The 288,358-nt window shown below is 40.7% G+C and overlaps 3 protein-coding genes, 1 long non-coding RNA gene and 2 other non-coding genes across 10 annotated transcripts; 2 read left to right on the top strand and 4 right to left on the bottom strand.

Annotated features, from left to right (window-relative positions):
• The first annotated feature begins 92,618 nt into the window (after nucleotides 1-92,618).
• On the top strand, nucleotides 92,619-269,351 carry SH3D19 (SH3 domain containing 19). Of its 5 annotated transcripts, XR_013446517.1 has the most exons (23): nucleotides 92,619-93,423; nucleotides 178,144-178,183; nucleotides 213,030-213,070; nucleotides 218,954-218,996; nucleotides 221,097-221,235; nucleotides 221,364-221,526; nucleotides 222,228-223,226; nucleotides 232,352-232,459; nucleotides 237,056-237,168; nucleotides 241,895-241,956; nucleotides 243,303-243,567; nucleotides 245,640-245,708; nucleotides 245,891-246,031; nucleotides 250,115-250,187; nucleotides 251,417-251,547; nucleotides 253,662-253,720; nucleotides 255,523-255,725; nucleotides 256,189-256,241; nucleotides 258,503-258,689; nucleotides 259,104-259,201; nucleotides 262,541-262,659; nucleotides 265,732-265,883; nucleotides 266,870-269,351. XR_013446517.1 is itself a non-coding variant. In XM_078069306.1 (22 exons), the coding sequence occupies exons 1-21, from the start codon at nucleotides 93,312-93,314 to the stop codon at nucleotides 262,655-262,657; spliced, it is 3,216 nt and encodes a 1,071-aa protein (XP_077925432.1). In that variant the 5' UTR covers nucleotides 92,619-93,311; the 3' UTR covers nucleotides 262,658-262,659; nucleotides 265,732-266,001. The 5 variants fall into 5 exon arrangements, 4 of the variants coding, with proteins under 4 accessions (XP_077925432.1, XP_077925431.1, XP_077925433.1 ...); XM_078069306.1 differs by lacking the exon at nucleotides 266,870-269,351 and having other exon boundaries at nucleotides 265,732-266,001; XM_078069307.1 differs by lacking the exons at nucleotides 265,732-265,883; nucleotides 266,870-269,351 and adding an exon at nucleotides 217,576-217,616 and having other exon boundaries at nucleotides 93,366-93,423; nucleotides 262,541-264,471.
• On the bottom strand, nucleotides 123,834-131,180 carry PRSS48 (serine protease 48). Its single transcript, XM_078068214.1, has 6 exons — nucleotides 131,138-131,180; nucleotides 130,218-130,262; nucleotides 129,885-130,047; nucleotides 128,240-128,499; nucleotides 127,362-127,531; nucleotides 123,834-124,846 (listed from the first exon to the last, which is right to left on the bottom strand). The coding sequence occupies exons 1-6, from the start codon at nucleotides 131,178-131,180 to the stop codon at nucleotides 124,571-124,573; spliced, it is 957 nt and encodes a 318-aa protein (XP_077924340.1). The 3' UTR covers nucleotides 123,834-124,570.
• Nucleotides 269,352-280,195: 10,844 nt separating the features above from the next.
• Nucleotides 280,196-284,499, bottom strand: RPS3A (ribosomal protein S3A). The gene is made up of 6 exons (XM_036089202.2): nucleotides 284,341-284,499; nucleotides 283,455-283,558; nucleotides 282,916-283,103; nucleotides 281,426-281,634; nucleotides 280,532-280,641; nucleotides 280,196-280,361 (listed from the first exon to the last, which is right to left on the bottom strand). Exons 1-6 carry the CDS (start codon nucleotides 284,400-284,402, stop codon nucleotides 280,240-280,242), a joined length of 795 nt encoding a protein of 264 aa, XP_035945095.1. The 5' UTR covers nucleotides 284,403-284,499; the 3' UTR covers nucleotides 280,196-280,239.
• On the bottom strand, nucleotides 280,853-280,924 carry LOC118533757 (small nucleolar RNA SNORD73). The gene has a single exon (XR_004916366.1). It is a non-coding gene; the product is annotated as a small nucleolar RNA SNORD73 (small nucleolar RNA).
• Nucleotides 282,327-282,399, bottom strand: LOC118533756 (small nucleolar RNA SNORD73). The gene has a single exon (XR_004916365.1). It is a non-coding gene; the product is annotated as a small nucleolar RNA SNORD73 (small nucleolar RNA).
• An 86-nt stretch (nucleotides 284,500-284,585) lies between the features above and the next one.
• Nucleotides 284,586-287,511, top strand: LOC144381384 (uncharacterized). Its single transcript, XR_013446518.1, has 4 exons — nucleotides 284,586-284,705; nucleotides 285,219-285,317; nucleotides 287,021-287,051; nucleotides 287,234-287,511. It is a non-coding gene; the product is annotated as an uncharacterized LOC144381384 (long non-coding RNA).
• Nucleotides 287,512-288,358: the final 847 nt, after the last annotated feature.

Below are 288,358 nucleotides of genomic sequence, written 5' to 3'. Positions count from 1 at the left end.
TCAGGTCATGATCCCAGGGTCCTGGGATCGAGCCCTGCATCGGGCTCTCTCCTAGGTGGGAAGCCTGCTTCTCCCTCTCCCACTCCCCCTGCTTGTGTTCCTGCTCTCCTGTCTCTCTGTCAAATAAATAAATAAAATCTTTAAAAAAAAAAAATACACTTGATAGAATAAATACCAGGCAAGATGAAGCAGAGGAAAGAATTAATGACCTGAAAGACAGAGTAGTGGAAAGTAACCAAGCTGAGCAAAGAAAGGAAAACAAATTATGTAAACTGATAACGGTCTTGGGCGCCTGGGTGGCTCAGTTGGTTGGGCGACTGCCTTCGGCTCAGGTCATGATCCTGGAGTCCCGGGATCGAGTCCCGCATCGGGCTCCCTGCTCGGCGGGGAGTCTGCTTCTCCCTCTGACCCTCCTCCCTCTCATGCTCTCTGTCTCTCATTCTCTCTCTCGCAAATAAATAAAATCTTAAAAAAAAAAAAAAAAAAACTGATAATGGTCTTAGGGAACTCAGTGACTCCATCAAGTGCAATAACATTTGTATTATAGGAATCCCAGAAGAAAAGGGGGCAGAAAATTTACATGAAGAAATAATAGCTGAAAACTTCCCTAATCTGGGAAAGGAAACAGATATCCAGATCCAGGAGGGAAATACCTGCTGCGAAGAATACTCTATCCAGCAAGGCTGTCATTCAGAACAGAAGGGGAAATAAAGAGTTTCTCAGACAAACAAAAACTAAAGGAGTTCATGATGACTAAACCAGCCCTACAAGACATATTAAGGGGGACTCTTTGAGGGGACAGGAAAAACCTTAAGAGAGACTATAAAAAGTAAAAAACACAAAAGCAGTAAAATAAGTACCTCTGTAAAAAAATCAAACAAGGGATTCATAAAATAAAAGCATGTAAGGGGTGCCTGGGTGGCTCAGTTGGTTAAGCGACTGCCTTCAGCTCAGGTCATGATCCTGGAGTCCCGGGATCGAGTCCCACATCAGGCTCCCTGCTCGGCGGGGAGTCTGCTTCTCCCTCTGATCCTCTTCCCTCTCATGCTCTCTGTCTCTCATTCTTTCTCTCTCAAATAAATAAATAAAATCTTAAAAAAAAAAAAAAAGCCTGTAAAATACAACATCATATACCTAAAAGGGAGGGTGGAGTAAAGAATGGGTTCAAACTTAAGCAACCATGAACTTAAAATAGACTGCCATATGCACAATATGGTATATACACAAACCTAATGGTAACAACAAATCAAAAACTGGTAATAGCTATGCAAAGAATAAAGAGAAAGGAATCCAAGTATATTACTAAAGAAGGCCAAAAAACCATGAAAAAGAGCAAGGATCAGAGGAAAACTACAAAACAAGTAACAAAGTGGCAATAAATACGTATCTATCAATAATTACTTTGAATGTAAATGGACTAAACACTCCAATCAAAGATATAGGGTAACGAGCAGATAAAAAACAAGACTTGTCTATATGCTGCCTACAAAGGACACATTTCAAACCTAAAGACACCTGCAGATTGACAGTGAGGGGATGGAGAAACATTTATCATGCAAATGGATGCTTTCAAAAAAGGTGGGGGGGGGGCTGGTGCCTGGGTGGCTCAGTCAGTTAAGCATCCAACTCTTGGTTCCGGCTCAGGTCATGATCTTGGGATTCTGAAACTGAGCCTCACAGCAGGCTCTGCACTCAGTGCAGAGTCTGCTTAAGATTTCTCCTCCCGCCCCGCCCCCCTACTCACACACACTCATGCCAGCTCTCTCTTAAAAAAAAATCAAAAAACAAAAAAATAAAAATAAACTGGGGTTGTGCTACTTATATCAGACAAAATAGACTTTAAAACAAAGACTGTAACAAGAGACAAAGAAGGACACTATATAATAATAAAGGGGACAATCCAACAAGAGGATATAATAATTGTAAATATTTAGGGCGCCTGGGTGGCTCAGTTGGTTGAGCGACTGCCTTTGGCTCGGGTCATGATCCTGGAGTCCCTGGATCGGGTCCCGCATCGGGCTCCCTGCTCGGCAGGGAGTCTGCTTCTCCCTCTGACCCTCCCCCCTCTCATGTGCTCTCTCTCATTCTCTCTCAAATAAATAAATAAAATCTTTAAAAAAAAAAAATTGTAAATATTTATGCATATAACATGGGAGCACCCAAATACAAAAAATAGTTAATAAACATTAAAAATTTGATAGTAATATAATAATAGTAGGGACTTTAACACCCCACTTACATCAATGGACAGATTATCCAAACAAAAAATCAGCAAGGAAACCATGGCTTTGAATGACACACTGGACCAGACGGACTTCACAGATATATTCAGAACATTCCATCCTACAACAGCAGAATACACATTCTTTTCAAGTACACATGGAACATTCTCCAGAACAGATCACATATTAAGTCACAAAATGAGTCTTAACAAATTAAAGAAGATTGAAGTCATACCATGCATCTTTTCTGACCACGACACTATGAAACCAGAAATCAACCACAAGAAAAAATCTGGAAAGAGCACAAATACATGGAGGTTAAATAATATGCTACTAAACAATGAATGGGTCAACCAAAAAAAAATCAAAGAAGAAATAAAAAATTACATGGAAACTAATGAAAATGAAAACACAATGGTCCAAAATCTTTAAGATGCAGCGAAGATGAATCTTTGTTGATGTTCTAAGAGGGAAGTTTATAGCAATACAAGCTTACCTCAAGAAGCAAGAAAAATCTCAAATAAACAACCTATCCTCTCATATAACGGAGCTAAACAAAGAAAAACAAAACTCAAACCCAGCAGAAGGAAGGCAATAATAAAGGCTAGAGCAGAATTAAATGATATAGAAACTAAAAAAATAGAACAGATTAATGAAACCAGGAGCTGATTCTTTGAAAAGATCAACAAAATTGATTAACCTCTAGCCAGACTAAAAAAAAAAAAAAGGCTTCAAACAAAATCATAATTGAAAGAGAAATAAAAATGAATATCATAGAAATACAAACAATTGTAAGAGAATACTATGAAAAATTATATGCCAACAAATAAGATAACCTAGAAGAAATGGCTAAATTCCTAGAAACATATAACCTACGAAAACTGAAGAAGGAATAGAAGATTTGGCAGCGGGCACCTGGGTGGCTCAGATGGTTAAGCATCTGCCTTTGGCTCAGGTCCTGATCCCAGGGTCCTGGGATCGAGCCCCACATCAGGCCCCCTGCTCAGCGGGAAGCCTGCTTCTCCCTCTCCCTCTGCCTCTCCCCCTATTCATGCTCTCTCTCTCTCTGTATCTCTGTGTCTCAAACGAATAAATAAAATCTTAAAAAAAAAAAAAGATTTGAACAGACTGATTACCAGCAATGAAACTGAAACTCCCAACAAATAAACTCCCAACAAATAAAAGTCCAGGACCAGATGGCTTCACAGGTGAATTCTACCAAACATTGAAAGAAGAGTTAGTAATAGCTACTCTTCTCAAACTATTCCAAAAAACAGAAGAGAAAAAAAAAACAACTTCCAAATTCCTTCTATGAGGCAATAGCACCCTGATACCAAAACCAAATAATACACTACAAAAAAAGAGAACTACAGGTCAGTATCTCTGATGAATCTAGTTGCAATAATCCTCAACAAAATACTAGCAAACTAAATCCAACAATACATTAAAAAATCATCCACCACAATAAAGTGGAATTTATTCCTGGGATGCAAGGGTGGTTCAATATTTGTAAAACAATCAGTGTGATATGTCACATCAATAAAAGAAAGGATAAAAACCATATGACCATTTCAAAAGATGTAGGAAAAGCATTCAAAAAAGTATAACTCCTTTCATGATGGTCTAGAGGGAACATGCCTCAAAATAATAAAGGCCATATATGAAAAACCCACAACTAACATCATACTTAATGGGGAAAAACTGGGACCTTAAGGTCCTTAAGGAATGAGACAGCGGGGGGTGCCTGGGTGGCACAGTCGTTAAGCATCTGCCTTCTGCTCAGGTCACGATCCTAGGGTCTTGGGATCAAGCCCCGCATTGGGCTCCCTGCTCAGCCGGGAGTCTGCTTCATCATCTCCCACTCCCCCTGCTTGTGTTCCCTCTCTCCCTGTGTCTCTCTGTCTCTCTCTGTCAAATAAATAAAATCTTAAAAAAAAAAAAAAAAAGGAATCAAGAGACTGATTCTCTATTAAAAAAAAAAAGGAATGAGACAAAGATGTCCACTCTCACCACTTTTATTCAAAGTAGAAGTCCTAGCCACAGTGATTAGACAACAAGAAGAAATATAAAGCATCCAAATTGGTAAGGAATAAGTAACTTTCACTATTTGCAGATGACATGATACTATATAGAAAATAGTAAACACTCCACCAAAAATGTACCAGAACTGATCAATGAATTCAATAAAGTTGCAGGGGGCGTCTGAGTCGCTCAGTCAGTTGAGCGTCTGCCTTAGGCTCAGCTCATGACCATGGGTTCCTGGGATCGAGCCCCACATCGGGCTCCCTTCTCAGTGGGGAGTCAGCTTCTCCTTCTGCCTCTGCCCCTCCCCCTGCTTCTGCTCTCTCTCTCTCTCTCTCTCTCTCTCAGTAAAGTTGCAGGACACAAAATCAATGTACAGAAATCTGTAGCATTTCTATATACTAATAATGAAGCAGCAGAAAGAGAAATTAAGAAAGCAATCCAGGGCGCCTGGGGGGCTCAGTCGCTAAGCGTCTGTCTTACTCTCAGGTCATGATCCCCGGGTCCTGCACATCCGGCTCCCTGCACAACGAGAAACCTGCTTCTCCCTCTCCCCCACTTGTGTTTCCTCTCTTGCTGTGTCTCTCTCTGTCAAATAAATAAATAAAATACTTAAAAAAAAAAAAGAAAGAAAGCAATCCCATTTACAATAGTACCAAAAATAATAAATACCTAGGAATAAACTAAATGAAAGAGATGAAAGACTTATACTCTGAAAACTATAAAACATTGATGAAAGAAACTGAAAATGACACAAAGAAATGGAAAGGCAGGGGCGCCTGGGTGGCTCAGTCGTTAAGCGTCTGCCTTCGGCTCAGGTCATGTTCCCAGGGTCCTGGGATCGAGCCCCACGTCGGGCTCCTGCTCAGCGGGAAGCCTGCTTCTCCCTCTCCCACTCCCCCGGATTGTGTTCCCTCTCTCGCTGTGTCTCTCTCTGTCAAATAAATAAATCTTTAAAAAAAAAAAAAAGAAATGGAAAGGCATTCCATGCTGATGGGCTGGAAGAAAAGTATTGTTAAAATATCTATACTACCCAAAGTAATCTACAGATTTAATGCAATCCTTATTAAAATACCAAGAGCATTTTTCACAAAACTAGAACAAATAATCCTAAAATTTGTATGGAACCACAAAAGACCCTGAATAGCCAAAGCAATCTTGAAAAATAGAAAAACAAGGTATCACAATTCCAGACTGCAAGTTATATTATAAAGCTATAGCAATCAAAACATTATGGTACTGGCATGAAAACAGACACATAGATCAATGGAACAGAGTAGAAAACTCAGAAATAAACCCACAATTATATAGTCAATTAAACTTTGACAAAGGAGGCAAGACTATCCAATAAGAAACAGTCTCTTCAATAAATGGTGCTGGGAAAATTGGACAGCAACATGCAACATCTAAAAGAATGAAACTGGACCACTTTCACCATACACAAAAATAAACTCAAAATGGATTAAAAGCCTATATGTGAAACCTGAAACCATAAAAATCATTGAAATGAGTACAGGCAATAATTTGACACCATAGCAACATTTTTCTAGATGCCTCCTGAGGCAAGGGAAATAAAAGCAAAAATAAAGTACAGGGAATATATCAAAATAAGTTTCTGCACAGCAAAGGAGACAATCAACAAAACTAAAGGACAACCTATTGAATGGGAGGAGATATTTGCAAATGACATATCCAATAAAGGGTTAGTATCCAAAATCTATAAAGAACTGAGACAACTCAACACCCAAAAAAACAAATAATGCAGTTAAGAAATGGACAGAAGGGGCACCTGGGTGGCTCAGTTGGTTGGATGTCTACCTTTGGCTCAGGTCATGATCCCAGAGTCCCGGGATTGAACTCCACATTGGGCTCCCTGCTCGGCGGGGAGTCTGCTTCTCCCTCTGTCCCTCACCCTGCTCATGCTCTCTCTCTCTCTCAAATAAAGAAATAATCTTTAAAAAGAAAAAGAAAAGAAATGGGAAGTAGACATAAACAGACATTTCTCCAAAGATATCCAGATGGCTAACAGACACATGAAAAGATGCTTAACATCATTCATCATCAGGGAAATACAAATCAAAACCACTATGAGATACCACCTCACACCTGTCACAATGGCTAAAATTACCAACACAAGAAACAACAGGTGTTGGCAAGGATGTGGAAGAAAAGGAACCCTCTGGCACTGTTCATGGGAATGCAAACTGATGCAGCCACTGTGGAAGATAGTATGGGGGTTCCTCAAAAAGTTAAAAAATAGAGCTACTCTATGATCCAGTAATTGCATTACTGGGTAATTAACCCAAAAAAAACAAAAACACTAATTCAAAGGGATACGTGTACCCCTATGTTTATTGAAGCATTATTTACAATAGCCAAATTATGGGAGCAGCCCACGAGGCCAACAATTGACTAATGGATAAAGAAGATGTGGTATATATACATATACAATGGAATATTACTCAGCCATAAAAGAGAATGAAATCTTGCCATTTGCAACAACATGGATGGAGCTAGAGAGTATAATGCTAAGCAAAATAAGCCAGAGAAAGATAAATGCCATATGATTTCACTCATATGCGGAATTTAAAAAGAAAGCAAACAAGCAAAGGAAGAAAAAAGAGAGAGACAAACCAAGAGTCAGACTCTTAACTATAGAGAATTAACTGATGGTTACCAGAGGGGTGGTGGGCAGGGAGGATGAGTGAAATAGGGGATGGGGATTAAAGAGTACACTTAATCATGAAGAGCACTGAGTAATGTATAAAATTGTTGAATCACTATATCATACACCTGAAACTAATATAACAGTATATGTTAACTATACTGGAATTAAAGAAAAAACTTAATTTAAAAAATGTCAAATGTTAAAAAACAGGAGAGAATCTTAAAAGCAGCAAGAGAAAAACACTTTGTTTTATACAAGGGAACCCCATTATAATTATCAGCAGATTTTTCAGCAGAAACTTTGTAGAAAAGGGAGCGGCACAATACTTTCAAAGATCTGAAAGAAAAAAACTTACAATCGAGAATACTCAACCCAGCGAAGTTGTCATTCAGAATTAAAGGAGATCCAGATTTCCAGACAGTAAAAACTAAAGGAATTCATCACAACTAGATGGGCCTTCTAAGAAATGTTAAAAGGACTTCTTTAAGCTGAAACAAAAGGGTCCTTATTAGTAAAAGGAAAATATATGAAGGTATAACTCTCATTGGTAAAGGTAAAGGAAAGGTAAATATATGTAAAATTCAGAATAATCTAACACTGTTAAGGTTGTGGATCATCACTTATAAGCTAGTATGAAGGTTAAAAGGCAAAAGTAGGGCCTCCTGGGTGGCTCTGTTGGTTAAGCATCTGGCTTCCACTCAGGTCATGATCCCAGGGTCCTGGGATTGAGCCCTGCACTGGGATCCCTGCTCCTCAGGGAGCCTGCTTCTCCCTCTCCCTCTGCCTGCTGTTCCCCCTGCTTGTGCGCTCTCACTCTCTCATGCTTGTGCTCTCTCTCTCTCTCTCTCCTGCTATCAAATAAATAAATAAATAAGATCTTTTAAAAAATAAATAAAAATAAAAGGCAAAGTAGTAAAAATATATCTACAATAATTAATTAAGGGATATAATATATATTTTTAATATATATCTTATACAAATATAGATATAAGATAGATATATATTATATATATTACATATATATAATATATATATATATTTTATATATAATATAAAAAATGTGACCTCAAAAACATAAAACATAGGGTAGGGGGATGTAGACCTTTAGGATTCATCTAAATGTAAGTTGTTATCAACTTAAAAGAGATTTATAAAAATAAGTTGTTATATGTAAACATCATGGTAATCACAAAGCAAAAACCTATAGTAGATAAAAATAATGACAAAGGAATCTAAACATACTACTGCAGAAAATCATCAAATCACAAAGGAAGAAAATAAAGGAACAACAAAACAGCCAAAAAACAAGTAACAAAATGACAATAAGTACATACTTATTAATAATTACTTCAAATGTAAATGGACTAAATTTTCCAATCAAAAGACATAAAATGGCTGAATGAATAAAAAAACAACACCCATGTATATATAGCCTGTAAGAGGCTCATTTCAGATGTAAGGGCACACACAGACTGAAAGTGAAGGGATAGAAAAAGATATTCCATGCAAATGGAAACCAAAAGAAATCTGGGGCAGCTATACTTATGTCAAACAAAACAGACTTTAGGGGCGCCTGGGTGGCTCAGTAGTTAAGTGTCTGCCTTTGGTTCAGGTCATGATCCCAGGGTCCTGGGATCGAGCCCCACATCGGGCTCCCTGCTCCGCGGGAAGCCTGCTTCTCCCTCTCCCATTCCCCCTGTTTGTGTTCCTGCTCTCACTATCTCTCTCTGTCAAATAAATAAAATGTTTAAAAAAAAACCCAGACTTTAAAACAAAGGCTGTAATAAGAAAGAAAGAAGGATGTTAAATTATGATAAAGGGATTAATCAAACAAGAGTATATAACTTTTGTAAATATTTATGCATCTGACATAGGAGCACCTAAATATATAAAGCAAATATAAATACACATAAAGGGAACAACTGACAGTAATTCAGTATTAGTAGAGAAATTTAACATCCTAGTTTCATCAATGAATAGATGATCCAACAGAAAATCAATAAAGAAACATCGACCTTAAACGACACATTAGACCACATAGACTTAATAGACACAGATACAGAACATTTCATCTAAAGGCAATAGAATACACATTCTTCTCAAGTACACACGGAACATTCTCCAAGATAGATCATATGTAAGGCCACAAAACAAGTCTCAAATTTAAGAATATTGAAATAATGTCAAACATCTCTTCTGATTGCAATGGCATGAAACTAGAAATGAATTACAAGAAAAAAACGTGGAAAATATGTATATATGTGGAGATTAAGCAACAATATATTAAAAGAATCATACTCCATGATCAAGTTGGGTTTATCCCAAGGATGCAAGGATTTTTAACAATCACAAATCAATCGGGGCACCTGGGTGGCTCAGTTGTTAAGCGTCTGCCTTCGGCTCAGGTCATAATCCCAGGGTCCTGGGATCCAGCCCCGCATCAGGTTCCCTGCTCCGCGGGAAGCCTGCTTCTCCCTCTCCCACTCCCCCTGCTTGTGTTCCCTTTCTCGCTGTGTCTCTCTCTGTCAAATAAATAAATAAAATCTTTAAAAAACAAAACAAAACAATCACAAATCAATCAATGTGATACACCACATTAACACAGTGGACAAAAATCATATAATCGTCTCAATAAATATAGAAAAGGCATTTGACAAAATTCAACATCCATTTATGATAAAAACTCATTAAAGAGGGTTCAAAGGGAACATATCTCAACATAATAAAGGTCATATATGAAGCCAACAACTAATATCATACTCAGTGGTGAAAAGCTTAAACCTTTTTCTTTAAGATCAGGAACAAGACAAGGATGCCCACTCCCATCAATTTTATTAAACAGAGTACTGGGAATCCTAGCCAGACCAATTAAGCAACAAAAAGAAATAAAATGCATCCAAATGGAAAGGAAGAAGTAAAACTGGCAGTATTTGCAGATGACACGGTAAACCTCTAAAGACTCCACCAAAAACCCATTAGAATAAACAAATTCAGTAAAGTTGTAGGATACAAAAATTAATATACAAAAATTTGTTGCATTTCTATTCACTTATAATTAACTATCAAAGAAAAATAAAGAAAATAATCCCATTTACAATTGCTTTAAAAAGACTAACAGACCTAGGAATCAATTTAACCAAACAGGTGAAAGACCTATACACTGAATAAGACAAAGATTCAAAAAATTGAAGGCACAAATAAATGGAAAGGGGGGGTGCCTGGGTGGCTCAGTCGTTAAGCATCTGCCTTCGGCTCAGGTCCTGGGACCAAGCTCCACATCAGGCTCCCTGCTCTACAGGAAGCCTACTTCTCCCTCTCCCACTCCCCCTGCTTGTGTTCCCTCTCTCACTGTGTCTCTCTCTGTCAAATAAATAAATTAAATTAAATTAAAAAAACACAAATAAATGGAAAGATATTCTGTGCACATGGATTGGAAGAATTAATTTTAAAATGACCATACGGGGCGCCTGGGTGGCTTAGTCATTAGGTGTCTGCCTTCGGCTCGGGTGGTGATCCCAGGGTCCTGGAATCGAGCCCCGCATCGGGCTCCCTGCTCAGCGGGAAGCCTGCTTCTCCCTCTCCCACTCCCCCTGCTTGTGTTCCCTCTCTCGCTGTGTCTCTCTCCGTCAAATAAATAAATAAAATCTTAAAAAAAAACACGAGATATCACCTCACACCCGTTAGAATGGTCATTATCAAAAAGACAAGAAATAGCAAGTGTTGGTGAGGAAATGGAAGCAAGGGAACTCTTGTGCATTATTGGTGGGAATGTAAATTAGTTCAGCCAATGTAATAAACTGTATGGAGGTTCCTCAAAAAATTAAAAATAGGGGTGCCTGGGTGGCTCAATTGATTAAGCATCCAACTCTTGATTTCTGCTCCCGTCTTGATCTCAGGGTCGTGAGTTCAAGTCCCACACCCAGTATGAAGCCTACTTTAAAAATATATTAAAAATAGAACTACTATATGATCCATCAATTCCACTTCTGGGTATATATCTGAAGGAAACGAAAACAAGATCTCAAAGAAATATCTGTTACGCCCATGTTCATTGCAGCATTATTTACGATAGCCAAGATACGGAAACAATCTAAGTGTGTATCAGTGGATGAATAGGTAAAATGTGGTATATATCTACAATAGAATATTATTCAGCCATTTTAAAAAAAGGAAATCTTGCCATTTGTCACAGCATGGATGGACCTTGAGGGCATTATGCTAAGTGAAATAAATCAGACAGAGAAAGATCAATACCTTATGATCTCACTTATATGTGAAATCTAAACAAACCAAAGCTCATACATAGAGAGAATAGACTGGTGTTTGCCAGAGGTGAGGGTGGGCAAAATGGGAGAAAGGGGGAAAAAGCTACAAACTTCCAGTTACGAAACAAGTCACGGGGGTACTGTGCTGACTATAGTTAATAATACTGTATTGCATTTTTGGGAAAGTTGCTAAGAGAATAGATCTTAAAAGTTCTTGTGGCAAGAAAAAAATTTGGTAACTATGTATGGTGATGGATGTTAACTAGACATATTGAGGTGATTATTTCACAATATATACAAATGTTGAATGATTACCCTGTACATCTGAAACTAATATAACGTTATATCTCAATTATGCCTCAGTTAAAAAAATTTAATGGTATTTAACCAAAACCTTGATTGAGTTTGTAGATTTTCTTTTTTTTTTAAATAATGATGCCTTTACTTTTTTTTTTTTAAGATTTTATTATTTGACAGAGAGAGACACAGCGAGAGAGGGAACACAAGCAGGGGGAGTGGGAGAGGGAGAAGCAGGCTTCCCGCTGAGCGGGGAGCCCGATGTGGGGCTTGATCCCAGGACCCTGGGATCACAACCTGAGCCGAAGGCAGACGCTTAACAACTGAGCCACCCAGGCGCCCCGAGTGTGTAGATTTTCAGTAAGTCAAGATTGATAAAGAAAATATTTGGGGCGCCTGGGTGGCTCAGTCGTAATTGAATAATTGAATAATTGAAATCCACAGGTTATCCTAATAAAATCAGCTTCCATCTTTGTCCATTCAGGCTGCCTTAACAAAATACCACAGATTAGGTGGACTTATAAACAGCAAAATCTATTTGGCCCCTGGGTGGCTCAGTTGTTAAGCTGTTGTTAAGTTGTTAAATAAAATCTTTAAAAAATAACAACAACAAAATCTAGTTCTCATGGTTCTGAAGGCCAGAAGTCTGCGATCAGAGTGGCCAAGGACTTCTTCTGGGTTGCACTCATTGCATCCTCATGCGGTGGAAGGGCCAAGGAGCTTGCTCAGCAGTCTTTTATAAGAGCACTGATCCCATTAATGGGGGCCCTACTCTCATGACCTAATCACCTCTCAAAGACCCCACCTCCAAACACCGTCACCTTAAAGGTTAGGTTTCAACATAAGACTTTTGGAGGGACACATTCAGACTATAACACACACTCTCTGCCTAAATTCCCACTGAATTATCAGCTCTAATCATCCAAAATTTGGAAAGGTGGCAGGACAATAAAATCCACTCTTGTAGTTAGCAAAGGGATTATTGTCTATAAATCAAATGTATCCATATGAAGGACTATGGGGACTCCCATGAGAACACAGCCACATCTCTAAACATGTGAGTACTAGGAATTTCTCAGTAGGACTTTTTATTCATTTGAAAAGTAAAAGCAGGGGCGCCTGGGTGGCTCAGTTGTTAAGCATCTGCCTGGGGCTCAGGTCCTATCCCAGGGTCCTGGGATCGAGCCCTGCATCGGGCTCCCTGCTCCCTGGGAAGCCTACTTCTCCCTCTCCCACTCCCCCTACTTGTGTTCCCTCTCTCGCTGTGTCTCTCTCTGTCAAATAAATAAATAAAATTAAAAAAAAAAGTAAAAGCAGGTATCAGATTGAAACGATGTTCAAGAAAAACCATTTCTTTAAGTAGTCCTTCCATGAATACAAAAATCAGTTCGAAAGAGGTGCTGAAAACTCAAGAATAAGGACTAATAGGAGATCCCTCTGCCCAGCATAGAACAATGGTTCCACCAAGTGTGCATTTTCCCCTCCCATGCCAGCATCAGTATCACCTGTGAACTTGTTAGAACTGGAAATGCTTTATCCTCCCTCCCGCCCTAAATGTACCAGTCAGAAACTTTCGGGTTAGGGCCCAAGGACGTATGTTTTAACAGGCCTGTCAGGTGATTCTGATGCATAGTAAAGTTTGAGAACTGCTGGTATAAAACACAGGGGAAACATATTTAAAGGGCAACTCTTCATCATACCTAATTTACATTCCTCTAATTTTAAGTAGCCTTGGCCATCGGCAGGTTCTCTGTGATTTTTCAAAGTGAAAGCTATAAGACCTGGCATTAAAAAGGGCATGTATGACACCGTTATCAAAATAATTCCTGATTTACGCATGTTTGCTGTTCTCTGTCTCAGTCATCAGATCCTAACTCTGCAACATAAAACACTCAGCTTTTCTTATTCCTCCCTTTATCCTCTACTGCTCCTTAATCCCCTTCAGGATTCCCTGTGGTTCACAGGTTTTGACAATGAATTTCAATTTCTAATTGTTTCTCAGAATTTGTGAAAATATAATTGATATACAGTGAACTTTCCAAAGCTAAGTAGCTTCAGAAAAAAAATGAGGGGTCTTGTCTGTAGCCTGGATATTCAGCTCTGCAATATAAAGAGTTACATTTTTTAGTTCTAGGCTTGTTTACAGTTCTTCAGCATATTCCATTTGCAAGTATTTTTCCTTTCGACTATGTTTCATGGAGTTAGAATATGATGCCATTAAGATAAAATAATCGCCATTATTTATCAAATTGCCATTATTTTATCTTAAAGAATAAGAGCATAGGCAGTTGATCATTTAAGAGCTCTTTAAAAATGTATCCATCTTGGGATGCCTGGGTGGCTTGAGCTCAGGTCATGATCTCAGGGTCCTGGAATCGAGCCCCGCATCAGGCTCCTGGAATCGAGCCCCGCATCAGGCTCCCTGCTCAGCGGGGAGTCTGCTTAAGGATTCTCTCTCTCTCTCTCCCCCTCCCTTTGCCCCTCTCCCAACTTGTGCATGTGTTCTCTCTCTCTCTCACAATGAATAAATAAATCTTTTAAAAAAGTATCAGTCCTTGAAGTTGGATTTTCTCTAATATCACTAAATATTGGGGAGAGCAATACATTTTTAGATATTGGAATGGCTGTTTCTTCCCCTTTCTTAAGCCTACAAGCTGTCTTTTACTATAGTAAGTAAAGCAAATAAACAATGATCATCATACAGTGAACAGTTGCTTAATTTTGTAACAGTGGAAATCTCTCTAGCACAGTGGTTCTCATCCTTGGTTGCATATTAGAATCACCCAGGGAGCTGTTTTAAATACCAGTGAATGCCCATGCTGTGTCGCAGAACAATTAAACAAAAATCTCTGGGGTTGGAAACCAGATATCAGTATTTAGAATTTCTCCAGGGGCACCTGGGTGGCTCAGTCGTTGGGCGTCTGCCTTCGGCTCGGGTCATGGTCCCGGGGTCCTGGGATCGAGCCCCACATCGGGCTCCCTGCTCGGCGGGAAGCCTGCTTCTCCCTCTCCCACTCCCCCTGCTTGTGTTCCTGCTCTCGCTGTCTCTCTCTCTGTCAAATAAATAAATAAAATCTTAAAAAAAAAAAAAAAGAATTTCTCCAGGCAATTCTAGGGCAGTTAAGTTTGAGGACCACTGTTTAAGTTGATCAAGGTCCTTTAACGGAAATGATCATATTCGGTATGCTTAAACTAGACATAGGATCTGAGGATATGAGTGAGACACCTTGTGATTATTATTGGTTGCTAAATCCTTAGCTCATGACCATTTTACATTACCCCATTTTGTTCAAAAACCCTCAGTGGCTATATAAAAACTAACTCGAATGGATCAAAGACCTAAACATAAGACCTGAGTATAAAGCTCTTTTTTTTTTTTTTTTGAAGATTTTGTTTATTTATTTGACAGAGAGAGACAGAGCGAGAGAGCAAACACAAGCAGGGGGAGTAGGAGAGGGAGAAGCAGGCTTCCCCGTGGAGCAGGGAGCCCGATGTGGGGCTCGATCCCAGGACCCTGGGATCACGACCTGAGCCGAAGGCAGACGCTTAACAACTGAGCCACCCAGGTGCCCCTAAAGCTCTTTTTTAAAAAAAGATTTTATTTATTTATTTGAGAGAGAGAGAGAGAGCATGAATGGGGGAGCAGGGGTGACGGGCTGGGCAGAGGGAGAGGGAGAAGCAGACTCCCTGCTGAGCAGGGAGCCTGGTGTGGGGCTTGATCCCAGGACCTTGAGATCATGACCTGAGCTGAAGGCAGACGCCTAACCAACTGAGCCACCCAGGTGCCCCTGCGTATAAAACACTTAAAGCATAGGGAAAAAGCTTCATGACAGTGGATTTGGTGGTGACATCTTGGATAGGACATCAAAAGCACAGGCAACAATTAAACTACATTAAATTAAAACTTTTATGTATCAAAGAACACAATCTATGGAATGGGAGGAAATATTTGCAAATCATATATCTGATAAGGAGTTAATATCCAGAATCAAAAAAGAACTACAATCCAACAACAAAGAAACAAATAACCTAATTTAAAAATGGGCAGAGGTCAGGGTGCCTTCAGCTCAGGTCACGATACCCCCATCCTGGGATCAAGTCCTGAGTCGGGCTCCCTGCTCAGCTGGGAGTCTGCTTCTCCTTCTGTCCCTCCCCCATTCATGCAGGGTCTCTCTCTCTCTTTCTCTCTCTCTCTCACAAAAACAAATAAATAAAATTTTTAAAATAATAATAATAAATAAATTTTTAAAATCTTTAAAATAAAAAATGGGCAGAGGTCTTGATTAAACATTTCTCCAAAGATATATAAGTGGCCAATAAGCACATGACAAGATGTTCCACATTACTCATCATTAGGGGACTGCAAATCAAACCCACAATGACATACGACCTCATACTCATAGGATGGCTATTATTTTTTATTTTTTATTTTTTTATTTTTATTTTTATTTTTTAAAGATTTTACTTATTTATTTGACAGATAGGGACACAGTGAGAGAGGGAACACAAGCAGGGGGAGCGGCAGGCAGAGGGAGAAGCAGGCTTCCCGCTGAGCAGGGAGCCCGATGCGGGGCTCGATCCCAGGACCCCGGCATCATGACCCGAGCCGAAGGCAGACGCCCAACGACTGAGCCACCCAGGCGCCCCAGCTATTATTTTTTAAAAAGAAAAAGAAAAGGAAGAATGCTGGGGAGGATATGGGAATAACTGGAATCCTGTTGGTGGGAATGTAAAATGGTGCAGCTGCTCTAGAAAGCAGTGTGGTGTTTCCTCAAAAACTTCAAAATAGAATTGCCATATGATCTAGCTATTCCACTTCCAGGTTTATACCCCAAAGAACTGAAAACAGGACCTGGAAAAGATATGAGTACACCCATGTTCATGGCAGCATTAGTCACAATTGTCAAGAGGAGGGAGCAACCCAAATATCTATTGACTGATGAAGGGATCATCAAACTGTGGGAAAGGGGCTCATTTATGTTCTGAGTACAAGGCAAACTCAAAACAGTATTACTGTTATTCGTATATTAGTACCGTTGTTAATAGCACCCAACATTGACTGAGTGTTCGCCATGTGCTTGGTACAAGGCTCCCCACTTGTGGCAGCTCAGACGCTCCTCTCAGACCTCCAGCCACATCGATTCTACTGGCCTTGGCTACTAGGCTCCGAAACTATGTTCTGTTTGGGCCAAGCTTCCCCTGGGCTGCTCCCAGCCAGTGCCTGAGCCTTGGTAGAGATACAAAGGCAAGCCCAGTCCTTGGGATACCCTACTCCTCTGACAGGTAGCTCAGTGGCTTGAGGTCTCCCCAGCAGCCTTGCCAAAGCTTACATAGCTTGCATGGTAGTCAAGGACACTTCCAGCCAACCTGCCTTCTTTCTCTACCTCACTGATGGTGAGACCGGCATTGTGGTCTGATGGCTCTCCCTGCCCTTTCCAGCTCCTCTATCATCTCTCACAGGGGCAAATCTAAAAAGTAATCCTTGCATCTTTGGGGCGCCTGGGTGGCTCAGTCATTAAGCGTCTGCCTTTAGCTCAGGTCATGATCCCAGGGTCCTGGGATGGAGCCCCGCATTGGGCTCCCTGCTCAGCGGGAAGCCTGCTTCTCCCTCTCCCACGCCCCCTGCTTGTGTTCCCTCTCTTGCTGTGTCTCTCTCTGTCAAACAAATAAAATCTGTAAATAAATAAATAAATAAATAAATAAATAAATAAATAAAAAGTAATCCTTGCATCTTTAATCCTGCTTCTCCCAGGACTTGCCTTCACACAGTAAATGCGTTATTTCAGTCAATACTTATAACAAAAATTGTACCATGATCATTTCTAGTTTATAAATAGGAAAACTGAGGTTTGGAGAAGTCATAAACTCATCACTGGTGGGATTGGGATTTGAACTCTAGTTTTTCTGACCCTAAAACCAGCACTTCCAATCAGTAGTTGAGTAACACAAATGGTAATGTGAATGGTCCCTTTACTTACTAAATATTTGTTCTGTTTAATTTGGGAAAAAATGCTCTAAATACAGGAAAATACAGAGAGTAGTATAATAAATTTCCACATACCTATTACAATTAACAAGAATGATTAAGTTGTCAAATGAGCTCCTGATTTTTAAAAGTATTTGAATAATAAAACGCAACACTCCAACATTATGGACAGATTACCCAGCCCCAGGCCCATGGCCTTTCCTCTCTCCCCATCAACAACCATTTTCATGATTTTGCTGTATGTCCTTCCATTCCATATTTTTAAAAATAATTTTAATATATACATTTGTATCTATAAAAACACATTGTACGTTTCTAAATTTTACATTAATGGGTACTGTCTGTATGTCTTTTTTGCAGCCTGCTATTTTAAAGATAAACTGTATTTTTAAGATCGGCTCATATAACGAATTCATTCCTCTAAACCGATGGTTCTCAGCAGGAGGCAATTCTGCCCCCCTAAGGGGCATTTGACGATATCTGGAGATAGTTTTGGTTGTCACAATGTGAAAGGATAAAGAAGTGCTGCTGGCATCAAGTGGGTAGAGGCCAGAGATGCTAAATACCCTACAACGCACAGGACAGCTCCCCACAAGAAAGAATTTTCTGGTCTAAAATGTCAATAGTGCCAAGGTTTAAAAAAATCCCACCTAAACTAGTGATTATCAAAGTGTGGTCCTGGACCAACAGCATGAACATGGGAATTTGTTAGAATGCAAATTCTAGGGCTTTGCACCTCACCCAATCAATCAGAAACTCAGGGGGTGGAGGCCAGCAATCCGTTGTTTAACAAACCCTCCAGGTGATTCAGATGCACACTAAAGTGAGAACTGCTGATCTAAACTATTGAATAGTATATTTGTTATTTAATTGTATGGAAACACCCCAGTTTACCCTGGGAACCATTTCACATTTATTATGAAAAGCAGTGTCCTCTGCATTCCTGGGGTAAAGTCTGCTTAGTCATAATGTATTAGCCTTTTTATATATTGTTGGCTTTTGTTTAGAATTTTTTGGATCTACGTTGAGTGATATTGACCTAGAGTTTCCTTGTAATGTGTCTGGTTTTGCTGTCAGGGGAACGCTGCCCCAATGAAATGAATCAGAAAGTATTTCCTCCTCTTAAAATTTCTGGAAAGTTTGGGGCGCCTGGGTGGCTCAGTTGGTTAAGCGACTGCCTTCGGCTCAGGTCATGATCCTGGAGTCCCGGGATCGAGTCCCGCATCGGGCTCCCTGCTCAGCGGGGAGTCTGCTTCTCCCTCTGACCCTCTCATGCTCTCTCTATCTCATTCTCTCTCTCAAATAAATAAATAAAAAATCTTTAAAAAAAAAAAATTTTCTGGAAAGTTTGTTTATAATTGGTATATTTCTTCCTTGATTGTGTCACAGCATCTACAAGTAAAGCATCTGGGCCTGGAGTTTTCTTTTGGGGAAGGTTCTTTACATATTCAATTTTGTTAATGAATATATGGGGTATTGAACTAATTCTTCTTGAGTGAGCTTTGGTCATTTGTGCCTTTGAAATAATTGTGTCAAGACTCAGGTAGTTTCCTCACATACATGCACTTATCAATACACTGCTGAATACTCAAGGGGGCCCTCTGTATCTCTCCAGTGTTGTCTCTCTGTGCAGCTCTTTTTTCTCTGGTGCTCCATCCTATGGATGCTAACCATTTTGGTTACCTTGGACTCTCAGCTCCATCCCAGCTCGGGAAGTTCAAGGAACTCTGCCTGGGTTCTTGCTTCCTGCCCTATTGATAGGGTTTTGGAATATCCGTGAGGTTTGGTGGGTCCAGAGCCAACCACCAAGAAAGAATTCTTGAGGCGTCTTTGGTGCAAAATGGTGGTTTATTGAAGCATGGGGACAGGACCCGTGGGCAGAAAGAGCTGCGGCACCGGAGTGGTGAGAGATGGCTGATTATATGCTATGCGGTTGGGGGAGATAAGGAAAAGGGAGGTTTTCAAACGGATTTTCATATGTTAAAGCAGACAGGATACCGGAGGCTTTGCCATTGTCAAGGTAAGGTTGTTTTTCCCTCTAGCAAGGCATTAACATGAAGATAGTCGGGAGCTTCCTGGAAGAACAGTACACTCTGCCTGCCTCAAGTATTTATCAATGGGTTGCAGGTCATAAGGACAGAACTGTATCTACATTTCCTTCTGGAAGCTAGGTTATTGATAGAAGTGCTTTGTTCATATATATTGCTAAGACATTTGTAAACTGAGGGAGACTCATGACTTGCAGGATTGGGATCTCTATAAGTTAACTCTTTGTTTTTCCTTTCCTTAGGTTTAGGGCAGCCAGGAGTGCATAAGGAATGTCACATATATCCAGGACTTGGGGATGGGGGGTGTTGGGGGCGTGTCAGCTTCTGCTTTGTCCTCACCTTGCCTTCTGTTCCCTCATCACTATGGCCTGGAACCTCTCCCAAAGCAGGAAGCTGCAGCAATCACAGGTCTCCCCTTGCTCCTTCCCCATTTTCCAAGGATCATTCTCCTTCATTGCCTGATGTCCATTGCCTTGAAGACTGTTGTTAAATGTTGTGTTTTTCATTTTTTTTTTAAGATTTTATTTCTTATTTGACAGAGAGATTGAGAGCACAAGCAGGGGGAGAGGCAGAGAGAGAGGGAGCAGCAGACTCCCTGCTTGAGCAGGGAGCCCGATGTGGGGCTCGAAACCAGGACCAGAGGATCATGACCTGAGCCGAAGGCAGATGCTTAACCGACTGAGCCACACAGTGTGTCCCAGTGTGTTTTTCATTTTTGATGGCATTTTGGACCCTTTCTGGGAGTCCAAAAATTCTTACTATACATTTGGGAGATGCTACATATCTTTGAACAGCAGTGAACTCAGCAAGAAATGAAATTATTTTGAGAATTCCTGGTGTAAGTCCTCATTACTTGCTCTGTGAAAACACTATACAATGTAAAGCTCTATTGCTTTGTTTCCTGTGCTGTACACAAGCTTAAGTATATTTTAGGCTTACACTGTACTTCTACTTTCACAAAAGATTTAGAAGCAACTGAATAATGAAACTTGGGAAAACAGTATCATGAAATGTTTAATTTGGTAACTTTACCAATTATATTTAATAAGTTAAAATTTCTAGCTTAATGATGAGTCATTAAATATAAAGATTCTGGATAGGACTATTTTAAAAATTTATATTGGGAAAGGTTTTTTCTTAATATCTTGCCTTTACAAGTTCCAGAACTTTAGAAAATGTTTAAATGAAAGAAAAGGTACCAAAAATTATAGTAATTAGTGAACATTAGGGACAAAAGTTAAAATATCCATTCAGAGCTGCAGATGTAAAGCTGGATCTCTTATTGTGGTTTGAATTGAATATGCTCTAATGCTCTAATGCACACTGAAATCTATCAAGTTTAATTATTTTATAAATGATAAAATAATTATAAATTTCTAAAAATGATGTAAGGAATCACAGTAAGTGCATATGGAGCACAGAATTCTATTCAGTTTTTGGTTTTTTTGTTTTGTTTTGTTTTTTCTAATAACTGGTAATACCTTAGTGAATAGTTGAGCAAACTATTTCTTAAAACTTTTTTCATCCATGGTAAGTACTTTTAATGCATTGTATGACTGGGAAGAAGAATAAACATACAAGAGCGTCAAGATAAAGACTAAGCTAATGGGAAGAATTTACCTTTCCAAAGAAGTGCATTCCCTTAACCTGTCACTATACAGCGAAGTAACAACCAACCAGCCAATCAACCAAAGGAAAAAAGAAGTTAGCAACCAATTAATCTGCATCTTCCAAACAAGTAAGTTCTGCTCACACAAGGTTGCTGCTTATTTTTTAGGAGGGAAGCTTTAATCCTTTCCTTTAAAAAAATAATTTGTAATAGTTCTGACACATGCTACAACATGGATGAATCTTGAAGACATTATGCTGAGTGAAATAAGGCAGTCACAAAAGGACAGCTCTTGTATGATTCCACTCATATGAGGTACCTACAGTCATCAAATTCATAGAGAAAGAAAGTAGAATGGTGGCTGTCAGGGGCTGGGGGGAGGGGAATGGGAGAATGTTGTTGAACTCATATAGGGTTTAATTTTGCAAGATGAAAAGAGTTCTGGAGATCAGGTGCATGACAATGTGAATGTACTTAACACTACTGAGCTGTACACTTAAAAGGGGTTAAGATGGCAACTTAATGTTATGTACATTTACTACAGTCTAAAATAAAACAAACCGGGGTGCCTGGGTGGCTCAGTCGTTAAGCACCTGCCTTCGGCTCAGGTCGTGATCCCAGGGTCCTGGGATCGAGCCCCGCATCGGGCTCCCTGCTCGGCAGGAAGCCTGCTTCTCTCTCTCCCACTCCCCCTGCTTGTGTTCCTGCTCTCGCTATCTCTCTCTCTGTCAAATAAATAAACAAAATCTTTAAAAATAAATAAATAAAATAAAACAAACCAACCAACCTTTTGCCAACAACAATAATTTCCAGTATTTTTTTCACCATGGCACACACAAAGATGATCACTAGTATACTAGGGTAAATGAGCAAAGTTATTTGAGGCCAGAGCTGACCAGCTGGGGTCTCTGGTCATCTCAGGCTCCATGTTTACCCAAAAGGCTGAAAGGGTCAACCTCTTGACACTTCATTTACCCATTCACAGATCCCCTAGCTGGGAGTATCTGTTCATGTTCTTCAGCCTAGCCTCTAAGACTCTTCATAGTGGCCTGACTCTCTCTTCCTACAACTTTTTCATTGCATGTACCTGAAATCTAACACAAACCTGTTTAAACAAAAAAAAGCAAGATACTGACTTAGAGATCTAAGTAATTGACTATAGGCAAGAATGCTTTGAGGGGTGCAAACAATTTTTTTGGACTTGTGTTCATCTACCATTTGACTCTGTATCCCACTGGATGTCAGCTTTGCTTTTCAAAAATGTTCTAAGTTACTGATTTTCAATCAGAAGTAGAGCTCCTTTGCACAATGTTTAGCATCTTCAGTCTGAATATTTTTGTACATGCCTCCTGATACAGGAAGTTTTTTAGGGAGATGATGTTCATCAGGTGGTCCCACTCTGCTTTTTAAACTTTAATGTGTTTAGGAATCACCTGGGATTTTGTTAAAATGATTCTTTAGGTTTGGGGTAGGCCCTACTGGTGCTGCAAAGGGGAGGGAGCCCTGATCCCAGAGAGAGGAGTGATAGAGAAAGAAAGAGTGAAATTGCACACAGGGAATTACACAAGAAAAAGTCTTTCCCCAAAACCATTGACTGGGAAAGGGAGAGGGGCTGAATACCACAAGTTTTTATAAACAGTGGGGCAGAGTCCAAAGGTCCACACCATCCCCAGGGCTGTACCTGGGTGGGCTTGGCAATATTCTGGTGGGGAAGGAGGGTGGAGACCCGGGAGTGGGCAGTGTGGTCTGAGGATCCCCTGGGTTGCACGGGGAGAAGATCCTCTGCTTGGCGTGCATTTGGGAGTGGTGGCATGGCCTCTCTGGCAGTGCCAGCATACTGCCCTGTTCCCTAGCACAGGAAACAAGACCCTGGCTGAGGGCAGCAAACTTTGGTGCCCCACTGCACCATTGCACTACCAACTTCTGGGACAAGATGGCACTGGCCACAGTGCAGCAAGACCCTCCCCCAGAGGATCAGCAGAGATCCACACTATGAAGATCTCTAAAATTTAGAATTTTGAAACCCAGCCACACACCTGAGATAAAACACAAGAGTGCCATGCTGCCTGCCATGCAGACAGCTCAGAAGCAGGAAGGGTGGAAGGCAGAGATCTGGCAGAAGCTGGGGACACAAGAGAGGTGATTGTTTGCCCTTCTGTGAGGGCTTCCTGAAGAGCAGTGGGTGCAAGCTACCCACTTCAGGACTGGAGAGTGAAGCGACGTCATTCCCCCCACCCCATCAGCACTGACTGACTTCAGTGAGCAAAATAGCACCATCCTGTGGAGGCTAGATTGGGTTACACCAAGCCCCACCCCCCCTGCACCCTGTAGGTGCATCTCCACTAGGGCAAGTAGACCTGAGAATCAGAGCAGCAGGCCCTTCTCTCAGAAGACCAACACAACCCCCCCCTCACATGTACAAAGTCTACTGATCATAGAGTGTTAAAAACCTTCAGCTCTAGGGGAAATAGGATCTAGCTTCTCTTTTTTTTTTTTAGAAGATTTTATTTATTTATTTGACAGAGACAGATACAGCAAGAGAGGGAACACAAGCAGGTGGAGTGGGAGAGGGAGAAGCAGACTCCCCGCAGAGCAGGGAGCCCAATGCGGGGCTCAATCCCAGGACCCTGGCATCATGACGTGAGCCGAAGGCAGATGCTTAACGACTGAGCCATCCAGGTGCCCCCCCCCCCTTTTTTTTAACCTCTTCTTAATATATCCATTATCTCAGGAGCAAGAATACAACAGGCTTTCCAAATAATCACACACACACACACACACACACACACACACAAAAGTGACCCAGAAATAGTGACAAGATGGAGGAATGTACCCCAAAAGGAAGAACAGGAAGAATTCATGGCCAGAGATTTAATCAGTACAGATATAAGTAAGAGTTGACCCAGAATTTAAAACAATAATCATAAGGATACTAGCTGGGCTTGAGAAAAGCATTGAAGACATTAGAGAACCCCTTACTGCAGAGGTAAAAGAACTAAAAACTATTCAGACCATAACAAAAAATGCTATAACTGAGATGCAAAAACCAAATGGATGCAATGACAATGAGGATGCACAAAGAATCAGTGATACAGAAGATACAATTGTGGAAAATAACAAAGCTGTAAAAAAAAAGGAAAGAAAGATATTGGATCACAAATGTAGACTTAGAGAACTCAGTGACTCCTTAAAGTATAATAACATTCATATCATAGAAGTCCCAGAAGAAGAAAAGAAAGAAAAAGGAACAGAGGTTTATTTGAGCAAATTATAGCTGAAAACTTCCCTAAACTGGGAAGGAAACAGATATCGAAATCCAAGAAAAGCACAGAGAACTCCCATTAAATTCAACAAAAGCTGGCCATCACCAAGACATGTCATACTCAAATTCACAAAATACAAAGACAAGGAAAGAAAACTTAAAGCAGCAAGGGAAAAAAAATCCTTAACTTAAAGGGAAGATAGATCAGGTTTGCAGCAGATCTGACCACAGAAACTTGGCAGCCCAGAAGACAGTGGCATGATATATTCAATGTGCTGAATGGGAAAAATATGCAGCCAAGAATAGTTTATCCAGTGAGGCTGTCATTCAGAATAGAAGGAAAGATAAAGAGTTTCCAGGACAAACAAAAACTAAAGGAGTTTGTGACCACTAAACCAGCCCTGCAAGAAATATTAAAGGGAACTCTTTGAGTGGGGAAAAAATGACCAAAAGCAACAAAGACTAGAAAGGAACAGAGAACATTACCAGAAACACCAACTTTATAGGTAATTAATAGGCATTAAATTCATATCTTTCAATAATCACTCTGAATGTAAATGGACTAAATGCTCCTATTAGCACATAGGGTATCAGAATGGATTAAAAAAAACAAGACCCACTTATATACTGCCTACAAGAGACTCATTTTAGACCTAAAGATAACTGCAGATTCAAAGTGAGGGCATGGAAAACCATCTATCATGCTAATGGATGCCAAAAGAAAGACAGAGTAGCCATATTTATATCAGACAAACTAGATTTTAAACCAAAAACTTAACAAGAGATGAAGAAGGATATTATATCATAAGTAAGGGATCTATCCACAAGAAGATCTAACAGTTTTTAAATACTTATGCCTCCAACTTGGGAGCACCCAGATATATAAATCAATTAATAATAAAATTAAAGAAACTCATTGATAATCATACAATACTAGTAGGGGACTTTAACACCCCACTTACAACAATGAACAGATCATCTCAGCAGAAGATCAACAAGGAAACAATTCTTTGAATGACACACTGGACCAGATAGACTTAAGAGATAAATTCAGAACATTTCATCCTAAAGCAGCATAATACACATTCATTTCGAGTGCACATGGAACATTCTCCAGAATAGATCACATACTGGGTCACAAATCAACCCTCAACAAGTACAAAAAGATTGAGATCATATTATGCATATTTTCAGACCACAGTGCTATGAAACTTGAAGTCAACCACAAGAAAAAATTGGGCAAGACCACAAATACATGGAGATTAAAGAACACCCTACTAAAGAATGAATGGGTTAACCTGGAAATTAAAGAAGAAATTTAAAAATACATGGAAGCAAATGAAAATGAAAACACAACAGTCCAAAACCTTTGGGATACCGCAAAGGGGATCATAAGAGGGAAGTATATTGCAATACAGGCCTACTACCTCAAGAAGCAAGAAAAGTCTCAAATATACAACCTAACCTTACATCTTAAAGAGTTAGAAAAGGAACAGCAAATAAAGCCTAAAGCAAACAGAAGAAGGGACATAATAAAGATTAGAGCAGAAGTAAATGATACAGAAACAAAGAAAATAAAACAGTTGAACAGATCAATGGAACTAAGAGCTGGTTCTTTGAAAGAATTAATAAAATTGATAAACCCCTAGCCAGACTTATCAAAAAAGAAAGAGAAAAGACTGAAATAAATAAAATCATGATTGAAAGAGGAGAGATCATAACCAACACCACAGAAATACAAACAGTTATAAGAGAATATTATGAAAAATTATATGTCAACAAACTGGGCAATCTGGACAAATTCCTAGGAACATACAAACTACCAAAACTGAAACAAGATGAAATAGAAAATTTGAACAAACCCATAACCAGCAAAGAAATTGTATCAGTATAAATAAAATCTTTTTAAAAAGAAAGAAAGAAAGGAATTAGATCAGTAATCAAAAATGTCCCAACAAACAAAAGTCCAGGGCCAGATGGCTTCTCAGGGGAATTCTACCAAACATTCAAAGAAGAGTTAATATCTATTCTTCTCAAACTGCGCTTAAAAATATAAATGGAGGGAAAACTTCCAAACTCATCCTTTGAGGCCAGCATTACCTTGATTCCAAAACCACACAAAGGCCACTAAAAAGGAGAATTACATGCCAATATCCCCAATGAACGTGTATGTAAAAATTCTCAACAAGATACTAGCAAATTGAATCTAGCAGTACATTAAAAGGATTATTCACCATGATCAAGTGGGATTTATTCATGGACTGCAGGGGTGGTTCAATATCAATCCACAAATCAATCAATGTGATATACCACATTAATAAAAGAAAGGATAAGAACTGTATGACCTTCTCAATCGATGCAGAAAAAGCATTTGACAAAATACAGCATCCATTTTTGATAAAAAGCCTCAACAAAATAGGTGTAGAGGGAACATACCTCAACATCATTAAAGTCATATACAAAAGACCCACAGCTAATATCATCCTCAGTGGGGAAAAACTGAGAGCTTTTCCTCTACAGTCAGGAACAAGACAGGGATGTCCACTCTGACCATTACTATTTAACATAGTCCTGGAAGTCATATCCTCAGCAATCAGACAACAAAAAGAAATAAAGGCATCTAAATTGGCAAGGAAGAAGTCAAATTTTCACTATTTAAAGATGATATGATACTCTGTAAAAAAACCAAAAGACTCCACCAAAAAAATTGCTAGAAATAATATATGAATTCAGCAAACTCCAGGATGTAAAATCAATGTATGGAAATTTGTTTCACTTCTATACATCAATAATGAAGTAGCAGAAAAAGAAATCAAGGAATCGATCCCATTTACAATTGCACCCCCCAAAAAAAAGATATCTAGGAATAAACCTAACTAAAGAGGTAGAAGATCTGTGCTCTGAAAACTATAGAACACTTATGAAAGAAATTAAAGAGGACGCAAAGAAATGGGGGGGGAGGCATTCCATGCTCATGATTGGAAGAACAAACATTGTTAAAATGTCTATACTACCCAAAGTAATCTACACATTTAGTGCAATCCCAATCAAAATACCACCAGCATTTTCACAGAGTTAGAACAAAAAATCCTAAAATTTGTATAGGACAGCAAAAGACCCCAAATAGCCAAAACAATCCTGAAAAAGAAAAGCCAGGTGAGAGGCATCATGACTCCAGATTTCAAGCTATATTACAGAGCTGTATGGTACTGGCACAAAAATGAAACAGAACAGAAAACCCAGAAATGGACCCACAACTATATGGTCAACTAATATACGACAAAGCAGGAAAGAATATCCAACAGAAAAAAGACAGTCTCTACAACAAATGGTGTTGGGAAAACTGGACAGCAACATTCAGAAGAATGGAACTGGACCACTTCTTGCACCATAAACAAAAATAAATTAAAAATGGATGAAAGACCTAAATGTGAGATGGAAAACCATCAAAATCCTAGAGGAGAATGCAGGCAGAAACCTTTTTGACCTTGGCTGTAGCAACTTCTTACTAGACACATCACTGGAGGCAAGGGAAACAAAAACAAAAATGAACTGCTGGGACTTCATCAAGATAAAAAGCTTTTGCACAGCAAAGGAAACAATCAACAAAACTAAAAGGCAGTCTATGGAATGGGAGAAGATATTTGCAAATGACATATCTGATAAAGGGCTAGTCTCTAAAATCCATAAAAAACTTACCAAACTCAACACCCAAAAAACAAATAACCCAGTTAAAAAATGGGCAGAAGACATGATAAGACATTTTTCCAAAGAAGACACATGAAAAGATGCTCAACATCACTCATCATCAGGGAAATACAGATCAAAACCACGATGAGATACCACCTTACACCTGTCAGAATGGCTAAAGTTAACAACACAGGAAACAACAGATATTGGCAAGGATGTGGAGAAAGGGGGACCCTCTTACACTGCTGGTGGGAATGCAAACTGGTGCTGTCACTCTGGAAAACAGTATGGAATTTCCTCAAAAAGTTAAAAATAGAGCTACCCTATGAGCCAACAATTGCAGTACTAGGTATTTACCCAAAGGATACAAAAATACAGATTCGAAGGGGTACATGCACCCCAATGTTTATAGCAGCATTATCAACGATAGCCAAACTATGGAAAGAGCCCAAGTGTCCATTGACTGATGAATGGATAAAGAAGAAGTGGTATAGATATACAATGGAATATTACTCAGTCATCAAAAAGAATGAAATCTTCCCACTTGCAGTGACATGGATGGAGCTAGAGTGTATTATGCTAAGCAAAATAAGTCAGTCACAGAAAGACAAATACCATATGATTTCACTCATATGTGGAATTCAGGAAACAAAATAAATGAACGTGTGGGAAGGGGGAAGAAAGAGGAGAGGGGGAGGCAAACCATCAGAGATTCTTAATGATAGAGAACAAACTGAGGGTTGATAGAGGGAGGTGGGTGGAGGAAGGGCTATATGGGTAAAGGGTATTAGGGAGGGCACTTGTTATGACGAGCACTGGGTGTTATATGTAAGTGACAAATCACTAAATTCTACTCCTGAGACCAATATTACACTATATGTTAACTAACTAGAAATGAAATAAAAATTTGGAAGAAAAAAAATAAAAAGAGAACAAAAAGAGTTTTGGGGGGGAGGAGGGATTAAAAAATACCATTAAAGTTTTAGTATCTATTTTTCATGTGCTTAGAACAGAACTCAACCTGATTCTAAATCCTGTTTTTAATCTAAAAAAAAAGTGTTGAGAAGTCAGATTCTTCTTCCAAATTTCATATGGAGGCTCATGCTTTAGTGATATAAATATAAATGCCTGTAAATATGGCTGGAGCAGGTGCTTTGAGGTATTTTAGATAAAATGTGGCTTCTGTGCCTGGTGGAAGCAAGCCAAATGCAGACTAGACTCCACCTTCACTGCACCCTTTTCTCTCGTTCCCATATCATTTTTTTGTTAGATGTTTGAATGCACCATTCATTATACTAGGTTCTGAACATTAAGCCAAGATGGTATGGTCTGTGTTTCTGGGAGTATGTGTAATGTTAAAAAAAAAAAAAAAAAATAGGTTCCAGGTTCAGACAGCCTGGGTTCAAATCCTGGCTTAGCTAGACACTGGGTTGTGTGACCTTGAAGTAAATTTCTTAACTTAGATTCTCAGTTGTGAAGTTAGGTAGTACTGGCACCTACTTCCTGGGGTTGTTATGAGTAATTAATAGATAACGTTCTCAATAATGCCAAGCACATGGGCGCCTGGGTGGCTCAGTTGGTTAAGCGACTGCCTTCGGCTCAGGTCATGATCCTGGAGTCCCTGGATCGAGTCCCGCATCAGGCTCCCTGCTCGGCAGGGAGTCTGCTTCTCCCTCTGACCCTCCCCCCTCTCATGTGCTTGCTCTCTCTCATTCTCTCTCTCTCAAATAAATAAATTAAAAAAAAAAAATAAATAATAATGCCAAGCACATAGTAAGCATTCAATAGCTGTTTATTATTACTGAAATATCCATTAGATTTTATGATATAGCATAAGAAGACAAAGCATCATTAGAAAATGAATCAATGTAATTCACCCATCTTAAACTAAAAAAGATAAATCATATGATCTTCTGAGTAGGCAAAATCCAACATCCATTTTCTTAGCAAACTAGGGAACTTCCTCAACCTTATAAAGTATATCCATGAAAAATCTACAGCTAACATCATACTTAACTGTGACAGACTGAATGCATTACCCCTAAGATCAGGAGCCAGACATGGATCAACACTTCTTTTCAACATTGTACTAGAAGTTCTGGACAGGAAGAAGTAAAATAGTTCTTACTTTCAGACAAGAATGATTGTCTATGTATAAAATCCAATATAATGTACAAAACACTAGAACAAGTGAGCTTAGCAAGGTTGTAGGATACAAGATCAATATACAAAAACAATAGTATGAAACCAATCTGTATGATACTGTAATGATGGATATAATGTCATTATATATTTGTTAAAACCCATGGAATATACCACACAAAGAATGACTTGTCTGAACCATAAACTATAGACTTTAGTTAATAATAATGTATAAATATTGGTTCAACAATTGTAACAAATGTACCACGGTAAGTCATGTGATGTAAATAATATGGGAAACTGGGGGGTGGAGAGGGTATGTGGGAACTCTGTACTTTCCCAACAATTTTCCTATATAGCTAACACTGCACTAAAAAATCTGTTAATTTTAAAAACTATCTTAAATAAATTTACAATTAAATAAATCATGTCAGTTCTCCCCAAACTGATTTCTAAATTCAGTGCCATCTCAATCAAAATCCCAGCTGTTTTGGTTTTGGTAGAAACTGATAAGTGATTCTAAAATTCACATGGAAATGCAAAAGACCCACAATAGCCAAAACAACCTTGAAAAAGAAGAGCAAATTTGGATAACTAACCCTGCCTAATTTTAAGACTCATTATAACATTACAATATTCAAAATAGATACTACTGAGGGGAGTGCAGATTGAGGCACCCTTTTTTTTTTTTTTTAAGATTTTATTTATTTATTTGACAGAGAGAGACACAGCGAGAGAGGGAACACAAGCAGGGGGAGTGGGAGAGGGGGAAGCAGGCCTCCCGCGGAGCAGGGAGCCCGATGTGGGGCTCGATCCCAGGGTCCTGGGATCATGACCTGAGCCGAAGGCAAACGCTTAATGACTGAGCCACCAGGCGCCCTTAAAGCACCCTTTCTATGTATCATTTGGCAAATGACTGAAGTCTTTGACCCAACAATTGAGTTCTAGCGATTTCTACAAAAAAAAAAAAAAAAACCCACATCAGAAACACACAAGAACAAAGATAGTAAAATCATCATTATTCTTAGTGGCTAAAAACTAGAAAATTAACAGATATTTAACAATAGGGGACTACTTGAATAAATTATGGTACACTTATGTTAAAATAAGTACGCATCCCAGCCATTAAAAATCATGTATTTAATGACATGGAGAAAAGTTTAGTATATATAATTATGTGAATTTAGCAGATCACAAAACAATAAGTTCCTGCTTTATTTAAAAATATCTGTTTTTAAATAAAACAGGAAAGACTATATAACAAAATATTGACTTTATAACAAAATATTGACAGTTCGTAGTGAAGAAATTACCAGTTTACAGATACCTGTTATTTTTCACACAAAAATATGCATAATGCTTTTGTGATTTTAAAATGGTTTTTAAAGTTTAATATTTTTGAAATTTTATTAGAAAGATATATTTATAAAAATAATCATGTTTAGCATGAAAAAAATGATGTGTATCTCAAATTAACATCTGATAAGTTAAATCCTATTTCAGACTGAAGAAGGAGGAACTCTCAATAACTGAAAGATAGACGTTCAAATTTTGTTTTTCCCTTCCCAATCATTTCATTGTGTTTGCTTTTCGTTTTGTAGGCGGTCTGTACCTGTTTTATGTTTTATATTTTTAAGTAAAATCTGTACATGTTTCTATAGAAAATTTGAAAACATGGGAAACTTTTCAGAAGGCAATAACAATTATCAGTAATCACTCCTAATATGTTCTTGTATTTCATTGTTCTCTCAAGGACTTATGAGTATGCTTCTTAGTCCCTGGTCTGTATAAGTGGAAGATGGTGTTCATATGTAATCACGGAATCAGTCCCATGAGCCACCATAGCCTCATGTAATTGTAACAAAGTTATGAAACTGTTCATCCTTTTCTATATGGTGGGATGGATATTTGCTTATTTGTTTTGGAATGTCCTTTGATAATTTTCTTCCAAATATAAAAGCATATTCATTATTTTGTAAAATGTAGAACATTATAAAGAAGAAAATAAAAATCAGCAGTAATTCTACCATAAAGAGAAGATCAAAGGTAACTTCCAGGGTTTTATTCTATGTAAATATATATTATATAAATAAACACTTTAATAAAACTAGGATCTCACTGCCTTCGGCTCAGGTCATGATCCCAGAGTCCTGGGATCGAGCCCCCAGAAGGGCTCTCTGCTCAGCATGGAGTCTTCTTCTCCCTTTCCCTATGCCCCCACCCCCACACACACACACCCCCGCTGCCCCACCCCTCTCATGTTTGCTCTCTCATTCACTCTCTGTCTCTCTCTCTCTCAAATAAATAAATAAATATTTTTAAAAAAAACTAGGATCTCACCACATATTGTTTGGATTTTGCTTTTTTCACTTAACATTTTCTCATTATAATTTCTCCTACCTTTTAATGGCTGCATTGTATTTACTTGTATGAATATACCATAAGTTATTTAGTCAATCCCTGATCATTGGACATTGGGTTATTTCCAGTTTTGTTTTTTTTTATAAGGCAAGCCCACTGTTTACTGAGATATGGGACATGTAAGCAAGCACTGTAAAGACCATCAATTTACAGGTATTTTTGTGCTCTACACACAATTATCTATGACGGGGGTTTTTTTTGTTTTGTTTTGTTGGTTTTGGTTTTTGGCAGGGGAGGGCCATGGACGGTAGAGGAAGCCAGGAGGAGTAGAAGAGGGATAGTGTGCTCCCCCTAGCTCAGGGAGAACCACATTTGTTGCTTTGGGGAGGGATTCCCTGGAGCCCCGCCCCCTAGACCAGGTTCTTACTGTCCGCTGAGCTGCGCTGCACCCCAGTGGCGGAGCCGAGGCCCTGCAGCCCGGGAGCGCAGAATCGTAATGGTTTTAAGGGGGCCGTTTGGATTCATTTCTGAGCTGATTTTTTAAATCCAATTTAAAACTGCAGTTGTTTTGTTCAACTCACAAATAGAACATTCCCAAGTTCAAAATGATAGAATGTGTGGGATTTGGGTCTCTAATAAACAATTCTTCAGATCCCTGAGCACTTGAATAAAAATAAACTTAGCACTTACCTCCCCTGCTCTTTTCTCCAGCTTTAGCCCTGATCACCCTGCCCTTGGGCATTATCTTCTAGCCATAATGAACTATTCTCAAGTCCCCAAATAGGTCAGACTTCTTTTTGTTTACTGGACTTTACACATACCAAGCAAACCCAAATCCCCTCTCTCGACCTGACTTCTAAATCTGCCCTTAAAATGTAGACTCTTTTTGATTCCCTAAGATGGGACTGATTGTTGGTTGGTGCCTGGAGCCCCCACCAGCTCTGAACAGAAATTCCCCCCGCTACTGGCCTAGAGGGTGTTTGAGCACACACGACCAACATGGATAGTACAGTACATCCTCTCCATTCAGTTCTGCCATATTCAATTCTGCCAATATTTTTTTTTAATAGATTTTATTTATTTATTTGACAGAGCTATAGAGAGAGAGCACAAGTAGGCAGAGTGGCACGCAGAGGGAGAGGGAGAAGCAGGCTCTCCTCTGAGCAGGGAGCCAGACATGGGGCTCCATCCCAGGACCCCAGGATCACGACCCGAGCCGAAGGCAGCCGCTTAACCAACTGAGCCACCCAGGCGCCCCCAATTCTGCCAATATTAATGGGGTGCATACTCTATCCAAGAGTCCTCACTGATAGCTTGTGGAGAAAAGTGGGGGGGAAGATGCGGGATGAGGAAATTATATCTACTGCTATTAACTTTGCACAGTGTGTTATTCTTTCCAACCACTTACTGCATGGACAAAGCTTGAGATGTTGGACCTCACTGGAAAGGTTAGGCTCAGATGCATATATTTTGAAAGCATTTTTGGCCACCACCACGATGCTGATCATGTGTAGCTAGCGTTGGGAAACTTTGCCTCAGAGTATCTGTACCAAACTCCTGAAGTCTTAAAGTCTTAAACAATGAGAAATAATGGTGAGAATTTCAAGTAAGTTTATGGAACACTATTTGAGGACAGAAGTAATTTTAGAGATCTGCTGGTTTTGTCTGTCCAATAACCATTCTTCTGCTTCTAGGAGCACATTGGTTTTCCTTTGGAGAACCACCCCTTCCCTACTCCAAATTCTTGCAGTTGAGGTAGGGCTGATTTTCATCCAGTCCCCCACTCCACCCCTGCCCCCAACACACACACACACACACACACGCACATGCACATGCACACACACACACTTGGCACATGCATACACAGCCCCTCCAAGCTCTGAATTTGCTCTCTTTCAGCTTAAATTTTAATTTGGACTCATTCACATCTGAACCTTTAGACTGAACTTCTACCCTTGCACTTTTCAGTTATTGAGCCAATAAATACCCTGCCACTACTTTTTCCCTAGATGACTTTAAGGTGAGTTTTGTCATTTGCAACCAAAACATTTCTAACTAATAGAAATCTGTGAGACTTTTAAATGAGATAAAGCAAGTCAAATGAATTTTTTGGTTTCCCAGTGCATATAAGAGTTATGTTTACACTATACCATAGTCTACTAAGTGAGCAATAGCATAATGTCTAAAAAAATGAGGTACATACTTTAATTTAAAAATACTTGATTGTTGGGCGCCTGGGTGGCTCAGTTGGTTAAGTGACTGCCTTCAGCTCAGGTCATGATCCTGGAGTCCCGGGATCAAGTCCCGCATCGGGCTCCCTGCTCGGCGGGGAGTCTGCTTCTCCCTCTGACCCTCCCCCATCTCATGCTCTCTCTCTCATTCTCTCTCTCTCAAATAAATAAAATCTTTAAAAAAAAATACTTGATTGCTAAAAAATGCTAACCATCATCTGAGCTTTCAGCAAGTCATAATCTTTTTGCCTATGGAGGGTCTGGCCTTGATGTTAATGGCTGCTGCCCAGCGTGGTGGTGGAAGATCAGGGTGTCTGGGGCAATTTCTTAAAATAAGACAACAATGAAGTTGGTCACATCAATTGACTCTTCTTTTCATGTATAATTCTGTAGCATGTGATGCTATTTTTTTTTAAGATTTTTGTTTATTTATTTGACAGAGAGAGACACAGCAAGAGAGGGACACAAGCAGGGGGAGTGGGAGAGGGAGAAGCAGGCTTCCTGCTGATCAGGGAGCCAGATGCAGGACTTGATCCCAGGACCCTGGGATCATGACCTGAGCCGAAGGCAGACGCTTAACGACTGAGCCACCCAGGCGCCCCCCTCCACTGAAATCTTGAACTCCTCAAAGTCATCCATGAGGGTTGGAATCAACTTCTTACAAACTCCTGTTTTATGTTGATATTCTGACTTCTTCCCATGAATTATAGATGTTCTTAATGGCATCTAGAATGCTGAATCCTTTCAAAAGGTTTTCAATTTACTTTGCCCAGATCCATCAGAGGAATTACTATCTATGGCAGCTATAGCCTTATGCAGTGTATGTCTTAAATAATAAGACTTGAAAGTCAAAATGACTCCTGATCCATGGGCCACAGAATGGATACTGTGTTAGCACGCATGAAAACAACATTAATCTTGCCCATCTCCCTCAGAGCTCTTGGGTGACCAGGTGCATTGTCAGTGACCAGTAATTTTTTGAAAGAAACCTTCTTCTCTGAGCAGTAGGACTCAACAGTGGGCTTAAAATATTCAGTAAATCATGTTGTAAAGAGATGTGCTGTCATCCAGGCTTTGTTATTTCTTTTATAAAGCACAGGCTGAATAGATTTACAATAGTTCTTTTTTTTTAAGATTTTATTTATTTTATTTATTTTATTTATTTGTGAGAGAGAATGAGAGAGAGAGAGAGCACACGAGCGAGGGAAGGGTCAGAGGGAGAAGCAGACTCCCTGCTGAGCAGGGAGCCCGATGGATGCAGGACTTGATCCTGGGACTCCAGGATCATGACCTGAGCCGAAGGCAGTTGCTTAACCAACTGAGCCACCCAGGCGCCGGATTTACGATAATTCTTAAGGGCTCTGAGATTTGGGGACTAGTAAATGAACATTGGCTTCAACTTAAAGTCACCAGCTGCATTTGCCCCCAACAAGAGAGTTAGCCTGTCCTTCGAAGCTTTGAAGCCAGGCACTAACTTCTCCTCTCTAGCTAAGCAAGTCTTAGATGGCTTCTTCTTCCAATAGAAATCTGTTTCATCTCTGTTGAAAATCTGTTGTTCAGTGTAGCCACCTTCATGAATGATCTTGGCTGGACCTTCTGGAGAACTTGCTGCAGCTTCTCTATCAGCATTTGCTGCTTCATCCTGCACTTTGATGTTATGAAGATGGCTTCTTTCCTTAAGCCTCATGACCAAACCTCTGCTGGCTTCCAATTCTTTTTCTGTAGCTTTGTCACCTCTCAGTCTTCACAGTATTGAGGAGACTTAGGGCCTTGCTCTGGATTAGGCTTTGGCTTAAGGGAATGTTGTGGCTGGTTTGATCTTCTATCCAGACCACTGCAACTTTCTCCATATCAGCAATAAAACTGTTTCACTTTCTTAACATTCGTGTGTTCACTGGAATAGCATTTTTCATCTCCTTTAAGAACTTTTCCTTTGCACTCACAACTTGACTAACTGGTTGGCACAAGAGGCCTAGCTTTTAGTCTATCTTGGCTTTTGACATGACTTTCTCACTTAGCTTAATCATTTCTAGCCTCTGACTGGAAGTGAAAGATGCATAGCTCCTCCTTTTCACTTGAACGCTTAGAGGCCATATTGTAAGATTATTAATTGGCCTAATTTCAATACTGTTGTGTATCAGGGAATAGGAAGCCCGAGGAGAGAAAGAGAGAGGGGGGAACCACCAGTTGGTGGGGCAGTCAGAACACACACATTTGTTAAGTTCACCATTGTACATGGTGCGGTTTGTAGCACCCCACAACAATTGCAATAGTAACATCAAAGATTGCTGATCACAGATCACCATAATAAATATAATAATGATGAAAACATTTGAAATATTGTAAGAATTACCCAAATGGGACATAGAAACACAAAGTGAGCTAACACTGTTAGAAAAATGGTGCCAATAGACTTGCGCAATGCAAGATTGCCGCAGACCTTCAGTTTGTAAAAACTGCACTACCTGGGAGGCACAGGGAAGTGAAGTGCAGTGAGACAAGTCCGCCTATATTTGTTTCTGGAGTGAGTCTTTCTAAGCTGCGTGCACAAATAAAATGGAGATAATGAGACTTATTTCACAGAGCTGTTAAAGGTAAAATGAAACCACATAGGTGAAATCTCTTTATGCATATAAATGTTGGGTACCATTAGTCTGGGGATTATTATTATGTTCATCATCTTTCATTTTCTGCCAGCCAAGTCCCTGGATAGTTATTTATTGTTAGAAGTATTGATAGCTGTACAAATGCATACTGTAATTGAGCAGGTAAATGATAAAAACAAGAAATTTGACTCTTTTTAAGCTATAATCATCCCAGGAATGTTGTAAAAGATCAGGTGAAATAATGTATTTGAAGGTACTTTGAAAACAAAAGTGCTATGTGATTATAATGTGCTGTTATCTCAGCCTTATGGGTCACTGAATCTTAGATATTGTTCATTTGCATGTATGGTTTGTTTCAGAGCTTATAAATATCTGATTAATTTTTTAAAGGATTTCATTTACTTATTTGAGAGAGAGAGAGAGAGCACAAGAGGGGCAAAGGGAGAGGAAGAGGGAGAAGCAGACTCCCTGCTGAGCAGGGAGCCTGATGTGGGGCTCGATCCCAGGACCCTGAGATCATGACCTGAGCCGAAGTCAGATCCTTAACTGACTGAGCCACCCAGGCGCCCTTTATTTAATTTTAGAACAAAAAACCCACAGCCTGTTTTATAGAGTGCAATCTTATACAATGAATGGCTTTATCTTGGTTTTCATTCTCTGTGGCCTCTCAGTGGCCTTTAACCACCCTGGCAACCCACTCCAAATTCTTTCCACCCTTTCAGTCAATGACACTACATTTTCCTACTTCTTCTTGACCTTTTCAATTACTTTTGATTCTTCTCTCCTCCCTTCCAACTCCTAACTCTGAGGATGATGTGGCCAGGACTCTAATCCCACCCCTTCTGTCTCTGTCTCTCTCTGTCTCTATGTCTCCTCAGTTCTTGTAGAATTCATTCATTCTTATCCATCTTGCATCAGTCCATAGTTCTGTCTTCCTACTATTTATTTCGACATGTACATGCTGACACTACCTCGTGTTCAATATCTTCAAATATTCATAATCTCCACTCTTCCAATTTGGTTGCCTTTGCAAATGCCCTATTTCAGTTGATGGCACTGCCATTGTTCCTATGGCCCTGCCTTCCCTATTGCTTCCTTCTGTTTCAAATCCATTTTCCAGGCTCCAAGTACTTTAGTGCCTTCCAGACTCACTTTTCTCTGCTCTCTTGAAGACCACCACACCAGCCCATCATCTCCCTACACATCCTTATAGCTGGTCTCTCTCTCTCTCTCTCTTTTATATGTAGGCTCCACACCTAGTGTGGAGCCCAACGTGGGTCCTGGACACACAACCCCAAGATCAAGACCTGAGCTGAGATGAAGAATGGGATGCTCAGGGGGGTGGGGGGATGGGTTAGCCTGGTGATGGGTATTAAAGAGGGCACGTTCTGCATGGAGCACTGGGTGTTATGCACAAACAATGAATCATGGAACACTACATCAAAAACTAATGATGTAATGTATGGTGATTAACATAACAATAAAAATTAAAAAAAAAAAAGAGTGGGACGCTCAATCGACTGAGCCATTCAGGCGCCCCATAGCTAATCTCTTTGACTCTAGATTCTCCCCATTCCTGTCTGTCCTATGGACTGCAACTAAATCAATTCCCTAAAATGCTTTTGTGTGAGTTCCATCAAAGCAAGAATGATACACTGGGCACTGGGTGCCCCCAGTACCTGACACAGGGCCCAGCACATATTATGGCTCTTGACTGATTGTCATCCCTCATTCAGGGGAGTTGTTTCTGTGTGTGTGTGTGTGTGTGTGTGTGTGTGTGTAATTTCACTTCAGTCTCCTTAGCTTAACTAGTTTTCTATAATATGAATTATTCATCCCATATTATTTCTAATTGCTTCACAGAGTAAAGCAGTTACTAAAGCCAATTGTTTTTCCTTTTATAAACTTACCATGCAATGATAATTAAGACTAAACTATTTAGCAATCATTAATTCTCTACTATCACTGTAATTCATCTCCCTAACTAGATTATAATCTTGAAAGCCTGAAACTCTATTAACAGGTTGCTAGAGAATAGTCTTTTGATCTACTCCCTTCACCATAAATACTACCTCTGACTCACTCCCGTAAAAAATCTGTTAATCCTCATCCTCATTTATGTATTTATAATTACTTTTATATTTATAGATCTCTAACATATGTTTATGTATCTCGTGGCAGCTAACGCCATGCTGAGTACCAGTAGTCATTTGTTAAATATGTGCTGGTTACTACGCATAAGACTGAGCAGCATTCCACTTCGACTCACTGCTTGGCCTGGAAACTCAACACAAAATAGCATCTTTGTGGCCTGACATGATTATCCTGCTCTGAAGATGTAAGAGTTAAACCTGTCACAAAGTGAGTCATTTGGTATTGGGACAATAGGGCCCTAAATATTTATTTTAGCTAAAAAAAAAGAAGAAGAAGAAGAGAATGCAATAATATCAGCAGTTGATAAACGTGGCTGCACAAACTATAGGACTTAAAATGGGAGACGGCCTCTGAGCTGATGCAATATAATAAAAAAAAAAAGAGGTGGTGGAGTAGACCAAGGGAATTTTACCAGTCCAGTCTTGTTGTTTCCAATTTTTTCTTTTTTCTGTCTTTCTTTTTTCTTTTTTTTTCCCCCCACAACAGGAATGACCAAATGATCACCTGGGAGCCCAAAACAATTAACGGACCTCTTTTCAATTCCTAATTCAAAGCAAGGGAGTTGTTTTGTGTACTTGGTAGAATCCGATGCATTGTGTCGATGCAGGAAGGAGCCTCAGAAATGGAGTCTTTAAGGCTGTATAATTCTGCATGTATTTGAATAATTAAAACTTATGTGCCCCTCCCCCAGCCATCCTTTTATTCTTAGCACACTGCAGACATTAATGACATGAAGCAATAGTGCACTCGCACACTTTCCAAAACAATTGGGCTAATTGTGAACTTGCCAACTCCTAACAAAAATGCTAGTGTGCCCTGCTCTGCAATTGTGCCCAGCTCTACCAAGAGATAGCAACACTTTTGTCTCCAATAGCCAAGGCTCACAGATGGGTCACTCGGCTGAGGCAGAATTGGGCTCCGCTCTTGGCAGATGGATTGGAAAGTTGGCGGACTTGCTCAGAAACCTGACGTCCTGATCATTTCCAGCCTCCACAGACAGACTCTTCTGACACACAGTTCAACCTCACCACCTCCCCTCCCCATCAGCATTTTCTTTGGAAAAGTTCTCTTTCATTACGTAGCTCGCTTTCACTGTTTCTTTTGAGGACTGTACATTTGCATGTCTATATATTTATATTTAAAAATCTCTATATTTGTTATAGATGTTATATATAAATCCTTTTTATATACTTGTTTTATATAAATACGTTATATACAGAGAGAGAGGGTGGGGAGAGGACGGATTTCTCAACCTCAACATTTCAGGCTTGATAATTCTTTGTTGTGAGAGACTGTCCTATCCTGACAACCAAAAATGTCTCCAAACATTGCCAAATGTTCCCTAGTGGGAAAAATTGTCCCTGGTTGAGAAGCACTGATGTAGAGTAATGGTGAGTGAATTGTTTGAATTAAGGTCTAGGTGCACTGTACGTAAATAGGCACAATCCACTACAAAGTGCAACCATATAAAAATTGATTGGAACTGAAATATTTCCGACAGAGACTCATTTTTATTTCAAGAAATATAAAATACAACATAATTAGAGTATTAAAAAATTGAATAGACCCTTAAATTTTGTTGTGATTTATCCTTCTTAGTCAAGTATATTTGATATACTAGCTTTTATTCAAAATATCTGAATAAGGAAGAAAAATGTTTCCATAGGTTGCCTATCTCTTCTATTCTGCCATACTAGAAGTTTTTGCTGGATACCTAGATCGTTGAAAGCATTTTTAAATGAGGTGCTTCCTGCAGCATGGTATCATGTACATAAATGTTAGTTTTCAAAAACTATAACTATTATTACCTTATTTAATCCACATAACCATCCCTGGATATAAAAATTATTATTCCTCTTATACAGATGAAGCTCACAGAAGTTAAGGAGCTTCCATAAGGTCACACAACCAGAACATGTCAGAGCTACCTCTAGAACCCAGATCTTTCTGATCTCAAGTCCTACATTTTAACCATTTGGTTTTACTCCCATAATAAGGAAATCAAAGCCAGAAGAAATGAATTATCCAAAATCCCAGAAGGATAGCTTTGGTGGCCCCACTGTGGTTTTTGCAAAGGGGTGATAGTGGCTGTGATGTGAAGTTCTCTCTCACTTGGGGTTAAATCTTGCCCAATGTGGCTTTGGGAATGTCACCCCCTCATTGCTCCTTCAAGGAACTCTTCCTTTAAGTGCTTTCTGGGAGTGTGTTAGAAAACCTGCATTCAGCCCACACCAGGAATAGGATGACTTCCAAATTAGACTTTGATCTATAAGGATGTGACACAGTGGGGTTACTGTGGGGATTGGTAATAGGGGAGGATCCAGAACAGATGTCAGAGAGGCTGGGAATAGCAGGATAGGCAAAAGGGGATTAGGATTGGAAGGTGAGATAAGAGGGGAGTAAGGCTGGAGGAGGTAAAGATGCACAGCTTCAAGTGGGCAGAGAGAGGCATGCTTCTAGGCCAAGGAGACAAGGGGAAAGGTGTGTTCTCCAACCCTGGAGATGTTAGTTAAGTTTACACCATTGTTACAAAGGATCCATGTTAGTTCGCTAGGGCTACCATAACAAAGGACCACAGCCTAGATGGCTAAAACAACAAATTTATTGTCTCACAGTCCTAGGGACTAGAGGTCTGAAACCGAGGTTATTAGCAGAGTTGCTGTGGGGAAGAATCTTTTCCATATCTGTCCCCTAGTTTCTGGTGGTTTGTTGGGAACTTTCATGCTCCTTCACATGTAGAACCATCACCCTGATCTCTGCCTTCAGCTTCACATGGTGTTCTCCTTGTGTGAATGTTTGTTTCCAAATGTGATCTAATGATCTCATTAACTTGATTACATCTGTAAAGACCCTCTCTCCAAATAAGGTCACTTTCTGAGGTACTGGGGGTTAGGACTTCAACATAAGAATTTTGGAGATACAATTCTAAGTAATATTGGATGCTTATGAAAGAACAATAACAGGATCTAAGTAATGTTGGATGCTTACAAATAAACAATTAAATCCTCCCTCATTCACTCTTCAGCCCTGACCCAGCAGGAGTGACATCAGTGCTCCCACTCCAAGTTCAGATACTGATGGGACTGCTACATTTTAGCAGCTGATGCATTATGACCAAGTCACTACCTTGTCTCTAGGGGAACAAACACAGATCTACTGTGGATGCCTTTTAAAGCGTAAGCCTGGCCTCCAGATATTGAAATTTCTATTTCTGAGTTAAGGACATAAAATCTTTCAAGAAAAACAGATATTAAAGATAAAAAGGAACACCTTTTAAATTAAACATTTTGAAGGACTTAGACTATGGGCCAGTGACCTAGAAATAATTAAGACATAATTAAGGTGCACCATAGGGACAGAATTAATTCGTATGCATTAAAGTGGAACCCAATCATATATTTAAGCTTTTGGAGCTTAAATCAAGAAATCCTCAGAGTTCTAGCCAAAATCAAATGAACATGTACATGAGAGTTTTCGCTTTTGCATGGAGGTTATTGCCTTTGTCCTGTGCTATTCAACACTTCCTGGCAACAGCCCCAGGCCCCCTGACCCCAGGGGGACCCATGTAACCCAGGCTGAGTTGATCATCCCCAACCCCACCACCCACTCCATTTCAGTGATAGGCTGGGATGCACACAGGAATCAAACAAAGTCAATCCAAGCCTCTACTCAGAATTTTCTACTGAAGCTTTGGGGAGGAAGCTCACTCTTGCCTGTTGGGTCACATGCAGGAAGGATATGAATTTGAAGCTGTCAGGAGCCATGTTCCCCACCAACAGGGTAAAGGAGAGAAGGGTAAATAGCGAGTCCTGGCAGCCTTGAGACCCATTATAATCTCCAAGAACCCAGAGTTGTGCCTGGTTCTAGCTTCTCTTTTTTATTTTAGTTTTAAATGTTTTTTTTTTTAATAATAGCTTTATTGAGAGATAATTCAGATACCATAAAATTCACCCATTTAAAGAATACGGTTCAGTGGTTTTTAATACATTCATAAGATTGTACAACTGGGGCACCTGGGTGGCGTCCGTCTCTTGATTTCAGCTCAGGTCATGATCTCAGGGTCCTGGGATCAAGCCCTGCATTGGGTTCCCCACTCAGCAGGGAGTCTGCTTGGGGATTCTCTCTTTCTCCCTCTCCCTTTGCCCCTTCCCTGCTTGTGTGTGTGCACCGCCCCCCCCCAATAAATAAATAAATAAATAAATAAATAAATAAATCTTTAAACAAAAACAAAAACAAAAAAAAGATTGTACAACCTTCACCAGTATCTAACTTTAGAACTTTCACTCCAAAAGACACCCCATCCCCATTAACACTCACTACCCATTCCCCTTCCCCCAGGCCCTGGCAGCCACCAGTTTGTTTCTGGCTATGTGGATTTTGCCTTTTCCAGACATTTTTACTCTTCTCTCACGCTGTTTTAAAATTGTTTTCCTGGGATGCCTGGGTGGCTCAGTAGGTTAAAGTGGCTGCCTTGTCTCAGGTCATGATCCCGGGGTCCTGGGATTGAGCCCCACATCGGGCTCTCTGCTCAGCAGGGAGCCTGCTTCTCCCCCTGCCTGCCTCTCTCTCTCTCTTTCCCTCTCTGACAAATAAATAAAATCTTTAAAAAAATAAAAATAAATAAAACTGTTTTCAGGTCTGCCTCCCCAACCATGGCAAGGGCTGTCTTTCGAGGATAGCAGAGTTACCTAACAGTCACTCAAGGGAATAAGATTCTCCAGCAGGGGCTCTCCCCTCTCTCCCATAATTTGGGAGCAGAAGATGACCTAAGTAAGTCTCTCAATTTAGAGCTGCTAGTGAACTCATGCCTAGAGAGTGGTGAACTTTTGTGTGTGAGTAAAACATACACAACGTAAAGTTTTTAAGTGCACAGTTGAATGGTATTAAGTGCATTCACATTGTTGTGCAGCCGTCACCACCATCCATCTCCAGAACTTTTTCATCTTCCCAGACTGAAACTCCGTACCCGTTAAACAACTCCCCATTCCTACCTCTCCCCATTCTATTCTACTTTCTGTCTATTCTCTATTCTACTTTCTGTCTCTATTTTCTGACTATTTAGGTACTTCATGTAAGTGGAATCATATAATATTTGTCCTTTTGTGACTGGATTATTTCACTTGGCATAATGTTTTCAAGTTCATCCATGTTGTAGCATGGGTCAATAATTCATTCCTTTTTTGTTCCAAATTGTTTCTACTGTGGCAAAATACACATAAAATTTATCATCTTAGACATTTTTTTTTAAGATTTTATTTATTTATTTGACAGAGAGAGACACAGCGAGAGAGGGAACACAAGCAGGGGGAGTGGGAGGGAGAGAAGCAGGCTTCCCGCAGAGCAGGGAGCCCAATGTGGGACTCGATCCCAGGACCCTGGGATCATGACCTGAGCCAAAGGCAGACGCTTAACGACTGAGCCACCCAGGCGCCCAACCATTTTTTAGTGTACAATTCATTGGTATTAAACAACATCATAATGTTGTTCTACTATCCACCTCCCGAACTCTTTTCATCTTGTAGAACTAAAACCCTATACCCATGAAACAATACTTCCCCATTCCTTCCTGCCTCCCAGCCCTGGGCAAGCATCATTCTATTTTCTGTCTATGATTTTTGAGTACTCTATATATTTCATGTAAGTGGAAATAGTACTTGTCTTTTTGTAACTGGCTTATTTCACTTAGCATAATGTCCTCAAGGTTTAACCATGTTGTACATATGTCAGAATTTCCTTCCTTTTTAAGGCTGAATAATATTCCATTGAATGTACATACCATATTTTGCTTATCCATTCATCTGTTGAAGGACACTTAGGTTACTTCCACCTTTTGGCTATTGGGAAGAATGTTGCTATGAACATGGGTATACAAATATCTCTTTGAAACCCTGCTTTCAATTCTTTTGGGTATATACTCAGAAGTGGAATTGCTGGATTAAATGGTAATTCTATTTCTAATTTTTTGAGGAACCACCATACTGTTTTCCACAGCAGTTGCACCATTTTAAATTCCCACCAACTATTAGTGCACAAGGATTATAATTTCTCCACACCCTTGCAACACTGTTATTTCCTCGGGTTTTTTTATAGTCAACCTAACAGGTGTGAAGGGGTTTCTCATTGTAGTTTGCTTTGCATTTCCCTAATGTTTAATGATGTTGAACATCTTTCCATGTGCTTTTTGGTCATTTGTATACCTTTTTTGAAGAAGTGTCTATTCAAGTCCTTTGCCATTTTTGAATCATTATTTTTTGTTATATTTGTTAAGTTGTAGGAATTATCTATATATTATAGATATTAATTCTTTATTAGATATATGATTTGCAAATATTTTCTCCTAAAGTGAGTCTCTCATAGATAACATACAGTTGATCATGTGTATGTTTATTTGTTTGTTTAGTTAGCTGGTTTTACTGATTATGTTTTATTATTCTCTCAATCTCTGTCTTGATTGGAAAACTTAATCCATTTACATGTAAAGTAATTACTGATAAGGGACTTATGTCATTTTGTTCTTTGTTTTCATATCATATCGGGGTTTTTTGTCCCTCATTTCCTACATTACTTTTTTCTTTTGTGCTTAGTTTATTTTGTGTAGTAAAATATTCCAATTCTTTCTTCATTTCATTTTATGTATATTCTATACCTGCTTTCCTTGTGGTTACCATGAGGATTACATAACATCCTAAAGTTAGAACACTCTAATTTGAATTTCTGTCAGCTTAACTTCAACAACATACAAAAAATTCTATTCCTTTACGCTTCATCCCCACCCTTTTAGCTACTGATGTCACAAAATTACATCTTTATGCATTGTGTGCCCCAAAGCATAAACTAATAATTCTTTTAAATGCATTAGTCTCAAGGTGCTTGGGTGGCTCAGTCGATTAAGTATCTGCCTTCAGCTCAATCATGATCCCAAGGTCCTGGGATTGAGCCCCACGTCAGGCTCCCTGCTCAGGGGGGAGTCTGCTCCCTCTGCCCCTCACCCCACTTGTGCTCTCTCTCTCGCTCATTCTCTCAAATAAATAAAATGTTTAAAAAAAACTTAAATTAATAAATGCATTAGTCTCTTTAATTATGTAGAAAGCAAATATGAAGTTAGAAACCAAAATTATAGGGGCACCTGGGTGGCTCAGTCGTTAAGCATCTGCCTTCAGCTCGGGTCATGATCCAGGATCCTGGGATCGAGCCCCATATCAGGCTCCTTGTTCAGCGGGGAGCCTGCTTCTCCCTCTCCCACTCCCCCTGCTTGTGTTCCTGCTCTCGCTCTCTCTCTCTCTGTCAAATAAATAAAATCTTTAAAAAAAAAAAAAGAAAGAAACCAAAATTATAATACTAGTTTTTAGACTAATAATTTTATTGTATCTGTTAACCTCTTAAATCAAACAGATAACAAAAAGTGAAATTAAAAACTATTGTTAAAATTATGCTAGCTTTTATAATTGTGCATGTATTTACCTTTACTGAGCTCTTTAATTCTTCATACAGCTTCATATTGCTGGCTAGTGTCCTTTCATTTCAACCTACAGGACTCCCTTTAGCATTTCTTGCAGGGCAGGTCTAGTGGTAATTAATTCCCTCAGTTTTTGTTTATCTGGGAATGTCTTAATTTCTCTGTCACTTTTGAAGGATGGTTTTGTCAGATATAGGATTCTTGGTTGACATTTTTTCCTTTTAGCACCTTGAATATATCAGCTCACTAGCTTCCAACTTCCAAAGTACTTTTTGTTTTTAAGATATATTTATTAATTTGAAAGAGAGTGAGCGAGAGCACGCATGTGTGCATGCACGCACATGAGTTGGGGGGCAGAGGGAAAGGGAGAGAGAATCTCAAGCAGCTTACCCACTGAGTGTGGAGCCCAACACAGGGCTCAATCTCACAACCCTGAGATCATGACCTGAGCCGAAACCAAGAGCCAGCCACTCAACCAACTGAGCCACCAGGTGCCCCTTCTCCAAAGTTTCTAAAGAGAAATCCGCTGATACTGAGGATCTCTTATATGTGACTAACAACTTTTTTTGCTGCTTTCAAGATTTTCTTTGTCTCTGTCTTGGAAAAGTTTTGTATAATGTGTGTTGGTGTGAGTCTTTTTGAGTTCATCTTGGAGTTCATTGAGTTTCTTGGATGTTTATGTTCATGTCTTTCATTAAATTGGGGAAGTTTTCAGTTATTATTTCTTCAAATATTCTTTCTGCCCCTTTTTCTCTCAAGACTTCCCCCTTCTCTCTTTCTGAGACTCTCATAATGTGTACATTGGTCTGCTTGATGAAGTCCCACGGGTCCCTTAGGCTCTATTCATTTTTCTCAATCTTTTTTCTTTCTCTTCCTCAAACACAATAATTTACATTGCCCTATCTTTCAAGTTCACTGATTCTTCTGCCTGCTCGAATCTGTCTTTGGATGCTTCTAGTGAATTTTTTATTTCAGTTATTGTACTTTTCCATTACAGAATTTCATTTTGGTTTCTTTTTAGGTTGTCTATCTCTTTATTTTATTTCCATTGTGTTCATACATCTTTTTCTTAACTTTTTCTATACCTTTTTTTTAGTTCTTTGAGCATCTTTACAACAGTTGTTTTGATGTCTTTGTCTCATGGATCTGCCATCAGGTCTTTTTCAGGAACAATTTCTGTTGATTTATTTCTTTCCTTTAAATGGGCCATACTTTCCTTTTCTTTGTATGCCTTGTGATTTTTTTGTTGTTACTGAAAATTGGACATTTGAATCAATAATGTGTTAACTCTGGAAATCAGATTCTCTTCCTTCCCCAGGGTTTGCTGTTTTTTTGATTGTTGTAGGCTATCTCTGTGCCAAGGATCAGCCTGGGGTGTAAATATAAAGTCTTCTTGGGTCTTTTCTGAGCCTACATCCTCCCCTGGGCATGTGCATTGGCTTTCAAATTTCTCTCACATAAGTTGTTGTTTTTGAACGTTCTAGTCTTTAATGTCTAGCTCCTAAAAGAGAAAAAAAAGAAAAATGAAGGAGGGCAGGGCACCAGCCTTTTAAATTCCCTAGAAGTCACTTCAGTTGGAGCAAGAGAGGCTTACAACAACGAGGGGAGGTCCAACAACACTGGCTGCCTGCCTCTTTGTCTACATCTCTAAGATCAGAAGCAGCATCAGCAATCAGAGCACAGATCACTGATGTTTGGAGGACAAGGTCCTTTTTACCTTCCCTGCCTCCCACAAGCCATGTGCAAACTGCTTCAAAAACACATGCACAGCTGCCTGCCATGGGACTGGAGGTGGAGGATAGGTAACTGTCAGTGTACTAAGAGCTGAAATTGACCACAATTTACCATCTAAGCCTCTAAGCCTTCAATAGATTCCAGAGTTCCAAAATAGTTACATCAGACAGATCCTACCAACACAATTGTTTTCTGGATGAGGAGACAGATTCCTGGTGTTTCCTATTCTGCCACCTTCTCAGAATCCTTTGTTGATTCTGCCCCCCCCCTTTTTTTTTCCAGCTGTGTGAGCTACTCCAGTATCTATCCAATAAATCTAATGCTTGACTAAGCTGCTTTTGGCATTCTGTCACTTACAACCAATAGAATCCTAAAAAATACACCTGGGTTCTATTCCAACACTGTAGAAAATTAAATATTTTTCCCATAATTGAATACAGCCATACATGACCAGCAGTAACTGAAGGCTTCAAAAGTTTAAGACACTATTAATTCAAACTGAAAATTTCCATAGTACTTTTGCTAGCAACTTCATGGACCCCATGATCAAGTATAACTAGGAGAGGAAAAACCCACCATGTTGCCATCTTGTGGTTATCTGTCTCAGCTGAGGTCTGCCTTAGAACACCAAGTAATGATAATGACAGTATCTGGTGCAATGAAAGGGTAGCATGTGAAGAATGGGTTACCAGCTGTGTGGCCACACCCCCGAAGACTCTAAGCCAAGGACGGATGATGGCCAGCAAGACCAAAGAAATAACCCAGAGGCAGCAAGTGAGACATAGCTTTATTGGAGAAACTTACGCACAGGGAGTCCAGGAGCAACAGACTAGACAAAGCATTTGCTGCTGGGATCTACATGCAACAAGCTTTTATCATGCAGCAACTAGCCTAGCAACTATCTGGAGCGTTTTCCCTCTTTGCTTGACCAGTGTTCCAAGGAGATCAAGGCCTGCCATCCAGACACTCTTTTATTTTTTTAATTTTTTTTTATTTTTTCAGTAATCTCTACACCTAATGTGGAGCTCAAATTCACAACCCCGAGATCAAGACTCTCATGCTCTACCAACTGAGCCAGCCAGACATTCTTCATTACCAAAGAGACCCTACAGTTTGGCCACCACTGAAGCCCCTGACCTTGAACACTGAACATGTTTTTTCTATATATCCTACTTGATGGGAATATAGAGGAAGGATGGGATCTGTATATTCTCAAGATAGTGGTTAATGGGGCATTCAGGGTGTGCTTGTACAAACCAGCCTTCCAGCACGTACCATACTCTCCATACTATACCCTGAATGGCCTGTACATTCTCTTCTGAGATATCCCTGGGGCCAGTACGGCAAGGTGCATTGCAACCAAATTCCATAGCAACAGTTTAAGCCACAGCATCCAAATAATAGGAAAACACAAATGGTTAAAAAACTGTAGACAACGTTTTGCCAGAAAGAAGGCAAGTGATTTAACTGAGCACTACCAGGGTCAGTAGTCAGGGAATCAATACATTTAATGTGTGTTTTTAAACTAGCTCTGGTTCATCTCTCCCTCCAATTCCCCCCGCCGGAGATGAACCATGAGAGACTATGGACCTGAGAAACAAACAGGGTTTTAGAGGGGAGGGGGGAGGGGGGATTGGTCAGCCCGGTGATGGGTATTGAGGAGGGCACGTACTGCATGGAGCACTGGGTGTTACACGAAAACAATGGATCGTGGATCACCACATCAAAAACTAATGATGTATTGTATGGTGACTAACATAACATAATAAAATTAAAAACTACAAAAAAAAAAAAAAGAAAAAATAGAATTCCAACAACCAACTTTTAAGTGAAATAATAAACTTGAAGAATAATACTAAATAAAAATCTTTCACAATAAAAAAAATAATAATAATAAACTAGCTCTGGCTTGGGAGATGTTGTGGGAATAGCCAGTATATACACGCAGCATTCTGTCTTGATGAGAGCACATGCGCCTCCTTGTGCTGCAATTAACATATCAAGAGCCACTTTATTTTGCAGAACTGCCTGTCTTATTTGGAAACTCTCTTCAGTAAGGAGGGAGATTGCCTTACAGGTGGAATTAAAGGTGGCAGCTGTGTGTTTGTCTGCTATCGACACTGCCGTCTACACTGATGGTGGCCACAAAAGGGGAGAAAATGGAGAGGGGATAGGACCACCAAGATGTTCTTTTGGTTCTGTGTCAGGGCCTGACCACATCCCAATTGATAGATTTGTCCTGTAAGCAGGTGGGGGTACATAGCCTGGTAGGTAGGGGTGCCCCCAGGTGCAGCGTCAGTTTGGTTATAGAGTAAGTAGAGCTAGCCATGGGTACCCTATGCCCATAGCCATTCCCATGGAGAAGGGAAGGCACCTTTTGTCTCCTTAGCCATGTGGCTATCCACCCCATATTATGACGTGTAGCATTTATGGTCCTGTTTTGCTGCTGTATGCATGATGGGGCTACTCCCATAATTTGTACCTGGGCTGCGGTTAACTATCCCAGGCCATCCCAAATGGCATATTCTATTGGCAGAGTCTTATTTATCTGCTCTCATATCAATTGGAAATTTTTCCTCTTTACGTCTTTTGGGAGGGGGAGCCTGGATACCTGGGGAACAAGTGTCAGTCCAGGTAGGAGCAAGGAGGTGTTATACCAAGTGTAGAAGCATTTCCAAGTGCCGAGATTGGCAATTTAGACTTGCCAGAGGAGGCCCACAGTCACTGATGGGGGAATTCACTACATACCCAACAGTTGGTCTTACCCTGTATAGAAGCCATGGTCAGGGCCCAGTGGGGGAATGGGTTTCCTATGTAGAATCTAATCGCAAAATGTAAGCTGTTTAGTAGGCACCACAAAAGGCAAGTCATGATTGTCTGATAGAATGCAGGAGGTGGTGCTGTTCTGAGATCACACTACCCAACTGTGGTTTGGCTCCAGGCGTATAGTAATCAATCATTGGCCTCCCCTCTGTTATACACTGGGGCAAACCTGAGAAGGATAGTGGGGGTATAACAATGCTTCATAGGCGAATGTGATAGTGTCCTTTTTTTCATGAGAGGCCTGGGGTTGTGTACCTTCATTCTTTGGTGGTGTGGGGTGAAGAAATGGGGTGATGGGTAGGTCCTGTTCTATTCTTAGTCCCCATCAGGCCAAAAACATGAACCATCGTGGACTTCTTTGCCATTTCCAGGGCCATCTAATTATATGTTCCCAGGCAGATGGATCTTGTGGCAAGGACAATAAAAGGTTACTTTGTGCCTCTACCTACAGCAGAAAACATCCTTCCTTCATGCTGTCAACTTGTCTTCTAAGGGTGACATCAGGTCCTTGAGGGAGTAGAGTATAGGCACTGGACTTATTGGAACGTACCTGTTCATTTAATGTCCTATCAACAGGCAGCTTGTCCAAAAGGCCAGTGAATGGATTTCTTGTCCCAGTTGTTTCAACAGTCCATTCACGAGTTCTGTCAGTCCAGCTGCAGTGGGATTGTATGGTAGATGGAAATGCCAATGGATGTCTGAGTGTTGGCCCACTCTTGCACTTCATGTCCTGTAAAGTAGGAGCCTTGGTCACTGCCAATGTCAGTGGGCACCTCATAGGCAGCACACGACTGTTCTAGACCAAGGATGATAGCCTTCTGTGTAGCACGCTTACCGGGGTAGGCTTGCAGGAGTCCTGAATAAGTGTCAGTACACATCAAAGTATAATAGCAACCATCAGAGAGGGGCAGGGGACCGAGGTAGTCAGTCTGCCATCTCTGGATGGGGCGCCACTCCCTTGTTATCTGTCCAGTGTCACTCAACAAAAGTCGTGGCTATTCCTGGGCACAGGTTGAGCATTGTTAGCAGACGGTTACAAAGTCTTTGTAACGCCGCAGTAAGCCTCAGTTATTAGCAATGGCCCACAAGGTCTGTTGTCCTCTGTGTCCCACCTTCTTGTGTCACTAGGTTGTGATGTCTTCTGTCATCAAATCTTCCAGGAGGCAGAAGTGGGCCAACTCATGAGCCTGTTGATTACCAGGTGGGGTGCATGCCGTGGGGGCATCTACATGGTAAACAGTGGCGTTCATATCTCGTATACGCTGGAGTATGTCCTTCTACATGCCATTGCCCCAGAGTGGGTACCCCACCACCATCCAGTCCTGGGCCTCCCATTGGAGAAGCCACATGGTCAATTCTTTGTAAGTGGTCCGGCTATCTGTGCATATAATAATGGGGTCAGGCTCATGGAGCAGCACCATTCATGCTGCTCGAAGTTCAGCTCGTTGACCTCTATGCCCAGTGCCAGGCTATCCAGATATTTCCAGCTGAGGGTTGGATGGCAATGGCGCAGAGTTTGCCCCTTGCTGAGCCATCACCATACCAGGCGTGCTCAGGGCTGGGTCTGTCTCCTTCCTGCACAAAGGATGGCAGCTGTGGTGGTTCAGCTGACTCAGTTAACGGCTGTTCTTCAGCAGTAACGTAAGTGACGGGGCCAAGAATGGAGTGCAGGTCCCCACTAAGGCACTGGACTGTCAGGTACTACGTTCTTGCAAGTAAGCATGCCATTTGACTATAGCTTGGGTCTGGGAGCTGCCTGCCTTGGGCTTTTGGAATGCATCCTTTAGCCATCCTGCTATAGGCTACCGAGTGGGAACAGTTACTGGGATCCCTTTAGTTGTGTCTTCTACTTGCTGTAAGGCATGGTAAGTAACACACAGCTGTTGTTCTAAAACACTGTGTCACGTCTCAGCTCCTTTCCGTAATTGTGGAATTGCCACAGCGCCATCCAAACCCTTCTTGGTAACTGGCTGCCACGTGGTTATCCCTGTACAAGAATGCCTAAGGCTTGGATCTGTTTAGTCGCTACCTTGGCTTGTTCAAATCTTTGCTTTCCTTGGAGGACCAGTCCCATGGGCTCCCTTTTGTACCAATCTATAAAGGGCCAAAGCAATTAAACCAGGTGAGGGATAAAAGGATGCCAATACCCTAAGAGACTGAGGAAAGTTTGCAACTGCTTTAGGGTGGTGGGGCATGGGTATGTCTGTGTTTTATCAATGACTGCTGCAGGAACACCTTTTGTCTTACCCGACCAGGTAACCCCTAAGTACTTGACTGATAAGCCAGGGCCCTGAATTTCCTATGGGTTCATTGTCCATCCTCTCCCTTCTAGATGCTCTGGCAAAGCTTGCATGATGCCTCACAGCAGAGGCAGTCTTCACATGTTAACATTATATCCTCAGTGCAATGGGCTCACCTCACTGATGTGGGAAACGAGAACAGGGAGAGGTCCCCAGCTACCATCCCATGACATATTGTGGGGCTCTGCAGGTAGCCTTGGGAGGGCACTTGAAAGGCTTATCATTGTCCCTCCTACATGAAGGCAAATTGATCTTAGTTATCAAAAACCTGCACTTGTCAAAGTCTTTTCCACGAATCTCCTGGAAAACGAAGCACTTTTGTAGGAACACTTTTTTGCCAAGGTGTCAGAGTAAAACAGTAACCCTCTAAATAATAAAAGACTTAGGGGCGACTAGGTGGCTCAGTTAGTTAAGGGTCTGCTTTCAGCTCAGATCATGACCTCAGGGTCCTGGGATCTAGTCCCGCAATGAGCCCCGCATCGGGGTCCCTGATCGGCTGGAAGTCTGCTTCTCCCTCGCCCTCTGCCCCTCCCAAAGAAAGAATGCAAATTTTCTCCTAGGAGTTTTGGGAGAAATTGCATTTAAAATTTTTCTTTTCATTAGGAGTTAGAAAACGCTGGGCATTTTGTCTGTTTTCTCATCAATTACCACAGTATTTTTTCATCACTTTTTAGAGCTTCCACCTCTTAGTGCCCTAATCAGGCTTTGTTACATCTGCCGGGATCTTAACCCTTGGCGTCTTGTGTCCTCCTAGCTTTGCAACACAGCATGCTAAATCCTCTAGCTTCTGTTCTCCTATCTAGCCCAGCAGCCCCAAAGTCATCAGGCTAGTGGATATTTTCACGTCCTTTTCTAATCGTAGCTCATCCTTTAACCTCTAGACACGACCTTCAGCCTCTGGCCGAGCCTTGGTGGCCGGCCGAACTACCCATGGTAGAGGCCAGCCCACTGTGGCTACCATGTGTTTCCCTTCCTTGCCACAGAGCACAGTTCCTCCAACGAGTGCATTAGACCGGCTGGTGTTTTCAGCGCATCCCGTCTGCACACAGTGGTCCACAAGTATCTGACCGACGGGCCATCCCTCCCCACAGGGACTTCAATGACCAAGTCAGAATTTCCCCCTCAGATGCCTCTTTCTTCTTCTTCTTCTTTTTTTTTTTTTTTGGTTTTATTTATTTATTTATTCACTTGAGTGAGAGAGCGAGCAAGGGGAGGCGCAGAGGGAGAGGCAGAGAATCTCAAGCGGATGCTGCACTGGGCATGGAGCCGACTGGGAGCTGGATCTCACGACCCGGAGATCACGACCTGAGCCGAAACCAAGAGTTGGATGCTTAACCGACTGAACCATCCAGGCGTCCCTCAGATGCCTCTTTCTTATGTCTAGGGAACTTACTTAAGAGGCTTGCATGAGCCATCCCTCCCCACACAAAGGTTGATGACCAACTCAGGACGTCCTCCCGCAGATTTCCCTTTTTCCCTTTCTGACATCTCGGTGCTCACAAGTTTCTCTGGCCTCCTGGCTGGCTCAGCGATTGTGGAGTTGCACACTGGCAGACTCTAAGCCAAGGGTGGCTGATGGGACCAAAGAAATGAGACTAAAGAAATGACCCAGTGACAGCAAGGAAGATGTAGTTTTATTGGGAAACTTACAGCAGACCGAACAAAGCATCTGCAGCTGGGACGTACATGCAGCAAGCTTTTATAGTGTAGCAACTAGCCTAACAACTCTCTGCAGCCTTTTCCCTCCTTGAATGGCCAGCATTCCAAGGAGATCAGGTCCAGACATTCTTCAGTTACCAAGGAGATGCTCTGGCTTGGCCACCCCTGGAGCCCCTGACCTCCAATGATTTTTCTATGTACCCTGCTTGATGTGAATATAGAGGGACAACAGGATATCTATATTCTCAAGAGAGTGATTAATAGGGGCATCCAGGGCGTGCTTGTACAAACCAGCCTTCCAGCACGTACCATACACCAGGTATAAACCTCAGAAACGATCTCAGCATTTGACACTTAATTATGGAGTAAAAAAATTTCAAAACCTCAGGTAGGTCTGTCAAAAAGATTTGCCTCGGCTTTTTATCCAGGGCTGGGCTGACAGTTGTCTGTACTCCTGGTAATTAGCCCTACCCTAACACACAGCAAGTCACCACACATTCCTCAGCTCTTCTGGAGTCGACTATAACCGCCTTAGCCTAACAAATGCCCTCCAAACCTTCACCCAACCTCTCCTTACATCTTCATCTTCCACCTTATGCCTGTCTCCTAATTTGCTTCAGCCTTGGGGAGCCGTTCTCGGCTTCCCCTCCATGCCTGCATAGTCCCGTGTCTGCTTCCTTGCTGATGTCCCGCCTTCCACTGGTCCGCGTACCCTGAAGGCCTGCTCAGACGCTTTTCCATCAGCACAACCAGAAGTGATGTATTGATCCCTTAACTCCTACGCTCCTTGGTTATAGCTCTCTGGCCACTCTTGCCCTGTCTGCCTTTCAGTGTAGCTCTTGGGAGGGCAACCTTTCCCCCACAACTGGGCTAGAGACTGTAGCTTTATATTACCCACACTACCCAAAAGAGTTTACAGCAAATTTTTGTCGAACAAAATGAATGAACAGACAAGTGTTTCTTGCCACTCAAGGCCTTCCATTACCTGGCCTAAGTCTATTAGCCCCTTTTCTTTTGGCTCACCCCATACACGCTTCATGCACGTCGTTCTTGCCATTGTTCCCTGGGTACACACTGTTGACTTGAAGTCTTTGCTCTTATTAAGTCTGCATGTACCCTTTCATTTATTCAATCTTTATCCATTCACTCATCCATTCATTCACTCACTCATCCTGTCCCTCAAATATTGACAGAGCATCCGCTGAGAGCCACCCACCTGACAGAGGCGCTAAGAACACAAAAATGTCAAAGAAGGCTCCTCGTCTTCCAATATGGTAAGGGAGACGTGTAAATTGAGTGCTACAAATACTGTGTGGTACTATTGGTCCATAACAGAGGTATGTACACAATAAGTGAGGACAGGGTATAAGTAGAAAGTTAGGGGTCTCCCGAAAAACAAAGACACATAGCTTTCTCGACATAAGAAAAGTCATTTGAGGGGGCACCTCAGTGGCTCAAATCGTTAAGCGTCTGCCTTCGGCTCAGGTCATGATATCCGGGTCCTGGGATCGAGCCCTGTATCGGGCTCCCTGCTTGGCGGGGAGCCTGTTTCTCCCTCTCGCTCTACTGTTCCCCCTGCTTGTGCTCTCTCACACTCTCTGTCAAATAAATAAATAAATAATCTTTAAAAAAAAAAGTCATTTTAGGTCCCCCACCATCTTGTGAAAGAATGGAAGAACAAGCAGCCACTATCAGGCCGGGAGAGAACCTAGTCGTATTCAAGAGTGAGGATTGACCTGTTGCACACTCTTGAGTTATCTCTGCAGGATCAAAACCCCTTTGAGCATTCAGATACCAGACCCACAGGAACCAGAGAATTGATGATGCTGACCCTTGCCAGCCCTGGTGACTTTGATCTGGACTAAGTCACTTTAAGAGGATCTTTGCCCCAATTCCATGCTGTATTCCTCATTGCACAAGGTCCTTCATGAATATGCATGAACCCTCAGCTTAAAACTTTCCCAATTTTGTTGTTGGGAAGACACTGCTTTGGAAAAGATCCCTGATGTTCTCCCGTTCTTGTTATAAGTAAACCCTTCCTTTTCCCATTCTTTGGCTTGGTTGTGTCTTTTGGCTCAACACCTACCAAGAGGCTTACCCAGTTTCAGGTAACAAATTTGGCAATCCAGATGGGACCTCTTGCTTCACCCCTTTGAGTTTCTCCATCTCCCACAGGCAACACAGTGGGCAGTGGCAGTGGGAGTTCAGCTGTACAAATTCGTCTATGTTGTTAGGGAACCTGCAGGGAAAGTCATAAGAGAATCCCTCTTGGAGGCTGATTTGTCGGATCTGTGCATCTAGACTCCCTGAACAGTCTCAGCAGCCACTCCAGACATTTTAATTAGAGAGTCCCTTCAGAAACGTGAGTGGCAATTACCCCACAAATTGACCTTAGGGCTCTGCCCCTATCTCAAGTGGGTAAAGGAAGGACTCAGGGTCTGCACAGCTATCTGGTCTGGTACATTTGGAGAATCTGAGGGATTGTAAGACATCCTTGTCTTCCCAAGTCCTGGAAGCTGATCAGGGATGCCTAATCCTTGAAGGTCTCAATGAGATAAATCTCAGGTCCTGGAGATTATCTATCTAGAAATTGTCTGTAGAGAGGTGCCGATTTGGTATACTTGAGCAACTGAATGCGTACTTTTATTTTATTTTATTTTTTTTAAGATTTTATTTATTTGTCAGAGAGAGAGAGAGAGCACAAGTAGGGGAAGTGGCAGGCAGAGGGAGAAGCAGGCTTCCTGCTGAGCAGGGAGCCCGATGCGGGGCTCGATCCCAGGACCCTGGGATCATGACCTGAGCCGAAGGCAGATGCTTAACGACTGAGCCACCCAGGCGTCCCCTGAATGCGTACTTTTAAATTATCAATTGAAAGAACTTACTTACCAACTCTCTAGAGAAGCAAATTTTCAGTGAGCTAAGAATAGCCAAATCTGTGTCTCTACTAACCCTATTGCAGACCTCTTGGTAGTTAGAAACAAATCTTTAACAGAGATCTAAGGATATGGGGAATCGGACATCAATCCCCTCTGTATCCCATTAAGGTGCATCCTGAGTCATTAGAAGCTTTTTTGGGTATACCCCAATGACGAAGAAACAACTTGTTTTTTTTGTAATACTGCTTGGCCATGATACCTGCTAGAAGACCAGGAAAAATAGCCAGAAAATGTCTTGTTAAATTATAATACCATACTCTAATTAAATCTACTTTGTAGGAAGGAAGAAAAATGGGATGAGATCCCTTATGTACAATGCTTTATGGCCCTATGCCAAAGTAAGGAAATGCAGAAGAAATATGGGCGTTAAATATATTCAACTATCTAGCCCAGGGAATAAGATCATGCTCCCTGTTTGGGAAGAACACCTTGAAGACCCCTTAGAGCTCCCTTTGCCCCGGGGATTTGGAACAGGTCCCCAGCCCTCAGCCCCACCTGCAAGTCCATCCCTTCCAGATCCCAAGTCAGCACTGGATCCACTCCGTTTACTCTCCTGATCCACCTAAACCACCTCCACCTTACTCAGGGAAAGGAGAACCTAATGATGAGCTCCCAGTGCTCAGCCTCACCAGTACTGGGAGTGGACATTCTTTTTTTCTTTTTTTAAAGATTTTATTTATTTGTCAGAGAGAGAGAGCGTGAGAGAGAGCTCAAGTGGGGGAGCGGCAGGCAGAGGGAGAAGCAGGTTCCCCACTGAGCAAGGAGCCCGATGCGGGACTCGATCCCAGGACCCCAGGACCACAACCCGAGCCAAAGGCACACACTTAACCCACTGAGCCACCCAGGCATCCCTAGGAGTGGCCATTCTTATCAGACTCAGAATGTATGCCCTCCGAGGCAGGTCCCAGAAGGAAATTTGATCATTATGCATGTACCTACCCTTCTCTACCTCTAACCTGTATAGTTGGAAGCAAAATACTCAAGGACTTAGGGTTGACCCAGAGGGTTTTGTTAACCTGATGAACACTATTTTTATGAACGATAACAGCATTTAGTGAGACAGTCAAAGCCTATTAACTGCCCTACTTACAGGGGAAGAGAAGGCAATTGCCTTGCCCAAAGCTAGGGAGGAAGCAGACAAGCAGCATGCCTCCCAGCCAGTGTTATTTGGAGACCTGCTGAGCTGTCAGTGCCAACCACTGATCCTCACTGGGACCCAAATGCCTGGGGGGACAGGGAAAAGCTGGAACATTATAAGTACCTGCTCCTCAAAGGTATGAAGGCTGCAGTGGCTCGACCAGTTAACTGAGGCCAGGTAAGGAACATACATAAAGGAAAGGATGAAAATCCGTCTGCCTTTTTGGAAAGAGTTAGTGAATGCCTTAGGCAATATACCACCCTGGATTCAAAGGACCCAGGAAATGCTACAGTAGTAAACTCCTATCTCTTATCTCATGGCGCTCCAGATATTTACTGCAAACTTCAAAAGATTGCAGTAGGACCTAACACCCCCACCTCCCAACTGGTTGAGGTGGCCTTCAGGGTCTTCAAAAATCAGGATGTGGCAGAAGAATAAAAGAAGACAGAAAGATGAAGAAATAGGCTGCCCTCTGGGCAGTAGCACTGCAGATCAGCCCAGGTGTCCCAGCTGGGACCCAACCAATGTGCATACTGTAAAAAGGAGGGACATTGGAAGAGGAGATACCCTGTCTGTCCCCAGGTAGGAAAGACCCAAGCTAAACCTTCTTCCTTTCAATTCCTGGTGACTGAGGAAGAATATTGACAGGGCCTGGGAGCTCCCCAGTTGGATCCCCAAAGCACCATCTCTATGGCCCCCGAGGAGCCCTGGGTCACCTTAGGTATAGTGGGAGAGCCAATTGAATTTTTGCTGGATACTGGTGCTATATTCTCAGTGTTGACTATTCAGAAGGGCCCCCTCTCCAAGAGAGAATGCAACATCAAGGAGGTGTCAGGAAAGGGAAATATAAGAAAATTTTTTGACCTCTGACCTGTGAAATAGTTTTTAAAAAACTTTAAAACACTCCATGTATGGTCCAGAATGCCTGATCCCTCCGTTAGGGAAAAATCTGCTGGTCAAGTTCAGAGCCACTATGCATCTAAACCAATGTAGAGTTGAGATAAATGTGCCCAAATCACAGAGGACTACACTCTGGCACTTCTTAATGAGGATCCTCCTGTGCTAGAACCTACTCCTGCCCACATACTTGATTAAGTGAGGCCGGAAGTTTAGGTGGGAGAGAAAATATGCTGAGCTGTGAATGCCCAACCTGTAAAGGTTTTAAGAAATTCAATGGATTGCTGGCCAAAAGTAAAACAATACCCCCTTAGACTGAAGACAAAGAAAGAAATAGAACTTGCAATAGATTGCTAAGCCAAGGCTTGATAAGACCTGGCCAATCTCCGTGTAACACCCCAAAATTACCTAAAAAAAAAAAAAAAAAACAGGAACAGAAGAATATTCATTTGTCCAAGGTCTTAGGGCAATAAATGAGGCTACACAGGATATCCATTCTTGGTCCCAAACCCCTATACTTTGCTCACTCACCTCCCGAAAGGTAACAGGATTTATATCATTCTGGACCTTAAAGGTGTCTTTTTCTCTATACCCCTAGATGAAGGCTCAAAAGAACCATTTGCTTTAGAATGGGAAGACCCGGACTTGTATCAAAAGGAGCAGTACTGGGACACCTGGGCGGCTCAGTCGGTTAAGGGTCTGCCTTCGGCTCAGGTCGTGATCCCAGGGTTCTGGAGTCCCACATTGGGCCCCTTGCTCAGTGGGGAGTCTGCTTCTCCCTCTGCCCACCATTGCCCCTGCTTGTGCTCTCTCTCTCTCTGACAAATAACTAAAAAAAGCTTTAAAAAAAAAAAAAAGCAGCAGTATTGCTAGACTATTCTGCCCCAAGGGTTTAAAATCTCTGCCACTTTTTGGAGAGGTTTTGAGTGAAGATTTGAGAGGATTACACTTAGAAAGGGGACAGTCCCCCAGTACGTTGATGACATTCTTTTTTTTAAATATTTTATTTTATTTATTTATTTATTTATTTTTAAGATTTTATTTATTTATTTGACAGAGAGAGAGAGAGAGAGAGAGGGAACACAAGCAGGGGGAGAGGGAGAGGGAGAAGCAAGCTTCCCGTGGAGCAGGGAGCCCGATGTGGGGCTCAATCCCAGGACCCTGGGACCATGACCTGAGCCAAAGCAGACGCTTAACGACTGAGCCACCCAAGGCACCCTGTTGATGACACTCTTATGGCTGGCCCAACAAAGGAGAACTCAGATCAAAATACAATAGAGGTTCTAAACTGTCTAACAGAAGAGGGATATAAAGTCTCAAAGAAAAAGGCCCAGATATCTAAGACAGAGGTCAGATACTTAGGATGCTTGATCTCTGAAGGACAGAGGAGACCCCCAGAGGACAGAAAGCAAGGCATATAACAGCGCTCAAAAGCAGTTGAGGGGTTTTTGGGAATAGTGGGATTTTGCCAGATATGGATTCCCAACTTTAATTGCAAAGCGCCTTCATGAACAATTGCAAGGACTGGAAACTGACCCTTTTGAGTGGGACAGCCAAAATGATCAAGCCTTTTAAAAACTAAAAGAACTACTACTTAACACCCCTGCTCTGGGCCCTCCTGACCTCTCAAAGCTTTTTGAACCATCCATCCATCCATGAGAGACAAGGACTAGCCTTGGGAGCCCTCACCCAAATGCGCGGCCATATGAGGAGAGTCGTAACAGACTTTTCAGAACAGTTAGCTGGCCACCAGGCCTGCAGGCAGTGGCGGCTATTTTCTTATTAATAAAAGGGGCAGAGAAACTTACTATGGGGCAGTCTTTAATAGTAAGGGCTCCTCATCAGGTGAGACAAAATCTGAATGCCAAAGGCCGTAATTGGCTAACAGATGGCAAACTAGGCCAATTTCAAGCCCTGATGCTAGATACCCCCGGCCTGCCTATCAAGTCGTATCCAGCTTTGAATCCTGCCACTTTGCTGTCATCCTCTCAGGGCCCACTTGCCCATTAACTGTAATAAAACCATTGACCTGGAGGCACTTGGGTGGCTCAGTCGTTAAGTGTCTGCCTTCGGCTCAGGTCATGATCCCAGGGTCCTGGGGTCGAGCCCCGCATCGGGCTCCCTGCTCCGCGGGAAGCCTGCTTCTCCCTCTCCCACTCCCCCTGTTTGTGTTCCCTCTCTCGCTGTCTCTCTCTGTCAAATAAATAAATAAAATCTTTAAAAACAAACAAACAAACAAACAAAAAACCATTGATCTGGTATATTCCAGTAGAAAAGGCCTAAAAAGTGAACCTTCACCTAATGCTGATGAAGTATGGTTTGTGGGGAAAGCAGATTTATGGAGAGAGGCAAACATAAGGCTGGTTATGCAATGGTCTCCCTGCATTAAGGGACAGAAACCAAAAGCCTGTCCCCAGGAATCTCAGCTGAGAAGGCTGACCCCAGCCTTAGAGTGAGGGGAAGGAAAGGCTGTTACTATATACATTGATTCAAAGTATGCCTTCTCGGTAATACACGCTCGTGAGGCTATCTGGAAAGAGTAAGGTCTACTCAGTTGCTAATAAATCAAACATAGCAAAAAGATCTCTGGCTCCTAGAAGCCATCCACAAACCCAAGGAAATAGCTGTGATTCACTGAGGGGACAACAAAAGGGAGAACATGAAGAGGACAAAGGCAAGAGCCTGGTAGACATGGCTGCCAAAAGTGCAGCCTGAGAAAGGGAAGCCTTAGAATTCCACTTATTCCCTCAGTTCTCCATGTGGATTTAGACCAGACTACTCCCCTAAGGACCTATGAGAGACATAATCAAAGGGCTACAAGAGGACTTCAATCTTGAAAGCCTGGCAGATCAATAAGGCCAGCAAAATATGGGTGCCTCTAAGTATGGGATGGACGATTGTTAAGAGCACCCGTGACTCCACTCATGATGGAAGAGACAATGTATAGCTCGCTGATGAGAATAATTAACACACCCAGCTTAAGACACCTAATTGAAAAAGTCATGAGCTAATGTGCATATTGCAAAAAAACCCCAAAGCTAACACCAGGCCTTCTGCCCCACCATTAAGAAGGGCTCTTTAACTTGGGGGCACCCAACTGGGGGAGGACTGACAAATAGATTTTCACTGTGACGCCTCCCGCATCAGACAGCTTCAAGAATCTCCTGGCCCTCAGGCGCCTGGGCGGCTCAGCCAGCTGAGCATCGGACTCTTGGTTCTGGCTCAGGTCATCCTCTCATGTGTTGTGGGATCGAGCCCAGGGTTGAGCTCCAAGCTCAGCAAGGAGTCTGCTGGAGATTGTCTCCCTCTACCCCTCCCGCTGCTCCTGTTCTCTCTCTCTCTCTCAAATAAATAAATAAAATCTTAAAAAAGAAAAGAATCTCCTGATCCTAGTTGACACTTTCACTGGCTGGACTGAAGCTTTTCATTGCAAAAGAGAAAAAAACAGAAGTAGTTTAAGCCCTTCTATACAGTATTAATCCTAGTTTTGGGCTATCCTAAACAGTTCAGAGTGACATTGGACCAGCGTTTACCTCCAAAGTGATGGTTAAAGTTGCTTGCTCCTTAGGTATAAAATGGAAACCAAAAATGCCTGCTATCTGGAGGCCCCAGTCTTCAGGAAAAACAGCGAGCTAACCAGACCTTAAAAAAGATATCGGCCAAATTATGCCGAGAATCATAGGAAAACGGCTAAAGAAGCTGCCCATAGCTTTAACCCACATGAGGGCAGCCCCCATAGGAGAGTTAAAACTCAGTCCTTTTGAAATGATGTATGCCTAGGAATCCTTTCCCCACCCATAGGCCTGAAGTAGACATGGAAATAGAAAACACTATTAAACATATAATACAGGTAGGGAAAGTTGTGACTGGACTGAGCCACCATGCCAACCTAAGCTTTCCAGCCCCCACAGAAATAAAAAGTCATCCTTATGAACCAGGAGACTGGGTGTATCAAAAGACATGGAAAACAGGTACCCCCTCAGATCAACTACAGCCTTTATGGAATGGGCCTTATTTAGTGTGGTTAACCACCCACTCTTTCTTTACCTTACAGGGAATAGCACCTTGGATCCACCATTCCAAAGTAAAAAAGGCAGCTGAACCCCTCTCGGGCAACAAAGAAGGGGACCAAACAGACTACAGCTGTGAACTGGTGTCAGATCTCAAGCTCCTCTGCGAAAATCCAGTTAACCAGGGAGAGTTAAATTCCTAAGGGTCAAATGTAACTTGCCCTGAAGTACTGGGAATGATGTACTCTTACTATTTGACCCCTGCATCTCCAAACTCTTAGTAAACTTGTCACTTCCTGATTGTAACCAATTCAACTTCAAACTGTTCTTTAAACAACCTTTAAGGAACACTCCAGGGGATAATAAAAAGCTCATCTAGCTTGAGCAGCAGGAGAAGAATTTCACTTCTTTAACTAGAGAGACCACAACACCCAATCTCAGCAGGAAGCAGTTACAGAAGACTGACTTCCGCCCGTGACCCCTCAAGAATGAGGAATGAAATATCTCAAGGGGGGCTCTTGTGAGCAGAAAGTGTTAGGAGTCCCCCCAAAAACAAAGACAGACATAGCTTTCTCAACATAAGTCATTTGGGGCCCCCAGCCATCTTGGGAAAGAATGGAAGAACAAGCAGCCACTATCAGGCCAGGAGAGAAGCTAATCCTACTCAGAAGTGAAGACTGACCTGCTGCACACTCTTGAGTTATCTCTGCAGGATCGAAACCCCTTTAAGCACTCAGATGCCAGGCCCACAGGAGCCAGAGAATTTGGTGCTGCAGAGCGAGGTTCTTGTCTCACAGAGTCAAAGATGAATCTCTCAGACAAAGGAGAGTGAGTAAAGCCATAGAAGTTTATTAAACAAGGATACAGAAAAAGCTCTCAAGACTGAGAAGGGTCCCGAAAGAGTTGCCACTGAGGGCTTTTAGGGATGGTCTTTTATAGAAAGCTAATCAGGGAATTTAAATCTTTTCAACATCTCTATTGATAGCACCATTGGGTAAGGACTAGTGATAACAACTTCAATGGCTTACTTCCTTTTTAGGGTCTGCTAATTCTTGGTTGGTCAAACAGCTATTATAACAAAACCCCACCTCTGACAACCTAGGACTGGATGGTCTGGATTTTTCCCTTATCTCTGGTTTCCTTTCATCTCCCACATTTTGAATTTTGTGAGCCTGATCCCATAGCCCCCTACCTATCTCTCCCTACCTAGCCCCACCTGTCACTTCCTCAAATTGATGATGTTGACTCTTGCCAGCCCTGGTGACTTCGATCTGGACTAAGTCATCTTAAGAGGACCTTTGCTCCAATTCCATGCTGTTTTCGCCATTGCACAAGCTCCTTCATGATTACATATGCACCCTTAGCTTAAAACTTCCCTGATTCTGCTACTGGGGAGACACTGCTTTGGGAAAGATCCCTGGTGTTCTCCTTTACTTGCTGCAAGTAAAAGCCTTCCTTTTCCCATTCTTTGGCTTGGTTGCATCTTTTGGCTCAACACCTACCAAGAGACAAATCTAGTTTTGGGGAACAAGAAGAAGGAGTGGTTAACTCTACCTGGAAGGTGGGGGACCATGCTCAGGGGAACTTCACAGAGGAGATGCACCTTCAACACCAAGTATCATGCAGAGGGTTGTTGTTAAGGGTGGACTCACAGCAAAGGGTAGTGGGCAGTCCTGGGTGCGGAATTTCCAGGCCTCTATGAGGCCCTCTCCCCAACTGGGAACTTCTCTGCATGCTGAATTTGGGTGATCCTTAGAATGGGATTAGGAGCCCAAGACCCACTCAGACTTACTTTTGGGGTCTTAACTTGCAACCCCCTCTGATTGGTTAGTAAATTCCTTGCTTAGGTAAGTGAAATCTCCAGTTCTGCTCTAGACAAATCACACCTGGCCTACTAGTTGTTCTGGTCCTTTAAAAGTATTTGCATCCACTGTCATCATATTTGCCTTTATTTTATTAGTCAACTTCTCAGAGTTCAAAGGGTGACTTACTGGCACACCCTACATTTAACTGCTTCATGTGAAAAGCTCTTCCTCCCGCACTCTGAGGTAAGCTCCACAAGGGTGAAGTCCATTTTTAATCCTCCATGCATTCCATAATGCCAACTGTGCTGGGCTGCTGGTGAGGGTCAGTGTCTTCTGTCTTCTCTCCCTAAGGCAGTTCCTGTTTCTCAACCTTCTCTCCTCTTTTTCCAACTCATCCACTGCCTCTTGTTCTCCCACCTCCTGCACTAAATTGCCCTCCTGCCCCAGAAGCAATCCCCTATATAGGAAATGCAAAATGTTTTCTGGAGAGAACAAAGCCCTCCCCAGGGGGAGGGGAGGAGGATATTTGAATGTAGAACAGGATTAGACAGAGGTTAAATCTGCTGACTTCAGCATCTCTTCCCTCCCTGAGAGTTTACGATTCTGTGTTAAGGTGTTGCTTTAAAGGTTCAAAGAGCTTGTTTGCCACAGTTCCTTGTTCTACAGATTTTTTAAAATTTTTTATTGTTATGTTAATCACCATACATTACATCATTAGTTTTTGATGTAGTGTTCCATGATTCATTGTTTGTGCATAACACCCAGTGCTCCATGCAGAATGTGCCCTCTTCAATACCCATCACCAGGCTAACCCATCCGGTGCTATTATAGCGGGAAGAGGGAGGATGGGGGATATAAAGGTATAAAAACTATACCTTTAAATTGAGATTAGGAAATTGCTGGTCGATAAAACATGTTTATTATGTTAGTCATTAATATATTCACAAAGTAATCTATGAATCACACAGTAATAAAGAAAACCAAATTCAAGGCTATTTAGAGGAACTAGTATGTGTAACAATGCTTTGTAACCCCTGAAAACTATGCAAAAATAAGGTGTTATTGTTAATAACATTATTACTTACAGCTGTCCTAAATGTGTGATTTTTTTTCCTAACTCAAGGCACAAGATTAAGAAGTCCAGAGATCTTTCAGTTCCTTGTCAATGTAAGATACCAGTAACAAGCAGAGATCACTTTCTTTCTTTTCCAATTCATCCTGGACTCTGATCAGTAAGCAGGGCTGGAAACATCAAATGACACAATCCATTCAAGCAAGGCTATGCATCCTTTCGGGGTCAGGACAAAGTTTGGGGACCAAAATATTGTAGGCACTCAATAGTTGTTAGACAAATGAATCTTAGTTTTTTAGAATGTTTGACAGTCAATTCCAGGTAGAAGTGATAGATTGAACAGACATATCTAATCTAACTCCTTCCAGAACTCTACAAAACTCATAAGGATGGGGAGAGAGGGAGAAGAAGCAATAGCAAAAGAATTTTGGAAGCTAGAAAGCAGTGATAAAGGGCTTGGCAGGCCTGACAAAACCAAATGCTGACTTAGTGGCATTGCAAAATCCTCTGGATATGGAGTGAAGATGTAGGAGGACTAAAATAAGGAAAATGGTTATGATGCAGGCTGGCTGGATTGGAGGACCCAGAGGAGGTCCCACAGGACCAGCCAAGAGGGTCCTTGACTTCGTGCAGGATAGAAGTTAAAGATGAGCAGAGAGAAAGTGACAGCAGAGTTTACTGAAGACATAGAGAGAGGGGCACCTTGCTGGCTCAGTCGGTAGAGCATGATCTTGATCCCAGGTTTGTAAATTCAAGCCCCATATTGGGTGTAGAGATCACCTAAAATTAAAAAAAAAAAATCTTAAAAAAAGAGAAACCATTGAAGACAGAGAGAGAATGCAGATAGAGACAGAGCATCTGGGAGACTTGGGAAGGAAAGAAGAGGAAGTCTCCTCTTTACTTGGGGTCTGGGGTTTTTATTGAAGAGTCTGGTTTGGTTCACGAAGCTTCTCAGTAATCCAGGTACAAAGATAAGTATTTAGGTGTCCTCCATAAGTTACTTATGCCCTGGAGCCAGGGGTCTTAATGAGTCATTGGTCTTCAAAAACACATTCATGGGGCGCCTGGGTGACTCAGTCGTTAAGCGTCTGCCTTCGGCTCAGGTCATGATTCCAGGTCCTGGGATCGAGCCCCGCATCGGGCTCCCTGCTCGGCGGGAAGCCTGCTTCTCCCTCTCCCACTCCCCCTGCTTGTATTCCCTCTCTCGCTGTGTCTCTCTGTCAAATAAATAAATAAAATCTTAAAAAAACAAAAACAAAAACAAAAACACATTCATGATGACCCTACCCAGTCACTCTTTAGATGTTATCTATTGTGCTGGAAGACTCCAAAGAAATCATTAAATCCTTGACCTTTACAAGGAGCATATACATTATCTGTTCTATAAGGCATGTGTCAGGAGGAGGTGTAGGTCCTAGCAAAAAAGAGAAGGGAGAAAAGGACTGAAAAAAGCAGTTTTTCCTGGGGTCCCTTTAGTTTCCTATCTCACTTGGAGGTTGGAAGCTATTTGAGAAGTAGTACCACTTTTATATCCTCTTCCCTGACTTTTTCCACTGGGTGACAGCCCCTCCCCCTCCCCTAACTGAAGTGGACGTGTACCACTTCTCATCCATAGCTCTATGAGCTGGAGACTCTAGTAAGAAAACAGAAATTAATTAATGTAGGCATACTAAATGCTCACAACCTGTCCCAATTCTTCATATGCTGGAAATGAAGCCTTACCTTTCAGACATAAGATGGGAGAAGACTTTTCTAAGGAACACGACTAGCCCAAGGGGAAAAAAATCCCTAAAAATAGTGATATGGAGTGGGATGGGGTGAGGATAGAATTCCCCAGCAAAGAGCCTACTTGCATTACTTTTCAGCAATGTTCATGGTCAATAGGTCTTCCCCAAAGCAGAGAGCTTCTAATCCCCATTTTGCTATCCCACCCTTAAATATGAGTGGGCAACTAAGATTGCCAGAGGAGGAAATCCTCTAACGTGAAAGATAAGTGAAGGAACTAAATTGCCAGATTGAAGGGCCCACCAAGGACCTGGCTCAATGAATGACAACAGACCCATACCAACAATACCAGCATGAACTTTTAGAACACCAAACACAAAGGCAAAATTCTCCAAACTTTTGAATAGAAAAACCATATACAAAGGAGAAGGAATCAGAATGACTTCAGACTTCTTAACAGCAAAGCTGAACCCTGAATTCTGAGAAAAATAAAACAATGCCTCCAAATTCTGAAGGAAAATTATTTCCTACTTAGAATTCTATACCCAGACAAACTGTCCATCAAGAATAAAGGGGCTGGTTCCACCTTGTGGAACCTGCCAACTCTCACACCTTAAGAGTGTACTTTTTCTTTAATAAACTGCTTTGTGCTTGCAAAAAAAAAAAAGAAAAGAAAAGAGAAAGAAAGAAATATACAGGGGCACCTGGGTGGCTCAGCCGTTAAACGTCTGCCTTTGGCTCAGGTCATGATCTCCAGGTCCTGGGATCGAGCCCCACATCAGGCTCCCTGCTCCACAGGAAGTCTGTTTCTCCCTCTCCCACTCCCCTTGCTTGTGTTCCCTCTCTCGCTGTCTCTCTCTCTCTGTCAAAATAAATAAAATCTTTTTAAAAAAAGGAAAGAAATATACATAAATTCTCAAAAACCTTACCTTCCATGCACACTTTCTTAAGAAACTAAGGGAGGGAGGACATGCTAAATCAAAAAGAGAAAAAAGAGTATAAACCAAGAAAGAAGAAGGTATGGATTATAGGAAACTATACCCAAGTAAGGAAATAGGTGAAGTGAGTCCTCAAGATGATAGTGCATTATCTGTACCAGATCTAGAAGGCAACAACTACAAATTGGAGCACTGTAACTCAAGAGAAAAGATGCATTGAAAGAGGTTATCATTAAGATGTCAATTGCCATTATACCATTTATTAAAATCTGAGAATAGAATGCCTGAATGGGCCTGATCCAGGTTGTTATTTGTATTTGCTTTGCCTTATCCATGTTTTGATGGAGTTTCTGTTCTGCCCACCTATCCCCCCACCCCACTATGACCTACTGACCAGAGAAGCTGAGGACACTCATTAAACCTCACAGAAGTTTTCTGCTTTGACCTACTCCAGACCTGGAAATGAGCTTTGGTGAACTTAGAAGCAAAAAATAAAGAGCAGGGGCGCCTGGGTGGCTCAGTCGTTAAGCGTCTGCCTTCAGCTCAGGTCATGGTCCCGGGGTCCTGGGATCGAGCCCCACATCAGGCTCCCTGTTCCGCAGGAAGCCTGCTTCTCCCTCTCCCACTCCCCCTGCTTGTGTTCCCCCTCTCGCTGTGTCTCTCTCTGTCAAAAAATAAATAAAATCTTTATAAAAAATAAAATAAAATAAAGAGCAGCCTTCTGCCCCACCCCCAACCCCTACCACAGTCTTGCCGATGTTCTATACATCAGCCACCTGGCAGTGGTCCCAATGTATTAAGTTGTATGTTTCCCAGGTCTCACTCATGACCTTGCCCACTGATTTCTCCAGAAATGCCTTTTATATACTTCATGGAAGCTGAAGCCAGACTATGGGCTAGAAATTCTGTTCAGCTTATCTTTGGGATCATCCAGTAGTGCCTTCACACCTTTTTCCTACACATCTGGGCTTCTGCTTGCTGCTCAGTTGTTGGTTTGTTTGGTTTTTTTTTAAGCCTTTATTTATTTATTTAAGTAATCTCTACATCCAGCATGGGGCTTGAACTCACAACCCTGAGATCAAGAGTCTCATTCTCTTCCAATGGAGCCAGCCAAGCGCCCCGCTGCTCAGCTTTTATATTAACCACATATAGTGGTTGATAAAATATCTGAGAAAAAAAAACAGTGATAGTGGTATCCCTTAAATATTTCAAATAATTCCTCTCCTGGGATTTTGGAGATGGTATCCTGAAGATTGAGCCAATGAGTAGTAGATTGAAGTGGAAAGTGTCTGTGTCATAGAAAAGCAGCCTCAATGGGTTACGAGCAGCCTGAGAAAACATCCGTCTTCTCTGCTTCCATTTCATGCCCCACATCATCTCGATTTGGCTGTCAAAATCTTCAATTTCAAATCTTCACCTGCTGCCAGCACCTAGAGCCTTTCCAGGAAAACAAACTAAGTGGTAGGAGCACCACTGCACGAGGACTAAGGGCATAATAAGGAGAAGGAGCTGAGTCTAAAAGACTGGCCCTGGGGCACCTGGGTGGCTCAGTTGGTTAAGCGTCTGCCTTCGGCTCAGGTTATGATCCCAGAGTCCAGGGATCGAGCCCCGCATCGGGCTCCCTGCTCCACGGGGAGCCTGCTTCTCCCTCTGCCTCTCATGAGTAAATAAAATAAAAAAATAAAAATAAATGAATAAATAAAAGACTGGCCCTTCTTAATCTTCCTCCTGGCTACCTGGTCTCTCTGTTGCTTAACATCCTTCTGGGGATCCCTGTTGCCCCCTCAATAGATCCCTTAGCATGGCACACAAAAGCTCTTTTTAATTTCACTTCTCTCTACCTTGCCAGCTAAACCTGTGGTCCCTACAGCCTTTTTTCTCTTGCCCACAGCAATATTCAACCACTTAAAATTCCCTGAATACTGTGTTCTTTCCTATGTATTTTGATCATGCCTGGAGGTCTCTTCTTACACACTCCTCTCTTCCTTGTCTGGTTAATATCTGCATATTTTAAAGACTCAATTCAGGCATAACTTCCTCAAGTAAGACTGCCCCCTGCTAGCTACCTGTCCTCCCCAAACTGGGTTAGATGTGCTTCCACTGTGCATACCTATGCATGTCACATTGCATCGAAAAGTATCACCTTGGGGCGCCTGAGTGACTCAGTTGGTTAAGCGTCTGCCTTCAGCTCAGGTCATGATCCCGGCGTCCTGGGATCAAGTCCTGCATCCGGCTTCTTGCTCTGAGGGGAACCTGTTTCTCCCTCTGCCTGCCGCTCCCCCAGCTTGTGCTCTCTCTGACAAATAAATAAGTAATCTTTTTAAAAACATTTTCAAGGGATTTTATTTATGTATTTGAGAGAGTGAGAGAGAGCACGAGAGCAGGGTGAGAGGCAGAGGGAGGGATACCTTTGTATCTTACTAATAATTTCACTGCCCTAAAAATCCACCATACTCCACTTAATCATCCTTCCCCACTCCCTCCTTGGAACCACTGGAAACCACTGATTTTTTTACTGTCTCCATAATTTCGCCTTTTCTAGAATGTCATAGAATTGGAATCATAGCGTATGGAGCCTTCTCAGATTGGCTATTTTTGCTTAGCAATATGCATTTAGGTTTTCTCCATGTCTTTTTGTGGCACATTACTATTATTCAAAATAACTCAGCAAGGTATGATTTTTAGTAGATGAACACCTGAGACTTGGAGAGGAAAGGTGACCGTGCAGAAATAGCTGAACTATCAACAATGTTATACTATCAGTACATTAAACGGACATTCACTGGGCTCCTGCTTTGTGTCAGGCACGATGTTTGCTTGATTCCAAGAGCAATAAGAAGATAATGTCCTAATCCTTGAGGAACTAACAATTTAGTGTATAAGACAGGTGCATTTAGAAAAGTCATCATTTCATAAAAGGAAGAGCTACTGAAAGGGTAGGTATCTCGTTGATATAAAGATTAATTCAAGGGGTGCCTGGTGGCTCAGTCAGGTAGGCGTCTGCCTTTGGCTCAGGTCAGGATCTCAGAGTCCTGGGATCCAGACCTGCATCAGGCTCCCTGCTCAGCGGGAAGTCTGCTTCTCCCTCTGCCCCTCCCCCCGCTCATGCTCTCTCTCTCTCTCTCTCTCGCTCACTCTCAAATGAATAAATAAAAAAAATTTTTTTTAAGATTTTATTTATTTATTTGACAGACAGAGACACAGCGAGAGAGGGAACACAAGCAGGGGGAGTGGGAGAGGGAGAAGCAGGCTTCTTCATGACCTGAGCCGAAGGCAGACACTTAACAACTGAGCCACCGAGGGGTTCTTGAATAAATAAAATCTTTAAAAAAATTAATTCAAATAATATAGGCACTTGGCACCATAACGCCACATAATAAGTGCTCATTAAATGTTAGCTATTATTACCGTTATTTCACTTAGTTCTTACAACAGCCCTAACCCCTATATATTGCTATTGCTTATTTTTCTGATCAATAAATAATTCAGAGTAGTTAATTAAATTGCTCAAAATCACAGAATGAAGAAATGTATCTGAGGAGCACCTGGGTGGCTCAGTCAGTTAAGCGTCTGCCTTTGGCTCAGGTCATTATCCCAGGGTCCTGGGATCAAGCCCTTCATCAGGCTCCCTGCTCAGAGGGGAGCTTCTCCCTCTCTCTGCTCTACCTGCCTCCCCCACCTGCTCATGCGTGCTTTCTCTCTCTCTCTCTCTCAAATAAATAAATAAAATCTTCAAACAAACAAAAAAAATGTATCTGAGTTTGTCTAAAGCCCATGTTCTCTCTACATTCTTGCTTTCTTTCTCCGCAGTCCCAGCAGAAGTAACACCACGTTCTGAGGTAGAGAAGTTAATGAGAAGGGTGTTCCCGGGACGGTGACAAGTTGAGAATGATTGAAGCATAGAGGGTGGAGATGGAGGCAGTGGGCAGTAGCGGCTGGTCACAGGCTATGAAGGGCTTCCAAGTACTGAAGTTTATATAATATGTCAGTCACACTAATTTGCTCGTGATATTTAGCACTAAGAACTGCTGAAGCGGAACATTCCCTCTGGAGTGTCCAAAATAGACAAGCTCTGTGTAAGACATTTTCGGTCTTGCTGAGGTCAACGTGGTGGGTTTGTTGTTGAGGAAGAGTTCTGACAATTGCTATGGAGATGCAACATAAGCAAAGAAAAGCAAAAATATGTGTCTTCTGAAAGCAAAATTAGGGGGAAGCACAATAAATCAAGATTCCATACATAATGTGTTTTGCAAATAAACCCCAATTTGAAGAGCAACTTCAGGAAATGAAATTGACTGAGTCCAAGTCTTCACAGGAAACCCATCTGCTTTCTCCTCTAGATGGTTGGAATGCTTGCATGTGGGGACATTTCTTTTTATCATCATATGGCTTCTTTATTTGAGAAGTAGAAATAAGGAAATTTACCTTTGATTTCTATTATACTCTTGAAATCATTGTATACTTTATTTTTTTAAAGATTTTATTTATTTATTTGAAAGAGAGAGAGAGAGTGAAAGAGAGAGCACAAGCTTAGGGTGGGGACAGAGGGAGCAGGAGAAGCAGACTCCCCGCTGAGCAGGGAGCCTGATGCAGGACTTGATTCTAGGACCCTGGGATCATGACCTGAGCTGAAGGCAGATGCTTAACCGACTGAGCCACCCAGGGTCCCCCAAATCATTATATACTTTAAACTGAAAGGGCTGAATGCTATTCATACTCTTTTGGGGGGGGAAATGAAAATTAATTTCTGCCTAATTATTTCAATAATATGTTTAGCATTGATTTTAATATAACAGAAAAAATAGCATTGAATTTCAACTCAGAATAATTCAAGAACATTGCCAATATCAACTAATCTGATATATTTTTAAAATATAACTTAGACAAAAGCAAAGAAACAGAGGTCATTTCAATACCATATTTTCTTGTTCCCATAAAAAAACAAAACAAAACTATTTTTTGCCAATAATTATTTACTTAGCTAACCAAACTGGTGATCGAGAATGTACTGTGTGCCCAGCTTGGTGTCCTGCACTAAGGACACAATCATAGTCAAGGCAGACACGGTCTCTGCTCTGGGGGAGTTTGCACTAAAATACCAGAAGGGGCACCTGGGTGGCTCAGTCGGTTAAGCCGCTGCCTTCGGCTTGGGTCATGGTCCTGGGGTCCTGGAATCGAGCCCCGCATCGGGCTCCCTGCTCGGCGGGGAGCCTGCTTCTCCCTCTCCCTCTGCCTGCCTCTCTGCCTACTTGTTCTCTCTCTCTCTCTGTCAAATAAATAGGTAAAATCTTTAAAATAATAAAAAAAAAATTTTTTAAAAATAAAATACCAGAAAACTACAAGCAGTTGCATCACAGGGTCAAAGTTAGACATTTTTATTAGAATATTGTAAGGATTGGGCTTGTGAATACACAGAATAGCACTTCTCAAGCTTTGTTTGTGAATCACCTGGGGATCTTATTAAAAGGCAGCTTCTGATTCAGTAGGTCTAGAGTGGAGCTGACAGCCTGTATTTAAACATGGTGTCATGTAATGCTGATGCCACTCCATGGACCACACTTTGCAGTAAGGGCATCAACTATTAAGATGTACGATCATTAAGATGTAATATTAAGATGTACGGCATAAAGTAATATTAAAACTTTTTCTCTTCTTGGTGTAAAAGGTGTATTCTTCAGAATCAAATAGTTGAGTTTCAATCCTGGCTTCAACCATTTGCAGGCTCTGTGATCTTAGGAGGGTTGCTTGACCTCTCTGTCTCAGTTTGCTTATTTGCAAACTGTGGATAATGGCAGGCACTATCTCATAAGGCTGTTGTGAAGGTTAATGATATAATTTATATAATTCACTTAGAATAGTGCCTAACTCTTAAGTACTCAATAAATGTTAGCTATTATTTTTTGTACTGGTATTGTTTTAGAGATCTACTTGGGAGTTGGTGTACTTCATTAATCTGAAGATTCATGATTTTTATAATTCTGGATAATATTCAGTCATTGTCTTTTCCCAAGTTGCCTTTCCTCGAGTGTTTTCTCTTTTCTGGGATTCTGGTTTGACATCCATGTACCTTGTACCATGTACCTTATGTCTTCTATAACCTTTATGTGACTTAGGTTCCTTATCTGTAAAATGAGGATACAAACTGTTAAAAACAAAATTCAACGGAGTAAATTTAAAGATCAAATTGACTTTATTCAATGATCCATGAATCAGGCAGCATTCTGTCTAACAAATAAAAAGGAGCTCCAAGAAGCAGTACAAAACAGAACGTTTTTATAGGCAGAAGGGGAAAGACAGTGGATTGTTTCAGGTAAGGTGAACTTCCTTTAGGGGACAAAAGGGTCTGTCAGGTGGATTAACTCACTAGTCCTGACCAGGAAATTCCAGACTGACTGGTTAAGATTTCATTCCTGAGAGAGGCCAGTTAGGTCAGGCATTAAGTCTTTGTTTGCTGACATGGGGCTTAGCACAGTGACTCCATTTGGAGCTTGCCTGTCCTTTTTAACAATTAACCCCTTTTGATCAGACTCTCAGCTTAACTGAGAGATGTGATCAAAATTTAAGGCATTAGCACCACTCCTAGCTATCACTCTGAAGTTCTCAGAGTCTTTGTCGATCCTGTGTGTGGTATTCATAGGTTGATGTTTTGGCTGAATCACTGTGATAGTCCCAGGCCATGCCTTTTGGTTGACAACTTTTAAGTTGGTCATTCTCTTTGTTCCCTTTCTGATGTTCCAGTGTTAGGGAGATCATTTCCTTGGTGGTTAGTGGCTGCAAACATATATTTAAAGGTCTTAAAAGAATACAATGCAGCAGGGAGATTTCTTTGATTATTATAAGCAGGATAATTCCCAATGTCTGGAGTACACTTCAAAGCTATGGTCCCTAAGACCCAAATCAATTAAAATCAAATAAGAAAGACCCCACTGAAGGAGACACCTTTTTAAGCCAAGTGATTTGCTCAGTGATCTTGTGTAACAGAGTTTCAACTTTCTCCCAAAATATTAACTTCCCTTATTTCTAGTAATTTTAGTTACATATATTAGAATTCTTAACTCTTAAAAACCTTATTCCTAGTGAAAATAAAGAAGTAAACAATCGTGGACTGTCTTTTACATTAACATTCTGTGGATTTGCAAATTATTAATACCTTTTATAATTTCTGGGAACATATGGTTTCTCATAGTAAATTTTTCAGCAGGGCACAGAACGTAGTTTACCAATAGATGCAAATACCTTTTGTTCTTCTGTAAAAGGAAGCAAAAAGTGGATAAATCTATTTCAGTAATTAATGTTTCAGTATTTTATGTTATTTGGAAATAGATAAACACAATGATCTGGATATTGAATGAATTTAACTTAACTCATCATTTAACTTAACTTAGCAAAAACTTAAGGTTTCAAGTCACCAAAAAGATTTGAGGAAACTGTGGGGCGCCTGGGTGGCTCAGTCATTAAGCATCTGCCTTCGGCTCAGGTCGCGGTCCCAGGGTCCTGGGATCGAGCCCCACATCAGGCTCCCTGCTCAGTGGGAAGCGTGCTTCTCCCTCTCCCACTCCCCCTGCTTGTGTTCCCTCTCTCACTGTGTCTCTGTCAAATAAATAAATAAAATCTTTAAAAATAAATAAATAAATAAAGATTTTGGGAAACTGTCTTAAAAGTTCACCTAAAAACTCTATCCTATTAAAAACTTAATGAGACATTAGACAAAATCATTTATCATCCCCATTTCTTTTTCTTTTCTTTTCTTTTTTTTTAAGATTTTATTTATTTATTTGAGAGAGAGAATGAGATAGAGAGCATGAGAGGGGGGCGGGTCAGAGGGAGAAGCAGACTCCCCGCTGAGCAGGGAGCCCTATGCAGGACTCGATCCTGGGACTCCAGGATCATGCCCTGAGCCAAAGGCAGTCATTTAACCAACTGAGCCACCAAGGCGCCCCCAGCTATTTTTCTTTATTGACAAATTTTGTATGAGATAACATGGACTCATTTGACCTTTAGTAAGCCTAGGTAGAATAAAAGTTGTATGTCTGTATTATTTTTAATGTTGATAACTCTGAAGACATGTCTATTTTAATTAAATCAACAAACTTTAAATTAGCTTTAATACCAAATATTTTCCCAGATCATGTGAACTTGAAATTCATTTGGGTTCGTTTCTGTATTTCTGAGAATTTAATTTATATAAGCATTTAATTATCTTTAAGCCAATTAAATATAGCTCTTATAAAAATTAATTTTGACAATACCATCCAGAGGTAGAAAATTGCCATACACCTACAGTTTATATATATATATAGAGAGAGAGAGAGAGATACAGAGACCTCGCAGCTTTCATTTTAGAATTACTGCCATGAATCAGTACAAAACTCACTAGTTATTTTAAAAGAACTTGAATCTAAGTTGTTTTTCTATTTTTATAAAGACTTTAAGGTAGGGGCGCCTGGGTGGCTCAATTGGTTAAGCGACTGCCTTCGGCTCGGGTCATGATCCTGGAGTCCCGGGATCGGGTCCCGCATCGGGCTCCCTGCTCGGTGAGGAGTCTGCTTCTTCCTCTGACCCTCCTCTCCTCATGCTCTCTCTCTCTCATTCTCTCTCTCTCTCTCAAATAAATGAATGGAATCTTTAAAAAAAATAAAAAAATAAAAAAAAAAAATAAAGACTTTAAGGTAAGGAAGTTGCTTTTAATGCCTCAAAGATTTGGGTTGCAACTTAAATCAACTTCTGATTATCAGCTTTTGAATACAGAGCTACTTCATTTGAGTTGATGGTGAAGAATTCGTGTAGGGGTCTTGGAGACACTTTTTTCCCCAGTGCCCCAGTTGATTGCAAATGAAACATTGACCCTTAGGCCATCATTATGATAGTGGACCCTTAGATGTGTGCAATGAGGGGGGTCCAAAGGTTATTTTAAGTGCATAGTGTTCAAGTGGTTCTAACCATAAGGCCAGTAGCTTGGTGGACTTTAGTCTTGTTCCAAAGTCCTTTCAAAGTACTCAACTATGTCACAAGTTCACTCCAACTGGTAACCTCCCATCCTATTTTCTGCTCTTTTATCAATTCACTAATCTCAGGAGATAAGCCATTTACAAACAGAGCAGCTAGAGCAAATTGGGTGACGTCATTTATTGTATGGAACCTGGAATGCCACAGGAAGAGAGCTTCCACATGGGCCTTAAAGTCTGCCAAAGGGGCGCCTGGGTGGCTCAGTTGGTTAAGCGTCTGCTTTTGGCTCAGGTCATGATCCCAGGGTCCTGCGATCGAGCCCCTCATTGGGCTCCCTGCTCTGTGGAGAGCCTGCTTCTCCCTCTCCTGTTCCCCCTGCTTGTGCTTTTTCTCTCTCTGTCAAATAAATAAATAAAATCTTTTTAAAAAATGAATAAATATAGTCTGCCACAGGTTCATCAACTTCCTTTGTGTGTTTGAATGATAGACCAATCAACGTGGGCAGGGAAGACTCTAGGAATGACTGTTAAAGATCAGTTGCTATTTTGTGAGCTCTCTCTGGTCCATGAGGGGACCATGTTGAAGGTCAAGGATCTCAGGTATCGTCCTCTGGGTTATACCATCCTGCTTCCTGCATCCATTTCTGGGCTCCACCAGGTTCCCCTAGCATGTGCAGAAGCTGATAAAGATCTGACAGCCCAGGGTCATAGGTCCTGATAATGACTCTAAATTCTAAAGAAAACTTCTGGGGATCCTCCCTGGGCTTGGGAAATTCTTTAACTATGGCCCTTAGTTTGGTATTTGACCAAGGAGTAAAAAATATCTGAGGAAGATCTCCTATAACCTCAAGTAGTTTTATTATTAAAGGTAGCTGTTTAATAGCCTCTTCAGAGTGGAAAGTCAATTCAGACAGAGTTAATAAAGCATGAGTACTCAGGGAAGGAAGGATAGAGGGATTCAGTAGGAGTCACATCAGTCAGTCTTACCATCTTGTTTTAGGTACTTCTTGTGTCTTTAATTTTTCATTTGCCTTTTGTAACAAAGGTTTTAATGAAGTTATTTTGTAATCATAAAGTCTTTTGAAGCTTCTGCATACCAATTAAAATAGGTATCCCATTCTGTTCGCTTAATTTGGGAACCCTTGCTTTTTATCGCACTTCTTAAATGAATGATCTTGTCAAATTGGAATGTTCCGCATAATGGCTATTGTAATTCTATATTGTTTTTAGTATGATTTTGCCACTTTTGTAGATATTTCTAGCTTTGGGGACCATATAGTTCTTAGACATAAAATAACCAGGTGTGAAGGAAGGTGGCACACTTGATTATTTGGAGTTTAAGGATCTATCATCTATCTATCTATCTAAGCCTTTGGGTCTCTTGGATATCCTTTTTTTTTTTTTTTTTAAGATTTTACTTATTTATTTGACAGAGAGAGAGATAGCGAGAGCAGGAACACAAGCAAGGGGAGTGGGAGTGGGAGAAGCAGGCTTCCCGCTGAGCAGGGAGCCCGACGCGGGGCTAGATTCCAGGACCCTGGGACCACGACCCGAGCCGAAAGCAGATGCTTAACGACTGAGCCACCCAGGCGCCCTGGGTCTCTTGGATATCCTGGTAAGGATATGGCACTGGGTTGGAAATTATGTGATGTTTTACAGTGTACCTCACTGCATGGAAATTTTCTCGAGGTTGGTGAATGACCCAGTGTCAATCTAACCTAGTCCATAACCAACTTACTTAACACAGGAATCTTCAGGTTAGGTGGCAAGCCCTCTCACAGCTTTTTTTTTTTTTTTTTTTTTAAAGATTTTATTTATTTATTTGACAGAGAAAGACACAGCGAGAGCAGGAACACAAGCAGGGGGAGTGGGAGAGGGAGAAGCAGGCTTCCCGCCGAGCAGGGAGCCCGATGTGGGACTCGATCCCAGGACCCTGGGATCATGACCTGAGCCGAAGGCAGACACTTAACGACTGAGCCACCCAGGCACCCCCTCTCACAGCTTTTAAATGCTAGGTCTGTGCCTGCCAATTTTGTAGCTGCTTCCAAGATTCCCACTAGCAATACCCTTTATCTACACAAAACAAGACAAACATGTGCACCTTAAAATATCGGCAGTAACCAAGAGATGTTAATGCATTCTTGCCAACAGAAGACCCCATGTGCAACACCAGCAATTCCCACCTTGGAAGTTGGAACGGGGGAAAGATTGAACCATCATACCTCAACAAATGGAGACTGTGGACCGGGGGTCTCCACATAAATGGGGAAATGTGAACTCCCACCATCAGTTCCCACCTGGATCTTGGGACAGAGTCAAGAGCTAAGGGTTTCCATCAATTACATGATAATTCCAACCTGAACTACCAGCAGCTCCCAATGTGGAACTGAGCAGAAAACCAATTAAATCAGGAGCTTGATGCAAAGACAACAGAACTCAGAACTGAGAGAAACTTACTCATGGCCCTCAGAAATGGTGAGAAAGACAGAACTCAAAAGGATTTGCGGGTACCATTCCTGTTTCTCATTGCCTCTAAATGCTACCAGAAGTTCACTTTGGATTCCATCTCCACCACCAAATCTGTTTTAAAAAAAATTCAAGTGTGTCAATGTAAAGATCTAACTGACCCATTTCAATAATTCATGAATTCCATCTAGCAAATAGAAAGGAGCTCCATGGACCTGTACAGAATGGGAGGCTTTTATATGCAGAAGAAGAAGAAGAGTAGATTATTTCAGGCAAGGTCATCTTCTTTAAGGGAATAGAAGGAATCTATCGGGTAGATTGCCTCAGTAATGCTGACCAGGAAATTTCAGACTGACTGGTTAAGATATTCATGGGACAGGCTGAAACTGCAATTAGGTTATGTATTAACTCTTGGCTTGCACAAGACTTAGCATGAGGCTTAGTACAAGTGACTCCATTTTGGACTTGTTGTTTCTTTTTAACAAAATAGTTATCTACCTCATAAGGTTGTTGTTAGGATTAAGTGAGTTAAGATATATTTAAAACACTTAGAATAGTACTGTTTATGTGTCAGCTATTATTACACTGTGGTTATAGTTCCTTCTTCATTTTTAGCCCTTGGAGATTTCCCTTACTTTATTAGGGGAATGATATTATAATTTATAATAAGAAATACAGATTTGGTCTTCCTCCTTTTAGTAAAGAGCCCCTAAAACCTTTGGAATTTCCTGTGAAGAGAGATGAAAAGTTATCTTTTGTTACGTTAATGAGATGTCTTTTGGATGACCCCAAAGGATAAGGGTTGGTTGCCAGTAAAGCCAACCATTGATTACAGGGTGGAAACTTTCAGTCTTGTCACGGACCTCCAGGGAGGAGAGAAGTGATTTAAGCAATCATCCCTTTGCAATGAAGCTTCCACAAAACCCAAAAGGACTGGGTTTGGAGATCTTCCAGGTTGATGAAGTCATGGATATTTGGAGAGAGTGGCATGATCAGAAATGGCATGTAAACTCCGTGCTCTTTCCTCATGCCTTGTTCTATGCATCTCTTCCATCTGGCTGTTCCTGAGTTATATCCTTTTATAATATACTGGTAATCTAGTAAGGAAAATGTTTCTCTGAGTTCAGTCTAACCTATTCCATAACCAACTGTGCCCACTCCAGCAAATTAATTAAACCTGAGGAGAAGTCATTGGACCCTCCAGTCTGATGCTATTCCTTAGTAGATAGATAGTGCCAGAATTGAGTTGAGTTATAGGACACCCAGGTAGTGTCCAAGAGCTGCTTGATGGTGTAAGAAAACCCCCACACATTAGAATTGGGACCAGAATTGTAGGGGTATTGTATAATAGAGAGGTCTTTTCCTGATTATTTAGTCCACTTTTGTGAAATCTGAAGTTATTCCAGACTCTCTTGCTTACAAGCCTTTGAATATGACCTTTTTTTCTTTTTTTCCCTTGTTTTTATTTAACATTTTTTAACATACAGTGTAATATTCGTTTCAGGAGTAGAATTTATTGATTCATCCCTTATGTACAACACCCAGGGCTCATCACTACAAGTGCCCTCCTTAATCCCCATCACCTATTTCACCCCTCTGCCAACCTACCTCCCCTCCCCTCAGTTTGTTCTCTATAGTTAAGAGTCTGTTTTCTGGTTTGCCTCTTTTTTTCCCCCATACTTTCATCTGTTTTGTTTCTTAAATTCCACATGCAAGTGAAATCATATGATATTTGTCTTTCTCTGAGTGACTTTTTCACTTAGCATACTGGTCTTTTTTTTTTAAGATTTTATTTATTTATTTTTGAGAGAGAGAGAGAGTGAGCATGAGTGGGTGGGAGGGGCAGAGGGAGAAGCAGACTCCCCACTGAGCGGGGAGCCTGATGCGGAGCTCCATCCCAGGACCCTAGGATCATGACCTGAGCCAAAAGCAGACATTTAACTGACTGAGCCACCCAGGCACGCTAGCATACCACTCTTTACTTCCACCCATGTCACTATAAATGGCAAGATTTCATTATTTCTGATGGCTGAGTAATATTTCATTGTATATATATACCATTTCTTCTTTATCCGATGGACATTTGGATTCTTTCCATAACTTGGCTATTGCTGATAATGCTGCTATAAACATCAGGGTGCATGTATCCCTTCAAATCAGTATTTTTGTATCCTTTGGGTAAATACTTTGTAGTGTAATTGCTGGATCATAGGGTAGTTCTATTTTTAAATTTTTGAGGAACCTCCATACTGTTTTCCATAGTGGCTGAACCAGTGTGCATTCCCACCAATAGTGTAAGAGGGTTCCCCTTTCTCCCTATCCTTACCAACACCTGTTGTTTCCTGTTTTGTTAATTTTAGCCATTCTGACAGGTGTGAGGTGATATCTCATTGTAGTTTTGATTTGTATTTCCCTGATGATGAGTGATGTTAAGCAACTTTTCATGTGTCTGCTGGCCATCTGTATGCCTTCTTCGGAAAAATATCTATTCATGTCTTCTGCTCATTTTTAACTGGGTTATTTGTTTTTTTGGGTGTTTAGTTTTATAAGTTTTTATATTTTGAATACTATCAGATATGAAATATGACCTTTCTTCTGTGCAGAACTCTTTCCCTCTTAGCCCCTCTCATGATTGTTTAAGACAGAGGTTAATATGTGTAGTATATTGAATTATATTAACTGTGTGACAGAAAACCCAAAGTAATCATAGCATTAAAAAGTAGTTTACTTCTCACATAAATGAAGTCTAGATGTATAAGGTCTGATAGGTATGACTTCTCCATAATCACCAGAGTCCAGGCTCCTTGTTTGTTAATATTTGGCTTCTATCTTGTGGTTAAAGATGGCTGCTCCAATTTCAACCATTATACTCAAATTCTAGCTAATAGAAGAAAGAGGTGAAGAAGGGCATGCCCCTCCCTTTTAAAACATTTCTCTGAAGTTGTACACACCATTTCCCATTGGCCAGAATTTAGTCACATGGCCATGCATAGTATCACGGGACACTGGAGAATGTAGTCTTTATTCTTGATGACCAAATGCCAAGGAGATAACAGATACGGGGGAAACAAGCAGTTCTTGCCAGTATACCTCTCTTATTTACCTCTTAGATCCTATATCCTCCCATCTTGCTCACCTCCAGAGTGAATGACTTGGCCTGATTTGCCCTGGACTTTCCGGGTGTTTGCACTGAAAGTCCTATGTCCCAGGAATCCCCTTCCACCCTCCAGCCCCCAATCATTGATAAGCAAACTGGGATGATAGTCACCCTATGTCATCTCTACCTTGGATCTTATCAAACTATGAGCTCCTTGAGGAATAGAGCGGTGTCTGCTTTACTCTTACATCCTCAGTACCTAGCACAGTGCTCTATACATAGTATGCACTCAATAAATAGCAAATATTCACATAGTACCTTTTATGTGCCAGGAACTGTTCTAAGTTCTTTACATATATTTTATGAATTGAAGTGTGTCACTCCCCCCACCCCAATTCCTGCGTTAAAGTCCCACTACCTCAGAATGTGACCTTATTTGGATACAGAGTAGCTGCTGATATAATTAGTTAAGATGAACTCATACTGGTGTAGGGTGAGCCTCTAATCTAATTAGACTGGTGTCCTTATAAAAAGGAGAAATTTGGACACAGAGATACATACACAGGGAGACCACCATGTGAAGACTGGAGTTATGCAGTCACAAGCCAAGGAACTACCTGAGGCAAGGGGAGAGGCCTGGAACAGATCGTTCCCTCGAAATTTCAGACAGGGTATGGCCCTCCCAACACATTCATCTTGGACTTCTGGACTCCAGAACAGTGAGACAATAAATGTCTGTTGTTTAAGCCACTCAGTTTGTGGTAGTTTATTATGGCAACTACAACAAACTAATATATTAACTCCTTTTAATCTTCACAACTCCCTTGTGAGAGAGCCACTATTATTATCCCTATTTTACAGATAAGGAAACTGAGGCATGCGGCAGTTAAGAAAACCAAAGAGAGTGCCAAGGAGAAATACAGTGAAAGAGATATGGACAAACTGAAAGAAAGATGGAGGGAGGAGGGAAAGAAGAAAATTTTTGAAAAGTTAAAATGGAGGCAGGAATAAAAAGAAAGAAGTGGCAAAGGAAAAGGATTAAAATTTGACTTGGCCAAAGAATATTAGAAGCTCTGGTCACTGTACATAAACCACTAACATTTCTCTTTTTCAGAGGTGTCAAGAGTTTGAATAAAAATGTCCTTCTGTCAGGAAATGAACTCTCATTTTTGACACGTCCATGTATTTTATTATGTTTTGAACCTGAAGCTATGGCTCCTGAGAGCCCTGGTCTTGATTTTGCAAAATAGGCTTTGTTTTTATTGGAAGAGAGGGACTAATAATAATTGCTTGTTCCATGAATGTGACTTTGGGAGATTTGGATTTTATGGTCACATGTTTTATGGATTTGTTTTTGATGGATGCAATGGTACTTATTTTAAAAAGCTATTGTACATTATACTTCTTTTTTTTTTTTTTTTAAGATTTTATTTATTTATTTGAAAGAGAGAGAGACAGAGCACAACCAGAGGGAGAGGCAGAGAGAGAAGGAGCAGACTCCACGCTGAGCAGGGAGCCCGACATGGGGCTCGATCCCAGGACTCCGGGATCATGACCTGAGCTGAAAGCAGACGCTCAACCATCTGAGCCACCCAGGCGCCCCCATACATTACACTTCTTACCCCTGGTTTCATACATATATATGTATGTGCATGTGTATGTGTATATGTATTCTCGTGAGGGAAGAGGCCATTGCTGAAGTGCAAAGTTGGAGGCAATACCTTGTGAAGAGGGGGCTTAACCCTCCAGAATGCAGTATACACATTGGACCAGAGATCTTCCTTTTCATGGTGCTGTGTCTCCAATCAGAAGGATACGTGGATCTGGAAATGAAGGGGCAGAAGCAGGAGCAGCCTCATTTACCGTCACTCCCAGTGATCTACCAAGTTATGCTTCTTGGGGTCTATAGGGTTAGAGGTTCTGGTTGTTGATAGAGCCATGCTTTCACCAGAGGATACAGCAAGGGTCCAGTTGAATTACAAACTATGGCTGCCATCTGGGCACTTTGAGCCCCTTGTGGCCAGGGACCGGCAGGTGAGAATAGTGACCATCTTGGCAGGGATAATTAACTCTGATCAACAATGGGAGGTAAGGCTAATTCTACACAATGGGAACGGGGAGGCAGATGTTCGGAACTCAGATGACCCACTTGGTCACCTTCTTGGTTCTTGGTTCTCCTTTGATCAATTGTAATTATGAACAGACAAGTGAGGCCACCCCGGCCTGAGAAGGATATGGTTAGTAGGGGCTAAGACACCCTGATAATGAAAGTTTGGTTCATACCACCAGATAAGCCACCAAGACCAGCAGAGGTGGTAGCTGAGGGCAAGAGGAATGTAGAATGGAGAGTGGAGAAGAGAGGCTAGGACAGCTAGTGCAGGCCCTAAAACCCAGTGCAGTGATGGAGCTCACCCTGAGCTGTTCCCTGGACGCGTATGGAGCAATGGATTTGCATGGTGCAAGGACGGAACAATGGCAGACACAGAGAGCTGCCACGCCCTTCAAGAAAGCTCTTGCGGCCCAGTTAAGAAGACGTGGTAAGCGGACAGCCTCTCACTGGTGCCTTCTTCAGTGTCTGCCCCAGCTTTTGAGCAGCCTCAGCCAGTGACCAAGCGAGGGCCTAGCCATTTACACTCCCAGACCAGCAGAGGCTTTGTCAGGTCTGCATAGCGATATGACACTTCTCCTTGTCCAGTCCTGTCTCCCTTGTTCCTTTCACAGGTGTTACTCTCGAATACATTTTTTTGCACCTCTAATTCTATTTCAGTGACTGATTGCAGGGGTCCCAGACCAGCACATGGAGCATTACAAAGCACCACAAAACCTCAGTAACATGAAATATTAAGCATTTCTTACTGCTTATGGGGTTCCAGGCCAGCTGGGCAACAGTTTTGGTCTCAGCTGGGTCATTTATGTGTCTGTAGTCAGCTGTGGCGCAGATGAGCGGACCTGCCTATCACGACTGGCTTCTCTCACAGGCTAGGGGTTGTTGGCTATGGGCTGGTCGAGGTGGCTTCCACGGGGACAAGTGCTCTTTCCTTCAGAGTGTCTTGTTCTCTAGTCAGCTCACGGTGGCTTGCTCACATAGTGGTAAAAGGCTTTCAAGAGAATAAGCTGAAGCAAGCAAGGCCTCTGGAGGTCTAGCCATGGAATTCACACACTGTTATTTTTGCCATATTCTTTGAGCCCAAAGCAAATCCCAAAGCTGGCCCAACTTCATGGGGTAGGGAACCACCTCTTGTTGGAGGAGATACAAAGTCATATTATACAGTATAGGAAGAGGGAGACATAAAGAAATGGGGACATTTTAGCAAGCTATCAATCACCAGAAGAATGCCCTACAGTGGAGTGCACTGGAAAAGACAAACTATAGCTACGTCAGTCTACCATACTGTGCTTTTTGCTTTTTAATCCTTTTAATATAGTGAAAATTTAAAAGCACACAGAATATGTGGAGAATAATATAATTAACACTCAGGAACCCACCATCCTATTTTAATAAACCTTAAAATGCTGACATATTTGGCTCAGATATTTTAAGAAATAAAACTTGGAAGATACTGTATAACTCTGTCCGTCCTTGCTTTTTCTTTTTTGAGGTCCTCAGCCATTTTAAATTCCAAATACTTACTTTTTATTTAAGTTAAAGGACTTGAGACTCATGCCTTCTGGTGATTCAGCAGGAAAAAAAGGAATTCTATTCATTCAGTCATTAAACAAATATTTATTGTGTCATCTATTTGCCAAGCACTGTCCTACATATGTATTGATATAGTATATCCTTCTTTTTTTTTTTGGTAGCATTTTATTCAATACACCATTTTGTGGGGTGCCTGGGTGGCTTAGTTGGAAGCGACTGCCTTCGGCTCAGGTCATGATCCTGGAGTCCCAGGATCAAGTCCTGCATCCATCGGGCTTCCTGCTCAGCAGGGAGTCTGCTTCTCCCTCTGACCCTCCCCCCTCTCATGCTCTCTCTCTATCTCATTCTCTCTCAAATAAATAAATAAAATCTTTAAAAAAAAATACACCATTTTGTTACAGGCTATATATCCAAGGTGAGAAGCAAAGAACATTTCCTTTATAATCAGGGCTCTCTTCCAAAAAAATTTCTTTAATACCTGAAGGCTTTGATGGTGAATCTTGTTCTCTTAGTCTGTAAATTTTCATTCCAAGTTTCTTAACATTTTCCTTCTATGGGTTTGGCTCTTGTGTCACTTGGGTGGGTAGGATGTTTCGGTATGTTTATTTAGTTGCTAGTTGACCACACCTTTGGTTTTCTTTCATATGATTAAATTGTTATTGCTTGTAACTTCCATCTGGTTTCTCTCCTTTAAAATGATGACTTCAGAGTGCAGTCCTCTCGCCGGTCTTTGTTTTCTGTGCTTTTATGGTAATTTATATATGTATATTTATACATAAATATTTAAATAACAGACTTATTGACATATAATTTACATACCATAAAATTCATCCCTTAGTACATTCACAGGGTTGGGCAACCTTTGCCACTATCTGATTTTACAGTATGATCATGACCTCAAAAAGAAATCCTGCACCTATTAGCTGCAACTTCCCAATCTCCTCTGCCCCCAGCAACCCCTGATCTACTTTCTGTCTCAATGCCTTAACCTACTCTGGACATTTTATATAAACAGAATCATACATCATAGCAGTTTTTTGTCTCTGGTTTCTTTAACTTAGCGTAATGTTTTCAAGGTTCATCTATGTTGTAGCATGTAGCAGCATTTCGTTCCTTATCATGGCTAAATAATATTGTGTTAAATGGATATTCCACACTTTATTCACCAATTGACAGACATTTGTATTCACTTTTGCGCTGTTATGAATAATGCCACTGTGAGAATTCATGTGCAAATTTTTCTGTGGACATGTTTTCATTTCTTTTGGGTATATACCTACAAGTAGAACTGCTGCATTAAATGGTAACCCTATTTTTAACTTTTTGAAGAACTGCCACACTGTTTTGCAAAGTGGCTATACCATCTTACATTTCCATCAGCTACGTATGAGGGTTTTAATTTCTCCACAACCTTATCAACACATATTATTGTCTATATTTTTATCTTAGCCATTCTGGGAGGTGTGAAGTGATGCTTCATTAAGTTTTGACTTGCATTTCCCTAATGACTAACGATGTTGAACATCTTTCATGTTCTTATCGGCAAATGTAGAATGGAGTGTGGAGAAGAGAGGCTAGGACAGCTAGTGCAGGCCCTAAAACCCAGTGCAGTGATGGAGCTTACCCTGAGCTGCTCCCTGGATGTGTATGGAGCAGTGGATTTGCATGGTGCAAGAACTGAACAATGGCAAACAGAGAGAGCTGCCACGCCCTTCAAGAAAGCTCTTGCTGCCCAGTTAAGCAGAAGTGGTATATCTTGTAAATCTTCTTTCCATTTATTTATTTTAACTAGGCTCCATGCCCAGTGCAGGGCTTGAACTCACAACCCTGAGATCAAGACCTCAGCTGCGATCAAGAGTTGGCCACTCCACTCAACTGACTGAGCCAACCAGGCACCCTGAGAATGTCCATTTTAAAGTTGGGCTAATTTAAAAAAAAATTGTTGAGTTGTAAGTTCTTTATATATTCTGAACACAAGTCCCTTCTCATATATATGATTTTCAAACATTTTCTCACATTCTGAGGGTTGTCTTCTTAGTTTCTTGATGATGTCCTTTGAAGCACAAAAGTTTTTAATTTTGGAGAGATCCAATTTACTTTTAGTTTTGTCACTTATACATTTTGGTGTCACCATAAGAAATGATTGCCTAAGCCAAGGTCACAGAGATTCAATCCTGTGTTTTCTTTGAGGAGCTTCATAGTTCTAGGTCTTACATTTATTATTTTTTTAAAGATTTTATTTATTCATTTCACAGAGAGAGACATAGTGAGAGAGGGAACACAAGCAGGGGGAGTGGGAGAGAGAGAAGCAGGCTTCCCGTGGAGCAGGGAGCCCCATGTGGGGCTCAATCCCAGGACTCTGGGATCATGACCTGAGCCGAAGGCAGACATTTAATGACTGAGCCACCCAGGCGCCCTAGGTCTTACATTTAGATCTATGATCCCATTGAAGTTAATTTTTGATACAGTATGAAGTAGGGGTTCAAATTCATTCTTTTGCACATGAATATCCAGTTGTAAAGATAATTCCTTCTCCATTGAATTATCTTGGCACTCTTTTCTAAGGTCCTATCTCTATTATAAAATTTACCAAAGTTTGCCTTGTTTTGTGGTAAACTGGATAAATCTTTCTCTGTCATTGGAGAATAGGGAATATGTTTTGTTCACTTAAAATGAGAAAATCAGGGCACCTGGCTGGCTTAGTTAGCAGAGCATGCGACCCTTGATCTCAGGGTCGTGAGTTCAAGCCCCACGTTGGGTGCGGAGCCAACCAAAAAAAAGAAAAAAAGGTTAAGATAGTAAATTTTATGTTACAAAAATTAAAAAAAAAATAAAATGGGAAAACCTATATGAAAAACACCTACCACAGGGCCTGAAAGTAAATATTTCTTTCCATCTTTTGAGTCTCCCCACAGCACTTAGTGTGGTATTTGGCACACAATAGTTACCATAAATGTTTGCTGAATGTAAAGTGGGCTTGAGCATGCACTCCAAAAGAAGGAGGTGGTTTCTGAAAACTGATTGGATGGGAGATCCAGAACATGTTCAGGCCTTTTCAAACTAAGAATCTGAATAACAGCAGAGACTGACTCCAACAGCTTAGTGAAGTTGTGTTGTTGTCAGAGTAGGAGCCTTCAAGTGATTCCTCATCCTTGAAGGTAAGTGACAAACAGACTTTCACTTAAAGTGAACCCAAGCACTTAGAACAACCCAACAGGTCCAGAACATTTTCCCCCTTAGTTTAATTTCAAATTCTCCAGATGTCTACTTATTTAACTGTTTATGCAATAATAAAATTTTACCTTGTGGCTTTGACCTCAATTCCACAAAATCGATTGTGGTTCTTATCTGCCTAAAAGCAGAAAGATTTTCTCAGGCAGTAACAACCACTATTGAAAAGGCAAAGAAACAGCACTCAGGTATGGCAGGCAATTCTATTTTCAGTGACTCTTTTTTCCCTTTCTTTTTCTCTCTCACAATCTCAGAAATAGAGCACGAAGCTGGAGATAAAGGCCTGTTCATTCCACCAGGGAGTTTCCTACAGGTTCATGTCCAGGCAATGTTCCTGCCTGTCGCTTGGGTACTTTTCTGAGATTCCAGGATCTGCCCTTCTCTGTGAGAACGTGTGTATGTACAAGTCCTGAACCTAAGCTGTGTACTATACAGATGCACATAATAACTTTCTTTTTTTTTTTTTTTTAAAGATTATTTATTTATTTATTTGAGACAGAGAGAATGAGAGAGAGAGAGAGCACATGAGAGGGGGGAGGGTCAGAGGGAGAAGCAGGCTCCCTGCCAAGCAGGGAGCCCGATGCGGGACTCGATCCAGGGACTCCAGGATCATGACCTGAGCCGAAGGCAGTCGCTTAACCAACTGAGCCACCCAGGCGCCCCATAATAACTTTCTTACACCTTCTTTTCACCTTTGAAAAACGTTCACAGGCGGCGGTCTCATAGCTAAATTCTTCAAATTACAGCTTCTCACTCCAGCACCAAATCACTTCTCTACAATTAATCAGGTAGGAAGCTCTTAAATACATTTTCTTCTAGGGCTTGTGGCCACTTCCTAACCCTAAGGTAAGTAGAATCCAGCGAGGCTGGAATAAAAACAATTTTTTAAAATTAGACTTTATATTTTAGGTTCACAGCAAAATTGAGCTGAAGACTGAGATTTCACAAATAACCCCCTTGCACATTATCAACATCTGGGAGGGGGTGATCCATTTGTTAAATTGAAGAACCTATTCTGACATCATAATCACCCAAAGCCCACAGTTTATATTGGGGTTCACTGGATGTTGTATATGCTATGAGTTTGGACAAATGTATATTGACATGTATTCACCGTTATACTATACAGAATCATTTCACTGCCCCAAAAATCCTGTGTTCTGGCAAGACTCCATTTATTTATTTTTATTTATTTATTTTTTGAGACTCCATTTAAAAGGGTGATACGAGAGGAAAAGAAAAAAAGCGTGCAGCCCAGAGGCTTGACCAAACTCCAAGTTTGTTCCCAAGTTCAGGGCTCCCAGCCGACCGGTCTCTCGAAGTCCAGCCAAGGGAAGGTTGCTCCTCCCCCTCCTCCTCCTTTAATTGTCAAGCAAATGGGTTTCCTGTTGACACCGGAATATTGTGAAAGGGCAGGAAGAGGCCAAGCCACCTCCTCTTTCCCGGCTTCTTATCCCATTTATTTATTTTATACACGCTTGTTTTGGTCGGGCGGGCGGTTCCAGCGTGTGGCTGTGGGGCGGCCCCAGCGGCGGTAACCCCTCCCCGAGGAGGCGAGGCCTGGCCACAACCCGCCCCATCCCGGCTCCAACTCGGCGGGGCGGGGAAGGGAAGGAGGAAGGGGGAAGAGGGTGGGAGACAGCAAGCTGGGAGAAGGAGGCCGCTGGTGCGCCGCGAGGAGGCGGGGAAACCGGCCCGGCCCGAGCCAGGCCGTTCCCCCGCGGGCTGCAGGTGGAGTCCGCAGAGGTAGCCGCCGCCGCCGCCGCCGCCTCCCCCGGGCCCGAGGGCGCTGGCGTGGAGCCCCGGTGCGTGCGGACCCGGCGCCAAGGCCCACGGCTCGCCCGCCGTTCCGGGGCTGCGCCTCCGCGCCTCGTCCATGGCTGAGGGCCGGCGGCGGGAAGACGAGGAGGAAGAGCTGCGCGAGCGCCGCGAGTTCGGGGGCCAGCGCCGCGCCCGGGGCCGTGCGCTGTCAGGTCACTCGGCCGCAGGTGAGGGGCGCGGGGAGCGCGAGGGGGTCCGGGGGAGGAGGGGACCGAGGGCTGGGAGCCCCGGGGCCGCGCAGATCCTGCCCCGGACGGCGGCGGCTCCCTCACCCGCCCGGCTGGGACCGGCATCTTTCACTCTGCGCGGGGAGACGCAGGGAGGGTGGCTTTTCCATCCTCATCCTCACTTTCGGGCCGAGGCCCCAGGAAATTCAAACTGGTCTCTACCTGCTAGTGGTCGTGGAGCCGAAACGACAGATGTTTCGTACGCACTAAATCCAGGGGCTGCTGGCTTGAACTTGGGGCCCGGGTGATTACTTATCTCCAGATGAGTCAGAGGCCGGTGCACAATTCTCTGGGTCTGGCAGCTCCGGGGACGACCCCTCCCGATGGGTTTGCCTGCGCGGCCGCTACCAGGTCAAACCACGTGCTGATCAAGTCTGGTTTCGTGTAGCCTGAACTTCGGACCTTTGGTTCTGCCCAACCCCCCACCGCCCGAGCTCACCAGTTATCTATAGCACTTGCTTTAGGGTTATTTTGTGAGCCCCCCCAGTCCAGGATATAGCATGCCAAAAGGCAATTCATTTGGACCGAGACTCATTTCTGGGTCTGTAGTTACTTTCATGGTCTTGTGTTTTTGGGTGCACAAACGCGGCTCGGATCAATAGTTTGGAACTTAAGTGGAAGAGTAAGTGTAGATCCACACCCCTTCTCTGTTCCTGGGGCAACTTTTCAATCAAACATAATGGAGAGTAAATTCTTTGGCCTTTGGTTCCAACTGGATTAGCCACGTATCTGCAAACTGGAGGGAAGAACAAACTTAGGAAGATGACAACAGGAGGGAGATAGAGAAGTGAGAAAGATTTAGATGAGAACGAGTCATTAAAGCCTCTTTAGAAAATGGACCATAGTAAACATTCCATCAAGTCATGGAGAAGCTTTTCTATGTGGCCTCCTTAACCTGAGGGAAAGTTGGAGAATTAAGATAACAGGTCTGTGGGGAACCAGTGAGGGATAGAAAATGGGATGAAAGGAAAGAATTTAGTGGAACATAAAGAAATAGTCAATTTGATGCCCTTGGTAGGATCTTGGAACCTTAAAAATAATTCTTGATGCCCATACTAGGACTTTTCATCACAGTAAGGCATTTGACTTTCTGCATGAACACCAGTCGTTTTGAAAGTAATTGATAGTTTTGTTCAGTATAAGCCAGACTAAAGAAATCATGGGCAGTTGCTGGATATGAATTAATATTTCTTGCAAGAATACAATGAAAAAACTTTACAAAGATGTACCTCCATTGATTTGCTGATTTAAACAGTGTAGGGTGCCTTGGATTCCTATTACCTTCAGCAAACAGCTTCACTTTCTCTTACAATGGACTGTAGTGTGGAGAGTATTGGAGGTCAGATTAGATATGATCCAGATACATGTTCGTCATTTAGTTGCAGTATGTATGTTTATTCCAAGGCTGGCAGAAGCTTTTCTAGATTCTATGATAATACTTTGCTGGTTGTGTACGTTTTCCCTCAGAAATTGGTGTTTGCACCATGTAATATGCCCTGTTTCCATTAAGGGGTGAAGGACAGAAATATTATGAAGTGGGCAGAGGGTTAAACTTGCAACAATTGGTCTTCTTTCTTTTGGGATACGTTGTTTAATAGTCCACATTTCTTTACAAGCTGTGCTCCTCTTTCCACTCATTAGTCCACGTGTTTTTCAGACACCATCGCATTCCTTACCAAGCTTGGGCGTTTGTTCATTCTGTTTGTGCTAGATGTTGTTCTCCGTCCAAGTGAGAGTGTGAACTGACCCAGAAGCTTAGTGTTTCTTCTGCTTATCGTCTGTCTTTCTAATCTTTACCTCTCAGGTTCTTGTTGCTTCCTTCTTCCCCCTCTGTTTTACAATCTAGATTTTCTTTTTCTTTGATCTCACATAACTTGACACCGTACATTTGGGGTTTATGGACTGAGGGAATCTGTGAACTCCTTCTCTTCCTGCTAAATGTAGGTGTGGTTGTGAAGGTGTGTTTATTTATTTATACATTCAGAAGAGTGTATAAAGCCTGTAAATTATAAAGCGAAACTCTTGTAACCTGTGTCCAAATCAAGAAATAGAATATTGTCGGGGCGCCTGGGTGGCTCAGTCGTTGAGCGTCTGCCTCCGGCTCAGGTCATTTTCCCGGGGTCCTGGGATCGAGTCCCTCATTGGGCTCCCTGCTCCATGGGAAGCCTGCTTCTCCCTCTCCCACTTCCCCTGCTTGTGTTCCCTCTCTCACTGTCTCTCTGTCAAATAAATAAATAAAATCTTAAAAAAAAAAAAAAAAGAATATTGTCAGTTCCCTAGAAGCAGACTCTGATCCCTCCTGGTCATGGCCTCTTCTTTCCCCTTGAGGGAACTACTATTTTTTTTTTTTTTTTGGTGAGTATTAATTTCCTTGCTTTTCTGTACAGTCTTCCCTGTATGCGTATGCATCCCTATACAGTATTATTTAGTTTACCTATTTTAAAACTTCATGTAAGTGGAACCATCCCGTCTGTATTCTTTAGTGTTATGCTTTTTTCACTCAATATTGTTTGTAAGATTTATCCATACTGTTATATGCAGCTGTAGTTTGTTTTCATTGCATAAATATATCACCCTTTTTGGCTATCATTTTTTTAATGATTTGTTGGAGTTCTTACACAGGAATCTGAACTTTTGTTAGTTGCATGTGCTGCAAATATCTTCTTCCACTTGGGCTTATTTTTTAAAATTTTCTTTATGGTTTCTTTTGAAGTGGAAATACTTAATTTCAATGTAGGTGTATTTATGAATCTTTGGAGTTAGTGACCCTCTTCCCCTTGCTGTGCCCCTTGGTTAAGAATGCTTTCCCTATACCAAGGTCATGAAGATATTCTCCTCATCTCCTGTATTTCCTAAAAGTTTTGTAGCTTTCTTTGGGGAGAGATACCGTAACTTTCATCAGACTCTCAAATGGGTCTGAGACCCTCTTGCTCACCTTCAACATTTTTATATTGTTTCCCCAAAGGGCAGGGAATACACAATTCTGGGACCTCCCCCTAATCACCAGGAAGAGTGGTAGGCATTAACAGGGTTTAAGTAATATTAAATAAATTTATTCTTTCCATATATTGATGACTTTATGGTAAACTCTGGAAGGACTGCTATAACTTCTTCCATGTGTTCTGAGTAAAATAAGTAATATCGTCAGTATGAGGGCACAGAATAAAATTCATGTTCACCATGAATCAGATGTTTCTTATCCCCTGTGAGGTCAGTATTATTTTCTCCATTTTATAATTGTAAAGATTCAGGCTCAGAAATATTTAAGCAACTTGTGGAGGATCCATCAGCTAGTAAATGCTAGAATGGGGACTTGAATCCATGTCTTTTTGACCTGAAAGTCCATGTTTTTCCAAGTTGTCCCACTGGCTGCTAATAAAAGTCAGTTGCTATTAATGCTCCACACGTTTATACCTGTATGTTGCTTGTTATATTTTACAAATACTTTACATTTATTTGGTGCTTTTCTGCTGAGGAAGGGCTTTCACAGCCTCATTTAACTTGATTCTTTCAAATAACCTGAGAGGGAAGAGGGTATGTTTTGTTATTCCCATTTTTTTTTTTTAAAGATTTTATTTATTTGACAGAGAGAGACACAGCGAGAGAGGGGACAAGCAGGGACAGGGGGAGAGGGAGAAGCAGGCTCCCTGCTGAGCCGGAGCCCAATGCGGGGCTCGATCCCAGGACCCTGGGACCATGACCTGAGCTGAAGGCAGACGCTTAACGACTGAGCCACCCAAGCGCCCCAGTTATTCCCGTTTTATTTTATTTATTTATTTTTTAAGGTTTTTTATTTATTTGACAGAGAGAGCATAAGCAGAGGGAGAGGGAGGGAGAAGCAGGTTCCCTGCTGAGCAAGGAGCCCGATGTGGGACTCCATCCCAGGACCCTGGGATCATGACCCGGGCCGAAGGCAGCTGCTTAACCGACTGAGCCACCCAGGCGTCCCCAGTTATTCCCATTTTAAAGACATACATTGAGCGGCACCTGGGTGGCTCAGTTGGGTAAGCGTCTGCCTTCGTCTCAGGTCATGATCTCAGGGTCCTGGGATCGAGCCCCGCGTCGGGCTCCCTGCTCAGTGGAGAGCCTGCTTCTCCCTCTCCCTCTCCTCCCTCCCACCCCATGCTCTCGCTCACTCTATCTCAAATAAATAAATAAAATCTTTTTAAAAAATTAAGACAAGTAAATTGAAACTCAGAAATGTTAGAAGACTTAGTCTAAAGTAATACAGGTAATAGGTACAGCTGCACCTCAGTTACCTCTGTTGTGTGTTTCAAGTCATCAACTATAGTTTTTTTGCGTTGATACATGGGACATACCAGGTCATATGGCCCAGTTTGTAGTTGTCTAAAAAGTTGAAGAAACTTACTGAATTGTTGTATGAGTTCTGGTAATTTGGGGGTGGACTCTTTTGGGTTTTCCACATAAAGTATCATGTCGTCTGTGAAAAGAGACTTGTGTACTTCTTAATCCCCATCACCTGTTTCACCCATCCCCCTTCCATTTCCCCTCTGGTGACCACCAGTTTGTTCACTATTTTTGTTGTTGTTGTTCTCTATATCTAAGAGTCTCTTTTTTGTCTCTCTTCTTTGTTCACTTGTTTTTAAATTCCACACATGAGTGAAATCATATGGCATTTGTCTTTCTCTGACTGACTGATTTCACTTAGCATTATAATCTCTAGCTCCATCCATGTCATTGCAAATGGCAAGATTTCATTCTTTTTGATGACTGAATAATATTCCATTGTATGTATATATCACATCTTCATTCATCATTGGTGGACAGTTGGGCTCCTTCCATATTTTGGCTATTGTAAATAATGCTGCTATAAACAGTAGGGTGCATGCATTCCTTTGAATTAGTGTTCTAGTATCCTTTGGGTAAATACCCAATAGTGGAATTACTGAGTCATATGGTAATTCTATTTTTAATTTTTTAAGGAACCTCCTTACTGTTTTCCACAGTGGCTGCTCCAGTTTGCATTCCCACCAACAGTGCACGAGGGTTCCTTTTTCTCCACATCCTTACCAACACTTGTTTCTTGTGTTGTTGAGTTTAGACATTCTGACAGGTGTGAGGTGATAATCTCATTGTGATTTAGTTATGCATTTCCCTGATATTTAGTGATGTTGAGCATCTTTTCATATGTCTGTTGGCCATCTGTAGGTCTTCTTTGGAAATATGTTTATTCATGTCTTCTGCCCATTTTTAATTGGATTATTTTTGTTTTTTGGTGTTGAGTTGTAGGAGTTCTTTATATATTTTGGATACTACTTTATTGGATAGGTTATTTGCAAGTATCTTTTCCCATTCAGTAGGTTGCCTTTTAGTTTTGTTGATTGTTTCTTTGCTGTGCAGAAGCTTTTTATTTTGATGTAGTCACAGTAGTTTTTTGGGGGTGCTTTTTGTTTGTTTTTTTGTGGGTTTATTTGCTTTTGTTTCCCTTACCCCAGGAGGCGTATCTAGAAAATTGATGCTGTGGCCAATGTCAGAGAAATTACTGCCTGTGCTCTCTTCTAGGATTTTTATGGTTTCAGTTCTTATTAGGTCTTTAATCCATTTTGAGTTTATTTTTTGTCTATAGTGTAAGAAAATGGTCCAGTTTCACTTTTTTGCGTATAGCTGTCCAGTTTCCCCAGCACTATTTGTTGAAGAGACTCTCTTTTTCCCACTGCATATTCTTGCCTCCTTTGTTGTAGATTAATTGACCATTTAATCGTGGGTTTATATCTGAGCTCTCTGTTCTATTCCATTGAACTGTGTCTTTTTTTTTGTGCCAGTACCATACTGTTTTGATTACTGCAGCTTTGGTAGTATATCTTGAAATCTGGGATTGTGATAGCTCCAGTTTTGTTCTTTATCTAAGCTTGCTTTGGCTATTCGGGTTCTTTTGTGGTTCTATACAAATTTTAGGATCATTTGTTCTAGTTCTGTGAAAAATGCTCTTGGTATTTTGATAGGCATCGCATTAAATCTGTAGATTGCTTTGGGTAATATGGACTTTTTTTTTTTTTAAAGATTTATTTATTTGAGAGAGAGAGAGAGAGTGTGAGAGCCTCTAATCACGAGGGGCCACGCAGAGGGAGAGAGAGAATCCCAAGCAGACTGGAGCCTGCTGCAGGGCTGGATCACAACCCTGATATCATGACCTGAACCAAAATCAAGAGTTGGACACTTAACTGACTGAGCCACCCAGATGCCCCTCATATGGACATTTTAACAGTATTTGTTCTTCCAGTCCATGAGCATGGAATATCTTTTCATTTGTTTGTGTCATCTTCAATTTCTTTCACCAGTGTTTTATAGTTCTCAGAGGACAAGTCTTTTACCTCTTTCATTAAATTTTTACCTAGATACTTTATTATTTTTGGAGTAATTGTAAATTGAATTGTTTTCTTAATTTCTCTTTCTGCTACTTCATTATTGGTGTATAGAAATACAACAGATTCCTGTATATTGATTTTATATCCTGCGACCTTACTGAATTCATTTATCAGTTCTAGTAGTTTTTTGGTGGAGTCTTTAGGGTTTTCTACATATAGTATCATGTCATGTGCAAATAGTGAAAGTTTTATTTCTTCCTTACCAATTTGGATGCCTTTTATTTCTTTTTGTTGTCTGACTGCTGTGGCTAGGACTTCCAGTATTAGGTTGAATAAAAGTGGTGAGTGGACATCCTTGCCTTGTTCCTATTCTTAGGGGAAAAGCTCTTGTTTTTTTCCCCAGTATGTTAGCTGTGGGTTTTTCATATATGGCCTTTATTATGTTGAGGTATGTTCCCTCTAAACCTACTTTGTTGAGGGCTTTTATCATGAATGGGTATTGTACTTTGTCAAATGCTTTTTCTGCATTTGTTGAAATGATTATATGGTTTTTATCCTTTCTCTTGTGGATGTGATGTATCATTTTGATTGATTTGTGAATATTGAACCATCCTTGCATCCTGGGAATAAATCCCATTTGGTCATAGTGAATGATATTTTTTAATGTATTGTGGATTTGGTTTGCTAGTATTTTGCTGAGGATTTTTGCATCTAGGTTCATCAGAGATATTGGCCTATAGTTCCTTTTTTTTTTTTTTTTTGTAGTAGTCTTGATCTGATTTTGGTATCAGGGTAATGCTGGCCTCATAGAATGAATTTGGAGGCTTTCCTTCCTCTTCTTTTTTTTTTTTTTTAAAGATTTTATTTATTTATTTGACAGAGAGAGACACAGCAAGAGAGGGAACACAAGCAGGGGGAGTGGGAGAGGGAGAAGCAGGCTTCCTGCAGAGCAGGGAGCCCGATGCGGGGCTCGATCCCAGGACCCTGGGATCATGACCTGAGCCGAAGGCAGACACTTGACGACTGAGCCACCCAGGCGCCCTTTCCTTCCTCTTCTTCTTTTTTTTTTTTTTGGAACAGTTTGAGAAGAATAGGTATTAATTCCTCTTTGAATATTTGGTAGAATTCACCTGTGAAGCCATCTGGTCCTGGACTTTTGTTTGTCGGGAGTTTTTTGATTACTGATTCAGTTTCATTGCTGGTAATCAGTCTGTTCAAATCTTCTATTTCTTCCTCCTTCAGTTTTGGGAGGTTATATGTTTCTAGGATTTATCCATGTCTTCTAGGCTTTAATGAAGATAAATAAGAATATAAAGTAGTCCATGATGACTATCAAGGGGACTTTAGCAAGAGAACCAAACTGTCATGGTTCATTTTTTCTCACTAACTGTGTGACCTTGAACAAGTTACCTAAACTCTCTGGGCTTCCATTCCTTATTTGTAAAATGGGAATATTAATAAAGCCTCTTGCATAGAATTTGAGGATTAAATGAGTTAGTATAGCTAATACCTTTAGAACATGGATAGGCACATAGTGAATATCTATAAAGTTATTAGTGTTTATTTATGTATACTTTTGTTGTTGTTAAAATAGCTGACACTTAGCTGAATCCACATTTTTCTTCATTTGGGAGAAGTTACGGGGTTTCAGTTGGTGGAGAAGAAGGAGGTAAACCTGCATCTTCAGCATTTCATAATCTAATGTAGTTGCTTTGCTTTGGAGTTCATGCATCTTTTAGAAATACATCAATTTTACAAGACCCTCCCCCCCCAAAGACTGAGTGGAGTTCTTCATTTGGCATTCCTTGTCCCATACGGAATTTTAACATGTCTTATAGTGACCTTTACCTTTTATTCATCATTACAAATGAAAAGCTCATTCTTGCTTTTCATGTAGTTCAAAGTTAACCAGGGTGCATCTCTTCATTCTTCTTCTTTTTGTTAAATTTTGACACTATTCATTGGTGCTTCTAACTTCATTGGCACATTATATTCTGAGGGCAGTATACTCAGTTTTCCCTTAGATCATTTCAGCTTTGCATTTGGTGGTACTTTGAAATTAATCCTCTGAACACTTGGGTTTTAATCAAGTCTCTCTCAATTAGCTTTAGCCTCTAGCAATTTACAGCATCTCTCTGGGCCTTGGTTTTTGCTTTATTAATTGAAAGGATGAGGCTTCCAACTTTACACTTGATGATTCTAGGAGATGAGAAGAAAAATAACTTCTGACTTAGTTTGTAGAAGTTTGCCAAAGTGTGAGGTAAGATCTTGGGCAGGTTTCTCTGGGATCCTTCTCAAGTGCTCTATTGATGAGGGAGAAGCCAAAAGTGCAAAGCTCAAGAGACATTGCCTCACCTGGAGAGAGCAGTTACATTAGCTTAAGTTGTCTTGCAGCCTCAAGACAGGAGCTCCATTGATAAAGTGATGATCCACTTCAGCAATGGAATGAGATGTGTTCTAGGGAATTTATAGTAAGGAGGGTGAGGGTAGGCATCATGGGAATGTTATCAATTATGTACAAGATGAAAATATGTGTTTAGTAGCTTCAGAGCATAGAGAGGGGTTAAGGTGGGGGAGGAAGTGGATCTAGCCTGACACAAGGCAGGAAGCCTTCTTCTTTACAGGGAGGTAGAAATCAGTTCCTGTCTCTCATTAACTGTAGGCCTCATCTTTAGGAGCTCTAAGCTTGCCTTTGGGGTGGGAATGCGTGTATGGGGGGGCGTTGGGGGGTATAGGCTGTAGACCATCTTATCTTCTTTTTTCAAGATTTATTTATTTATTTGAAAGAGAGAAACACGTGTGAGCGAGAGAAAGTTGGGGGAAGGGCAGAGGGAGAGGGAGAGAATCTCAAACAGACTCCACACTGAGCATGGAGCCCCATGCAGGGCTTCATCCCACAACCCTGAGATCATGACCTGAGCTGAAATCAAGAGTCTCAACTGACTGAGCCACCCAGGCGCCCCCCCCTTAAATAAACTTTGTTTTTAATTTTTTTAATTTTTAAATTTTAAAAAAGATTTATTTGTCGGAGAGAGAGAGAGGGAGGGGAGTGAGCACAAGCAGGGGGAGCAGCAGGCAGAGGGAGAAGCAGACCCCTGCCCCCCCATCCCCCGCCGAGCAGGGAGCCCTGTGTGGGGCTCGATCCTAGGACCCTGGGATCATGACCTGAGCCAAAGGCAGACACTTAACTGACTGAGCCACCCAGGTGTCCCTAAACTTTGTTTTTTAGACTAATAGAAAAATTGTGACGATAGTACATAGAGTTCCCATATACTCACATCCAGTTTCCCCTATTATTTACATCTTAACCAAGGTTGGTATATTATTAACTAAAATCCATAATTTAGTCGGATTTTCTTAGCATTTACCTAATTCTTTCTTGTTTTGCAGGATCCCATCTAAAATACCATATTACATGTAGTTGTATCTCCTTAGGCTCCCCTTGGCTCTGATAGTTTCAAGGATTTTCCTTGTTTTTGATGGACTTGACAGTGTTGAGGGTTTATTAGTCAGATATTTTGTAGGATGTCACTCTTGGTATTTGTCTGATATGTTTTCTCATGTTTAGAGTGGAGCTGTGGGTGTTTGGGAGACATGAATGCTTGCCACATTTTTATTGTATATTAAGTGTACATAATATTAGCATCATTTATCGCTGTTGATGTTGACCTTGATCATTTAGCTGAGTTAGTATTTGTCAGGTTTCTCAACTTCAAGGTTACTCTACCCACCCCAAGCCTCTTTCCATCCTGTAGGAAGTGAAGGAAATCACTATGCACAGCCCACACATAAGGAGGAAGGAGTTATGCTCTAACTTCTTGAGGGCAGAGTATCTACATCATTTTTTTTGGAATCCCTCTGTATGGGAGATATCATTCTTTTTGTACGGTCTCCTTCATTTCTTGAGGCTCTCTAAACATACACATTGGGGTTGTCTTTAGACCCTGCCTTTGGGGGGGAATATAAGCTCAATTCCTGAACCCTAATTCTGCCTAGAGTATCTGATGTGTGCTGATGTCAGGCACATAATTTCATTTCATAATTAGAAAGGAAAGGCACAACATACATATGTCTGATTGAGGTGTCCTGTGATTAAAACTCATTCATACTAGAGTATCAGCAGGTACAAAGGAGTAATAGGAGTTGTGTTTCAATTTTGGATATGGAGAGGAAGTTAGAGTAGGAGAGGAATTTGGAAAAATGCTGGACTAGACTAATTAGATAATAATGAGTTAATATTTATCATGCAGTGGGTACCAGGTAGTATTGTAGTTGTTTTACATTTAGTCCTTGTGCCAATCCTATGATGTAGGTGTGACTATTTCCTTTTTACAGATGAGGAACATGAGGCCTAGAAGGGGTAAATAATCTATTCAAGGTCACACAGCTAGGAGGAAGTGACAGAGACTCCTAGTTGCCTACCCAGTATTCATCCCCTTCTTCCATATTGGTGGAACCCTATATTGCCAAATGTGGTAATGTGCCCACCTACTTCTAACCAGCTTACTAATGAGATGCAAGTAAGAGTTGAGTGGGGCTTCTAGGAAAGTGCTTTAAAGAGGGGACTCGGGGATGCCTGGGTGGCTTGCTTGATGAAGTGTCTGCCTTTAGCTCAGGTCATGATCCCGGGGTCCTGGTATCAAACCCTGTGTCTGGCTCCCTGCCTAGTAGGGAGTCTGCTTCTCCTCTCCCTCTGCTCCTCCCCCCACTCGTGCTCTCTCTCAAATAAATAAATAAATAAAATCTTTAAAAAAAAAAAAAAGAGGGGACTCAGCTGCACAGCATATCCTTTTGCCCTTCCTTCCCTCTCCTACCTGGAATAAGGAGGTGTAGCTCCCAGCAGCCATCCTGGCCATGAGGTCACCTTGAGGATGGAAGCCATGCACTGAGAATGGTGGAGCAGAAAAATGGATGGAATCTCACTTAGTTCCTAGTGATAACAGAGTTATCATATGAGGTTTTGATTGCCTGCCTCCTTTATTTGAGAAAACATAAACTATCTGGTTAAAGCCACTGTTAGGGGCACGTGGGTGGCTCAGTCAGTTAGGTGGGGTCTTGGTCCTTTAGCTTGGGTCATGGTCCCGGGGTCCTGGGATCGAGCCCCGCATTGGGCTCCTTGCTCAGCGGGGAGCCTGCTTCTCTCTCTGCCTGCTGCTCCCCCCGCTTGTGCTTTCTCTCTTTCTCTGACAAATGAATAAATAAAATCTTAAAAATAAAGATAAATAAAATAAAAATAAATAAATAAAGCCACTGTTATCTTAGGCCTGTACAACTAGCAGTGGAATACAGTTCCTGACTGATACAAATTCTAATTTGATCTTATTTTCTCTCCTTACCACCGTGCTTAATGCATTTTGGAAACATGAGGTTACCTTAGGATACCTAGATTCTTGTTGCTGGTTTTTTTTTTTTAAGATTTTATTTATTTATTTGACAGAGAGAGACACAGTGAGAGAGGGAACACAGGCAGTGGGAGTGGGAGAGAGAGAGAAGCAGGCTTCCCACTGAGCAGGGAGCCTGACTCAGGCTCGACCCCAGGACCCTGGGATCATGACCTGAGCCGAAGGCAGACGCTTAGCAACTGAGCCACCCAGGCGCCCCAGTTTTGTTCTTTATTATAATATGGGCACTGAAAAATCACCTAGAGTAACCCCCCTCCCTTTGCATCTTTTGAAAGGGAATTATTCGTTCTCAAACTACTTTATAAGTTTATTCTAGGGAAGGTGCTTGTGAACCTCCAAGTTCTCTTGCGTGATATATAGTTCTTGAAGAGGGTCAGGGTCCTCCTAGGGCAAGTTGAAGGGTACTGAAAAGGAAACCTGTAGGATCTGAAAACAGTTTTCTGATGTTGTCATTTTGCTGATTGCCAGGTTAGAGTATTTCTCAGGGAATAAATAAATGGAAGCTGTGACGGGAGGTAATTTTGTCCCTCCTGTGCTGCATATGAGCAGGTTAACAATTGCATTGCTGATGAGCCCTACAATGCGTGCCAGGCTTGTTGCTTAGGATTCAGAGTTCATTTGTGTTCGAGATGGCTGCCTTCATTGTACTGAGCATTGTTTCCTGAAGATACATTAATCAAGGAATCACTATACTGGAAGATAACTAAATGCTTTTTCTCTGAGAGCTGGCCAAGAACAAGGGGCGCAGAAGACAAGGTTTGCATATAACGTGGAGAATTAGTTTTTCTAGCAATAAAAATGGTCATTTCCAAATAGTCCTTTGAAGCTAGTACAGAGATGTTCACAAAAAAAACTGGAAGGCCCACCAGCATGGGGCCATTCATGTAAATGATCCCTTCTTGTCACTACAGCCCTTATTTCTCCACAAGGACTCCCCCTCAGCACACACTAGCTCAGTGGAGGTAACTGGAGCTCTGGGATTATAAAGTACAGTTGTGTTACTCAGTTGAGATGTTAACTCTTGCCAGTGGAGGGTGTGGTTTGTAAGTAGAATTCATTTGGAGTAAGATTGTCATTTGAAGATTACTATTAATTAGATAATGTGAAATGCCTAATATCAGAAACATTTTACCTCTTAAACTGTTCTATTCGTATTTCTTCTTAGAACATTTCTTGCGGTATTAAACTTTATAACATGGCGTGTGGTATTTTTCACAGTTCTGTAGCAATGGGTGCTCTAAACAGTGCTTCTCAAACTTTAATATGCCTACAAGTCACCTGGAGATCTTATAAAAATGTGATCCCTAATTTAATAGGTTTGGGGTGGAGCCTGAGATTCTGCATTTCTAACAAGCTCCAGGTGATGCTGCTGCTTCTGGTCCCTGGACCACATTTTGTGTAACAGTGCCTGCACCTAATGCCTCCACTCCTCGGTGCCTCCACTCCTCAGTGCCAAGGTTCTCAACATTGGCTAGGCATCAGACTCAGGTGCAGCTTTAAAAAGAGACTATGCTCCTGATCCCATTTTCAGATTTCCTGATTTATTACTTCTGGAATAGTTGCTGGGGAGCTAGACTTTTGAACTTCCTCCGTGTGGGGTGAGATTCACTGGTTTAGTGTCCTGTTTAAAAATGTGATGTTGAGTGGTTTCAGTGTGATTTCTTGTAATTTGAACCATTTATGTTTTTCCATCATAAGTAATTCATATTGTGATGACTTGTAGTCAAACAGAAGAAATAAACAGAATCCACCATGCATTTTATTTTTTTATTAAAGTTTTTTTTTTTAAAGATTTTATTTATTTATTTGAGAGAGAATGAGAGAGAGAGAGCATGAGGGGGGAGGGTCAGAGGGAGAAGCAGACTCCCCGCCGAGCAGGGAGCCCGATGGGGGACTCGATCCCGGGACTCCAGGATCATGACCTGAGCCGAAGGCAGTCGCTTAACCAACTGAGCCACCCAGGCGCCCACCATGCATTTTATACAGGGATTTTATTTAATCCCTCTATTATCTTGTAGCATAACGAGGCTGCACTTAATGTTGTAAGGCACTATCATTGAAGTAACTGGAAAGCAATGTATGTGATAGTTATGTATTTTCACAGTGTAAAAAATAGAGGCCTGTTTGGCTAACCTGAGCTGATGGAGGCTTATTACAAGGATACACAGGTAAGTTGGAAGAAACAGGAAATGGCCTCAGAAATCATTCGGAAATAAGAGTTGCTCTGGGAAACTGATAGCAAATAGCGACTCCAGAGAACATTTCTTTGTAAGTTGGGATAACCGTTACTTGTATGTCAGTGATACCACCATTTTTGGTGACTTATTTTACTTCTGTCTGCTTCCGTGGCTTCTGAAGTTACTGGAGAATTGGCTTTCTCTTTCTTACAGTCAGCCTCTTCAAGAAAGAGGCTCTAAGTAGGTTGTCCAGCTACTGTCCTATACCCTTTTGGGCAGGGTTCTCAGGCCAGTTTACCTCAGAGGCTCAGGACGAACTATAGATGGCTACCTTTTTGGACCCATCTCAGATCCCTTCTCCTGGGGGAGTGTGGTAGGGGACAATTGAGAATCACCTGCAGCTGCTTCTATTAGATAGGACTTTGGATCTCGGGGATGTTATGAGGTTTATTAGAATGCCGAGGATAAAATTGGCAGACTCCATGCATGACCTGAACACTGTGACTTCCAGTAATGGGTTCCATGAGGGGACAGACTTATTTATTTTTTTTTTTTTCATTTTTATAGCCTCATAACTCAAACAGTGACTGGCACTTACGGTCACTACATATCTGCCAAATAGAATAGAATTGAACTTTTAAGAAATGATTTAATGTTATCTTATTTTTGTTTTATTTTGACCCAAATCCTTATGTACACCATGATGGAAAGCAAATTCCTACTTTGTTCATGGATTACCCTGTTGAGAAGAAAGGATATGCTCTGACACCAAGAAACTTCACAGTTTTCCTATTTCCTTTTTAGTCTTAAGAGCTTTAGATGTTTGGGGCACCTGGGTGGCTCAGTTAAGCATCTGCCTTCAGCTCCGGTCATGATCCCAGGGTACTGGGATCAAGCCGTGGCACTGGGCTTCCTGCTCAGAGCCTGCTTCTCCCTCTGCATCTGCCCCCCCCCGCCCCCCGCTCTCTCTCGCTCTCTCAAATAAATAAAATCTTCAGGAAAAAAAAAAGTTTTAGATGTTTGCCACTTGGTGTCATCAGTACAGCTGGTGCTGGGCTTCGGTCTGAAAGGGCAGCAAATGGATGTCAAGTCCAGAGCTGGGAGTCCTTCCTCACGGCCTCCCTCCGGGGTCTTCTTGGCCTCGGGGTTGGTAAAGCAGCTCCGCGGGGCCTTGAACTCGCGGGCACCTCAGCCCGCCCGCAGCGCAGCGCGGCCACCACAGACGGTTGTGGGTTCTCGCGGCGAGCGGCTCCTCCCCGCCCAGGGCGCCGCCATCTTGGGTGCCCATTGAACCCGCTTTCCAAGTACAAACGTAGATTTTGGATACTTGGCCACGGAAAGGAGGCTAATTTCAGGTAAGGAGAGCGACGCTGGGAAGATAAGAGTCCCCGTTATTGCAGCCGGTGCTGCTGCTTAAAGGCCCCAGGCCCCTGAGGAAGGCATGACCAGCTGGGCAAGTGATAGGGCGTCGTGTAGGGCGTCAAAGCGAGCAGCACGTCGGACGCTGCGGCCTTCAGCGGCCTTGGGGGAAGGAGGTTGCCGTGAGACCGCGCTCCGGAAGAGGGGCGGGGATACTGAACGTTTAGTACCAAGTCTTAATTATAGCATTTGCTGTTAGTGTACGAGAGTACTTAACATAGTACTTGGAACTAACCTTTCAGTAGCTCCTTGAGCAGAAGGATTTTGTAAACTTTTGTTCGCTGAGAAGAGAGGAAGCACTGAAATAAAAGCATTTATTTGAAAGGGTCTTAGAATTGCAGTTCAAGGGAGCACAGATTCGGGTAGCAGCTCAACACTGAGGTGTAAGAGTCAGGGGTCTCTATTAGCAGTTTGGGGACATATTGGGGAACTTGTTTTCCAAAAATGATGATTGGAAGGTAATAATTACATTTTACGATTAATTAGTTTTCTGAGTACATTACAATTAACTAGTATTCCGAGTACAGTTATTAGGAAAATATTGTCTGCAGCGTCCAATTTTTTTATCAAGAATATAGGTATTGGGGCGCCTGGGTGGTTGAGTCGTTCAGCGTCTGCCTTCGGCTCAGGTCATGATCCCAGGGTCCTGGGATCGAGCCCCGCATCGGGCTCCCTGCTCGGCGGGAAGCCTGCTTCTCCCTCTCCCCCTCCCCCTGCTTGTGTTCCCTCCCTTTCTGTCTCTTTCTGTCAAATAAATACATAAAAATCTTAAAAAAAAAAAAAAAAGAATATAGGTGTAACAGTCTTGTGTTTGGTCATATGCTTTTGCCCAGTTCAATAGTCCAGAGTAGTTACTGTTTCAAAAAACAGGATGAAGTTTCAGTCCCTAAAATAGAGTGGCTCATGTTCAGAGGTTTTACACAGGTTCACACTTGGCAGAAGGTAATTTGGTGCTAATCACTTAATAGGTTTCCAAAGAATGTTTAATGATAATGAGGAATTATGGGTTTTAATTCCAATATTCTTTACTTCTTTGCTCATTTAATTGAAAACTAAATTTCTTACTCCGGTAGTAGGTTTTTAAAAAGTATCAACTTTTTGGCATGTTTGAACAAAATATTTTATTTATCAATCACTTGTTTAGTGCTTAATATATGTCAAGAACTCATGTAATCCCCCTTTATAACATAAAGTCAGATTCTGTTTTTCAGATGAGAAAATTGAGGCGAAGAGAAATTAAGTGGAGCTGAGATTTGAACCCCTGCAGTCCTTTTTCTCCTTTAATTTAAAAATTTATATACAGGGGTGCCTGGGTGGCTCAGTCAATTAAAAGTCTACCTTCAGATCAGCTCATATTCCCAGGGTCCTGGGGTCCAGCCTCCAGTCGGTCGTGTCCCTCTCCCTGCTGAGCAGGGAGTCTGCTTCTCACTCAGCTCCTCCCTCTGCTTGTGCTCTCTCTGGCGCCTGTGCTCTCTCAGATAAATAAAATCTTTTAAAAAAATAAAAATTTATATACAGTAAAATTGACTTCTTTTTTGGTACTTCTATGACTTTGAATACATGTATAGATTCATGTGACTACCACCATTGTCAGGATACAAAATGCTTTCATCACCTTGAAATTCCTGTGCTGTCCCTTAGAGTCAAACCTTCCCTACACCCTTAGCCCCTGGCAACCACTGATCTATTATTCTCTGTCTCTGTAGCTTTAACTCTTCCAGAATATGGTATAAATGGAACCGTAATGAATCTGACCTTTGAGACTGACTTCCTTCACCCAACACAATGTTGTGGAGATTCATTTGTATTGTTATATTGTACCAATAGTTTGTTCCGTTTTACTGCTGAGAATTACCACAGTTCATCCATTTACCTTGAGTCGTTCAGCGTGTGCCTTTGGCTCAGGTCATGATTCCAGGTCCTGGGATCGAGCCCCACATCGGGCTCCCTGCTGAAGGATGAAGGATATTTAGGTTGTTTTCAGTTTTTGTAGATTATGAATAAGCTGCTGTAGATATTCATACATAGTTTTTTTTGTGTAAATGTTTTTATTTCTCTAAAAGTACCTAGATACCAGTTTGCTGCATCATATGGTAAATGTATGTTTTAACTTTATAAGAAACTGCCAAACTATTTTGGTGCTATACCAGTTTGTATTATTGCCGTATGTATGAGAATTACATTTGTTCCACATCCTCATCAGCACTTGGTATTGGCCGGTTTTTCTTATTTGTTTTTGCTGTTCTGGTAGATGTATAGTCATATTTCATTGTGGCTTTAATGTGCATTTCCTTAATGGATAATGATGTTGAGCATCTTTTCATGTGGTTAATTGATATCCATATATCGTCTTTGCACATTTTAAAATTAGGTTGGTTGTTTGCCTATTGTGGAGTTAAGAGTTCTTCATATATTTTGCATTCAAATCTTTTGCTGGATATGAGATTTAAAGATAGTTCTCCTAGTCTGCAGCTAAGTTTTTCATTCTATTAGCAGTATCTTTAGCTCTTTGAACATCTTGAAAATAGCTAATTTAAAGTGTCTATTAAGTCCAGTGTCTGTGCTTCCGCAGGAACCATTTATATTGATTGTCTCCCTCCTCCCCCACCCCCCCTCCCCACATGGGCTATGCTTGTTTCTTTGCATTCCTTGTAATTTTTTGTTGAAAACTGGACATTTTGAATATTACAGTGTAGCAATTCTGGAAATCAGATTGTTCTCCCACCCCAAGGTTTATTATTACTGCTACTTTGGGTATCGTTTGTTTAGTGACTTTTCTGAACTAATTTTGTAAAATATGTGTTCTTTGTGATGTGTGGCACTGAAGTCTTAGTTTCATTACCTTAGTGGTCAGTTAGTGATTGGATAGTTTTCCTTAAATGTCTAGAGGCCCCCCCGCCATCTCCTAGTCTTTGCAGTGGGCTCTGTGTGCATATCACAGCACACCTTCAAGGCCCAGCCGGGCAGTGTACAAGTTTGTTTAGCCTTCACTTCCTGCTTGTGCAGAGCCTGAAGATCTGCCAGAGATGAGAGTTGAGGGCCTTCTCAGATCTTTTCTGAGCATGCGCCCACCCTGGGAATGCACATGGCTTTCTAGATTCCCCGGGAATGTGCAGGAGCTTTTCAAAGCCCTTATTCCCTAAAGCATTTTATTCTCCAGTCTTTCCTCCCAATGTCTGGTTAGTCTATTGTTTCCCCCAACTGTTATCCATTGTCTCATGCAGCAGCAACTGATGTGTTTATTCACCTGTAAATATTTTAAAGAAACTTCATCCAGCTAGACACTTTTTAGCACTTGGAGGGTTCTGAGTTAAGCAAGATAAAGGCAAGTCTTTTGTGCTGGTCTTCCAAGGCACCCATTTTACAGTTGACCTGTAAAAGCACAGGTGTGGACTGTGTGGGTCCACTTATACACAGATTTTTTTTTTGATCAGTGTAGTACTATAAATATTTTCTCAATAACATTCTTTAGCTTACTTTATTGTAAGAATACAGTATATAATACATGTAACATATGTGTTAATGGACTATGTTATCAGTAAGGCTTCTAGTCAACAGTAAGCTTTTAGTAGTTAAGTTTTGGGGAGTCAAAAGTTCTGTGTGGATTCTCAACTGCATGGAGGGTCGGCATCCTTAACCTCCCCCCACGTTGTTCAAGGGTCCACTGTATTACAATTTGTGCATGAGGTCTGTTCTACTTTTTTTTTTTTTTTTTTTCCTTCTTTTGATACTGGTACTAAGAAGGCAAGCTATTTTCAAGGCTGTCACTGAGCTGGAGAATGGGGGATGGAACCAGGGTAAGTTAAAATGTTATAAAGCTCATTACTTTAACCAAAATTCAGATTGTTTTTAAGTGTTTCACTGGACTTAGGTGCAATAAGAGGTTGTTGCAAGCTGTTGGTTAGTTTCCAGAGTTCCAGAAAAGTTGGTTCTGCCAGTTTCTACCAGTTTTTTTTTTTTTATTGATTTTACATAGGACAGACTTTTGGAACTCCTTACTCTGCCATTTTCACTGATGTTACTCAAGTATGGATTTAAAAAAAATCTGATTGTCTTTTTATGAGCAAGTTAGCCCAGGTTTTCCCAATTAATACCAAAAGAGAAGGTGTGGATATTCTTATTCATTCTGAAGTGTTTGTGTATTGTACAGTAGCATTATCAGAGTATTTCAGGAGTCTTGCTCATTGGGTTACAGTGCTGGGGTCAAGACCCTCCATTTAAACCCTGTGTAGGCAGCATGCTTTTCTCAATTCCAGGCCATAGACAATCCTTAATCTCTCTGTTGCTTTTTTTTTTTTTTTTTTTTGAAAACATGATTGCTAAGGGATATCTGGCCAGGGGAACTCCATATTCCTCTTGTTGTTAAAAGAGAAAGTAGCTTTTTTTTTTTTTAAGATTTTTTTTTTTTTTTTAATTTATTAGAGCGAGAGAGAGACACACGCACAGAGCACAAGCAGAGGGAGGGGCAGGCTGAGCAAGGAGACTGATGTAGGACTCAATCCCAGGACCCCAGGATCGTGACCTGAGCTGAAAGCTGATTCTTAACAGACTGAGCCACCCAGGCATCCCAAGAGAAAGTAGCTTTATTGCACTGTTGGCACTGTTGTGATTGATATAAATCAGTCATGTGTTAACACTCTGGGGAGTGGAATTGATGAGGGCGTAGTGTGTGTCACTTTATATATTTCTGTATTGTTTGAGTTTCCTCCAATGAGTATTACTTGAAGAAACAAATTTAAAATACCATGTGAAATAATTGCCTACGGGTCTACTGTATTTGTAGCTCATATTATGCTCTTTAAAAAAATAGCCTCAATAGAGTTATTGCAGGGGTGCCTGGGTGGCTCAGTAGTTTAGCGTCTGCCTTCAACTCAGGTCATGATCCCAGGGTCCTGGGATCAAGCCCCACATCGGACTCCTTGCTCAGCGGGAAGCCTGCTCCTCCCTCTCCCTCTCCCACTCCCCCTGCTTGTGTTCCCTCTATTGATGTGTCTCTCTCTGTCAAATAAGTAAATAAAATCTTTTTTTTTTATAGTTGGTTTTTTTTTTTTTTTTATTTGAGAGGGCGGGAGAGAGAGAAAGCACAAGCGGGGGGGGGGGGGGGAGGGGCAGAGGGAGAGGGAGAAGCAGGCTCCTGCCGAGCAGGGAGCCCGATGTGGGGCGCGATCCCAGGGCCCTGGGATCAGGACCTGAGCGGAAGGCAGACGCTTAACCGACTGAGCCACCCAGGCGCCCCAATAAATAAAATCTTTAAAAAAAAAAAAAAAGATGAGTTATTGCAATGATCATAGCAAATGCTGTCCTGTTGATAAAAGAAATGATAAAGTTGAGGACACGATAATAGCAGGAGGTATATAATTGTGTTTCTAGTGAAAATCATTTTTCAGGCATTGGGTAATTTATCATTTGTTCACCTATTCGATCTTATGATATTCACTTGTTTATATGAAAGCCATAATCACTTGAAAAGCAAATCCGCATTTATAACCAAACTGTTGAAAGCTATTTAATATAATCAAAACCTACCCTTAGCATTCTCTGCCTTATACTTTCCTGTATATCTCATCTCCATCTTGTGACCCAACAGAACCTTTTGTAGAGGACTAAATTCAGGAGACTGCATTCTAATGCTCAAATTGTAACTAGCCAGTTGTATGACCTTGATTTAATCTCTCTGGGTCTCAGATTCATCATTGACAGTATAAAGGATTTAGGCCAGTGATCTGGAAACTAAATTCCTATGGGCCAAATCTGACTCACTGTTTCTGTAAATAAAGTTTTATTGCAACACAGCCGTGCTCATTCATTTACATATTGTCTGTGGCTGCTTTTGTGCTGTATCTGCAGAGTTGAGTAGTTCTGACAGTCATGTGGCCCGCGAGCCTAAAATATTTGCTGTCCAGCCCTTTATGGAAAAAGTTTGCTGTAACCGAGTAACAAGTTTCCTTCCAGTTTAGTTTTGGGATACTTGGGCCAACTTTTTTTTTTTTAACCATAGGATTGCTTCTTAGTAGATCAACAGAAAAATTCAACTGGAAGAGGGGAAACAAACAAATCGTATATTGTTATTTGTTAGACACCTATGTCTATCATAAATCTGTCATACCTTGTTGTTAATGCTCTGGTTACAAACAACCTCTAAAGCTCAGTATCTTAGAACAGTTACATTCAATTGGCGAGCTATAGCTCAGCCTCACTTGTCTTCTTCATTCTGGGATCCTGGCTGAAGGAGCAATCCCTAACTGGGAAAACGAACAATGGACAAATCATGTGCCACCTCTTAAAACCTCTGTTTGGAAGTAGCTTATATTACTTCTACTCACATTTCTTTGGTCAACAATGTTAGTGATGTAGGGAAGTGTAATCTTTCTGCTGGAGGCCCTGCAAGTCCCCTGGCACCTTGAGTGGGTGGAAATCCTTCTCCAGGGAGGGCTGTGAGTCATTGGGAACAGCATCATCTACCACAGCCTCCTTAAAGGTTCGCTAGTGTGAGCAGACTGGAACCATGGCAAAAACTTGGGTTTTAGGGTTCTTTGTGTGTTATTTTTCATGAACTTTCTGTAACTAGTAAGTAACTAAAAATTGGCCCATTGAGCTTTTGGAATATATTTTAATTCTCTCAACTTGCTTATTTGATAAATGCTCAGTGTAAGAATATAATGTGTCTGTTTGGATTTCTTTTTTTTTTTTTAATAGATTCTTAATGTCTTTTTTTTTTTAAAGATTTTATTTATTTATTTGAGAGAGAATGAGAGAGAGCACATGAGAGGGGGGAGGGTCAGAGGGAGAAGCAGACTCCCCGCAGAGCAGGGAGCCCGATGCGGGACTCGATCCAGGGACTCCAGGATCATGACCTGAGCCGAAGGCAGTCGCTTAACCAACTGAGCCACCCAGGCGCCCTAGATTCTTAATGTCTTTAACCAATATTTCTCACCCTGAAACCTAGGTAGAGTTCCTAAATTCCTCCCCCACCATGATTACTTATATTTTTTAATCATCTCTTACCAAATTCTATTGAACATATATTCCTATGTGGCCCTTGACTCAGTCTTCTCTCTCTGTCCTCATTGCTGCCATCCTGGTCCAGATATCTTTCACCATTCGCAACGGCCTTGTACCTAGCTTTTCTCCCTCCAGACTTGCTTTTCTGTAACTCATTCTCTACACATCCATCAAAGTGTTTTTTTTCTAAAATGCAAATTGACCATGTTCTTCCCCAGCATTAAAATCTTTCAGTGTCTTGTACATCGTATCCTCCCCTTAAAACTCAGGTTTCCTAATGTGGCCTTGCACCTTTTTTTCCTGGGAATTCCCAGATCTATCCTGTTATGCTTGTCTTTGTTCAAGAAAGATTTTTCTAGAGCCTATTTTATGAATTCACACAGTATTTGGTAGATGTTTTCCACTTGTAGAGATTCAAACACTTGATGAAAAATATTGTGCAAAACTGTGTGCAGTTTTTTTTTTTTTAAGATTTTATTTGTTTGAGAGTGCCGTGCGAATGAGGGTGGGGCAGAGGGAAGGGAGAGGGACAAACAGACTCGAGCGGAACCCCATGAGGGGCTTGATCTCATGACCCTGAGATTATGACCTGAGCCAAAACCAAGAGTTGGACTCTGACTGAGCCACCCAGGCGCCCCGCTGACTGTGTACAGTTTTGAGTATGGTCCAACAGCAAGGGTGCTCCTATCCTGATGCTCAATGGATTTTTCTTTCTTGGAAGAGCTTGGTTAGGCCTGATGAGCTGCAAAGAAAGGTAGGTTGACATTGGTTTTGTTTGCTTTCTCTGTGACCTGCTTTTAGAAGTTTTAAAATATATCCATTTTGGAACTAGTCATTTATTTGGCCTCTTTTAGTGAAGTAACATATTTTTCCTTATGATACCAACTCAGCAGCTTCTGGACAAAAGAATGTGGAAAAAAGTGCATTTTTTAGAATACTATCTCCTCGAGGTCTTTCATGTTAGGTCTCTGTTTCAGAAGTAAAAATAGCTTCATTGAACTCATAGGGGGTTAGGAGATTTCTCCTGACATCCAAATACTTGCCTCTGAAGATGATCTAGTGATTTTAGTTTTTAAGGCCAAATGTTTTCATTATTTAAAAAATTCCTTGACACAAAATTCCTTTGATCAGCCAACTGTTATCCTTTTTATCTAGCCTAGTTATATGGAATTATTAATAAAATGAATCAAATATCTCTCATCTCTGAGGCTTTGCAGATGTTGTAACCACAGCTTTGTGTTATTATAAGCTAATTTTAAAAAGCAGGCTTAATTTTTTTTTTTTAAAGCAAGCTTAAAAAAAAACCCACAACTGTACATCTGTATGTATAAACAGTTAAATAAGGAGTCAGAGGCATCCTGACCACATTCTTAAGCATGAGGAGTGTAAGAGGTGGTAGTGAGAAGTACAGTGGTTACATGGGGGATTTGAACTTTCTATGTTAGATATTTCTGTAACATTTCTATTATGTGGGGCCTGAACTCAGGATCCTGAGATCAAGACCTGAGTGGAGATCAAAAGTTAGATGCTTAACGACTGAGCCACCCAGGCACCCCTCTGATTTTTTTTTTTTATAAGCAGTATTGGGAAACAAATTTTTAAAGATTTTTTTTTTTTTAATGAAGAGTTACTTGGAGGGCGTGCCTGGGTAGCTCAGTTGGTTAAGTGACTGCCTTCAGCTCAGGTCATGATCCTGGAGTGCCAGGATCGAGTCCTGCATCAGGCTCCCTGCTCAGCAGGGAGTCTGTTTCTCCCTCTGACCCTCCCCCCCCGTCATGTGCACGTGCGCCTCCCTCTCTCTCGTTCTTCTCTCTCAAATAAATAAATAAATCTTTAAAAAAGGAACAGTCTTCTTATCAGGGTTAGAACAGGCTGCCTTGTGGTTACTTAAAATACTCTGCAGGTTCTAGGAATCCTTGAGCATCTTGAAATTATATGAAAATGTGTGTAGGCATAAGTGTTTTGGGGCGCAGGGTGAGAGTGTGGGGAAGAGGGTCCATAATTCAAACAGATTCTTGTGAGTCTATTTCTCTAGTCTTGCCCTCTCTAAGCTCCAAACTGTCTGCTTGGCATTGTTGGTTGGGTATCTGATAGGCTTCTCAAATCTAAGATGAATGTATTCCTTTCCTGTTGCTGCTGTAACAAATTAGTACAACTTTAGTGCCTTCCAACAACATGTATCTATTGTCCCACAGTTCTGGAGATCCAAAAGTCTGAAATCAGTTTCACTGAGCTAAAATCAAGGTGTCGTAGGTCTGCGTTCTGTCTGCAGGCTCTAGGGGAGAATCATCTCTTTGCCTTTTTTTACTTCTAGAGGCTGACTGCACTCTTTGGCTTGTAGCCCCTTGCTCCGTCCTCAGATCCAGCAGCATAGCATCTTTGCTCCTCTCTCCCTTCTGCTTCAGTCTGTGTGTCTTTTGCATAGTCGTGAAAACACCTCAGACTCCCACTCTCCTGCATTCCTTTTATAAGAAAATTTGTGATTCTGTTGGGCTCACCCAGATAATTCAGCATAATTTCTCCATCTCAAAATGTTTAACTTAATTATGTAGGGAAAGTCTTTTTTACCAGATAAGGTCACATAGTCACAGGTTCTGGGGATTACAAGATTGACATCCTTGGGGGAATTCAGGTATCACTGGATTGGGTAGCCTGTCAAATCTTTTCCTCTTCCATCCTTCCTCATTTCATTTAATAGGATGACCATTCTGAGGCCAGTAACCTAGGAGTCATTCTAGATTTCTCTTTTTAGGTCCTTTTCTTTTACATCCTTCTATCCCAATTACCAATCTCATCATCCACATCCAGTCCATTCACATCATATCTAAATCTAAATCAAATATGTAAATCAACTATCTAAATCAATATCAAAATATCAAAAAATCAATATCTAAATCAAAGTATTATCTCAGTTTTACTCAACTGCATCTAGAATCTATCCTTTTATCACTAATTTCCACTAAAATCAGGAGCTTTTAGCATCTTGGAGTCCTAGGCCCTCATCCTATCTTATTCTTTTCACTCCTGGGTATTCATAGTTAATTATGGTACAAGGTAGTGTGGGCTAGTGTCGTAAGAGTGGCACCAAGTGCCACAGGACTAGACCCCAATCACTCTCTTCCAACCACATGGCGAGGGGAAGTGAACACTTACATGGTAGAAGATGCCATGGAGAGAATTTGGGTCGGTCGAGGGTGATTATCCTGAACAACAATTAGAATTTCCTATTAAAGATTTCAATCTTTTTTATTCTGAGGACAACGAACATTTTCTCTTAATGTTGATAGTAGGGAATATAATGAGTCTAACCTCTGGTTATTTTGAGTGACTCCTTCCTCTTCCTCCCTTTCCTGAAGAAGGAATATGTTTAATAAAATTCTCAGCTGATTTCTAGTATGTAAATAAACTACACATAGTCATATGTGGTGGGGAGAATAGTATAGCTTCAGAATGAAGTCAAGCATCTGAAAAGATAAAATAGCCACTGTTGAAATAACATCAAAATACAACCTCCACATTTTATTATTTTGAATTCTTTTTCCAGAATGTCCCCACATTTTGAGGGTGACTTTACAATAGTGAAATAAAGGAAATAAAGTGAAATAAAGGAAAATAAGTGAAATAGTGAAATAAAGGAAATAATAGGGTGAAATAAAGGAAGAATGGGCGATTACTTGAAATAGTCCATTTGTTATATTAATAAAAGATCTGGAAATAGTTATATAATTTTCCCCCACTTTTAGGGGGGAAAATTGCTGACAGCCTTAGTGTACAGCTTTATTTGTTAAATGTGACCTTAGCAAAATTCCTAAAGATGTGAAAGTGAAAATTGGAGCATATTAAATCAGATATTCCGAGGAATAAAGTATTCTACAAATTAAAATAGATTTTTTAAAGCAGAAATGCTGCTGAGCCCCCCTCCAAAATAGAGTGTAAAGATGTCCCTATTTATTTCTTCCCCATTTGGTCATTTGTGGTGTCATTGACTAAATTTGTTACCAGTAAGTACTTGACATTTTAGTTGCATGAATACAAATGTTTATTGATTCCCCCTGCCCGCCCCCCCCCCCCCCGGCAATGTGTACCAGTTGCTGTATCATATACTGGGTTAAGCTTTACATTTTGTGTGTTAGCATTTGAAACAGAAAATGTATGTAATTGGTTTGAACCTTTTTTTGAAATGGTCACAAGGATTATTTAGAAGATCTTTAGAGAGTCCTAAATACATACAGACTAATCATTTTTATTTAAACAGGAGAAAAATTTCCCTGTTTTTTAAAAATACCTTTATTGAGATATAATTCACACACCATATAGTTCACCCATTTCCTGTTAATTTTTTTTTTTTTAAAAGATTTTATTTATTTATTTGAGAGAGAGAATGAGATACAGAGAGCATGAGAGGGGGGAGGGTCAGAGGGAGAAGCAGACTCCCTGCTGAGCAGGGAGCCCGATGTGGGACTTGATCCCGGGACTCCAGGATCATGACCTGAGCCGAAGGCAGTCGCTTAACCAACTGAGCCACCCAGGCGCCCTTCCTGTTAATTTTTAAAACCATTTCCTAGGGTCCTTTCAGTGTGCTTTTTAGATATTCACTACCTCTTTTTCTTAACCAATAGACAGAAATAAGTGGGTTGAGGTTTATGAGAGAAGGGTATTTCAGGAGTAGAGGGCAGATAAAACAAGGCCTGGAGGTAGAAGTGGGATGAAGGAGGGAGAAGATCATTGGTCTGGGTAAGAAGGAAAAAAGACAAATAGGAAGTTAGGGAGGTGTCTTAATGATGAATTATAAAGTAGATGGTAAGAAACCTGGGCTTGTGCTTTTCTTCACCTTGGTTTGTGGGGCCCTATTGTAAGGGTAGTACAGGTGGGGAGTAGGGCAGACAACAACACACAGCCTTATGGAGTCAAACCTTCCTCACTGATGCTCCAGGATACTGTACGTAGCCCTCGTGTTTTGCTCATTAGTACGTTGGTATCAGATTCTTATTCTCTCTGCTTGTCTAACTCTGCTGCCATCTGATTACCCTCTCTACCATCCTAGCCCCCTCATGTCCTCTGCATACTCCGATGCACTGTGGTAGGGGATTTTATGTTCTTCTTTCATCATTCCCCTCCTCTTAGCCCTCCAGTGCCCTCTCATTGCACTGAGAATAAAATTCAGAGTCCTTACAGGGACCTTCCAGGCTCTGTAGGACCTGCCCTCAGCACCCTCTCTGGTCTCAGTTCATCCCCTTCTCCCTCTTTGCTCACAGTGTTCTAGCATTGCACTGACTTCTCTGTTCTTCCTCACACACGCACCTAGCATACTTCCAACTCAGAACCTTTGTACTTGTTATTCACTCTACCTGGAATGTTCTTTCTCAGGTTTTTTTTTTTTTTCCCTATCCTCCTTTATGTAGACCTCTATATAATGTCATCTTCTTAGGGAAATTTCCCTGACCACCCTATCTAAAGTGGAATCCCCCACCGTGATACTCTATTTGCTTCTTCTCTTTTGTTTTTATCAGACTTTCCTATACATGACATTATAACAAATATTTATTTTGCATTTGATTATTGTCTTTCTCCCCCACTGGAATGTAAACTCCATGAAGGCAGGCTTGATGTGTTGAATGTACTGCAGTATCCTCAGTGGCCAGAATGGTGCCTAGAACACGGTGGGCACTTAATCCTGTTGAGTGCATGCTGAATACTATACGATGCATACTCACACTTCCCAGGAGGGGATCTGTTGGGTTGTCCAGTATTGAGTGCATCTGTCAGGTAAGATTTTAGGCCAACTGCCCCACCACCTCTGGGCAGCTGTTTGATCAGGTGCTTATCCCTGGTACATCCAGCCAGTAGTGGCCAGGACAGTGAGGTCATGTGGTCCTCTTCCCTTTGAATGGTCTGGTCCCTCCAAAAGTTTTTTAAGTTTCACCTCTTGGTTCATGAGAAAAATTTTGCCAGATCCCATGCTGCAGAACAGGTGCTTCCTAAGAGTCTGGAGAAATGATAGGAAGCAATATTTTGGCTTTCTTGACCTTGTTTATGTCCTCTTGCTGTGTTGTCCTGGCACATACTTTTGTGTGCTTTCTCTTCCTGTTTGATTTGATCTTAGTCTGTCCTTTCTCCTCTATTTTCCTTTCTTGCCCCTTTTTTCTCTCTTGTTCTTTTTTCTCAGTTGCCATTTTGCTTTGCCCTCTATGTCATTCCAGCGGTTGCCTAGCTTAAATCCTTGCCTCCAGAAACCTTCCAATTTACCTGATTTATGTGCTCTTTTCTCTCCTTTGTTTGTTATGGCTGGAGAGAGATGGGAAGGAGAACAAGACTGAAGTGTTCTTTCCTTCATTCTTTTATTTAACTAATATTTGAAAGTCTACTTTGTGTAAGACGTTGTGTCAGGTTCTGGGCTACCTCCATAAACAAAATACCCAGGTTGTTAGTTGGGGAAACGAAGAGGTTGAGTGATCATCATTCATTCATTCCTTCATTCAACAAGTATTTAGTGAAACTAGGATACAGTGGTTGGCAAAAACAAAAATCCTTACATTTTGGTAAGACATACATTAACTAGACAATTACATGAATGAATAATATATTACAGCTGTGTTGAGTCCTATGAAGGAGGGCTCCATAATGCTATGAGAATATACAGTGGGGGATTTGTTCTGGTCGGGAGAGATGGGGACAGCTTCCTTGAGGAAGTGAAAGGTGAGTTGAGATCTGAGGCACAGTAAGAATTAACTAGGCAAAGGCAGTAGGAGAGCAGGAATAGCAGATGCAGAAGTCCGGCGCTGAGAGGGGATTTGGAACATGTGAAGAATTGAAAGCCTGGAGAGCAGGGTGCTGTGAGGCTGAAGAAGCAGGCGGGGATCAGAACCTGCATGGCTTTGTCAGCCCTCTTAGGGACTTTGGTCCCCTTATCCTCTGAGCAAGGAGATGTCTTTGAAGTGCTGAAGCAGGGAAAATGGGGGGAGAAATGTATTAAAAAAATCTTTATTTTTAAAAAATCTTTATTTTTAAAACTAGTCTGAATGCTGTGGAGAATAAATGGAGTTGAGCATAGGTGTAAGTGAGGGAAGGGACATGGGGTTTGGCGGCAGTAGGGGCTGTAGTGGCCGTCCAGAAGACAGACGGGGTTAACGGCTAGCAAGAATTTTAAGTTTCCGAATCTACCCTCACTTCCTATTAAAGGTATTTGTTTATCCAAAAAGTTGGGTTTTTTGAAAGTTGACTTACCATGAAAGACACAGATGCAATAAAACTTTCAAGTTCATTCAAATGAGAAATGAAGGATGATTTATTTTTATTTTTTTAAAGATTTTTATTTATTTATTTGACAGAGAGAGAGACAGTGAGAGAGGGAACACAAGCAGGGGGAGTGGGAGAGGGAGAAGCAGGCATCCCACAGAGCAGGGAGCCCGATGCAGGGCTCGATCCCAGGAACCTGGGATCATGACCTGAGCCGAAGGCAGACGAAGGCAGATGCTTAATGACTGAGCCACCCAGGCGCTCCAAGGATGATTTAAATAAAAAGAGATGTGAATGGAATTATGCTCAATAATCTAGGATAAAGGTAATGACTGAAATTGAGTATATAACTTAGCTCTGAGCTCCTGGAAGCCTAGGTAAAGTAGGAAATAGTAGGTCATGGGATGGATTAATAAAAAGAAGCATGCTAGTTAAGCAAGGGATGTTATCCTGTCCTTATTAAACATTTAAAGTACTTTATTATTGGAGTAACATTAAACAACCTGGGCAGGTCCAGATTATTGAAACCTAAGACCTCAGCTTTTGAGATCCTGGCATTAATCCATTTTTTGGTAGTAGGTCACATTGGTATTTCAAAAAGTAAAAATTTCAGAAAAATGAATTATATATACACATTTTTTATTTGACCCCTTGCAGAGGCAAAGTACAGGTTAGGAGAGGAAGTGAGTAATATAGACAAGAAGCCCATAATGCAAGCCATGGACCCAAAGTAAACTCTTTTTTTTTTTTTTTTAATTATTTTTGAGAGAGAGTGAGCAAGAGAGAGAGAGCACAAGCAGGGGGAGTGGCAGGCAGAGGGAGAGGGAGAAGCAGGCTCCCCGCTGAGCAGGGAGCCCGATGCGGGGCTCGATCCCAGGATCCTGGGATCATGACCTGAGCCGAAGGCAGACGCTTAACCAACTGAGCCACCCAGGGGCCCCCAAAGTAAACTCTTTTTTTTTTTTTTTTAAAGATTTTATTTATTTATTTGAGAGAGAATGAGATAGAGAGAGCATGAGAGTGGGGAGGGTCAGAGGGAGAAACAGACTCCCTGCTGAGCAGGGAGCCCGATCCCGGGACTCCAGGATCATGACCTGAGCCGAAGGCAGTCGCTTAATCAACTGAGCCACCCAGGCGCCCCAAAGTAAACTCTTAATATATTTCCTGAGGACTTCCCTTTGCCTTCACAGATACTTCTTTTCTTGCCCTCTTCTCCAGTAGCCATTTATTTGTGTCCATAATTACTTATTCATAGAAGGTACCTTTCTTGCCTTGTAAGATTCATAGTCAGGGACAAAGAATGCCGTGCACAGAAGCAGCAGCCTTATTTCTCAGCTACTCACATTCCAACCCCTAAAACATACTTTTAGAATAAAGAACCTCAAAACCAAAATCATTTCTAATTATTTTAATGAAGTAATCCAGGGTTCCTAGCGACTCTCTGTGAGTTCTCTGCTCCTGGGGCTTAATCTCTGTGTATTCCCACCCTGACCCTGTACTTGGCCAGTGGCTTTAGCTATACTGTTTACTCTCCTGGTACAATGTTAGGCCCAAAGGCACAGAAGGGTCCCAGCAGAGCCAGAGAGAGCAGTACAGTAAGGTACAGGAAGTCAGGTAAGTCCAAATTATTGGCACCCAAGACCTCAGCTCTTGAGATAGTGGTCTTAATCCATTTTTGATAGTAGATCACGCTGGTGTAGACTCCAGGGAGAGATTCAGCACAGCCTATTCCCCAGCTTACTAGTCCTATCTGGGTCCATACACCGTTAAAATGACATGACAGAGGTCCTCCAGAATCACCCTGAGGAAAGATAAAGGTCGTGAGTGTAGTGAAAAGGGACCTTGAAGAGGAAAGTGGTCACAAGAGGTGGAGAGTTCCTTAGAATGGGGCAATGGAACCCATGGAGCTGGAGAACTCTAGAGGGAGCTGGACTTCTTACTGCATTAGGGGAAGATCATGGGATTTCTAGAATCATACAATTTGAAATTGGCAGAGACCTTAGCTAAATATATCAGTAGTTATATCTGTGATAAAAAAGAGAAATTAATGTGATGAATTTTTTCCTTAAAGGTAAATTTATTTCAATTGAATGAACTGTCCTTATTTTTCTATTCTTAGGTTCTTATTGCCTTTTTTTAGTGTTAAAATAATCTTTTCTTATGTAAAATGATAGTGATAGTAGTTGATGGTTTGTCTTTCAATCTTGCTGTCTCTTTTTCTAACAGCTTTATTGAGATATAATTCATATACTACACAATTCACCCATTTAAAGTGTACAGTTCAATGGTTTTTAGTATATTCACAATGTTGTTTAACCATCACCACATTTTCATCACCTTCAGAAGGAACCCCATACCCATTAACAGTCACCCTCATTTCCTCTCAGCCCTAGGCCAGCTGGTAATCTGCTTTCTGCCTCTATGAATTTGCATATTCTGGACATACTGTATAAATGGAACCATATGATATATGATCTTTTGTGTCTAGCTTCTTTCACTTAACATTCCGTTTTCAAGGTTCATCCTTGTAGCATCTATCAGTGCTCCATTCCTTTTTATGGCTGAAAATTATTCCGTTATTTGGATATACCACAATACCACATTTTGTTGATCTGGTCCTCAGTTGGTGGGCATTTGGATTATTTTCACTTTTTGGCTATTATGAATAATGCTGCTATGAATATTCATGCATAATTTTTTCTGTGGATATGTTTTTATTTCTCTTGGGTGTATACCTAAAGTGGAATTCCTGGGTAATATGGTAACTCTGTATATAACCTTTTGAAGAATAGTAATTCCAGAGCAGTACCATTTTACATTCCCAGAAGGAGTATGAAGATTCCAATTTATCCACATCCTCATCAACTCTTGTTATTATCTATTTTGATAATAGCCATCCTAGTGGGTGTCAAACCATGTTCCATTGTTGTTTGATTGCAAATAATGAATATACAAATAGGACATCGTGGCAGAGATAGAGAAAAGTGTGTGTATGTGTGTGTGTGAGAGAGAGAGAGAGAGAAGAAGGAGGAGGAGGAGGAGGAGAGAGGGAGGAAGGGGGAGAGAGGGAAAGGAAATAAAACCAAGTGGTCATTCTAGGACTAAAAAATAAAATATGTGAAAATACATGAAGAAAACTTTCACTAGATGAACCTAACACTAAAATGTAGATGACAGGAGAGAGGTAATCTTGAATATAGATTAATTTATAAGTATCCAATTTGAAGAGCAGAGAAAGGTAAAAATAAAACAGTATCAGAGACTGTGTGAAAAAAATCAAAAGGTGTAACCTACATTTTCTCTTTCAACTAGAAGAGGAAGAGAGAGAAATGAGGCAGAATATTTGAAGAAGTCATGAATGAAAAAATTCTCAAGTTTTGATAAAAGATAAAAAGAACAGATTAGATTTAAAAAAACAAAAACAATGAATCCTAAATAGGATAAATACAAAGAAAATTACACCTAGCACATCACATTCAAACTTCTTTTTTTTTTTTTTAAGATTTATTTATTTATTTTAGAGAGAGAGAGAGAGCATGCACATGTGCAAGGGAGGGGCAGAAGGAAAGAGAGAGAGAATCCCAAGCTGACTCCCTGCTGACCTGAGCTGAAACCAAGAGTTGGATGCTCAACTTACTGAGACACCCAGGTGCCCCATCACATTCTGACAATCAAATGTGAAGGTAAATATATTGAAAACAGCCAGAGCAAAACAACACATCACACTCAATGGAGGAAGACAAAAATGATGGACGATTCTTCATTGGACAGTTAGGATCAGGAGACAGTGGAATGACATCTTTTAAGTATAGAGTGAAATGTTCTTACTTGAAAAAATAAAGTTGGCAGTTCTGTGTCAACCTCTTAATATATTTATAAAAATATACAAGTCTGTGAAAACCCAGTAACCAAAAGTTAGCATTTCTCTAGATCAAAAGTTGAAGAGGTTAAATTCATGGGTAATTCAGCATAACACAAGCATTATCGTCAGAACCTTTGTCTCCTGATTCCCAGTCTACTGCTGTTTATATACAGGAAAACCCGGGTCAAAATTAAAGTCTCATATTAAAAAAAAAAAATTCAAGAGCAAACCCTAACCTTGCAAGTATCCTTCATTTTAGCTGTATCACCAGCACATACCTCGTCGTCTTGGATGATGGGCTCTGATTCTGGCAGCATGGAACCAGCATAACACAAGAATTATTGTCAGAACCTTTGTCTCCTGATTCCCAATCTACTGTTGTTTACATTCAGGAAAACCTGGGTCAAAATTAAAGTCTCATATTAAAAAAAAAAATTCAAGAGCAAACCCTAACCTTGCAAGTATCCTTCATTTTAGCTTTATCACCAGCACATATCTCATCATCTTGGATGACTGGTTCTGATTCTGGCAGTATGGAACCGATTGGGTTGTAGAGTTTTTCACAGGTCTGGCGGTCAAAGATGGGTATTTCTGCTTCCTGGAGGATGGAGGGGTAATCGGTATCTGTAAAGACAGACAGGAGCGAAAGGAAAAGCAATGTGGAAAGTTGCGATGGCAAAATTCAGTCATGATTTGCAGAAATCTCTGAATGAGAATCCGAAAGCAGAATACAATCACTTTCTAATCATATTTGCTAATACAAGAATATTTTTGGTAAATTTAATCTGAAAAAATGGATAATTCAAAATTATTTCTATTTGTTTTAAGGTTTTTCTAATGTGCCAGTGTGGGGTATTCCTCGTGTTTTAAATAAAGAGAAATTCTGATACAGTTTGATTCAATAAAGATAGGAGTATTTGAAATACTCTAAAACTTCTTCCTTTCCTATTTTTCTGCTCCCAGATCATTTCTTGTCCTCACTCCTCCTGGGAAAGAGTTGACACAACACTTTAAGAACAGATTTTCAAAAATACTAGACTCTTCCAGACTTTAGATCAGGTTTGTTAACCTTTGTTTCAAAGAAGTAATTATGTGTTCAAATTGTTAGTATCTGCTCTTGCAGCTTTAGCTAGACTCTAAGCAGGATCTAAAAAACATAATAAATGTGAAAAAGACATCTTATTTGAAGACTTACAGATAATATCAATAGGTTGGGGTTTATTAAAAAATATTACCATAGTAATGGTATGCCTAGAATGCAGATGTTCTGGAGTGGGTACAAAGAGGATGATGGATAAAAGAACCCCTTTCTTTACCCATTCTCACCTTCACCTTCTTTAACCTTTCCCCATCCAGTCACCCAGCAAGAGGCTGGAATTTTCAACTGCTTTGTGATACGGGGCAAGCAGATGGGCAGGATGAAAGAGGTAAAGGTGACTCTAGAGACCAGTTTCAGCAAGGCGATGTCTGCAGTCGTATGTTGAGTTTGGGGATGGATAATAATTTTGAACACACGATGCTTCACACTTTGACTTGGTTGGTCTATCTGAATCGATCCCAGCTGTACAGTATACAACAAAGGAATCCAGTTCCTAAGGGGAATAGAAAGAGAAGACTAAAAGTGGAGCAGGCTTAGGTGCTACAGCTGGGTGGGAACAAGCTGCCTATGTGTAGCACCGAGTGTCTAGGCAAGAAAGGATGTAATGGACCTAGAATGAACCAGGCTACTTCCAACTTGGACTAGGGTTGATTTGTTGCTGTTTCTCCTTTCCTCTCTCCCTAACCACTCTTTCTTTTGTTGTCTCCTGTCTCTCTGGTCTCCTCTTATATGCTTATGGCCAGAGTTTTGTCCTGTATTTTCTCCCATTTTCTTGGGGATTCTGTTCTGGGTTATATCCCCCTTTTTTCTCGATTCCATGTTTTCTTGTTTTTCCCTCCTTGATTTTAGTGAAGCACATTCTGCTATGGCTTCCTAAGAAAATGTGCATGAGAGGTAATATTTTTGCTGCTTTGTATATTTGAAAATGTCTTGTTTCTATCCCACGCTTGATCAATAATTTGCATATGGGTAGAATTCTGGGTTGGAAATAATTTTTTCCCAGCATTTTGAAGTTCATGTTCTGTATTTACTTTGAGCTTTGGGTATTGTTATTGAAAAGTCCTGCTGTTTTGATTTCTATATATATTACTTATCTGTTGTTGCATAACAAGTTACCACAAAGCTTAGAGGCTTAAAAAAACAAACATTTATCTCACAGTTTCTGGGGGTCAAGAATCAGGTGTGACTTCGGTGGGTGCTTCTGCCTCATCTCTTGCGAGGCTACAATCGAGTTGGGCTACAGTCATCTCAAGGCTTGACTCTGGGAGGATCTGTTTCCAAACCCCCTTATGGTGGCAGGCTTCAAGTCTTCACTAGCTGTTGGCTGGAGACATTAGTTTCACATGAACCTCTCCCTAGGACCACTCTCCACATGGCACCTTGCTTCTCTTAGAGCAGGAGCTCTCAGAGAGCTCCGATTGTGTTTGTGATCCAGAAGAGCTCAAGACAGAGTTCCCTGGCTGATGTTTAGGAAATGATAGGCACAAAGTAAGAAGAAGTTTCTAATATAGTGCCTATCTCTGTCATTTCTTTTTCTACCTCTATGTCCTATCCCTAGTCCAAGGTGATGTAGGGTTTCCTTCTGCCTCCCCCTCTTACCACTTTCATTGTTTTGTTTTTTTTTTAAGATTTTATTTATTTATTTATTTTAGAGAGAGAGAGTGCAGGCAGGGGGAGGAACAGAGGGAGAGAGAGAGAAAATCTCAAGCAGACTCCACGCTGAGCATGGAGCCCGACTCAGGGCTCAGTCTAACTGACTGAGCCACCCAGGTGCGCCGACTCATCTTGCCACTTTGATTTGTCTGTTGGTTCATTCATGAAATCATTCAAGTATTTACTGAGAACCTATCTGTGTGCTAGCCCCCAGCTAGGACTCACTTTCTTAAGCAGTGTGCTGCTGTCAGTATCCACCTGTCACTGATGAGAGGCCCTCCACAGACATGGTTCTGGCCCACGCGCACGCTGACTCGCCAAGGCCAGTGCCCTGCAGCAGCACCCTGGCCACCCACAACACGGCCTGAGTGTACAGGTCGGCCACACACTACAGAAAGAAGGGAGACGGACATGTAGAACTCTCCACGTCCCATTCCTCTGCTTCTCATCTTACCATCGTTAAACTCCCATCCGTTCCGAGGACCTGAGTCCTCCCTAGCCTCCATCCTCCGTCCTATCCCAGTTCCAAACCCAGCAGTCTAGGTAGAGACCACTCACCTGATTGCAGATCTTTCTTTTTGGGGGAAGAACTTGGGCAAGACCCTAAGACAGACACCATATCATTAGTATACAGTAATGCATCTTATGTCTAGATTCACTGAACGGAGAGGCTTTCCACGTATTTAAATTTCTCAGATTTGTATTAAAGGCCAGATTTTTATAAATGTCTACCCATTAGTGGGAATCTCGAAAATTACATACTTACCTGCCTTCTTTAGCAGCATACATGGAACGTAATTTAACTTTTACTGGAAGATTCAGGGTTGTCACCAGGAATATCAGGTATATTAGGTTGTAAACACAATGATGCCTTCAGGTGCTTTTGAGATTTATGAGCTGTTTCCTTTATCTGAATTGGCATTTTGCAGTATTTGTGTATCTTTTTTGCTAACTCTTACCTTTTTCCTGCTCTCAACCTACCCTGCTTTTTTAAATCATTGTGGGCCAGAAAAATAAGTGAACAAGCTTATGCCTGAAATCACTCAAGAGTATTGATACTTCAAATTCCCTCTGCTTGAAATGCTTTTTTCCTAGATCCTTGTAGCTAAGTACTCAGTTCCTTCAGGGCTTTGCTCAAATGACTCCTTATGAAACTTCCTTGACTACCCTATTTAAAATTACAACATACCTCCTGCCCCTCCACTCCTGCTGCCCCTTTCCTTTCCTAACATTTAGGACTTTCTAACCTGCTTTAAAATTTATATATTTAATAAGTGCAGTGATTATAAGCCCTACGAGGGCAGGGGTCTTTTTTTGTTTACTGCTTTGTATATAATATCCCCTCAGGACTTCCCCAGGACACACTATTCATAAGTAATGTCCCATGGGTGAAGTGTCCTATTATTCTGTGTGGTAACTTCTTCAGCCAAAAACCTCTGCCTCTCCCCTCCCCATGCCCCCCTACCCCAGAGGCTCACCCAGTAGAAGGGACAGTAGGAAGGCACTACCAGCAGGGCCCATGTCTTGGTCCTCAGAATCAATACTTTCTGTTTCCTGAACTCAGGCTCCCAGGGAGAGGCCGGCTGGGGAGCAGCCAGAGAAGGTAGACGGGACCAGCTTCTCCTCCTGGATGGATTCCTCTGGTTCACCCCCTCCTCTCCGGTTTTCACCCCAGGGCCAGGCACTGAGGGGACCAGACTTCAGAAATGCAGTGGCAGGAACCCGGGGGGAGGAGCCGGGGACTGAGGCGCCCCCTACTGTCCAGGGAAAGCAGGATGTCCGGGGTTCCTACTTGTGGATTGGAGGATGGGAGTGGGGAGGATGCGGAAGGTGTCCGCACGGGGCAGGTCAGAGGGAATCCGAAGGAACAGGACCCTTTCTCTAGCAAAAAAGTAGAAGATGGACAGGATTCTTCAAAACCAAGAAATGGAAAAGAGGAAATTAACCTAGTACCTGGCTAATTTTTCCCAATTTTTTTGTTTCCTTCTTTGTCACAGTGTTATCGCTTCTTGGCCTTTTGGCTAAGATCAAGTGCAGCATCTTTGTCACAGTGTTAGCCATAGGATATAGGGCGAGTCCGATTTTCTGGGAAATAGATTAACAGGTTTGTGTGCAGCAGTTTATTGGAAGTAGTCTCAGGCTCAACACCTTGGGGGGTGGGTGGGGAACGGAAGCAGGATGGAAGCAGGATTGGGCAGAGGGAGGGTTGAACTGTAATTCATTTGCATACATGCCACAGCCAATCCCACAAGTTGCTCTGGAGCTGGGCTGGCTCTTCAGAGATGTCCTGAGTGAAGACAAGAAGGCTGGGCCTTTGGGCTTCTGTATGATTGGATGTAGGCTGCCTGCAAGGAATGGGCATTACCTTGGGTGAAGTGACTCTGTTGACAATTCCTGGGATAGGACTTAGCTGTGAACTAACAGCAGCCAACACTCGTGGTTGCTAAGAGAATGAATACTTTAGTCCTGACCCTTTCAGGATCTTGGGTGCCATGGCACAGCATCTTCTACAGAATTCTCTGTGCCCTTTATGTTTCTGGTACCAACTGTTTGTAGGGTACTAGGTCTGTGGAGGTAGAATTCACTGAACTTTTAAAGCATGTTACTGCTCTCTTATGGCTCAAACTCTTGGGAGGTTTGAAAGAAACACATGAATAATTAAATAATAGAAGACCAGAAAATGTAGCTATTTTGGTAAGGTTTATTCAGTTACAACCAACAACACTTAAACTAGCTTAAGCAAAGAGGGGATCACTTTAAAGATGTTGTTATGGGCTGAAATGTGTATCCTCCAAAATTCATGCATTAAAGTCCTAACCCCCTCATACCTCAGAATGTGACCATTGGAGAGAGTGTCTTTAAAGAAGTAATTAAGGTAAAATGAGGTCATTAGGTGTGGGCCTTAATCCAGTATAACTGGCGTCCTTATGCAAAGAGGAATTTTGCACACAGACATGTACAAAGGGGTAATATGGCTGTCTATAAGCCAAGGAAGCTTGGAATGTCTTTTAGGAGGATCCAACCTTGCTGGCACCTTGATCTCAGACTTCTCACCTCTAGAACTGTGAGGAAAATATAAATTTGTTTTTTAAGCCACCCATTCTGTGGTACTTTGTTAACAGCAGCCCTGGCAAACAAATACAGATATCTGTGGAACAGTAAGGAGAACAGAGTAACAAGGACATCTGGAGCTATCATAGGACACACCTGGAGACCAGAGCAGGAAGGGAGCTTTGGATTCATGATGACTAAAGAGCTCATCGAGGGAGTTCAGGATCTTCACTTGGGTGGTCTGCCATTAGTATGACTCAACCATAGTCTATGCCTTTTCTTCCCACTATAAACTGCCCAAGTTTTTCCTTATTTTCAGTTCAAATTCCCAGGGATTTGAACAGATTATCTTGTCTTACCAGGACATAGTTCCATGGCTATGGACTAATTGTCTTTGGTCTAAGTGCCCTTATGCATGTAGTGGGGAAGATGAGGTTGCAGAAATGTGGCCAGCTAAGCAGAAGGGACTGTTGTGGTGGGACCCTGCCAGATACACTATATCTCAGGGTGTTCCAATTAATTTGTGGTATTCACAGAAGATTTTATTATTTAGTCAGCTCATGTAAGTATAGCTTTTTAAAAAGATCTCAGCTTGAGGTTTGCCTTCAAGTCATGTTTGGAATAAAGGTAGTCATTTTGCAAAGACACCAAAGCTCTGGACAGGTCTTTCTGTTGATTTATCAAAGGAACAAGAATTTGACCAGATACTCTTTTCCTCTGAGAGTCTTGTGGTTGTCCTAGATCTTTGGACTTTTATATCCCTGGATAAATCTGAAGTCGCTGGTTAACTCTTTAAAATTAGTTGGATTGCTTACAGAGCTCTTCTTTTCCCTTTTGTTTAAATGTTTTATAAAAAATATATTTTATTTTGGTTCCAATTTAGTTAAAAGTAAGCTTTATTGGAAGTAACTAAAACACCAGCTCCTCTTCCTCTGAAAATTGGAAGTACAAGGAAAGTATTAAGTAGTTATCTTGCTTTTCCTGTCCAAATGGTGGTTCAGAGTAAAAAAAAGGGGGGGGGCTTAGTTGATGAGAGGGAAGAATTCTAGTTAATAAATGTGCCTGGACTGATGGAATTTGAAAACCACTGCTTGCAGCCCCTCATGAGATCATTGATTCAGGGGATGATTATCAGTAGTCGAAAGTTTTAGATGAGAAGTTGGTAGAGTGCTCAAGCTGTTACCATTTGAACCCTCTGATCAATCTTAGCATCATGAATAGGGAAAAAGGCAGACATGTGTCTTCTGATTAGACAAAGTATGAAGCAATATCCAATGAAGTATTCGTATCAAAAAAAGTGAAACCTGGGCGCCTGGGTGGCTCAGTTGGTTAAGTGACTGCCTTCGGCTCAGGTCATGATCCTGGAGTCCCTGGATCGAGTCCCGCATCGGGCTCCCCGCTCAGTGGTGAGTCTGCTTCTCCCTATGACCCTCACCCCTCTCATGTGCTCTCTCTCTCTCATTCTCTCTGTCTCAAATAAATAAATAAAATTAAAAAAAAAAAAGAAAAGTGAAACCTGAGTCTCTAAAGCTACTTCCATTCATAGCGCATACAGAGGATAAAGAGTAAATTTAATTATAATACAAGTGTATAGTCAAGTACAGAATGTGGGACGTTTTCTAAAACAACTGATGTGGTTTCTGTAATAAGCAAGTGGTATGAGAGTAAAAAGGGACGGAAGTTCCTCTGGATGAAAAGAAACTTAAGAGACGTAAGTATGCGTGGCCCTTGTTTGGTTTGTAACAAACCAACTCTAAAAAGACACTTTGATACATTCAAGGACATTTGATACTGAACTTGGTATTAGATGGTATTGAGGAATTATTACTAGTCTTGATAGGTGTGATAATGGCATTGAGTTACTGAAGAAAATGTCCTCTTTTTCATTTTTTCTCTTGTTATTTTTTTAATTGAGGTATAATTGACACTATTATATTAGTTTCAGGTGTAAACATAGTGATGTGACATTTTTACACATTGCAGAATGGTCACCACAGTAAGTCTGGTTACTGTGTCACCTTACAAAGTTAACACAATATTCTTGACTATATTCCCTGTGCTATATGTTATATCCTTGTGACTTATTTATTTTATAACTGTGGAAGTTTGTACTTCTTAATCTTTTCCACTTATTTTGCTCACTCCCCACCCAAACCCTCCCCCTCTCTGGCTACCACCAATCAGTTTTTTGTATCTTTGAGTTTGGATTTAGTTCTGCTTTGTATGTTTATCTTTTAGATTCCACATGTAAGTGAAATCATATGGTATTTGTCTTTGTTTGACTTATCAATTAGCATAATGCCTTCAAAGTTTATCCATGTTGTCATGGATAAGATTTCATTCTTTTTTATGGCTGTGCAGTATTCCATTAGATAGATAGATAGATAGATAGATAGATAGATAGATAGATAGATAGATAGATGGATGTCACATCTTCTTTATCCATTTATCCATCCGTGAACACTTAGGTTGTTTCCATATCTTGGCTCCTGTAAATAATGCTGCAGTGAACGTAGGGGGGCATACGTCTTTTCGAATTAGTGTTCTGTTTTCTTCAAGGTACCCAGTAGCAGAATTGACTGTAGTGAAGTCAGCAGAGTGCACAAGGATGGTGTCTTCCTGCGTATGTTCCCTGGGACCACTCCTTAGCCTCTCTATGTGAGGGAAACCTGAAGCCTATCCTTCAGGCTGAAGCTCCAGGCTAAGTGAATACGTTTTATTCACAGGAAGACTGGGGGGATGTGTTTCAGTCTGCTGTCTGGGTAGTGCCCTGGGGGTCCGAGCCTGCCAAGAACTGCCTTTGCAGTTGTTATGCCGTTCCATGGAGCTTTGGGACACCAGTCCTCTTGGTCTCGGGGCCAGGCAATCAATCATGGATTGCATGCACCTGCTGGCTTTAGTGAGTCAGTTGGAGAGTGTGGGGGCAGGGCACAGTCACTGGCTGCAGAAAGGCAGTGGGAAAATGTCTTGACTGAGTGCATCTGTGGGCTTCAGTGATTCAGTGGAAGTGCCTTTTCTGTTTGCACACTTTGGCTTGAGGCTGGTAGCGGGAGAATGCCTTGACTGTTGACAGTCACCAGCCCCAGTCAGGGGGCAGGAGAGTGTTGCAGTTGCCCACATTCACCGACTTTAGAGAGTGGGAGAGCTCTGTGACCTGCCCCAGCCAGGAAGCCAAGGGAGTGTTGCCTCTGCCCTCACTCCCCAGCCTTAGCAAGTGCTGCGACTTCTTGCCCCGACGTGTCGCAGCACAGCGGCAGGACGGTACTGCATGCGCACTTGCCCGCCTGTGCTAGCAGGCTGTGTGGGCCGTGGGGCAGTGGCGTCCCGGAGGGCCTCCATCTCTGGTGAGCATCTCAGCTGTCTCCCCTCCTCCAGCTGGTGCTCCCAGATCAGCAAAGAATCTCCGTCACATAGAGTGTAGGCACTTTTCAGACCTGTTTTTCCTTGCGTCTCGGGGCCAGCAAGACTACGTGTGAGCCCCCCAAGAGGGGGATCTCAGGCTCCTGTAACACTTGGGGAACCCCAGACATGAGCCTCATTGGCTTTCCAAGGCAGACGTTTTGGAGGCTTCTGTCTCCTGTGTGGATACCAGGGGTAGGTTGCTCAGTATGGGGCACCAACTTCCCCCTCCCCCCTGGGAGAAGTGCCTGTTTGGTGAGATCCCTCCCTGTTGTCTGTCACCATGCCAGGGGTGGGGTGTTTTGTGAGACTGTATCTCTGTTTCTCCTGCGTATCTTGATGTGCTCCTTTTATCCATTGTTGTGGAGAGCAGTTCATCTAGTTTTCAGAGCTTTTTTAGAGGGAAGTGATTTGTATGTTGTAGCTATAGATTTGGTGTGTCCATGGGAGGAGGTGAGTTTAGGATCTTTCAGCGCTGCCATCTTGGACCCTCTCCAGAAAATGTTCATTTTTAAAGAGTTGGAATTGGAGAAGTCTCCTCTGGTTTTCAACCCACAGTACGATTCTGTTGTTTTCATGGGGATGGCTATATGATCCTAAGTCACTTTGCTCCTAAGACCTGTGTTTTCAACTATTCTGTGAAGGCATTGGAATCAGTTGATCAAATTCTTTACAGGTGTAACATTGAATTATGCATTGCTTATTTATCTGTTTATCTTTATTCATTTACCTTTGTCTATGCCCCAGTTATCCCTCTGCAAATATTTTCTTATTTTTGGTGTAGCAGTCTAGAAACATGTTGGTCTGCCGTTTTACCGCTCCCCTTCTCCTCAGATAAGGAAGTGCCAGGGAATTGGAAGTCAGAGAGTAGGTGCTAATGGCACTCCAGAGACTTTCCTGAGAAGCTCTTTTAGCTTTCTGCCTTTCTTATCCTGCACTGTCTCCAGGTCTTGGATTCTGTGTTCCCAGATCATTACCCTGTTAACATTAAAATTATCTTTAAATACCTCTGCTATACACAATAACTGTTGGTTTGGAAAGTGGCAAGGTGGTAGTAGTGGTAGGAGCTTTATTGCATGCAGCTGTGGCCGACTTAGAACTTTTTCATCTTTGCAAAATGAGAATAATAATACACCACAAGATTTTTTGTAAAAATTAAATGAGATAAAGTGAAAGTTCTTAGGGGGCATCTGGGGTCACTTAGTTGGCTGAGCGGCTGCCTTCGGCTCAGGTCATGATCCCAGGATCCTGGGATCGAGCCCTGCAGATTCCTGCATCGGGCTCCCTGCTCAGTGGGGAGTCTGCTTCTACCTCTCCCTCTGTCTCCTCCCCCTGCTTGTGTGCTTGCTCGCTCACTCAAATAAATAAAGTCTTTTATAAAAAAAAGTGAAAGTACTTAGGTTGGGTTTGGCCTATTTAAGGATGCAATAATAAATAGTAGCTGCTGTTTTTATTGTTGTTTTTGAACTAATATCTCCGTTTTAAGTACTAACCTAATTCTGGACAAACAGGTCATGTTGGTGATGGCTTAGATTAATTTTTTTTTTTTAAAGATTTATTTATTCGACAGAGAGAGATAGCGAGAGGAGGAACACAAGCGGGGGAATGGGAGAGGGAGAAGCAGGTTCCCTGCCGAGCAGAGAGTCCGATGTGGGGCTCGATCCCAGGACCCTGAGATCATGACCTGAGCTGAAGGCAGCCGCTTAACGACTGAGCCACCCAGGTGCCCTGCTTAGATTAATGTTGATGGTGCCCACGGATAAGAATTTCTCAGCATTGGCTCTACTGGCGTTTTGGGCCAGATGATTCTTTATTGTGGGGTGCTGTCCTGTGTATTGTAGGATGTTAAGCAGCATCTCTGGCCTTTATTTTACTGGAGTACTACCACCTCCAGTCGTGACAAACAGAATTGTCTCCAGACATTGCCAAATGTCTCCCGGGGGGCTGAATCACCCTCAATTGGGAACCACCACTGTAGAGCAGGGATACCACTTCAGGGATGCAGTCTTCTCTTGAGCACTCTGAGAATAAAACAGGGACAGCAATAGATTTGCAAGTTTTGTAGCTTTTTGTCTGTATTTCTGGGAAGGGCAAATAGATTCCGTTGTGTGTCTTCTAATTCAACCCATTAGATTGATGTATTATATTGGAAAATGAATAAATTCCCTTATAAAACAATCTTTTAAGGAATAATTGATTACTCTGGCATTTTGCCTTTTCTGTCACCTTGCAACAGTAGACCCTAGGCCTATTAAAAGATCTAGTCCAGGGCGCCTGGGTGGCTCAGTCGTTAAGCGTCTGCCTTCGGCTCAGGTCATGATCCCAGGGTCCTCAGATCGAGTCCCGCATCGGGCTCCCTGCTCAGTGGGGAGCCTGCTTTTCCCTTTCCCTCTGCTGCTCCCCCTGCTTGTGCTCTCTCTCTCTCTGTCAAATAAATAAATAAAATCTTTAAAATTAAATAAAAAAATAAAAGATCTAGTCTGGTCTTAGTTCTTCAACTTGTACAAGACATTTTTAGTCCAGCTTTAGTTCCACTAACCAGTATGTTCTAGAATTAGTCCATATACTCGGCATCCATTATGTCAGGGCCAGGCCCTGGATAACCTTTTAGAGATACCCTTTTCCTCTTCCCAGCTCTTTGCCTTCTTGGCCAATAATCTATAGTTTCCCTCTCCTGCACTCACCTTCTCCACAGGGACTGATCCTGCTCTGAGCTCCATCCTACTTGCCCAGGGCCCTACTACCTGTGCATCAACCAGTAGCCCTTTGCAAGAGCTGTTGGTCTTGTTCTTTTGAGGCTAAGAGAAAAAATAATTCCCTTTTTATATTTGTTTCCTTGTACTCATACTAAAGGAATTCTTCCTATGGTTTTGACAACTGGTTTTCTATAGTCTATAGCTCTCATTTTGTTTTTTTAGAAAGTAAGATTTGATGCTTACTGTTTGCAGGTCTCTATATTAGATGCTGCTAGAAGGTCAAGAAGATGACTAGGATAGCTGCTTATTTTCTCGAGGCTGCTGTTGTCTATTCAGGAGAAGTAAAGCTGTGGACACCCAAATAATTACAAATGGAGCTAAGAGTATAATAAGTACAAATAACTAGAACCAAAGGGCAGTGTTATTTCGGCATAGTATAAAGACGAACCTTTAGTAGAGCCTTCTAACAGTGAGTGGAGGTAATCTGGTATAGTGGAAAGAGCCAGATCTTTTGAGTCAGACATTCCTAGATAAATCTATTTAATCAAACATTAGCTGTGTGATCTTTGGCAAGTTACTTAACCTCTCTGGGCCTCAGTTGTGTTTTGTGTTGTGTGCGTGTGTATTTTGATTTGTGAAAGCAGGATAAATAATCCCTTCTTGATTTGTTAGGACTAACTAAGATAATATTTAAAGTGATCAGGGGGTGCCTGGGTGGCCCAGTCAGTTAAGCATCTGACTCTTGGTTTTGGCTCAGGTTGTGATCTCGGGGCCGTGAGATTGAGCCCTGCGTCAGGCTCTATGCTCAGCAGAGAGTCTGCTTGGTATTCTCTCTCCCTCTCCCTCTGCCCCTCCCCCTTGCCCCCTTCTCATGCATGCATGTGTGCTCTCTCTCTAAAATGAATAAATCTTCAAAAAAAAAAGTGATCAGCATACTAGGCAATACAGAGGAGGCATAAAGTAAATATAAATTCCTGCTACAGAGATGAGATAAAGATGTCATGTCACCCAGAGAGTCCACTTAGGCAGATCTTTCACAGGCAACATGACTTTGCACAAGTCCTCTCAATTTAGGCTTTGGGGCCTTAGCTTTTTTAGCTTCAGAAATTCAAGGTTTGTCAGAACACTTAGAATACATCAAATTCAAGAGACTGACTCACTAAATTTTAAGAGACCTGTGTATGAGCCAGAATGTTTATTTGCATTGAGGACTATTCATTTCCATTATTTGGAATTTTCATTTTTCCTAACCAGGGCACATCTTCTTGATATGAGTAGGGACAGACTAGTAAATGGGTGGTGGTTTGAAGAGACTTAGGATCTGAATAAATGGAAGTGGTTAATCTCCACGAGCATTTCACTTATTAGGATGAAATAGCCCTTTTTTTTTTTTATGAAAACTAGGTGAAAGAGCACTTCTCCATTACGGAACGTATTTTTCTAAAAAAAATGTGATGTTTATACTCATGAGACTCAGAGTCTCTTTCCCCTTAACAGCCTAGGGTCTGATGAACATGTATAGTTATCTGGCTTTTGCTGCCTTGGATTCCATGCTGACCCCTTCCCCTTCCGATTACAGTCAGTGCCTAATGCTGTTGATAGATTTAAGCTTCTCACTGATGATTTCATGCCCCTTATGTTGCTTTGACATTATACTCAGATCTCCAAGTTCAGCTTTTTCCTAAAACACAGAAGGCATGTATTTGCTGAAATTTTGGGGGGTTCTTTTTACGGATAATTATCTCATTCCATCTCATGCATTATGTGTAAAAAATTTTCCTGTTTCAGTTTTAGAGGATCCTGATGGGAAAGGGGTGCGACAGTGCCGTGTAGTAGAAATAGTTGTCGTTATCCATTCCCAGCAGTTATTTAGTTGATTTTCCAGTGCTGCTATGTGAACACGTGTAAGAGTCATCCACTGGGTCTGTTAAATAAGCAGACTTAACGCCTTGAGTTGAGAGTCAGGTAACTGATAACCTGTAAGGTGCCTTTCAACTATTTTATTTCCTGATTCTAAAACCTTTTATCTCCCTGTTGGATTTCTTGGCTCTAGTATCTAGATCCATTGTCTTTTCTCACACTGTTATCTTTTTAACTTACTTAGAGTTTCACATGTTTAGTGAGTTTCTTTTTTTTTTTTTTTTTTAAGATTTTATTTATTTGACAGAGAGAGAGAGACAGTGAGAGAGGGAACACAAGCAGGGGGAGTGGGAGAGGGAGAAGCAGGCTTTCCCGCCGAGCAGGGAGCCCGATGCGGGGCTCGATCCCAGGACCCTGGGATCACGACACCAGCCCAAGGCAGACGCTTAATGACTGAGCCACCCAGGCGCCCCTAGTGAGTTTATCTTTGGTTAATTTTGTTAGTTATGTTAATATGTCCTTGCTTGCCATTCTGTAGTGTTGTCATCTAAAAAAAAAAAAAATCCTGAGGAAAGCTTATTATCATGAATGGTGTCCCTTTGAGAATAAATTGTAATCATTCTTTGAATCCTGCTTATACTTTGTATCATTTTTTCATTTAAGGAATTTTTTTTCAAAGTTCTTACCATTTTCATATGTATGGGAAGCTTTTTAATGGCCCAGATTTAATTTATGTATTTTTATGTAATTATCTTTGCAGTTTTTAATGAAAATCTTCCTTTTAAAGCAATGATTTTATTGGTATTTAATGAATTTTGAGCAACGGATGTCCACTTTGTTGTTGTTCATTCCACTGTCTTGCCAAAACTTCTTCCAGTTATTTTTTTACTATTATTTGCCTAGTAATACAGAGAATCCTGTTATTATTTTAATCAGCTTCTTATGAAATCCATAAATTAAGTCAGCATTGGCCAGTGTCAGATCCCATGTTTGTTTGTTTGTTTTTTAAGATTTTATTTATTTATTTGACAGAGAGAGAGCACAAGCAGGGGGAGCGGAGGGTAGAGGGAGAAGCAGGCTCCCCTCTGAGCTGAGCAGGCAGCCTGATTCGGGGCTCAATCCCCGTACCCCGGGATCATGACCTGAGCCAAAGGCAGACACTTAACCAGTTAAACCACCCAGGCTCCCCTCAGATCCCATGTTCTTAACCACTCTTTGTATACCTGCCGAGGAAAAGGATAGGGATAAAGCAGCCATAGATTTCTTACATGAGACATGTTCTTAGACCACTCTTTAGTCAGGAAATTGCAAGTTGGAGATCTCTCTAATAAATACATTCCCTCAACCCCAGGACACCTAAGAGTACAATCATGAGGTGCTTTCAGTGGGTAGAGTTAACGGGAGGCTCAGAAGGCATTGTCCCCTGAATATCTCTATTTAAACTCCCTATCCCTCCATTTAATCCTTGACTACTAAATGCTGGTCAGTTTTAGCTTCCTAGCTCCTTAGTCCACACCTTTCCCTGACTCTACCTGTAGAAGGTAGCCTTTAAGGTCCAAGGCCTCAGTGATTCTTGCCTCCTGATATTCATACCTCATTGACTCACTGTTTTAAAGACTGGAATACAGCAGGAGTGCCTGGATGGCTCAGTCAGTTGAGCATCAGACTCTTGATCTCAGCTCAGGTCCCCCCCCACTTTTTTTTAAATTTTATTTTATTATGTTATGTTAGTCACCATACATTACATCATTAGTTTTTGATGTAGTGTTCCATGATTCATTGTTAGTGTATAACACCCAGTGCTCCATGCAATACGTGCCCTCCTTAATACCCATCACCAGGCTAACCCATCCCCCCACCCCCCTCCCCTCTAGAACCCTCAGTTTGTTCCTCAGAGTCCACAGTCTCTCATGGTTCGTCTCCCCCTCCGATTCCCCCCCTTCATTTTTCCCTTCCTACTATTTTTTTTTTTTAACATATAATGTATTATCTGTTTCAGAGGTACAGGTCTGTGATTCATCAGTCTTACACAATTCACAGTGCTCACCATAGCACATACCCTCCCCAGTGTCCATCACCCAGCCACCTGATCCCTCCCACCCCCCACCACTCCAGCAACCCTCAGTTTGTTTCCTGAGATTAAGAATTCCTCATATCAGTGAGATCACATGATACTTGTCTTTCTCTGATTGACTTATTTCTCAGCTCAGGTCTTGATCTCAGGGTCATGAGTTCAAGCCCTGCATTGGGCTCCACGTTGGGTATGGAGAAATAAAAAAAAAATAAATGAAGACTAGAACACAGTAGAAGTAATGAGATGTCAGTTTTGAGATTAGGTTATGAAAAGACCATGGCTTCCATCTTGGGTGCTCTCTTTCGCTTTATCTTGGCTCCTTCGCTGTAGGGGAAGCCAGCTGCCCTGAGGCAGCCCTACAGAGGTGTCTGTGTGAGTGACCTTAGAAGCAGATCCTCTGGAGCCTGCCACAGACCTTGACCACAGTGAGCTTGACCGCAGCTTCTTTTCTAGTTGAGCTTTGAGGTGAACAGCTGATACAGCAGCAGCCCTTTGAAAAACCCCGAGCCAGAAGCACCTGGCTAAGCCCTCCCTGATTACTGACCCTAGAAGCTGTGAGGTGATCAGTGTTTGAGTTTTTTCAGCTGTCAAGTTTTGGGGTGATTTGTTGTACAGGAATAACTAATCCACTGCCCTCGGCTCCTCTTTCCTGCTGTGCTTTTACTGAAACCTAATCTTCTGAGTCCTTGCTTTCTCTTCAGAACCCAGTCTAGGCCCATACTGGATGATTTTCATCTGGAATTCAGCAAGGGCAAACTTACTAACCTCTCTGGACTCCAGTTTCTTTATCGGTAGAATGTGGGATTGGTTGGGCCAGGTGATTTCCAGATCTTTCCCAGCCCTAAAGTTCTATGCTTTTGGATTTCCCCAGGCGCTGTCTCCAGTTTCATCAAGAAGAGTGAATATCAGAAATAACAGTTGGAATCAACCAAACTTTATTAACACTGGGAACCTTGCTTTCCAGGTTGACTTGGGGATAAAAGGCAACAAACAGATTAAGCCTGTAGTGACTAGTCCAAATAGCAGAACTGCATCTGTCTTGGTGAATCTTCAGAATCTCTCATCAAAACCATCAGCTTCTAGGAGCAGCTGGGTGGCTGAGTCGGTTAAGTGTCCGACTTGATCTCAGCTCAGGTCTTGATTCAGGGTCGTTGGGCTCCACACCGGGCATGGAGCCTATTTAAAAAATAAAAACAAAAGCCATCAACTTCTAGAATTTACCCCTTTTTTTCTCATTCTTAATTGTCACTTAACTCTGGTCATACTAACCTCAGCCAGTTAGGGTAGCCCCAGGAAAATGAGAGGTAGAAGCATTACAGGGAGGAGCCCAGAGAAGTCCAGACTGAGGACAGCAGAAAAGTCAGTATGTGAAATGGCTGACTTCTCAATCCAAGATTTGTAGAAACTGATGTTTGTATATATTCCAGGCTCATTGCTTCGGATGCAGTTTGATCCCCAGCTGACCACTCCTGCCAGGACCCAGAAATCCTCCACTCTACATGTCAGGGGATCTCCTCTACTGCCCTGGGGAGAGAAGAAAGATGACTAGGCCATGCACAGGGCAAAGAGGGTAACTCTCCCAGTCGTTGAGTCAAGAACTGTGGAGTTAGGGCCTGTCCAGACACTGCTGGATTTACTCAGGGATTCTGAAGATACGAGACATGGAATAGGCATATCGGAAAGGGAGAGTTCTGGAAGGTGCCTACAGGATGGATTCTTACTATACACTGATCCATCTGCCCCACTGGGAGCTTGGAACAGATCATTTCTTCACTGATGATGGGCTTGATTCCATGCAGGTTTGCTTTCTGGTAGTAGTCGCTGCATGTCTGGAGATCAATAAGGGGCACCTTTAGCTCCTTCAGTATGTAAGATGGCTTCATATCTGTAAGATCAAAAAGAATCAGAGCTGTCTTAAAAAATTAGGAAGCAACTTTCAGCTAGGGATACAGATTTTATGTCTCTGGTTTTCAGGGATTTCAGCTCTGATTTTAAATATTCTGCTTCCATATCAGATGGCACTCTGCCTTCCAGTTCGGGGAAATAGCCTAAGGGCCGAGTTCCCTGGGTCTGAACAGGGCTGAAGGCATTTGCTCCCACTCAGATGCCACAAATAACAGAAAATCTTGTGATTCAGGAAAATCCAAAACAATGAATGACGCGGAATTACCTCATTTGGCCTTGGAATATATTGTTATCTTCCATAGAATATGAAGAGGTAGATCTAACATACTCCAGAGAATGAAGACCGTTGATTCAGGCATGAAGCTCTACTCTCCTCATCTACCTTGAGACTTGCTGAGCAGCCTTACTTTTTTGAATACATCTTCATGCCTGCTTCCCCTCTCCATCTAACCACACACACTACCCGGGTGCAGAGCGAGAGCTATATTACATCTCAGACTGAGAGCTACCTTCTCTCTAAGCTCATTGTCTTGTCCTCACTTTTAAGGTCTTAGCACTATTGCTAAGCAAGAGCAAAAGCAGATATAAATAAGCCAAAGAGATCACAGCAGAAGTGTGAAAGCAAAGGGGGGAGGTAATAGGGTCAAGGAGACTTTGAAGTCTGTGGCATCTCAGATTAATTGCCTGGAGAGTACAATGTATCTGATGCTGGGGCTGGGATAGAGAGTAGGGGGAGAGAATGTCAGTTGAGGAAAGAGAGCTCAGAAGATCTACTTATCCTCACGTTGGTGTATTCCAGAATAGCCCCATCCAGTCACCCAGCAGGAGGTTGAGTTCTTGAGCTGGGCTGCAGATGAGGGGAGGCAGATGGGCAGGACAACTGGGGTAAAAGAAACCGGGTAGGCCAGTTTTGCCACAGCGATGGCGCTAGTTGTGTTTCTCTGGAAGTGAGGATAGAGGATAATTCTGGACACAGGGATTATCGTCGTTTTGGAGCCGGGGTGACCAGAGACCTGAAGTGACCCCACCAACACATTGTATTTTCTGGTGTCCTTAGACCTGAGAAGAGAAGCAGAGTGGGGGACCATGGGTTTCTCGTGACTCTGTCATGGATTGTCACAGCAGAGCCCATAGTTCTGGAGGTTGCATTTTTTTCTCTGACTCTTCCTAAGCATTGTTCCTTCACCAAGTATTTAGCATTTCCTGAGAGTACAAATGAGGCTTAGACATGATCTGGCCCTCAGAGGGCTGTTGGATTGTGTGCGTGCATGCGCATCCTTGTGCACACCACGAATGTGAGAGAGAGGGGAGGGAAAGAAGACAGACGAGCAACAGACAATTTAACAAGTACAGAATTTTAAACTGTGATAAATACTATGATAAAAACAGGATTTTAAGTTAGAGAGTAAGGGATAGGGGAAGAGTCTTTGGATTGGACAATCAGGAAAGGTCTCATTGAAGAGAGAAGTTCTCAACAGAGGCCCAGAAGAGACAGCCATGAGAAGAGCTATCAGGAAAAGCATTTGAGATAGAGGGAATAGACTATGCAAAGACGCGGACAGTGAGAAAGAACTTGGCAGTTTCTAGGAATCAAAATAAACCTGTAGTAGAATGACATGAGGTTGGAAAAATGAGCAGATATCTGGTGATCCACAGCTTATAGGCCACAGTGAGGCATCTGGTTTTTATTCTAAGTTGCCTGGGCAGCCACTGAAGGATTTGAAGGAGGGAGTGACATGATCTTGCCTCTGACTTTTTGGAAAAATCACTTTGTTATGTATATGAATCAAGTAGCAAAACGTGTTATACTACTGCAGTGGGCTGAGGACAGCTATGCTTGAGTCGAAGTATATTTTGGAAGTAAAACTGACAGAATTGGCATATGGAGGGTGAGGGAGAGTGGGCTTCACATTTCTGAGTATGGCCTGAGCAGCTGGTTATGTTGTTGAATGAGATAGAGAAGATAGAAGTCGGTTTGGGAATGGTGGTGGTGGTGAAATTGTAGCTCCATTTTGAACATGTGACCTTGAAGGTACCAGTGAGGCTTCCCGATGGAAATGCAGCAGAACTAGAGTTTGGGGCCAGTGATGTAAATGTGGGTGTTATCAGCAAATATATGACATTGTAAACCATAGGAGAGGATGAGGTCACCTGGGGAAAGTAAAGAGGGCTGAAGATGTGCATCCAGAGAGGTGTGAAGATGTGGCATACTGGAAAGGGGGGATCCCTCCCCGGGGAATATCTCCTTTGGGTAGAGACTGAGTTGCGGGCACAGGGGATAACTGTTTTTAGGCATTCATTTTAGTCAAGGCGATTGTCAAATATGAAGATGCTTGAAATCTTAAGAGTAGTTGCATTGACTTGAGAGCTAGGGCAGGAAACCTTTGGACCCACTTCTAGGGCGCAGTGTACTCTATTGGGCAGTGCAAGGTAATTTCCCATCTGACCTGAGCCCAGGAGCGCCAGTCACCCAAGTGCCCGGACGGGTCACTCACCGGAAGCAGCTTGCCACTGTCAGCACCCACTGCTGTGAGATGAGAGTGGCTGCACAGATGTGAAGCAAGCCCTGGCGGATGCTGACCTGCCAGGGCCACTGGCCCACGTTGGCCTCCCTGCCTGAGGCAATGCCAGATGAGATGGCGGGCCGCCCACAGACTGCCGGCAAAGAGGAGAAAGGCATGGGAGATCTGCCCAGAAACCTACCCCTCCGCCCCCAGCCCTCCGTGCTCCTTTCCCAAACTGGTATCCTCTCTTCAGCTTGGCACAATTCCCGTCACTTGGTCCACCCAGTCATGCTGCCCTGGCTGGGGCATCTTACTTGACTTCAGGAGATTCTCTGGTTCCTCCTCATTGGTGCCTAGGGAGAGAAAAGGGGGTATGTGGGAGACACCTGTGATGAATTCTTGTTGCCATAGGAGGCCCACAGCCCATGCCCTGTGCAGCTTCTCCTGGGCTGGAGCCCCTACCCCCGCCTAGGACTCTCCTCACCCCGGGAACATACCTGAGATCCCCAGCAGAAGGGGCAGCAAGAAGATACAACCAGCAGGGCCCATGTCTTTTTCCTCAGAATCAGCACTTCCTTCTTTCTGGACTTAGGCTCCCAGGGAGAGGCCAGCTGGGGAGCAGCCGGAGAAGGGGGGCAGGACCAGCTTCTCCTGGATGGATGCGTCTGCTTCACCCCCTCCTCTCCTTTGGTTTTCACACAGGCACTGAAGGGACCAGACTTCAAAAGGGCAGCTTCAGGACCCAGGGGGAGGAGCTGGGACCCGAGGCGCCCCCTGCTGTGCAGGAGAGCAGGATGTCTGGGGTTCTGCCAGTAGGAAGAGGGGCAAGTTGGGCATGGGCACTGGAAGGAGCTGGGCTCAGTCAGTGGAGTGAACCTGGTGTGGGGCAAGGCCAGGCTCACAGTCCTCCCTCTGTCCAGCCTGCCACATCTCAGGGACTTGCCCTAGTTTCTGTCATGTAGTTATTCCCTGGCCGAAGGTGAACCAACCTGGGGCAGATCCCTGAGCTTGGCTCCCAAAGGGCTGTGCCCTAAGTCCTTGGCCTCTTGACCGGTTACAGAATTGACAAAAGAAAATAAAGAAGAGGAAATAAACCGGTCAGTTAGCTGACCAGTATTTCCTGCTGTCTCTTTCCCCTTTTTGTGTCAGTCTCTACCTGTTGTAATTTGTCCTTTGCCTTCCTAAGTCAGCAAATATTTATTAGATCTTTATCATGTACAAGGTATTGTGCTAAATGTGGCAGAATTTATAAAGAAGCATGGATTATGGGGGCTGCCTACCTTCAAGTTGTTGGCAATCTAGTTGGAGAGAAATAGAATAAGGAAATAACTCAGGATGTTTTTTGTTAATAATCGGTCTCCTGTTCATTAAAAAAAGGGAGCAGGTGCCTCTGAAATCTGAATGAACTTGGATACGGCACATAACCTAAGTGTGCTAAGCAAATGTTGGTTGCTATTTTTAAAACCATGATGAGGATGATGATGATGACAATGACACAGTTACTTAGACTCTTTAATTCCAGAGCTGTGCTTGGCACAGGAGGGCATATTGGGTACAATAAAAATGAGTGGGATTAGAAGGCCTATAGAAATGGCGGGGGGGGGGGGGGCGATTATACTTCTAAAAATCAAGAATGGGATTATTAAAATCGAGAATTAATTTAACTTGAAACTTTCTAGAGACGAAAGCAGAAAAGAGAAAAAGGATGAGCTGCATAGCTCACATCATCTGAAGCATACTAATAAGCATAATCAAACTCTAGTCAGGAGGTAACTTTTTCCTCCTTGGCAATAAATTCAGTGAGTTTGTTATCATATAAAAAGTGCAGGGGTTAATGTAACAAGAAGTTTTCTAGAGGACTGAGAAACATACCTTGGTTTTTATATTCTCTTAATACATGCTAATGCCATCATTCTGAGTCATGATTAAGGCATTTCTGTGAAGAACTAAACAAGTATTTATATTTCTTGTTATGTAACTTGAAACAAAAGTAGAATTTAGAGAAGATGCCTCTTTCCTCTTTCCAGTACCAGTTTTTCCAGCTGTGCTTTGGTGTGGTCTGTATTTTCTGGATACCCTTCAGACTGTCTTAACATTTTATTGACATTTTATTTTCTTGACTAAGGAACCAGCTTGTATTTCTGCCTCTATGAGAGCCTGTCTCAGCTTTGTTTGGTTAGGGGCTGCAGGAAGGCAGGTGAGGAGGACAATTTCAGAACCCAACAAAAGTACCAAAGATTTCAACATATGCAGTCTCATCTCCCCTGTTTAGAAGGGAATGGAAAGGTCTGCCCCTCCCCCACCCCAGACAGAAGCCCCAGACATTTTCTCTCCCTGGACGGCAGAGAGTGCTTCAGGCCCCAGCTCCCCCTGGGTCTTGCAGCTGTACTTCTGAGGTCTGGTCCTTCAGTGCCTGGCCCTGGGTGAAATGGATAGAAAGCAAAGATTATTTCAGCCAGAATGCCCAGAAGTTAGATACTAGTGTATTAGGGTACTAATGTGTATAATTAATAATGTAGATAAATTACAAACTCTGGAGAGAGAAGGACAGTTTAAAGTCTTTGTTATAATTCAGGTTGTTCTTCTAGTTTACAAAGAGAATAAACTTTTTTTGTGTAGAAATGTTACATTGATTTCTGAATAGTTTAGCATGTGATCAGTTACAGAAGCTTTACAGTATTTTACATTTGCAGAACATTTTCCTCCACACAGTGACTGTGAGGGTTTTCATTTCTATTTTATAGATGAGGAAACTGAGGACCTTGGAGGTTAAATGACTTAACTAGTTGTATTACTGTGCACTAGCAAAACTGGGAATTGCTTCTATTTCCTAGTCTACTATGGTAGTCCCCCTCCTTACCCCTGGGGGATATATTCTGAGACCCCCAGTGGAGGCCTGAAACCACAGATAGTACCAAACCCTAAGTATACTGTTTTTCCTATACATACATTCCTAGGATAAAGTTTAGTTTATAAGTTAGGTACAGTAGGAGATTACCCATAATGCCTAATAATAAATAGAACAATTATAACACTATGCTATAATAAAAGTTATGTGAATGTGGCCTCTCTCTCTCAAAATATCTTACTGTGATGCTGGGAGATGATAAAATGCCTGTGTGATTAGGTAAAGTGAGGTGATTAAGGTAGGCATTGTGACCCAGTGCGTTAGGCTAGTACGGACCTTCTGATGATACCTGCTGCTCGGGACCACGGTGGACCAGGGGTAACTGAAACTGTGGAAGGCGAAACTGTGGATAAGGGGGGACTACTGTAATAAGATTCAAATCCAGATCTCCCGACTTCTTGTCTAGTAGTCTTTCCCTCCATGCTACGGTAGCCTTCCAAGTCCAGGAGACATCATTCATTTATTCAGTAATCATTTTTTCATTGCCCATGCCAGACACTGTTCTAGAATAGGAGGAGTGACAACATAGAAAAAGCCTCTGTCCTCATGGAGCTTATACTCTAGTTTTAGATCATGAGAAATGCTTTGGAGAAAAATAGAACAGGAAAGGAATTCTGTGGTGGGGTGGTCAGGGAAGACATCACTGAGGTAATTTCTGAGCAGGTATTGGAGGAAAGAGAGGCATTGAGCCAGTGGTTACCTGAGGGAAGAGGGGTTGAAGCACAAATAAATGATAGCAGTACAAAGCCCCCAAAGCAGGGGTGTATTTGGACATTTGAGAAACACTAAAGCTAGAGCAGAGTGAGTGAGGGGTGCCAGCTATAGGAAATGAGGTCAGACAGGGAATCAGCCAGACCGTGTAGGTCCTCATGGGCTACTGTGAGGACCTTGGCTTTTATTCTTGGTAAAATGGGAAGATTTGGGTCTGACTTAAAGTTTTAAATGGATCACAGTGACTACTAGGTTGAGAATGGTCAGGGGTAGAAGCAGGGAAACCAGTTAGAAAACTCTTACAGTAATTTGGGCAGGAGGTAATGATGGCTTTGGACCAGAGCTGTGAGGGCAAAAGTGGTAAGAAGTGGTAGATTCTGGGGGTGCCTGGGTGGCTCAGCCAGTTAACCATCTGCCGTCAGCTCAGGTCATGATCCCAGGGCCCTGGGATTGAGCCCCACATCAGACTCCCTCCTCAGCAGGGAGCCTGCTTCTCCCTCTCCTGTTCCCCCTGCTTGTGATCTCTCTGTCAAATAAATAAAAAAAATATTTAATAAATAAATAAAATCTTAAAAAAAAAAAGTGGTAGATTCTGGTTGCATTTTGAAGGTAGAGCTAATGAGACTTGCTGATAAATTGGATGTGGGTATGAGAGAAGAGTCCATAATGACCCAGATGTTTTTGGCCTAGGCCCCTGGAAGTATGGAATAACCACTTACTAAGATGGAGCACACTGTAAGAGGAGCAGGTCTTTGGGGGGTAGACAAGAAATTCATTTATGGGCATGTTAAGCTTAAGATGCTTGATAGATGTCCAACTGGAAATGTCTAGTAGGCTGTTGAATCTATGAATGTGCACAGAGTCCGGAGGTTGCTACAAACTGAAGGGCTAGATTAGGGTGTCACCCGCATGTCAAAGTGTTTAGAGCCATGAAATGAGATAAGGTCACCTAGGGAATAAGTAGAAATAGAGCCCACTGTGAGGTTTAAGGATTGACCACACCAAAGTTTAGATGAGATAAACAGGAACCAGTAAGAGACTTGAGAGGATAGCAGGAGTTAGGCAGAGAATGATAGTAGTCTTCTGGAAGCCAAGTGAAGAAAGTGTTTCAAGGAGGAGGACGTGATTGGCAGCCAAATGCTGCAGACAACGAAGAACTGACCATTGGATTTAGCATCATGGAATGAATTCTGTTGAAAGAGGTTATTAAGTGAACATGAGTGTCGGTTGACCCATGAACTGGACTTGGGCATTCAGAGGCTCCTTACCCCCTCTTCTGTCCTTGGATTGTGGGTTCTGTTTGCCTTTCGGACTCTTAGAGGCTTTCCAAAGACATATCCTTGAGATAGTGATGTGGTATTGAGACCATCCAGACCATATATGTGACTAGCCCAGTTAAGGCCTCTACATAGTTTGAAGATTTGGCAAATGGGTATAGAGATCTACTTGTCTTGGGCAGCCACCAATTCCCTTCCTTATTAAACTTGCCACCTACCAATCTGAAGTGGCCTGATTCTTTGGTCTCTCCTTACCCTCTGTTTCAGATTACACCTGGGAAGCTCCCAAGGTGGTTGCAAACCAACAGATTTGAGAGAGAAAGGGGAAGAATTGGAAACAGTAAATAAAGCAATTTTTTAAAGTGGTTTTACTGTTAAGAGAAATTGAGAACTGGGACGCCTGGGTGGCTCAGTCGGTTAAGCATCTGCCTTCAGCTCGGATCATGATCCCGGGGTCCTGAGATCAAGTCCTGCATCGGGCTTCCTGCTCAGTGGGAGGCCTGCTTTCTCCCTCTCCCTCTCCCGCCGCTTGTGTTCCCTCTCTCGCTGTGTCTTTCTCTGTCAAATAAATAAAAAAAATCTTAAAAAAAAAAGGATGGGACAAATTATTTCATGTTTGTGTGCTAATGGAATTATCTAGAAGAGGGAGAAATTGATGCAGGAGAGAAAGCGGGAGAATTGCTGCAGTGTCCTTGAGCAGACAGGAGGGGGACTGGACCTAATGCATCAGTTGGGGCATGAGGATGCTTTCATTGGCGCACAGACAGGTCTTTCGTACAGCAGGAAAAAAGTAAATATGTGAATACAGATGCCAGTTGGTAGGAGATGTGGTAGAAGTTCTCTGCTGATTGTTTCCATTTCCTCAGTGGAACGGAAATCATCTATTGAGAGTGAGGATGGGAAGGGAAGTATTAAGGACTTAAGAAGGAGTGAGCTAGTCATGTACCAGTGCGGGAGATGAATGGACCAGAGAAATAATTGTGTGACTGCTGGACAGCAGAAAGTGTCCACTTGACTTTGAAGTGAAATTGGCAGAGTTGTGTTCACAGGCAGTGTTCAGCAACCTGGGTGGAGGCACAGAGAGGGCAGAGCTGTGGCTGACGTTCTCTGAAGTGGGTACGATGAGGGGGGTACAGGTAAGGGAGTGATTATAATGAGAAATCATGAAATTACACTGGAAAGGAGGGAAGTAGGGAGTGAGGGGACTGTAGAGAGTAAAGCAAGGCAAAAATCAGTGGATCTAAATCCTAATGGGGTTGAAAATGATTGGAATTGGCATTCTTGCTCTCAGGAGTGCAGGAAAGATAGTTGCTGGGAAAGTGAGATGCTTGACGTTGAGGTCACCGAGAAGGTGCAGTTATTGGTGATAACAAGGCCGGGGAAGATCACTGAGGTAGCATCTGAGCTCGGGTGATAGATCATTTAGTCCTGATGGTAGAGTACGATGGAGAGGCCCTGGATATAGGGGAGACTTAACAGGAGCACGCAGAGGCCTGTGGCTCTCCTTTTTTTTTTTTTTTCCCACTTTTCTCTGAGTCTTTCAGAGTACGGATCTGAACACCAAGACCCCAGGCTGAAGGGCCACTGAAAGTTGAGGCTGGGAGGCATCCCTCAGTCGCTATCTTTGTTGCCTGATCCTCAGCTGGCGATTCAGCTAAACAAACTGCTGTTTTCTTCAGCCACAGTTTTCCATTTGGTTCACAAAACCATCATGGGAGACTTTGTGCTAGGTCTAGTGCACCTGTAACCAGAGCAGAATGCCCTTTTTCTCCAGGCTGGCAGGTGGAAAGAAATCTAGTGTTAATAGTTATTACTAAAATATTGCCAGGTCTGGCTCCCTCTTCTGCTGCATGCTAGGTATAATATATGGGTTTTTTTTTTCCTTTACAATTATTAAAAAAATTTAAAGAGTAGAGAAGTGAAGATACGGAGTAAAATAGAAAGTTTCCCTCCTCACCCTCTTTACTTCTAGCACCTCTTGGGTTGTTTTTTGAGCATCATTCCAGATGTCTTTCCTTCTTTTTCTGCCTATGCATGTATATTTGTGTGGGTTCTGTATGTACATATCTGCGTGTGTGTGTGTGTGTGAATAAATCACAGAAAAAGTGTAAGTATTCTACATGCAACTTACCTGTCTCCCTCCAGTCCTTCCACACCAACGTATACTGAGCTGAAGACTTTCCTTTAGCTCAGCTACATAACATTACACAATACAGAAGTGTAGCATAACTTTAAAATCATGTCCATGTTGATGGAAACTTAGTTTTTATTTTTTGCTGTAATAATTATGCTGTAGAATATGCTAAAGAATATCTATTCTTGTGTACCTCTGCACTTGCTTTGATGTGAATTGCTCTTACATGGAATTACTAAAGAAAATACCTAGTGTTTTAAGTCTGATCTCTGTTGCCAAATTGTCCTCCACAAAGACGGTACCAAGTTATAGTGATTGAGAGCATCCCTTTTCCCACCTCCTCATTCATACTCATTGTTTATTTCCTCAACTCCTCCACAGTAGCTCATCTGATAGGACTATTGGGAGAAAACGTTTTCACCAAACAATACTGTACTAATTTGGAGGGAATGACTGAAATTGGGGAATAAGAAAAATAAGATATTTCATTCTAATTCCTTATGCAGGGGATGGAATATTAATGGTTCTCCAAATTCTAAGATTGAGCTAAAACAGAGAGGGCCTTAACTAAATCCTTAAAGAGGAAAGTGATCAGAGGCAAGGCTGTAGAGTAATGGAAGCTGTCATAATAAAAGAGCAGACTTGATTTCTCTTTTGTTGAAAATGTTGTTTTCAAATCTTTTTTTTTTTTTTTTTTTACAGCAAGTTTATAAAGATTTTGAGTTCTCTGGTAAATCCTTATAAATCATTGATTCCAGGTTTTATCTGAGTTTAATTCTGAGTTTGTGGTGACTAAATTGGAAAGAAATTTTATATGAAGTTTTATTTATTTATTCTATTTGATCAGGTTTTCAGTACTTGAAATTTTGGCCTTTTTTGGAAGGAGAGACCTATAATAATAGTTCATATTTAAGATGTAACAGTATAGATTTAGTACTGCTTTTTCATTTTCTCATGTTTATTCTGTATAGAATTTTATATTTATGATCTCTCTCCAGTTAAGAATCTTTTTTTTTTTCTTTAAGATTTTATTTATTTATTTGACAGAGAGAGACACAGTGAGAGAGGGAACACAAGCAGGGGGAGTGGGAGAGGGAGAAGCAGGCCCCCCGCGGAGCCCGGAGCCCGATGCGGGGGCTCCATCCCAGGACCCAGGGGTCATGACCTGAGCCGAAGGCAGACGCTTAATGACTGAGCCACCCAGGCGCCCCTCTCCAGTTAAAAATCTTTTATTAGTGATGCCTTGATAACTGTCTGATAATTTTTTCAGACAGAGAAACATTTGAAAACAAGTTTTAGGTATGAAACTAGAAGAGCTAAGTAAAAGTCTTTTTCTTTTATTTAACTAAGAAAGTATTTTTAAATTTTATGGATATAATGAGTATATACCTAGGACAAAGTATCCGTACAGACTCTGAAAATAGGCGTGAGTATATATATGTTTTGGGTAACCTTATTGTGAATTTGTACTTGTCAGCACAATAATTACATACCCTTGAGTGCTTTATAGTTGGGCTTTCACATAAGTACACATCTGTTTAAAACTCAAAACAATCTTGTAATACCCACTTAAATGTTTTTGAGGCTCACTTTATGTCTTTGAGGAGAAGATGATAGAAAAGTAACAGATGGCCAACAAGGATATTAATTGACAGGGAAGCAACTTAATTTAGTTACTTTAGTTCCTGAGTTAAGGGTATGTATATATCAGTATAAATTCACTTTAAGAAAGTCCTGGGACTATGTTTCCACTTAAGTCTTTTGCTTGTGATTTGTCTTGTTTTTTTTTGTTGTTGTTTGTTTGTTTGTTTTGTTTTTGTAAAGCCTGGTGGTGGGTGGGGTGGGGAGAAAAAGGGAAGAAGAAGGAGATGGATTTGAACCCATGTTTATAGTTCCAAAGTCAGTGCTATTTCTTCTTCTCCAAGGGTCTGTTTTCTGTTGACCTTTATCACTGGAAGAAATTCTCAGTGCTCAAAGCAACTTTTTCTAATTTTAGATCTAAATATGCTACTGACTGGATTATGCATGTTTGAACATGTAAAAAGATTTTCTTGTTAAATTAAGTTTAATCTTATACTTAATGTTCCCCTCCTGTTATATGGGGAGAACTTTGAAGCAAAGATCAGAAATCAAATGACACTAATGCTTCCTAATGAAAGAAATCTCTATTCAGTGCTAATTAAAAATATATTGGCTGGACGTCTAGTCAGCTAGGCTTAATTCTCATCACTCAAGTCCTGAACATTATGGGAAAAACACTTTGTCCAATTCAGAAATAGCTAGATTTTTTCCATACCTCTTTTTTTAAAAGATTTTATTTTATTTATTTATTTGAGAGAGAGAATGAGAGAGAGAGCACAAGAGGTGGTGGCGTTAGAGGGAGAAGCAGACTCCTTACCGAGCAGGGAGCCCGATGCAGGACTTGATCCCAGGACTCGGGATCATGACCTGAGCCGAAGGCAGTTGCTTAACCAACTGAGCTACCCAGGCGCCCTTTCCATACTTTATTAGGAAAAATTAAAAAATGAAATTAAGAAAAAGAAAATCATTTAGAACTATCTTACAGTTATAAAATATAAAATAAAGAAACATGGCAGTTTCTGATATGTCTGAAGGCAGGATGGTTGTTATGATCATACTTTAATATTTGCTTCCTGTTGCTCGGCTGCCATTGGGGAACTTAAGAATCATGTTTACAGCAGTCTCAGTACTGAACATAAGAAAATATGAACAATCATACTGTCTGTTTTTTCTGTAAATATCAGGTAACTTTAATGAGCTATAAGAAAATGATACCACTTTTACATAGCACCACATTAATTTCTTAGAAGTAAATAATTTAATATAATATAGTCACGTTATATGCAATATATCCAAGATTTGGCTCTGTTTTATTAAATCCATATAAAACGAATGCATCTGTTCATATATGCATTAAGGTTATAGAGTTGTGCAATTAAAGCAGGTTGGAGGGGCTGGAGATAGCAGCAGGGAATTGATTCCAGATGGGCATAAGGCATCTTTTCAGGGTGATGGTAATGTTCTAAAATGATTGTGATGATGATTGCACAAATCTGCAAATTTACTAAAAATCGTTGAACTGTACACTGCAAACAGGTATGTAAATAATATTTCAGTAAAGCTGTTAATTTAAAAAAAAAATGAAATGGGAAATATATGACCATAGCTGACCCCAGAAGATAAAGGAAATCTAAAAGAACAGTTATTATTGATAAAATAGAGAAAGTTGTTAACGAGCTACCCTCCCTTTTCTCTCCTTCAAGTTTACAAGGAAATTCAACCACACCTTTAAGAAACAGATGATCCTAGTGCTATTTTCAACTGTTTCAGAATGCAGAAAATGAAGGAAAGTTTCTGAATTCCTTTTTATGAAGGGAAAATAACACTGACATTGAAACAAGGAAAAGACATGTTTCCTAAAAGAAAACCAGAGCTCGGTTTTGGGTGTGAATATTGAAGCAAAAATCTTTGGAAGAAAAATTATAATGCAAATCACCTTTGAAAAGTAACACACACAACAGCAATTTAGTGCTGAATAGTTTGGGCTCTGGAGCTGGACTGGTTTGGAATCCCAGTAACATCACTTCCTAGCTCCGTGACCTTAGCAAAGTAACTGAACTTCTTCCTTTCCCATCAGTAAATAAGAGAACTTCCTTCATAGAGTTCATGTGACGGCCAAGTGAGTAAAGCACTTTATGTAAGTTCCTGGCAATAAATGTTGAATAGGGTAATAACTGCACAGTTTATAAAAAATTATAAATGTGTCAGCATTTGGTCATTTCTCTATTGTTGACCGTTTGGACTTGCTATTGTAAAGGAGTGCAATAAATACCTTCATATGGGTATTTCCCTCACTTTTCTATTCCTGAAGATAGATGTTTAGAAGTAGAATTTTGAAGGAAAAGCTATAAACTTTAAAGTCCCAAATAGCTCTCCAGAAAGATCATACCCATTCCTACAGATGGTAGGTAAGAGGGTTTCTACACTACTCATACCAGAATTGAGCATCATCATCGAAAAACATCTTAGGTAATTTGGTAAGCCCAAAATAGAATGTAATCACTTTCTAGCCTTCAAATATTGAGAGCATAGAACAAAACCTTAATTCAAAATGTTATCACAAAGCACCTGAAACTCTGAGAAATAAAATATTGTCAGTGCTCCTTAGATGAATACCTGGAATTGGGGTTTCCTTTTCACATTCAAATTTTACATGATGTTAGGATATTTGCCTCTTGTTACTTTGCTTCAAGCTACTTAATCTGATGGAGAAACTTTCCTAAAAAAATCAGTTAAAAAATAATCTACTGGGGCACCGGGGTGCTTCAGTTGGTTAAGCGTCTGCGTTAGGCTCAGGTCATGATCTTGGGTTCCTGGAATCCAGCCCCGCCTCAGGCTCCCTGCTCAGCAGGGAGTCTGCTTCTCCTTCTCCTCTCCCCCCACTCACGCTCACTCATATGAGCACATGCTCTCTCACTCTCTCAAATAAATAAATAAAATCTTAAAAAAAAAAAAATCAACCCAAAACAAATGTCACTAGGGAAAAACTATTTGCAGCCCTTTTATTCTTTGTCTTCAGGATGGTTGTAAAGTCATATATCTTTCCAGTCCTTCTCTTTATTGTTCCTTCTCTGGTTAAATTCATTCCAGTTTTTAAATTCTTTGGGAAGTGAGAATGGGTCAAGTCCCAGTGAAAGACTCATAAGCCAGATTGGGCCATTCAATTGAATTTGAATTTAGATGACTTTTCAGCTGGAGCAAAGTGGGAACTTTTATGATCTTTTACAGGGAATGGGTCTGCCTCAGGAACATCTTAAAAGGCTCTGGGTACAGTCACCACTAAAAGCTGGGAAGGTGGAAATAACCCATCTGTGTCCTAGATTTGTTCTCCTGTGAAGACTTGACACTGCTAAGGCAGGATTCCCTTTTCCTGTATTAAAGCATTCACCTGAAATCTTACCAAATAGCGATATCCCCTTACTTTTCCCCTAAAAAACAAATTAATAGGGGACTGTGTCTTGTTACAGTACTTATTCAAGACTTGAACAAATTAATATTAATATACTAATGAGTTTAAAGACTAAGTCAGAAAGGTCAGTAGTGATAAAACTGCTTAGCAGTTTATTCTTTTTTTAAGAAAATATTTTGAGACTGAGAGGGCAGAGCAAGAGAGAGAGAGCACGTGTGTGCACACATGGAAGGGGCAGAGGGAGAAGCAGCCTCCCCACTGAGCAGGGAGCCTGATGTGGGACTCGATCCCAGGACCCTGAGATCGTGACCCGAGCCGAAGACAGATGCCTAACCAACTGAGCCACCCAGGCGCCCTGCAATTTAATTATTCTTATATACACTTGGATTCTATACGGTAGAGATTGCTCCCATTTAACCCGTCAGTTTTGCTATGGCTATGTTTTAGAGACAGCCGTACCTATTGACACTTGGTTAACATTTGTTTTTTTTTTTAAAGATTTTATTTATTTATTTGAGAGAGAGGATGAGAGAGAGAGAGCACATGAGAGGGGGGAGGGTCAGAGGGAGAAGCAGACTCCCGCCGAGCAGGGAGCCCGATGCGGGACTCGATCCCGGGTCTCCAGGATCATGACCTGAGCCGAAGGCAGTCGCTTAACCAACTGAGCCATCCAGGCGCCCCTTGGTTAACATTTCAGATGAACATTGGAGACACTTTTTCTGTACAGATTAATTATTTTAAATTGCCTGGCAAAATTGAGAGGCTACCACAGTTCTGATGTCCATTTGCATCTTATACTTTCCCAGAATGTACATTTCACTTGACATGTCTATCTTATGGTCTCTGACTATAACATGGTGTTGTCAAGCCCTTTAAAAAAGCATTGGGTTTATGTTTAAATCTCATTTTTAATCTTTTTTTTTTTTAAAGATAATTCTGAGAAAAAGCCATTCCTGTGATCCTCAGATGTCCAAAGAAACAATACAGAATCAGATATTAGCATCTTCCTTTCCTGACTTTGTTGCAGCTTCTGTTTTCCTTAGGCTATCTTGAATGCTGAGCTTTCCTTCTACATGCTGTCAGGGTTTTGACCCAATTTCTCTAAAATCTAAAGGGGCAGTTCCCCCAAATTCATGTATTAGCGTGTCTTTGAACTAAAGAAAACCCTTCAGCAGTTTCGTTTTTCAGAGATGTGAAAAGACTCTGTGGCGGCATCACGTTTAAGATGTGTGTGTCTGGTTTACTCTAGACCCTTAGAGGTCAAATCAGCTTTTGTTTCCTAGTTATTAAGTTCAGGAGCCAAAAGCTATTTCACTAACCCACAAAAATCACTTAGCCTCCCTACCAATCAGTGCCTGCTACTGCTTTGAAGAAATGTATGTAACACCTTGGAAATTCAGCTCCAAAATGAGTCTTGAAAATCCGTTGAGTTTTTCACTCCTTGAAGAGGACATACCTGGAGATGTACTCCCTGTTCGGTTCTTGCTCTAGCAAGGATTGGAAAATCTCTCTGTTTATGGTTTGTCTCCTTTTCAGCAGCTATTCTCAAACCATATCAGTCTTCCCTGAGCTTATATCAATGAAAAGCAATTTTCCTCAGTGCTCAGGAAAAGAATAACAAGAATTTTTTTTTTTTTTTAAAGATTTTATTTATTTGACAGAGACACAGCAAGGGAGGGAACACAAGCAGGGGGGAGTGGGAGAGGGAGAAGCTGGCTTCCCGTGGAGCAGGGAGTCCGATGTGGGGCTTGATCCCAGGACCCTGGGATCATGACCTGAGTCGAAGGCAGACGCTAAACAACTGAGCCACCTAGGCGCCCCACAAATGAAGAATTTTTGAATGTTCAGCTTTTCTCCAACAGTTGTCCTGCACTGACTTAGGGAATAACCTTGGAAACATACGGGACAGATCTGATGTCTCATGCTTTGTTTCAGTCTTTCAAAATAATAACACTAATGATTGCCTTTTGTTCTTCTCTTGTCCTTTTATGACTTAATTTCTGCCAGTAGGCAACATCATATGAATGCCTAAGACAGTTGAGAACTTCCTGTTGTCAGTAACATCCTTACTAGAGACAGGAATCACTTTATTTACCGCTGTGTTTGTTTTGAGTGTATGTGACATCAGTTTATACAGTTTGGCTCCCACATCGTAATGGTATTCATGGAGGGAAATAGAAGCAAAACATTGCTTTTTCCCTTTCTCCAATTTATTTTTTCCTTTTATAGTATAAAGTCTCACCTTTTTATTTACTATTTATTATATTTTTTAATTTGATCGTAACAGTATGCTCTCAATTTAAATATACAATGATTTTTCTTGTATTTGGACACAGATTACTCAGGAAATACACAAATTCTTGATTGCATGTTAATTTGCTCTTAATTGATTAGCATCATAAAGATTAAGGAGAGATAACCAGGGAGAGTTCTTTCCTTTCTACAATGCTCTCTGTTTCTAGGGAAATGGAAGAGAAGTTTGGGGGTACTCTGTTCTCACTGAATCTTTTTATTGTTTGTCTAATAGTCAGGAGTATTCCTAGAATTGTCAGTGTGTCTGTTACTTGGAATTATTATTGGGAAACTTTTTCTGCTTATTCTGTTTCCCCCCTTGATTCTACAGCTTTGTTAGTTGTACTGTCAATGCCAAATCTATGTTCAGCTTCTTATCTGTACCCGGGAGACTTTCTTACAGCGTTTTATTGAAAGATCATTTATCTTTTTTATTTCCCACATATCATATTTAGGGATTAAGAATCTTAAGTCCTAGTTAAATACAACCCGCTTTATTATTGAAGACCTCATACCGGAGGCTTTGTCTTAGAATATTGGCATTAATTTCCCAATCAGCTGTCACCCAAAGACATAAAGAACCATGTAAAGTCATATAAAATCTATCCTTCTAAATACACAGTCTCCTTTATATTCCATTGCACTTTTTCCTTTTAACAAACAAAATTCTGACTTGTTAATGGAAATGTGATGTTTTCACTTTCTTTCACTGTTTATTTAAAAAGGCACATCAAGAATGTGCTGTTGTGAAAAGCCAGTCTTGAATGTGGGATTGGAGTCAAACCAGCTGAGTTCCAGTCCCAGATCTGCCCTTGTTGGTTGTTCTTATGACCCTGGACCAGTTACTTAACCTTGGGGAACTTCAGTCTCCACATTTTATTTTATTTTATTATTTTATTTTATTTATTTATTTGACAGAGAGACAGGAGAGGGAGAACACCAGCAGGGGGAGTGGGAGAGAAAGAAGCAGGCCTCCCGCTGAGCAGGGAGCCCGATGTGTGGCTCAATCCCAGGACCCTGGGATCATGACCTGAGCCGAAGGCAGACGCCTAACGACTGAGCCACCCAGGCGCCCCAGTCTCCACACTTTAAAATGGGAATAATTGCTGTGACGGTTAGTTGATGCACATGGTACAGAGAATGGAAATGCAGCTCTCATTATTACCATTACTTTTCAATTTGGCATAGATCAGGTTGGCAGGCCAGTATGTGAAATTCACTCAGAAATATTTTTTCTTTTTTCTTTTTTTAAAAGATTTATTTATTTGGTGGGAGGAGAGGGGGCATGGGGCAGAGGAAGAGAATGAGAATCTCAAGCAGACTCCCCGCTGAGTGCGGAGCCCACCACAGGGCTTGATTTCACCACCCTGAGATCATGACCTGAGCCGAAACCAAGAGTCAAATGCTTAACTGAGCGAGCCACCCAGGTGCCCCTCATTTAGAATATTTTAAACATTCTCTTCTGTTCTCTAAATTGTTTCTTTTTGTTCCAGAATTGATCATTCATCTTGATCTTTCCCTTTTATACCATTGATTTTTCCTTAGATGTTTGCTTAGCATTGGTTGTAGGTACATGTTTATGAATAAAAGGCTAAATTGGCTGATATACGTGGTGGTTTTATTTCTCCAGAAATGCTTTCCTCTGAATGACATAACTGACTGTGTCAGTGGTGTATTAATGGGTTATACTATTGGTGGGTTTTCCTGTAAGGGAGTTGGAAGACAAGCTCAGACCCTCAAAATTGCCAAGTTAAGGAAGTTGTTATTCTAAGGGTGAGATGTATCTAGAAATGGAGTGGTTTACTCTATTTTACCTGTAGGACCTGTCTTTTCTCTCTGTCTCCCAACAATTTCTGGGTCTGAAGTTAATTTAAATCCTAAATTACCTAAACTGTACTCTTTTTTCCTCTCAAGTCCCGGTCCCCCACTGGGATTCTCCCTAGGCAGATCACTAACTTTATATGGGTAGCAGTTTTTTGCCTTTAGCTCAAAAGGAAAGCCTTGCCTGGCTTCTAGGTGTAATTGGTTGTGGAACGGGCTGAACAGTGCTGAGAAGCTGGATCTGGTCATCTGAATATAGCTCTAATTAACTATCTTCATGGATGTCCAAGGGGCCAGTTTTTATTCTTTGACTCAGAAGGAGCTTGCTAGAGAGAACTCATGTTTAATCTCTGATGTCTTTGACCTTGGTTTCAAATTTCTTAGGATGTCTGATTCATTGGATCACTCTCATTCTTGTTTTGTTTTAGTGTTGTTATGGTTCTATTCATGTTTTTGTTTTTTATTTTATTGTCTTTCAATTTATAGGGAGAGGAGGTGGATGTAACCACTCAGTCATCTTAAATGAGTCAAGTAAATATTTCCATATGATTTTTCACTTTAAAGCCTCAAACCTGTCTCCATACTCTTTGAACTCATCAATGTTAGTAGCATAAGATTATTGATAGTACTAGGTAGTGAATGTTATCCTAAACATGATATATTCCTACCCATTGTCTCATCTTGCTTTACTAACCACAGTTATTGGGAACATATACCACGCACCATATCATTACTCACTCTTCTTCCCTCAACACATATTGCCCATTGCTAATCCTGTCTGTTTCTACTCGACCCTCCCACTTTCATTTCCTCCTACTCTTTCCTTAGATCAAGCTTTCCACCTGGTTTATACTGTTGTTAGTGGTCTTTCAACCTCCAGCCCTCCACCCCAGTCCATTCCACCAGGCTACCCTTTCTCCATTGCCTGCAGAAAAGTACAAATGCTAACATATAACATTCATGAATTTCTCCAAATGATCCTGAATTAATGTTGTAATATCATCTCCCAGTATATTTTCCTTACACTCTGGGATCTATCTACAACCTGATTACTCAGTACTATCCCTCAGTTCTTTGTGCTTTCACTACTATTGTGTAGTATGTAGCTTTCCTAAACTCAGATGCCTTTCTTCCCATATTTACTTCTCAAATTTTGCCAACTTAAAGTTATGCTCAAATCAAATACTATTTATTCTGGCAAGCCTTGAAGATTTCTTAGTCACAACTAAACCTTCCCTTATAATTCTATATTTTAGTAGTAGCTCCTGGGCATTCATTTATTTGATATTCACCATTTGATGATTCACTAGAAACCCTGTAAGTTCAAGTCATTTTCATGTCAGCTGATGTTGGAATTTTTTCTTCCTGCTGTAAGGCTAGTACACCAGTCCCAGTGGTTGATAAAACTGTAATGAAAGTTGAAAATGCAGTTAACGCATGCTATACGGATATGCACAGGAAATACATGGATTTGGGTGAAATTGTTATTTGAGAGCGGTCTGGGAATTTGTGCAAATATTTTTATTAAAGATTTTGTGGATTCTTACAATTTTCATGACATATATCAAAGGTTCTTCTGCATTTTTTGTACTAATAGTATGCATTAGAAATTGTTTACTCTTTTGTCTCAACATAGATTGTAAGTTTGTGGAATGTAGCTTTTGTTGTGTTCCAGGAGTATTCCACAGTCTCTTATCCTTCAAGACAGTCAGCATTGTCTTTGATTCTTTTTTCTCTGGGCCAGAGTTGGGTAGATTAGAGAGGTCTATCCCTGAGCATACTGAGCCAGAGGGTGGCTAAGGTTGATCTCACTCACCTGCATCTGCAGGTGTTTCATTCATGGCACCGTGGGAAGAAAGCATACAACGCCTTACTCAGGTTTCTGATAAAGTAGAATTGGATCTATACTTCATCTCCGCATTACTGGAAGTATCCATTGTTTCTCAGACCTATTTTTTTTTTTTTTAAGATTTTATTTATTTATTTGAGAGCGAGAGAGAGAGAAACAGCATGAGAGGGGATAGGGTCAGAGGGAGAAGCAGGCTCCCCGCTGAGCCGGGAGCCCGATGCGGGACTCGATCCCAGGACTCCAGGATCGTGACCTGAGCCGAAGGCAGTCGCTTAACCAACTGAGCCACCCAGGCGCCCAGACCTATTTTTTTAATTGCTTGTGGTGCATGGGTTAACCCAGGAATGATGCAAACAAACATATTTCAAATGTGTCAGTGAGTCTGGGTGTGGAGTAGTGTGGAAATCTTGGATAGTGGATGACAGGCAAACCCACAATATCTGAAAGTCTGATTTGCATAAATGACAAGAGCTGCCCCAGAGCCAGTTTCTGGTATGTGGCTAATACTTCTTCCTCCTCACTGCCCAGTGTTTGTATGTTTTAACTATCATTATTAAGAGTGGATTTTGTGTTGCAACTAATAGATGGCTAATTGTATTTGAAAAGAAAATCACCAATACCCAGATTGGTGTCGTATAAACATTTAATAATTATTTTAGGTCATTTTATTCTTTTCTAAAAATTTCACTCTGCAAGTACAGGAATTCACAACAAGCAATATTCTCATAATCTGTTTAATTTTATAATGAATTGTCCCTGTCATCATGTACCTATATCCATACTCTGTTGAACCCATAGATTAAATGTTAGTAGCAAAAGATTATTGATGGCACTAGGTAGTGAATTGGAGATATTCTCCCAGTGCAGGTATCTTGTCATAAGACACCCAAGGCAAAATCTTCTGTCTTCTTAGGAATTTATGAGAGGGTGTTTGTTTTGTGAAGCTGAAGAAAACCTCAGAGACAGTGGGAAGGAATTTCTGAGGCCCTGGGTTCAGGATCTAAACAACACACCATCTGATACTGAAATATAGGTGTGGCTTGTGGTGAACAGCATTTCTACACTTTTATCCTTGTAGTTTATCAAACGAGTGGGACCTCCAGCCTTCTGATAGAGTGGGAAGGGCAGGGACTTTGGGATTCTTCAGATCCAGGTTTGAAAATTTGTACTCCCTTTTTATTTAACTAGCTTCTCTGAGACTTTGCTTTCTCATCAGTAAAGTGGAAAAGACTTGCATCGTGGGAATTCCATGAAGAGTAAATGAGACTATATTAGAATGCCTCTAACATAGTGAAGACTCAGTGAATAATAGCTGTCATCGTTGTCGTTATGCTGATCACCAGTTCTGAATTTATCTCAACTGTGTTTTGTGACCTGGGAGCCACAGAAGGTGAATCCCTTGTGTAGCTTCCTGTGCTTCTTTGTAATAATTGCATTGCTTTTTCCTCCCCTTAAATGGTGCATTTTTCATTACACAAATAGAGTGTTTTGTGAATGCTGCAACTCTGAAGCCGCACTTCAAAATGCTTTCATTTGAAGCGTTTGCATGGTAATGCGCAATCTGTCTTCTCCATGAATTAATAACAACTGCTCCCTCGCACCCCCAAAAGAAACACCAGATGATACAAAGGCTTTTGTAGCTCAGCTGATTCCCAGTTTGCAGAGGTGTTGGAGAGGACTCATACCAGTATACTCAACGATAGATACTTAGGTTGTACCTACTGTGTGTAAGGTGCTCTGCCTGCCATTACAAGGCATATAAAGGCCCTGTCTTGAAGGAACTTATAAAGTGGAAGCAATAAGACATCGATGAAGAGGGGCGCCTGGGTGGCTCAGTCGTTAAGCGTCTGCCTTCAGCTTGGGTCATGATGCCGGAGTCCTGGGATCGAGCCCCCTCATCGGGCTCCCTGCTCGGCGGGAAGCCTGCTTCTCCCTCTCCCTCTCCCACTCCCCTTACTTGTGTTCCCTCTCTCGCTGTGTCTCTCTCTGTCAAATAAATAAAATCTTAAAAAAAAAAAAAAACATCGATAAAGAGAATTAGAAGGTGATTCAACATGTGGTAAGTGCTGATGGGTGCTAGGCACTGTGTGGTGGGGGTGGGGAACCGTTATTTCTGCCCGTGGGGAATCAAGTAAGGCTTCAAAGCTGAGATGGCAGATGTCTCTCAGGTCTCCTCTTAAAGATCCTGTGTGTCTTTAGAATTGTGAAAAATCAGAACTGAACACTTACTTCAGAGGCATTCTGTACAGTTGAAGAATAGAATGAGACAATTGGGCATTCTCTTCGCTTGTGTCCCAATAGCCTTTTGAAGGTGGTTGTGCGGATGGAATTTTGTTAATAAAAGTGGAGAGGAAGGAGACGGGTGGGCTTGAATTTGTAAGAAGCAATGTGGTGGTGTGCAAGGAATACATTCTCTATCCCTAGTTAAGGTAATGTGGCAAGCCAGATAAGGCTTTACCTTTACTTGATTCTAGATTAGAGACCAAGACTGCCCCACTGTGGATAAAAATCTGTTTGAGGACTCAGATCAGAAAAGTCCTTATCTGTATAGGAAAGATTTGCACAGCCTAATCTTACATCAGAGTGAGGTATATGGTAATTGGAATAAGGCGATCTCCCGCCTCCTCCTTTTTTTCCTGCTTCTCTGCAGTTGAAGGAGTCTCTTGGTTAGAGTGGTGTCTGATATTTGCTCATTTCGCAGAGACAAGTGTAAAATAAGGTAAAACTTTGTTGTAACATCTGCAAATTAACCAAAACTAAAGGAATAGGAGACCGTAAGAATGGGCATTTGCCCTTTAAAGAAAAAAAAAATCATCCTTATTTTTACCCTAATGGCTGAAAAAGCAACCTGTGGTTAGAGATGTTATCTATCCTTTGACACCTGAAATAACAATTAAATAACAATTTTAATCCTTGTTTTCTGGATTCTTTTTTTTTTTTTTTTTAATTTTATTTATTTGAGAGGGTGAGCAAGAGAGAGAGAGCACGAGCAGGGGCAGAGGGCGGAGTCCTATGCAGGGCTCAATCCCAGGACCTGGGATCATGACCTGAACAGAGGGCAGTAACCGACTGAGCCACCCAGGCGCCCCATTTTTTGGATTCTTGTAAAAGAAATCCATACTATCCTAAGATATAGAGGCAGATTTCAGTAATTTTATATCTATATAAATAAATATAACATATATTATAAATAGAAATATTTTATCTATTTAGTTTCTTTCTTTATATCACTCATTAATCCTACTCAGGAAATTTATTTTAAAGATCTTGGGTCTCAGAAAATGACTGTGAGGGTTTAATACCTGCAGGATGAACTAGGGATGGGGAAAGACTTCAAGGAATGGGGGGTGGGGTGGTGATTCTTGGTTAGCACTGTTTTCATCCTGAAGGCACTGCCTCTGCCTTTGAGTTCTCTTTCTCTTTTCTCCTGCTTGCTTAGGCCTTATATATCACCTCTGTCAGAGGCTGCAGTGGGAAAATGAAGAAAACTGAAAGTCCATATTTATTAATTTTTTATAGTTAGCCCTTGGTTCAAAAGGGTAAGAGGCTGGAGTGATTGGATAAGAGGAGGATTGGAAATTAATTACTAGTACAGTCCTGTCCTCTTGACCAGTAATAAGCAAGAGAAAAAAATCCCAAAGAATTAAAAAATCCATACTGGACAAAGGATAATTAACCTTTTTAGATCATGGTGCTCACAGTATTATGAACTCTATGCATATTCTGTTTCCCTGATATTATCATCCTAATAGTAAACATTTACTGAGCATTTATCCTCGTCAGCAGTCCTACTATGCTTTATATGTATTTCTTCACTTACTCCCCATTCAACCTGATGAGATATGGATACTCCTGTTACCCTCTTTACAGATATGGATACTGAGGCTTACAGTGCTTAAATATCTTGCTAAGGCCATTCAGGTAATAAATGGCGAAGCAAGAACTCGAAACAAGGCTGTCTGACCTAGACTGCCTGCACTTAACCTCTTTCTGGGTTGTCATACTGAAATATTTATCAGTTTCCCATTACGGGTATGACCAGTAGTAGCCACCTGGAGACCCTAAGTGCACTCATCTCTGTGGAACATGTAATTCTGAGATGCACAAATTAACCTACACAATGGCAAAATCAAAGATAAATAAGTGAGGGGAATATAGAAAGGACATTTAATATAATCTTAAAAGACCAGGGCTTGACCCGATAGGATTGGAATGGAGACTCCTACTCTGCTTTGCATTTGGAGCCTGTGCCTGGCCCCACAGCGGTGGGAGCTGAGTTCATTAGAGAAGTGCCACCTGCATACCCGGCGTGGTGCTGGCCACGGAGCTGCACACGCCAGGCTCTGACTTGGGTTTTCCCGGGGAGTGGATGGCGATGATAAGATCACACCGTGTGCCAGGCTACCAGACATCAGGTATGATTTTGTAAGAAATGTTTCATCCTCACGTTAGTTTGGGATGCTGTGTTAAACAAAGTTAAACAATTTTTTTTTTTTTAATTGCAAGATTCCTCAGAGTCGTTAAGATACTAATATGCTCTGTGACTAACCAGGAGGTTATTATAATTTGGGAAACACTGTAAGAAATGCCTGTCATTGGGTCACTTTCTCGGGTTACCTTTCTCGTAGCATATCTTATTCTAGGTAAAATTTATGACTCCTTTAGAAAAACCCTTAGGGATGACCTCATGTTTTGAATATGGGTCTAATATTTTTAATTTGGTAGTTAGGGGAATAGAGATTTAAATTTAACTAAAAGGTCTTTTTATCCCTCTTTGAATCACAAGTTTCACTTGCTGAAAATGTGTGATTTTGTACCAAAAAAAGTTCTGAGAGTAATTATTAAGAGAATCCTTAGGGAGCCTGAGGTGGGAACAGCAAGGAGAGTTGATGGCACCCTGTTCTAAGCCTGCTTACATTTCTTCTGCCCCCATCACCTTGCTCCCAGGACCTGAGTGGCATTGGTAAAATGTCCATCTTCCTAAAGTTTCTACCAAATGCACCTTGGGGTGAAGAGAGGCAGTGTAGATGGTGGCTCTGACTTTTCATCTCTGAAACTACTAACTTAAAAAGCCTAGTTCAATAGTGAGTTGAACTCAGTAACAAAATGATTCAGTTGAACCATTTTAACGAAAAATTATTTTAAAGGTAGCAGTCTCTTGCCAAATAGGTGATTCTTCTTTGAATTCAAATGTGCTGTAGTTTTTTCTCCTATGTATGGTTTGGTTTGGTGAGAGCTACTTTGAGACAAGAGTAGACCAAATGTGGGTCATTATAGGGCAGAGGTGATTCTTGAATCACTACTGTGTTTATAAAAAGTAAAAACATGTATGGGCATTCTTAGGAAGACACATTTTTTTTTTTCCACTGGTAAAGATATGTCACTGAACCAGCTATAGCCTAAATGACAGGGCAGAAAGTCAGCAAGGGGAATGAAAGGGCATTGGACATCACCATTATGAACAAACATTTACAGAGGGCTGACTATGAAGCAGAGTTTAAGATAAAGTCCTGCAGGGGTGCCTGGCTGGCTTAGTCGGTAGAGCATGCTGCTCTTGATCTTGGGGTCATGAGTTCAAGCCCCCCCACCCCCCATTGGGCATAGAGCTTACTTAAAAACTTTTATAAAAAAGAGTCCTGCCTTTATCAGAAACACTGATGGGATAAGGGGATAGACACATGCCTGAAACCTTAAGTTAATAAGACATATATGCCAAGTGTCAAATGAGTGATATAGAGAGCATGAGAATTCAGATAGGATGTGGTAGGCAGAATAACGTTGTCCCCTCAAAGAAGCCCATGTCATAAACGCTGGAACCTGTGAAGATGTTATATTGCATGGCAAAGAAGAATTAAGGTTGCTAATCAACTGACCTTGATATGAACTGATAATTTTGGATGATACTGGTGGCCCAGTATAATCCTAAGGGTCCTTTAAGTGGAAAGGGGGGGCAGAAGAGGAGGTCAGAGTGAGAAAAAGAGAAAGATGTAAAGATGCTACATTGTTGGAGGAAGGGGCCACAACCCAAGGAAAGCAGGGGACCTTGAGAAGTTAGAAAAGACAAGGAAACAGATTCTCACTTTGAGCGCCCAGAAGGAATGTAGCCCCGCAGACACCTTGACTTTTAGCCTTTTGACTGCTAGCCGCTAGAACTATAGGATAGTTGGTTTTTGTTGTTTTAAGTCACTAAGTTTGTGGTAATTTGTTACAGCAGCGATAGGAAATTGAATACAAGGATGCCGAAAAGAAAGAGGAGTCAGGGACAGTTTCATGAAAAAGGTGGTTTTTGAGCCAGGTACTAAAGATAGTAAGAGTTGTCGTAACAGGGTCATAGAATTTGTGTTCCAGGTACTAAGCTAAGTTCTTTATACCCTTTAATTCATTTATCTTCACAAAGGCTCTATCAGGATAGCATTCTTCCCTACTGTGTAGATGAGAAAACCTAGGTTTAGAGAGACTGAGTCACTTGTGCCGTCACCACAGGGCAGGGCCAGTCACAACCACTAATAAATAGCTGGCCTTTTAACCACATGGCAGCTGACGTTTATTGAGTGCTCACTTTGCACAAAGTCCTGAGGACGTCACTGTCATTAGCTCACGTAATCCTCTTAGACTCTAAACATGAGGTGATTTGTAATTTTTCTGAGGCACAGATTTGTCTGGACAGCAAGATGGCTGAATTGGGGGAAAAGAGACTAGAACCAGACAATCCAGTCAAGACGCAACAGTCCTGACAAGTGCTGATCAGAACATAAATACAGGTAAAGACGGTAGGCATGGGAAGGAGAAAACAGATTCCAGAGACAGTCTGCTTTGTTGAAACAGAATTCCCTTATTGAACAAAACTTCCCTTCCTCTCCAGTTCCTCCCTCCCTGTGTGATTAGGGTGCTGCATTTTAATGAGTTTAGGCGTTTTAGAATTAATAACAGGTGTCAGTGTTGACAGTGGTGTAGACTAAATTTTTCCACTTACGCACAGAAGCGTGAGTAGCAGTCACATAAACTCTATAATATGCCTCCTGAAGTGGTAACTCACAGAGACAGTCTTTAGTTTCTTGGTGTAGTAGTAACTTTCTTGGGTTCAACAACAGCAAATACGTATTTATTGAAAACCTGCCATTTTAAAGAGCAATATACTGGGGGTGCCTGGGTGGCTTCATCGGTTAGGCATCCAACTCTTGATTTTTGCTCACGTTAGGATGTCAGGGTCATGATAAGTAGAGCCCTGTTTGGGCTCCCTGCTCAGCCGGGAGTCTGCTTCTCAACCTCTCCCTTTGCCCCTCCCCCTGCTTGTGCTCATGCTTGAACTCTCTCTCTCTCAAATAATAAAATCTTAAAAAAAAAAATAAAGATAAAAGAGCAATATACTGTTTAGTGTGGGAGTCCCAAAAATGACTAAAAATCAATTTGGAGACCACCCAGACAAGGGTGGTGAAATGAACTAGAAGGAGGACGTGAATAAGTATTAGTGTCAATGATTTTGTAGAATGAACCCTGGCTTCTTTTCAAGTAGACATATAGTTGCAGTTTTCTTTGCCTAAATAAAAGAACCATTTGAAGACTTTAACAAAGCCTCTGAAAACTCTGATCTCATATATGTACAATTCCATCCATGAGCTATCTGAGTGGAACTACTTTCCCAGTCTTGAGAAGAGTCACCAAAGTAAGATTCATGATCCATGAATATCCTCTTCCTTCTCATGGATGGATGCATTATTTTATTTATTCTGCTTATAAGTAAATTGGTAATGATACTGTTGCTGCAGGGAATTCTTTTTCAGAATATGTGGATCCTTTAGTTAGTACTGAATGGCACAGGGAGGCCTAGGTGGCTCAGTCGGTTAGGCATCTGCCTTCAGCTCAGGTCCTGCCTGGGATCCAGCCCCATAGAAGGCTCCCTGCTCGGTGGGGAGCCTGCTTCTCCCTCTCCCTCTACTGTTCCCCCTGCTTGTGCTCTCTTGCTGTCTCTGTCAAATAAGTAAAATCTTAAAAAAAAAAGTACTGAATGGGGGCCACTGGGTGGCTCAGTCGTTAAGCGTCTGCCTTCGGCTCAGGTCATGATCCCAGGGTCCTAGGATCAAGCCCTGCGTCAGGCTCCCTGCTCAGCGGGAAGCCTGCTTCTCCCTCTCCCACTCCCCCTGCTTGTGTTCTCTCTCTCGCTCTGTCTCTCTCTCTCTCTGTCAAATAAATAAATATAATCTTTAAAAAAAAATACTGAATGGCACAAAACATTTATGCAGGATTGATCCATTTTTTAAAAGTAACATATACTATATACTCCCAAAGTAACGTATACTATATATACTATATACTCCCAAGCTGGGACAATAATGCTTGGGAGTATGGTACAGAAGCCCTTCATAGATAATATTAATTTTGAAGATAATACTCATTTTAATACTCCAGTATGAGGTACAAGGCAGATTCCATTAGACCACTTCCTACTCTATTGTGAGTGTGTCTGTGTGTATTCATTCATGTAGACTTGAGTCTTCCCACTAATTTCAAAGAACGATTTAGGACTTTTCACTGCCGACTTGAGTTAGTAGTCTAAGTTCCCTACCCAATGGGGTTTGATTTTCTGTCCAGGTAAGTGATCAAAGCCAAATCCTCAAAGCCTGAATGTCTTACCATGGATTCTAATAAGTTCTAAGTTGGCCATTCTTCATAGTTTTAATCAAAGCAAAGGATGGCATTTGCATTTTTGTCATCTTCATTTCAAAGTGTTTGTCGTATTATTAGATTCAGAATCACCCTGAATGGTTACACATCAGTAGACCCTGCTTAGCCATTCCCGAAAAGCTGTCCCTGCCAGAACAGGGGCCCATTTCTACCTAAGTGGAATATCACCTAAATACATAAACATTGGATTCATGTATGTCCAGATTACTTAGAATCAGAAGTCATCATAGCAGGAAATTTTGGGTAAAATGGAGTTCTCCTACAGAGTCATCAACCCATGATAGCTTCCTCTCACTCTCCTGATCTCTGTCCCTTTGATGTACCCTGGGTTCCCCTATTGCCTCCTTTACATCTCCCAATAACATTTACACTCAACACAGCCAACAGCACCTTTTACACCATTTCTGCCTCATGTCTGCTTTTGTTCTGTTTGTGGGGTATTCTTCCATTTCTTCAATTAGCTTTATTAACCAGGAGACATGGATGAGTAGGAACAGGGAATGCAAGCATATTTTCTTTTTCTCTCGCCTGCCCCACCGTGTGTGTGTGTGTGTGTGTGTGTGTGTGTGTGTGTGTGACATATACCTACAAAACCAACAGACTTTTATATAGCTATCCAGCCATGCTGACCTTCACATTGAGAGTGTACTGCTGATCTTTGAGTGACCTAATCATCATGCACTGCATGGTGGGCCCCTGGAGTCGCTGCACATTTGCTGTGGATAGTGCACTATTTGGCAATTAAATGTTAGAGTTAGAGCATTCTCTCTTTTTTTTTAAAGATTTATTTATTTGACAGAGAGAGACACAGTGAGAGGGAACACAAGCAGTGGGAGTGGGAGAGGGAGAAGCAGGCTCCCCATGGGGCAGGGAGCCCGATGTGGGGCTCGATCCCAGGACCCTGGGATCATGACCTGAGCTGAAGGCAGACGCTTAACTACTGAGCCACCCAGGCGCCCCTAGAGCATTCTTATTTTTAATAACTCTTTTTTTATCATATAAATGGTGAGACTTTGGTCTAGTAAGTTAATTGTATGATTCCTAAGTATGTAAAAGTTCAGGAAGTCTTTGCAAGTATATTCTCTCCTAATTATTTAAAAATTAGAAACTGAAAAAATTTGGGGGGGATATATGCCAAAGAGTATTTGATCTGAAATAAATAAAATCCATATGCTTAAAGCACTATGTATAGTCAAGATGAAATTTCCATATTTGCTATGGATCTGTTCTCCTTTTGTTAAGGGAGTTCTATCCAAATGTTTTATTATTGTTGGCAAGATCCAGATCCCAAATCTGCCCTCAGTGCTTTGTTTTGTTCAGTCTTGGATTTTGGGTAACCATTTATTAATTTGCCAAAAATTCAGCATTGCCACTAGTGTTATTTCTTGACAATTGCACAATCATCTTGGCTGTCATGAAAATTACTTTGCTTAAAATAAGTAAAGGGGCGCCTGGGTGGCGCAGTCATTAAGCGTCTGCCTTCCACTCAGGTCATGATCCCGGGGTCCTGGGATCGAGCTCCGCCTCGGGCTCTCTGCTCAGCGGGAAGCCTGCTTCTCCCTCTCCCACTCCCCCTGCTTGTGTTCCCTCTCTCGCTGTGTCTCTCTCTGTCAAATAAATAAATAAAATCTTTTAAAAAAAATAAGTATATAAAAATTTGTGTAGACATACATACACATACTACATATATATCTATTCAAGCTAAAAGATGGCTTATGGCAAAATATGAAATCCGATTGTTTTTACACGTTGAGAAAAAATAGTAAGACAAGAACATGTGTTTTAATTTGTTTTCCACTGTCAAGAGCTGGAGAATGGGGGATATTGGGAGTAATGGATAATTTACCCTTACCCTCAAGTTATCATATATATGGGTCTTAGGAGTGTTATAACGTTATAATCACTGTGTATGTATATTTGCATAGGAATGTAACACATATAACACTGAGGGAATTTGGGAGGGAATGTTTAAAATGTCTTCCAACAGATTATCAACTAGTTAAATAGAGAAATACTGTGGGGAGGCATTTATATCTTCTTAGAGCACAAAGTATAAAATGACTGTAGAATTTCCTGTTTTAACCAAGAATGAAGGAGGGCTACGAGCCATTCACTTCCTGAGTGGACACATTCCAGCTGTGCAGATTGGTCATAGCACATCTGCCAATCAGAACAGGCCCTGGAGGGAAGCCCTCAGATGCTGAGTCTTGTTTACACGCATTGTGACTCTGTTTCTCCCCTCCTCCTGTGTGTTGTACCACTAGGGAGATTTGTGGGGGAATTTGCTATTACATGCCTAAATAAACTCTACGAAACTAGGATCACAGCCACATCAAATGGTATCCTGGGCAGATTTTTAGCTCATCTTTAGCCACAGGTAAGAGTTGTTGCTTTGCTATATGAGCATAGCTGATCTGCATCCAGTTTCCAGCTTTGCTTTGAGATATTTTCCTTTTGTTAGCAAAACTAGCAACCTAAAGCTGAAGAGGAACGATTGAAAAAAATGAGTAAAATGTGCGCTGTCTTGCTATGACTTTAAATTTTTTGTGCTCCATAAGTGAAAAACCATGATGTTTTTATTTGAGAGAGTGTGAAACGAAGTTAAATTAAAACAAAAGTTTTAAAAGTGGCAGTAATGGGGCGCCTGGGTGGCTCAGTCATTAAGCGTCTGCCTTCGGCTCAGGTCATGATCCCAGGGTCCTGGGATCAAGCCTCGCATCGGGCTCCCTGCTCCTCGGGAAGCCTGCTTCTCCCTCTCCCACTCCCCCTGCTTGTGTTCTCTCTCTCGCTCTGTCTCTCTGTGTCAAATAAATAAATAAAATCTTAAAATAATATAAAGCGGCAGTAATACTAGGTCACTGTGTAGAGAAGCTGGAACCAGAAGCATATTAACATTGTGCACTTTGGAGAGCAGCAGTATATCTAAACAAACATGTTTTATTGTGAATCTTCCTACTTGTTAGTCTTTAAGAAAACATACTTCCTGTGTACTAACTCCTTGGTTTCAAAAAACTTTTTTTTTTCATTGTGAACCTATTCAGAAAAATTGATAAATACAATTTAACTGTGTAAATCCTATGCCCTTTCTTTGATAATTCTCCCTGGAAGTTTTATAGTATGTTTTTAGTATCTTTATGCTGTTCTACAAGCAATAAAATCAGGGGGAAAAAAAAGAATTCCTGTTTGATCTTTGTTTTGCCATTAAGTTCTATATTGTTAGTATTCAGAAGATACTTTAGAAAACTGTATTTTAATAACATTGCATAGGATTTTTTAAAAAGTCATTGCATAGGATTTTATTGTGGCTTATACATTGCTCTCTGTTGTTAGTTTTTCCATAACACTGAGACCTTTTTACTTTGTTTATTCTTAAGCATGTACTGAAAAAAATTATTTGGAGTCAAAAAAAAAAAAGACAACCTGTGGATTTTGTAGTTCTTTCTTTCGTATATAATAGTCTTCAGGTTGATTAACAGCCTTTTACAGCAGCCTCCAAAGAGGCACATGTGAAAACTTCGAGCAGCCGTGCCCTTGTCGCTTACCCTGTGGCCAAGTTTCTCAGCGTCAGCAGTATTGACGTTTTGGGTGACATAAGTCTTTGTTGTAGGTTGCATGGTAGGACGTTTAACAGCATCACTGGCCTCTCTACCTACTAGATACCCGTAGCTCCTTCTTCCCCACCAGCGACAACCACAGATGTCTCCAGGCATTGTCAACTGTCCCCTGGGGAAGGGGGCACTCCTGGTCAAGAACCACCGCCTTCTATGTAATAGCACATTAGACCTAATTATCAGTGAAACGTTGAAATCCAACTTCTGAAAAGTTCTGGGCCATAGAGAGTTAAGGATGAGGCTGTCTGGGTCTTAGGGTGTTTGCAGATGTTGCTGTAGCTGACTGCTCATTTTTTCCCCCTCCCTATCCTGTTGGAAGCTTTTGCCAACCATGATTCATGGAATGATTTTTTTAAGCTGAGTAATCTGTGGCTTTTCAATTTCCTTACTTTCTTTCCTCAGCTAAATTTGTTTGGGTTTTAGCAAAGTGTTTGAAACAGCAAAGATCTTTGAAAATGAAATAATATGTATAATGATATACTCTCCAAGCAGATAATTTTAACAAACCGTGAAAACTCCCCATGCCTATCTTTGTATCCTTTGTACATCTTCTGTCAGACAAATCCTTTCCACTCTGATGAAGAGCCTTGTACAGGGGAAGACACAGCAACCTTAAACAGTCCTTTGTGAAATCTATGGTATGGCAGCGGGTATTTAAGAACTTCTTTCCCAGGGCTTCTGAAGAGTATTTTGACATGAAACTGTTTTCTTTCTTTATAGATCGCAACGAACGAAATAAACCAGAGCATCGTTCTTCCAGGTATGAGTTTATGGTTTTTAATAATTCTGTATAACACTTGTCGTTTGGAAAATATTTGGAGGCAGTGCAAGGATCCCTTATAGAGTTGCTGTATACTTGAATCTTCTGTGGCATTCAGAAAAGCTTCACAAGGGAAATATTGTTCGTTTTTGGAAGAAAAATTCTTTATGAAATTATTGACTACCTGAAAGACGTATTTTTCTTGAGAATTCCTATCAGTGACAGCTGAATCTTTACCCTCCCCCCCAAAAAAAATCCCTCTTTCCTTCCTTTGGTGATTTATTTTCTTCCCCTTTCTTTGACCAAAATTTTTTATAAATGTGTATTTCTTTTTTCCTAATTATAAACTTACATGGGCTCACTATAGAAATATTTTCAGTATCTTTTCTTTAATGTAAAGCATTAAAAACCAAAGCAAAACAGCCTGTCTTCCATTAGCTAGAGATGGCTGGTTACTGCTAAAAGTTTGGTGTGATTCTTCTAGTTTTCCTCAGTATATATGTATTCCAGTCGAATTCTTTAAGTTCTTGTTAGACAGATTCAAAGGCCGGGAAGGCTGTCCCACTTAAGCCCCTTGCTCACATTGTCCGAGCATGTATTTCACAAGACCTTCACCAGCACCAAAGAGTATTTTTTAAAATCCTTGTCAAACTTACAGGTGGAAAATGATCTAACTTCTACTCCTATGCAAGAATGATAGCCTGTGTTCGATTTTTTCTTTTTTTTAGCCTAGTTCTGTGCAGGATTATAATTCCTTTAATATTATTTTCACATTATTTCACAGTCCATCACTTTTACTTTACATTTTGTGTTGTGGGGACTGATAAAGTGGTAATAATGCATTCACTGGGTTGACCCGCCTGGTAAACCAAACCCTGATGGTTTTTCAAGGTATCAAACCCAGAATACATTGACCTCGAATGAAAAAAAAAAAAATACAAAGTCTATGAAAACTCCATTAGTTGGTCCTCCATTTTGCAGAGATTGTCAATCAAAATAGGTCAGTATGGCCTAACCTGGGAGAAAAGTACAGTGGAATATTTGGAATGTAAGGCTGATTTTTTTTTTTTTCAGGTATAATTCACAGACATTAAAACTCACTCTTCTTGGTATATGTTTCTATGAGTGTTGACGAATACATACAGTTATGTAACCACCACCACAGTCATAGAAAAGTCTGTAAGACTGATTTTTTTTAATACTTAAAAATAATAATAGAAAAAAGGCAGTGTAAGAGAGAAGACTTTAACTGTGAATGGCATAAAGTTGGAATGGTAAAAAAAACATTTTGTGTGATAAAATCAGGACAATAAGACCCTGAAGGTTTGATAAATCAAGCAGTATAAGTTTAAATTCGAACAAACAAATCCTTACACTTAGGTCTGAAAGACCAATGGAACATAAGGAGATAAGGGAGTTGTAACTTAACAGTATGTTTGAAAAAGTCTTGAGGATTTAGTTCTTTGTAAATTTGTCATAAGTCGGAAATTTTACGTCATTGCCTCCACCTCCCCAAAAAATGTCAGCATCAGTTTACTTACACTAAAAGAAATAGAATGTCCAGTAAAAGAAAAGTAATAGCTCTAGACCATACTTTTTGATATTGTATCCAATTTTGGATCCACAAGGCCTTGAAAAATTGAAGTGGACTGGCTATATTGATACCACTTGAATAACTTACAAAACCAAGAACAGAGTCCCATGCTCCACCCCAGAGAATCGGTATAGTAAAGAAGTCCCTCAGTGGTTCTGATGTATAGCCAGGTTGGGAACCACTGGAATAGAAGACAGCAACTGAGTTGAGACAGGGAATATGAAAGAGAAGAGTAGGATGGAAATCAGAGTTAAGTCACAGGAAGACTTCTATAAGGAGTTTGGTGAATTTAGCCTCGGTGTGGAAGTTTGGGGAGGTATATGGGACAGAAGTAACTGGCTTTGAGCACTTGTTCCTCCTAAAGGCTAATCTTCACCACCAGAAACAAGGGATCCTTGGAGGAATGGCTAATTCCAGGTCTGGGGAGGGGAAAGTACAGGTGAGCCTGGACTCACGGTGTGACAGAAAGAAGGGAGATGCTCAACTAATGGGTCATATCAAAAAGGCCTAGGATGCAGTTTCAAGAACCTCCTGCTGGCCAAATCTGGGACAATTTGAGTATCAAAAAATTTTTTTAATGATAATGGATTCTAACGCATTGGATTTTTAAAAATCCATGTAGAAGAGCTCATAGAATTAGAAAATCATCATTTTTTTTTTTTTTTAAGATTTTATTTATTTATTTGACAGAGAGAGAGACAGCGAGAGAGGGATCACAAGCAGGGGGAGTGGGAGAGGGAGAAGCAGGCTCCCTGCCAAGCGGGAGCCCGATGCAGGGCTGGATCCCAGGACCCTGGGATCATGACCTGAGCCGAAGGCAGACGCTTAACGACTGAGCCACCCAGGCACCCCTAGAAAATCATCATTTTATAATTCTTAGTATCATAGTTGATTCAGGCAAGGATCATCAAGTGGCTACTAAAAGTTGGGCAAAAAGTTTTTGGAGGGACAAATATTCACACTGCCTTAAAATTATTTTTAATTACAAAGGGGGAAATGTAACTTCAGTGAATAGATCTGGTGATCTCATTCTTAATCAGGTGGTCAAGTTATATATCATCAGTAGTGAGACATCCTGACAGTATGTGCCTCCATATAATACATTAGCAATACACATAGATATCACAGATAATGTCATAAAAATACAAAAAGGCTTGAAGAAAAATTCTAGATTGAAAGAGACTGAATTTTTCTTTAATCTGGAATTTTAAAACCCAGATTTTGAAAAAAAGCACTTTGGGGATAATTAAGAAAATTTAAATATGAGTTAGTTTTATTTTAGATAATATTTTATTAATAAAACTTTTCTTAGGTATATAATAGAAATGCTGTTATGTGGGAGAACGTTCTTATTCTTAAGAGATATCCACAAAAGCAATAGAGGTGATACAGTCTTATGTTTGCAAAATAACTCTCAAATGATTTATGAGAAAAAAAAAGCAAGAGGTAAAACTGCAAATATGGGAAAATATTAAGAATTGGTGAATAGATGAAAAGCATATGGGTGTTAATTGTGCTGCTCCCTCAACTTTCCTATAGACTTGAAATTTGCAAAATAAAAAGTAGCAGTGGAAGCAACTATTCTGTGTTCCATCGAGTCCCAGAGGGCAGAGTGTGCATCCGTGGGTGGAAGTTGAGGGGGTTGTGTTTCTGCACCATGTGAGGAAGGATTGCTTAACATAACTGGTCAAAGACGGAATGGGTCACTCTGGAAGGGAACGTTGCCAAGGAAAAGCTAGATAAGCTAGTGCTGGGAATTTAAAAAGATTCACACATTGCTAAATTACTATTCTAGATGGTTCCAGCCCCTTGCTCACTCAGTAGCCAATAGGTGTTTGTTGAGAGGCCCTAATCTGGGCTCAGGGTACCATAGAGAATAAGACAAAGACTCCAGCAGGATGGAGCATAGAGCGCCTGTTGTCTGGGGTTCACACTCCCAATCTCAGAGAGCCTGTTTACTCTAAAGTCAGGCTCCCGGTCTTCATCGTTGTACTTCAGGCAATGCTTGTGGTACTCTTGAGGTTATTCAGAAAGTGTTTTATCTTCGACCTCTAATTTATACTGTCCGATTCTCAACGACTGTGCTACTAGTCTTGGTAACCTTAGCACTTGGTATAGTGCCTGGTCCATGATAAGCACTTAATGAATAAACGTTTGTTGGATAAATGCCAATTATAGCTCAAAGAGAGAAAGAAAATGCCGATGTTCCTCCTTTGCAAATTGGGAGGAATCTGACTCTCAAAAAGCTCACGCATAACTGTTACTGACTAGGTCTGTTACAAGTACAGCAAGGAGTAATGCCTAATAAGAAAGAAGAAATGTTTTTGCAGGAAAAGCCATTGTTTTTTGTGCAGGGTGTCTGCTGAGATCGGCAGTGCCCTGTTCTCCCCGTGCCATTCTGAGCTGAGCAGGGCTACCTCACCAGCCCCGCGGTGCGTCAGGCAGATGAGTACCTGCTGCACCAACAGAGCAGAAAGAAGAGAATATAAACAAAAGTCACTTAATTTTGGTATTTTTGTTGGTTCTCCTCAGGCCACTCACTCGGCAGCAAGAATGATGGGCTCAACGTCCAGCAAGGATGAGAGAGATGCATTTCTTTTGTTTGTATTTTTATAAGGCCAAACACTCCTATAGCTTTCCCAGTGAGAAGTGAATAAATCGGGGATATCTGCCTTTCATTTCGGTGCTGAAAGAAGGAAAGCATAACTCTTGTCAAGTTAAAGGAAGAGTTTTGTCAGGTATAGGTCAACACTAGGACCTCAAGCTAAAACATACTGCTTAAGCGTCTGTAAGAGATTTGCTGGGTGCTTTTTGATTAGTTTGTTTTGGTGTTGGCATTTAAAAAATTCGCTTATTGCTGATTGAGCTCTTTTGAAGTCAGAAATATCTGCATTCCTCTTGTCTTTGCCTTGTTAGTTTAAATATGCCCTTTACCAAATTGATGTCCCATGGAACATTCTTATGTAGCAGGTTAATCAGTATGCAAGAAATAAATACGCACAAAAAAGCCTGTGAAATGGTGAGTTAAAACAAAATTAGACATATTTCATTGCTGGGATTCCACTAAGAGTCTTTGATACACTAAAGTGCATTATAAAACTCCAAGTGAGAGATTTACTATACAGGATTTTAAGAATTTGTTTGAAATTGTAACTTCCTTTCCCAGACACAGCTATTAATAACATCTAGAAAAATGTGCTATGAAATGACAGTTTGGGAAACTAATTGAGAGGGAAGTAGGAGCTAAAGATAATAAAGAAAGTTAAGCCCTGTGGCAATCAGTGCCAGGAATGGGAAATCAGGAGCTCTTTTTTGCCACCCAACCAGCTCTGTATAATAGATCCCAATGACTTATGGGGACTGCAAAACCAGCTTTGTCTTAAATGTTTTACCTACTACAAGGAAATAATTTACAGCAGCCAAAAAAGAAAAAAAGGCATCGAAACGAGAACCCTAAATCTACTTCTCAAAAATTATCACTCGAATCTTTGTCTTCCTAAAGCCTTCTGAAAACCACCTGTTATAATCCCCTTTGATACCCATTCATAAAATTCAATGAAACTTCAGAAAAATCACAAAAAAATTGTTTGAACTCAACAAAATGACTCTGAAATTTATAAGTAAGAGCAAGAATAACCAAGGCAGTTTTGAAGTTCCAGAGAGGGAGGTGGACTCCTGCAAGTGATTAAGACAGTTAGTTTTGTCAGCAAACAGAAGAACAGGTCAAGGGAACAGAAAAGAGTCCACAGTAGACATAGGTGGATACACACAGTTCTAGAGGCAGCATTCAGATGAGGGGGCGAAATGGACATGTCTGCAAATGGTCCAGCAGCAACTGACAATCCATATTTTTAAAAATTCATATGGAATTTGTTTTATCATACAAGGTAGAATCTAAATACATAGAAGTCCAAAAATGAAACTGAAACATTTTGAAGAAATATATGAGAGTATCTTTATGACGTTGGGGTAGGGAATGAGTTCTTAAACAAGGCTCAACAAGTATAGACCACAAAGAAGATTGGTAAATTTAACTATGTAAAAACTTAAATGAGCACTGGGGAAGGGCAGAGGGAGAGGGAGAGGGAGAAGCAGGCTCCCCACTGAACAGGGAGCCCAATGTGGGGCTTGATCCCAGGACCCCAGGATCATGACCCGAGCTGAAGGCAGATGCTTAACCAACCGACTGAACCACCCAGGCGCCCTCCTGTAGCTCCTTTACTTGAAGCTTCTTTTACTGCTTTGTGGATTTTTATCTCATTTTGTCATGTAAGAGTTATATAAGTAATACATGAAAACATTTTTTAGTAGTATCTGCCTTTATTCCATAGGTAACTATTATTAAGAGTCTGGTGGTTCAGGGGCACCTGGGTGGTACAGTTGGTTGAGCGTCTGACTCTTGATTTAGGCACAGATCATGATCTCATGGTCATGGGATCGAGCCCCATGTGGGACTCCAAGCCTCTCCCCACTATGCATGCAGGCTCGCACTCTCTCTCAAATCAATCAATCAGTCTTTTTTTTTTTTTTTTTAAAGAGTCTAGGGGTGCCTGGGTGGCTCAGTCAGTGAAGCGTCTGCCTTTGGCTTGGGTCATGATCTCGGGGTCCTGGGATCGAGCCCTGCATCGGATTTCCTGCTCAGTGGGGAGCCTGCTTCTCCCTCTCCCCCGCTCATGCTCCCTCTCATTCTTGCTCTCTCTCTTTTCAAATAAATAAAGAAAATCTTTAAAAAATTAAAAAAAAAAATCTAGTGGTTCAGTGTCTATCCTAGTCTGCTTTCTATGCATATATGTATAGTATATATTCAAATTATATTTAGAATAAACAGGGATGTTTGTGTGTATAGTATGTATGTGTGTATATAAATTCATATATATGTATTTATACAAACTTGCCCTTTTCACTTATATTTTAGGAAGTTTTACCATGTCACGTTCCACTGCATTATTTTTTTAAACTGCTACATAGAATTTTCTAATGTAATTATATTATTATTTATTTAACCAGTCCTTTATTGATAGCATTTGGGTTGCTTATCAGTAGCATAGCAGAAGTCCTGCTGTAATAAACATACCTTTTTTTTTTTTTTAAAGATTTTATTTATTTTTGACAGAGAGAGAGAGTGTACAAGCAGGGGAAGCAGCCGGCAGAGGGAGAGGGAGAAGCAGAAGCAGGCTCCCCGCCCAGCAGGGAGCCCGACGCGGAGCCCGATCCCAGGACCATGGGATCACAATCCGAGCCGAAGGCAGACGCTTAACTGTCTGAGCCACCCAGGCGCCCCAACATACTTTTTTTTAAGATCTGATTTATTTGAGAGAGAGCATGAGCCGGGGCGGGGCGGGGGGGCGGCGGGAGGGACAGGGAGAGGCAGGCTCCCCACTGAGCCAGGAGCCCATTGAGGGGCTCGATCCCAAGACCCTGGGATCATGACCTGAGCCAAAGGCAGCCGCTTAACCGACCGAGCCACCCAGGTGCCCCACAATAAACATCTTTATGTTCATATCTTGTGCATACGTGTGTAAGAAAGCCTCTGTTATTTATTTTAATGTAGATTTTTTTAAAGATTTTATTTACTTATTTGAGAGAGAGAGAGCATAAACCATAGGGAAGGGCAGAGGGAGAGGGACAAGCGGACTGAGCAGGGAGCCCAATGTGGGGCTCCATCCCAGGACCCTGAGATCATGACCTGAGCTGAAGGCAGAAGCTTAACCGGCTGAGCCAGCCAGGTACCCTAAGGTAGATTTTTTTCTTCAAGTTTCTATTGAACTCTTATTCTCATTCATAATTATCTTAAGTTTTGGAATTTTACATACCCTATATTTCTGTTTTCTTCCCTAATTGCTTCATGATGGTTTGGTGTCACTGCAGGTTCAGTAGGGCTCATTTCCACATAATATGGCCTGAAATGTCACCCCACACAGGGAGGGACTCAAACTCAACATGCAGTATATTGTACACATAGGTCAGTACACTCAGAATTCATAATTGATGACGTTAAAAATCAGCAACCCCTTTAGTACTAAGAATTTGAAAGAGTCTTGGTTCTCTGCATTGGTACCCTGTTGCTGGTCTTACAAAGATGTTGAGGATTTTATTTGACACTTTACCATTATCCCATTATGGCTTAAATAGATTAGCTAGAAGCAAAAGATTTGACTTGTTTTTGATCTTCTCCTTTCTAAATATGTTTGTTAAAATGTCATGCTCTGCTGGGCTTAGTTTAACTCCTATAATTCTGTAGCATTTCCCTGCCCATATGTTTTGATTCCTGTACGGCTATGAACTATAGCTTGTATGTAATTACCTTGTGGCATTATGTTTTCTAAGCTATATTGCTTTTGTTGTAGCATCTGTAATGCTGTAAACGAGGTGAAAAATTAAAGTGTATGCAGGTTTTGTGGGGGGAAAATCCTTTTGCAGTGAGAAATGTGAAAGGATTAGTAACATTTTATGTCCATTCTACAGAGAATGTATATTTATTATGTTGTGGTTTTAAGAAATGTGACGTTAGCATTTGCCCCAGAGTGATGAGCATGAAAATGAAACGTTTATATGGGTTATCAGTTGGGTGATTGAAGAGTTTTATCAGCTGGCCTACCCCTGTGTAGTCCTTAGTGTGGGGGCGTCTCTGAGGTTGTTTCAGATTAAACTATCAGCAGGCAGTTAACTTTGGAACAGCTGCTGGGCCTGTATTCATTACTTTTTCTCAGGGTGGGCATGCATGGCCACCCATTTCTCAGCACTCCGAGGAGCATATGAAATGCCTAGCCCTTAAATTTTTTCATTCTAATTCATTTCTCTCTTTCCCTTCGGTTAGTTTATATTTTATATTCATCCTTCATTTTTCTGCAGTATAATTTAGAAGCAGTTATTTACATAGTTCTACAACATCTATGATAAATGGCCTTTAGTTGAATGAACTTTGTATACGTCTTTGTGGATCTCAGTCTGTTCCTAGGTTATGGTTTTACCCCAGCTAATAAATATCCTCATACAGCTGGACTTCAGTTTTTAATTTAAATCTTTTCCCTTAATGGCACAGCATATATCACATTCTTCAAGAGCATTGATTAGGACTATAAACCACAAAAGTGTACCAACTAATTCCTGGTAGAATCTTGGTATGCACAAAATTGCTAAACAGCCCCTCAGTAGCCCAGTCACCTCCTGTCTTATTAACAGTTAACTGCTCTTGATCAAAATCCATTCTTGCCCTTATACATAAAACCCTTCTCAAACCAGAAATCAGGCCTTGTCCAAAAAATATAATTTCAAGGTTGGGGGCTTCCCTTTTGATTACATCCTCCTCTAGATAATAAATCGGGTAATAAATCAAGTTTTTGTCACTTTGGATCTTGTTCCAGCTGCAGAGGAGCCCTGCAAAGATGCAGCATGAGCTTGCCTACCCTTGTGCAACACTTGTAACTAAATGCAGCAAAAAGGAGGCAGGCATGCCCAAGAAAGACTCACGTGTGACTCTCTCCTTTCGGAAAGGAGGATTGAGAATCAGTACCCTTTGGAAATTAAGAAAATAAAAGAATAAAAGGAAAATGTTAGTTATCTGATTGTCTGAATGCCTCAGAGTAACATTGTGTCAAAAAGACAAACATGCCCTCCATTGTAAACTGGTTTCCTGTAGATAATCTTGTCCCTGGCACACTCACTGCCTTATCCAGGCGGTCGATCCAGGGATGCTAGCTAGCTAGGGATGACAAGCAGGACTTTAAGTTTATCCCTCTCTCTTGCCCAGTAGTTTCTCTTTGGTTACAGATCCTAAAGAGAAGTTCCAAATAGAAAAAATTCTTATCAGCTGAACTGTACTCTTCAGAATTTTTCCATATGGTGAATTCCAGCCTTTAACACTGTTGCTTTTTTTTTTTTCCCTGATGAAATTGCATTCATTTGTTCTGATTATAAAGCAGAATACGTTCATGATAGAAAATTTGGGAAAAAAGTATATAAAAGAAAAAGACATCTATAATCCCACCTCACAGTTAATCACTATTACATTTTGATATACTTTTTTTCTGGTTTGTATCTTTTCAAACAGATTGTAATTTTAACATAGAGGTTCATGAATACACTGTTCCATAAAATTATTTTTATTTAACATTATATCATGAAATTTTCCCATTTCTCTAAACTTATAAATTATGATTAAAACTTGTACTACAAAGTAATACATTTTTATTTTAGAAAGTTTATTTTTTAAAAAGAAAAAAATTAAAATTACTCATAGTCCAACCACTGAATGCTAAATTGGTAAATTGATGGTTCAGTCTTTTTTTCTGTGCATATATGATTTTTTTAAAAAAAAAATACGAATGTAATAATACTGTACATACTATTTGTCACAAAATAATAGTTTACAAAAATTTTTCTAGGATATGATTTTTAATGGTATTCCATCAGGTAAGTATTTCCTATTGTCAGACATTTTGTTTCTTTCTAATTTCTTACTATTATCAACAATGCTGTGATAAGATTCTTAAACCTGCATTCTTGTGGACCATCACTGCTTAACCCCTTGTGATAAAGTCCTAGCAGTGGAATTAATAGATCAAAATTAATGGATCAAAAAAACATTTTAAGATTTTTCATATATACTACCGAATTGCTCAGAAAAAGGTTTCATTGTCACCAGGGTTAAAGATCTTCTCTGGCCCTGCATTGTTGTGGATGAATCAGAAGAAAATAACCACTAAGAATTTTGCTTCTTTCAGTTTAACTCATTTTTCTGTTGGGATATTCAGGTTTGTTAACCATGACCCATTTCTGTAAGCTTTATTTTAGGCCCAAAACAATACTTTCCAAAGGAGTCTTATACTAATCCACAGCCTCTGGAGAGCCCCTTACCCAGAGCCTTTTGGAGGCCCATCCAAGGGCATTCAGGGCTCAGATTAGCTGGATTTGAGGCATAGACATCAATGTTCATATCCCGTTGAGCCTGTATTTGAAATTGGGACTGTGTGTGTTCAAGTTTGGGGAACCTTTTAGGGTACTCCAAAATGAACTTTTAAATATACCTTTTTAGCTGTTTAGGCTCTGTTCGTACTGGTAGAATCATTCAGAAAGGCTGTGGAATAGAAGGTAACATGTTTGGGTTCAGACGTCGGTTCCGCCTGAATTAGAATCCAGCTTCCCCACCTAGGAGCCGGGTTCCCTTGGGCAGTTTCTTATTTTTCTGTACTTTAGTTTCCTCATCTATTCATGGGTCTAATAATAATACCTGTTTCCTAGGGTTATTACAGTGATTATTTAGTTGCTGTAACAGTTAGGGTTTAATTAAAAAAAACAAAACAAAAACCAGAAGCAATAGGAGGAGATGTGTATTGAGAGATTAATTGCAGATAATTGGCTTGTATGATTGTGGAGGCTGGCTAGGCAAGTCGGAAATCCAGAGAGTAGATCTCCTCGAAGGGCAGGCTGGAACGTAGGTCCATAGACTGGAGCTGCCATCCACAAGCAGGAGTTTTTCTTTAGAGAGAAGGCTCTGTTTTGCTCTTAAGGCCTCTCAGCTGAATCAGGCCCACTCAGATTATCTAGGATAATCTCCCATTACTTAAAGTCAACTGATTATGAACTTTAACTACATCTACACAATACCTACACTGCAACACGTAAATTAATGTTTGAATAACTGGAGACTGTAGCCTAGCCTAGCTGACACATAAAATTGGCCCTCCCAGTGGCTTTGGACCTCAGTTAAGCAGATGAAACCCACTTGGATAGGAGTTTCATTGTTCTTTCTGCTTTTCAGGATCAGCACTCTTCAAGTGTCTGTAAACCAGTTCTTTCTGACAGATCTGTTTGATCTGTTTTGTCCTAAGTGACTGGGCAGTTGCATTATTTATGATCCTAAAGAGTTCTTTGTACTGGAGCCCTGGTGTCTGGTCATGCAGGAGTCTACCCAGGAACATAAACTGGCGTCTGCATAAACACCCTGACCTGGACAGTATCTGCTCTTGACACCGTGGGGTGACACTGCAGTGTAGTGTGTTTGCCGTGCAACCAGCCCGCGCTGGCCCCTCTGAAAACTGCCTCCCAGATGAACGATAGACACCTGTGAGCATGTTTCCACGTGGCCCTGCCCCATTTGGCCGTAGCTGATGGACTTCTGACCTATATGCTGTGATAATCAAGTTGTTTCTCTTGAAATTTTAGGCTAAAGACAGCTGAGAGCCAGGCTTTCTGGACTTTGAAAATGAGTTAGATTTGGGCTTGGTGGGACATACATGCTGATGAATACTGTCATGTATGCTGATGAACAAGCAGTGAGAGTTCAACTCTAGCAGGAGATTTGAAGAGTAAAGTAGAGATGGTGTGATCTCGAGAGAAAGTAAGGAAAAATGAGAGCTTGTGCAAGAAACTGCCTTGTTTCCAGCCTGTTTGTGGGAATTCCCAAGATACCCTTATGTCCTCGCAGTTAAAACGTCTTATTTGAGTTTAAAGGCAGTTCAGTTTCTTTTAACCTCACAAGATAATCTAATACCATTAGAAGAAATAACAATAACAATATTGAACTTAGAAATGAAAATTACATAGTTAGCATATATTGGCTTTAGGACTATCCCAGACTATAGCCTTGATTTTAGGATTTATTTCCACATAGGTTAGGGTACCATGAATATATTTAAAAAATAGAGCAGAGTAGTACTTTATTTTATGTACACACCATATCCCATATAATATGTTGTGTGAAGAGGGAAATGTATTGCTTGTCTTATGAAAACTGACACCAGATCTGTGCCTTAGTAAGTAATAGAGGTCTCTGTCATTTTTGTTTTCTTCCACCAGCCAAAGGAAAAACAAAGGAAAAAACTCTGTAATATGGGATCTCCTAAAACAACACAAAATACATCCAGATCCATGAATTTCCAGACATTTGTTTGCATATACTTCTTGACATATTATATATTATGAATAAATCCCAGAAGTGATGGAAGTCTTAAATCATTTTCTAATACTTTTCAAGACACCTTCCTTCCTGCACTATGGCTTCTGATTTAAATCTTCCAGCCATGGGATATTCGATGAAAGAAGGCCAGTTCTCAAGGTTTCTTGGTAACTAATCCACAATTCTCACTTACATAAGTGTTTTGTGTATGTATGTTTCCCCCTCAGCATTTAGTTGTAGGTGACCTTTTTGTGAGATAGTGAAGCATAGTAGCTAAGAACTCCGGCTCTGGAGCCAGACTGTCCCAAGTTCAAATCAAATCTCGGCTTCATCAGTCACGAGTTGTGAGACCTTGGTCATTTACGTTACAGAAACTTTTTTTCCAATCTGTAAATTTGGGATATAATAGTACCTACTTCCAGGGGTGGATGTGTGGATCAAGTAAGTTGAAAGAAGTGAGTTATTAGAACAGTGCTCAGTTGGGATGCCTGGGTGGCTCAGTCATTGGGCGTCTGCCTTCGGCTCAGGTCATGATCGCAGGGTCCTGGGATCCAGCCCCACATCGGGCTTCCTGCTCAGCAGAAAGCCTGCTTCTCCCTCTCCCACTCCTCCTGCTTGTGTTCCCTCTCTCGCTATCTCTCTCTCTCTGTCAAATAAATAAATAAAATCTTAAAAAAAAAAAAAAAAGAACAGTGCTCAGTTGGGTTAGGTTAGCTGTTGTTATCATTAGAATGGATCAGTTATCAAGTCCAGCTCCCTTCACTCTAGTTGGATTAAGTGATGGATTCTTATTCAGTAGAATTGAAATTGGGATCTTGGAGTTTATTTAAGTTTGATATTAAAAAAATTTTAGTGTAGTGGGTGGAAGAGATCATCCAATCCAATAATGTCACATTTGAGGTGAGGAAATTTGCATCAAGTGATGCGATTATGCTCACAAGTTGAGTGGTGGCAGGGCTTAGACCTCACACCTCCAAACTCCTCACATAGTCCACTCACTGTGTCTGCCAACTATCAAAGGGATCCTTGGTCCTAAGTCCTTCATTCTTCATGAATTTACTTGTAGCCTTAATGCAACAGATGCTTTCTGTACGAGGGTGGGTCACCTCTTCCCTCTTCTCCCTGGCCTTCAACTTGCATGAAGAAGGGACTTGATCTCAGTATTTAAATAAAATACTTTTAAATAGTGATTGTTGAGAATATAGCCTTCAGATCGCCCATAGATTTGTTCTGCTTAAGCCTGAGGCAAAGCCACAACTTGCTTTTATGTTAGGCCTGATGTTGGAAGAATCATGACTTAAGAAAGTAACATCTCCATGAAACATTGAGGAATGCAAATTTGGTATCAGACTGATGTATTGGGGGTTTCTGTACAATGACATATTTGAAAGTGGGATTCACTTATATTCAACAAATAGTTGTGTGTGATAAGCACTTTGCAAGGCACTGAAGTAGTTTATACTAAATTTAGGGAATTAGAACCCTAAAAATAAATCTACAGAAATTTCACCCCATCCTGATTTACTTTAAACTCTGTTAAGGGTAGCAGTCTTCATGTCTCCTGAATTTGTCTTCCTTTTACTAGTAAATTATCTTCTTTATAAAATACCACCCCAAATATTCTTTCTTTATGTGGAGCTAGTCAAAGTGGCAAGCCCCGTGAATAGGCCTCCATGACCTTACCTCAGTTTGGACATGACTTCACCTTGAGAAGAAATGTTTGGGTTTTGACAGTGTTTTTGTTGTTCTGGGAACAATGCTGTCACTTGGTGTTTATAGTTCAGTGTTCTGCCAATTCCTGTAGGAGGTCTTTTCTAGTATCTTCTATAATTTCTCACAAATAAAACATGGGAAAGTAGAGTTTACATAATCAGAGTGTTTAAAAACACATACATAATTGTGACATGTCACATATTAGTGTAAGATGTGAACAATAGGGGAAAGTAGGTGTGGGGCATAAGGAAATTCAACATTTCCATAAATCCAAAACTATTACAAAACTTTACAATTTTAAAAAAGATCCTCCCCCAAAAAACATACATACAAAATTACTGTGACAAAGTAAGTTTCAGCGATTCAATATTAGCAAAGTGAGCAGCTTTCATTCTGCTTCACCAGATAGTATAAGATGAAATGATCGAGGCTGAATTACTTCAGTGAGGGAAAGGTCATTGGTTCCTATAGAAAGTCCTAGTTTGAAAACAAATACTTCTGAAATGTTAGAGTTAAAAGGATATACAAGTACAGTCTTTATGTTAAACTTTTTTTTTTTTAAGATTTACAAGCAGAGGGAGAGGGAGAAGCAGGCTACCCACCGAGCATGGAGCCCGATGTGGGGCTCGATCCCTGGACCCTGGGATCATGACCTGAGCCGAAGGCAGACGCCCAACCGACTGAGCCACCCAGGCACCCCTATGTTAGACTTTTAAATCAGGACCAAAGTTACTATTTGAAACATTTTGATATCACAGGGATAAAATGAACAAATTGAAGATCCCTTCCTAATTACTTCAGCATAATTCTAGCTGGAGCACAAATCATCTTGTATTATAGTTTATATGTTTATAAGTCTGGCTCCCCACCGGAAGGCTGATGTTCATCTTTGTATCTCCAGGTTTGATACGGAACAGATGATTAGTGAATGTTTCTTGATTTGAGAGAAGGACTAGAAACAACTAGAAATCTCAGGAGCTCAAGAAGTGTATTCCTTTTTGAGGCTACCTGCAAAAATAAATGAGCTAGAGAAAACCTTTCTGATTTGTATTTGTGTGTTGGTTATCTTAAAACACTGTTGTCTTCTCAGGCTGCTGAAATCATCTGGTAGCCCTGCTCCCCTACCCGACTTCCCAGGATTGTTCCACATCGCTGGTGGCGATGATGGGGAACAGTTGCCGCTGTTATTGACTGTCCTTTCAGGGAAATTCCACCCAGGCTTTCTTAGACCCTTGGCATCAGGGTTGTGGCTCGTGGGAATGAGGTAGAATCTGAAGTAGAGTTTGGACTCATGTCGTAGATGCTAACCCTACCACCAACAGCTACGTTTCTCTTTCCTCTTTGTCTCCATCTTCTCTTCTTATCCTCTCCAAATTCCACAAAGAATCCCAAATATCATCTGACTGGGTTCCCTCAGCCCGAAACAGCTGTATATGCCTCCTAGGAAAATTATGGCCCTAGTTTTAACAGAGTATCTGTCTGGAAGCAAAATGGGTGACTTTATGACACCAGCTTCAGGTGTTTGGCGAGGCTTTCATCTCTCTGCCACTCCATCAATAAAATAGGAAGGATGTTTGCTACCTGGATAGGTGGGACCTACAGGTAGTACAAATTACTAAATAATGTATCTTCTTTTTTGAAAGTAAGGTTGTTAAGAAAAAAGTTTATCCATCTATTCATCTGCCTGTTTGTCCACCTGCTTACCTGCCCATCCATCTGTTCATATACGCATTCGTTTCAGTTGATTTCCATTGTTGGGAATTCTCATAACAGGATGGCCCATGGCCCAGAAACAACTTGCATCTCTTACAGACATTCTAAAGGTGACAGCCATTGGTTATAGGTGTGAGCAGGATGATCTTGAGTGACACTAGAAGTTTGATCTAAGGCTGGACCATCATGCCAAGCCAGTTCTGAAAATGCCAACACTGGACGAGCTGTGGGAGTTTGAGGAGTGACTTTGGCTTTGGGTGCTGCAAGGAGATAAATGTTACTGTTCATATCTGCACAGTCTTGCCACTGAGGATCTATTTTATTATTTTTAAAAACTTCGTTATATTTTACTCTCTGTCAGTTGTATTTCATTTGAATTGACATTCATGATTAGTTCTGTATCTGTGATACATATTTTAAAGATTCCGTATATCCTTGGATGTTTTCACATTTCCTAATCTGTATTAAAATTACCCACTTAAAGACAAATTGCCTGTTTACTTTCCTGTCTTCTCCACTTAACTGGACCAGGGGCTCATCTTTTTTACTCTAGTTCCCTGGCACCTAGGAGAATCCCTAGAACATAGAATATACTAAGAGAATAATAGTTACATCAATGATTTTTAAATTCTAAATGTTTATGTTCACTTAATTTGATTATTAACTCCTTGGCTTTTTATTTTATGCTGGAGCAGTAGAGATTTATGAAATACATGGTTTTCTTTTTGTAAATGGTTTTGAAGTTATAGGCGTGCTACTGTTTGTGCTAGGAATCTGGGAGGATTTTCACTGCTGTCATGGCATCTTGATTTGATCTCCTCCTGCTGTTTCCAGAAGGTGATTAATTATGTGATGGTTTGCATGCAACTTTAATTATTCAAAAGTCATAAATTTGACATGAACCTTTCTAATTTAATTTTCTTAAGTAGTATCTATGCCCAGTGTGGGGCTCGAACCCACAATCCCGAGATTAGGAGTTGTATGCTCTACTGACTGAGCCAGCCAGGCACCCCATGAATCTATTACTTTTTGTTTTGTTTTTTTGCTACAGCAAATCTTTTTAAAAGATAACTTATAGAAACAATAATGTTTATTATATAAAACTTGGGAAATACAGAAAAGTAAGTAGATAGCGAATCATAATCTGTACCTTTTAGAAACAACTATAGTGGTTAACATTTTGGGCATATGCGGTGGTGTGCTGGTAAATGTCTAACAACCAGCTCTTTTGAGTGTAATTCTAATATGAATGTTGGTTGATATTTTTGTTTATATTAATGAGTAAGATGAAAGTGAAACCACTGAAACATATGTCAGAATTTCCACCCCTTTGTTTTATGAGCTGAGCAACTTCTTTGCGGATTCAGATAATAGTATTCAAATATTGGAAGAATGTTTCCTCAGTGTTTTGTGCTATTCATAATGTAACCTCTACAAACACAACATGTTATGTTGAATCTGCATTATTAACATTTTCTTAAATCTAAACAATCAATAAAGTGATAAATTAAGCCCTGGTTTGCCAATTTTTGTTTGTAAACCCTCCAACCGTAGCCAATTTCAAGCTATGAACATGACACCACTGATGGTGAATTGGAAAGAGTTGCTCAGTAGCACATCATTATATAGTATTTCCACCGTACAGACGTAATAGGCATTAATAATCTCAAGAGCATAGATAATAGTAAAATGTGGTAAAAGAAATAGGAAGTAAGTTTTGAGTATTTATTACTTTTGCTTTTGTGTGATTCGTTAATTGTAAGTTCGTATACTTTATGTAAGTTTATATAATTTTTAATAACGGCTGTCTAACAACTGGCCTGCAAAAGTTCTGAAAATTTGTCAGCTCTCATAAGCCAGTATGAGCTGGCGCCAGCACACCACTGGGCAGATAAGTTCTCATTTTTCTTATATAAGTAAAAAAATATAAAAATACATAATATATAGTACGTATTTGTATGTGTATATGGGTGTGCATGTATTTGTATGTATATGTGTTTGTATATACACATATATAGTTTTTTTAAGTAAGATTTTAAAAATAAGGCATTTTTAAATCACTTTTTAAAAAATAATGAGCTCAGGGACACCTGGGTGGCTTAGTTGGTTAAGTGTCTACCTTCGGCTTGGGTCATGATCTCGGGGTTCTGGGATCGTGTCCCACATTGGGTCCCTGCTCGGTGGGGAGTCTGCCTCTCTTTCTCCATCTGCCTCTCCCCATCTCATACTCTCTCTCTCAAATAAAAAATAAAAAAAATCTAAAAAAATAAAAAATAAATACAGTGAGCTCATACTAAATATTCGGTTTGGGGATCTGTTTATCTACCTTACAGAAGTAAATTCTAATACCAGTTGGCCATGCTTTGTGTCTCTGCCACAGAGTGCAAAGCCATTTCAGCCATAAGAGGGACTTGGTGAGAGTAGCTAAATAAAATGCCTCTCCTCTCCAGTGTGAGTGCAAGAGGAGAGAATGAATGGGGACAGGGGTAGCATAAATCTCCTGTGTAGCGCGTTGTTTATTTCAAAGTGTGGCGCCAGTATGGGCTTCATCATTCCTCAGGCAGAGTCCTTATGTGGAGAGTGTTTGGAAACCTTGTTTCCCTCATCCTCACATGTAGTGCTCCATCCTTCGTTCAGCCGGACCCCATACCTGCGGTTCTGTCCTACATCCTCTTCTGTTACCTTCTTGCTCCTCTCCTTTCTGCCTCCTTCTGATGCTTACAGGAGGCACATTGTACTCTCTGTGAGTCTTTTTTAAATCCTGTAAATATAGAATTACCTGTTTGAGGGCAGATGGACTCAGTGCCTACAGGCTTAATGAAGTCATACACTTAAATGAAGGTATCCTCAAATACATAGTATGTATCCTAAAATCTGCTTTTCTGCTCCCCAGCCTATGCCTGTCTACTGCTATACCTGTTGGGTAATTTCATATAACTCTTGATAGTCATAATTTTAAAAGACTTTAAGTGCTTTAGCTACCACATATATTCTTGCTCTCCAGGGGTAAAGTTTTCCAGTGGCTTTGCAAAAAATAGATATTAGCTGATGTGCACACTGCTTGCACTCCTTATATAATGGAGAAGTTATTGAATATTTGCAGTAAAAGTTTTCATGCCTACTCACTGTTGAAGTTTCTGTTCCAGTTCCCAGAGAACAAATCATGTGTTGTTAGAATGAACTCAGCTGTTTCTGTGTTCCGTCTTACATTCTTGGTCAAAGTCTTTGGCTTTAACAGAAACTCTTTAAGAACTGCCTGTTTTTGAAGGACTCGGTTAAATGAATTTTTAAAAATTTGTTTCTATTTAAAGAAGAGGATCTGGAGCCCCAAGGCAACTCCTTGCCTCAGTTCAGTAGATCTCGGCCGTGTCTATTCTTCGCTGCCAGCAAAGCCTGGTTTTATTCCCTGAAGAGGTCTCTGAACTGCAGGATGCCAGGCACAAACCAGAAGCCTAACTCCTAACCCCTAACTTGAACCCTAACCGTAAACCTAACCCTCTGGGGTCGTCTCTGACCTGCAAGATATGAGGCACATACCCTCACCCTGGTCTTACCTGACCCTAATCCTGGCCCTAGCCCTAATACTAACCCTAGATGTGAGAAAGCAAAAAGAAGATGTGGTGTATACATGCAGTGGAATATTACTCAACCATAAAAAATGAAATATTGCCATTTGCGATGAAATGGATGGAGCCAAAGAGTATTATGCTAGGTTCAGTAAGTCAGTCAGAGAAAGACAAATATATGATTTCATTCATACCTGGAATTTAAGAAAGAAAGGAAACAGACTAGCAAGGGGGAAAAACAGAGAGAGAGGCAAACCAAGAAACAGACTCTTAACTACAGAGAACACACTGATGGTTACTGGAGGGGAGGTGGTGGGGAGATGGGTGAAATAGATGATGGGGATTAAGGAATGCACTTGTGATGAGCACTGGGTGATGTATGAAAGTGTGAATCACTAATATTGTATGCCTGAAACTAATATTACACTGTAGATTAACTAACTGGAATTTGAATAAAAACTTTGAAAAATTATTTGTTTTTATTAGTAAAATGAAGGCTTTCTTAAGGCCTTTAATATATGAAATTATATTGATTAGGTTTTGCTGTTGTGTATATGTTTATTGCTTCATTGTTTCCTCCACCGTTGATTAAGTCTATTCTGCTTTAGATATTACTAAGATTTGGTGAAAAGATAGAAATGTAATGCATTTTACAAAGGGCAAAAGGAAGGGCTTTAGCCAACTTAATACCTTTGATCAAGAGATTATAAGTGAGAGATGGGTGGCTATGGCACTCTCCTTTAAAAGATACTTAAAAAAATTATTAGTGTAGAAAAATCTTGTAGCATCCTATAATCTAAATAATTTATTATTTTTATTAATAACATTTAAACCTAGCTTTTTAAAACTATCTGCCTCGATATTTTAAATAAAAAAGAGAGCTAACATTTTAGAAGTAATACCTTTTTTAGATTTTTAAAGTCAGGGTTTCAGACTGACCTAATTTCTTTCTAACTTGTTGGGAGCATCACTTAATTAATATTTTGGTCAGTTTCAGATGCTTAAAATATGTATTTGTTTTTGCGGTGAAAAATAGCAAGCTATCATCCCTTGAGGCAGTGTTATTTTAATCCCATAAAGAATGGAGAAACACAAAATCATGTTTCTCACCTTTTTTATTTCTCTGCTGCCTTTTACTAAACCCTCTGATTTTTCATATGTTTTTATTAATAGTAAGGTTTTATTTTTTATAAGAGAATATTATACTGGGACATGGACCCTTGCCCATAAGATGCTGAATTTTAATTAATACGAATTTGGTCTCATTGGAATGCTAAGGTTAAGACATCTTTCCAAATATTCATATGCATGCACACACCACTTTGTTTTTAACATATTTTGTTGCTAACTCAGCTCCAAATATGAGCTGCTTCTGGACCTTTTGAGTTTTAGTGCTGATTTTGATTGCCACATCATCAAGAAATACCAGGCACTTGTGCTATGCAGTTATGTCTTCTAGGTTTCAATACTGAATGATTCAAAATGGGTCAGGAATGATGTCAAAACAAAACCCAAAAATATTGGTCTATACTAATTGTATCTCCACTAAATAATCCACCCACTTTTACTTTGATAGGTTTATCAGGTTGTATATGGAGTCTAATTCCACTTTTCATCTTTCCCTCCTTCCTACCCTTTTGTGTATGACCTAAAATTAAAATAATTTATTAATCAGATATTGTCATTTTCTTACCCATATATATATGTTCCTTTGATTTTCAATGTCCCTAAAAGAATAGTTAATTTCAGGTTATTTTTTTTTTAATTTTTTATTGTTATGTTAATCACCATACACTACATCATTAGTTAATTTCAGGTTATTTTTAAAGTATTAGATTTGTTCATGCATTAAGGAAGTAAAAAGATTGGGGTGCCTGGGTGGCTCAGTCGTTAAGCGTCTGCCTTCAGCTCAGGTCATGATCCCAGGGTCCTGGGATAGAGCCCCGCATGGGGCTCCCTGCTCAGCGGGAAAGCCTGCTTCTCCCTCTCCCACTCCCCCTGCTTGTGTTCCCTCTCTTGCTGTCTCTCTCTCTCTCTGTCAAATAAATTAATAAAATCTTAAAAAAAAAAAGGAAGTAAAAGATAACTAAAAGTGATAGCCAGAAATGTAAGAATTAAGAGCTCTTCTCCGTAACTCTCACATTGAGAGTGTTACCAGGTATGCCTCTGAGTTCACAGCAGCAAGTGTGGGAGGCAGTGTCCTTACCACTTTCTACAGCCCACTGTCTTCTATTAATTTTGCATCATAGAACCAAGGGAAGACAAAAGTAGATTATGTGTATTGATGGGAACGAACGTATTGGAATATTTATATATTTAGTAAAAAACAAACACCATAAAGCAGGTGTTTCCAGGTAGGTGATAAACTAGTAGGTTTTGAGAAATTTTTCCCCTTCTTTTCTCCTTGAGCATTCTTTCATCTTTGGACAGAGGGCTTTTTTACTTGATGTTTGTTTCTTATTGTGTAGGTGTTAGGACTCCATATATGGACTGTGATGTAGGGAAATCTGCTTTTAATTTTTCCTTCTGTAGTATGACCTAGTGACTCTTTGGGTTTCTGCCAAACTTTCCATGTTCTTTTTTTTTTTTTTTTTTAAAGATTTTATTTATTTATTTGACAGAGAGAGACAGTGAGAGAGGGAACACAGCAGGGAGAGTGGGAGAGGGAGAAGCAGGCTTCCCGCTGAGCAAGGAGCCCGATGTGGGGCTCGATCCCAGGACCCTGGGATCATGACCTGAGCCGAAGGCAGACGCTTAACGACTGAGCCACCCAGGCGCCCCGAAACTTTCCATGTTCTGATTTCTCTTGCCAGGTAGGGTCCCAGGCCAGTCTCATGTCTGTCACAGGACTTAATACCAGGTTTTCCTTGAATGTCCATAAAGAAGTGTCCAAAGGGATGTATCAATCTTTTTAGGTAGAAGCTCTGATGCATGTAGTTTTGGAAACCAGGATGCCAGGTTTTAGAGAAGGGTGTGGGTTTTCTAGTCTTTTTTTTTTTTTTAAGAACTTCTCTCTACATTCTTTTTTTTTTTTTTTAAATATTTTATTTATTTATTCATGAGAGACAGAGAGAGAGAGGCAGAGGGAGAAGCAGGCTCCCAAGGAGCAGGGAGCCCGATGTGGGACTCCATCCCAGGACCCTGGGATCATGACCTGAGCCGAAGGCAGACGCTTAACAATCTGAGCCACCCAGGTGCCCCTTCTCTCTACATTCTTTAAAAGTCATTGTTAAATAAGGTGTAATTGGATGAGTCAGTTGTTTTAGGAAGACTTGTTCTTTACATATGATCTAAAATATTACATGGCATAGAATCTGAACATGCTGAGAGGACTTTAAAAATTGCTATAATTTAAAAAATTTGCTGTAGTTTTTTTTTTTTTTTTTTTTAATTTAAGTTTTAGCACCATTCCAATATGTGCATTGCCTGAGAAGGACTTTGTAGTCTAGTAGAGGAAATAACACACCAGAATACTTCTGATACAAGGTAAAAAGTATATGAAAGTCCTAATTTTAAGAAAAACCGAACACAAGCAGATCATAAGCTCTTCTCTTGTCTAGGCTTCTGACTAAACTATGAGTATCTTATGGGCAGGGTCCATGTCCTAGTTGATCTTGTTTCTTTGGTACTTAGCATAATACCTGGAATTGCATAAGCATTAAATTTCCTGAAAATTGAATATTTACTCTTAACAGTTAAGTGAATGATTGTGTTTTGGTCAAAAATACAGAAATAACCAGCTAATAAAACAAAATTTGAAAAATCAGTCTCTGGATGCAATTGGGATGTTTCAAACTGCAACTGCCTTATATTTGTCTAACATTTTCTTATTCCCGTCACTTTTTCCTGGCATACAATGGATACCCCTTAAGAACTGTGCTATCCTGGAACGCCTGGGTGGCTCAGTCAGTTAAGCATCTGCCTTCGGCTCAGGTCATGATCCCAGGGTTCTGGGATCGAGTCCCACATCGGGCTCCTTGCTTAGCGGGGAGCCTGCTTTCTCCCTCTGCCTGCCGCTCCCCTCCTGCTTGTGCTCTCTTTCTCTCTCTCTCTGGCAAATACGTAAATAAAATCTTAAAAAAACAAAATACTATGCTATCCCTTTTTTTGCCTTTTACCAACAAATAACTTGTAATCATAAAATTTAATCCTACTATATCGCTGTATATCCAGAAAAGAGAGGATTAGATTTTAGCCCTTTTTGTCTTTCTAGGTTTTCTGTTAAAACTCTTTCTACAGATCACTTTAGGTAGGCTGTGGATGAAATATATAACCCTAGAAAAAATATATTTTGGTTATTAATTCCTTGGTTTATTCAGTAGATGTTTATTGAACACATTCACACTTCAGATCATTAGTTTTCAACCTTTTTTGTGTTCACATTTGACGAGGTTAAAGATCCTGCTGCCCCATGTTACAGTAAATACCACCTTTCTTAGGTGCTGAGTAAACATTATGCCCTATATCTCCTCTCAAAATTAGTTGTATGTGTTCTACATCATATAAGATAACCCACTCAGATAAGTTTTTTCTGATTAATCTCACTGTATGTTATTGTATATTATACATGGTTTGAAATTTAGCACACCAGGGAAGATTTTGTGCTCCTTATTAGTTGGGAATTACCAGAGGTTTAAATATAATAAACAGACAGGTTCTAAAGATACAGTACAATGAAAATGTGTGATTAGGCTGATTGACCCCCGAAATTTCTGTTAATTGACACTTGAAGTACAGTGTTTGTTGCCAAATTAGGTGCCATGTTGGAGTCTAATGTACCATTTCTTGGGGCTCCTAGGTGGCTCAGTTGGTTGAGCTGCTGCATTCGGCTCAGGTCATGATCCCAAGCTCCTGGGATCGAGCCCCACATCGGGCTCCCTGCTGAGCAGGCAGTCTGCTTCTCCCTCTCCCTCTGCTCCTCCCCCTGGCTCGTGTGCTCTCTCGCTCTCTCGCTTTCTCTCTAATTAAATAAATAAAAAAGGTTTTATTTATTTATTTGACAGAGCGAGAGAGCACAAGCAGGGGGAACAGTAGAGGGAGAAGGAGAAGCAGGCTCCCTGCCAAGCAGGGAGCCCGATGCGGGGCTCGATCCCAGGACCCTGGGATCATGACCTGAGCCGAAGGCAGATGCTTAACCAACTGAGCCACTCAGGCGTCCCTAAAATAAATAAAATCTTTAAAAAAAATAGTAATGTACCATTTCTTAAGGCAAACCTGGCCAGTTTTCCTTCTCTTGAGTACCAGATGTTCATCAAGGTGACATTTTGTATGAAGAATATCTATTGTTAAATATTAGACCCAGACACTCTTAGCAAAGTGAGCATACAAGAAGATGTAACTGGGAATAAAGACCGGCAGAACAAAACCAGCAGCAAAATTATTTGGGGGGATTTGCTTATTAAGTAAATTGTAGGTGGGATTGCCTGTACTATTCAAATTATATTTATTTCTCTCTGTGAGTAGTATTGAGTTCACAGGAGTTCGGTGAGCACAGGATACAGTTCCACTGACTTGCACTATAAAAATGAGTAGAGAAGTTGGCAGTCTAATTAGGAAGTCAAGACATTCCTGTGTAGGGGAAAAAAACCCAGAGAAAACAAAGAATGGGAAGGGCAGGGCAACATATTCTAATTTTTAATATACTGTAGTTATTAATAGTAGAGTTGAAAGCCTCTTCCAGGATCTTTGAACACTTGTGGGATTTTTTTGTTTAATAGAGCTAAAGAAATATGAAACTCTTTAGAGCTACTGATCACCATGTCCATTTTGTGAAAAACATCATGGAAAGGGTGCCGGAAAGGAATAGAGATCTGTGTTCTCAGTAGGGATAATACAGTGATCACAGAAGCTTGTCAGTCTATTTTGTTCTCTTGGCTTTGTTATTGCTTCGGCTTGGTAGGAGATTTGGTATATGAGAAGTATGCATTGTGAATCTCAGAAGGGTTGTAAGTAGTGAATAATAATTGCAACTGAAATGCAAATGATCAATTATTTGAATTTATAAGGTTATGATAACTATAGGGTAATTCAACTGGTGTTGGCAGGATAGCCCCTGAAATTCCAGCCTCATACAGTTATGGACTAGACAAAATTGTGTATTGGAAAATAGGAAATACAAGCAACATTTTTTGAGACTCTAATATATGCCAAGCTCTGTGCTGTATATTTTATGTAGTTTTTTTTTTCATTCAATCTTAGTAACAAGTCATAAGATAGACATTAGAAAGAAAACAAAGAAAACAGTTCCAGCAAATAAGTAAGTTGGAAATATGAAAGCAGTTATCTGGCTGGCTTCAAATTCTTTATTCTTCCCACTATAGTCATGATGCCCCAGTAGGTACATCATGCATCCTATTTGCTTTTTCTCTACCTGTCCTCCTCCATATTTTTTATGCTCACAGATATGACTGTTAATAGAACTCATTTTACAGGGTACCTGGATGGCTCAGTTCGTTAAGTGGGGAATCTGTTTGTCTTCCTCTCCCTCTGCTTGCTCCCTCTGTCTTTCTCTCTCAAATAAATAAAGCTTTTTTTTTTTTTAAGATTTTATTTATTTGTCAGAGACAGAGAGAGAGAGCACAAGCAGGGGCAGCGGCAGGCAGAGGGAGAAGCAACTCCCTTTTGAGCAAGGAGCCCAACGTGGGGCTCGATCCCAGGACCCCAGGATCATGACCTGAGCTGAAGGCAGACACTTAACCAACTGAGCCACCCAGATGTCCCTAAATAAATCTTTAAAAAAAGACCAAAAAAACCTCATTTTACAAATTTATAATGGGTAGGGTGTGTTAATGAAACCTCATTTAAATATGTATTGGCTTTATTTGTTCTGAAACTGTGTAAAGATCACAGATACGATTTGCTTGCTTTGAAAAAGATTAAGTAGAAAAATTCCCAGTGTAACTTGATGTTGTATTATAGATCTTAATTACTATAATTGAGCTGTCAATGGTGATAAAAAAGTGAAATCAGAACTCCTATAACTTTTTTCCTAAAGCTTTCAGAGTATTAATAGAAATATTTTGTAGTTTTGTTAATAGTTTTTAGCTTTAGCAAAAGCCATTTGGCTGGATCTCAATTATTTTTCTTTTTTTAAGATTTTTTTATTTATTCATTTGAGACACAGAGATACAGAGAGAGAGAGCATGAGCAGTGGGAGAGGCAGAGGGAGAGGGAGAAGCAGACTCCTTGCTGAGCCAGAAGCCCAATGTGGGGCTCGATCCCAGGACCCTGGGATCATGACCTGAGCCGAAGGCAGACGCTCAACCATCTGAGCCACCCAGGCGCCCCCTCAATTATTTTTCTTTATTCCTCTTTCTCTAATTCTTAAGAAGGAATTCACCCCCTTGTATATACCCAGACTTTAAACTATGGAGGTTCATCAGAATTTTAGAACTAATGCGTAATTGTGTTCATTAATTTCAAGTAATACACTCTTCTTTTCCATTCCCTACAGTTTATCATATATGGCTCTACGTATTATGATGATGATGATATTAATTTAGGCATTATTAAAATGGCATTATAGCTCTATATTTGTCTCAGTAGCACAATATTATTTACTAACTCATACTTTCTTCTCCCATTACATAATATTACCTTATTCTACCAGGTAACATAGGATGATAAAAGTTGGACTGATACACAAGATGAAAACACAGTATTTGTCATGATAATAACATTATTGCTTTCTGTTTTGAGAAGCAAATCAGGGTTGGCCCAAGGCTTTGTTCATAAAAGTACATATAAGGTATTTTGGTTTTGGGGGTTTTTGTTTTTTGAAATGGAACAAGTCAAGAAGTTTTGCTTATTGTAGTCCTGAAATAACTATCATTTTTTTAAGTGTAGGCAATGCTTGATTTATAAACACCTGACTTAGAAAGGGTTTTTTTTTTTTTTTTCTTTCCATAGAATGAAAAAATGTTCCATCAGAGAAAGACTCATTTTTTGACCTGGTATCACCAGAGTACCACTTTTCTAAAACTGTTCTTGGTGCTAGAAATTCCTTTTACTTTTTTCTTCTCTCCTTCTCATTGCCTTTGTCCTGTTCTTTCACATCCAGCCCCCAATTTTATTCCAGTACTGCCACCATCAACTTGGCAACCAGAAATGGCAAAGTCAGCTTCTTTCACATCCATATAAATCCTATCGCTCTGTTTTGTTGCCACTAACTTAGTGGTTCTCAAGTGAGGGTGATTCTCCCCTGCCCAGTACCTGCCCAGAGGACATTTGGCAATGTCTGGAGACATTTTGGGTTGTCACAGCTGGCAGGGGGTGGGAGAAAGTATGCTTTTGGTATCCAGTAGGTAGAGGCCAGGGATGCTGCCCATCATCCTGTAATAAATAGGACAACCCCTCATCTTTAACAGATGTCAGTAGTGCTAAGGATGAGAACTTGTGTTAGCTCTATTCAAGCATCAGCTCTGTTTTCAACTCTCCTAGAGCTAAAGTTGGACACCCCTCTTCTAACCTCTTACAATACCTTGTGTGACATTTTTTTCACATTTTTTAATCTTTTATTTATTGATCTTATCAACATGACTGCATTCTTCTTGAGGGCAGAGGTTGTATATTCGTATCGGTGTCTCCTGTTTGTGGTATAATGCCAGCTACATAGTGAGAGGTCCATAGATGAATAATTGCATGCATAAATAAAGCACCCTAGACTTCTCCATTGCCTTCCTGGCACTTCCAGAAACCTCCTCTTGCTCACCTCTATCTTCCCCACCTCCACTCATTATTTATCTCATCAAATATTAGTGTGTCAGTCCTATCATCAGTATATTTAGTTCCTAAAAATGTGGATCAGCCCACAGTTTTAAGACAGAATACTGGCACTCCAGGGTTTATTCATTAATGCTTTTTTAAAGGCAGGCATGCTACGAATACCATGGTTGGTACATACAGACCAGCTATGGTCAAAATGCTTGTTCTAAGGGGATGGCCCTGATAAATTCTTACTTGCTTTTGAGACACTTTGCTGTCATATCCTTGACCCATAGATTCTTAGTGTTTAACCTGGCTGGTGATGCCTGGCATCAGCACTTACCTTTATGGCATGTTCTCACTTTGGCATGGCATTTGAGTTCCAGTCCCTTTTTACGTCTTACCATGGCTTCCTTATATGCTGTGCTCAAACCATGTTCAGCTGTCCCCCTTGCTCCTGGTCTTTTGTTGCACATGCTGCCTGTCACTCCCTGTTCAGAACCTTTCCTCCTACACATTCTTCAGTCTCCGTCAATACACATGTCACGTTTTGGAAGCCTTGCCCTAAGACCCCAAAATGGAGTGATATATACCTTCTTTACATCCATAGCACCTTTTGCCTACCCCTACATACTATTAATAGAAAGGCAGTTGCAATATTTGTCTTTCTCACTGAGAGCAGAGTCTATGCTTTCAAGGCATTCCTAGTGTCTTCTATGTATGTATATATGTAGGGATGTATGGATATACAATATTACATATTATATATGTAATAAGCATTGGTTGTATGAGAATGGATGAAACAGAATACCTCTTCCAGTCTGCAAAAATTACACAAATCTGATTAAACCTTTCTGCTAGGAAGTGGAGGTGAATCAATCCAAATGTTGAGAGCCTTTGGAGAAGGTGGTACAAAGAGATAAACTTTATGTTCACTGGCAGGTTTATCAGCTTGATCAGAGGGCTCACCTCTAGATCACATTAGCTTAGCTCTTTGTTAAGCAAATAACTTTACTGACTAGTACTTTAATGATGTGCCCATGGCTTTAATTGAGTGTTTTTACAAAGAATATATTTTTAACCGTATATTCAGTTGCCTCTGCACAGAGAAGGAACTCCAAAACCAGGTGTGATAATGATGATGGGCACTTGAAGGTATTATTCTGGTTTGTGGAAACAGTTTTCCTCACCAGAGAGAGGGGGCAGGGGAAATTATTTAAAGCTTGGAAATAAGATATTGCTTTGAAAGTTGTATAAATATTTTTTAGGGGACGCCTGGGTGGCTCACTCGGTTAAGTGTCTGCCTTCGGCTCAGGTCATGATCCTGGGGTCCTGGGATCAAGCCCCACGTTGGGCTCCCTGCTCAGCGGGAGGCGTGCTTCCCCCTCTCCCCCTGCTTGTGCTCTCTCTCTGACAAATAAATAAAATCTCTATAAATAAATATTTTTTAGACTCTGTTTCATTATGATAAATAAAACATGATCCAATTGGATTTTCTTAGGTGAGATTAGGAATGAACATTATGGTTTGCTTTGTTTTTTTTTTGACAATATCAAAACGTCATGCCTAGGAACTTTTATTTTGTTTTCTCCTACATCTGCAGAGTCTGGAGGTGACTCCAATGTGAAATTTTTTGGATTAGCTTTGTGCTTGAGGATACTTGCCTACAGATTGAACTTTGTAAAGCATCTAGAAACTTTTACCCATCCACTCAAGCATGAAGCTTCTGGACTGTAATGAGATGGTAGTACATTCACATCTGGTTCTGCCACTTACCAGCTACGTGACTGCAGGCAGAATACCTAACCTCTACACCTTATTTTCTTCATTTGTAAAAAAGATCTTGTGTTTGGCATATGTAAGAGTAAGCAGTTTTCATCATCATCTTCATTGCTGAAATCTTATTAGAAATTCGTTTCGTTACGTTAAACTCTTTTAAGATGCAATTTTCTTTCTTAAAAACACCTTAACACTAAGGCTATGTGCAAATGCGGTAGTAGACAGTGACCCAAAACACAGCCTGGAAAGGGCTTACTGTAAAAGTGTGGGAAGAAAGGATAGAAGGGGACTCTGAACAGCCAGGGAGCTCCCCCAGAGTCCCGGAGGAAGATAAGTCATCAGGAATTAGACCTGGCACTATTCTGTCTTGACCTCAGCTTTCGGTTCTTCTCTTCAGAATCTAAAGCTGTGTCCCGTAACCCTTCATTTCCCTCCTAGAAGGGTCTTTGTCACATGGCAGGAGTGGTTTTTATCTGTCCCTTAAGAGCAAAGGGCAGCAGTACTTGAAGAGCAGAAGGCAGAAGCTCCAGATGAACTCTGCCGAGGGCCAGGACATAAGTTTATACGTGTAGAATGGAGTGAAGATGCACTTTGGCAGTCCTTTGTTTTGCCAAGTGGCCTAGGCTCAGGCTCCATTGGAACAGCAGAAACCAGAGGAGAGCAAAGTAAATCTCAAAAAAAAAAAAATCTTTTAAAAACATAAATGGTTAGGCCTTCTGTGTGATATCACACCCCAGTGTGAGAACCTGTCAAGGGTTGTATGTGTTGTCAGATGCTTTGTGATGTCCCTGAAGATTACAAACATCAACAGTGATAAAGCTGCAATAACAGTAGTGTGTTATTGAACACGCACTTTTTTCCAGGCCCAGTGTAAGATGCTTTAATGGATTTTCCCTCTTACTCTTCACAACAACCTCACGAAGGAGTTAAGTTATTCCCGATTTTATACACGAGAGAATGAGAAGAGAAGCTAAATAATTTGCACGAAATCACACCAGCTAGCATGTGGAAGCACCAGGAGTACATATGAACATTTGGACTTTAGTACCAGCTCTCTGAACCACCAAGCTCTGCTGCTTCCTCCTCTGATCAGTGGTTCTGTGGCCATGTCTACTGTCCCACAGTGGCCATCCTTCCTGGAGGTTCCCAGCTAAGACATGAACCTGAGCTCATGCTAAGGGAGAACTTCCATGAGGGCTTAAGACTAGAGATGGAGGGATGCCTGGGTGGCTCAGTTGGTTAAGCGTCTGCCTTCGACTCAGGTCATGATCTCAGGGTCCGGGATCGAGCCCTGCATTGGGCTCCCTGCTCAGCGGAGAGCCCGCTTCTCCCTCTACCCTCTGCCTCCTCCCCCCTGCTCATGCTCTGTTTCTGTTTCTCTCTCTCAAATATATAAATAAAAGCTTAAAAAAAAAAAATACAGAGTGGAACCTTCACCTATAGCCTTTGCTCTGCATACAGATGGAGAAAAAGGAGTCATCATTTGCCTCCTTTTTTATTTTCCCTGCCACAGAGCCTGTTAACCTAGAAAGGAGAACTTTAAACTTTAGAGTTGGGAAAATGCTGTTTTAGACATAAGATACTGATTGGTTGGTTGGCTGGTTGGTTGCCTGTTTGGTTGCTTGGTTGGTTGGCTGGTTGGCTTATAGAGCTAGCCTAAACATGATGATGTAAATCTTGAGAATTGTAGAACCTGGGCTGACCTCAGTGAGAATTCTGTTTTGTGCCAAGGTTTCTACCACCCTCCTATCCTCCAACCCAGCTTTCTATTGAAGTGTAACATGTATGTACAAAGTAAATGGCTCAATGAATTATCACATCTACTCAGTGCCCAGAAGACCCCACATATGTGTTTCCCAGACTGCCCTACCAAAGTGCCACAAACTAGGTGACTTAAAACAACAGAAATTTATTGTCTCACAGCTCTGGAGGCTGTAGGTCTGAAAGCAAGGTGTCATCAGGGCCATGCTCCCTCTGAAATCCTAAGGGAATCCTTCCTTGCCTCTTGCTAGCTTCTGGTGGTTTGTGGACAATCTTTGGCATTCCTCAGCTTGCAGCTGCATAATTCCAGTCTCTGCCTCATTGTCATCTAGACCCTTTCCTCTGTGTCTCTCTCCTCATGGTTTTCTTTAAGGACACCAGTCATATTGGATTAGGGCACCACCCTACTCCAGTATTACTTCATCTTAACTGATTACATCTGTAATGACCCTGTTTCCATAAAAAGGTCACATTCTGAGGTACTGGGGTTAGGATTTCAATGTATCTTTTTTGGGACGGGGACATTTCGACCCAGACACCCCCATGTTCTACCCCAATCAGTTCACCTTCCTCCTTCACAAAGGTAACAGCGACTTAGGTAATATGGTAATATTTATGGTAATACTTATATTATTATTTAAATAATAACATCCCACCAGATCAATGGTAATGAGCAAGGATATAATAGATATTCAGTAACATTCTGTATGCTCTGCCTGGACATAGGCATGAAATTGTGGCTTTTTTGGCCCTGCCTGTAAGTACTGATTTTGATTCTATTAATTGCTTGACTTGAATCAACAGACACAATATTAACATGCAGAGTCTCTCCACTTTTGCACCCAGAAGTTTCTCCTACAATCTTTAGTCAACCTTTTGCATTTTAGTTCTGTTGCTCTTCTTCATGACCTTATGCTAATTTTTTCAAGTAGTTGATTATAGGAAGCCTTCAAGAACTGTTTTTATTTTTTTATTTTTATTTTTTTTTTAGGTTTTATTTATTTGTTTGAGAGGAGAGAGAGAGAGTACGAGCAGAGGGGAGGAGCAGAGGGAGAGGGAGAAGCAAACTCCTCACTGAGCGGGAAGCCAGATGTGGGGCTTAATCCCAGGACCCTGAGATCATGACCTGAGCTGAAGGCAGATGCTTAACTGACTGAGCCACCCAGGCACCCCAAGAACTGTTTTTAAAAATGAGCATTGCTGGGGGGCACCCGGGTGGTATAGTCGGTTAAGCATTCGACTCTTGGTTTTGGCTCAGGTCATGATCTCAGAGTCCTGTGATCAAGCCCTACATCAGGCTCCGCGCTCAGCGTGGAGTCTGCTTGATATTCTCTTTCTCCCTCCACACGTGCTATCTTTCCCCCCTCTCTAAAATAAATAAAATTAAAAAAATAATAATAACGGGGCGCCTGGGTGGCTCAGTCATTAAAGCGTCTGCCTTCGGCTCGGGTCATGGTCCCAGGGTTCTGGGATTGAGCCCCGCATCGGGCTCCCTGCTCCGCGGGAAGCCTGCTTCTCCCTCCCACTCCCCCTGCTTTTGTTCCCCTCCTCTCTCTCTCTGTCAAATAAATAAGTAAAATCTTAAAAAAAAAAATAACAACATTGCTGGGGCACCTGGCTGGCTCAGTCAGAAGAGCATGCAACTCTTGATCTCAGAGTTGTGAGTTTGAGCCCCATGTTGAGTGTAGAGATTACTAAGAAATAAATAAATAAAAATGAGCATTGCTTATCCAACGAACATGGCTGGATCTAGAGGGTATTATGCTAAGTGGAATAAGTCAGTCAGAGAAAGACAAATACTGTATGATTTCACTCATGTAGAACTTAAGAAACAAACGAAGAAGAGATAAACAAAAAAATGAGATTCTTAAAATACAGAGAACAAACTGGTGGCTGCCAGAAAGGAAGTAGGTGAAAGGATGAATGAAGTAGGTGAAGGGGATGCAGAGTACACTTACTGTGATGAGCACTGAGTAATGTATAGAATTGTGGTATCATTATGTTGTACACCTGATACTATAACTGTTAATTATACTTGAATTTTTTTTAAGATACCATAAAATCAGTACTGCTGAAAACACATGTTTTTATATTACAGTCCTAGTTTTATGACCTTGGAGACCTCCTGTAATGTTGTTTTTGTTTGGTCTGGCAGAATAGTATATTCTTAAAGTGTTCCTCCCATAAAATGAACTGATCTGTTACTGCATCTTCCCAAAGTTTTATCTTCTCTACCTAAGAAACAGCAAGATGATTTATATAGATTACCACAAGCATAAATTTAATAAGATCAAAAATAAGTATAAATTTTAAGAGCATTCAGGAAAAAAAGTGAAAAAATTTAAAAACAAGAAGGCTTTTTTTTTCCTAAAAAAAATCATATCATTAAAGTTTTAGGTTTGTATATTTTTTCTAAATGATTCCAAAAACAGTTAGTCTAACTAGTTTGAATAAAGGCTAAAAAAACAAACAGCCTTACAAACTGGTGGTTACAAACCTTCGCAGCTAATGGTTCGACCAGTGAGTGAACGAGGCTCAGAAGCATTTCTGCGACTTGCCCAGGGTCACACAGTCAGAGACACCCAGCACCAACCAGCCATTGAACAAAACTCAAAGGAACCAGAAGACTTTCATTTTTAGGTGGTGATGTTTTAAGTTCTAATCTTAGGAAGAAATGCTGTTAGATCAAATTAACTGTAAAAATGATCTATTTTGATCTGATGTGAGAAGACAGGAAATCCCATGTCAAACACAAAAGAGATATAGGGGGTCAGAATTCTTTTGATTACCATGTAATTGCTGCCTGATTTCAAGCGCTGTCTAAAACATCACTGGAAGATGCAGTGTGTAGGTAGCCATGAAAGCAATTTTAAGGCAGATTTTTATTTGCACTGCACATATACTTCACCAGCCTTCTCATTTCCCATAAAACATTTTATATCAAAGGCAATTAAAAAACTTTCTTTAAATTTATGTTTTGTAAGGAGATAAGCAGTAACTAATATGTCAGAGTTGCTGCTTGGCGCCATATTGAGTCCCAGAAATGACCTGGCATTATGAAAGATTCTTCTTCAAAAGGATTAAGGAATACAATAATGTTTTCTTTCTTTCTTTTTCTAGCCAAGGACCCTTGTCATCCATTAGAGCGGTTATCAAGAGATGTAAGTTTGTTTTTTCCTGCTCTGTATTTTCCCCTGTGATATTTTAAATGATGGTTTAGGTTTCCAGCAAGTGATTGTATTTGATGAATCTTACAAAGAATCCAACAAAAGTAGCTTCTCTCTTCTCCTCAGGAGTATTAAACCATTTCAGACAAGCTGTTAGTTTTTCAACTTTCTTTTCAAGTTTCATTTATTGATAAGCCTGTTCCTCAGAATAATATTTTTCTTTTACAGAACTAAACAGTTTTTAAAAATTATCTGGATTATCTGGTCAGTTTTTATGATCTAAAATAAATTTACCATTTTCCATAGGTAGAGACATCTGATGGGTGTAAAAAATGTTAAACCCTGTCCTTTTTGATTCGTTTGTTTCTATAGTGTTTTTATTTAACTGTATAAATGCCTGTGGAGATTGGCCCATGATAGAATTCTTTCCAAAATGGTGCATTCATACTTTCAGCCTTACCTCTTGGATAAAGCTTTACGAAGCCTCTTGGTTAAAACTTGCTCTTGGTGCAGAATTTTAACATTATTTTTAACAAAAGTCTCTGCAAAGTTCCCTTTAGTGTTAGGGAAACTAAACAGAACATGGATTACCTGTTTTAAACAAAAATAAGGAGGGGATTTTTTTTTTTTTTAAACCAACCAAATGGATTTGTTCAAGAATAGCAGAGAATTGCAGTGTGGAACAAGCAAGCTACAGCAAAACCATAGGCAAGTCTGCAGAACAAAAGAGAGGAACATTCTTTTAGTAAGAAAAGGGGGGAATTGGGAAGACTGTTATAAAGGAAAAGCCCATTGCAGTAAACTGGGGAGTTCAAAATATAGTGGCTTCTCACTGACTGAGTTGTGACAGTCTCATTGGCTGGGATTTTGCGGGGGGAGAAGGAAAGCCTTTCTTCTTCCTGAAGGCATAGCAACGAAGTATCTGCTGAGCTCCATCTCTTCCTGTTGGATTTGCAATTGGCGACAAGTGGTAGAGCGTGAGAGCTCCCCCCGCCAGCCTCTCAGCTCCATTTGAAATGAGGTTTCCGATAAAGGAGGGATTTTAGATGTTCTTTGCATTATTTGAGCTGAGGTCACCACCCTGAGAAGAATGTATCCTATTTTTAGAAACATAATTTGTAATATTTAGTATACATTTAGGATATCCACAGGTTGTGAAGAGCATGCATTTGAACGATTGCAGTGAAAATTTTGTAAAGTGGCAATACAGAAGGATATTCTGCATTTCCCACATTTTATTTTTGTTGGTGGTGAATTTATAAAGATGTGGGAATGCCACAGTATGTGTTGAAGGGAATTTAGATATGAAAATGGAAAATTCATGCCTTAGAGCCCTTTGAGGGCGGGGTGGTGTGTGGACAAGATGGGACACACAGAAAATATAAAAAGAAAATTAGGGTCTGGAATTTAGGCAAGAACTTTTTGCTGGAGATATAATTTGGGGTTGTCAAGGTTATAGGCAAAACCCAGGAGTAGCTAAACCCTTAAAGAGAAAACATAGAGGCCAGAGAAGATGACAAAGGACAGAATCTTGGGAAATACTGATGTCTGAGCCCAAGTTCTGCCTTTAGGGTGCTGTAGGGCAAAAGGTGAATGACCCCAAAAAATTCTTCCCTGCTAAGGAGGAGAGACTGAGTCCTGTCTGCTGCCTTCTTCTTGGATTTTCGGACCTCTTTGTTGGGGACTGTAATTTGTACTTGACTTCCCATAGATCCTCTAGGATGGATCTTGCTTTTACCTTGAGGCCCCTATGCCATGCAAGGCTTTGGGAGAAGGCAGCCAAAGTGGAGTGGGCCCCCCCCCAAAAAAAAAGGCTGAAAAGTAATGATCAGGGAAAAAAACAAAACAAAACAGGAGACAACTGTACATTAGAGGTTAAGGGGGGGGAGGTTTTTTAAAAGAATAAGTGAACCACAAATAGCTCTTAATGCTGCAGCAAGAACAAGCCAAAGATGGCTGAGAATAGGTCATCGTATGTGGCCCTTAGGAGGCCAGTGGTGACCTCTGGGAGAGCAGTTTCAGTAGAACACTGACATTGGAAGCTGCACTTCAATTTGAATAATGGATGGAATATGTGGAAGTCAGGACAGCTGGGGTAGGCTACTCTTGTATGACATTTGGTGGTAAACAGAAGAAGGAAGGGCAAGTATCAGAGAGGAGATTTGAACATGACTGTTCAGGATGAGGAAACTTGGAGACACTTGTAGGCAGTGGGGAAGGAATTGACGGAGAGATCAGACTGGAGCATAAAAAGAGGAATTTGGTGAAATAGGGCCCTAGCAGAGAGGAAGGAGACAAAACAACGGGAAAACTTGCTTTGAGGTATCTTTTTTAAAAAAACAAACACTAACTCCGTCGTCTTTTAATTCTTATGTATCAGTTACTTTGCATACACTCAAAGAAATACTTGTTAGTTGTATTATTCCTGGATGTTTAGGCAAGAAGGCCAAACATCCTCATGTGATACCATGTAAATACAGAATGAAGAATAATTGTGTCCTCCCCTTCTCTTTTGCCTTTTTGCCCATTCTGTAAGAAAAAGTTGTAAACAATTTTTGGCCTACCCAATCCAGTGAAATGTCTGTTTTACTATCCCGTACTTAGTCATCTTTCTCCAGCAAGGAGAAAGACTTCATCACATTTTAAAAGCAACATTCCTTTACTGGTTGTATTTTAAATTCTTCCATAATGATACTGGTTCCAATCAAGACCTGAGGTTTTTCTTTCTGCAGTCATCCTTGTGAGCCCTAAATATTATGGGTAAAAATTTTGAAGGTATTATACTTCGAAATATCTGGAATTTCATGCTTTTCCTGTCATTAACTTTTTAAGAGAAAATTTTTCTCTGAAATTCAGATTCAGCTAATGAATGCCTACTGTGAGTCAGGAACTGCTCACATACATTATAAGACAATACTCTGCATGGTAGATGTTAACCCCATTTTACAGATGGTAGGGTCACTGAGTCTTGGAAAGGTGAAATGGCTTCACGAGGTAAATCTGAGATTTTAATCTAAGCTGCCTGACTACAACGTCATTGAGCTTTCAACTCTACAGATGTTCTTGTTATCATGTCAAACACGTCCAAATCATACCCAGTCTCAAGGAAATGTTAGTGAGTTATTTTATTTTTATTGTGATTTTCATTGGCAAGGTGGTACTATAGCAATGATGCTTATAATATTATAACCCTTCTGTGTGTTTATTTCATCTGATCATCATCTAATCAATGATTTTGAATTATCCAGCTCTCCTGGCTCCACGAGTTGTTAAACTGCCTCAAGGAACAAAGGGTCCCAGCCCTTCCCATAATAGGCTATGTGACCTGGGATAATTCATTTAACTTCTCTGTGTCCCATCCTCCCCATCTCTAAGGTTGGAGTAGGATGATCACTGAGCGTCCTTCCGTGCTTATGATCCTGTTGGAGTTGAGGAGGATTCTTTCTTAGTGCTAATATTGTAAATCCAGATCTCAGTCTTTTATAAACAGCTGAATATGAATTTATTTTGTACTTAGAATTTAACCATATAAACTAGACAAGTTTGAAAATAATTCTGTGGAAGGATAGGATAACTTTTAACTGGGGCCTTAATTCGAAATGCACAAAAGACTAGCTAGCAATCTGTGGCAGGGGTTAAAAGGAGCATGTTGGTCTGTATGAGCGTCGGGGGCAAATTCGTTCGTCCTGGCAACAGCTACACCAGATCTGTTTGATCTGGGAAAGTGAGAATGAGAGGAAGTGGATAGTTGAGAAATTAGCAGGAACAGTGTGAGATGCTGTATGAAAATCTGACGTATTTCTAGCCACTAAACTTGTTCAACACTGACAAAAAGAACCAGTCATTCTGTAAGGATTGGGACAAAAGAGATTTCATAGATGAGTGAATGTGAAGGAAAAAAAATTCAAAGCAGGAGACAGAAAAACAGTGATTCTCAAAGGACGTGGAGGAGATCCACAATAAGGCTGGGAGGCTTTCTCTCCCTCGTTCTGCTGCCTCCAGAGCGGGAGTACCCCTCAGCTAACCAGGGTGCTCCTGTTACTAACCACCTCTGGTGTGAAGGGGAAGAATCAAGTGAAAAGATTTAAGAGAACGTAAATTGACTACTGGATTCCCCTTTGAGTACTGTATTCATACTTTAAAATTAATCCCTATTGAAGTAGCAAATTGATTTTGCAAAATGGTTTTTAGGGTTTTTTTTTGTTTTTTGTTTTTTTGGCGTTTTTTTTGCAATGTTGTTAAAAACTATAGGTTTACTGGGGTTATGTGGGTGAATGTCCTGGTCTGCACAGATGTCTCCTTGCCACAACCTATTTCTTTACTCTCTGAAATGGTGGTGCATCAACTTTCCTTTTCCATCCAAGTGTGCTGGTGGGGGAACAAACAGCGGCATGGCAGATCCGTGTTGTGCCTGAATTCCTTTTAAAGCATAGGCAACTGGTTCACCCCTTTTTTCCCCTCCCTTTCCTCTTCTATAACCCCTTCTTTTTTTCCCTTAGCACTCATGAATAGTGCACAGCAAAAATGCCCCGTGGAAGAGGTATGTTTGTGACAATGACATGATACCTTTTTAATAGTGTTGTGTCTGCTGATTCTAATCGGCTGTCGTGATGGTGGTGACGTGATTGTAGCGCACTTGCTGAGCCTCTGTCTGACTTCGTGCAACCATTCGTACAAATCAGATGTGCTACTCGGAGCTTGAGCCTCTCTGTCCTCTTTTATTCCAGGAGACAAAATGCATCTCAGCTTGGTTTAGCTCTCAATAAAAATAGGCTAATGATACGAAGGTAGGACTCCTGATAGACCAGCCCAGCATAGGTTCAGCTGTCGCAGCTCCATCTCCAGCCTAGATTTCATTCCCACCTCCCACCTCCACCCCTGCATCCCAGCTTTGGCAGCCTCCGTGTTCAGAGAGGACCCGAAGTTAATAGGAGGAAAGAAAGAAAAGATTCATACTGTCAGCCTTTTCAAGTCAGAAGAATTAAAAAAGTAGAGTACTAGAGAGAGATGAAGGCGACTGGCAGAAATAGTTTATATCTGAAACAAATTCCCCTTCGTGTGCATATCTTTACAGTATAGTACTTGAAGATTTTCTTAAAGGAACTGTTAGAATGTGCTTCTTGAAAATAGGAATAATATTCTCCATTACACGTATGTGTAATATGTGACACCAAATGTGACATTTTCCAGATCATATGATTAAGACTGGATTTAATTTAAAAATAAATTTGGAAAAAGTCTGAACCATCTAGCTTTTTGAGTTTGAGGCTAAAAGGAAAAGTCAGTGCTGCATATACAGTAATATGTGCTAAAACATGTTTATAAAAGTGTTGTGAACAGTTTTTGCATTTATTACTATCTTTTGAATTTAAGTAATAAAACAATTCAAAGGTTATAAGAGTCCAGAAAAATGAGAAAATAGATGAAAATTGGACCCCTTTCACTTTCTTTACAATAGAGTTGTAAACAAACATCACAAAAGTGCAGTCATATGGATTAAAATAGATATTTAAAATTTTTTCTGCCTATTGTAATTTCATGTCATTGTCATAATGCTCTTACCAGGCAATTTGTATTTAATAGTTTTTTCTTTTCTCTTTTCATTCTTCAAATTATTTTCAGAACCATGGAATGTGCTTTGGGGAATTTTTGAAATCTATGTTTTCTTATGCAATTCAAATCTGTAACTGAAATTAATTTTATGCCATATAAAAAGATCAGTTTGATTTGCTTTTCTGCTTAAGGATGTTAAAATTCATACATCCTCTATGATTTCAAGTATAAGCTAATTTTTTCCCATAATGTACCCTATAAAAATATAAACCTTTATTGAATATACTGATTTTGTATTATAGCAGTTTATTCTTTCTTCTGTAGCTTCTCGGACTTCTTTTCAGAGCGAGCTTCATCGAGATAGGAGGTATGGTTATAACAGAGGTCATATATTTTGCTAATAATGAAATCGAAGTCTGCTATGTATCAGTTAGCCAGTTAAATATTTCTCTTTCATAAGCCATGTATTACATAACCAGTGTTCCGCCTCACCAGTACATTTCCTGAATTAATCCGTAAGTTAGAATGATGAAAATTTTGGTGGGAGAAGAAGCAATACAAGCCTCAAAATGTTCTTTTGGCAATGATTATTTGTTGAAGTTAATTTTTTAAATGTTTATTAAGCACCTGCTATATGTAAAGCACTGTTGTAACTGCTTCAAAGAATTGCTCAAAGAAATGCTTTGTACCTCCTAGCTACTTTGTAAATGTTGCATAAATAAATGGATGACAAGATAGAAAATTGAATGGAAGAATAAGGAGGGAAAAAGAGGCAGGGTGGATGGATAGCTGAATGGATAAATGGCTGCATGGCTGGTGTGAGGGGAGGAGGGAGGAGGGAGGGGAGAGTCATTGGATAGATAGAAGGAAGGACCAGTAAACACACACAGATGGTAGAATGAATGGAAGCATGGATAGGTAGATAAATAGATGAATGGATTTTTGTAAGACATGGTCCCTGCTTTCACATTTCTTACAGGTAGGATAGAATAATGAAGAGTGAGGATTGTAGAGTCAGACATAACCACGTTCAAATGCTGACTGACTCCACTGCCTTCTCACTGTGGCCTTGGGCAAGCTGCTTAACCTTTTCTTAGCTTCTGTATCCCCATCTTTAAAATGTTGCTAATCAGGCGCGCATGGCTGGCTCAGTTGGTACAGCATGCAACTCTTGATCTTGGGGTTGTTAGTTCGAACCCCATGTTGGGTACAGAGATTACTTAAAAATAAAATCTTTTAAAAAAAATGTTGCTAGTCATACCTATCTTAAGGCTGTCATAAGGATTACTGCATGGGTAGTGATTAGTATTTATTAGCCACTAACTTATTATTTAGTTAGACAAAAGCTATAAGCAGAGGTTTTTAGGTAATGCAATTCAAATTTAATCAATAAGCAGGTTCTACTGTTTCATGAGCTGGCACAAGAATGCGTGAATATGCCCAGTTTTGATAATAGCAGTGCTTTTCTTTTTTTTTTAAGATTTTATTTATTTATTTGACAGAGAGATAGAGCCAAAGAACACAAGCGGAGGGAATGGCAGAGGAGAGGGAGAAGCAGACTCTGCACTGAGCAGGGAGTCTGACGTGGGGCTTGATCCCAGGACCCTGCGATCATGACCTGAGCTGAAGGCAGATGCTCAACCATCTGAGCCACCCAGGCGCCCCAATAGCAGTGCTTTTTTATTTTCATTTTCTGTAAAGTGCTCGAGAAAGGCAGGGCGGATATCATCATCCCTGTTTGTTAGATGAGAAAACTGAGGCTCAGAGAGGTTGATTGTTTGCTCAGGGTCACACAGTTGGTGTTTGTTAGGAAATGAGGTTGAATATAAAGTTTAAACACGAGAATGTAGAATCAGATTAAGAAAATGATGAAAGGAGCCGTGCCTGAATCACTGTGGCTCCTCAGTATTACAGGTTAATTATCAAATTCATATACCACACTGACCAGGAGCACAGACACACATAGCAGGGTCTAGAAGTGAACATGCAAACTCTAAACACTTAGAGATGATTTTGAATTAGGGCAGAGGCTGGGTGAGGAGGAAAAGGATAGTCCTCTTATATGGTATCATATCAGAGTATATCTTTTATAATGGCAGAAAACAAAACAATTCTATTTGACCAGTGTACTTTCTGCCGTACGTATATTATTATGTTCGTGGTATAGGCAGGATAGCAGAACCCTGGAATGAAGAGATGGTGTGGGTCTTACTTAGCCCTTATCCTTATCCACCAAGGCAGAGCTGAGTGTGCTCAAGGTACATCTCTAACTTTGAGCCCCGGAGTCCTGGAAGATGACTCTCGTTCTCCCTTGATAGCCCAGGCCAGACAGGTCATTTCTAGGACTATGGAGGTTCTTATGTAACTTTTTTGGGGCAGTGGTTGTTTTCACGACTCTCTGGACATTTGCAGATAGACGATAGCTTGTTACCAACCTGCAAACCCTCACTGAGGTCTTGTCTGCTAGGCGCCCAGAGATCACCATCGTGGCAGCTGAGCCCCTGAGGCCGTCCTCGTGGTTTCCAGGAGCCCCACCCCCAGGACTGGGATTTCCCCCTTCTTCAGCAGCAGGCCCTTGGAGGCCCAGTGAGCTGGTTCCTGCTGAGGTAAATAAGTATTACATTCTCTTGGCATTTTATTTTTAAAAGTGAGTTCAAAGATAAAAAGAGTGAGACTGTTAATACTTTGGCTCTTGTCCGTAGAGGTCTAAAATCTTCATTCTTTTATTTTGCAGCTCCCACCATCTTATGAACAAGTCATAAAAGAAATCAACCAAGTTCAAGTTAATACTACGAATAATAATAATGCTGCTGCCACTCCAAGGCACACAATTACGTCTGCAACTCAGACTGACTTTACAGAAGAATTAGACAACCATCTGCCTCAGAGTAGTGCAAGTAATTTGTCCTCCCTAATTCTGACCTAGTTCTAGGGAAGTAATCAGTAGGCTTCTAGGCTTTAAATAATTTGTGACTTGTGCATAATGCATCGAGCTCTGCTTCCCAGTCAGTGTGATCACTGTGTGCTTCCTTTATTTTGGTTTGCTGTGATTATTACAATAGATCATTCTCATGAGCCGCATTCCCAATCTCGGGGGCTCACCCCAGTTCATATCGCAAAAAAATCATCCTTTTAACCATGGTTGTATTACTGCTGATCCCCTTTATTCCCATTGAGGAGGTTATATTTAGCAACTTAAACTTGACAGAGTGTAAGATATTAGGCTTTTAAAAAGCATTGTTTTCAAATAACAGAGATGAGAGTAAGTTACTTTGGAAAAGTAAAGCAAGCAATGTTGGAATTCTGACGAGAGGGAAAGGGTTCATGTGGTAAGTCTCCTGGGAATCAAGAATTTAATGGTGTTTTAAAACTATTATGTAATGAATATTTCTCTTATGAATAAATAGAACTTGAACACTCCTGTGAGAAGCGGAGTGTAAACATTTCCCCTTGATTTTGGAATTACTTTTTACTAATTAAGGAAACCAAGATCTCTTGATATTCTACATGTATATTTAAACAGTCTGTGTATCTTGTATTTTTTTTTCTTTTAAATTACAATGTTGCAACTTCTGTCTGTGGGTTTTGGTCTTGTCAGCACTACAGGCACCTCTCAAGCCTCTCCAGCCTTCCCCGGCGGTCGCAGTCAGTGATCTTCCAACAAATGTGGCACCTTTAATCGTCTTTGATATTTCAGAAGAACAGAATTGTCCAGAGAATTCCAGTGCTGCAAGATGTCCAGTGCCAAGACCAAGATCAAAAGCCAACCTCAGACCAGTAGCCAGAGACAGTCACATTAAAGCGCCAAATCACCAGAAAACCAGCCCCACGGCCACAGAAAAGGAGTCCTCGCTGAGCCAGCCCCAGTCTTTGTTGGACAGTACCAACGACTTGGAGAGTCAGGCAGTGATGAACATTATGAACACAGAACGAAGCCAAAATAGTGTCGTTTCAAGAATCAAAGCATTTGAGGGTCAGACAAATAAAGAAACCTCGGGACCACCGGTGAAACCGGAAATTGCTCCCCGCACACTCCCCCCCAGGCCTGCTGTTCCCTCAGGGAAACCCTCAGTGGCTCCCAAGCCGGCTGCCAGCAGAGCTTCTGGAGAGTGGGACTCCCGGACTGAAAACAGACTCAAGGTGGCCCCTAGGGAAGGGCTCACCCCGCACTCTCCACTGCAAGTAGGGAGCATCCCAGCAACCAAACCTGAATTGCCAAAGAAACCAAATGCTGGCCTTACACGAAGTGTTAATCATGAGATTCTGGGAGGAGGGCCCGTGGCTGAGAGCCCTGACGGTGGGAAGAAAGTCCCAACTCCTGCTCCTCGGCCTCTGTTGCCGAAGAAATCGGTTTCCTTAGAAAACCCCAACTCTACAGCTCTGCCGAAACCAGTCACCGTTCCTCCCCGACTCTCAGTGGCGTCACAGGCCAAAGCATTCAGGTCACTGGGAGAAGGACCCCCGGCCATCTCCCCAGCTCCAGCTCTGCAAAGCAAGCCTCCAGGGGACATTGACCTTATCAGTTTTGAAGATGATGTTTTACCCACACCAGCTGGGAACCTGGTTGAAGAATCTCTTGGTTCAGAGATGGTTCTGGGTGAGTAAAAAGGAGAAGTGGAAGGGAGTGTAAACTCATCAGAGGGCGTCTTGAATGGCACTTGCTGTTTTCGTTTCTACGACCTAATTTCTGGAGGGGTGTGCCTGTGTGTGTATGCACATGCCTGTGTGTGTGTAAGACAGAAACACAGAGAGATGAAGAAACATGGAGCTGGGTAGGAGATGGAGACAGAGAGGGACAGGAAAATCTGGAATGGGGGAAATGGAGACAGAGAAAGACGGAGACATGTATTGATAACGACTACATGAGCCAGAAATAAGCAGACTGGGTCTAGCAACTAAACTAGGTGTGAGGCTGGCTTCCTAATTCTGGCAGGTGGAGAGTCAAGCATCAGGGGAATGCAAGGGAAACTTCTCATAGATGCTAAGTCACACAGTGGCCCCAAAAGGGCTCCTCAGATTGAGCTGGCCTCGCTGGGAGAGCCAAGCGAGGCGCCGGCCCCGGGGAGGACTCGGGCGAGAGCAAAGCCGGGAATGAGGACCCAGCCATATGTAGCAAAATTTTTTTCGCTAATCTTCACAGGACATCTTCCCTGGGGAATGCAAAGTTTTGTAAATAAAATACAACAGCTGTACATTTCCTGCCAGGATCAGGACAATTAAATTTCTCAAGAGGAAATTCAGAAAGTATGTTTTCTTTCCTCACACTGTTCAGATGAAGGGTATGATAGTAAAGCTTACCTTTGATTTGTCAAAGTGAGCTGCTTTACTTGTCATTGATGATTCCTTTTACTGCTGTTTACTTATTTGGATAGCATTTGTGAACATATAAGCCTAATAGTATTTTCAAAAGGTTAGCTGTCATCTTATAAATGTTCAACATGCATCAAAATGGGATAAGCTCTGTGATTCGAAACCAAATTCTGCACAGCACAGGTGTATTTTAAATGATAACAAACATGTTTATTAAATATTTATCATGCATACAACATGTACAGCATGCCTATAAGGGGTAGAAGGACAGACGTTAGAATATACTGAGCTTCTGCAGTGTTCCAAACCTTCTGCTAGATACCCAGACCTACATCATTTAATTTAATACTTAGAGTAATCCTCTGCAAGGTATTGTTGGTCTCAGTTTGCAGAAGAAAATGAGACAGAGAAATCAATGGGTAGCTTGCCCAGTGTCATAACACTAACAGCTTCCAAGGCATGATTCAGACATCATCTTTTTATTCTAGGTCTAGTGTATTTTTCATTATATTACCTTGCTACCCAACATTTGTATGAATCCTTAAGCCAGGTAACACTTCAAGTCTTTGTTACGTCATTTTTTTAATTTAAACCTTTTTGGTGTTAACAAGGTTCAGGGTAGGATAGGGATGGTAAATCCAACAACAGCAAGCTGTTAAGGGGTGGAAACAGCACAAGCCAAAGAAATCCCGCCTTTTGTAGAAACTGCTGGATTCTGTGGAGATGGCAACTTGGTTAATAACTGCTGAGAATTTATTCCCTGTCATCAAACAGATAATTACAGTCATCTTCCAAAAGAAGGTCAACAGTATACATTCAACGTGAATATAGTCTCATGTCTCATACTCAGCCTTTTCTGTTCCTTGATTTCTACCACCTCGTTGTACGATATTTAATTATGTAGGCAGTCTCTTAGCAAAATGTGTAATTTGCTTGCCCTGCCTGACTTTAACCATTGCTCTCGACTGTGGAATTACACTGAATGCTTACTTTGTCATCTTTCTAAACCTGCTCCTCTTCCTATTTTCTGCACCTCACTTAATAATGCCATCATATACCCAGCCTTCCTTAGAGAATCCTAGAGATCATCTTCGAGTCTTCTACATGTCACACCGTGGCTGTTTGTTTAGACTTGGAGGCAAATAGGCCCACCGACCACTTAATTGCTATGTGACTTTGGGCAGTTTACCCCACTGTGCCTCAATTTCCTCATCTATAAAACATGGTAATAATAATACTCATGGAGGCAGTGTGAGGATTAAATGTGATTATGCAGGAAGGCCCTGTCCCATTGTCTGAAACATGGTAAGTGCTCATTAAGTAGTAATTATTGTTACTTCTTGCCCTTCACATCCAATTAGTACCAACTCCTGCTGGTTTAACCTTCTAAGTAGTTCTTGAGTCCTCCTTTCATTTCCATCCCCCTGTACTGCCCCACGTTAGGCCTTTATGCCAGGTTACTGCAGTGGCCTCCTAAATTGAGCCCCAACTTCTGCCTCAAACCCATCATCCTCCATATTATGGCTACCCAAGGGATTTTTCTAGAGGGTACGTTGGACCTTGTTGCTGCCCTGCTTAATGTCCTCCAGAGGCCTTTAGGATCACCTCTGAATTCCTCAGCATGTAGAGAGATTTTTGTTTGTTTATTGATTTGGGGCTTTGTGACTTTTTGATGGTGTATCAATAGCATTGCCTTTGTAAATAAAGGATCATAATCTCTTTGTGAAACCTTACGATTAAGTAAGATGATTAAATCCTGGCATTAGTCAGAAACTGAGAGATTGACACGAGAGAAAGGAGAGGAACTCACAAATATGTCTTCCCTCCTCTTCCTTCCCTCAAAAAGAAAGAAAATCTAATAAAGCAGTTTTCATAAAATGAAGTTGCCGTATTAATCTCAGGAAATAGAGATCAGAAAATACTGAAGCTGTGAAAACATTGTAAAGATTAGAAAAATTATTAAAGGAAAACTCATAAAACAAGCAATTTAATATTGGATTCATTTCTTGGGTAGAATGCCTTCCAGGTTAATGTAAATGGAGCTGAGAAGTATTAGCAATTCCTCTTCACACCTTTACAAATCATACCCAGATGTCAAAAAAAAAAAAAAAAAGGCAGAATGCCTCTGCTGTCAGCCCCATTACACAGACCAGAATAATAGTTTAGCAGCCAATTTCTGCTCTTAACAGAACTCAAGGGAAAGAAATGACAGAAAAGCAAGCCAAGGCTGGTGAAACTAATTATGATGACAAGCATATTATGAGAGACAGGTAATGGGCAGAAAACTACATTACCATCAGTGTTTTTCTCAGCCCAGTAATGAAGACCATGCGGACAGAGGTGTAAAAGGTGCTGCTTGTTTGGCAGCAGGTGTGGAATAATTGGTTTGGTGTGAGGGGCTAGAAGGAGGGCAGAATAACTACGGGAAAAGAGAAAAATGCCATGGATGTTCCTTAGATTTGGATAGGAGATTTTTTTTTGTTTTTTTCAGATGCTTTGTGTTTTATCTGTAAAAACAAGAGCAAACTCTGTGATAAGAGCCATGGCACTGTGGTTTTTTTTTTTTTTTTTAAGATTTTATTCATTTATTTGACAGAGAGAGAGACAGCGAGAGCAGGAACACAAGCAGGGGGAGTGGGAGAGGGAGAAGCAGGCTTCCCGCCTAGCACGGAGCCCGACGCGGGGCTCGATCCCGGGACGCTGGGATCATGACCTGAGCGGAAGGTAGACACTTACGACTGAGCCACTCAGGTGCCCCTGGCACTGTGGTTCATAACCCCTTCTGGGAATCACAGAACTCTGAGAATCTGATTATCCTGCGAATCTTTTACCTCTCTTTAAAACAGCCCTTTAGCTCATGTATGCCCAATTTCCAGAGCTTCAAGGACCCATTCTTGGACCCCAAATGAAGGACTTCTACAGAATATTGCAGTAACCTCCAATGGACTGCTTAAATAAATAATGGGACATCTACACAGTGGACGATTGTGTGCTAATTAAAAAGGAGGCACACCCCCTATTACTTCCTACTATGGACCAATCCCTGAGATATTATTAGGTGAAAAACGAGATATTATTAGCTGAAAAACACAAGGTATAGTTAATACTCATGGTACTTTAGCTACTGTTTACGTTAACACACACACACACACACACACACACACACACACACACACACGTAGTATCTTTGGAAAGTTGTATAAAAAGCCAGTAACAGAGGTTTTCTTTATGAGGGAACTGGTTTGGCAGGAGAGGATGGGGAACCTGGTTTTGAAATCGCTAACCCTAAGTAGAATTAGGGTGAAAAACGGGAGTTAGCTCTTGTCATCTTTACCACAGAGAGAGATCACACTGATCCTCAGTCTTTGTGATGAGTAGAAATTTTTAAAAAAATAGCATATGATTTTTCTAAATTGCTGTTATTCAAGATTATAAATAAAAGCTAATTATTTTGAACTACATATGTGTAAATAAGACATCCAAAAACATATGTGCATTAAATCCTATTAAATAGAATCAAAAAAGTTATTTTTCTAGTTACCCTATGGAAAATTTTATGGCCATTATTGCCTTTAAAAACCAACTAAAAGGGGTGCCTGGGTGGCTCAGTTGGTTAAGCGACTGCCTTCAGCTCAGGTCATGATCCTGGAGTCCCTGGATCGAGTCCCGCATCGGGCTCCCTGCTCGGCAGGGAAGTCTGCTTCTCCCTCTGACCCTCCTCCCTCTCATGCTCTCTGTCTCTCATTCTCTCTCTCTCAAATAAATAAATGAATAAAATCTTTAAAAAAAAAAAAAAACAACTAAAAGGACTAGACTTTTCTTTTTCTCCCTCCCCCTCCCTTATTTTTAAGTGGTTTTTGGTTTGGTTTGCTTGGCAGGGGAGTTATTTCTCAGCTTCATCTTTTAACTTTTCGTGTTGTGGTTGAATCTATTTTATTGGATTTTTTTTCAGTTACAAAGTAACACGTTTGCTGTAACAAGTCAAACAATACAAACATTTAGTAAAAGAAAAAAAAAATTATCTCCCTCTAGTCCATCCACATCCTCAAGAGTAACCCGTGTGAACAATGTTGTATGTAGCCTTCCATGCCTTTGGACATTTCAAACCAAAGCTTACAAACATACATACATGTACATTTTCCTACTTTTTTTCAGTCCAGTTGGTCTAAGTCTAACTCCTTGTTTCCTGGTACCTGCCTAATATTTCTTAGTGTGAGTGTATCACAGTTGATTCAACATTTCCCCTATCCATGGACATTGCTTTTAATTTTTTGGATTTCTTTTTCTTCTACAGAAAATGCTATAGTAAACACTCTCATAAACATTGCCATTTCTACTAGTGCTCTTATTTCTGAAGAATAAATTTCCAGAATTGAGACTACTGGGTCAAAGGTTATGAACTTTAAATATTTTCGTAGTACCAGCGATCCAGATTCCTGCCTGGCAGTGCCTGGAGTTCCCAAACATGAGATGCTCTTCTTGCTTTATATGTTGCCCACTTTCTTCTGTGAGAGAAAATAACTTGCTCATGAACAGACATAAAAAGTAAACTTCATACTGTGTAGCTAAAGAGATTTGCTTGCACACCATCATCAAGATGAAAAAACAGGCCTCCGGTTCCACCTTCTTATTGAAGTGACGCTCTGTGTCCTCCCCACTAATCTGCGCACCTCGTCTGGATTATAGCCCTGGATGGCACGCAGACAAAGAGGCAGATGCTGAGCTCACTGACTCAGTGAGCACAGCTGGGGCAGGTCATTAAACAGACCCACTCCTGCCAAACAGCCCGCCGTACTAGAACACTAAGACTTTCCTTGCTTCACTGTATTGAGAAAGAACTTTTTTTTTTTTCCCAGAGACATGTGTAGTAGAATAATTTTACATGATCTGAGTACCAATTATTAAAGAGTAGCCAATGATATTAAAAATAAAGACCAAGAAAGAAAGAGTGGGTAACTAGGACACTCTGAGTACTTTGTTATATAAATTGTATCTATACCACTTCAATTTAAATTCTTTAGGTTTAAAAATAATAATTACTGGACCCTTCCATGCAATAGGTGAGGTTTGCACAGGGTGCAGGATTTGGAGCAGGTGTCTTGAGGCCAGTCCTCCAACAGCAAGGATAATTTGGATGCCCCTGTGCTTGGCCCCTCAAGGCATCCATTGGTGTCTTTTCTCCTTTCCCTGCCCCCATTATTCATGCCCTCCCTCCTGGAATGTGAGAGAGTGTAGGTGGCATTCTGGCTCAGAATATAATATGAGTTGGGAAATAATTGAAGTCATCCCGTGCTCAAGATTTTCTTCCCCCTCCACAACCACCCAGAAAAACATCAACTAAAAGCCTATACTAATAACCAAAAGATTATAGGTACAAGAAGCAGCTATTAAAGCAGAAATGCCACCCACTTGTAAGGTAGAACACGGTGAACAGTCACCAGCCTTAATCCTTTTCTTGAATTTTTGGTCCTTTTCCCGACAGAAAACAGAGCCCCGAAAGAATGGGATGTGGCAGCCAAGACTGGGGGGAAGGGAGGACAGTCAAGTCTCTGCCTCAGCTGGGGGGGAAGTCAGTGGGTTCCAACAAGGAGGCAGAGCAAAGGCAATTGTAGGGAGAGATGAATAGAAAGGAAAGATAAACACAGAAGATACTTTGTTTCTGTGTTTGAATAAAATGCATGCCAGGATTACATAAGGTCTTCAAATTCTTTCACTTTAGCTAGTATCACTCAGAATAGATGATTCACGGAGTTCACAGGCAGGTAATATTTGCAGTAATGGGCTTTAGTACAAGTGCACATACCCCTTTTTATCCATTGGCACTGCTGCTTCCCAGAGACCAGGTGCATATTATTCAAGTTGGAAGAACTATTAGAATGTGTAAAATCCAGTTGTTGGAAAGATGGTCATCGAGAACTCCCCTCCCCTCACCCCTGCACTCTTGTTTTATGCTGCAACCTTCCATTCTCCCCACAATTGGAAGTCTCTCACCATGCTTTACTTTTTCCTTTTTCAGTAGTACTTCTCACGTGGTATACCAAATGAGCTACTTACTATTATATTTACTGTTTATTATCTCCATCTCCCTGCTGGAATGTACGTGCCATGAGAGCAGCGTTTTTTGCTTTGTTCACTGAAGTATTCCCAGCACCTAGAATAGTATTTGATTTGTAGCAGACATCCAGTCAATTTTGAGTGAACAAAAGTGAAAAAGCAACTTACAAGGCAAGATATAAAATCCTGTTTTTCTTGTTTATCTATCAAAATATCTACGTAATAATACATGTAATAGCGTAAAAAATCTGTAGGCAGATACACCAAATTTTCATTATTACTGGAGGGATGGGATTGCAGGAGACTTTCCATCATGGATTTCTTAATGTTTCCCATTTTTACAATAAATACTACTTTTGAAGTAAGAAATGCTATAACGAAATATAGAATTTTAAAATTTGGTTAGCTCTAAAAGAAGGAACTTTGTTTTGTGAGGACATAGGTTACAGTGGAAGAAAGTTATATTATTACAAGAGCCTTTTTTTCAAGTTTGATACTGTTTTGATAATCCTGAGTTTTGTTTTTTTTTTTTAAGATTTTATTTATTTATTTGACAGAGACAGACACAGCAAGAGAGGGAACACAAGCAGGGGGAGTGGGAGAGGGAGAAGCAGGCTTCCTGTGGAGCAGGGAGCCCAACGTGGGGCTTGAACTCAAGACGCTGGGATCATGACCTGAGCCGAAGGCAGACGCTTAAGACTAAGTCACCCAGGCGCCCCCCTCAGTTGGTTTAGACAAGACTTGCCTCCCTTGTGAACTAATAGGTTTCCATAAAAGAGTCATCTAATATACTTTTTTTTTCCTCAGTAGCCTAGTAATAATTGTTTTACCTGGCACGCCACCTGAGGGCCATTCCTAGGTGGTAGATAATAAATGGGATCGTACTATACCACAGTTATCTCCCCACCTACCACTGTTCCTGGCACATGGTAGACGTACACATGTGAGCAAATGGCTCGTGAGTGAGTGATGATACCTTTGGTGGCATGGATAATGGTAGGGTTGCCTGGGAGCTGGGGGCGGTGGGGAGGGAAGGTCAGGTAGCAGGGGGCTGAATGGCCTTCTTATCCTTAGCTCAGCTCTTCACGTGTCCTGAAAATAGCTGGTCAGCAAAAGGTGCTTCTCAAACTACAGCTCATAATCGGCAGAATATGAATGCTGTTCATCACAGGAGCTATGGTGTGTGTATGTTGTTTTTACGGGGAGTATCTCCCTATAGTGAAGAGTCTATAGAACAGGTGCAGAATTACAGCATATACTCATTCTGCCTCTTGTAGAATTAAGGGCAAAGGAGGCCTCAAGAGAGCCTGTGTGCGACATAGAGTATCCATTATACAGCATTTATTTTATTTTTGCTAATCTATTTATTTTTAGATTTCTCATCTTTAAAAAATTGTATGGTCATTTTCCCGAAGTACTGAAAAGAATATTTACATTAAAGAAAAAAAAAAGACTATTTCTTTCAGTAAAAAAAAAAGTTTGGTATTTATGTCTTTGTTTAAAAATACTTTCTCTGATGGGGCGCCTGGGTGGCTCAGTTGGTTAAGCGACTGCCTTCGGCTCAGGTCATGATCCTGGAGTCCCGGGATCGAGCTCCGCATCGGGCTCCCTGCTCGGCAGGGAGTCTGCTTCTCCCTCTGACCCTCCCCCCTCTCATGCTCTCTCTCTCTATCTCATTCTCTCTCTCAAATAAATAAATAAAATCTTTACCAAAAAAAAAAAAACTTTCTCTGAGCATATATTGTCAATTTTAAATGAATCCGTTAAGATGGAGAAATGCTAAGCCGGTGCCTTGCCCCTAAATTAAATGTTTGAAGGAAGATGTCTTATTTTATTTCCAGGATAAAACACTTTCCATTTTCATGTTAACTGAAGTGTGGTTTTACTAAACGACTGACGCTCAGGCACGGTGCTGGGTAGGATAGGGGCTCCTGGTGAGCCTTATGGATCAGTTTTCTGGGCCAGGCACAGGAGTGTGGGAGAGAAAAGACCTTTTCTGGGGGATCTGGGAGGCCTCACAACAGGGGGGAAATTGGGTCCTCATTTCAATTGCCCCTCATTTTCAAGTGACACTTATGAAATGATTGTACTCCCATGAAAGATAGCTTCTACATAATTCTAGATTGTCCTGGATATCTCTCATCAGAGAGGAAGAAAAGCCACATGAATTATTTACAGAGCACCAAGTTATTTCCTTTCATGAGCTCCGACTTTGTTTTTGTCTCTGCAAACTGAGATTTTGTTTATCCATGAATAGTTTTCCCTGGGGCATGAAAATATGACTCTTTAATTATGAATGAGGTTTTTTGTTTGAATCCGTGTTAACTAAAACATGCAAAATAAACTGTTTTTCATTAGATCCCTTTCAGCTCCCCATAAAAACAGAACCAACAAAAGAAAGAGCAGTTCAACCAGCACCCACCAGGAAGCCCACTGTGATTCGAATTCCAGCCAAACCAGGAAAATGTAAGCACTAATCAGCCTTCTTTCTTTGCTTTTCCAAGAGCCTGGGAGAAATATATATTAATTTGTCAATGTCTGCTTTTGAAATTATGTGTGATTGGCCATTTGTTATTATTTATAGTCAAAGGAGATTGAAAAAACAAATTCTTGGGGCGCCTGGGTGGCTCAGTCGTTAAGCGTCTGCCTTCGGCTCAGGTCATGGTCCCAGGGTCCTGGGATCGAGCCCCGCATCGGGCTCCCTGCTCAGCGGGGAGCCTGCTTCTCCCTCTCCCACTCCCCCTGCTTGTGTTCCCTCTCTCGCTGTGTCTCTCTCTGTCAAATAAATAAATAAAATCTTTAAAAAAATAAATAAAAAACAAGTTCTTTTGTCACAGTTCTTTAGACAGTTGGTACAGTAAACGTGGATTTCATCGTCTATACCACTGTCTCGAGGCAGAGAGAATAGAGGGAGACTGAAGCAGAACAGTTGTAGTATCCGGCTAGTGTTCCAGGTAAAGATGGTGGGAAGGTACAGTTGACCCTTGAACAACACAGGTATGAACTGTGTGGGTCCACTCATACACAGATTTTCTCACAGTACGGTACTATAAATGTATTATCTTTATGGTTTTCTTAGTCGTTAAGTTTTGGGAGAGTCAGAAGTTACATGTGGATTTTTGGCTGCACCAGGGTGTGAGCACCTCTAACCCCCACGTCGTTCAGAGGTCAACTCAGTGAAACTGATAGCAAATAAAGTTGTATGTGTCTGTCTGGATCCAGCATAATCTAAGCATAAGGATGTATGAATTGTGTGAAGAGCAGTAACCAAGAGTTATAAAAACGTAATAATGTATGAAATTTTTTAAAATTAGCATAGTACTCCATTTTGATATTATTTCCTGACTTGATTTTTTTAATGGTACAATAAATGAAATTTCATATGAGCTTTTATAAGGACTGCAAAGAAATCTGATATTATTGTAAGACAGAAGCCAAGAGGGCCAATCCCATTTATTTTAGACCCTGAAGATTTTTAAAAGGTATGTGTAAAAGTGTGTGTACGTGTGCACACACATGCTTGTATGGTGGGTTCCAAATCCATTCCTAGCATTGCTCGGAGTGATCACACAGTTTTCGCCATGAGCTTCTGCTATCGTTTCATTTCATTCAGTGCCTTTGCATAGTCCAGATGCATCCTTGCCTTTATGTAACAGGAGAACCTCTCACTCCGTTCCTCCTACTAGCAGATCAAGCGTCGTCCTTCACCTGTCTATAGCATCCCCAGGTATTTTGCAGGCATACCCTGGAATGCCATGAAACCCCTTTCGTTCAGGGGTTTGGTTTTTCTATAAAAAACTACCCAGAGCGATCACACTGGTTTTGATCTTTTGAGTGTTTTATTATTAACTGATGGCTCTAAGCCACATGGTGAGAAGATTAAACTGAGTTACTATGAAGAATGAGGAGGAGAAAAAGTCAAGGGTGCCAAATTCTGGTGGGTTCTCGCTTTTTAGGAGGTTATATGGTATATTAAAGAACTGGTGGTATATTTCTTTTGACATCATTATATAGCCCTTGTGGGCTATATAAGTATCACAGATGATAGTTCATTGGGTTGTTTGCCTGCTTGCTGTTACCTTGTTAAAATGTATTCTGGATTTTAACAGGCATAGTGAAATATGATGATAATAAATATTGCCCGAAGCTCATGTAGGTTTTAAGTAATACAAGTTTTACATTTAAATTTATTCTCCTGTTGTATCAGGGTCCCCAAGACCCCCGGGTTTGATGATCCCTAGGAGGCCTGGCAGGACTTAGCATTTAGTTATGTTCACAGCTGTGATTTATTACAGCAGAAGTATACAAAACAAAATCAGCAACAGGAAACGGTACATCGGGCAAAGTCAGGAGGAATCCTGGCACAGGCTTCTAGGTGTTCTCTCCCAGGGAATCACAAAAGCTATACTTAACTCCCCCAGGAACCAGTTGTGACAACACAGGTGAAATGTTGTCAACCAACGAAGCTCATTAGACACTCAATACCCCGGGTTTTTATTAGGGGTTGGTCACATAGGCACCTCTAGGAATTTTGGCACGTTCCAAAATTTCAGATTCCCAGAAGGAAAGCAGATATTCAGCATAAGCCAAATTCTTTCGCTTTATGAGCTCTGGGGATGGTGGGAACCTTCCCAAAGTCCCAAGTTCCCAGATGCCAGCAAGGACCCACCCTTGAAGCAGGCCTTTCTAAGCATAGGTAGCCTCAGGCCTACTATGTTTATTCTTGTCTGCATACTTATAAATTGGATTAATAGTCCTGGAATCCTGTAAAGGATATATTGAGGAAGCACCTTTATTTATTATTCTGACAAAGTTCCGGGAACTGTTAGAAAGTTGGATTCTAACTGCTGTATGTGAAAGAACTGAAATGTCAGTTTCTAGAGCATTATTTCTATTTATATCAAAAACCAGTTCCCCAGCACTGTATTATTACAGTTATTAAGCAATTCATATGTGCTGTGGAGGAGGAAAAACTTGGAATGGTTGGAAGAACTTGGAAAAGTTGGAAGAACTTGGAATGGTCAAGTGAAGAAAGGAATAGCTTTGTGGTGCAAAACTCCTTCGTCTTCTGTGAGCCTGTCAGTTCTTTCCCCTTGAGACTTGTTTCTTCTGACTAGGATGTCCTTTTCCCAGATAGGTACATGGCTCCCTCCTTCACCATTCCTTCAAGTCTGCTCAAATTCCACTTTTCTCATTGAGACCTCTACTGACCACATGATTTGAAATTGGAAATCTCCACCTACCCCACACGCTCATACTTGATAGTCCCTATGTCCCATCCTGCCAGTAAGGTATTTCCTCTTTACTTTCATATTAATACTACTTTGTACCCTTAATTGTTTGTCACAACAATGCAGTATCCTAAGTGATATATCATTTCCTTATAAGAATAAAAAACTGGGGCACCTGGGTGGCTCATTCGTTAAGCATCTGCCTTCGGCTCAGGTCATGACCCCAGGGTCCTGGGATCGAGCCCCACATCAGGCTCCCTGCTCCGCGGGGAGCCTGCTTCTCTCTCTGACCCTCCCCCCTCTCATGTGCGTGCTCTCTCTCTCGAATAAATAAAATCTTTAAAAAAAAAAATAAGAAAACTGTACCAGAGTGAGAGTCTTCAAGATGGCAACTGAGTTTAAATGTTCCTGTGTGTCTTCGTTTCCAGAGCAGCCCTGCCTCTCACTAAAAATGCTTGCCTGTCTCCACATCGTTGTTTTCCTAGTAGCTGGTATGGGTATTTTCCTCCTTTAGAGAGTGTTTTCCTGCCTGTAGATAAAATAGGAACCTGACAAATTATCCTCTGATTTATAGGTGTTTCATGTGAAATGAGAGCAGAGAGCGTTCCTTTGAAAGAATGAAAAAAAATCCCATCTCCTTTAAGTGTCTAAATCTGTGTAAAAGGTGGCTTTCACCTCCTTTAGTATCTTATAGTCCTCTCTCCAAGTGATTTTGCACACAGGTTTTAATTAGCTGTCACTAATGAAATCCGATCTTTTTCTTCTTTTTAAAGTATGTTGGGGGTGGGCACCTGGGTGGCTCAGTTGGTTAAGCGACTGCCTTCGGCTCAGGTCATGATCCCAGAGTCCTGGGGATCGAGTCCCACATCGGGCTCCCAGCTCAGCGGGGAGCCTGCTTCTCCCTCTGACCCTCTCCCCTCTCATGCTGTTTCTCTCTCTGTCTTGCTCTCTAATATATAAATAAATAAAATCTTTAAAAAAATAAAATATGTTAGGGGGGTATACTATCACTGAGTTAAGGATGTAGTTTGGATGTAAAGATATTGTTTGTTAAAATGAAGGCAGTTAAGTCCATTAATCTGGAACTAATGAATTAGAAAACACACTTAACTATTTGGGTGGGGGAAGTCTGGATACGCAGCTTATTAAGAAGCACCATTCCGTATTATAGTGAGCACAGGGTCTAGGGTTCAAAACCCTGGATCCGACAATTACTAGCATTAAGACCTTGAATAGCTTATTTATTTTCTTCCCAGCTTTGGTTTCTTCATCTGTAAAATAGGTAAGTTATTATCTAGCATAGTGCTGTCCAATAGGACTTGCTGCAAAGATGGAAATGTTCCATAACGGTGCTGTCCATTATGGTAACCGCTAGCCAAATGTGGCTACTGAGCACTTGAAATGTAGCTTGTGCAGCCGAGGAACTGAGTTTTTAATTTTGTTTAAGATTTAAGTTTAAATCACCACATGTGACGACTGGCTAGTGAACTGTGCAGATCTAGCACATAGACAGACATCGGCTGGAGAAATGTGTATGAACGAAATGCCTTAACTTAGTGCCTGGTGCATTGAAGGTTCTCAAAAATGCTAGCTGCTGTTGCATTTATTTAGTATTATTTTTACTCTATACAACATTTAGTGAAACTAACCGATGTGTCCTAACCCATCGGTTTTCTGAGGTTTCCTAGCTTTTTCTCATTTACTTAGGTGTCCATTCTTTGTGCGGATCTCTTATGATAGCCTTTTTCCTAAGGAACCAAGCTGCAATCATTTAATCTTTCAGAATCCCCAAAGGCCAGAAATTATTGATGAATTACTGCTGTTTTTCCAGGTTTACATGAGGATCTACAAAGCCCACCTCCTCTCCCTACTGAAAAACCTATTGGAAACACTTACAGTACGGTATCTGGAAAACTCAATTCTGTTGACAAAACTAGAAACTTGGTAAGTCGTCCTTATAAATTGTCTTAGATCGAAGACCAAGCTGTGTGCTAATTTTAAATTATGATGTCTGAATTGTTTTACTATTGGTCACATAAAGACCTTTATTGCAAATCAGTTCTAAGCCCCACATACTTACTTAATGTGATGCTCAATCTTTTTTAAGTTCCTGTAGAACAAAAGAATTAAGCCAGTTCATTGTACTTCATCATAAAATAATTTGTCCTATACTGATATAATGACATTGTCTTTTATATGGCACTAATAATGAGGAAGTTATTGAAAATCTCTAAAAACCTTTAATATTTGTGGAAATAGACTTAGTCATCAGTTTTTATTTAAAATACCCAACTGGTGACATAATTTTAAGATAATTACCATGAGAATTTGTTCATCTGAAATTTAAGGAAAAATTATTTTTTAATTAAAAAATAGTACTTTACCATGTACTTGTTAACAATGGTAGTCAACAAGTTTTAAATATATATATATATATATATATTTTTTTTTTTTCAACCACAATACCATTTCCCCATACTGTTTGTAATTCCCATATGCTAGATTATCTTTTAAGGTTTGTTTCAAAAGAGACAAGTTCCTTAACAAGTGTTGGCAAGGATGTGGGGAAAAGGTAACCCTCTTGCACTGTTGATGGGCATGTAAATTTGTGCAGCCACTGTGGAAAACAGTGTAGAGGTTCCTCAAAAATTTAGGAACAGAACTACCATATGATCCAGCAATTTCATTTCTAGGTACTTACTTAAAAAAAAAAGTGAAAACACTAATTCAAAAAGACGTATACACCCCTGTATTCATCACAGCATGGTTTGCAGTAGCCAAGATAAGGAAGCAGCCTAAGTGTCCATCAGTAGATGAATGGGTAAAGAAGATGTGCTATATATGTACAATGAAATATTACTCAGCCACAAAAAAAGATGAAATCTTGCCTTTGGTGACAACATGGATGAACCTAGAAGGTGTTAAGCTAAGTGAAATAAGTCAGGCAGAGAAAGACAAGTGTACTGTATGACTTCACTTATATGTGGTATCTAAAAAGCAAAACAAACAACAAAATAGAAACAGACTCATAGATACAGAGAACAAACTGATGATGGTTGCCAGAGGGGAGGTGGCAGGATGGGGGCTTGGGATGGATGAAATAGGTGAAGAGGATTAAGAGGTACAATCTTCCAGTTACAAAATAAATAAGATATGGGGGTGTAGTATGCAGCATTGGGAATATGGTCAATAATACTGTAACAACTTTGTATGGCGACAGATGGTAACTGGACTTACTGTAGTGCCCATTTTATAATGTATATAAGTACTAAATCATTATGTTGTACACCTGAAACTAATACAATATTATATATTAATTATTCAATAAAAAATTTTAAAAAAAGCGAAATTAAAAATTTTTTAAAGGAACGAATTCTTAATGTCTTTGAACCAAATTTTCAGTTCAAATTTCATAATAGTTTCACACTGTGCATTAACTATGCTTATTATACATGCAAACCCATCTAACCATCTAGTGAAAAGATATTTCTTTGAAGGAGACATTAAATTAAATTAGCCAATATCAAGTTAATGAGATTTTCCTGTAGGCTGAACTAAAATTTAGTGATCATTTGCATTTTCAAAGTACTTGGTAATAAATTTTTATTAAAACTGGGCCAAGAAAGCCCAAAAGGCAATGACTGGGTCCTTACAATACTGTTGTTGAATAGGAGAAAATCCCAAATTTCCGTGGAGGAAAATTTACTTGAGAAGGTTACTGGCTTCTACTCTAAAGGGTTGTAAAGGAGAGTGAGAGGATGATGAGCAGGCATATATATCATTCATGAAGTCATGTAATGGGCTTTTGTAAACCATAAAGCTCTATTAAAATATTAGGTATTATTACATTTGGTGTTAAGCGGACCACAAAGCAACTCCCACATTTTAGAAAAACAAGAAAAGGAAGTTAGAATAAACTAAACCATTTGGAGAGGTACTATAATCATAATTGTACCTCACATGAACAGGAAAATCCTGTCCTACACTGTTTATGAAGGAGGGCCAAAGCATTCTGTGCTGTACTCTAGAGACATACTGGGTCTAAAATAGAGCAAGAGGAGATAAGAAACAGACCACAAGTGAAATGAGTTGGCTAAAGTCACACATATAGATTTCTAGGGCCAGGAAGTCAAATCTATGCCTGAGAAATTCCTTTTCTTTGAGAATTACAATTAGTGAATGAATAGTAGACCAGAGACCATAAAGCTTTCAGGTATCGGGGAGGATCTCTAGGAGGACTACTTCACCAGTGTAATGACCCATGAGGATAGGCCTGGTCTTTGCCAACTGTGTCTTCTGATGAGACACAGAGGACGAAAACTCTCTACTATTTCTCCTGCCTTGAGAGCCAGGGAACTTTCCATCGTAGGACAAGATGACTGTGTTACAAAATCTCACAAGGGATTCTAGGGTAAGGAACATTAGGAGCCCCTGGAACAGGAGCAGATGCTTCTGTGTCCCCTGTTCTCACCGTGGGAACTCAGGGCTTCCAGATCTTCTCTCAAGGAGGCTGCCAGCCGGTGCAGGAGGAGAGTCAGGAGACACCACCTGGTATGTATAAGGAATCCAGGTGGTAGCACCGACGCTGGCCATTGAACTCAGGACCTAAGAAGTGGTACCAGTTCCTGGGGAAAGAAGAGAAGGAACATCTGTGGAGGCTGCTCAGTAATTCCAACAGACAAGAATACCTCCTGTCTTTGGAAATTCAGCAAAAAACTGGGGAATTATTTTGAAGTTAGAGTGTAAGAAGCCCTTCCAAAGCAGATGAACAAAAAGATGGCATTTGCAGGGGACAGTACACGCAGAAAGACCCAACTTTGCCGAGAACTAAAATGCCTATCCAAACACATCAAAAGCCAAAGTTCAGAGATGTCAGAGCTAAAGAAAACTACAAAAAGCAGATGCAGAGAGGCTCCAGTTAGGTGTGGAGTATTAAAGAGGAGGAAATCCCTAATCAGTAATCTTCCAAAGACTGTTGGCAGAACCCGGGCACAAAGCTGGACTTTAGCAGAGAATGGCCTCCTCAGGAGCCACTCCTCTCTTCTCAGTATTTACGTGTGTGGGACACAGCAGTGCCTTTTACAGTGGCCCCGACGTTCCTGGGTGGTGGGAGCGCTCCACCGCCCCCCCTGCTTTTTTTCTGAATTAAAACTTTCTCATTTAGAAAACTTGAGAAACTAAAAAGATACTTAAGATCCTCCATAAAGATAACACCACTGAGAGAAAACTACAGCTAGTATTTGACACAAGATTAGGATTCTCTGGTGTGTAGTTATTAAAGTACATCACCTATAACTTCGTCAAATTTCTACATCTATATTTTTTTAATTTGCCCTTAATTATTATCTAACAACTGTAATTTTGAGAAAACCAGTAAGAGTTCTTGCCTATCTGCTAGATTGTTTTTCTGTTTGTTTGTTAATCTTAAAGATGGCCAAAGATGTGAGTGAGTTTTTCAAAATCATAGCAGTATTTGTCAGTGAGGGGGGAATATGGGCAGCAGTGTATTTAGAAGGCATGGATTAGACTATGGAATATTGCAGGGTTTATGCACTGGTGACTCACCTCACTACATTAACTGAACTCATTAGTGAAACCAAGTTTTAAGGGCAAGCTTAATTTGTTTTTTAAAAATGGGATTTTGAAACATACTTAAATGATCGCAGTTATTGGCAATTAATCATTCGGTATTTAAGGCAAAGTTAATATTCAGTTTGAATTAAAACACCATGGAAGTGAGTTTTAACTCATTTATAAGGTGAGAAGGAGGAAAACAGTCTAAATTAGCCCAAAGAACCCCAAGCGACAGTTCAATCTTCCTTACAAAAAAAGGCAGTGTAATTTTAAAGGGCTAGCATTTTTTTCCCATGTATTATACTCGTTTCCCAATCCTTGGGCTACACCATGTTTGAAGAACCCATTGAAACAGCACAGTTTGAATCCTTTACCCTAAAGAAATCTTCCTGTTGTTCTCCACACTTCCAATTTCTCCCCTCTGCTGTTAGGCTCATACACTCCTGCTCTACCTGTCTTTTCTTTTTTGAGTTATACTCCTTTACCTTTTCTGCTTTCTTGGACCTTTTTCTGTTCCTCTTCACATACCTTCCTTTTAGGCCATCCCTTCAGCTCCTTTTATGTTCTACCTCCTCCTAGTTCAAAAGCCACCGCACAAAGTATAAACCACCTGGTGATGAGAGATCTGCCTGTTGGAAAGCAAAACAAACTAATCACCACCTCACGTACTATATGTTTAAACTGAGGAGCAGGGCATATCTTACGTGTTGTCATGGGATAAATAAAGGCCATATATTTTTTTTTTTAACTCCCCACAGTGCCTGCTTAAATTGCTACTGTGTATGATTTCAGCAGCATCCTTCATACCTTGTGAATGTGCTGGGTGCATCACCACATGGTACCCTCGGGTGGGCTACGGCCCACAGCAGCAGACCCCCTGGTCTCCTCTCTGGTTTCACTTATATAAGGACTTGAAAACTTAGGTAGGAAGAAGTAATGAGTTAATATTGCTTAAGACCAAAAACTCTTAAGCTACTTTCTGTAACTCAGCTACATTTCCCCTTAGAGATCTAGCCAAAAAATTGTCCATAATTCCTCTTGACAAGCTCCTGTTTCAGATTAACCTTAACTAAAGAGCATTCTCTGGTAATTGTAGGAATCTGACCACACGGGTCAAACAGGAGGTTCTGTGCGAGGACCCCCAAGGTTGCCACCAAGGTAAGTGAAGTGTGGGAAAACTTTAAAAAGTAAAGGGCTGCCTGGCTGGCTCAGTCAGAAGAGCATGCAGCTTTTGATCTCAGGGTCGTGAGTTCAAGCCCCAGATTGAGTGCAGAGAGTACTAAAAAAATAAATAAACTAAAAAAAAAGGGTAAATTAGATAAAAACTAATGATTCAGAGACTGGACTCTCTTTTCTATCATCAAAACTGAGTATTGGGGCGCCTGGGTGGCTGGTTCAGTTGGTTAAGTATCTGCCTTCGGCTCAGGTCATGATCTCGAGGTCCTGGGATCGAGCCCCGCATCAGGCTCGATCTCTCTCTCTCTCCTCTAATAAATAAATAAAATCTTTAAAAACAAAACAAACTAAACAAAACTGAGTGTTTTGGGTCTTAGATATTTTGGAGATGCATTGAACTCACGAATTCACCCAGACCACTAGCCTCTAGTCTGCTTCCCATGGCAGTTGTAGGAATCTCTGCTCCTTCTTTCTTTTCACACAATCCAACAACTCACAGAGCACAAACATGGATCTTTATTACTTTTCCTCAATTAAATGAACAACACTCCTTTCTGAACCTAAAGCAACTCCATTTCTGGAATGTGTACGTGCACACGCACACATGCACACTCCCTGTTACGAGAAACCAGCCTGGATTTTGGAAGTATCTCTAGAGGGAGACAGGCTTTGTGAGCTCAGAGGTTACCTGCCCTCCTGAGTTCCAGGGCTCTTTGAACAAAAAGCTATGATGTTATCGGAAGGTGTTACTTTGTTGGAAATTATTCTTATCATAGGGATTGAGGGACAGCTTTCAAAATAATAGTTGTCCTATCCCATTTTCAGAATTAGCTTTCTTTATATTAATCTAAATTAGGGTTTTAATAATAATTCCTATAACACGAATATTGGGGGAGTTTGATGTTCTTTTTCTAATTACATATAAGACCCCATCAGATACACCTCATAACTTATTATTAGCTTCTCATCTGAGACTTTGGTAGAAAGTGCTTAGTCTCCTGAAGTCGTCATGGTGTGTTTCAGAGTAAATGGGGCCTTAGAGAGCTCATGGTAGTAAAGCCTTGTTTGTCTGAAACTAATGAATCTCTAGTGCAAGATAAGAGGAAGCTGGAGCATCATGGCATCTCCTCTAATAATGTTTAATGCAGCAGTCATTTGCTCAAAAATAGCATACCCTGCATGTTTTAGTAAATTATATTACACCAGCAGAAAGCTGTGTGTGTGTGTGTGTGTGTGTGTGTGTGTGTGTGTGTGTGTAATAAGAAAGAATAAAACAGGGCCCTAATACCGATCAAACACGGACTCATAGCTACCACGTTGACTTTCAGACCTGTAAATGGAAAAGTTATACCAGCTCGACAACCTCCTCCCAAGGGAGCCCCTGAGAGACCACCTCCCCCCAAACTTTCTGCAACCAGAGCATCCAGTAAAAAACTGCCTTTTAATCGGTCTTCTTCTGACATGGATCTTCAGAAAAAGCAAAGTAACTTGGCATCTGGACTCTCGAAAGCCAAGAGTCAAGTCTTTAAAACTCAAGATCCGGTGCTGCCCCCTCGCCCCAAACCAGGACACCCTCTCTACAGGAAATACATGGTAAATGTAGCTTTAAAAAATGTTTCTGGTCAAAAGATTTGTCCTAAAGTATATAAAAGATCCGTTATTCCTTAGAAAAAGATGATGAGACCAAATGTGGAATTGCCTCTTGATGCAAAGAAGGCTTTAGATAAGTAGGCCAGAGTGAAACCTAGGTCTTTAAAGCAGGGTTTCGTTATTAGAAGAAATGTAGGAAGAGGAAGTAGGGCAGACAGGGATTGTAACCTGCTCTCTGGCTTGACCAAACAGAAACTGAAAAACCTGACCCAGTGGCTATACTGATGGGAGTAGCTCTGACATATTACAGTTCATAACTTGATATAGCTACCTTGCCCACAGACTAAAATTTAAAGTGCAATGGAAGGGAATTCCTCATTAGGATGGATGGTTTTCCCCCTTACTTTCTCCTTTCGTAAACCTAATTATCATGGCCCATTTAACAGTCACTGGTTAGAAGTTTTCAATCGATAATCAAGATCGTTGAGGTATTAATTTTGTTCTCTTTGAAAAAAAATTTTTTTTTCATCTCTTGACTTTAAACATTTGTCCATTTCCCACACTTGAAAACAGAGCTGATGTGCTCTCTCTACTTTGGTCAGGTTAGCCTGATAAAGTGCCAAACAAATAAAAATAAGGAGAACAACTGTTTTCACTTTTTAAACAATTATATGACTGTGGCTTTTAACAAGGACAGCAATTAATAATTTGATGTTGTTTTACATTTCCATCATTGTGCTGGAAACTGTTTCCACCTTAAGCCATTTAGGATTTTCTAATCCTTCTAAGGGAAGGGTATAGACAGATAAGAAAGAGGTAGTATACTCATTTTCATTTAAACTGATGAAATTTTAATTGTTAAAACCTAGGGGTGTTCTTTGACTTTACAGCTAGTAACACTACTCTTGTAGTATGGCTTAATGGCTAAGAGCATGGGCTCAGAGCCAGTTGACCTATGTTCAAATCTTGGCTCTACCATTAACTAACTGGCTTTGTGACCCTGAACAAATTCCTTAACCTTCCCATGTCTTATTTTCCTCATTTGTATAATAGAGATTGTAACAGTATTTACTTCACAGTGTTGGTGTGAGGAATAAATGAGTTATTTATTTCACATAAAGCATTTTGAACAGTATCTGGCTCATAGGAAGTACTCAATACATCAGCCACTGTTATTATTTTAAATTCTTTAAATCTCTCATTTTTTCCATGGCTATCCTTTCATTAAATTGCTAATCAGGAATCTGGTTACTTTGGGAGCCTGGGACTCTTCACAGAGATACTGGGAATCAACAGCACCCAACCCAGCCTTACAGGGCCACACATCCTTGCACTCTTGAGTCTGCTTCTGAGTGATCGAAGGGTCCCAGCAGCCTCCCTTTCCTTGTTGGAAGTGAGCTTGTGTGCTCACATTTCCTGGGTATGCCTTTTATATTTTATAGGCCCTCTGACCTGTACTCATCAGCCAGAATTTACCAAGGCTGGGAACAGAGCCGTCTGGCCAGGGTGGGCTGCAGATAGAAAAGCCATTCTAAGATCACACAGCTGGGTAGGCCGGGAAGTGACCAGGGTCAGGCAGTGAACTAGGTTTAACTAGACACTTGGTATCAAAGAGACTAGGAGAAAATGAGATTCAAGGCAAATGGAAGCAGTCAGTTAGGCACTAGGGCGGAGGCTCCAGCCCCCCGTCAGCCTTCAGAAGACAGCCATTGAGGACCCTGTATTAAAGACCAATCCTGACAGACTGCAGTCGGGTGCTGAGCATTGAGCCAGATGCTCAGGGGACTTGGTGGGCCTTGTCCTACAGAACAGAACTCCCAGGTTGTGGTTGTTAAAAGGCACTTGTAGCCACATTAAGCCATCATCCTGTGGGCTCAACTGCACATCCCCAAGGACTGTGAGTATCCATGAGAAATGGCAGGCCCCACCAGATCTAGAGCTTGAGGGAGCCAAGCCAAGAGTTCAACTACTAGAGAAGGTGCGCTTTAGGCACACATGTGAAATCTCCACATTACCAGCAGCTTATGAGGAGGTTATTTGATTGCGAATAATCCTTTTGTGGGTTTGTGTTTAAGCTGTCTGTGCCTCATGGAATTGCCAATGAAGACATTGTCTCCCAAAACCCTGGAGAACTCTCCTGTAAGGTAAAGTAGAGCTCGCTCTTTACTGACTACTGTAAAAAAAAAAAAAAGAAAGAAAATCACTGGCCTCTGTTAGTGCTTTACACATTATTAAATGCTTTAGGCTCCAAAGATTAAAATATGAAAAAAGTAATAATGTTTTATTAAATAATAATTGCCTCAGAGTGTGGTATTGTGCCTTACAGCGTGGGGACGTACTTGTGATGCTGAAGCAGGCAGCGAATAATTACTTGGAATGCCAAAAGGGAGAAGATATTGGCAGAGTTCACCTGTCTCAGATACAGATTATCACCCCACTTGATGAACATCTTAGAAGCAGACCAAACGTAAGGAATTAATACTGCACAGCCCTCATATCACACACGGCAGCACATTTCATAGAACTATTAATTATATCTCATCCTCAGGTTTTTATTAGCACGTTTATTTTAACCAGAGTAGAAATTACGGTAGCGTTTTATTTCATTTTAAGAATAAATTACTTCTAAAAGACTTGCCACTGCTATGCTAATCACTGTTCTACACAGGATGGCTACCATGTGGTTAGCCTGCTTCATCTCGTGCTGACTTAGTGGCCAGAGCGAGAGCTATTTATTTTTGAAATAATGTAAACATGTTTGCCAAAGTGCCAGAGATTAGTTTTCTCCCAGAATGGATAATTATTTTTAAGGGGGCCCTATAAATGCTAAGTCTGACATTAAGAAACACTTCCCTTTAAGATTTAAGCATAGAGTAACCCTTATTTCTCTGACCATAATCTTTATCTGATCAAAATAATGAAATGAAATGTAATCCAACAACCTAAAGTCACAGTGTAGGCCTAACGAATTTGTGGAGCCTGGGAGAATGCAATGATTGTTGAAGGTCATTTGTTTAGCAAGAAAAATTGCACTGAATGATTTATTACAGAGGTATATTTGTAAAAGAGCTTCTTAAGTTATCCAGGTAAATTTTCACTATCTGTTAGTTAACGGGGCACACATGAAAAATAATAGCCACCTATCACTTAACTCAAGGGGAAGTATTTGGTTTGCCATTTGACCTAGTTTTCAAAATCTATTCCAATTCTTTCTTCTTAGAAGGCAGTTTATCTTTTGAAGTTTGCTAAGAAATGTAAAAATTGGTATTTTGGAGAGCAGAGAAGGTATGTGTTAAAGTAGTCTCAGCTAGGATACTGAAATTCTAACTTTAGTCCACACAGGGAAAGTTCTCCTGTTGCTCATTTTCTCTTTGTTTTGGTACAGCATTATCCATCTGTCACAGCTGTCCTTCTCTCAGAACACACTGGTGGGTAATAGTAGGAGTTGTACTGCCAAAAAGCTTTCCTTGATAAAAAAAAAAAAAAATAGAAGCTAAAAACAATTAGAAGTTATTCTTTTACAACAGTCCAAAGTTTTTTCCACTTTATGTATTTATTTGAGACAGAGAGAGCAAGAGCAAGAGAGAGCAGGAGCGGAGGGGAGAGGGAGAAGCAGGCTCCCCGCTGAGCAGGGAGCCCAATGCGGGGCTCGATCCCAGGACCCTGGGATCACGACCTGAGCCTAAGGCAGACACTCAACCGACTGAGCCACCCAGGTGCCCCAGTTTATTCCACTTTGAACATTACCTTCCTTCCCCTTGTACCAGAGACTTGAAGACACCTGGCCTCCGTTGGCCAACTACTGGCGATACAAAAATGAAGCCTCCTTTAGACTCTGGGTTCATGGCTAGCATTATATTTTTTTAGAAAAATAAAACTTACCTATTTGTAAGCCTAGTTTTAAGGTAAAAAATTATAAAAATGAGCTCTACTCTCCCCTACCTTAGTAAACAGAAAGTAGTGAACATTATCAGTTGAGGTTGCATGTCTCAGATCATGGGGAAAGTGGGAGATGGTTACCTAGTGCCTGGTTGTGAGCAAAGATTTATGTTCCAGCGAGCTGGGTTTCAGTTCACTATACATCACCCCAGGTGGTTCTTTAACCTCTCTAACTTCATTTTTTTTTTTTTTTAAAGATTTTATTTATTTATTTGACAGAGAGGCAGTGAGAGAGGGAACACAAGCAGGGGGAGTGGGAGAGGGAGAAGCAGGCTTCCCGCAGAGCAGGGAGCCCGATGTGGGGCTCGATCCCAGGACCCTGGGATCATGACCCGAGCCGAAGGCAGATGTCTAACAACTGAGCCACCCAGGCGCCCGTAAACTTCATTTTTTTAATGTGGGAAATAGTTGTGATAATGCCACAGGTTTTTTAAGAATTGATTTGATTCCATTTATATAAAAAGTACAAAAGAGGTAAATCCAGAAGGTAGATTGGTGGTTGCCCAAGGGCCACAGGGAAGGTGCAGGGGGAGTGACTGCTAATGGGGAGGGAGTTTCTTTGGGGAGTGATAAAAATGATCTAAACTTAGATTTGGTGAGAGTTGCACAATTCTGTGAATTTGCAAAAACTATGTACACTTTAAATGGGTGGATCTTATGGTCTGTGAATGATACCTCCAAGAGGTTTAAAAACTTAGAAGAGCTAATTAATGCATATAAGCTGTTTAACCTGGTGAGTAGTGCATAGTGAGTACATGCTGAATATTAGCATTTTTTATGACTCATTTGTATCAGCAATTATAGTCCTATTAGAAAGAGCTGTGGAATATATTCGATCGACGTCCCAGACACCCACCCCGATGGCGTGGTCTGAGTCGTACCGATCCCTTGTGGCCGGCCCTGTGGAGCCTGTGCCTCTTGCCCCTCAGCTGCCAGGCCGGGTTGATAGCAGCCTTGCTGAGGAAGTCCTTGCGTTGAAGACAGAGAAGGGAAACCTAATTGGGAGGCTCAAGTTACTGTCCCGCCTCATCCACCCTCGCAGGCTTGGTTATGCTCAGATTGTAGGGCCCTTTGAAGAATCTTGTTTGTGTTTGGTCTGGGGTAAGCCTCCGACTTGATTGTTTCCAAATGGATAGCCATCTAGCCTGACACCATTTACTGAATAGTTATTCCTTTTTCCACAGGTGTAAATCAGAAAAAAAATGAAAACCACACATACACACCTATAATAACTGAAGTAAATAGGTTTTTTAAAGCCCCTCCCGACTGCAAATACCTCATAGCTCTTTCCACAACTCCTGAAATTCCCATCATGCTCATTTACTTAGAGAAAAGCACTGAGCAGCTTCCAAGAAAATATCAGGGTTACTTTGGTAGGCTAGTATAGTGAGCTGCCATTAGCCATTACTGTCTTGGCCTAAATTAGTATTTCTGTTCGTCTAACTTGAGAGAATACAGAATGCCTCTGCAGGGGGGCATTTTGGTTGAAAGATGAGGTAATAAATCTGCCTTCATTTAGTTCACAGGTTTGCGAGTGTTGAAGAGTTTTAAGTTATAACTCCAAATAATACCTTTTAGTCAGATTAGATGAGGAGGAGGAGGAGGATGTTAAGCCTGTCTGTTCGTATTAAACAAGAATAACAACTGCTTGTCAATGAGAAAAGGTCACTCTTCAACTATACGCTCTCCCCTAACCAATCTAGGAAGTTGGCTACATGGGTAGAGAATATTGAATTCTCTTTGCTAATTTACTTAGAATTACTGTTGAATAAACCATTTAGATTAAATAGAAAATCCAGGCGAGGCATGGGAAGTAGTGTTGTTGGCCTTCAAATTAGAGAAAGCATTCAGTTAAGTGGTAATAAATGAAATAGATTTTACTTTTTGCGAATTATACTTTTGTGGAAGTCATTAGGTCTTTTCATTATGAAAGGCAAGAGAGTATAAATTGCAGAGCTTTCTTCTTTTACCATTTTAATGAAGACTCAACTTTTAAGGCTCTGTTCTTGAAATTTACTACTGATCATAATTTAAGGAAAAAGCGACCTTGGCAAGGTACACAGATCAAAAACCACTACTTCAGAGTGGAATGGTACCAGTTTTTTTAAAAAAAATAATAATAGGGGTGCCTGGGTGGCTCAATCGTTAAGTGTCTGTCTTCGGCTTAGGTTATGATCCCAGGGTCCTGGGATCGAGCCCCTCATCGGGCTCCCTGCTAGACGGGAAGCCTGTTTCTCCCTCTCCCACTCCCCCTGCTTGTGTACCCTCTCTGGCTGTATCTATCTCTGTCAAATAAATAAATAAAATCTTTAAAAAATAATAATAAAAATAAAAAGTTAATTCCCTTTTATTTTACTCTCTTGGTTTCAAAAAAATGCTGGGGAATGTTACAATTGAGCGTTATTTCTGTCCTCCCTTGGCAAGGACACATGCCTTTTCAACTTGATAATGATTTCCTTGTTTGGCCCAACTGTGTGGTTTGCATCTTGTACTCAGAATGTAATTCTGTCAAGAGGATTCAAATGAGGGGGAAAAAAATGGTCTCAGAGTGAATAGCAAATCCAGCATCTATCCTGCACACTTCACTCAAAGCCCTGTTTTCCCCACTCAGGATCCAAACCATGCTCAGAAGCCTGTTGACAGTAGTGCCCCTCATGCTGTTGTTCTTCATGATTTTCCAGCAGGTAAGCACATAAATAATCAAGTGCTAGAGCCTTAGGATCCCCAGGCAGTCATCTTCCCTGAGTTAACCTCTCGAGGACGTCTTCATTTTCTGTGCCAACAGAGAGTTCCATCTGATCTATCACCCTGCCTTCAGGAAGGGTCGGTCGATTGTACCCAGCCATTCCAGAGAGCTTAGCTGCATTCCCTTGCCTTTGAAATTCCCTATAAGAAAGAGTGAGGGGAGGCAGAATGGGGGGGCATGGGGGTGTTCCCTTACAATGAACAAATAGCAAATTGCCTACCAATTACAAACTTTTAACTCTTTAAAAACAGTGCATACCAATTAATAATTACAGTGAAATTCATTCTAATTTAAAAAGTGAAATAATTTTCTCCTAAGAGTTAGAAAACCTGCACACATAGCTTAGCTGTTACTTACAAGATGAAAATATACATTTTTTGTAATCAGTTTATTTTTATTTATTTATTTATTTATTTATTTTAAAGATTTTATTTATTTATTTGACAGAGAGAGACACAGCGAGAAAGGGAACACAAGCAGGGGGAGTGGGAGAGCGAGAAGCAGGCTTCCCACTGAGCAGGGAGCCCGATGTGGGAATCGATCCCAGGACCCTGGGATCATGACCTGAGCCGAAGGCAGACGCTCAACAACTGAGCCACCCAGGCGTCCCTATAATCAATTTTTAGATACCTTTTATATCCAGGATTACAAGGCTACAAATAAACTCCTGATTTATTTAACACCTCTTTTGATCTACTTGGTAGAATGATTTTTATTTTAGTGTGAGTACATTTGCTTGCTAAAGAGCTGTAGTAGTCCCTTAGTTAATATTTTGAGATTAAAATGATTTTTAAGCATGATTGAGAATAGTAATTATTATACCATGTCTATAAAATCTTTCATTGTTCCATATGTATTCAGCAAAGGGTTTATATTGACCCAGTAGGAACCGTTGGCCAGCATAATTTTTTTTTTTTTAACCATTACCTATCAATCAATGCATGGTAAATGCATCTAATTTGGTCTTTAAAGAGGAAGCTCATAATAATAATATGCTCCCAAAAATAGTATATTTTTTAAGTCAGTTTGATTGGTGTAATCTGTTCTCAGAATCACTAGAACATACTGCCTCAGTGGACAGAAGTAAATGTTACTTTGTGCTCTGCTTTAATCAAATCTGCAACCTAGAGAATTCATCATATACATAATTATAATTTTATGTTACAGAGCAAGCTGATGATTTGCACCTCACTTCTGGAGAAATTGTTTATCTTCTGGAAAAAATAGACCCAGATTGGTATAGAGGGAGATGTCGAAACCAGACTGGCATATTTCCTGCCAACTACGTCAAAGTAATTGTAAGTAGGGTAGTGCTTGTTTAAATTCGTCGTATATTCTGTGGGTTCTGTGTAACTTGCAGTTTGGAAAAAAACAGAAGCCTAGATTCTTATATTCTAGTTCATGCTCTTCCATTGATGCATCTGGTATTTGGAAAATTCAAAAAATAAAGGTTTGTTCAACTAGATTATGATTAATTATTATTATATTATATGGAGTATTGGAACTTAATGCCTAAATGCTATTTGAAATCCTAAGGTGGAAAATGACTGCAGGTCAATTGGTGAACCAACTCGGAGGGGTGGGTAGGCACTAAATGATATATATTAACTCTTTGAAACCTTTAGTAAACAACAATTAAATAGTACCAGATAGTCCCAAAGGAATATATATTAACTCTTTGAAACCTTTAGTAAACAACAATTAAATAGTACCAGATAGTCCCAAAGGAATGTTTTCTGAGGTTATGGTGCCACTTATTTTCTTTGGAGTACATTTCACTTTTGGTTTCTTTCATCCTTTCCATTCCCATTTATTTCCATCTTAAAAAAAAAAAAAAAAGATTTGGGATTACTAAAGTACTTTCATTGGAGGTAGTGGTCCATTCATGGTTTTTCACAATTTAATAACTTCAAATCTGATTGGGAAAAATTATGTATATATATTTTAAAGATCTTATTTATTTGACAGAGAGAGAGACAGCGAGAGAGGGAACACAAGCAGGGGGAGTGGGAGAGGGAGAAGCAGGCTTCCTCAGAGCAAGGAGCCCGATGCGGGGCTTGATCCCAGGACCCTGGGATCATGACCTGAGCCGAAGGCAGACGCTTAACGACTGAGCTACCCAGGTGCCCCTGGGAAAAATTATATTAAAGCATCAGAATTTTTTACGCCCTCACAGCCTACAATATGTGAGTCCATATTGTAGAGCCCCCCAGTGCTAAGCCCGGGTATCTGTGAAACACGGAGAGAAAATCAGAATGCCATTTGAACATTTATATCAATAGGAAGAGTATGACTCAGTCTCTGATAGAACTTACTGATGCTGGAAGATATCAATAAAACTAGCTTAAATCGTTGAGCATTAATAGCTTATTTGAAGGGGAGAAAGCCAAGGATTTTCCATTACATCAGAAACCTAGGAAACAAAACAACAGAAAACCTGTATTTTTCAAATATAAATGAGTTTGAGTCTCTTGAATTCTAAAATGCGGGTCTTAAAAATTTTCCAGTATATATGTGCCCTGATTCTTTAGAGAACTCTTTACCACATTCTCTAAATTAATATTAAGAATAATGTTAGTTTTAGCACTCTTCCTCATTTTTCTTCTGCCCAATGTAGCAGTACTTTAAAAAGCACAGTGACCACACTGAAATCAGTCACACCAAATCTGCCACATTATTGGTATAAATGCCACTTGTAAGCCTACAATTTTAAAAAATTGTTTTAAAACTTTTAGAATTTACCAGGAAGGGTGCTGATTTATTTCATATAAACTTCAAAACCTTACTTAGTTTTCAGACTTAGTGCGTTATGGTCAAATATTTTATGACAACCCAGCTCTACTGAGCCTTGTAAATAAGGTCTTCTATAAAGTGCCTGCCACTTAATAGATGCTCACTGAGTACTCATTCCTTTCTTCCTTCCATATTCACACTGAAGGAAAAGAAAATGGTCCAGAGTGAGGAAAAAGAGAGAACCCACAAGTTTGATTGAAAGGTTTTATTTGGGGTTCAGGAAAGTCTGGCAGAATTCTACCAATGGTTTGAAATAGGTGGGGTGGTGCATGAGTGCCTGCTGCCTGGTTTCTGTCTTCCGTCCTCCTCATCTGAAGTTTTCAATTTAGAGGATGTGGGAGAGAGAAAACCCAGTCTGGGGTAGAGCAATATCAATGTGCTTATTCCAGCAAATAAGAGGATTGATTGGCTATTCAAGAGAGGCTACATCCCAGGTTACATATTTTTTTTCAAAACGCAAATTCTGGATTTCTTACCTTTCAGCACCTATGGTACTACTTCATCAGTTTAATACCTAGACTGGTTCATTTCAATCCCATATTTCCTAATTACTTAGCCTTACATTTATTTCACTAAAATCTGAAAACAAAAAATTGTTGCCTTGACATTATCTTTACAGATTGACATTCCAGAAAGAGGAAATGGGAAAAGAGAATCCATTTCAACTCATTGTGTTAAGTAAGTTTTATTTGTGTTCTTTTGCACAAAATGTAAAGGAGGAAGAATTACCAAACTTAAAACACTTCAGATATGTGTGATTATTCACCTTCTCAGTATGTCTTTGTAATTATGAGGAAAACTTGTTTAAAAAGCTTTAGTGGTGTGGGCACCTGGCTGGCTCAGTTGGAAGAGCACGTGACTCTTGATCGGGTCGTAAGTTCAAGCCCTATGTAGGTGTAAAGATTACTTAAAAATAAAATCTTTTTTTTTTTTTAAGATTTTATTTATTTATTTGACAGAGAGAGAGACAGCGAGAGAGGGAACACAAGCAGGGGGAGTGGGAGAGGGAGAAGGAGGCTTCCCGCAGAGCAAGGAGCCCGATGCGGGGCTCGATCCCAAGATCCTGGGATCGTGACCTGAGCTGAAGGCAGACGCTTAATGACTGAGCCACCCAGGTGCCCCTAGAAGGTTCAGCTATTTTTGTCACTGAAAATATTTTAACGCTATAGAAATCGGAACCCTACAAAAACTGCTAGACATTTTGCACTGTTTTGTTTTTAAGAGGAATGAGAAGAAAGTAAAGGAAGAGTTAAGTTGGAGGGGTCTTCCTTTATGTCTGAAGACCTTTCCATGAATTTATATACCCTTTCACGCACCACTGTAATTCTTGGTGATTTAAAACACTGACACAGTGCAACTCTATATTCCAGTTAGATGAGCAAATTAGTAGAATTCACTACCTGCTAAAGACTGTAAACCTGTCTTTGAATAGGTCAGACATAAGGAGATGCTCTCCAGGGACTTCAGAAAATAAATGCAAAGGTTACCACAAATAAGAAAACTTCTGATGTCACAATAGTTGAATTCTATTTCAGGCTCAGTTTTTCTCCAATTTTTAAGCAGTGTTTACTGTGTCAGCAGGTTGAATTTAAAGTGGGCTTTCACAGCCGCTGATCCATTGACCTGACTTAAATCAGACTTCGATTGGTGCCAGGACCAACCTTGTCTCTTCAGGCAGTTGCATCCCCTTGACTGTGGCTATTGAGACTTCCTTTCTAAAGCCTTAAAGCGAAGGTTTGGTATTAAACCATGCCTTCTGGAGACACAGTTTTATCTCTACTTTTATCTTATTTTCAGTCACAGTTGCAGATCATTAAAAGATTGTTCTCATTCTCAGAAGTGAAGCCTTTTTAAAGGTGATTACAGAAATCATCTTTAAAACAACAGTGTTAAGACTGTTACATTTTTTCCAGTTTGTTTTCTTCAAACTTTGTAGTTGTGAAGACCATGTATCTATATAGACAACTCACTGATGATTCAACATATATTGAGCATCTCTTCTGTCCAGCTGATGCCCATTGCATTCTGCCACGGAAGTTTCATGTCTTGCCCTGAGATTCTCAGGGTTGGCACTCCTAAACTCAGTGCAGTTACGATTGAGAGGGTTCGGATTCAGCTATGGATTTCTGTGGCCCAACCATACAAAGACACGGAATGAAATAAAGGTGATCAAAAGATGTGCCAGTGTAGACTGGCCCCTCAGGCACTCATTTGGAATTCTGCATGTACTCTGTGACCTTGACTTTAGCCTTTTTTTTCTTTAGCCTTTTGAGTGAATGTGTTCATACCTAAAAGGTAAGGACTATCATTTAGAAATATACCTTATTCTCTTCCACAGAAAATTTTAAATTATGCCTAGTGTATCTTGTTCCATAGTAACACAGAATAAATATTTGTTGAAAGACCAAATGAAGGTTTTAAAGCATTTTGAAAGTTAGTACTCTCTAGTTTAACCCATAACCATGATCTTCTTTGTTCAGAGGCCCAAGATGTATCGCTCGGTTTGAATATATTGGAGACCAGAAGGATGAGTTAAGTTTCTCGGAGGGAGAAATTATTATTCTTAAAGAGTATGTGAATGAAGAATGGGCCAGAGGAGAACTTCGAGAAAGAACTGGGATTTTCCCCCTTAACTTTGTAGAACTCGTGGAGGACCATCCCACCTCTGGTGCCAGTGTTTCAAGTGCGTATGAAGAATATGGTTTTTTATTTTGTTCTATCCTAATTCAACTAAACCAAATAATAGGATAATACTTAATACTGATTAATAATTCATATTTTTTAAAGTAGAAAGAAAAATTATTTTTAAATGGTAATAGTCATTATTGGGATAGCCATTGTTATAATCTCTCAAAGATCTGATTTTGGTGTTTTAGGTAATTAGCAATAGCTTCATATCAGAAATGGCGAAGAATCAAAAACTTTTAAACAGAAGTGGACTACCTAGTATAACTAATGTGTGTCCCCCACTTTACAGTAAAGAAAACAAGCCCAGAGAGGATGGTAGCAGTCAGAGATAGCCAGTACATGAAGAGACTGATCTAGAGTCCCAGACTTTTTACTCTCTCTGCGGTTTTTCTCCAGTACTAGTACATGGTCTTTACATCTATCTAAAGTTCTAACTTTTTTCTTTTTCTTTAACATAGACACAAAGGTACCACCGAAGACCAAAAAAGATGATTATGGTGCAAATTCTCAGGTAGGCTGCTTGAATAGGCAACTATTAAAACTGGGTTTCAACTCTGGGAAGAATATTAAAATCATAATTACCAAGAGAAAATGTTATAAACCATTTTTCAATTCATGGAGCAAATGTTTGAAATAAATGGATAGATGGTTACTGTCTTTATTGTGTATAATAGAGCTCATACAAATGGGTTAGAAAGACATGCACACCCTGACAGCAAACAAGGAAAGAGACATGATTAGAATATTCATAAAAGAGATACTCTTGTAAGTGACTGATACTAAAAAAATTTTTAAAGGGCACCTGGGTGGCTTAGTCGGGTGAGCATCCGATTCTTGGTTTCAGCTCAGGTCGTGGTCTCAGGGTCGTGGGATTGAGCCCCACATGGGGCTCCATGCTCAGCACAGAGTCTGCTGGAGGTCCTCTCCCTCTCCCTCTGTTCCTCCCCCTGCTCCCCCCCTTCAAAAAAAAAAAAAGATTTTAGTCACAAAGATGGTCATAGTGGTGATTTTATAATAGGAAAAAATTAGAAGCAATCTAAATGTGACCATTATTAGGAGAATGTTCTGAGTCCACGAATACTAGATTTATAAAATAAATGTCATGGGAGGAAAACATACGTTATAGGGAAATTGAATATATAGCATAAAAAGACTAGAAAGAAATATACTTAAGTTGCGAACATGCAGTTGCCTTTATGTGGTAAGATTATAGGGGGGTGGGTTTTTTCCCTACTTCTTCATACATTTTCCAGCTTGCCAAATGTTTGGGAACATTTGTATTATTTTTATAATGGGAAAGAGAAAAAATGTATTAAAAATTTTATGCTGTATAGCATGACTTCAAAAGTGTTAAACGGAATAGGAATGTGGATGACTTCCGTTGTTTTTATGACCTATTTTAGAAGAGTGAGCCTGATGGGGTCGTTGTTTATCAAAATGTCGCTGGTAATTGGGCTGTGTGTCTCTAAATTCTTTGATCCCCGCCCACTGATAAAGTCAAACAGGAAAGAGGGTGACTGCAGTTCTCCAGAAGGAAATGTGCACGTAGTGCCTGCATTTCTTGGGAGTTGAAAGTACCATTCTTGAAGATACAGTTACTCAAGTGCAGGAGCAAGAGGGGGTTTTGTTTATTGTTTTGTTTTGTTTTTGTATCATATGCCATCAGTTGTGGCAAACTTGAGGTATGCTAGGCACTCTGCCAAGCATGCTCCCTGCATTATCTCCTTCAGTCCTCACAACAACGCTTAGCAACACTAAGACGAATCTGAGTTTTGGTCTAGAACCCAGACCTGTCTGGCTCCAAGCCTTTGCCTTCGCATTTTCCTTCGCATTTTCCTCTCCTCCCTGCTTGAGCTCCTCGAACATAGTGTTCCCATCCTGACTTGGCAGAGACACCTTTTTGCAGAGCAAATCCTTCCTCTGATGTGTGTGGGGTAAAGGCATTCTTTTTTTTTTTTTTTTTTTAAGATTTTATTTATTTATTTGAGAGAGAAAGAATGAGAGACAGAGAGCATGAGAGGGAAGAGGATCAGAGGGAGAAGCAGACTCCCCACTGAGCAGGGAGCCTGATGCGGGACTCGATCCTGGGACTCCAGGATCATGACCTGAGCTGAAGGCAGTCGCTTAACCAACTGAGCCACCCAGGCGCCCCGGGTAAAGGCATTCTTGTTGGAGCATTCCATCAACTAGCCTGCCACGTTTAGGTTATTACCCTACCAACCTTAACGCTAACTATACCTCATAAAATTAAAAGGATGAATTAATGAAGTCCCATACAATGGAATCTGATAGCCTCTGAATCAGGTAAAGACCTGGAATTAACAGATCCATTCTGATCCTTCCTAATTTAGGTAAAGAAGAGCTTCACTGAAAATTATATGCTTCACCAGAATTTTTCCATAGTGTCATAAATACTATACATAAAAACCATATGCTTTTACCTAATGTTTTTAATGTAACTCATGTTACAGATGTTAAGATCACAATCAGCAAAAAGTTTTTGCTTAAGCATTGTATATACCTTAAAAGCAGAAAAGCTGCGAATCTCATCGTATCTGACATTTGGAATTCTATTTTAAGAAAAAAGTTATTGGAAACTTTTATTTCTGAAAGTTGGTAGCAGACATAAAGTCTTGGGTGATTTAAAGAAGCCTTCAGGCTTTGAAATCTTTGACCCTTCAGCATTTTTTCCCCCACTACTTTTTTCAGCTTTATAGACATCAATGTCAAATAAAATCTCACATTTCTTACCAAACTTCCGGTTTGTAACAGGATAATAGTCTTTCTGGAGAATGGTGTGAAGCCCTTCACAGTTTTACAGCAGAGACAAGTGATGACTTATCCTTCAGGAGGGGAGACCGGATCCTGATCCTTGAGCACGTGGACTCTGAGTGGTGCAAGGGCAGACTGCGTGACAGGGAGGGGATCTTCCCAGCAGTCTTCGTGCGGCCCTGCCCAGGTATGGCAACTGCAGAAATGACTGTTACTCTCAGAGGGGAGCCCAAGACCTTTGGAATGATAGATATTCCTTTTCCCTCCAACCATGCTCAGTTTAACTTGTTTGCCTGCATTTGAAAGAGTTGATTCATAAATGTATGCAAACTCTTCTCATATACTTTGTTGAAGATACGGGGGAAAATAAAGACAAAAATGCCTTCACTTAATAATAATGGCTAATTTTGTCTACTAAATGTATGCCGTATAGTTGTTTTCCTGGTAAGAAAACATCATCTTTTTGCAAGTTAAGTAAATTCAAAATTATTTGAAATTATTCTGTCCCAGGAGTGAGAAGCAGGGGGCTTCTTAAAATTTTTGATTTGTGTTTTAGTCCAATGTCTCTCTATATATATTTAAATTTTTGATGTCTTCACAGCTGAGGCAAAAAGCATGTCTGCTTTAGCACTGAAGGGGAAGAAGGCCAAAGCCTTATATGATTTCCATGGGGAGAATGAAGATGAGCTTTCCTTCAAGGTCAGAATGTGTATCTTTTTATAACTGCATTAAACAGCTATAAATTTCGAATTGTCTTCCACTGAAGAGTGGAACATTTGGGTGGAGTATTGATCATTAGCCAGGAGGGAACAGATCTCAGACCCTAACTCTAATGGACAAGATTAGAGAAGGTGAATAGGGCACATTTAAATTATCAGCAAGGCGTTTAAGTACTTTTAAAACCTTACTGGCCTGATAGCCCCACAATCCCCAAACGAATTCCTTATTCCTAGGTCTTGTAACATCTGATCTCAACAATACTAGAATTTTCATTGGTAGCCCTAGTGAAGGATAATTCTCTCCATAGCTTTTACAGCATGTTACTGTCATATCATTTGAAATCAGTGGAGAAATCAGATGGTACCTATTACAGTTGGCCACTGCAGCAGTCTTCATAAGACACTGGAGTCTTGTCCACAAAGATACTGACTACACTTTGGGGAAATGATCCCAAAAGGTTAAGTTCCTATGCAGAGGTTGCTTATTTATGTGTGTATGTATATATGTATGTAATCTTTGCACCCAATGTGGGGCTTGAACTCATGCCCCCGAGATTAAGAGTCACATGTACTTCTTTTTTTTTTTTAAAGATTTATTTTTTTATTTTATTTTTTTTTAAAGATTTTATTTATTTATTTGACAGAGAGAGAGAGAGAGAGACAGCTAGAGAGGGAACACAAGCAGGGGGAGTGGGAGAGGGAGAAGCAGGCTCCTGGCCAAGCAGAGAGCCTGATGCGGGGCTCGATCCCAGGACCCTGGGATCATGACCTGAGCCGAAGGCAGACGCTTAACGACTGAGCCACCCAGGCACCCCGAGTCACATGTACTTCTGACTGAGTCAGCCACGCACCCCTGCAAAGGTTTTTTTTTTTTTTTAGCAGCCTAAAATTTCATCTTATTTTACCGAAGAAGTGCCTCTTCTTTTTTGTTTGTTTTTTAAAGAGTAAAAACAGAGTATTTCCATGATCCTGTTTCCCCAGCTTACAATTGGACCATGGTCAGAGGAAGGCACTCAGGACAGTACATTGGGACTGTTCCAAGAGGAAGGAGGGTGGGTTTAGCAGCAGTTGCCATCAGAACAGCCTACGTCAGACACTGGGAAATTCTCCATCATCGGATACTCAGCCAGAGGCAGGAATGCCATAGAAAGAATTAAAGCATCAGGGAGTGATTGGAGAAGAGGAAACTTAAAACAGCGGGTCCCCCACCACCTGTCTAAAACAAAACGAGGGAAACGAAGGTGATATTGGGAAGTCATGGAGTAAGGGGCATGCAGAGATAAATCAGTATAAAGTTGCTAACTTTCCTATTTTGTTACGGAGTTTTCCATTCTGGGAATTTCTTCCTTTTCATATTAAAATGTCATTTCTCTTATAAAATGCTCTTAGTAAATGATATTTCTTATGCAGAATTATAATTTGGTAACCTTTTATCAGTCCTCCCCCCCCCCCCTTAATTTCTTGGTTCTCAAAATCCAAGTGTTTGGGAACTGTTGCCCTTGTCCTTTTCAGTCATGGGAATCAGTGGCTCAAACTTCATTCTTTTTATCTTTACGAAAAATGTTACTGCAAGTGAACAATCTGGATTCAAACTTTTTGGATGTTATTTTAGCCTTTGTTTAAGTTATGTCAGTATAAATAACAGAATTCGTAGTATTCTCCAGAAAAAAGTTGCCTTCATTTTACAAATGACTGACTATAAACAAGGTAGTTCTCGAGTTTTTTAGTTAAGGGATTCATTGTTAATCATTAATATTTTATTAAATATTCACAGAATATTAGTAGAACTTTTTTGAAAAAGAAATGTCCTAGCCATCAGAAAACTGACATGGTATGTTCATATGGACCAGAGCCCCCCCCCAAAAAAAAGTTTCAACTATTATGTTATAATTTAGGAACCAGAAGGAACTCATTTATAATAGAAACTTTGAACAGCCAGAATTTTTACGGATTTTGGCAGAGTAAAGTAAATTAATGACATTTGATAGCATTTTTCCTTTCCATTTTCCATAAAGAAAGGCCTTAAATCAAACCATTTTTCCAGAGGGCAGTGTACTGGTGCTATAAATAAAATCCATTTAGCCTGATAAAGAGATTCTTAAAAGTAGCCAGGGTCATCCTGAACCATGAGAGAATCTTAAACCCAGATTCTAAGAAATGGTTAGAATCCATAAAGAACAAAATAGTTTCAGGAGATAATTTCAAAAATGATGTCTTCATCTGTTGAGGAATTATAATTCACATATGAATAAGATACACAGTGCCTTTGACTGACTTGATGAGGGTAAATCAGATGTTCTGAGTCAGGGAGAAGCTCTTTTAAAGACAGGAATGTAAATTTGATCGTGAGGCCATAGAAGCATGGAATAAACCAAATGGTAAAGGAGGATACCATTATGTGGAAGAATGAATGTATAGTACAAAATGCTCAGGATGTTGAGAAAAGGCAATTATAGTAAGAGCCTTTCTAAGTAAAAAATCTACTGTGAAATGTGGTGGCTGTGTTTCCCAATGGTTAGCAACACCGGCCCTGAAACCGTACCAGATTGGAATCCTGTCCCTACCACTAACTAGACATGCAGCCCCAAGGAAGCTGTTTAATCTCTCTGAGCTTCGGGTTCCTTCTCTTTAAAGAAGTCTATAAAAATCTCTCTCTCAAATGGCAAAGTAACAGTACTCTGGGACTGCAGTGTTGTTTAAATGAGTTAATTCCTATAAAGTACATAGAGTATAGAGTAGGACTATCTATGGTAAGCACATGGACCCTCTTACCTTCAAGTCTTTGCTAAAATGTCACCTTCAGGGGGGCGTTCCCTGACTGGAACTAATGAGATAGCAACCCCACACTTTCTGTCCTCCTGGGCCAGCTTATTTATTTGCTTCCCTACTCTAAAATGAGGCCTTTATTCCTTGCCGTATGCGTCATACTCAGAACAGTGTCTGACACATATTGGGTGCTCGATAAATAATTGTTAAATGAAAAAAATAGATATAACCTATATGACATTTAGGACTGTTCTTAAAGAAGAATTTTAGATTAGGAGTAGTGAATTTGGGGGGCACAAAATGCAAGCAGGAAAATAAAAGTGCAGTGAGGGTGATAACGGCGAAGGAAGGGGCTCTGAGAAGAGGCATGCAAGCAAATGGTGTCGTACGTAAGGTCTAGATCATCTGTGGGGCGGATCGTTTAATCCACTGGGCAAATCAGGATCAGTGAGTGACATCAAGAGATAAACCATGCCTCTCCAAGGAGGCTGCTTATACCACGCTTATTCTCAACAGAAAATAATCATTATTTCCAATTTCTGTATTCTGACAGGCTGGAGACATCATAACAGAGCTGGAATCTGTAGATGATGACTGGATGAGTGGAGAACTAATGGGAAAATCTGGAATATTTCCCAAAAACTATGTTCAGTTTTTACAAGTCAGCTAAAGGTGAAGCTTGACTGTGTTCTTTGGCACAAGAACTCACTTGAACTATCACTTTGACTATCAGATATGTTTTTGCACTATTTTTGTAAACCTTTGAAAGAATTATCTATGTACATGGTACACTAGAATTTTCTGAAAGCAGAATATGTCTAGGTTTTGTAGTCCTCTTTCATTCAGAGTAACTAAAACATGCACACGGAAACCCATGAACCACCCCGGTATCCTACCAAGGAGGACGTCAGGCAGGATTAGCAAGGCAGGTACACACTTCCCCAGGGAAAGCGTCGGGTGCCGTGGCAGCATGGGGAGGCTTACGAGCAGATGTTGCACTTGGACATCTTTGCATCAGCACAAGGAAATTAACCGTGCTTCTTCACTTTTTACTTTCGTTTAAAAAGAGGACATTTTATATTCTCTGTGCTGTAATTATCAGGACATGGTTGGTAATCTAAATTTCATTTTTGACATTCAAATTAATTCTAACCATTTAAGCGCATTATCCTTATTACCAGGGCAAATCTTTGCTTCAGGTGGGGCAGTTTATTAACTAGCTGGAGCCTTTATAAGCACTTGGTGAATCAGATGCTCATCAAATGCTCCTTGTGTTATCAAGTATTTTTCCCTCTGTCCAAGGATTTAAAGGGGGTTAAAATTTGATGTATCTTAGTCAAAAGAACCAAAACCATCCTGAAATGCCTTGCTAATACAACTAACCCTTCCACATACCTGCCATACCTTCTTTCTTCCATGTATACTTTATGCTAACGGGTTTATTATAAAGCACATTTTCTGAATCTGCAATCATTCTTTCGACAATTACTGGTGCCCAAAGAAAAATTCATTTTCTTTGTGTTACCCCAGTAATATATAAAAACTGTGTCTTGTTATAGTGGTACATTATGAATCACATATATCTCAGAATACAGAGCAACTGTTAAGACAGAAAACACCAAACCCCCACAGCTTATTTCTTTCCACTATAATCGGAATGAAAAATAATTTAAGAAGGCCCAAGGCTGATACTTCTTTGGGTATTTTTCCCCCAGCTTATTCCTGCGCAAATTATTAGAGTAAATAAAAAGCCACTTTCCTGCTATCCATTTGTTACATATTCCAGACTTAAGATAAAAGTGGTTCTTTATGTGACTGAATCAATTACAGCTTATGGGCTTAAGCCAAATAGGTCGAAGACAATCTTCCAAACAGATCAATGGAATAGAATTTCATTGGAAATGTAAAACACTTCCCCAACAACCTTCACGATTTTCTTCCATTTTTGAGAAGAGTTTCATATGCTTGGCCACTTTTTAGCTTTCATCAATGTTTCCCACTGTCCAAAAAGTTAGGCAGCCAGTTGGCAACGATTATGTGAACACCATGTGGGGTTCTGTAAGGGAGATGTTTACTTTGTCTTTGATGGAACTTCATCTTCCAGTTACCTGGTTATAATTGATTTTGGAGTATGGGAGCTGTTTTTCTTACATTTTGGTTAAAGAGGACAGTATAAAGAAAACTCTTGTCAAATCTCACTTAAGAGTAATTTCATGAGAAATAGTGACTTGGAGCATTATCTCCACTGAATTCTTATTTGCAGCAAGGTGCAAAACAGCAGGAAGTGGGGGATGTGTCTGGAATAGGACGTGAGGTATAATATTTGCCTGTGTAATTTTGACATATATCAAAGATCGTGAAAGCCTAGCTTTATTGGAGAAAAATATCCCTCTTAAATTTTGGCCTTGTGTTAGCAGAATGATAAGTGCAATAGTTGTAAATCTACTTGACACTATAATAAACTGAACTGAACTTTTTAAAGTCCTTTTCTCATACTAGACTGAGTCTTTTGAGAATGGAGATGGTACCATTGTATCTCCAGCCCTTTGCATGATATAGGGCTCAATAAAAGTTGGTTGGTTGGTTGGTTGGTTGGATAATTGGTAGATTGGTTAGTTCGATGGAAAGCTGTCACACATAGCAATACTGTCTTGGATGCACCAAGATCCAATATCTTTCCTCTTTAACTTGTTGACAGAAATCTTTATTGAAACAAAATCCAAAGTTTTGTATCATTTCACTCCTTCATGGCACGTTTTTTGCTTGCCACTTACTACCCACTCAATTGACAAGAAGCCAAGATGTTGCTCAGGATGGGTTTTCATAGGTACCTTCTTGTTCTCTTATAATGATTGAACGTAATTTTTATATTCAGTGAATTTCATAGGGGAGAAATAGGAATGTATTCTTTTTCCTTTCCATAATTTTAGGTGAAACCTGATATTGTACATCCAAGCCTACTCAAACTAGAATCTTCAAATTCTTTTTCTTTACTGGGTGGAAACTAGAGAAGTTATTTATTTTTTTATTTTTATTTTTTTAAGATTTTATTTATTCATTTGAGACACAGAGATAGAGCATGAGCAGGGGGAGAGGGAGAAGCAGGCTCCCCGCTGAGCAAGGAGACCGATGCGGGGCTCGATCCCAGGACCCTGAGATCATGACCTGAGACGAAGGCAGCTGCTTAACCAACTGAGCCACCCAGGTGCCCCTAGAGAAGTCATTTAATAAATTATTCTCATCCTTTTGAAATACTTAAGAGTTTTTAAAAAAGATGTCTTGTTTACATAGCTGGGGGGTTAATATAATATATCTGTCATTGTGCTCATGGAAATCACAGGTTTTAAATATAGCCTGAAACAGTCATAGTGAAAAACAGTGCATTTATCAAGATTTATTGTTAGAACGAGCATTTGAAAAAAAACAAAATATTTTTCTATAGTATTTGTTATACATCAAGTCTTAACAATAATTTTTTGGTTTTTATTCAGTTTCTTAGGCTTAGATACATATACCTAGAGAAATAGTGATGGATATTTGGGCTAATTATAATAGGAGATATTCATTATAGTCATTAATGGTTTATTCCTTTTTATGGTTAATTCCTTTAAATTAATGCCAGATGCACTTGGGCCATATGATTCATAATTCAGTGCCATTTTGAATACTTAACAGTGAATTTTTTCAGAACTAATAGGAAATCATTTTCTAACCTAGGCCTTTTTTACTTCACTGTAATTATAGAGGGGAAAAAATACAAAGCCTAAATCAGAACAACAGCACCATCTAGGGGCCTCTCTCCTAATTGCAAGCTCATCCTGTTAAACCACAGAAGAGTCGGCCTCAGACCAGAACTCAACCTGCAGAGGTTAAATGATTTGCCTAAGGTCATACAGGTATGGCAGAGCCTAAAGCAAAACCTAGCTAGCTCTACTGATTCCCAATTGAGTAATTTTCCCATTTGTTGTGCTAAAATGATACATTTCTCTTTAGCAATTAAACAAGTAGATTTGATCTGTTTTATTGTTCTATAAACATAACTTCTCAGGTATAATACATAATTAGAATGAGTTGCAGAATGTGTTGTGATGAGCACTGGGTGTTATACACAACTAACAAATCACTGAACACTGTGTCGAAAACTAATGATGTACTATACAGTGGCTAACTGAACATACATACATAAATACCAGTTTAAAAAAAAAAAGAATGAGTTGCAGAGAATAAATTAAAGCCTTAAATTTATTTCTCTTCAAGAACATAAGAGAATTCCTGCTTAGCTTCTTAATTTTATGTAGACAGTTTATATTGATGTTACCTAAAAACTCAAACATGAACTGATCCATTAATGGGGATTCCTTTTAGGCTTAATAGGGAATTTATGAATGCTTGAAACATCAGATCATGAAAAGATGTTTCTGTGAGGCTGGGCTCTTGGTAAGAGCAAAAATTCCTAAACCTAGGTTTTCATACACATGTAGTGCAAAACACTGTTACGGTATTTTGGAGTCTAATAGATTAACTCAGGCACTGTTAAGCTAATAAATTTATATTTCAGAGTCTGGGATACATTCTGGACTTTTTTTTTTTAAATCTTAATTGTATGTAAGCCATGGATTGTTTCTCTTCAAATACTGTAAATTAGCCAATAACTCATTGAAATATTTTTCAGGAGAAGTAGTGATTCAAATTCCTTTAGAATTTAGAAAGGAAAGGAAATTTAGAAAGGAAAATTACCTATTTGTTGTCTATCCTCTTTTAACAGAAATCAACTGACAGTCTTAATACCACAATACCCATATTTAGTTCTTCTTTACAATTAAAATAAAAAGGACAGTGACATTTATTTCTTCAATCATAATTAAGTTTGTTTATTCAATAGAGCCCTGACTCAGAGGACCACTGAGGCCCACCACAATGTTCTCCTGATCCCAAGTAGCCAACAGCTGAAGAGCAGATTTGTTACTTCCAAAGAGCATCAGAGCATGTAACTAACTCTTCAGTTCATTATTATACCTAAGAATGCTCTATACAGACATACGTCAGTGATATTGAAGGTTCAGTTCCAGACCACTACAATAAAGTGAATATCACAGTAAAGCAAGTCAAATGAATATTCTGGTTTCCCGGCGCATATAGAAGTTATGTTTACACTATACCATATTCTATTAAATGTGTAATAGCATTATGTTTAAAAAAAAATGTACATACCTTAACTTAAAAATACTTTATTGCTAAAAAATGCTAACCATATCTGAGCTTTCAGCAAGTCATAATCATTTTGCTGGTGGAGGGTCTGGCCTCAATGTTGGTGGCTGCTGACTGACCAGGGTGATGGCTGCTGAAGGCTGGGGTGGCTATGGCAATTTCTTAAAATAGGACAACAGTGAAGTTTGCCACATTAATTGACTTTTTCATTCATGAACAATTTCTCTGTAGCATATGATGCTAATTGATAGCATTTTACCCAGAGTAGAACAACTTTCAAAATTGGAGTCAGTTCTCTCAGACTAAATTTATGGAATATTCTAAATCCTTTGTTGTCATTTCAACAATCTTCACAGTATCCTTACCGGGGTAGATTCCATCTCAAGAACCACTGTCTTGCTCACCCTAAGAAGCAACTCCTCATCTGTTAGTTTTACCATGAGATGGCAGCAATTCAGTCCCACCTTCAGACTCCACTTCTAATTCTGGTTCTCTCATTATTTCCACCACATCTGCAGTGACTTCCTCCACTGAAGTCTTGAAATCCTCAAGGTCATCCTTGAGAATTGGAACCACCTTCTTCTAAACTTCTATTCATGTTGATATCTGACCTCTTCCCATGAATCACGAATGTTCTTAATGGCATCCAGAATGCTGAATCCTTTCAGAACGTTTTCAATTTACTTTGCCCAGATCCATCACTATCTTTGGCAGCTATAGCCTTATGGAATGTGTTTCTTAATGAGAACACTCAAAAGTTGAAATTATTCCTTGATCCATGAGCCATAGAATGGATGTTGTATTAGCAGACATGAAAACATTGATGTTGTCCATCTCCATCAGAGCTCTTGGGTGACAAGTGCATTGTCAGTGAGCAGTCATATCTGGAAAGGAAATCTTCTCTGAGCAGTAGGTGTCAACAGTGGGCTTAAAATATTCGGTAAACCGTGTTGTAAACAGATGTGCTGTCATCCAGGCTTTGTTGTTCCACTGATAAAGCACAGGTAGAATAGATTTACCATAACTCAAAAGGGCTGTAGGATTTGGGAAATGGTAAATGAACATTGGCTTCAACTTAAAAGTCACCAGCTGCCTTTGCCCCCAACAAGGGAGTCAGCCTGTCCTTTGAAATTTTGAAGCCAGGCATTGACTTCTCTCTAGCTATGAAAGTTCTGGATGGTGTTTTCTTCCAATATACAGGTGTTTCATCTACATTGAAAATCTATTGTTCAGTGTAGCCACCTTCATGAATGATCTTAGCTGGATCTCCTGGAGAACTTGCTGCAGCTTCTCCATCAGCACTTGCTGCTTCATCCTGCACTTTGATGTTATGAAGATGGCTTCTTACCTTAACCCTCATGAACCGGCCTTTGCTGGCTCCAGACTTGTCTTCTGCAGCTTTCTTATCTCTCTCAGCCTACACAGAATTAAAGAAGTTAGGGCCTTGCTCTGGATTAGGCTTTGGCTTAAGGGAATGTTGTGGCTGGTTTGATCTCCCATCCAGACCACTCCAACTTTTTCCATATCATCAATAAGGCTTTTTCACTTTCTTACCATTCATGTGTTCCCTGGAATAGCACCTTTAATTTCCTTTGAGAACTTTACCTTTGAATTCACAGTTCCGCTAACTTTCATGCAAGAAGCTTGGCTTTTGGCCCATCTCAGCTTTCGACATGCCTTCCTCACTAAACATAATCATTTCTTGCTTTTGACTTAAAGTGAGAGACATGCAACTCTTCCTTTCACTTGAACACTTAGAGGCCATTGTAGGGTTATTGGCCTAATTTCAACATTGTTGGGTCTCAGGAAAACAACATCATAGTAATATCAAAGATCACTGATTATAATTCAGCATTATAAATAAAATAACAATGAAAAAGTTTGAAATATTGCAAGACTTACCAAAATGTGGCACAGAAACACAAAGTGAGCAAATGCTGTTGGAACTGTGGCACCGATTGGCTTGCCCGATGCAGGGTTGCCACAGACCAAATTAATTGTAACAAACAAAAACAAAAACAAACAAAAACCACATAGTATCTACATAGTGCAATGAAGTACAATAAAATGAGCTATGCCTGTACTAAGGAGAGACAGTGGTGTCTTCCCTTAGACATGAAATGTCAAAGCTATTAAAAAATAAATATACAGTGATGAAAAAATTATCCAATTCATTTATATATATACAGAGCACTGTGGGGGAAGCTGAATACTGGTGAGCAGAGGCCTGCATCTTTGCTGGTAAGAGGGGTCTGGCTGTGCTATGAGAAGGCTTAGTTGTCCACTGCAATGAGACAGTTTGGGGCAAGGTCAGAGAGCAACAAAATATAGGGCCTAAAGCACCATGCATCCAGAAGACTAACTGCTAAGTGGGATGCTTGCCCCTATGTAAGTGTGTCAGGCTGTTCCTGCTAGATCGGGCTAGATGGCCGCTACAGCACATTCTATTTGATAGACACAAGGAGGGACTACTTGATAAAGAGAATAAGGGCAAATGATGAGACCCAAGAAACTGAGTACCTCTGGAAAGATGAGAGTCAGAATTACACTCACAAATAGGACTGCCGAGAAGACCCTGCATACTGATGATCCCCACAAAGCCAGCAGCCAAATCACTCAAGCTGGTGTCCAACTGCACAAAGTAAGATTTTCTTCTTTAAGATTTGGTAATAAGGACCACTGCCATCAGGCCATTAGATGGCAATAATAACCATAACCACCGGAATGTTGGACATTATGATCAGATCTAGCGTGATTCCTGGAGGTGATGCCCAAGCCACCATGCAGAGCCATACATGGAGCCAACGTCCTGAATACCATGGCGGCCAAGAAGCCCATGACAAAGAAGTGTATTCAGGTTTGGTTCCAGACATAAGTAGGTATGAAGGAGTAAGTTCATAGTGTGGAAAGCATATCCCAGAACGGGACAGACACTAAAATGCAGCAAGTCTGTGACCTAGCTGGTTAGATCCTTTTTTTTTTTTAATTTTTTTTTTTTTAAGATTTTATTTATTTGCGAGAGAGAGAATGAGAGACAGCATGAGAGGGAGGAGGGTCAGAGGGAGAAGCAGACTCCCTGCTGAGCAGGGAGCCTGATGTGGGACTCGATCTTGGGACTCCAGGATCATGACCCGAGCCGAAGGCAGTCGCTTAACCAACTGAGCCACCCAGGCGCCCTAGATCCATTTTTTTAAATTAGAGCATAATTTGCATAAAATGTATAGATATTAAGTATACAATTCTGTGAGTTTTGACAATTCTGTACACTCATAACCATCAATAAACAACATTTCCATCAGCATAGGAAGTTTCTTATGCCCCTTTCCAGTCATCACATCCTGCTCTCCTCCCCCACCGCCTTCCCCCTGCAGAGGCAATCACTGTTCTGATTTCTATCACCAAAGATTTGTTTTGCCTGTTCTAGAATGTCATAAAAATGAAATAACATAGTATCTAGTCTTCTGGCTTCTTTTGCTCCACATATTTTTGAGAGTCATCCATGTTTTGTGTAATACAACTTGTTCCCTTTTATTTCTCAGTAATATTTCATATGCATACATCACAATTTATCCTATTGATTTTTTTTCTAGTTTTCAGCTATTATGAATAAAGCTGGTATGTACATCCCCCCCCCCCCCAGCCTTATCATTGACTAGTAGTATTAACATTTTGAAGTCTTTTTGTACACATAGGATTTTGTTTCTCTTGGATAAATATCTAGGAGTAAAATTCTTAAGGGGTGAAATAGATATATATTTAATTTTATTAAAAAGCTGCCTGTTTGGGGCACCTGGGTGGCTCAGTTTAAGGTTAAGTGGCCGACTCTTGATTTTGGCTCAGGTCACGATCTCAGGGTCCTAGGATCGAGTCCTGCATCAGGCTCCCAGCTCAGTGGGAAGTCTGAGAGTCTCCCTCTGCCACTCCCTCCACTCACACTCGCTCACACACTCATTCTCTCTAAAATAAATCTTTAAAAAAAAAAGGCGGGCGCCTGGGTGGCTCAGTTGGTTAAGCGACTGCCTTCGGCTCAGGTCGTGATCCTGGAGTCCTGGGATCGAGTCCCACATCGGGCTCCCTGCTCAGCAGGGAGTCTGCTTCTCCCTCTGACCCTCCTCCCTCTCATGCTGTCTCTCATTCTCTCTCAAATAAATAAATAAAATCTTTAAAAAAAAAAAAAAAGGCTGTCTGTTTTCCAAAGTGTTGTACCATTTTACACTCCATTAGTGATATTTGAGAGTTCCAGTTACTCCAATCCTTACCAGCACATTTGGTTTGTTCTTTTTTTTTTTTTTTAAGATTTTATTTATTCTGAGAGAAAGAGCAAGAAAGAGAGCCCAAGCAGGGGGGAAGGGCAGAGGGAGAGGGAGAAGCAGACACCCCACTGAGCAGGGAGCCTAACATAGGGCTCCATCTCAGGACCCCAGGATCATGACCTGAGCCGAAGGCAGACACTTAACCAACTGAGCCACTCAGGCACCCCCAGCATTTGGTTTTAAACAGTCTAATGGTATTGTCAGTTTCTGCCTCTATAGTGAATTATATTTTCTTTTGAACAAAACAATTACAGTTCTGCAAAGAGCTAATGACACCTGCAATAATTTAACCTTGACTTCCTGAATGGTCTTAGCAATTGGAAGTTCACTACCCTTGCTTTCACACTTGCATTGCCGATCACAGTATTATATCCAACAGAGGATTAATCACCAATTAAATTGGTGTGACTGGATATTTAATACTATTAAAGAATTATTATTGAAATTTAGAAGTGTGTTAATAGGATTGTGGTTATGTTTTTAAGGAATTGTTTTAGAGATACATGCTGAAATACTTACTTTTAATATCTGAAATTTGCTTCAAAATAATTGAGAAAGCGTCAAGACTGTGCAGTGTTTGTTTGACATTTTACCCAACTTATAAGCTGAGAAGTTAGCCTGTCACAGTTTCATGGATGCTGGCAAAAGACATGAGACTCCTGGGTCAGAAATAAAAGGATTTTATTACTCATAGCAAACCAATAGCCGAAGCCTCATGTTCATTTGTTCAGTTTCCCATGCCCTTCAAATCCCACAGAGGTAATGCAAAGGGCCCATCATATAGTGGGTTGCATTACAAAAGAGGAACACTAAGATTTAGCACTTGCGTAGTAAGTGGAAGCAAGCCTGCTCTTTTTCCAGGGGGAGACATTACATCATCCCTCAAGATTGCTCACAAGGATGCAAACACAAACTTGAGAAATGGCCCAGGTGAAGAGCAGGCAGAGAAGTGTATTCTTGGCATACTCAACGAGAACATGCAGGGATACTTGGGCTCTATAGCAGATTGCTTCTCACAATTCACTCCTCAGTGTGACACGTTCTTAGCCAAATCCAAATTTTTACACGAATATGCTCCTCCATCAACCACTCTGATTAATCAACAGAGGTTAGAATCTCACAGCACTTTTAACTTAAGATTGTCATCAGTGAGACTTGAAGCAACAGATGAAGCCAACATGTGGTACTGACCTCATTCTCTCCAGGGTTCCACACTTAGCCAACTGTGAATAAGCCCAAGAGGGTAGCAGTAGCTCTTATTTGAGGCAGCCATGATGTATTCTAAGGCCAGGCCATTATTCATTATGAACAGTGCAAGTGAGTTTCAGCTAATCTGCTAATCTTTGGTGTCGTTGTCAATCATTAGGAGGGCAATAGATGGACAAAAAACCAACCCCTGTCCCCAGTGGAGAGCCATCTCATGACCCATTTTTTTTCCCATCCAAAAATATAACCAAAAGGGCAAAGGTCACTTCAGAATTTGTTGTCAGACCTGATTGGATTATCATCACATTGGTTTGATGGAGTCACATGGACAGTGTCACCAAATAGCTGCAGCTCCAGTTGCCATTTTTGGCATTACCCAAAGCCACTCAGACATCAAAAGCATGTGATCAGCCAGATTGAATCAAGGTTGTGTTGATCTGCCAATTTGTACACATTTGCATTTGGGAGCTGCGGTTGATGGCATCAGGCATAGCAGAATAGTTCAGGACCAACCATGTCTATATGAGTTTTCTTGTTTTCTTGGCACATGGACACAGATGAGAAACCCAGTAGCAGGTCAGACTGTTAGCTGCAACTGCCACATAATTGAGGTAGCAATTTTGGATTAAGTTTAGCTGTTCTCAACTGGGAGCAATTTTTTTCTCCCAGGAGACATGTGGCAATGTCCAAAGACCTTTTTGTCACAACTGGGGGAAAGGTGCTACTGGCATCTAGTGGGTAGACGCCAGTGATACTGCTAAACAGCCCACAGTGCACAAAACAGCGCCTCACAACATTGAATTATCTGGCCTAAAATATTAATAGTGCCAAGACTGGGAATGATCTAGGTAACAAAGAGTACATTAACTGCTGCCCTGCCCGCCCTCTTAGGACCTAAGGTGTTCTCTCCTCCGATGCCAGGGGAGATATTTATAATTTCATCTTTTCTCCAGTCATCCCCACTTTCACCCAGACCTTTTGTCCTGCTTATCACCCAGGAGGCAGCCGAGAGATGATCCTTTTCTGGTGATTGCCATATTCTGTGACCCCCAACTACCTTACTCAGGTATGTAGAACCAGGAGGAAGTGAGGGTGGTAGAATCAGAAACTTGTTCTCAATGCCCAGCAATGCTAGATATCAGTGGGTGGCCGAAAGGCATGAAATATCCTTCAGATACTCTTAAGTGGCCTTTGTAACAAAAAGTGCCCCAACGTCAGATTGCAAGTGGTCTGGAAAACTAAGAACATGGCACATATGGTATTAGTTTCAAGGGCTACAGTTGTGTAGTTGACCAGACTGAAACAGCAACATCATAACCTAAAAATTCATCAGCGGTGCTGAGGCATCATCAGTTACCCTGAGTGGTGGCAATGTAGTCCAGTGGAGTCCGTCTGTCAGTAGTCAGTCTGCCTTCATTCACCTTGGGACACATGGGCCAACTTTTGGCAGAGTCGCACGTCTGGCGTGCATGAGAAAGAGTTCTTTACTCTGTGCACAGCCCTTAATGGTGAACGTGTTGGCATCTGTGGGGGCAGTCTGGGCGGTGCGGGCTTGATCGATAGTTTGATTCTACTAGGTCGTGTCAATCTGGGTGGTGTGGGCTTGATCGGTAGCTTGATTCTACTAGGTCATGTCAGAGCTGGCCTTTACCAGATGGTCCAATCAATAGCCACAATTTGTTCCCACAATTTACAGCCCTAAAAAAGGGATGTTTTTAATCTGCCTGAATAGTCTTTCAAGTGGCAGACCAGATGGCTAGGCCATGGGCAAGGAGTCAGCAAAGGGGACTGTTCATCAAGGGAAGTACTGGCAGATCTATGAGAACCGCCTTGAATTCAGCTCACTGAGCAGTGACCACAGTCACTTTAGTTTTGTATAGCATAATGAGTACCATCAGCTTTCAACTTAGCTGAGCCACCGGTGATTCAGATTGTGTATTTAGGGGATCTCTTCGAAGTGAGGGCCCCCATGAGCCAGCAGCTGTGCTTCAGGCAATGGGGTGGGAGACGTGGTTTCCCAAGAGTAACTGTCACCACTTCATGAAAAATGAAGATGCTAAAGCTGCTCCAATTTTTACTTGACCAGGAAGACCCATTTACTGAAACATGCTGTCTCCAATACCCAAAGCATCTAAGGAGTTGGGCCTCCTTTTGTGGCAGGTCAAAGAGACCTCTTGATTACTAAAGGGATTAAACATTCTAAACCCACCCACAGTCCCACGAAACTAGTTGGTGAGCAGGCCCCTGAATTTTACTGGAGGTTATCAAACACCCCTGTTGGGTGATAAAAACCAGTCAAAGCCTATGAGATTAAGGGTTCTGACTTGACAACTAATGGGACATCTATATAGTGAAAATACTGGACATCAAAGGGTAGAGGCCCTTGTGTTAAATCCTGGCCCACCCACTGGTGGCGAATGGCAGGGGAGTTTGTCCTATTAACACTTTTCTAAAAGTAGCAGTGCCCTGGATGGGATAATCTTTGAAACTTTATAGCACAAGCATGTACACATCAATCTCAGGCTTAGCAGCAGAATATACACTAGTACGCTGGACTGACCCAGAGGTGTGCACACATGCACACATTTATTCCGAAAGTATACTTTTTCTCCATTGCAAGTTTTGCACAAACCCTATCAGTTAACTTGAATGCTTTATTTCCTTATTTATAGCAGGTTGTCAGTAAGATTTTTCCGTAAAGGGCCAAGGGGCACAATTAAGGATATTATGTAGGCCTAATGAACAGAAAATCTCCACAAAATTTTTATTAAGTTGAAACAGTTGTAATTTTTTTTTTTTAAATAATAGAAGTCTTTCTTTTGGGGTTGGTGACATTGCCCTTAGTGTTCAAGTCCGCAATCTCCATCATCAACTGCAAATGTTCACCTATTAATGCTGATTTGTAATGAGATTTTATGTATTGCGTCTTTGAAGGGGGTCTTCTCAGATAGGTGATACGAAACATTGCATTCTTGCTGTGTCACTACAGTGTGCATTGTGCTGCCCCTTAGTGTGGAGTGATGAGTGTGCCAAAGATGGCCTGTCAAAACTACCCAACTCTGCCGCTGCAGGGCCAGAGGCAGCAACTGATAGTACCTAAAGCTGAATGTGGAGCTGTGTTCCAAACTTTGTGTATACGGAGATTTGAATTTCATATAATTTTCACATATGATGAATTTTTTTTTTCACCCATATGAAAATGGAAAAACCACTCTTAGCTTGCAGGCCATCGAAAAACAGACACTGGCCAGATTTAGCTCATGGGCAGTAATTAGCTGACACATCCTACAAAAATACAACCCAAGGAGTTTATCACATGGATAGTTAGGGACTGCAACAGCTGCCAGGAAATCACAGGCAAGAAGTCCCCAATAAAGGAAACCAAATCAAGGGAACAGAACAAATGCTAAAAACCTTAATTTATGAAAACTCTGCCTCAAAAAAAGAATTGAAATTACATTCTCACAGACTATATCGCATACCTGACACTATTCAATCAGAACTACCACCAAGATATATTTTATAAACTCACTGGATTAAAAAAAAATTCTTTGGGCTTCTAGCCAAAACAGAAAGTAACTTATTTATAAGGGAAAGAAAATTAGAAAAATTATCATCAGACCTTCATTAGCAATGTTTTATGCCAGAGGAAAATGCAGTAGCATATTTAAAATGCTCAAAGAAAAAGCCAAGGATGTTCTATCCAATAAAAGTGACTTTCAGATATAAAGCACACTGACAAACTGTACTAAACATGCAAGAATTCAGAAAATAATGCCACGAGAACTTCCTGAGGAACTGACCAGAGAACAAGCTTCAAACAAATTTAACTACAGAGCTATTAATGCAAGGACTGAAGTGGGCATTAAGGACCTATATACTTGTAGCAATGAGACTACTACCTAAGGCCTAAAAGGGAGAATAATGGCAGTGTGCTCAAGCAATGTTAACAGTACAACTATAAAAATTTAGTGGGCCAGGGCACCTGGGTAGCTCTGTCAGTTTAAGTGTTCGACTCTTGGTTCTGGCTCAGGTCATGAACTCACGGTGGTGAGATTGAGCCCCTTGAGCCCTGTGTCTAGCTTGAGTTCAGTGCTTGAGTCGGCTTCAGATTCTCTCCCTCCTCCTCTGCCCCTCTCCCCATTCGCACACGTGCATTCTCTGCCTCTCTAAAAATAAAATCTTAAAAATTAGTGGGCCATGTCACATTTTTAAAACACTGTCCAATAATTATGTTGGTGATGGTTAGACTACTGTGCATACAATGTGGGATGAATAATGATGGCATATTCTGTCGTACCATTTTGACACTGAGAATGTCCATGTCTTTTCCAGCTTTTAGAGGCCACCCACTTCCCTTGGCCCATGGCCTTCTTTCTCCATCAAAGTTAGTAACATCAATCAGAACCCTCACACTGCATTATCCCAATCTCTTCTGCCTCATTTTTCCAGTTAAAAACCTGTGTAGTTACATAACGTGCACCCAAATTATCTAGGATACTCTCCCAAGCACCTTTTTGCACATTAGTACACACTTTCTAATACCACTCAACTGTACACATTCAAGAAGCAAAAGCCCCTTAAAAAAAAGCAGAAGTCAGTTTCAGATCAACTGTTAAGTTTTGCTGCCTAATCCCATCATGCCTGAACACAAAGGTCTTGTTTTTGAAGATTCCCGCATCCCTGGTTACAACAGTTGTTTTCCAATGAAAGACCAAAGTAAAATTGTTCCAATTAGAGTCAAGTAGAGAAAAGCCACATGTGAATACTTAGGATCTATGTGTTAAGTTTCTAAGATACTTAAATGGGAAACAGGGAACAGAATTACCCTTTACAGTATTTCCCACTGGTTGGAAGTTACCCATCTTCAAGTTGGCCTAAAAGACAACTTGATTAAACCCATCATCAGACAGGCTGAACCATTTAAAAAATTCAATCACATATTCTTTCTGGAACCATTTTCAAATGAACACTTGTAAGATAAAACAGGTAAGCCAAGCTCTATACAGATGTAGCAGATTGGAGCTTGACTATTGATTATCACTAAATAATGTCCAACACCCAAGATAAAAACCGTTTAATTCCAGGACCCTACCCTCAGTGACCCTTTGTTAGACCCCACTTCTGTCCGCCCTGGAAAGGAAGCCCCTGTCATTTGAGGTCCAAATGTACAACTAATGTTTTTTACCGAAAACATTTGCTTCTTCACTATGGGGTATTAACAGGGAATACCATTCATTCCTTTATTCAACAAACATTGAACTTTAGGCACTGGAAGTATAGTGGTGAACAAGACCAAAAACAATCCTCATGGAATATTCTCATAGACACAAGTAAAAACTACAGAAAAAAGTAACAGGAAATTGGGAATGCCAAATAGGGCACAATTTTTAATAGGCCACGCCTATCATTGGGGTCTACTGAGACTGAGAGGTAAAGGAGCAAGCTCTGTGGCATGTAAGGGAAGAGTGTTCCACGCATAGGGAAAACAAGTGCCAAAGCCAAGGTAAGAATGTACCTAGCCAGCCCATCCAGGAACAGTGAGGGCAGCCTGGCTAGAAATGTTAGGGGAATGGTAAGAGGTCAGGGGCAAGATCAGTTTGGGCCTTGAGTGAACAGACCATCTAAAATTCCTTATGAGGGGACCTAGGGAGGCCAGTAAGTAGTAACAATCCAGGTAGTAATGATGGCAAAAGTGATCACAATGGAGTTAGTTAGAAATGGTGAGATTCCAGATATATTTTGAATAAAGTGATTATCAAGGATGACCAGAAGATTTTGGCCTAAAACATAAGGGTGGGTTAAACTGTTAGGATCCAGAATACCCTTTTAGACCTGTCAAATGTGAAATGCCTATTTTATATCCAAGTAAAGAGGATAGACAAACCTATAGTTCAAAGGTACAGGCTAGAAATAAAAAATCTGCATGTCAGCTTAATATATTAAATAAGAGTATCTAGGGAGAGTATTGATAAATGTCCAAGGACTAAGCCTTAAGCCTCTCCAACACTAAAGTCTGAGATGAACTAGTAAAGAGTGGCTACTGACATGGGAGGAAATCTTCAAGATTCTAGAAGAAAATCAACTGTTGGGGCGCCTGGGTGGCTCAGATGGTTAAGCATCTGCCTTCGGCTCAGGTCATGATCCTGGTGTCCCGGGATCGAGCCCCGCATAGGGCTCCTGGCTCAGCAGGGAGCCTGTTTCTCCCTCTCCCTCTCTCCCTGCTCATGCTATCTGTCTCAAATGAATAAAATCTTAAAAAAAAAAAGAAAATCAACTGTCAAATGTCACTAGAGGCATATAAAATATAGGTCATAAATAGACCATTTAGACTTAGCAAGCAACAAAGTTATTGGCAACCTTCCCAGCAACAGCTTGTGGGAAGGTGTCTAATTGCATAATTTAAAAGTAAAATTAGATACAAAGAAAATGGATTACTCAAACATCAAAGAACCGCTCATTGTCCAAGAAAAAATAGTAAACTTTTTTGAGTTTTGCTATATAAGGGATTTGACAGTAGGGTGTTACCTGGAAGGGTATATTTGTTTGTATGCTCATGGAAGGGACTGGTTGAATAATAAAGGTGAAAACTTCTAGAGCCATGAGCTTGATTAGGCAAGAAGGAGGGCAAAAATGCTAATGTATGTGGGAATTTAAGTTCTCTTATCTACTTTAAATTTTTTATGATTTTAAGGTCATCAGCTGATCAAAAATGAGAAAGTTGGAGGTGAGAAGGACTACAGAACAGAATGGGTGAATGACTAGAGGAAATACTGGCTAGTGGGCAGCATCAAATACCCACTTATTGACAGGTGATCAATAACCAATTTCTCTAGCCAAGTTCAACTTCACAGTACTGGTGCACAGTGTGGCATTTTGCTGCTATAAGGAAAAAAACCCAAAACTCTTAAGTCAACGGGCTCTTCCCATTATTCTATCAATCTAGCACAGTGGTTTTTCAAGTCTGGTCCCTGGCCATCACCATCACCTGGAAACTGTTAAAACGCAAGTTTCCAAAAAAAAAGCAAGTTTTCAGGTCTCACCCTCCAACTACTGAATCAGAAACTCTGGGGGCAGAGCCCTGCCATATTTCAACAAGCCTTCCAAATGGTTCAAGAACCATTTAAGGGATACCTGGGTGGCTCAATCAGTTATCCATCTTCCTTTGGCTCAGGTCACATTGGGCTCTTTGCTCAGCCGATAGCCTGCTTCTCCCTCTGCTGCTCCCCCTGCCTGTATTCTATCTGTCAAATAAATAAAACCTTAAAAAAAAAAAAAAAAAAGATTTCCTTTTATTAACCCTCTATACTTCCAGATCACTACAGCTTAAAATGAATCACTACCCTTTTGCAGCTATTTAGTAACACAGAACAATGGATAAAATCCATACAACAGTCTGGAAAAGTTCACATCACCATCAGTTCAGAATATCTGATTCACCAAGCCCACACTATTTAAAAAGAATCATCAGAAATTAAACATCACAAATATGAGTTTTTATTTGTCACCATTAAATGTCTGACTTTTAAACAGATTCTTGGACTGGTGGCTCATATCCATCAGCTCGTTCAACTTTAGCACCGGTCTCATCCCCAGTAGCTTTTCCAGAACTACTACCTTCACCATGAAGCTCCATGAGCTTTCCCACTAAAAGAAAGAAAGAAAATGTTATAGCACCCCATTATCTCACAACAATGGTCTTCAATTTTATATAGGCATGACAGAAAAAAAAGCCCTCATTTGGACTCAAAAAACCAAGACACCAATGTATCTGGCCACACATTTTTCTCTCAGGAATCCTATGATTTTTCACTTACATTCAAACTTGGGCTTCTTCAGCATTTTTACTTTTCTAACGAACACATCATGGAGTGGATAAATAGACTGACAAGCCTTTTCTATATCTTTTCCAATGCTGTCTGGAATCCTGCAAACCAGTAAAGATAGAAAAGGATAAATTTATACATATTAATACCCACTTCATTTAATCCACTCAAATCCTCATCATGTAAGACAGTCTATTATTACCCCTTTACAGGTGGAGGTTAAATGATCCGAATTATACAGCTAGTTAGTAGGAAAGTTAGCATTTGACCTTTCTGCCTTTTCTATTCCACCCTCTTAGGCAACTCCATGGGAACATCAGAAAAATGTTAACAGTGTTATCAGTGGACATGATCTGGGACCGAAGCATCTTGTCATCATCTATTCCCATACATTATTGACTATGGAAACAAGTTTTGCCTAGTCAGTATATTTTCTAATTAAGACAAAAGCATTTCCTATTAAGTCTCACTATCCGCCATGAGATTGCTTCATTCAAATAAGGATAAAGAAACCAAATCACATTTACTGAGCACTTAACATGTTTTCATTTTAAGGGACATAGCCCGACAGTTTCACAGACAGGATTTTTTATTATTTTTTTTTGGACAGAGAGAGAGACAGCGAGAAAGGAAACACAAGCAAGGGGAGTGGGAGAGGGAGAAGCAGACTTCCTGTGGAGCAGGGAGCCTGATGGGGGTCTTGATCCCAGGACTCCAGGACCATGACCCGAGTCGAAGGCAGACGCTCAACGACTGAGCCACCCAGGCACCCCACAGACAGGATTTAAATACAGGTCTGACTCCACCTTGTTTCATATGCTTTCCTTCATCTGAGGGATAATCAGAGATTCAGGGTTATGTGGTATGAGGAAAAGAAACACTTACAATTTATTGACCACTTCTTTCAAGTCATTTGTTTGCACCTCTCGGGTCATGATTTCCATCATCTTTTTCCGAATTTGACGGACCTGTTGGTGCTGAGCATAAGAGGTCTTCCGAATCTGATTATTGCGTTTTTTAGTAAAACCAACACAAAATAGACGAAGCAAATAACCATCGGTAGTCTTGACATCAACATGAGCTTCAATCATGGTCTAGTGAAAAAAAGATATTGTCAGATGTACCAGGTTTTAATGTTATCAACTTATAGCCCTCAAATTCTAATATAAAAACACTAGAAAAATCAAGTACTCATCATACAATATAAAATAACAGACACTACAAGCCTAAACAATTAACTTCCTTGAAGTGAACTTACCCAGTTACTCCAAATCTTACTATCCTTCATAACTAATAAATACCAAATCCTCTCAGCTCTCTTCCCTAGGTAATACCTCTATCCCCATCTCAACAGCACCCAGCCCCCCAAATCTTTTACGTGCCAGCCTTTAACAGCCTACCCTTCCCACCAACCAACTGTACACCGCTGCATAAGAAAACCAGTTCTAAGAGACTCCAGTCTACACTTACTCCTTTTTAAAAAGTGTCTGAATATACTGCTATAACACTAAATGCATATTTTTTAAATGTTCTTCATGATCCAAACTAAAGCCTGATGACGATTAAATATTCAATTTCACAGCTAAAATGTAATAAAAAATCCACTAACTACTGATATTTTTGCCTCAAGTTAAAAAACGAAAATTACCTTAGGTAGCAACAAAAACTGAAATACCTCCGTCGCATTTTGTAAATTGTATACTTTAGTTTATAAATGAGTAATACACTTATAGCAAAAGGACCTTAGAATTCGATTTCCAGAAATTCAACCATAAAGTCTTCTGGGAATGTCAGAAATAAATGTAGCGGTATAATCAGAATGTATCATTTGGGACCGAAACATTTTGTCATCATTCATTCCCATATACAAAACATCCCCAAACTGAATGTTTAGCCAGACACATCTGACCAATTTAATTATTTCCTGTAATAACAATGCTTTCTAAATGCTTTGTGTCAAGTGCTGTGCTCAAGCATGTTTAATGGCTCTTTTATCTTCATAACTCCAAGAAGTGATGCTCTTACCTACCTACCATTTTAGATAAAGGAATCAAAGCTTAACAAGTTTTATGTCACAACTGGGAAATGGAGCAAGGATTCCAACCTCACACCAGAGGCTCTGCCACTCTTAGCAACTCTGATAACCCACTTTTAATACAAGTAAATAAATAAATCTTGAACTCCACTTAAGAGGATGGCTTGCTCACTGCTTTACTGAAGTTCAAGAGTGCCAATCCCAGAGTCAGCACTCAATAGAAGCTAGAAAACATCAAGGATTTGAAATGAAATCTACATATGCTCCTCCTTCTCATAACAGGGCATCCTTGGCTATGCACGCCAAAGCACCATGCACACTAAGGAACTTTTGTTCTCACCTGCCATTTTTTGACCATGGAGCACATTTTGTCACGGGTAAGATCCATGCCATGGAAATTAGTCAGGCAGTTTTTGCCCTGAACATCCTCAGTAATTAGCTTGAATTTTCTAAACGCAACTTCATCGTTCTGCAAATCAGCAAGGCTCACTTCAAAAACACGACCCTTAAGGCCATCAGATGCGATTTCTATAAAACAAGAAATTTTCTTATTAACATTAGGAACCACATAAAGTCAAGCCAACAAAGAACATTCATGCATAAAGTTGAACTTAGAAAGTTAATTGTAGATTATAAAGATCCTAGCTTCTGTGAACCAAATCCACGTGGACACCAATGACTTACTGACAGTGCTCACTAGAAACTCAAAAGTACCCAGGCACATTTTCTTAGTAATTCTAAAAGCACCACCTTTCTTCTACAAGTGTTGTACGAAACAAGCACCACCGTGGCCAAAGCTGCAACCAAGAGCTATTTCCTTAATTCTCCCACCAGTAGACCTTAATTTAAAAAAATGCAAAACAAGAATAAAATACTCACTGGTTCCTTGAGTTCTTGTGACTAATGTTTTTCCAATATTTCTTATATTGAACATAGCTGGTGCTTTCACATCATACCAATCTTTCTTAGAAAATGGATCAACCCTGTATTTTAAAAACATTTAAGTTTTATCGCAAATCACGTAATTCTTACTGAATTTTTAAAACTTTCCTCACTCTAATGATTTTAAAGGACTAACTGGCATGTAAGCAACTGGAGTGTAAGAACCTACTCCTCTCAGTGAGGTGAGGGGCGCATATTGCAAACCTAGCTCTTCCCCACGATGTCTGTCTGCTTCACTATACACAAACCGGACACTTTGAAACAGTTTACCACAAACGTACACACTCCCCACCCCATCGGTTCTTCGGCTACACAAGCAGCATTGCCTCCAAATAACATGCACGTCTCTTGAACTTTACTGGTACGTGAAGACACGTACTGGTAACCCCGGCTCTTCAGGGATTCACACGAGCTCATTAGAACGCCAAAGGTCCCACCTGGCCCAAAGAGAGGAAGGGGTGCGGGGTCCCGGGTGAACAAGTGTGACTTCCTCAACTCCAGCTCTCGGGAGCAGTACCCTCTATTACCCGTGGAATTTACAAGGCCAGGAAGCCCACAATACGGAACACGCCATCTACGAATAGCGTCGGCAATTTAGCTCAAAAGGGGGGGCGCACAAGGCCAGAAGGCCAAAGGCAAGAAGCCGGCCCGTGGCGATGCAGCACCCATACCCGCCAGGCCGCCGTTCTGGGTTTACCAACCCTGCACGGCCCTCGCAATCCAACTGACATCCTCACCATCCGGCACACACCGCCATCCAGAACCCACCCGCCGAGCCCAGCATGACCCCAAAAAGCTGGGGGCCAGGACAGAATCCACTTACACTTTCTTCTTGGCTCCCTTTTTGCCGCCTTTCGTAAGGCGCTTGTTTTTGCCGACCGCCATGGCGCTGCTCAGGGAGCCAAAAGGGCGGAAGTTAAACTCACGCGAGAACTTACGCGTACTGGGCGAGGCGTGCCATCTACGTGACCTTCGATCTTGCGTTTTTCCGGCCTCAAGAATATCGCGACAACAGAAAGAGGCACTCCGATTGTAGCTGCGACAGCGCCCTCACGTGTGTGGAGACTGCGCAGCACGCCGCAGGCGGCTCTCCAGGACGCGGTGCTCGGGAGGGGCGGGCGCTGGCGAGGGCGGCCTGACGTACGAGGCCGTGGTTGCAGTTGGTTTCCGTCGCTCTGAGGCCCGGAAGTAAGTTTCCGTGGCAGGAGGCGGCCTCTGCACGTAGTTAAAAGCGAACTTACCGGTTTACTGGCTTTTCTGGAGACTATGGGATTCGGAATCAGAAAGCAGATCCAATTTCAAATGCTAGTTTCAGTATTTAGCCTGGTGACTTATCTATGCTTCAGTTTCCTCGTATTTAGAAAGGAGATAGTAATATAATCTGCCTCATAAAGTTGTTAGTAGGATTAAATAAATTAGTAGGATTTAAATAAGTAGTATTAAATAACTTTGGAGATACTACTAATGTTCCGCATGTTGATAGGACTGCTGGTTAGTGGGGAATGTTCACTTGTGAACATCAAGTTACACACTTGTGTACTTTCTATAGGTTTATTATACATTGATATGAAGTTAATGATTGTTTCCTTGGGGGACTGATTCCACTGTCCCAGATTTTTTAATTTTTCAAGAAAAGCTGGAAATCACCAAACTTCATTTTTTGCAACTGATGCCAAAAAAAAAAAATCTTTTTAATTATAGGGGTTTGACAAAAAACATCCTGGTTAGATGTGGCTCATAAGCTTCAAGTGGTGCAGTCCCCGGAAAGCTGGCCCATACAGGCCTGGTATTCAGCCAGAGGTACGTTGAGTTCTGGTCTCTAACTTCCCCTCTCGCAAAAACCCTGTGACCCAGCCAGAAACCAGGCCCCACAAACCCTTAATCCTGTAATCCCTTTCAGTCCTAACGTCCATCCCCTACCTCCTACTACTCCCACCATCCAAAACAGTCTTTCTAAATCTCCAGTCCTATCCTGAAATCTTTCAGTAATCCCATTAATCTAAGGTGCTTATAGCATAAAGTCCTTATTTCATAACAATATGAGTATATTTAACACTACTGAACTGTGCACTTAAGAGTGGTAAAGATGGGGGGCGCCTGGGTGGCTTAGTAGGTTGAGTGGCTGCCTTCGGCTCAGGTCATGATCCCGGGGTCCTGGGATCGAGCCCCACATCGGGCTCCCTGCTCAGTGGGGAGCCTGCTTCTCCCTCTCCCACTCCCCCTGCTTGTGTTCCCTCTCTCGCTGTGTCTCTCTGTCAAATAAATAAATAAAATCTTTAAAAAAAATTAAAAAAAAAAAAGAATGGTAAAGATGGTAAATTTTATGGCTTGGGGTTTTTTTTTTAAAGATTTTATTTATTTATTTGAGAGAGAGAGAGAAAGCAAGGCAAGCAAACAGACTGCTGCTGAGCAGGAGCTTGATCCCAGGACCCTGAGATCATGACCTGAGTTGAAGGCCCACCCTTAACTGACTGAGCCACCCAGGTGCCCCATGGTTTGGTTTTTCGTTTGTTTTTCTACCACAATTTAACCCAAAAATCAAGTCTGTAGCCAAGCCAACAAAAACTCTTTTATCTGGCCCTCATCTGTTTTCATCATCACTACATCTTGGCCTTTACCAGGTCCCCCAACCCCTGTTTAAAATTCCCTACCCGGGCGCCTGGGTGGCTCAGGCGTTAAGCGTCTGCCTTCGGCTCAGGTTGTGATCCCAGGGTCCTGGGATTGAGCCCCGCATCGGGCTCCCTGCTCGGCGGGAAGCCTGCTTCTCCCTCCCCCACTACCCCTGCTTGTGTTCCCTCTCTCGCTGTGTCTCTCTCTCTGTCAAATAAATAAATAAATAAAATCTTTAAAAAATAATAATAAATAAAATAAAATTCCCTACCCTAGGGGTACCTGGGTGGCTTAGTTGGTTAAGCGTCTGCCTTCTGCTAGGGTCATGATCCCAGAGTCCTGGGATCGAGGGGCTCCCTGCTCAGCGAAGAGTCTGCTTCTCCCTCTGCCCCCACCCCTGCTTGTGCTCTTTCTCTCTCTCAAATAAAATCTTAAGAATAAATAAATAAAATAAAATTCCCTACCCTGAACAGTTTTCTCTTCCCTTCATTTTCCCTTAGCAGCAAGTAAATACCTGTGCATTTTCAAGACCGCTCAGCCTCATTTCTTCTTTCAGTAAGAGATTGAGTCCCCAGACAAATAGGCTTTCCCTCAGACCTGTTCCCAGAAGACCTAGCACTATTTAACTTCTTAGTAACTATGGATTAAAACTGTTCCTTTCTTACTGTGAGCAGGAGTGACAGAGCAGTCATTTTCTTATTTTTAAATTTTACCAACCTATAAAAAAACAAAAGACAACTGCCATTTACTATCTGCATCACTTCATTTTTAGATTATATTTTGACCCCAAAATAAAAATAAAGAACATATCCTCTAAAAAGTCAGTCCTTTTAAGTAAATAAATCAACTTTATGAAAACCTCTTTAGACCATATTTTTTTTGTCTTACTGCAGACTGGTGAAAACTAGTGACCAGTGGAAATCGGTGAGTCCTAAATATAATATTGAATCTAATAAACTCTTTATTAATTCCACACTTAAAGTAACCTTGACTAAGTTTACTTTATGGGTGGCAGTTCACTTAGTTTAAAACCTTCCCAGTGGAAAATGTTATAGACCCCAAGGCTACCTATTCCAGAATAAAAACCAAACTTGTCTTCTTCCCAGTCTGATTCCTCTTTCTGCCCAAGAGTAAAAAAGCCAAAGAGGAGGCAGTAACGAAGTCCGTTGCATCTAGTTTCTTCTAGCAACACCAGCACCTAAGGGATTTGTCAGAGGTACATATTTGAATCCTCTGTTTTGTAATAAAAGCTTTTTTAAAAAAAAATTATGTTCCTTGACACATTAAATGGTGCAATTATCAAAACAGATAATGAAAGACAGCACAGGGCATGTGAAATCAGGTTATTGGGTCTCAACCATCTGAGAATTTCAAAATTCAGATAGAATAAAATGGAACAGAAAATTGTCAGACTGCATAAAACCTAGTAAAGTGTCAAATTGTTTCATTAATTTTCTTTTCATCTGTGACTAATCTCTTCAATTGATCTAGTGATTTTTAGATTTTGATTACTGTCTTATTTCTAAAAGGTTAACTTAGTTCTTCTTCAATTTATGTCACTTTGTAGCTTCTTATTCTTTAAAGGCATCTTCAATATAGATTTAAACCAGTAAGCATAATTGTCTTATAGTCACTGTATGATAATTCCAGTATTTGAATTCTCTGTCAGTCTGTTTCTATTATCTATTTTTGTGTTGGCTCTCTGATTATAGTTTATCTTTGTGTACTGGTCATTGCATTTGAAAACTAATATTTGGGGTACCTGGGTGGCTCAGTCGGTTAAGCATCTGCCTTTGGGTTAGGTTTTGATCCCAGGGTCCTGGGATGGAGCCCTGCATCAGGCTCCCTGCTCATCGGGGGAGTCTGATTCTCCCTCAGCCCCTCCCCCCTGCTGGTGATCGATCTCTCTCTCACGTGTTCTCTCTCTCTCTCTCAAATAAGTAAATACAATCTTTTTTAAAAAGTGAAAACTAATATTTGTGGGAATAATTTGAGGCCTATGATGAAGATACCCTTTCAGATAAGATACGCATATCCTTCTGCCAGAGTCCTGCAGGCATTTAAACCAGCTTTTTTTGGCTTTAGGCTTCCTCAGCCACCCAGGAGGTTCAAATCCAGCGATAATTCCTTGTAGGTGTCCTACTCTATATTCAGCTCTTAATGGTGTAACCCTGTGAGGTCACAGTTTGCTGAAGGGAGGATCTCCTGTTAGACTTCACACCTCCTATGGA

This window comes from Halichoerus grypus, chromosome 3, assembly GCF_964656455.1.
Source record: "Halichoerus grypus chromosome 3, mHalGry1.hap1.1, whole genome shotgun sequence".
Classification (NCBI taxonomy): Eukaryota; Metazoa; Chordata; class Mammalia; order Carnivora; family Phocidae; genus Halichoerus; species Halichoerus grypus.
Note: the sequence above shows the minus strand (reverse complement) of the source record. Positions and strands in the feature narration are given on the sequence as shown.

Bases quoted from the DNA above. Each gene is read 5' to 3' on its own strand.
- SH3D19 (XM_078069306.1), top strand. From the start codon at position 93,312: ATGGCTGAGGGCCGGCGGCGGGAAGACGAGGAGGAAGAGCTGCGCGAG. The intron at 213,071-218,953 runs GTAAGTTTGTTT...TTTCTTCTGTAG, and splicing joins TAGAGCGGTTATCAAGAGAT to CTTCTCGGACTTCTTTTCAG. The intron at 232,460-237,055 runs GTAAGCACTAAT...CTGTTTTTCCAG, and splicing joins TCCAGCCAAACCAGGAAAAT to GTTTACATGAGGATCTACAA.
- PRSS48 (XM_078068214.1), bottom strand. From the start codon at position 131,180: ATGGGCCCTGCTGGTAGTGCCTTCCTACTGTCCCTTCTACTGG. The intron at 130,263-131,137 runs GTGAGCCTCTGG...TGTCTGTCTTAG, and splicing joins CCTACTGTCCCTTCTACTGG to GGTCTTGCCCAAGTTCTTCC. The intron at 130,048-130,217 runs GTGAGTGGTCTC...TTCTTTCTGTAG, and splicing joins AAAGAAAGATCTGCAATCAG to TGTGTGGCCGACCTGTACAC.
- RPS3A (XM_036089202.2), bottom strand. From the start codon at position 284,402: ATGGCGGTCGGCAAAAACAAGCGCCTTACGAAAGGCGGCAAAAAGGGA. The intron at 283,104-283,454 runs GTGAGTATTTTA...CTTGTTTTATAG, and splicing joins CACAAGAACTCAAGGAACCA to AAATCGCATCTGATGGCCTT. The intron at 280,642-281,425 runs GTAAGTGTTTCT...ACTGGTTTGCAG, and splicing joins AAAGAAGTGGTCAATAAATT to GATTCCAGACAGCATTGGAA.